General features: G+C 43.1%; 2 protein-coding genes across 2 annotated transcripts; both read left to right on the top strand.

Annotated features, from left to right (window-relative positions):
- The first annotated feature begins 49,891 nt into the window (after positions 1-49,891).
- On the top strand, positions 49,892-51,591 carry LOC140209492 (potassium voltage-gated channel subfamily A member 2-like). Its single transcript, XM_072277737.1, has one exon. The coding sequence runs from the start codon at positions 50,034-50,036 to the stop codon at positions 51,531-51,533; it is 1,500 nt and encodes a 499-aa protein (XP_072133838.1). The 5' UTR covers positions 49,892-50,033; the 3' UTR covers positions 51,534-51,591.
- A 93,572-nt stretch (positions 51,592-145,163) lies between these two features.
- On the top strand, positions 145,164-288,032 carry LOC140209389 (uncharacterized). The gene is made up of 8 exons (XM_072277640.1): positions 145,164-145,298; positions 155,626-155,889; positions 179,684-179,861; positions 228,783-228,871; positions 265,574-265,707; positions 279,805-279,906; positions 285,488-285,595; positions 287,687-288,032. Exons 1-8 carry the CDS (start codon positions 145,164-145,166, stop codon positions 287,769-287,771), a joined length of 1,095 nt encoding a protein of 364 aa, XP_072133741.1. The 3' UTR covers positions 287,772-288,032.
- The last annotated feature ends 326 nt before the right edge of the window (positions 288,033-288,358 follow it).

The raw sequence follows: 288,358 nt of genomic DNA, 5'->3' as shown, positions 1-288,358 counted from the left end.
TATGGAGGGAAGGCTGGTGCAGGGTTCTGAGTTGGGTGATCAGCCATGATCATAGTAAATGGTGCTGTCGGCTCGAAGGGCTGAATGGCTTACTCCTGCACCTATTTTCTATGTTTCTATGTTTCTATGTCTTATGGGGACAGGTTGAGCATTCTAAGGCTTTTCTCTTTGGGGAAGGAGGATGAGGGGCAACTTGATAGAGGTGTACAAGATAAAATGAGGCATAGATAGAGTGGACAGCCAGAAAATTTTTCCCAGGGTGGAAAATATAAGGTGATATAAGGGATGGATAATTTTAGGTTGATTGGTGGAAAGTATAAAGGGGATGTCATTTACACAGGGAGTGGTGGGTGGGGGAACATCCTGGTGGTAGATGCATATACATTAGGGACATTTAAGAAACTCTTAAATAGGCACATGGATGAAAGAAAAATGGAGGCAATGTAGGAAGGAAGGGTTAGATTGATCCTAGAGTCGATTAAGAGGGCAGCACATCATTGGGGGCTGAAGAGTCTGTACAGTACTGTTCTGTGGTCTGTGAAACAGAAAGATGAACTAGTAGTAATGAGGAAAGGAAGGAAGGAGACATGTTCCAGTGAAGGAAGATTGGAAGCAGCTTCCAGCTGAACCAAGGAATGTGCTTGTAGACGGTGCTCAAGAACAAAGTAGTTGCAGGAATTCACTGGCTCCCACCCACCCTACTCATGGACTGTTTGTTCCACTCCTATCAAGAAGGAGGTTAAACAGCATTCACGCCACGACCAGCAGATTTTAAACTGTTACTTACCCCAAGCAATGAGGCTGATCAACACCTCTGTCCACTAACCCACCCCTCCACATCCCAAATCACCACAACTTTATAATTTCCTTTCAATCACCTTATGTACAGCGTCACTTCATGGCCATACAATCAATCTATGTATACAAGATATCTTATCTATTTATATTTATTGTCTTTTTTTTAGTATAGCGGCACTGTTGGTCAGAGGTAGTGTCATGGCTGCAGAAAAGGAGGAAGTCATGGAGGGGTTGTCTACGGAGTTTCTGTGGGTGGAAGTTAAAAATAGGAAGGTGTCAGTAACTCCACTGTGTGTGTTTTATAGATCACCCAATAGTAACAGGGACATCGAGGAGCAGATAGGGAGACAGATTCTGGAAAGGATCTGGAAAGGATTCTATAAAGGCCATTCTGGTGGGAGATTTTAATTTCCCAAATATTGATTGGCATCTCCCTAGAGTGAGGAGTTTAGATGGGGTAGAGTTTGTTAGCTGTGTTCAGGAAGGTTTCTTGACACAATATGTAGATAAGCCTACAAGAGGAGAGGCTGTACTTGATCTAGTATTGGGAAATGAACCTGGTCAGGTGTCCGGTCTCTCAGTGGGAGAGCATTTTGGAGAGAGTGATCACAATTCTATCTCCTTTACCATAGCACTGGAAAAAGATCGGAACAGATAAGTTAGGGAAATGTTTATTTGGAGTAAGGGGAAATATGAGGCTATCAGGCAGGAACTTGGAAGCATAAATTGGAAACAGATATTCTCAGGGAAAAGTACAGAAGAAATGTGGCAAATATTCAGGGGATATTTGCATGGGGTTCTGAGCAGGTACGTTCCAATGAGACATGGAAAGGATGGTAGGGTAACAAGATCCGTGGTGTACAAAGGCTGTTGTAAATCTCATCAAGAAGAAAAGAAGAGCTTAGGAAAGGTTAAAAAAACTAGGTAATGATAGAAATCTAGAAGATTACAAGGCCAGCAGGAAGGAGCTTAAGAAGGAAATTAGGAGAGCCAGAAGGGGCCATGAGAAGGCCTTGGTGGACAGGATTGAGGAAAACCCCAAGGCATTCTACAAGTATGTGAAGAGCAAGAAGATAAGACGTGAGAGAAAAGGTCCAATCAAGTGTGACAGTGGAAAAGTGTGTATGGAACCAGCGGAAATAGCGGAGGACCTTAATGAATACTTTGCTTCTGTATTCACTACGGAAAAGGATCTTGGCGATTGTACGAATGACTTACAGTGGACTGAAAAGCTTGAGAATGTAGATATTAAGGAAGCGGATGTGCTGGAGCATTTGGAAAGCATCAAGTTGGTTAAGTCACCGGGACTGGACGAGATGTACCCCAGGCTACTGTGGGGAGATTGCTGAGCCTCTGGTAATGATCTTTGCACCATCAATGAGGACGGGAGAGGTTCCAGAGGATTGGAGGGTTGCGGATGTTTTTCCCTTATTCAAGAAAAGGAGTAGGGATAGTCCAGGAAATTATAGGCCAGGGAATCTTACTTCAGTGGTTGGTAAATTGATGGAGAAGATCCTGAGAGGCCGGATTTATGAACATTTGGAGAGGCATAATATAATTAGGAATAGTCTGCATGGCTTTGTCAAAATCAGGTCGTGCCTTATGAGCCTGATTGAACTTTTTGAGGAAGTGACTAAACACATTGATGAAGGTAGAGCAGTAGATGTTGTGTATATGGAATTTGGCAAGGCATTTGATAGGGTACTCCATGCAAGGCTTATTGAGAAAGTAAGGAGCCATGGGATCCAAGGGTACATTGCTTTGTGGATCCAGAACTGGCTTGCCCACAGTAGACAAAGAGTGGTTGTAGACGGGTCATATTCTGCACAGAGGCCAGTGACCAGTGGTGTGCCTCAGGGACCCCTACTCTTCATGATTTTTATAAATGACATGGATGAGGAAGTGGAGGGATGGGTTAGTAAATTTGCTGATGACACAAAGGTTGGAGGTGTTGTGGATAGTGTGGAGGGCTGTCAGAGGTTACAACGGGACATTGATAGGATGCAAAACTGGGCTGAGAAATGGCAGATGGAGTTCAACCCAGATAAGTGTGAGGTGGTTCATTTTGGTAGGTCAAATATGATGGTGGAATACAGCATTAATGGTAAGACTCTTGTCAGTGTGGAGGATCAGAGGGATCTTGGGGTCCGAGTCCATAGGACACTCAAAGCTGCTAAGCAGGTTGACTCTGTGGTTAAGAAGGCATACCGTGCATTGACCTTCTTTAATCGTGGGATTCTGCTTAAGAGCCAAGAGGTAATGTTGCAGCTATGTAGGACCCTAGTCAGACCCCACTTGGAGTACTGTGCTCAATTCTGATCGCCTCACTATAGGATGGACGTGGAAACCATAGAAAGGGTGCAGACGAGATTTACAAGGATGTTGCCTGGATTGGGGAGCATGCCTTATGAGAATAGGTTGAGTGAACTCGTCCTTTTCTCCTTGGAGCAACAGAGGGTGAGAGGTGACCTGATTGAGGTGTATAAGATAATGAGAGGCATTGATCATGTGGATAGTCAGAGGCTTTTCCCCAGAGCTGAAATGACTAGCATGAGAGGGCATAGCTTTAAGGTGCTTGGATGTAGATACAGAGGAGATGTCAGGGGTAAGTTTTTTATGCAGAGAGTGGTGAGTGTGTGGAATGAGCTGCCGCCGGCGGCAGCGGAGGCAGAAACAATAGGGTCTTTTAAGAGACTCCTGGATGGCTACATGGAGCTTAGAAAAATAGAGGGCTATGGGTAAAGCCTAGGTGGTTCTAAGGTAGGGATATGTTCGGCACAACTTTTTGGGCCGAAGGGCCTATATTGTGCTGTAGGTTTTCTATGTTTCTATGTTTATATAAATAAATAACGGATGGGGTACGAGGAGGAGGAGGAGCATTAACGGATGTTAGAGAAGTCAATGTTCATGCCAGCAGGTTGGAGGCTACCCAGATGGAATATAATTTTAATTCCACTTCAAGCAGGATCTCCCAGTGGCCACACATTTTAATTCCACGTCCCATTCCCATTCTGATATGTCTATCCACGGCCTCCTCTACTGTCAAAATGAAGCCACACTCAGGTTGGAGGAACAACACCTTATATTCCATCTGGGTAGCTTCCAAGCTGCTGGCATGAACATTGACTTCTCTAACTTCCGTTAATGCCCCTCCTCCCCCTCGTACCCCATCCATTATTTACTTATTAATTATGTGTATATATATCCTTTTTCTCTCTCTGTTCCTCTCACTATACTCCTTGCCCATCCTCTGGGCTTCACCCCTCCCCCTTTCTTTCTCCCTGGGCCTCCCGTCCCATTATCCTCCCATATCCCTTTTGCCAATCAACTGCCCAGCTCTTAGCTCCATCCCTCCCCCTTCTGTCTTCTCCTATCATTTTGGATCTCCCCCTCCCCCCCCACTTTCAAATCTCTTACTAGCTGTTCCTTCAGTTAGTCCTGATGAAGGGTCTCGGCCCGAAACGTCGACTGTACCTCTTCCTAGAGATGCTGCCTGGCCTGCTGCGTTCACCAGCAACTTTTATATGTGAGGCTCCATCACTCACCACAACTCTGAATGGATTCTACAGCCAACAGATTCACTTTCAAAGACTTGTTACAACTCATGATCTATCTTTAGTTTATCTTCTTTTGCACATTGATTGTTTGTCAGTCTTTGTCTTTTTATGTTTAGTTTTTTCCCAAATTTAGTAGTATTGCTTTTCTCTGTAAGTGCCTGCAAGGAAATGAATCTCAAGGTAGTATATGGTAACTTGATATTTTTGAATAATTAATTCAAGTGGCATATGAGATATTGACAAGCTGAATCTAAAATTGGCTTAATATAGGGAGAGAGGCAGTGGTGAATGGGTGTTTTTTAGGCTGGAAACTTGTAACAAGTGGTGTATGACAGGGACTGGTGATGGGATTTTTCCTTGTGAGAACTTGGATGAAAATATAGGTAGTATGATCAGTAGGGATGCAGCCAACATGGAAGGTGGTGGAGTCGCATGCTATAGTAGCATAGCAGTTAGCGCAATTGCATTACAGTACAAGCAATCCCTGACTGGTGTTTGATTCCTGCCACTGACTGTAAGGAGTTTGTACGTCCTCCCTGTGACTGCATGGGCTTCCTCCGGGTTCTCCCCCTTCCTCCCACATTCCAAAGATGTACGTGTTAGGGTCAGTGAGTTGTGGGCCTGCTTATTGCCGCTGGAAGTGTGGCGACACTTGCGGGCTGACGCAGCACACCCTCAGTCTGTGTTGGTTGTTGATACAAAATGATCTACTTCACGGCATGTTCCAATGTACATGACAAACAAAGCTAATCTTTTTCATCTTTAATCTGTAAAGAAGGTTATCTAAGGATACATATAGTACACTCAGTGGCCACTTTATTAGGTACACCTGCTTGTTAATGCAAATATCTAATAAGCCAATCATATGTCAGCAACTCAGTACATAAAACCACATGGACATGGTCAAGAGGTTGAAATGGTGTTCAGACCAAACATCAGAATGGGGAAGAAATTGGATAAATAGTGAGGTCCAAGTAACTTTGACTCAGGGGTAATCCAGATGGCATAGTTTGAATTTCTCAGAAAATCAGTTCATGTACAACAGTCTCTAGAGTTTACAGAGAATGGAACAAAAAATGAAAACACATCCAGTGAGCAGCAGTACTGTGGGCTTGTTAATGAGAGAGGTCAGAGGAGAATGGCCAGACTGATTCAAACTGACAGGAAGGCGACAGCAACTCAAATAACCACATCTTACAACAGCGATGTGGAGAAGAGCATCTCTGAATGCACAACACAGAGAACCTTGACATGGATGGGCTACAGCAGCAGCAGACCATGAACATACACTCAGTGGCTATTTTATTAGATACAAAGTTACTTACAGTTACAATGAGTGATTGGACAGGCTGTGTTTATTCTTGGTGGAACCTAGGTGTCATTAAGGAGGTTGAAAACCATGCAAGGTTTATTGAGAAAGTAAAGAGGCATGGGATCCAGGGGATATTGCTTTGTGGATCCAGAACTGGCTTGCCCACAGAAGGCAAAGCGTGGTTGTAGATGGGTCATATTCTGCATGGAGGTTGGTCACCAGTGGGGTGTCTCAGGGATCTGTTCTGGGACCCTTACTCTTTGTGATTTTTATAAATGACCTGGATGAGGAAATGGAGGGATGGGTTAGTATGTTTGCTGATGACACAAAGGTTGGAGGTGTTGTGGATAGTGTGGAGGGCTGTCAGAGGTTACAGCGGGACATTGATAGGATGCAAAACTGGATTGAGAAGTGGCAGATGGAGTTCAACCCAAATAAGTGTGAAGTGGTTCAATTTAGTAGGTCAAATATGATGGCAGAATATAGTATTAACGGTAAGATTCTTGGCAGTGTGGAGGATCAGAGGGATCTTGGGGTCCGAGTCCATAGGACGCTCACAGCAGCTGCACAGGTTGACTCTGTGGTTAAAAAGGCGTACAGTGTATTGGCCTTCATCAGTCGTGGAATTGAATTTAGGAACCGAGAGGTAATGTTGCAGCTATATAGGACCCTGGTCAGACCCCACTTGGAGTACTGTGCTCAGTTCTGGTCGCTTCACTACAGGAAGAATTTGGAAGCCATAGAAAGGGTGCAGAGGAGATTTACAAGGATGTTGCCTGGATTGGGGAGCATGCCTTATGAGAAAAGGTTGAGTGAACTTAGCCTTTTCTCCTTGGAGCGATGGAGAATGAGAGGTGACCTGATAGAGGTGTATAAGATGATGAGAGGCATTGATCGTGTGGATAGTCAGAGGCTTTTTCCCAGGTCTGAAATGGTTGCCACAGGAGGACACAGGTTTAAGGTGCTAGGGTGTAGATACTGAGGAGATGTCAGGGGTAAGTTTTTTACTCAGAGAGTGGTGAGTGCATGGAATGGGCTGCCGGCAGCAGTGATGGAGGCGGATACGATAGGGTCTTTTAAGAGATTTTTGGATAGGTACATGGAGCTCAGAAAAATAGAGGGCTAATAGGGTAAGCCTAGTAATTTCTACTTTGTGGACCAAAGGGCCCGTATTGTGCTGTAGGTTTTCTATGTTCTATGTTTTATGTTCTAAAAGGTAAAGAGTATACACGCATGTATAACACCCATAGAACAATCATTCCACAGTCGAGGTCACTTAGATCACATTCCTTCCCCATTCTGACTTTTGGGCTGAACTACAACTGAACCTCCTGACCATGTCTGCAAGCTTTCATGCATTGAGTTGCTCCCACATGAATGGCTGATTAGATATTTGTATTAACATGCAGGTGTACCTAATAAAATGGCCACTGATTGTAAATGGGATAAATAATCAGAATATTTTTCCCAGATCATGGTAGTCTAGAACTAGAGTTTTACAACGCATGTTCTCAGCATTATTTATTTATTATTGTTTTTGTATTTGCACAATTTGTCATCTTTTGCACATTGCTTATTTGTAATCCAATCACAAGCAAGAGAAAATCTGCAGATGCTTGTTTGTGAGTTTATGTTTGTAGTTTTTCATTGATTCTATTGTATTTATTTGTTCTACTGTGAATGCCCGCAACAAAATGAATCTCAGGGTAGTATATGGTGACAGATACGTGCTTTGATAATACATTTACTCTGAGACAGCACAGGTTGAAGGTGAGAGGAGAGCTTAGAAAAATAGAGGGCTATGCGCTAGGGTAATTCTAGGCAGTTTCTATAGGTTACATGGCTGGCATTACATTTTGGGTCAATGGGCCTGTAATGTGCTGTAGATTTCTATATTCTTATGTCCTATGTTCTAATATCTGAACAACTGCCAAAGGAGGTGGTGGAGGTAGCTACCATCACACATTTAAAAGGCATTTGGAGAGGTAATTAATTAGAAAAGACAGAGAAGGGGTTCCCAATCTGGGATCCACGAACCCCTCATTCAGTGGTATGGGTCCATAGATTGTGAACCCGTAGCCTAAAGGGATAAGGCTTAATGTAGACATTAGGATAAATATAGACAGGCGTCACAGCTGGTACGGATGAAGTGTACATTGCTATCATTATTTAATTCTACTTATCTATGGAATTGCATAGTGTTACCTGCATTGGGCTAACTGTAGGGCTAACTACACTACTGTGATTGGGCACCACGGTAGTGTAGCAGTTAGCACAACACTATTGGAGCTTAGGGTGTCCGAGTTCGGAGTTTGATCACAGATCCTCCGTAAGAAGTCACTGTACGTTCTTCCCTTGGAGTGCACGGCTTTTCTCTGGGTGCTCCCGTTTCCTCCCACTCTCCGAAGATGGGCTGAGTAGGTTAATTGGCCATTGTAAATTGGCCCATGATTAGGTTAGGGTTAAACTGGAGTAGTCAGAGATTGCAGGGTGGTGTGGCTTGAAGGGCCTATTCCACGCTCAATCTCTAAATAAAAAACAAACCGTTCATATCATTGAAAGATGTAAAAATGACCAAACTACAATAGAATGTTGTATTATTTACAAGAGACCCCTTGATGAGAACAAGACTCTTAAATTAACCCAGTTATGTAATCAAGAGGGTTGCATTTTCTGAGACAGATTTCATTTAGACCATAAGACTGAGGGGTGAAATTAGGCGATGGAGTCTGCTCTGCCATTCCATCATGGCTGATTTATTATCCCTATCAACCACTTTCCTCTGCCTACTCTCCGTAATCCTTGATACCCTGACTAATCAAGAACCTATCAACCTCCACCTTAAATATTCCCAATGACTTGGCCTGCATAATTGTCTGTGGGAATGAATTCCACAGATTCACCACCCTATGGCTAAAGAAATTTTTCCTCATCTCTGTTTCTAAATGGATGTCCCTTTATTCTGAGGCTGAGCCCTCTGGTCCCAGACTCCCCCACCAAAGGAATTATCTTCTCCACAGCCACTGTATCCAGACCTTTCAATATTCAATAGATTTCAATGAGATTCCCCTCATTCTTCTAAACTATAGTGAGTACAGTCCCAGAGCCATCAAACACTCCTCATATATTAACCTATTCATCCTGGAATCATTTTCGTGAATCTCCTTTGAACCCGCTCACATCATTTCTTAGATAAGGAGCCCAAAACTGCTCACAATATTCCAAATGCGGTCTGATCAATGTCTCACTAAGCCTCAGCATTACATCCTTGCTTTTGTATTCTAGTCCTCTTGAAATCAATGCTAAGATTGCATTTGCCTTCCTTACCACCAACTCAACCTGCAAGTTAAACATTAGGGAATCCTTTTCAAGGAATTCCAAGTCCCTCTGCTCCTCTGATTTTTGAATTTTCTCCCCATTTACAAAATAGTCCATACCTTTATTCCTTCTGCCAAAGCGCATGACCATGCATTTCCCAACATTATATTCCATCTGCCCCTTTTCCGTCCATTCCCCCAATGTGCTGAAACCCTGCTTCCTTAGCACTACCAGCCCCTCTACATATCTTTGTATCATCCACAAACTTGGCCACAAAGCCATCAATTACTTCATCCAAATCATTAGCATACAACCGTGAAAAGAAGCGGTCCCAACACCAATCCCTGAGGTATTCCGGTAGTCACTGGCAGCAAACCAGAAAAGCCCCTCTTTATTCCCATTCTTTGCATCCTGCCAATCTTCTATCCATTCTACCACTTTTTCCATAATACCATGGGCTCTTATTTTGTTAAGCACCTTGTCAAAGGCCTTCTAAAGATCCAAATAAACAACATCTATTGACTCTCCTTTGTCTATTCTGCCTGTTATTTCCTCAAAGAATTCCAAAAGATTTGTCAGGCAAGATTTCCCCTTTAGAAAATCAGACTGATTTTGGTCTGATTGTGCCTCCAAGTATCCAGAAACCTCATCCTTAGTAATGGACTCCAATATCTTTCCAACCACTGAATTCAGGCTAACTAGCCTATCACTTCCTTTCTTCTGCCTCCCTCCCTTCTTACAGAACGGAGTGACATATGTGATTTTCCAGATCTCTGAAACCAATCCAGAGTCCAGTGATTCTGGAAAGATCATTACTAATGCCTTCACAATCTCTTCAGCCACCTCTTTCAGAACCCTGGGATATAGTCCTCCTGAGCCAGGTGACTTATCTACTTTCAGACTTTTCAGCTTACCAATCACCTTCTCCTTAGTATTAGCAATGAAACTCTCTTCTGCCCCTGACATTCTGACATTTCTGGCATTCTACTGGTGTCTTCCAAGTGAAGACTGATGCAAAATACTTATTCAGGTGGTCTGCCGTTTCTTTGTTCCCCCATTACTACCTCTCCAGTGCCATTTTCTAGCAGTCTGATATCTATTCTCACCTCTCTTTTATTCTTTATCTACCTGCGAAAACTTTTTGTATCCTGTTTTATACTATTGGCTACCTTACCTTCATATTGCATCTTCTCTCCATCTAAGGCTTTTTAGTTGCCTTCAGTTAGTTCTTAAAAGCTTCCCAATCCTTCCCACTAATTTTTGCTATATTATATGCTCTCTATTTTGCTTTTACGCTAGCTTTGACTTTCCTTGTCACCCATGGTTGCCTCATCCTCCCTTTAGAATACTTCTTCATCTTTGGGATGTATCTTTCCTGCACTTTCCATATTTCCTCCAGAAACACCAGCCATTGTAGTTTTGCCATTATCCCTGCTAGTGTCCCCTTTCAATCAATTTTAGCCAGAGCTATTTTCATTTCTTTGTAATGCCCTTTACTCCACTGTAATACTGATACATCTGATTTTAGCCTCTCCTTCTCAAACTAGAGGATGAATTCTATCATATTATGAACATTGCCTCTTAAATGTTCCTTTACTTTAAGCTTCCTAAGCAAATCTGAGTCATTACTCAGCACCCAATCCAGAACTGCAGTTTCTCTAGTGGGTCGAGACACAAGCTGTTCTAAAAAGCCATCTTGTAGACATTCTACAAATTCCTGCTTTTGGGATCCAGCACCAACCAAGTTTTCCCAATCAACTTGCATATTGAAATCCCCCATGATTATCATAACATTGCCCTTTTTATATGCCTTTTCTATTCCAGTTGTAATTTGTGGCCCACATCCTGGCTACTGTTTGGAGGACTGTATAAACTCACTTCAGTGTATTTTTACCTTGTTAGAGAAACTCTACCCACAAAAATTCTTCATCTTCTGATCTTATGTCACATCGTTCTGAGGATTTTATTTCATTTTTTCACCAGTAGAACCACCCGACCCCCTCTGCCTACCTGGCTGTCCTAGGATGTTAAGCTCCCAACTATGATCTTCTTTCAGCCATGACTCAGTGATGCCCACAATATCATACCTGCCAATCTCTAACTGTGCTACAAGATCATCTAACTTATTCCATATACTGTGTGCATTCAAATATAATTCCTTCAGTCCCATATTCATCACCCTTTTTGAGTACATCTCCCGTTACACTTTAACTCATCCCACTGACTGCAATTTGCATGATAATCTGCCTGTCCTTCTTCACAGTCTCACTACACACTACATTTGCTTGTATACCAACTGCCCCATCCTCAGCCCTATCACTCCAATTCCCATCTGCCGCCAGATTATTTTAAACCCTCTCCAAAAGCTCCAGCAAACCTGCCTGCAAGGATATTGGTCTCCCTCGGGTTCAGGTGTAACCTGTCCTTTTTGTACAGGTCCCACCTCCCCCAGAAGAGATCCCAATTATCCAGAAATCTAAAACCTTTCTCCCTGCACTAATTCTTCAGCCATGCATTCATCTGCCAGATCAGCCTATTCTTACCCTCTCCAGTGGCACAGGAAGCAATCCAGAGATTATTACCCCGGAGATCCTGCTTTTCAGCTTTGTACCTAACTTCTATTTTCTCTCCTCAGGACCTCCTCCCTTTTCCTACGTATGTCGTTGTACCATGACTTCCAGCTTTCATCACCTCCCTTTAGACTGCTGTGGACCTGATCTGAGACCTCCCTGACCCTGGCACCTGTGAAGCAACATACTATCCAGATGTGTTTTTCATGTCCACAGAATCGACATTCTTCCCCCTCCTCTCTAATTATGGAATCCCCTGTCACTACTGCACTCCTCTTCTCCCCACAGAACCAAACAGTGCCAGAGACCAGGTTTCTGCAGCCTCCCCTGGTAGGTCATTTCCCCCCACCCCCACCAATTGTATCCAAAGTGGTACACTTATTATTGAGGGGATAGCAACAGGAGTGCTCTGCACTGGCTGCCTGTTCCCTTTCCCTCTCCCAGGTAGCTGCCTCCCTGTAGCTGCTATCTATCACCTCCTCATTCTCCCATATGAGCCGAAGGTCATTATAGGTCAATAAATAATCCGAACATTGGAAGAAATGTACTTTCCATTGAGAAGTAGGATAAAAAAAACTCTATCGGAAAAATAATCCATCCATTAGTAACTAAAGAATTAAATATGACTGAAGGGTTGAAAGAAGAAGTTTATAATGTTGCCAGTAATTACTGACACTGATTAATTGGAGAGTGTTAGCAATTTGCAACAGATAAGCAAAAATTGATAATTGCAACTAGAAGATGAGAGGATTAAAAAGAAATATGAAAAGGTTATATGAATATTGGAGGGACCAGAGGAGATTCATGAGAATGATGCCAAGAATGAAAGGTTTAACGTTTGAGGAATGTTTGGTGGCTCTGGGCCTGTACTCACTGGAGTTTAGAAGAATGGGGTGTGGTGGGGAGGGATCTCATTGAAACCTATTGAATATTGAAAAGGCTAGATAGAGTGAAGGTGGGGAAGATGTTTCCTATAGTGGGGAAGTCTAGGACCAGAGGGCACAGATAGAGTGAAGGTGGAGAAGATGTTTCCTATAGTGGGGGAGTCTAGGACCAGAGGGCACAGACTCTGGACAGCCTCTCTTTAGAACAGAGATGAGGGAGATTGCCACTGATGGCTGAGGAGGCCAAGTCATTGGGTATATTTAAAGCAGAGGTTGCTAGGTTCTTGATTAGTCAGGGCATCAAAGGTTACAGGGAGAAAGCAAGAGAATGGGGTGGAGAGGAATAATAAATCAGCCATGATGGAATGGCAGAGCAGACTTGATGGGCCAAATGGCCTAATTCTGTTTCTATTTCTTATGGTCTTTTTGATTATTTAGAGAAGAGAATAGCATCAATAATTGTGAGTCCCTTGGTGGCAAAAGCAGAAAATAAAGAAATGGCAGTGTCATTAGGAAATATTTTGTATCTATCTTCTATATGGGAGACACAAGACGTGTATCAGATGTAATTGGAGGCCTTCTCAGCCAGCACTGAACTCAAAGTAGGACTGCCTTAGGGATTCCAGCTCTGGATGCATATCCTTGGGGTTTGCTCCCAAAGACTCTCCCATGAGTGCTGCAAGGCAGTGGAGATTTGAGATCAGAGTTCTTCTTCTCATAGATGAGCTGCCAACCACAGCTGACGAGCCCCATCTGCCCGAAATCACATATGATGAGGTTAGAAGGTGACACCAGGAGACCTCATGGGATCAGAGCTGTGTCTTGGCTTTTTAGAATTTAAATTGGAATACAAAGAAAGTTTGTAATATTTCAAAGTTTGTGCTGATCTTAACAATCTAGCCAGTACACTGAACGTTGAGACACATGGAGAAAGGAATATGGACAAGTTAAGTGATATCTGGGCAGGTAGATCATTATGTGGGGGAAAAGTCTGGTTGGTAGGAAGAATAGGAAAAGCAAATTTCTTGCCAGAACATTCGGATTGTATTAGGTTCCTTCTCTGCAAAGCCCTAAACTCAACAGAAGATTTTAAGCTCTATCCAATATACCTATCTATGGGTACCCTCACTATCGGGAGGTTAGACTGTATCCACCTACTCTTCAAGGACTAGCTTACTTCCCTGTCTAAACTCTGCAATGAGGTCTAGCTGCCAATAACCACTAGTAGATGCTGGCAGCTAGTGGTCGGTTCCGGTCCGTACCGAGAAACAGATACCTCCAGTTAAAAACTAGATTAAACATAGTTTATCTGAATTTTAATGATACACATTTAAATTTAGACAATAGCACTTACCACACATTTAAAACTCACAATGGATTTCTAATTTGTAAAAGATTTCTGAATTCAAAAATTTATGAGCTAGAATATACCATCAAGTTGCAAACGAACAGCTCGCCCATCGCAGATACTGAAGTTTGAGGAATGAATTCTAGTACTTCTCTCTGCTGTCCTCCTTGTCATTCCTAATAATCCTTCATCCTTGTGATAGTTATACTATTTTCTACTGGATTACATCATTTGCATCTGATGTTTTCCAGATATCTTTGCTGAGAAAAAGTAACTCACACAGATTGTCTTAAAAGACGGAGACCCTAAACATTCATGATTAATGCTATGTGGGCTGATCCTCTGAGTACACAATTATCCAAAGTTGTAGCTACGTTTTATGTGTTAAGTGACAACCCCACTGTCTTGTATTTGCCTAATGCAGACAAGAAGCCTCTTGGTCATAAATCCAACAGATTCTGCAGATGCTTAAAATCTAGAGTAACACACACAAAATACTAGAGGATCTCAGCAAGGCAAGCAGCATCTATGGAAAGAAATAAACAGTTAACATTTTGGGCCAAGGCCCTTTAGCAGGCCTGAAAAGGAAAAGGGAATAGCCAGAATAAAGAGTGGGGGAGGGGAAGGAGTACAAGCTGGAAGGTAACAGGTGAAACCAGTTGTACAGGGGAGGGTAGACGAAGTGAGAAGCTGGGAGGAAAAGGTAAAGGGCTAAAGAAGAAAGAATCTGATAGGAGAGGATGGTGGACTTGATCACTTCACTTTGCAAAACACACCTCTTAGCGGGCAACCACATGTGGGTTAGCAGCCTGTGTCCTGTAATACTGTTTGCCAAGATGTGCTTCCAAATTCAAACTGATTGCTGCTTGCAATTTACATTAAGAAATGGAGAATGGTTCTAGTTTACAACAAAAATCTGAACAAAAAATATTTGTTAAAAATTTAACTTTATCCGCACAACTCTGACCCTTTGGAAATGTTACACTGCTGTAGCAGAAAGCTAAGATTAGCAATAAGCCTCTCAGACCCTCAAATTCAACTTAACCTGTCTGCATTCCCTTACAGATACTCTATATGTACCTGACAGATCGCTGTCCTACCCTGCTTTTGTAACATCAGCATACTGAAAAATTCCATGCAGTCTTTTCATTCAAGTCAATTATACTGTAGAAGATGACGTACAGAGGCACCTTGGTGTACTGAGACATGAAATAAAGAAAATTAATGTTCAGGAACAGCAAGTAATTAGGAAGGCAGGCACTCTCTTAATATACACTCAATGGCCACTTTTTTAGGTACACCTGTACCCCTGTTCATTAATGAAAATATCTAATCACCTAATCATGTGGCAACAATTCAATGCATAAAAGCATGCAGACATGATTAAGAGGTTCAGTTGTTGCTCAGACCAAACACCAGAATGGCGAAGAAATGTGATCTAATGACTTTGACCGTGGAATGATTGTTGGTGCCAAACGAGGTGGTTTGAGTATCTCACAAACTGCTGATCTCCTGGGATTTTTCACGCACAACAGTCTCTAGAGTTTACACAGAATGGTGCAAAAAACAAAAAAAAAATCAGTGAGTTTCAGTTATATGCATGAAAATGGCTCGTTAATGTGAGCGGTCAGAGGAGAATGGCCAGACTGGTTCAAGCTCACAGAAAGGGGAGAGTAATTCAAATAACCACGTGTTACAACAGTGGTGTGCAGTCGAGCGTCTCTGAGCATGCAAAACGTCAAACTGAAGTGGATGGGTTTCAGAATCTGAATCAGGTTTAGTATCACTGACACGTGTCATGAAATTTGTTAACTGTGCAGAAGCAGTACAATGCATAAATATAGAAAAAAATATGAGGCAGTGTTCATGGGTTCAATGTCCATTTAGGAATTGGATGGCAGAGGGGAAGTAGCTGTTCCTGAATCATTGAGTGTGTGTCTTTAGGCTTCTGGCCCTCTTCTCATGGTTATCATAAGGAAGGAGGTAATGTCCTGGGGGTCTTTGATGTTGGTACCTAATAGAGTGGCCTCTGAGTGTTTGAGAAATACAGTGGATTCTGGTTAATTGAGAAACATTGGGACCAGTACATTTTGGTCCAATTCACCAGTTTCATGGAGGTAGTTAAAAAGGCATAAAAAAGACAAACTACTGTTTAATTGGGTAACAAATTACGTATTTAAATCAAATACAGAACAAATTAAAACACTATCAATACTACCACAGTACTATAAAATTGTGTATTAGTTTCTAATAGTTTTTGATGGAGGAATTCATCTGCTGTGTTCTTTGTATTGACTGTAAATGAACAAAATTGGTGCAGACACAGTGTACATAATAGATTGCCTTCATGCAATGCTATTGATGATTGCATTCTCCAAGTCTTCATTTTCACTGTAACATTCAAGCTGATGTCAATACCTTCAAAGTCTTTGTAGCTCCTAAGTTGCTGAAGCAATGAAATTGTTTTATTTTCACATCTGGCCATTTCTGGCATCTCCAAGCCTAAATGATTGAAAGCACCATGAGCAAAACAGTTCTGAATTGTCTTACTGGTTACTTCTTTCCATCTTTCCGTGAAAAAAATAACTGCTTTGCGAAAACAAGCACACAGAACTGACGCTATTTAAAAACAGTTTGCTCTGAGCACAATGTAGCATCTAAGGGCCACATGTGCACACAACTGACCCTAGTTAGAAACTGTTTGGCAAGTGTCTTGTCTTACTCCAATTAGGCAGCATATTGTCCCAATCAAACAAAGGGAATCTCATCAATTTTCTCAATTAGTTTTTTGTTAAAAGGGTTGTCCCAAATAAGTGGCTGTCCTGATTAACTGATGGCCCCATTAACCAGATCCTATTTTCTCCTGTAAGATTCAATGAGTCTATTAAATGAATTATATTGCTTCTGTGTGAAGCTTAGAAAATGTGAGGTGACCTAGCTGAGACATACATTCTGGCAGGACTAATTGATGTTCCATTCCACCCATTTTAGATCTGATGTAAGGTTCAAAGGAAGTTTAATTTAGTCAGACAGCTGTAAATCTTCATCACTTCTGTGACCCATAAGGCTGTGACTGTTTGGTTATTTCTTCTCAAGGCTGAGATTAATAGATTTTTGGATACTAAGGGATCAAAGGAAGGGCTACAGTGCAAAAATAGGATGAGTTCCAAGAAAAGAAACAAGCATATTGATTGGTAGAATGAGCTCATTCAGTCTAATGTTGCGTCAATTTCTTTTCACTCTCACTTCCTCATTGCAAATTTAATTTATCCAGCCTGTATGTAGAATAAAGTCTAATAATTAGAGTAGTACGCATATTAAATGCACCAATGATGTTCTGATGTACAGTCAGTGGCCACATTATTAAGTACCTCCTGTACCTAATAATGTGTCCACTGAGTATATGTTCATGATCTTCTGCTGCTGTAGCCCATCCATTTCGATGAGTTGTGCATTCAAGATGCTCTTCTGCACACCACTGTTGTAATGTGTGGCTATCTGAGTTACTGTTGTCTCCTGTCAGCTTGAACCAGTCAGGCCATTCTCCTCTGACCTCTCTCATTCACGAGACCTTTTCACCCACAGAGCTGCTGCTTACTGGATGTTTTTTGGTTTTTTGCACCATCCCCTGTGAACTCTATAGACCGTTGTATGTGAAAATCGCAGGAGATCAGCAATTACTGAGACACTCAAACCTCCCTGTCTGGCGCCAACAATCATTCCACAGTCAAAGCCACATAGATCATATTTCTTCTCCCAGTATGGTGTTTGGTCTGAGCAACAACCGAACCTCTCAACCATGCCTTCATGCTTGTATGCATTGAGTTGCTTTCCTGTGATTGACTGATGAGATATTTGCATTAGCAAGCAAGTGCACAGGTGTACCTAATAAAATAGCCACTGTGTTTAAGCCACACCCAGTATTACAACAAATATCTAGTGGCCTATAAATCATTTATATCAGTACTTTCTCCCCTTTGCAATATCTAAACTCAGCTCAAACTGGGTTCTACATCACGATCTGTCAAACCAGAATCATTTCTCTCCATTGTTCTCATCTCTTTCCCTTTTTTTGGTGTGACTCTACCTGCCTCATGATCCTTTCCTTGTTTACCCTGAATTCCCACACAACAGATGGGAATATGATCATAAACTTTAGTCTCCAGTTGTGTCACTATTTCATTAGTTGTGTAGTGTTGACCATTCAGAAACATTGGTAACTTGGCTAATTTTTTGTACTTGACACTCAGCTGCCTGGTTTTTGTTTTTTAAATCTACAGTGGTTTCTGTATGTGGGACACATTGGAACTAGTACATTTTGGCCCAGTTAAGTGGCTGCCTCGATTAGCCAGTTTCATGGAAATAGTTAAATAGTTTAAAAAAACCAAACTGAGTAACAAATGATGTATTTAAATGAAATTAGAACACTACCCATATCACTACACTACTATAAAACTGTAAAACACTATAAAACTATAAATATTTTAATTCCCATTTCCATTCCTGTTCTGCCATATCAGTCCATGGCCTCCTCTTGTGCCAAGATGTCATGAATATCGATATTTCCTTCCAGTAAACAATTCCCCCACCGCCACCTTCCTCTATTCCCCATTCTGACCTTTTACCTCTTCTCACCTACCTATTACTTCCCTCTAGTTCCCCTCCTCCTTCCCTGTCTCCTATTGTCCATTCTACTGTCTTGTCAGATTTCTTCCTCTCCAGCCGTTGACCTTTCCCACTGACCTGGATTCACCTATCACCTTCCAGCTAGCTTTCTTTCCCTCCCCCCACCTTTTTGTTCTGGCATCTTCCCCCGTCCTTCTCAGTCCTGAAGGATCTCGGCATGAATCATTCATTTCCATAGATGCTGCCTAACCTTCTGAGTTTTGTGTGTGTTGCACTAAGACCGTGTATTAGTTCCTAATATGTATCTTTTGGGGGATCCATCCACGTCATGTTCTTTTGACTGTCTTCTTCTTCATGTGCCTTGCACGTTACATGCTTGAGCGATCATGGCTCTCCACATCAAACGATCCCTCACAGCGTCAATGATAAGTCACACACTTAGATCTGTTAGTTCTTTCACAGTGTCCATATATTTTCGTCTTTGCCTTCCTCTTCCACGTTTCCCAGGCATACGGCCTTGTAATGTAAGGCATTCTATTTTTCCCTTTCTGATGACGTGTCCCAGGAATTTAAGTTTCCTCTCATTTAATGTTCTCATTAAAGATCTTTTTGTAAGGACGCGTTGGAGGACTGTCTCATTAGTTACCCTATCTCTATAGGCTATTTTCAGCATTCTAAGAAACCACATTTCTGTTGCTTCTAAGTTGGAGTTCCGGTGTTCTAGTCCATGTTTTGACTTTATATGATTATGAAGACATGTAGTCCTCTTTTATTGTCATTTAGTAATGCATGCATTAAGAAATGATACATTATTTCCTCCAGTGTGATATCACAAAACACAGGACAGACCAAGACTGAAAAAACTGACAAAACCACATAATTATAACATATAGTTACAAACAGCGTAACAATACCATAACTTGATGAAGAAGTCCGTGAGCACAGTAAAGTTCAAAGTTTCTCAAATGTCCCACATCTCACGCAGATGGGAGAAGGAAGAAAAACTCTCCCTGCCATGCCGACCACAATCCGACTCTGAGTCATCCGAAAACTTCGAGCTCTGATCAGCTCTCCGACACTGAGTACTGAGCGCCATCTCTGTCCGAACGATTCGACCTCCTTCTCGGTCGCCAAAAGCAGGCAAGGCCGGGGATTTTGAGGCCTACCCTCTGAAAGATTCACGATCACACAGTAACGACAGCAGCGAACGGGCGTTTCAGAAATTCCTCCAGATGTTCCTCTGTGCTTTCACGTCCATTCTCCATCAAATCAGAATTGTCCACGGCCCCTATTTAACGGATATGATATCATTTTCACCGGAGAGCTGCGCACGTGCGGCGCGCTGCCATCTTCTCCTCCCGCCAAAAATGAGCAAATGAGCAAAATCACCGTAGACCTGCCTTCATACAATGCTATCATCTTCCAAATCTTCATTTTCATTGTAACATTCAAGATGATTGTCAATACCTTCAAATTCTTTGTAGTTTTGAACTTGTTAAAGTAGCAAAATCATTTCATTTTCAAACCTGCCTGTTTCTGGCACCTCCAAGCCTGAATGTTTGAAGCCACAGTGACCAAAAAAAGGTTCTAATCATCTTACTGGTTATTTCTCACCAGCTATCAGTGACAAAAATCGCTGCTTTTTGAACACAAACACACGCAGCTGACGCTTTTTAAAAGCTGTTTACTGGGAGCGTGGTGTGGTGTCTAGCAGCCACGTAAGCACACATGAATGATGTTAATTAGAAATCGTTCGGCAGCAATCTCCTGCCCCAGTTAAGCAGCATAGTGTCTCAAATAATCAAAGGAAATCCCAGCTATTTTCTCAATTAGTTTTTTGTTCTTTAAGAGTTGTCCCAAATAAGTGGTTGCCCCAATTATCCAATGGCCCAATTAACTGGAATTTTCTGTATTTATTTCATTTACAACTTTCCAAACACCCTCTTCTTGCCTTTTTTTCTCTCTCTTTCTGGAATTTTCTTTGATGGGCTTGTCTATCTGCCCAGCCTTCACAACAGCACAAACAAACATCAAAATTTATCCACCCTCTCACACTCTGTGCTCCAACTGTACCCTGCCACACCCCTTCTGAACTCCTCCAACTCTCCCCATACCTCACTGTACTCTCCATCCCATCCTTGTGCTCTTTCCAATTCCCCCCATTCTTCACTCCCCCACTCTCCACGACCACTCTCCATGCTTCCGCCTCCACTCCCAATGATCTTTTTCGCTCTCTCCCCAGTATTCTTTGCCTCCGATCTACATTCTATCCACTCACTGTGCTCTCTAAACCCCTTACTGCATTCCCTGACTCCTTCACCAGTCTCTGCCCCAAGTTTGCTACACCCCACCCCCTTTCTCCAAACCACAGCATCTTCTCCCCTTCTGTTCTCTCCGTGTCCCATCTGTGACCCAGAAAACACAGAACAGGACCTTCAGCCCACAATGTTGTACTGGACTATAAACACAAGGGATTCTGCAGATGCTGGAAATGCAGAACAACACGCACAAAATGCTGGAGGAACCCAGCATTCATCTATTTTCATCATCTATGAAAATTAATAAACAGTCAACATTTCAGTCTGGGCCCTTCATCAGGACTGGAAAAGAAGAGGGAATTCACCAGAATAAAATGGTGGGGGGAGGGAAGGAGGCTAGTTGGAAGGTGATAGGTGAAGCCAGGTGGGTGAGAAACATTAAGGGCTGGAGAGGAAGGAATCTGATAGGAGATGAGAGTGGATCATGGGAGAAAGGGAAGAAGAAGGGGCACCTAGGGGAAGGATAGGCAAGTGAGGAGAAGAGATAAGAGGTCAGTGGGGAATAGAAGAAGGAAGGGGAAGAGAAAAAGAAAAAAAGAGAGAAAAAATTACCGGAAAGAGAAATCGATGTTCATGCCATCAGGTTGGAGGCTACCTGGATAGAATACGGGGTGTTGCTCCTCCACCCTAAGGGTGGCCTCATTGAGCCAGAAGAGAGGCCATGGACTGACATTTTGAAATAAGCAAAAATTAGCAATTGTATGCCTAACCAAACTATTCCACTCTGCTTACCTGATGACCATTTCCCAACATTCCACACATTCATGCTGAGGCCTTTGAAAGGCTTCTGTCAAATTTGCCTCCACTACTAGCACTGGCAACGTGTTGCAGGCACCCACCTCTCTCTGGTTAAAAACTTACCATACACATTTCCTTTGAACTTGCCCACTCTCTAAAATAAATGCAAGCTCTCTAATACTAGACATGCCGACCCTGGTGGGGGCGGGGGGGGCAAAGGTACCGGCTGTCTACTCTTTCTATGCCTCTCATAAGCTGCTGTGAGCTCTCCCTCCAGCCTCTGCCATTACAAAGAAAACAACCCAGGTTTGTCCAGCCTCCCATTATAGCATCAGCCCTGTAATCCAGGCAGCATCTGTGACACCACCTCCAAAGCCTCCACATCCTTTATCCAATGGGGTGACAGAATTGAATGCAATACCCTCATTCAGACTCTTATAAATCCACAACATGACTCTGGAGCTCATTATAAATTGGCTTATTATTGTCACATATTCCGAGCTGCAGCAAAAACCTTCCTTTGCATGCCATCTGTACGGACCATTCATTACAACACTGCATTGAGGTTGGACAAGGGAAAGCAGTAACAGAATGTAGAATAAATTGAGGGTACAGAGAAAGTGCAGTATAGTCATGCAGTATGGTGCAAAGCCACATGAGATAGATTGTGAGGTCAAGAGTTCATCTTATTCTGTTCAATAGTCGTGTAACAGTGGGACAGAATTGTCCCTGTGCTTGGTGGAATGTGTTATCCAGCTGCCTGAGGGGAGAGGAGAGAAGAGAGAGTGTCTGGGGTGGGTGGGGTCTTTGATTGTGTTGGCTGCTTCACTGAGGCACCGAGAAGTGTAGAAAGAGTCCATGAAGGGGTGTCTGGTTTTTGTGATGTACTGAGCTGTGTCCACAACTCTCTGTGATTTCTTACAGACCACAGGCAGAGCAGTTGTCATACCATGTCGTGATGAGTCTGGATAGGATCTTTCGGTGGTGCATCAATGAAAACTGGTGAGGGTCAAAGGGGACATGCCGAATTTATTTAGCCTGTTGAGAAGGCAAGCCGGTGAGCTTTCTTGACCGTAGCTTCAACGTCCCGGAAAAAGACAGGATATTGATGATGTTCACTCGTAGGGAGCTTGAAGTTTTCACCCCTTTGGACCTCAGCAACATTGATGTACACAGGAGTGTGTGCACCACCTTCCTGAAGTCAGTGACCAGCTCTGTTGTGTTGCTGACATCAAGAGGAAAGGTTGTTGTCATGACACCTTGTTACTAGGCGCTCTGTCTCCTATAGGTCGACATGTCGTATTTGAGATCCATCCCACCAAGGTGGTATCATCAGCAAAAGTGTCAATGGACTTAGAGCAGATCCGAGCATGCCTTCGTTAGCGCAGAGTTGGGGGATGAGGATGCAGCCCTGTGGGGCACCAGCATTGAGGATAATTGTAGCAGAGGTGTTGCTGCCTCTCGTACCGATTGCAGTCTGGTGGTCAAGAAGTCAAGGATCCATTTGCAAAGAGAAGAGTTGAGTCCCAGATATAGGAGTTTAGAGATGAGTTACCTGGAAGTTTAGTACTGAAGATGGAGCTGTAGTCAACAAACAAAGTTCAAAGTAAGATTTATTATCCGAGTACATACATGTCACCACATACAACCCTGAGATTCTTTTTCTTAGGCATATTTAGCAAATCTATAGAACAGTAAACTGTAAACATTAGGAACTGTTAACTGTAAACAAACTGTGCAAATGCAGATATGAATAAAGAGCAATAAATATCGAGCATAAATAACAATATAATAGAGTTCTTAAATGAGTTCAGGAGCCTGATGGTTGAGGGGCAGTGACTGTTCTTGAACCTGGTGATGTGATTCCTGAGGCACCTGTACCTTCTACCTGATGGCAACAGTGAGAAAAGAGCATGACCTGGGTGGTGAGGATCTTTGATGATGGATGCTGCTTTCTTACGGCAATGTTTCATGTAGATGTGCTCAATGATTAGGAGGGCTTTACCTGCAAAGTACTGAGCCAAATCCACAACCTTTTGTAGGATTTTCCACTCAAAGGCACTGGTGTACCCATACCAGGCCATAATGCAGCCAGTCAGCACACTTTCCATCACACATCTATTTGAAGTTTGCTCAGGTTTTCAATGACATGCCAAACCATCAGCAGACTCCCGAGGAAGTAGAGCTGTTGTCGTGCTTTCTTTGTAATTATATTTATATGATGGGTGCAGGACAGGTCCTCTGAGATAGTGATACCCAGGAATTTAAAGTTACTGATGCTTTCCACCTCTGGTCCTCCAGTGATTACTGGCTCATGGACTTCCGGTTTCCCTCTACTGAAGTCTACAATCAGTTCCTTGGTCTTATTGACATTGAGTAGAGGTTGTTGTTATTACACCACTCAGCCAAGTTTTTAATCTCCCTCCTGTATGCTGATTCATCACCACCTTTGATACCGCCCACAACAGTGGTGTCATCAGCAAACTTGTATATGGTGTTGGAGCTGTACTTAGCTACACAGTCATAGGTGTAAAGCAAGTAGAGCAGGGGGCTAAAGCACACATCCTTGTGGTGTTCCTGTGCTAATGGAGATTGTGGAGGAGATGTTTTGTCAGTCTGAACTGACTGGTTGAGGAAATCCATGATCCAATTGCCCAAGGGGGTATTGAAACCCAGGTCTTGGAGATTACTGGTTACTTTTGAGGGGATGATGGTGTTAAATGCCAAGCTGTAATTGATAAGGAGCATCCTGATGTATGCATCTTTGCTGTCTAGATGTTCCAGACTTGTGTGAAGAGCCAACAAGATAGCATCTGCTGTAAACCTGGAGAGGAAAACTGGTACAATTTCCTGCAGCCTACAGAGAGTCGCTGATGTACACTGGCGCCATCTTGTCTAACATAGGTGACTTACTGTCCAGATGCTCCAGAGAAGGGTGTCGGGACAAGGAGATGGCATCTGTTGTAGGCCTGTTTTGGTGGTAGGCGAATTGCTGCTGGAAGTGATGTGTGTCATGACCAGACCTAAGGGCAAACAGGTCATATGCTGCCTTTTGCACCCTATCAACTTGTGCAGCCACTTTAAGAGAGCTATGGACTTGGACCCCAGGATCCATCAACACCATTAAGGGTCTTGCCATTAACGGCGTAATGTCTATTTGCATTCGATCTCCCAAAGTGCAACACTTCACATTTGGCTGCATTAAACTCCATCTGCCATTTCTTTGCCCATATCTGAAACATCTGTATCCCACATCTTGTACACTATTTACAGTGCCACTAATTTGTGCATTGTCTGCAAACTTACTAACACACCTATCCACATTTTCATCCAAGTCATATACAGTGGATTCCATTTCATCAGGACGCATCGGGACCAGTACATTTTTGGCACAATTAAGCAGCTGCCCCAATTAGCTGAAGTTAAAGAAGTATAAGAAAGACAAAGTACTGTTTAACTGGGTAACAAATTACGCATTTAAATGAAATACTGAACAAGCTAGAACACTATCAATACTACGACAGGACGATAAAACTGCGCATTAGTTCCTAATAGTTATTGACAGAAGAATTCACTGTACGTTGCCATGTTCTTTTGATTAACCTCAGACACCTCATGTAGAGAATGGACTACCTTCATACAATGCTATCGATGAGTGCGTCCTCCGAATCTTCATTTTCATTGTGACAGTCAAGATGATCATCAATGCGTTCAGATTCTTTGTAGTGTAACTTGTTGAAGTAATGAAATCATTTCATTTTCAGCCCCAGCCACTTCTGGTATCTCCAAGCCAGAATGCTTGAAACTGTAGTGAGCAAAACAGTTCTGAATTGTTGTACTGCTTATCTCTCACCAACTGACAGTGCCAAAAGTTGCTGCTTTTTGAACACAAACACGCAACTGAGCTATTTAAAAATTGTTCACTCTAAGCATGGTGTGGTGCTTAACAGCCACACGAGTGCACATGACCGCCAGTAGTTGGAAACTGTTCGGCAATAGTTTCTTGCCCCAATTAAGTGTATAGTGTCCCAGCTACTTTCACCATTTGTTTTTGTTCTTTAAGCAATGTCCCAAATAAGCACCTGCCCTGGATAACTGTTGGAATCCACTGTATAGCACAAACAGCAGAGGTCCCAGTGTGGATCCCTCTGGAACAGCATCAGTCACAGAACTCCCTTGCAGCATCATCTGGATGAGTCTTCCATACGGGATCTTGTCAAACCATCTGTTCTTTGATTTATCTATAGTCCTCTCTCTGTCCTGCCCCTCTCCTTCCCTCCACTTCCCTCCACAACCCACCCCTAACCACTCTATATCTCTGTGCATCCTCTCTAATCCCATCTGCCACCAACCTCCCATACTGTGCACACACTCACTGTGAATTATGCTCTTCTGATGGCACATGTTGTGAAATTTGATGTTTTGCATAAGTAGTACACTGCAATACATAAAAAACTAACAATTACTCTAATTACTATATATAATAAGTTAAATACAATTAAAAACTATAAATGATACTATACACACACACGTGAACAGTATATATAAAATTTAACAAGTAGTGCAAAAAGAGAGGGAAAAATTAGTGAGGTAGTGCTGATAGGTTCATTGTCCATTCGGAAATCTGATGGAAGATCAGAAGATGCTGTTCTTGAAATGTTGAGTGTGTGAATTCAGACTCCTCTACCTCCTCCTTGATGTTAGCAATGAGAAGAGGGCATGACCTGAGTGATTGGCATCCTTAATGATAGGTGAGGCATTGCCTTTTGAAGGTGTCCTGGATACTGGGAAGGTTTGTGCCCATGCTGGAGCTGGGTGAGTTTACAACTTTCTGCAGCTTTTTCTGATCCTGTGCAGTGGCCCCTCCATACCAGATGGTGATGCAACCAATTAGAATGCGCTCCATGGTACATCTGTAGCTTGTGTGCATCTCTCTCTCTCTCTCTCTCTCTCTCTCTCTGTGTCTCTCTCTCTCTCTCTCTCTGTCTCTCTCTCTCTCTCTCTCTCTCTCCCTCTCTCTCTATCTCTCTCTCTCTCCGTCTCTCTCTTTCTCTCTCTCTCCCTCTTGCTCTCTGCACTTCTCTCTGAACTTCCTTTTTACTTTCAACTCTCTCTGGATCCCCATGTCTCTCTCCTTCTGTGTTCAGTGTTCTGCCAGCCAACCTCTGCTCTCTTTGACCTGTACCTTCCTTTAATCTTGGCACCTCACTTTCAGTCTGCACTCACTGTGCCTCTCTCACTCATTGTGAATCTCTGTCGCTCTTCCCCACCCCACCCCATAGCTCACATTTCCCTCTCTGCATCCTCACCGACGATTCATGACCTGTGCTGTTAATGCCTGAGGTCTGTCTGCACCTCCCTGTCCTTCCTTCTCCACTCATGGTGCTCTCTGTCCCCTCAGGTGTTCTGTCTTCTCCCACTCTCAGCCCCACTGTGCCTCCCTCTCTGTCTCTGTTGACATACAGTCTCAGAGCATGCTGTTCAGCCCATCGAGTCCCGAGTCTCCGTCAAATTGTTATTCTGCCTAGTCCCTTTACCTGCACCCCGACCATAGCCATCCGTGTACTTATCATAACTTCTCTTAAATGTGTCCACTCGACACTCACCACTCTCTGACTGAAGAAGTTTCCTTAAATATATTTGGGTTCTCCTTAAATACTGTATTTCACCTTTCACCCTTAACCAATGACCTGGAGTTCTAGGCTCACCCAACTTAAGTTGAAAAAGCCTGCTTGCATTGACGCTATCAAAACTTCTCATAATTTTGTACACCGCTATCAAATCTGCCCTCATTCTCCTACGGTCCAGGGAATAGGACCTAACCTATTCAACATAGTAGTTGTAGTCCTCTACACAATACTTTTATTTATGAAGGCCAATGTGCCAACAGCTATCTTCATGACCCTACCTACCTGTGATGCCACTTCAAGAAATTATGGATTTGTATTCCTAGATCTTTTTGTTCCACCACACTTCTCAATGCCCTACCACTTACCATGTAAATCATTGGTTTGTTTTCCCAAAGTGCAACACCTCACACTTGATTGCATTAAACTCCACCTATCATTTTTCAGACCATTTTTTCAGCTGGTCCACATTCTGTAGCAAGCGTTGATAGTCTTCCTCGCTGTCCACTACAGCCCCAGTCTTGATGTCATCCTCAAATGTACTGATCCAGTTTACCACATTATCAGTCCTGACAACTGGCCTGAAACATCGACACTTTATTCCCATCCATAGGTGCTGCCTGACCTGCTGATCTCCTCCTTCACATCGTGTGTATTGTTCTAGATTTCCAGCATCTGTTACCACATTATCATCCAAATCATTAATATAGAAGACGATCGACAATGGACCTAAAAATAATCCCTGTGGCACACCGCTAGTCACAGGCATCCAGTCAGAGAGACAGACATCTACTACCACTCCCTGGCTTCTCCCACAAAGCTAATGACTAATCCAGTTTACTACCTCATCCTGAGTGTCTAGAGACTAAACCTTCTTGACCAACTTCCCACCAGAGACCTTGTCTCCCACGCACCATACTCCCCCTCTCCACACAGCTGATGAACCCAAAGGAACGGCAGAGACCGATACTGTTTGGCACCAGCAGCACCACAGGAGTTGCCAGTCAGCGTTGGACTCAATGCAGGACTGCCCTAGTGACTCCAGCTCCGGATATTTCCTCGGGGTTTACTCCTGATACCTTCCCCGTGAGTAGGTATAGCACAAGGTTGTGAAGGTTTGAGATCAAAATTTTCCTTCTCCTAGATAAACTGCTAATCATGGCTGGTGAGCCCCATCTGCCCAGAGCAGCTGGTTTTAAGGCACCTTTGCCTCTCCGTGTGTCAGTAGAAACAGTTTTGCCGGACACACATGAAGGCCAGGAGTTGAACTTGGTTGTCAGAGGCTATTTGAGACACACCATTGGGAATATCCCCACCACCACCTCTGGTTACAAGGACCTTACGGAACCATCGTGACATGTATGTGCTTTGATAATAAATTTACTTTGACTCCGACAGCGACAGAGGCGGATAGCTCTTACTGATACAGAGGCAGGCATAGAAAGAAGGGGCATAGAGGGGAACAAGGAGGTGCACATAGTAAACTGAAGCACAGACAACGTAAAGTGACAGAGGCACCGAGAGCACAGCAGGATTAAAGGAGTTAGGGAGCACAGAAAGGGCCAGAAAAAAAACAGTACAGGCCATAAGAACATAAGAAATAGGAGCAGGAGTAGGCCATCCGGCCCATCAAGCCTGCCCCGCCATTCAATAAGATCATGGCTGATCTGCCCGTAAACTCAGCTCCATCCCCATAACCCATCCCCTTTTCCCTATAACCCATAACCCTTAATTCACTTACTATGTAAAAATCTATTTAACTGTTTCTTAAATATATTTAGTGAGAGAGCCTCAACTGCTTCCCTGGGCAGAGAAATCCACAGATTCACCACTCTCTGGGAAAAACAGTTTCTCCTCATCTCTGTCCTAAATCTTCTCCCCTGAATCTTGAGACAATGCCCTAGTTCTAGTTTCACCTACCAATGGAAGCAACTTTCCTACTTCTATCTTACCTATCCCTTTCAAAATTTTGTATGTTTCTCTTAGATCATTCTTCTGAACTCCAGAGAGTGTAATCCCAGGCGACTCACCTCATAGGTTAACCCCTTCATCCCTGGAATCAACCTGGTGAACTTCCTCTGCACTGCCTCCAAAGCCAGTATACCCTTTCTCAAGTATGGAGACCAGAACTGCACACAGTACTCCAGGTGCAGTCTCACCAGTACCCTGTATAGTTGCAGCATGACCTCCCTGCTCTTGAATTCAATCCCTCTAGCAATGAAGGCCAACATTCTGTTTTCCTTCTTAATAACCTGTTGTACCTGCAAGCCAACTTTTTGCGATTCATGACCAAGCACTCCCAAGTCCCTCTGCACAACAGCATGCTGCAATCTTTCACAATTTAAATAATAATCTGCACTTCTATTATTCCTTCCAAAGTGGATGATCTTGCATTTACCAACATTGTATTACATCTGCCAGACCTTGGCCCAGTCACTTAACCTACCTATATTCCTCTGCAGGCTCCATCACAGTCACAAGCGTCCCCACCAGTGAGGACATCCATCATTAAGGACCATGGGAGAACTGTCCATGTGTGTGCAGATGGCAGGGCAGAAGGGAGGAGAGGGGCTTGTCTTTCTGTTGTTTTGTTGCTTGTGTTCATTTGCTCTGTTTTGTTACACTCTCTGTTCTACTGAACATTGTAGGCCTGTAATGTTGGCACCAGAACATGTGGTGGCACTTAGCTGTCCCAGCACATCTTTAGGTGTAACACACGAAATGCTGGAGGATCTCAGCATCTATGGAAATAAATAAAGTGCCGATGTTTCAGGCCGAGACCATTCCTTGGCCTGGGAAAAGAAGGGGGAAGACACCAGAATAAGAAGGAGGAGGGAGGGGAAAGAGGACAAACTAGAAATGATTGGTGGGTAGAAAAGGAAAGGGCTGGAGAAGAAGGTATCTGAGAAGAGAGAAGAGTGGACCGTGGAAAAAAGGGAAGAAGGAGAGGCACCGGGGAAGGTGATAGTCAGGTGAGGGAAAGAGTGGGGAATAGAAGAGGGAAGGGCAAGGGAAAGGTTTTGTTATATCAGAAGGAGAGATCAATGTTCATGCTACCAAGTTGGAGGCTACTCCGCCCTGAGAGTGGCCTTATTGTGGCAAAAGATAAAGCCCTGGACAGACATGTTGAAACAAGAATGGGGTTAGGAATTAAAATGATAGGCCACTAGGTAATTCCTCTGGGCAGATAGAGTGGATGTACTCAACAAAGCAATCCTTTGTGTCAAGAACCAACGCATCCTTAGGTTGTTAACACAAATGACACATTTCACTCACTGCATGTCAACATGTACAGGAACATTAAAATATGAATCTGAATCTGACCCTCGCCATCCAGGACTTGCCCTTTTCTCAATACTACCATCAGGGAGGAGGTACAGGAGCCTGAAGACACACACTTTAGGAACAGCTTATTCCCCTCCACCATCAGATTCCTGAACTTGGTGGGTAATAAGTGGGGAACAATGCAGACAGGGGGTTCCAGAGCTGTGGAAGGAGAGAGACAGAGATGGAAAAGGTAGGGAGGGAGGGAAAAGAGCCCGAGAATGATAGACAAGGCAGAGGGAGATAGGCTCCCAGATGGGAAGAGCAGTGAAAGGGACAGAGAGGCACGTCCTGTCCCTAATAGAGTGGCCACTGAGTATTTGTTTGGCATCTCCTGCAGCTGTAGCCCATCCACTTCAAGGTCTGAAATTTTATGCATCCAGAGGTGCCCCTCTGCACACCACTGTAACACATAGTTATCTGAGTTTTTGAGTTCCCGTTGCCTTGCTGTCAGCTTGAGCCAGACTGGCCATTCTCCTCTGACCTCTCTCATTAACAGGTGTTTTCACCCACAAAACTACTGTGAACTGGATTTTGTTTTTTGCACTATTCTCTGTAAACTTCAGAGACTGTTGTGTGTGAGAATACCAGGAGATCAGCAGTTTCTGAGATACTCAAACCACCCTGTCTGGCACCACCAGTCATCTCATGGTCAAAGTCACTTAGATCACATTTCTTCCCCATTGTGATGTTTGGTCTGAACACAAATGAATCTCTGACCACGTCTGCATGTTTTTTATGAATTAAGTTGCTGCCTGAAGATTGGCTGATTAGGTACTTGCATTGATGAGTAGGCATACCTAATAAAGTGGCCACTGAGTGTATTTGTCTTCTTATGCGCAATAGTTCTTTGTTGATCTTTATATATAATATACAAATATAGATTTTTGTAAATTCTGTTGTATTTCTATATTTTTCTATAAATGCCTACAAGAAAATGAGTATGATGTCCATATATGATTATGTATGATAAATATAGATGATAAAGATTATGTGATAAAGATTAAAGCAACCTGGTCCTAATGAGAGATCTTGGCCTGAAGTATCAACTGTTTACTCCCTAGATGCTGCCTGTCCTGCTGAGTTTTTCCAGAATTTTGTGTTTGTAGCTCAGGATTTCCTACATCTGCAAAATCTCTTACATTAAAGATAAAGATTAGATTTGTCTGTTACATGTACAGTACATCGAAGTACAGAGTGAAATGCATCATTTCCTGCAAATCAAATCAGCAAGAACTGTGCTGGGCAGCCTGCACACGTCGCCACACGTCCAACACCTACATAGCATCCTACAGCTTACTAACCCTAAACATACGTCTTTTGGATGATGGGAGGAAACCAGAGCAGCTGGAGGAAGCCCACAGTCACAGGGAGAATGTACAAACTCCTTATCCCTACAGACAGCGACAGGACTGGAACCTGATCTTATGGCTGGCACTGTACAGCGTTATGCTACCAATCTACTGAACTTAGATAATAAATTTTACTTTGACTTTGACTTTCAATGACCCTCCGACACATACTGCATTCTCAGTGCCTCCCTTGGTTCTCTGTACCTCCCTCACCTACTGTACCCTCTGGGTATCGCTGGATCCCCTATACCCACCATCTCACATGGCTTGAGCAGTTTGCTCCTTTTGAAATCTCATTTTAAGTTCAAGTTTATTGTCATTTCAACCATACATACGTATACCACCAAACAAGACAACATTCCTCCGGACCAAGGTGCACAACACGTATAGCACACATAACTTACACACATGTACAGCACACATAACTCACAACATGTACAGTACATATAACTCACAACATGTACAGTACATATAACTCACAACACATACGGCACATATTAACTCACACACAACATACATATAACTCACACACAACGTGTACAGCACATATAACACACACAACATGTACAGTACATAACTCACACAACACAAACAGTATGAATAACTCACACAACATGTACAACACATAACTCACGCAACACGTACAGTACATACATCTCACACACAACACGAACAGTACGTATAACTCACACACAACACGTACAGTACATATAACTCACACAACACAAACAGTATGAATAACTCACACAACATGTACAACACATAACTCACGCAACACGTACAGTACATATATCTCACACACAACACGAACAGTACATATAACTCACACACAACACAAACAGTATGCATAACTCACATACATGTACAGTACATAACTCACACAACAGGTGCAGTACACATAACACAACACGTACAGTACACAACTCACACAACACATACAGTACATAACTCACACATGTACAGTACATATACCTCACACACAACATGTACAGTATGCATAACACATATGTGTAGTACATAACTCACACAACATACGGTGCATATAAATCACACACAACAGGTGCAGTACACATAACACAACACGTACAGTACACAACTCACACAACACATACAGTACATAACTCGCACATGTACAGTACATATACCTCACAAAACATGTACAGTATGCATAACACACATGTGCAGTACATAACTCACAAAACACATACAGTACATATAAATCACACACAACAGGTATAGTACACATAACTCACACAACACGTACAGTACACGTAACACAACACAAACAGTACACATAACTCACACAACACGCACAGTACATATAGCTCACACACAACACATACAGTACACAACTCACACAACATATACAGTACATATAACTCACACAACATGTACAGTACACATAACACACACAACACATACAGTACACATAACTCACACAACACATACAGTACATAACTCACAAACACGTACAGTACACATAACGCACACAACACGAACAGTACACATAACTCACAACACGTACAGTACACATAACTCACAAACAACATGTACAGTACACATAATTCATAAACAACATGTACAGTACACATAACACAGCGCGAACAGTACATATAACACACACAACATGAACAGTACATAACACACACAACACATACAGTATACAACACACACAACATGAACAGTACACATAACACATACAGTAATATTATAGAATTAGGTTCACTATCACTGGCATATGTCATGAAATTTGATGTTTTACGGCAGCAGTAAATTGTAATAATAATAAATTACAATAAGTAGAAATAAAAAAATTAAATTAAATAAATAGGGCAAAAAGAGAGGGGAAAATACTGAGGTAGTGTTCATGGATTCATTGTCCATTCAGAAATCTGATGGTGAGGGGAAGCAACTGTTCCTGAAACACTGAGTGTGTCTTCAGGCTCCTTTGCTGCAATGAGAAGAGGGCATGTCCTGGGTGATACAAGTCCTTACTGACAGATGCCACAAATAAATTACCGTAACAAATAATAGATGCACTTATGGCACAAGTTCTAAAGTAAACTGTGTAACACTAGTGGTGCTTCATTCATGGTGAGACCTAGTTGATGGCAGGGAGTTCAGTAGTCTTATGGCCTTGGGGAAGAAGTTGTTTTCCATCCTAACCATTCTTGTCCTAATGCTACGGTACCTCCCGCCTGATGGTAGGGCTGAAAGAGATTGTTGACAGATGGGAGGGATCACTGACAATACTAAGGACTCTGTGTATCTATCATTTCAGATAAATATCTTGGATGGGTGGAAGAGAGACCTGATAATCTTATCAATGATCCTTATCTGGGACCTCTGAACTCGTGTCTCCAGACAGTCTCTGTGTCTCCAGCCACTCGCTGTGTCTCCCTGCAAGCTAAGGCCCTCTTTGTGATTAGTCACCTTCTCCATTCTCTCTGGTCCTTTGTCGTCCTCTGAGCCTCCTGCCCATCATTGTCATGCTTTCTCCACTCCACACTTACTGAACCCCACACCCTCTCTATCACTCTTTCTCTCACAGGACAGAGACTCTGTCCTCTAAATCCTTCTGTCACACTGCCTACAATCCACACCTCCCAAACACCACACCCTCTCTGTCTCTCTGTCTCTGTCTCTGTCCTCTGTATCTCACTTCATTACTGAGTGTCACTCCATCTCCGTCTGTGAACTCAGTATATCACTGCGACTCTCTGCGCCTTTTTTCATCACTCTGTCTCTCTTTCTCTCTATCTCTGTCTCTCTCTCTCTCTCTGTTACTTTCTGTCCCTCCCTCCCTCCGTCTCCCTCTATGTCTATCTCTCTCCCTCTCTATATATCTGTCTCTCTCTTTCTCTCCTCCCTCTCCCACTCTCTCTCTCTTTCTCTCTGCAACTATCTGTACATGCCTGTGTCTCTCCCTGTCTCAGTTTCTCTCTCTCTCTCTGTCTCTCTCAGTTTTCTGGTTTTCTGTGCCTTAATTTAATATCTGGGACAGGATTAATTGTTATCTGGAAGGGATTGCTCTAAATAAGGCAAACCAGTGCAGATGTGTTAGAGGCGATTCCTGTGTACGCATGTTATTGGAAGCGGCAGGACGGTCGAGAAAACCATTAATAAGGCAGATTCAGTTCTGTGCTCTAAAAAAGGAGGCAGTGTTAAAGCAGAGAAGTCACACTGAATCTTTATATAATACTCTTATGGCTTCATCTGGAAGAATACTGTTTCATTATCAGAAAGTTACGAGCATCTTAAAGGGGTTCAGGACATGAAACATGACAACAGTTCCGTGGATGTGGTTCTGGAGTTATAGTATAGATTAGAAAGTCACAGTCATAGAGTCAAAGAACACTGCAGAACAGAAACAGTCTCATCAGCCCATCTAGTCCGTGATGAACTGTTAGTCTGCCTGTGACTATTGTTTGAGGGGAAAAAGCCTCGAGGGAGAACTGATAGAAATCTACACTCACTGGCCACGGTATTAGGTAGCACCTGTCCCTTAAAAAGTGACCATTGAGTGAATGTTCGAGGTGTTCTGTTGCTGTGACCCATCCACTCCAAGGTTTGATGTGTTGTGCATTTAATGATGCTCCTCTGCACACCACTGTTGTAATAGGTGGTTATTTGAGTTGCTTTCGCCTTCCTGTCAGCTTGAACCAGTCTGGACATTCTCCTCTGATCTCTCTCATTAACAAGGCCAATTCACCCACAGAACTGCCACTCACTGAATGTGTTTTGTTTTCCGCACCATTCTCTGTAAACTCTAGAAACTGGGGTGCGCAAAATTCCCAGGTGATCGGCAGTTTCTGAGATACTCAAACCGCCCCATCTGGCACCAACAATCATTCCATGGTTAAAGTCACTTAGATCACATTTCTTCCCCATTCTGATGTTTGGTCTCAATGACAACTGAACCTCTTGACCATGTCTGCATGCTTTTATGTATTAAGTTGCTGCCCCATGACTGGCTGATTAAATGTTTGCATTAACGAGCAGGTGTACCTAATAAAGTGGCCACTGAGTGTACATCTGTATGAAAACTTGTTGTTTTGTTGAAGTAGTGCAGTGCAATACATAAAAGGTCACCAAAATAGCAAAGCAGTGTTCATAAGTTCATGGGCCATTCAGAAATCAGATGGTGGAGGGGAGGAAGTTAGAACCATAGAACCATAGAAACTACAGCACAGAAACAGGCCTTTTGGCCCTTCTTGGCTGTGCCGAACCATTTTCTGCCTAGTCCCACTGACCTGCACACGGACCATAGCCCTCCATACACCTCCCATCCATGTATCTGTCCAATTTATTCTTAAATGTTAAAAAAGAACCTGCATTTACCACCTCGTCTGGCAGCTCATTCCATACTCCCACCACTCTCTGTGTGAAGAAGCCCCCGCTAATGTTCCCTTTAAACTTTTCCCCCCTCACCCTTAACCCATGTCCTCCGGTTTTTTTCTCCCCTTGCTTCAATGGAAAAAGCCTGCTTGCATTCACTCTACCTATACCCATCATAATTTTATATACGTCTATCAAATCTTCCCTCATTCTTCTACGCTCCAGGGAATAAAGTCCTATAGAACCAAAAGATTCTCGACTCCGCCAGGACTCGAACCCGGAATCTTGAAACGTTGAGTGTGTGTCTTCAGGCTCCTGTACCTCCTCCTGATGGTTATAATGAGAAGAGGGCATGTTCTGGGTGGTAGGGGTCAGATTCAGATTTATTTATTTTTGTCATCTGTATGTACATGTTAACATACTATCAAATATGTCGTTTGTATTAACAACCAACACACCTAAGGAAGTGTTGGGGGCAGCCCACAAGTGTCACCACACACTCTGGCACTAACATAGCCCGGCCACGATGGTCACAGAACAATACAAGCACCAACAACAGAACAACAACAGCTAAACAATTCCTCCCTCACACACACACACGCACACGCACACGCACACACTCACACACACACACATTTACACACCCATATGTACACACTCACACAGTTACACACCCATATACACACTCACACACCCACACACACAATCACACTCACACTACCACACCCACACACACACAGCCACATATAGACAATCACACACCCGCACCCATGCACACACATACTCTCACACACACACACACCTATATACACACTGACACCTCACGATCACATACACACACACACTCACTTACTCCCACACACACTCACATACGCACAGACACAAACACACACACACGCCCACACACCCACACACACATACACACACGCACACATACACACTACCACACACATACAATCACACTCACACACACATTCACACACACATTCACACACACACACTCACACACACATTCACACACACACATTCTCACACACACACACACACATTCACACACACACACACACACTCCTTCAACCCCAAGACAGATCTTCCTTGGCTTCCAGCGGACTCAAACTCACAGACGTTGACCCTTTGACATCCCCAATGGACTCACAGACTCAGGTGTTCAACCACGTCAGTGTCACCTTTGGGTTTCTGTATGTCCATTGCATCCTGCTCCCTCTGGGTCTCACTAGATCCTCTTCACCCACTCTCTCACATGGCTTCCCCGCTTGTTCCCTTTGAACCTTAAGTTATTCCATAACCTCTGTGTCTCCAGCCACTATCTATGCACTCTGCTTTGTGATCAGTGACATTCTCCACTCTCTCTGGCTCTTTGTCATCCTCTGTACCTCCTCTACCTCACTGTCACAGTCCCTCCACTCCACTTACTGACTCCTGCATGCTCTGAATCTCCCAGGACAGAGATCTCTGCCCTCGCTACCTCACTATCACAGTCCCTCCACTCCATGCCTCCCAAATCCCACACCCCCTCTGTCCCTCCATCTGCCACAAGACAGAGGGGGGTACCTCTCTACCTTTGTCCTCGGTACCTCACTTCCTGCTTGGTGCCACTCCATCTCCATCTGCATACTCTGTGCCTCACTGCTGCTCTCTGCTCCTCTCTTTCATCTCACTCCCTCTGTCTTCTTCATCTCTCTCTCTGTCTATCACTGTCCCTCTCTCTCCCTCTTTCTCTTTGTCTGTGTTTCCCTGTGTCTCTCTCTATTGCTCTCTCTGTTTTTCTTTCTGTTTCCTTCTTTCCCTCCATCTCTGTTTCTCTCTGTTCTTCCTTCTATCTCTATCCCTCTCTCTGACTATTTGTCTCTCCCCAGCCCCCTGTCTTGGTCTGTCTGTCTCTCTGCATCTCTCTCTGTGTCCTTCCCTCTGTCTCCCTCTCTATCTGTCTGTCACTCTCCCTCTTTGTCTCTGTCTGTTGTCTCTATGTTGGTCCCTCTGTCTATTTCTCTCTTTCTCTCTATCCCTCTCCTCTCTCTCTTTCTCTCCCTGTCAGGCTGTTTGTCTCTCTGCCCCACTCTCTCTCTCTCTCTCTCTCTCTCTCTCTCCCTGAATCTCTCCGTTTTCTGGTTTTCTGTGCCTTAATTTAGTATCGGGACAGGATTAATAGTTATCTGGAAGAGATTGCTCTAACTAAGGCAAATCAGTGCAGATGTGTTAGAGGCGATTCCTGTGTACACACATTATTGAAAACGGCAGGACGGCTCGAGAAAGCCATTAATAAGGCAGATTCAGTTCTGTGCACTAAAAAAGGAGGCACAGTGTTAAAGCAGGGAAGTCACACTGAATCTTTATATAATACTCTTACGGCTTCATCTGGAGGAATACTGTTTCATTAACAGAAAGTTACGAGCATCTTAAAGGGGTTCAGGACATGGAACATGACAACAGTTTCGTGGGTGTGGTTCTGAAGTTATAGTATAGATTAGAAAGTCATAGCCATAGAGTCAAAGAACACTGCAGAACAGAAACAGTCTCATCAGCCCATCTAGTCCGTGATGAACTGTTAGTCTGCCTCGAGAGGTTGTGACTATTGCTTGAAGGAAAAAGCCTTGCGGGGAGAGTTGATAGAAATCTACACTGGGCCTGTTTCTGTGCTGTAGTGCTTGACAACTCTATGACAGAGAGAGAGCTGACTGGCTGTTCAGTTCCCGCTTTCTACAACAGTGACATTATCAGCTTTATGTGTCACGTGTACATGAAAACATACCATGAAATGTGTTGCTTGTGTTAAGCTCAGCTCACAAGTATCTCTACACTACCGACGCCAACATAGTGTGCCCACAACTCACAAACCCTAACCCATACATCTCCGGGATGTGGGAGGACACCAGAGCACACAGAGGAAACCCACACATTCACAGGCAGCTGCAGAATTCTACTACGTGAAGAGTTATATGACAGATATGGCTAGAGGCTTCGGTGGGGGCTGGTGTGTAAGATGGTGGTCGGCTGTGGTGTTGGAGTGGGAGAATTGACATTGTAATGCTGCAGTTGATTGTTGTGGGTGAAAGGCATCAACAACCAGCACAGCCCGAGGATTGTGCTGGGGGCAGCCTGCAAGTGTTGGTATGCCTCTGGCGCCAACATAGCATGCCCACGACTCACTAACTCTAGCCGTATGTCTTTGGGATGTGGGGGGAAGCCAGAGCCCCAGAGGAAACCCATGCAGTCATTGGGGAGAACACAGAACCTCCTTACAGACAGCGGTGGGAATTCAACACATGAATTTGAGCTGGCACTGTCAAGCATAACACTAACCAAATTTGCAGTTTTCAACCCTCCAGAATGCAGAGAATGTTGGTAGACCACAAACCTTAATGCTGTTAATTGGAGATATGTCCTGTAAGATCTCAGGGTGCTGGTCATCATGACCGAGGGAAAAGTTAACTTTTAACTCCGATCATTCTTGCCAGCTCTGTTGTTAAGGTGATTGAGATAGTTTATTTCCTTTGCCCCTATGGCCCACTGATTCTATGCAGTTGCTGGGAGAGATTGACACAGAGGCACAAGCCTCACCATGGAAGGGTGACAGCACAAGCTATTCAAATCCAGCTCTCTACCAGAGTATCTCTGTAGTCCTATCTACCAGCCCTTCCCCTGCCGCCTTTACTCCACTGTATATACCCTTGTCCACTCTCCCTCCTGGCATTTATCAATGCAAGCAGTAATGGTCCACCTGCCAATCCGCCTCCTCCCTCACCACCATTCAGGGCTGCAAACACTCCTTCCAGGTAAGGCAATACTTCACCTCTAAATCTGTTGAGGTCGTCTACTGCAGCCAGAGCTCCCGCTATGGCTTTCTCTACATCAATGAAACCCAACCCAAGTACTTTCACTCTGTCCAGAACAAGCAGCATTTCCCATTGCCAACCATTTTAATTCCAATCCCCATTCCCATTCCAACGTGTTGATCCATGGCTTTGTCTATTGCCACAATGAGGCCACTCTCAGCTTGGAGGAACAACAGCTCAAATTCCAATTGGGGAGCTTGTACATCTATAGGAATTTGCTACAATCTTCAGTGACATACCAAATTTCCTCAGACTCTGGAATCTGCAGTCTCATGTGTCTCCACCACTCTTACAAATGTCAATTTTACTCTCTATCATAAATCCAACTCTTATATTCTGTTCCCTTCTCTGTCTCACTCTTCGCCTCTCTCAAACTGATCACCAATCTGAAACTTGGGCAATCTTTTATTGTGCAGTGGAGAGTGTACTGTCCAGTTGCATCACAGCCTGGTATGGGAACACTAATGGCATGGAATGAAAAAGTAGTGGATACAGCCTGGTCCTTAACAGGAAAAGCCCTTTCCAACATTGAGCACATCTACTGTTGCAGGAAAGCAGCATCCATCATCAAAGACTGCCATCATCCAGGCCATGCTTTCTTCTCACTGCTGCCTCAGTGGGGGAGGTACAAGAGTCTTAGGTCCCACACCACCAGGTTCAGGAACAGCTATTGAACCAGAGGGGATAACTTCACTCAACTTTAATCAGCCCAACACTGAAATGATTCCACAATCTTTAACAGTATATGTGGTTTATTTAATGAGAATCAGAATCAGGTTTAATATCACTGGCATATGTCAGGAGATCTGTTGTCTTTGTGGCAGCAGTACAATGCAAAACATAACAAAACCTGTGAACTACAGCAAGTATATACAGTATATATTTAATAGTTAAATGAAATAAGTAGTGCAAAAAAAGTAATGAGGTCATATTCATGGGTTAAATGTCCATTCAGAAATCAGATGTCAGATGGGAAGAATCTATTCCTGAATCGTTGAGCGTGTGCATTCAGGCTCCTGTACCTCCTTCCTGGTGGTAACAATGAGAAGAGGGCATGTCCTGGGTGATGGGGTCCTTTGATGGATGTCACCTTTTTGAGGCTTTATTCCTTGAAGATGTTCTGGATGCTACAGAGGCTAGTGCCCATGATGGAGCTGAGTGAGTTCACAACTTTCTGCAGTTTCTTTTGATCCTGCGTAGTAGACACCCCAGTACTGGACAGTGATGCAGCTAGTTAGAATGCTCTCCACAGTACAGCTGTAGAAATTTGCGAGTGTCTTTGGTGACATGCCAAATCTCTTTAAACTTCTAATAATATATAGCCACTTTCATGCCTTCTTTGTAACTGTATTGATATATTGGGCCCAGGATAGATCTTTAGAGATATTGACTCCCAGGAACTTGAAATTGCTCACTCTCTCCACTTCTGATCCCTGTGTGAAGACTGGTGTGTCTTCCCTCATCTTACCCTTTCTGAAGTCCACAATCAGCTTTTTGGTCTTACTGATGTTGAATGCAAGGTTGTTGCTGTGACACCATATCTCCCACCTGTATGGCTTCTTGTCGCCATCTGAAATTCTGCCAATAGTTATGTTGACAGCAAATTTACAGATAGCACTTGAACTGTGCCTAGCTACACAGTCGTAAGTGTAGAGAGAGCAGAACAGTGAGCTAAGCACAAATCCTTGAGATGCACCGAGGTGGAGAGGTATGAAGGATGAGGTCTCCGGGGGACTTGGAGGCACACTATACAATAGGCCATAGTCAACATGGTTTGCTGAAGGGAAAACCTTGTCCAGCAAATCTGTCGGAATTCTTTGAAGAAACAACAAGCAAGGTAGACAAAGGAACATCAGTTGATGTTGTGTACTTGAATTTTCAGAGGCCTTTGATAAGGTGCCACACATGAGGCAGCTTACAAGCTACGAGTCCATATTATAGGAATGATTCTAGCATGGATAAAGTAGTGGCTGATTGCTAGGAGACAAAGAAAGGAAATAAAGGGGGCCTCTTCTGATTGGCTGCCAGTGACCAGTGTGTTCCACAGAGGTCTGTGTTAGGGCTGATTCTTCTTACGTTATATGTCAATGATTTGAATGATAGAATTGATGGCTTTGTTGCAAAGTTTGCAGATGATCTGAAAATAGGTGGAGGGGCAGGTAGTTTGAGAGGCTACAGAAGGACTTAGACAAATTAGGACAAATTAGGACAATGGGCAAAGAAGTGGCAGATGGAATACAGAGTTAGGAAGTGTAAGATCATACACTTTGGTAGAAGAAATGAAAGGGTTGACTATTTTCTAAATGGAGAGAAAATATAAAAAAAACTGAGGTGCAAAGGGACTTGAGAGTCCTTGTGCAGGATTCCCTAAAAGTTAATTTGTAGGTTGAGTCTGTGGTGAGGAAGGCAAATGCAATGTTAGCATTCATTTCAAGAGGACAGAAAATAAAAACAAGGATGTGATGTTGAAACTTTATAAAGCACTGCTGAGGTCTCACTTGGAGAATTTTGAGCCCTTTATCTTAGAAAGGATGTGCTGAAACTGGAGAGGTTTCAAAGAAGGTTCACACAAATGATTCCAGGGTTGAATGGAACAGTGATATGAAGAGTGTTTCATATGAAGAGTCATATGAAAAGTGCTTAAAGGCTCTGGGCCTGTATTCAGTAGAATTCAGAAGAATGAGGGGTAACCTTATTGAAACCAATGGAATGGCGAAAGGCCTTTCTAGAGTGAATGTGGAGAGGATGTTTCTACGGTGGGAGAGTCTAAGACCAGAGGACACAGTCTCAGAATAGAGATGCGTCCTTTCAGAACAGAGATGAGGAGGAATTTCTTTAGCCAGAAAGTGGTGAATCTGTGGAATTCTTTGCCACAGGCAGCTGTGGAGGCCAAGACTTCATGTATAATTAAGGCAGAGGTTGATAGATTCTTCATTGGTCAGGGCATGAAGGGATATGGGGAAAAGGCAGGAGACTGGGGCGGAGAGGAAAATTGGATCAGCCATGATGAAATGGCAGAGCAGACTCGATGGGCCAAATGGCCTAATTCTGCTCCTGTATCTTATGGTCTTGTGGTCTTATTTCTGATCCTCACAGACTGTGGTCTTCTGGTGAGGAAGTCAAGGATCCAGTTGCCAGGGAAGGTACAGAGGCCTTGGTTTTGGAGCTCTTTGATCAGAACTGTTAAATGCTGAGTTGTAGTCAATAAACAGTACCTTAACATAAGCATTAGCGTTGCCCAGGTGATCCAAGGCTGCATGTGCAGCCTATGATATCACACCTACTGTAGATCTATGGTGGCGATAGGCAAATTGTGGTGGATCCAGGTCCTTGCTGAGATCTTTCAAAGTACTTCATCACCATAGATGTAATGCTTCTGGATATAGTTGTTAAGGCAGCTCACACTGCTCTTCTTGGGAACTGGTATAATTGTTGCCATTTTGAAGCAGGTGGGAACTTCCGAGAGTGCCAATGCCAGACTGAAGATGTCTTTGAACACACCCGCCAGTTGGTTGGTACAGGTTTCCGAGCCCTACCAGGTATTTATTATTATTTATTTATTATTACTATTTATGCTTTTCATTTTGTATTTGTACGGTCTTTTGCACACTGGTTGTTTTGTCCGTCTCTGTTGTGTGTAGTCCCCACTGGTCCTGTTGTGTTTCTTGTATTTACTGTGAATGCCTCCAAGAAAATGAAAGTGAGGTGACATATATGTACTTTGATAATAAATTTACTTTGAAATTAACTTGAACTTTTTATTGATCTTTCTACTTCTGACACTCTCTTTACACTCATGCTTATTTCTACATTCTCCATCATTCTCTGCATCTTCTCTGCCCCTCTTCACGATCGTTATACTCTTCTTTACTCCGTGTTCCCTGTTGTCGTCTGTCCATCTATGTTTTGGTTTAGTTTATCATCCTATGTACAAGGTATAACGAAAAGTTTGTTTTACTGACTGTTCATACAGATCAAATCATTACACAGTGCATTCAGGCAGAACAAGGTAAAACAATAACAGTGCAGAATAAAGTGTAAAAGCTACCAAAAGAGTGCAGTGTAGGTAAACAATAAATTGCAAGATCATAATGAAGTAGATTGTGAGGCCAAGAGTCCATTTTATTGTACAAGAGGTGTATTCAAGAGTCTGATAACAGTGGACTAGAAGCTGTCCTTGAAACTGGTGGTATGTGCTTTCAGGCTTTTGTATCTTCTGTCCTATGGGAGAGGGGAGACGAGAGAATCTCTGGGGTGGGTGGAGTCTCTAATTATGCTGGCTGCTTTACTGAGGTAGTCAGAACTGTAGACAGTGTCCATAGAGGGAAGCCTGATTACTGTGATGTGCTGAACTGTGTCCACAACTCTCTGAAATTCCTTGCGGCCATACCAAGCCATGGTGCATCCAAACAGATGCATCAATAAATGTTGGTAAGAGTCAACAGGGACATGGTGAATTTCTTTATCCTCCTGAGGAAGTAGAGGCATTGGTGAGCTTTCTTGGCAGTTAGACCAGGACAGACAATTGGTGATGTTTGTACCTAGGATCTTGAAGCTCTCAACCACTGATGTAGACAGGAGAATGAGCACTGCCCCCTTTCTGAAGTCAGTGACCTTGCTGACAGTAAAGGAAAGGGTGCTGTTGTGACATCAGGTCATTAAGCTCTCTATCTCCTTCCTGTACTCCTGTTCATCTGGTTTGAGAATCAGCCCATTACGGTGGTAATATCTGCAAACCTCTGTGTAGGTGGGGCTGAAGCAGAATGTAGCCAAGCAGTTGTGAATGTGTCTCTCACCATCATTTTTATATAGAATAGAAGGACTTCCCTTTAGAAAAGAGATGAGAAGGAATTTCTTCAACCAGAGGGGTAGTGAATCTGTGGAATTATCACAGATGGCTATGGTGGCCGACTGGTTAAAGCGGAGGGTGATAGGTTCTTTATTAGTTAAAGCGGAGGGTTTATTTATTAGGTTCTTTATTAGTCAGGGCATAAAAGGTGACAGGAAGAAGGCAGGAGAATAGGTTTGAGAACGATAATAAATCAGCCGATGAAATGGCGGAGCAGACTCGATGGGCCAAATGGCCTGATTCTGCTCCTATGTCTTATGGTTTTATAAGGTAGTGCTTTGTATTCCTGTTTTTCTCTCTCCAGCAGCCGTCTCCCATCTCTACACTCCCCTCCTTTCACTTCCCTCCATCTTTTGCAAAGCATGCAAAATGCTGGAGGAACTCAGCAGGTCAGGCGACATCGGTGAAGAGGAATAACAGTCGATGGTTTGGTCCGAGACCCTTCATCAGGACTGGAAAGAAGGGGGAAGGGGGAAGAAGAAGTCCATCTGCCACCTTCGGCCTCCTTCTCTCATTTTTCATTCCCTATTCTGGTTCCCCCCTCACCCCGCTCTTAACCTCACCTGTCCATCACCTTCCCCCGGTGCCCCTCTCCCTTCCCTTTCACTCATGGTCTACTCTCCTCTCCTTGTTCTTTGACCATTTAATTTTTTGCACAAATCCCTCCCAGCTTCTTACTTCATCTCCCACCCAGCTACCTCCCTCCTGATGAAGGGTCTCGGCCTGGTACTTTGAGAATTACACAAATGGCAAGGTGGCAGCAAACAAGCATTTCAAGATCAAAGATCAGCTTTACTTGTCACTTGTACATCGAAACACACAGTGAAATGTGTCATTTGCATCAATGTCCAACACAGTCCACGTATGTGCTGGGGGAAGCATGCAAGTGTCGTCACACTTCCAGCGCTAATACACCATGCCCACAAACTGGAAACCATGTGATCACTGGGAGAATGTTCAAACTCTTACAGGCAGCGACAGGAATTGAACCCCGATCTTAAATGCATCTGTTAATTTCAATTCCTGTCATTAAGACTAACCCTCCAGAAAAATAAAGAAACTTTTAACTAATGTCTTGAACTTAAATTCCTCAGATGGGATCTAAACTTGCATCTCTGAATCAACAGTCTAGTGCTTGACTGCTCATTGTAACTTAAACCTACTTCCTAATCCTCTATTCTTCAAATTTCTTTCTCTTCCCCCTTTATCTGCCAACCTATTCCTTGCTTCCCCTTGTTCTGCTCCCCATCCATCCATTTTCTGCCGCCTCATTATAGGAAGGATATGGAAGCTTTAGAGAGGGTACAGAGATTCGCCAGGATGCTGCCTAGTTTACAGAACATGTCTTATGAAGATAGGCTCACTGAGATTGGGCAGAGGTGACTTAACAAAAAGTGCACAAGATGATAAGAGACATAGATCGAGTGGGCAGCCAGGGACCTTTCCCAGGGCTAACACCAGAGGGCATAATTTTAAGGTGACTGGAGGAAAGTAAAGGGGGGATGTCAGAGGTAAGTTCTTTACACAGAGAGTGGTGTGTGCATGGAACGCTTTGCCAAGGGTTTTGGTCACAGATACATTAGGGCAATTTAAGAGAATTATAGATAGGAATGTGGACAAAAGAATAATGGAGGACCACCTAGGAGGGGAAGGTCAGGTTGATCTTAGAGTAGGTTAAGAGGTCAGCACAATATCATGACCCTTCCCTCCTACATAGTTCTTTGGTGGCCATGTCAAAGGAAAGGTCAGATTGACTTTGGAGTAAGTTAAAAGGTTGACACAACATTATGGGCCGAAGGGCCTGTACTGTACTGTTCTATGTTCTTTAGCCTACCTGTTTTCTATCTTCTTTAACTCTGATTCATTCCCTTTTTTACTCTTCCAATTCCACTCTCCTTCACTATCTCCTATAAAATACACTCAGTGGCCACCTTGTACGGTACCTTACAAATTGGCCACTGAGTATATAGAAACCATAGAAAAACTACAGCACAGAAACAGGCCTTTTGGCCCTTCTTGGCTGTGCCGAACTATTTTCTGCCTAGTCCCACTGACCTGCACACGGACCATATCTCTCCATACACCTCCCATCCATGTATCTGTCCAATTTATTCTTAAATGTTAAAAAAGAACCCTCATTTACCACCTCGTCTGGCAGCTCATTCCATACTCCCATCACTCTCTGTGTGAAGAAGCCCCATCTAATGTTCCCTTTAAACTTTTCCCCCCTCACTCTTAACCCATGTCCTGTGGTTTTATTCTCCCCTCGCCTCAGTGGAAAAAGCCTGCTTGCATTCATTCTATCTATACCCATCATAATTTTATATACCTGTATCAAATCTCACCTCATTCTTCTACGCTCCAGGGAATAAAGTCCTAACCTATTCAACCTTTCTCTGTAACTGAGTTTCTCAAGTCCTGGCAACATCCTTGTAAACCTTCTCTGCACTCTTTCAACCTTATTAATATCCTTCCTGTAATTTGGTGACCAAAACTGAACACAATACTCCAGATTCGGCCTCACCAATGCCTTATACAACCTCATCATAACATTCCAGCTCTTATACTCAATACTTTGATTAATAAAGGCCAATGTGCCAAAAGCTCTCTTTACGACCCTATCTACCTGTGACGCCACTTTTGGGGAATTTTGTATCTGTATTCCCAGATCCCTCTGTTCTACTGCACTCCTCAGTGCCTTACCATTTACCCTATATGTTGTACCTTGGTTTGTCCTTCCAAAGTGCAATACTTCACAATTGTCTGTATTAAACTCCATCTGCCATTTTTCAGCCCATTTTTCCAGCTGGTCCAAGTCCCTCTGCAGGCTCTGAAAACCTTCCTCACTGTCCACTACACCTCCAATCTTTGTATCTTCAGCAAATTTGCTGATCCAATTTACCACATTATCATCCAGATCATTGATATAGATGACAAATAATAATGGACCCAGCACTGATCCCTGTGGCACACCACTAGTCACAGGCCTCCACTCTGAGAAGCAATTCTCTACTACCACTCTTTGGCTTCTTCCATTGAGCCAATATCTAATCCAATTTACCACCTCTCCACATATACCTCGCGACTGAACTTTCCTAACTAACCTCCCACGTGGGACCTTGTCAAAGTCCTTACTGAAGTCCATGTCGACAACATCCACTGCCTTCCCTTCATCCACTTTCCTGGTAACCTCCTCGAAAAACTCCAATAGATTGGTCAAGCATGACCTACCACCTACCTGTCATTTTCTGCTGCTGCTGTCCACCAACTTAAAAGTCACTTAGATTGCATTTCTTTCCCATTCTGATATTTGGTCTAAACAACAAATGAACCTCTTGACCATGTCTGTGTGCTTTTATTGCATTGAGTTGCTGCCACATGATTGGCTGATTAGATATTTGCATTAACAAGTAGTGGTTCAGGTCGACCTAATAAAGTGGCCACTGTGTGGCAGATGGAACGAGTAATGTTCTTTCTCTCTTCCTGTTTTAATTTAGGTTCCATCTAGATTCTCCTGAGCACAAGCCACTGCTTTAAGTAGGTGTTCTGCTGCTTTGGAAGTTTCTGCTACAGCACTGAGCTGGATGAGTCAGGACGTCTTCTGTCACAACATCTCAAATGCACAAGCAGTTTCTCCATCGCTGCTTTTGTGGGAAATAATTCTGGGCATTAAAAGTAAATCAGAAAGAAGGAGCCTGCTAGCCAATACAGACTACTTACTCCACAAATTTCAGAACTCAAGCACTTGCAAATCCATTCATTCCAGGAGCTTCTAGCAACAGGAATCTCTGGAATCCACTGGCTCACTGTCCCTGCGAGACACTAGTTTTAGAATTTGCGAAATTCAGGAACCAGGACTCCAAAATTCATTAAGGACCATATGGACAAGTTAACTGCAGAGTTCACCACTTTCTGGGATCCGTGAACCTCAGAAGTTATTAACTCCACAGTCTATCAAAGGCATTAGCCACCAAGTCCTATACTGACTACTTCCGGGAGTATTGAGCTCTCTAACTCCAGATCTAACAGTCTTCAAGATCCACATATTCCAAAAGCTACAAACTGTGAGATCCAGCAGCCATTAAGTCCAGGTTGTGGTGACTCATGAAGCCAAAAAAATCCAGGAACCACTGAGACCCAGATTTACTAATATCCCCAGACTTCAGGATCTACGAACATGTAGATCCTCAATCTCCAGGATCCACCACCTACAACATTCACCAACTCTGAGATCTACCAGCTGTGGGTCCACATATTACAAGTATCTTTGAACTTAGTCACTACATCCAACATCTGTAGCTACAGGTTTCAAAAACTCTTGCAATGACTCAATGACTCTAGAGTATTCTAATATCCATAAACTATAACATCCACTAACTTTGGGTTGTACAAACCAGAATCAGCTACTTGCTTCATTGAATCCCAGCAGCAACGAGCAGAATTCATCAGCTCTAGCACCCAGAATCGATTTTTATCTCTGGTATCATTTAACTGCAGTAAGTACTGACACTGCCATCTCCAGCTCCAGGAACCACTAACGAGATATTCCAAAACAAAGATGCAGGGGACAGAAACAGCCAGAACAGAAAGTTACAAGTTTCACTAACTATAAGAACTACCAATCAAAAGATCTGCTAACTAAAGGATTGACTAAGACCCGGCACTGTACAGTAGAACTCAGCAATCTGGGTTCAATTCGTGTCGCTGGCTGTAAGGAATTTGCATGTTCTCCCCGTGACTGTGTGGGTTTCCTCCGGGTGCTCCAGTTTTCTCCCACGGTCTAAAGACATATGGGTTAGTCGGTTAATTGGTCACTTGGGTGTGGGCTCGTTAGGCCAGGAGGATCTGTTACTGTGCTGTATCACTAAAACAAGACACACAAACCCACAATTGTGAGATCTACTATAATACATGTTCTACTGCTCAAACCATTAGCTCTGGAATGCATTAATTGCAGGATACACCTACCAAAATATCCAAGATCCACTATTCCCTTATAAGTTGGGATCAATGAAATCCATTGCCTCCACTATCCAACAATAGCAAGACTGAATGACTCTAGAATCCACAGGCTCGCCTCCCACTAAGAATTCAGGTAATTATAGTTGAGATACAAAATACCCCAGCAATCCCAGTCACCAGGAGAATTAGAACACAACTTTTGAATTCAGCAGTGTTTCCCAGCTCCCCAGTGAGAGAAACGTGAGGCCCACCAGCAACATGACGGTGGCCCAGGGGGACAATGTGGACGAGCTGGCAGCCCTCCCGGTCCAGAACCAGGACTTGTACGGGCTGGAGCAAAATCACGAATGCTGTGAGAGGGTGGTGATCAACATCTCGGGCCTGCGGTTCGAGACTCAGCTGAGGACTTTGGCCCAGTTCCCTGATACCCTGCTTGGGGACCCCAAGAAGAGGATGGGCTACTTTGATCCCCTGAGGAATGAGTACTTCTTCGACAGGAACCGGCCAAGTTTCGACGCCATTCTGTACTACTACCAGTCGGGGGGGAGACTGCGCAGACCCGTCAACGTGCCCCTAGACATCTTTGCAGAGGAGATACGATTCTACGAGCTTGGAGAGGAGGCCATGGAGATGTTCCGGGAGGACGAAGGCTTCATCAAGGAAGAGGAGCGGCCCTTACCGGAAAATGAGTTCCAACGGCAGATCTGGCTGCTCTTCGAGTACCCTGAGAGCTCAGGCCCGGCCCGAGTCATCGCCATCATGTCCGTTGTGGTCATCCTCATCTCTATTGTCAGCTTCTGCCTGGAGACACTCCCCGTCTTCAGGGACGACAAGGAAAATCCAGCCGGGGGTCAGCCCCATTATAGCAATGAGACAACTCCCTATCACGCTCCAAGCTTTGCTGACCCCTTCTTCATTGTCGAGACCCTCTGCATCATCTGGTTCTCATTTGAGTTTCTTGTCCGGCTGTTCGCCTGCCCCAGCAAGCCCACCTTCTTCAGGAACATCATGAACATCATTGACATCGTGGCCATCACACCCTACTTCATCACCCTGGGGACTGAGCTGGCTGCACAGCAACAACAGCAGCAGCAGGCAGGCAATGGGCAACAGCAGGGGCAGCAGGCCATGTCTCTGGCCATTCTGAGGGTCATTCGTCTGGTCCGTGTCTTCCGCATATTCAAGCTGTCCAGGCACTCCAAGGGCCTGCAGATCCTCGGGCAGACACTGAAGGCCAGCATGAGGGAGCTGGGCCTCCTCATCTTCTTCCTCTTCATCGGCGTCATCCTCTTCTCCAGCGCAGTCTACTTTGCCGAGGCCGATGAGGCCAGCTCCTTCTTCGACAGCATCCCTGACGCCTTCTGGTGGGCCGTGGTGTCCATGACCACGGTGGGCTATGGGGACATGTACCCCGTCACCATCGGCGGCAAGATGGTGGGTTCCCTCTGCGCCATCGCCGGCGTGTTGACCATCGCGCTACCCGTGCCCGTCATCGTCTCCAACTTCAACTACTTCTACCACCGGGAGACGGAGAACGAGGAGCAGGCACAGTACCTACACGTGAGGAGCTGCCCCACCATCCCATCCGTCACTGACCTGAAGAGGAGCAACAGCGCCTCCAGCATCTGCAAGTCGGAGTACAACCAGGAGGGGGTGCCGTGCACCCGGCAACCCCCCGACCACAACCTCCACAATGACAATTGCACTTTATCCAACCCCAACTACGTCAACATCACCAAGATGAGGAGCGACGTGTGAGCAGGTCACAGACATTGGCCCCTCCTCCTCTCTTTAGTTTATAGCTTGCTTTGCGTGTCAGTCCATGTGGCTCCTAGTACTTGTTTTAGAGTATTAAACATTCACATGGTAACTATGTTCCTTTAAACCCTTCCCGACACATTCCATCACCCTCCACTCGGGGAAATATACTATTAACTTTAGAGAAAGCCAAAAAAAAATAGAAGAATCCTGCATGTGACAACTATAATGAGCAACAAAACTCGAGAATACCAACGGAATCCTTTACTGGAATGGCCTAGTTCAACTTATTTATCTAAGTACCACATCTACACAATGGGTAATTTAATCTGCCTGCCTGCTAATACATCCAATCACTAAAGTTAAAACACAAGTTACACGTGGTCATTGTTGTCTCAATCATTTCTTTCCTTGTCAGAAGAGGATACCTAAAGTGTTTACAAATATATAAAAAGCAAAAGAGAGTTCAAAGTGGATATTGGACCACTGGAAACTGATGCTGGACATGTAGTAATAGGGACCAAAGAAATGGCAGATGAACTTCATAAGAATTTTTCATCAATCTTCACTGTGGAAGACATGAGCAGTGTGCCAAAAATTCAAGAGTATCAGGGACAGAAGTGAGTGTAGTTGCTATTACCAAGGAGAAGGTGCTTGGGAAGCTGAAAGGTCTGAAGGTAGATAGCTCACCTGGACCAGATGAACTACACTTCAATGTTCTGAAAGGTCTGAAGGTAGATAGTTCACCTGGATCAGATGAACTACCCCTCAATGTTCTGAAAGAGGTAGTTGAAGAGATTGTGGTGCATCCATAATGATCTTTCATGTTCACTAGATTCTGGAATGGTTGTGGAGGAATGGAAAATTGCAAATGTCACTCTACATGTTAAGAAGGAAATGGGGACAGAAGAAAGGAAGTTATAGCCTGGCTTCAGTGGTTGCGATGATGTTAGATTCCATTATTAAGGATGAGGTTTCCAGGTACTTGGAGGCACATGAGGCACATGTCAAAGTTTTCTTAACGGGAAATTTTGCCTGACAAATCTGTTGGAAATCTTCAAGGGCGAGTCAATGGATATTGCTTATTTGGATTTTCAGAAGGCCTTTGATGAGGTGCCGCGTGTGAGGCTTCTTAGCAATGCCTATAAGATAGCCTTTTAGAGCATCTCATTGTTAAGACCTTTAGGAGATCAGCTATTCTGGATTGGGTATTGTGCAGTGAACGGCGATTGATTGGAGAGCTTAAGACAAAGGAACCCTTCAGGTAAAGTGATCATAATATGATAGAATTCACCCTGCAATTTGAGAAAGCAAAGCTAAAGTTGAATGTATCAATACTATAGTGGAGTAAAAGGAATTACAGGGGCATGAGAGAGAAGCTGGCCAAAATTGATTGGAAGGAAACACAAGCAGGGATGATGGTAGAGCAGCAACAATGGCTGGAGTTTCTGAGAGTGATTCGGAAGGAAGAGGATAGATACATCCCAAATATTCTAAAAGCAGAGTGACGCAACCATGTATAACAAGACAAGTCAACACCGGCAGAAAATACAAAGAGAAGACATACAATTGAGCAATAATTAGCATGAAGTTAGAGGATTGCAAAGCTTTTAAAGACTAACAGAAGGCAACTATAAAAGCCATAAAGATGGAATATGAAGGTAAGGTAGCTTGGACTGCTGGAAAATTATGCTTGAGAGGAACTGTAGTAATGGGGGATAAGGAAATAGTGGACTAACTGAATAAGTATTCTGCATCAGTCTTCACTATGGAAGATACTAGCAGTATGCCAAAAGTTCAAGAGTTTCATGGGGCAGAAGTGAGTGGTTGCTATTACTAGGGAAAACATGCTTGTGATGGCATTAATAATGATCTTTTGGGAATCCATAGATTCTGGCATGGTTTCGGAGGAATGGAAAATTGTAAATGTCATTCCTGTCTTCAAGGAAAGAGAGAGGCAGAAGAAAGGACATAGGCCAGCTAGCCTGACCTCGGTTGTTGGGAAGATGTTGGCAGTTAATTGTTAAGGATATGGTTTCAGGGTGCTTGGAGGCACATGATAAATAGACCAAAGTCAGCATGGTTTCCTTAATGGAAAATCTTGCCTGACAAATCTGTTGGAATCCTATGAAGAAATAACAAGCAGGATAGACAGAGGAGAAATGGTTGATGCTGTGCACTTGGTTTTTCAAAAGGCCTTTGACAAGGTGCCACACATGAGGCTGCTTAACATGCTAAGAGCCCATGGTATTACAAGAAGGTTACTAGTATGGTTAGAGCATTGGCTGATTGTCAAGAGGCAAACTGTGGGAATAAAGGGAGACTTTCTTGGTTGCTGTTGGTGACTAGTGGTGTTCCACAACATTCTGAGTTGGACTGCTACTTTTTATGTCAATGATTTGGATGACGGAATTGTTGGCTTTGTGACCAAGTTTGCAGATGATATGAAGACAGGTGGGGGGGGGGAACAGGTAGTTTTGAGGAAGTAGAGAGGCCAAAGAAGGACTTAGACAGATTATAAGAATAGGCAAACAAGTGGCAGATGGAATACAGTGTCGGGAAGAGAATGGCCATGCACTTTGGTAGAAGAAATAAATGGATTGATTATTTTCTGAATGCAGAGAAATTTCAAATATATGAGGTGCAAGGGGGCTTGGGAGTCCTCATGCAGAATTCCCTAGAGCTTAATTTGTAGGTTGAGTCTAGGGAGAGGAAGGCAAATGCAATGTTAGCATTCATTTGAAAGGGACTGGAATATAAATGCAAGGATGTGATGCTGAGGCTTTATAAGGTCCTAGTGAGGCTTCACTTGGAGTATTTTGAGTAGTTTTAGGCTCCTTATCTAGGAAAGGATGTGCAGATCTTTGAGAAAGTTCAAAAGAGGTTCACAAAAATGATTCTGGGATGGAAAAGTTTATCATATGAGGAGCGTTTGTTGGCTCAGAATCTGTACTCACTGGAATTCAGAATGAGGGGGGATCTCATTGAAACCTATTGAATGTTGAAAGGCCTCGATAGAGTGGATGTGGAAAGGATGTTTCCTATGATGGGGGAGCCTACCATAAGAGGACACAGCCTCAGAATAGAGGAATGTCCATTTAAAACTGAGTTGAAGAGGAACTTCTTCAGCCAGAGAGGTGAATCTGTGGAATTCATTGCCACAGGTGGCTGTGGAGGCCAAGTCATTGAGTACATTTAAGGCAGAGTTTGATAGATTCTTGATCAGTCAGGACATGAAGTGATACAGGGAGAAGGCAGGAGATTGGGGCCGAGGGGGAAATAGATCAGCCATGATGAAATAGCAGAGCAGACTCAATGGCCCAAATGGCCTAATTTTGCTCCCATGTCTTACGGTCTTAACAAAATAAGAGCCCATGGTTTTACAGGAAAGATACTAGCATGGATAGAAGATTGGGAAACCGACAGCAGCAAAAGAGTGGGAATAAAGAAGGCCTATTAAGGTTGGCTGCTAGTGACTAGTAAACACAAAATAATCTGCAGATGCTGGGGTCAAAGCAACACTCACAACACGCTGGAGAAACTCAGCAGGTCAGGCAGCATCCATGGAAACGATCCTTCAGCATTTCGGGCCAGAACCCTTCCCCAGGGGTCAGTATTAGGACTGCTTCTTTTCACGTTATATGTCAATAATTTGGATGAATGAATTGATGACTTTGTGACCAAGTTTGCAGACAATATGAAGATGGGTGGAGGGGCAGGTAGTGTTGAAAAAGCAGAAAGTCCTCAGAAAGACTTAGACAGATTGGGAGAATTTACAAAGAAGTAACAGATGGAATATAGTGTAGGGAAGTGTACAGTCTTACACTGTAGTTGAAGGAATAAGGGTGTAGACTATTTTCTAAATGGGGAGAAAATTCAGTAATCAAGAGGTGCAAAGGGTCATGGGTGCCCTTGTGCAGGATTCACTGTCAACTTGCAGGTTGAGTTAGTGGTACGGAAGACAAATGCAGTGTTAGCGTTCATTTCAAGAGGACTAGAGTACAAAAGCAAGGATGTAATGCTGAGGTTTTATAAGGCATTGGTCAGACTGCAATTGGAGTATTGTGAGCAGTTTTAGTCCCTTTCTCTAAGAAAAGAGACACTGGCATTGGAGAGTGTCCAGAGAAGGTTCATGAGAATGGTGCCGGGAATGGTAGGGTTAATATATGAGGAATGTTTGATGGCTCTGGGCCTGTGCTCGCTGGAGTTCACAAGTGTGAGGTGGGATCTTATTGAAAAGCCTCGATAGAGTGAATATTGGAGAGAATGTGATAGAGTCATAGAAAGTACAGCACAGAGACAGGCCACCTGGCATTTACAGCTCAGCCAAACCATTCAAACTGCCTAGTCCCATCGACCTGCACCAGGGCCATAGCCCTCCATACCCCTACCATCCATATAGCTATTCATGCTTCCTGCAGTGGGGGAGTCTCAGACAAGAGGGCACAGCCTCAGAATAGTAGAACTTCCCTTTAGAATGGAGATGAAGAGGGATTTGTTTAGTCAGCAGGTGGTGAATATGTGGAATTCATTGCACAGGTTAACTTGCATGCCAAGTTACTGGGTACATTTAAATCGGAGGTTGATAGCTCTGGATAAGTCAGGTCATCCACGGTTACATGGAGTGGGTAGGAGGATCAGAATTAGCTTTAATATCATCGGCACATGTCGTGAAATGTGTTGCTTAGCGTTGCAATACCTAGTACTAAAAACTACAAAAAAGAATGAAAACTATATATAGAAGATTAAATAAGTAATGCAAGAAGAGAGGGGGAAATACTGAGGCAGTGTTCATGGGTTCAATATCCATTCGGAGATCTGTTGGCAGAGGGGAAGAAACTGTTGCTGAAATATTGAGTGTGTATTTTCAAGCTCCTGTATCTGTATCCTGAAGATGGCTTGACCTTGGTGATAGAGTCAATGAACACTACAGCAGGTAAACAGGCCATGTATCTGTATCCTGAAGATAGCTTGACCTTGGTGATAGAGTCAATGAACACTACAGTAGGTAAACAGGCCCCTCAGCCCGTTGGGTTCCACCCATCAAATCCATGCCAAATCATTAATCTACCTAGTCCCATCGACCTGCACCTGGGCCATAGCCACAGGGTATTCCCTTGGACCTTGAAGGAGACTAGTGTTGAAATTGCAGGGGCCCTGGCAGATATATTTAAAATGCCGGTGTCTACGGGTGAGGTGTCGGAGGATTGGAGAATGGCTCATGTTGTTCCGTTGTTTAAAAAGGGACCGAAAAGTAATCTGGGAAATTATAGGCCGGTAAGTTTGATGTCGGTAGTGGGTAAGTTATTGGAAGGAGTACTAAGAGACAGAATCTACAAGCATTTGGATAGACAGGGACTTATTAGGGAGAGTCAATATGGCTTTGTGCGTGCTAGGTCATGTTTGACCAATCTATTGGGGTTTTTCGAGGGGGTTACCAGGAAAGTGGATGAAGGGAAGGCAGTGGATATTGTCTACATGGACTTCAGTAAGGCCTTTGACAAGACCCCGCATGGGAGGTTAGTTAGGAAAATTCAGTCGCTAGGTATACATGGAAAGGTGGATTAGACATTGGCTCAATGGAAGAAGCCAGAGAGTGGTAGTAGAGGATTGTTTCTCAGAGTAGAGGCTTGTGACTAGTGGCGTGCCACAGGGATCAGTGCTGGGTCCATTGTTATTTGTCATCTATATCAATGATCTGGATGATAATGTGGTAAATTGGATCAGTAAATTTGCTGATTAATACAAAGAATGGAGGTGTGGTGGACAGTGAGGAAGGGTTTCAAAGGTTGCAGAGGGATTTGGACCAGCTGGAAAAATGGGCTGAAAGATGGCAGATGGAGTTTAATACAGACAAGTTTGAGGTATTGCACTTTGGAAGAACAAACCAAGGTACAACATATAGGGTAAATGGTAAGGCACTGAGGAGTGCAGCAGAACAGAGGGATCTGGGAATACAGATACAAAATTCCCTAAAAGTGGCGTCACAAGTAGATAGAGTCGTGAAGAAAGCTTTTGGCATATTGGCCTTTATTAATCAAAGTACTGAGTATAAGAGCTGGAATGTTATGATGAGGTTGTATAAGGCATTGGTGAGGCCGAATCTGGAGTATTGTGTTCAGTTTTGGTCACCAAATTACAAGAAGGATATTAATAAGGTTGGAAGAGTGCAGTGAAGGTTTACAAGGATGTTGCTGGGACTTAAGAAACTCAGTTACAGAGAAAGGTTGAATAGGTTAGGACTTTATTCCCTGGAGCGTAGAAGAATGAGGTGAGATTTGATACAGGTATATAAAATTATGATAGGTATAGATACAGTGAATGCAAGCAGGCTTTTTCCACTGAGGCAAGGGGAGAAAAAAACCAGAGGACATGGGTTAAAGGTGAAGGGGGAAAAGTTTCAAGGGAACATTAGGGGGGGCTTCTTCACACAGAGAGTGGTGGGAGTGTGGAATGAGCTGCCAGACGAGGTGGTAAATGCGGGGTTCTTTTTTAAAATTTAAGAATATATTGGACAGATACATGGATGGGAGGTGTATGGATGTGCAGGTCAGTAGGGCTAGGCAGAAAATGGTTTGGCACAGTCCTTTGGATCGGGACTGCAGAGCGTCGTGGGAGCTGAATTCTGAAGGAAGGCAGTTTTTCTTTTAAACTTCTTCGATTGCAAGAAGGGCGAGACTGCGCAGGCGCATGACGTCAATAGGGCAGCGCGGAGAGTTTAATAAGGAGACCACCCTATACAGTGGGCAGCGGGGTGAGTGGGAGCAGAGTGTAGGGCTTTGGCTTCAATGGGCTTCGGCGGTAAACGGGAAAAGGCGAGAGCAAGGCACCAGCTCTTTTTTTCTCCCCCACCCCCCCACCACTTTCGCAAATCGGCCCAGACAGACAGGAACAGCAGGGCTCTCACAGCTAACAGTATGAGCTAATGGTTTAAAAAGTTTGTCTATTTGGCGTGGTAAGTGGGTGAGTGGATTTATTTTTCCTGTTTCATTCCTGTAGAATTAAGTAGCATGCCTGCAGGGTTAGTGCTTTGTTCAGGGTGTCAGATGTGGGAATCCTGGGAGACCTCCAGCCTCCCTGATGGCCACATCTGCACCAGGTGCACCAAGAAGCAGCTCCACAGAGACTATGTTAGGGATCTGGAGCTGCAGCTTGATGACCTACTGCTTATCAGGGAATGTGAAGAGGTGATAGACAGGAGCTACAGGGAGGTAGTCATCCCTAGGCTACAGGAGTCAGAAAACTGGGTCACCGTCAAGAGAGAGAAGGGAAATGCCCGGATAGTGGAGAGCACACCTGTGGCTGTCCCCCTCAGCAACAAATATCTTGTTCTGGATGCTGTTGAGGGGGATGACCTGACTGGGGACGCCCACGGTGGCCGGGTCTCTGGCACTGAGCCTGGCGCTGTTGTGCAGGAGAGAAGGAGGGAGAAGAGAAATGCGGTAGTCGTAGGGGATTCCATAGTCAGGGGAACAGATAGGAGATTCTGTGAGCTTGACAGAGATACCCACATGGTGTGTTGCCTCCCAGGTGCCAGGGTACGGGATGTCTCAGATCAGGTCCTGAATATTCTAAAGGGGGAGGGTGAGCAGCCAGTTGTCTTGGTACATGTTGGTACCAATGACATAGATAGGACAAAGGAGGAGGTCCTGAAGAGAGATTTCCAGGAGCTAGGAAGGAAGCTGAGAAGCAGGACCTCCAGGGTAGTAATCTCGGGATTGCTATCTGTGCCACGTGCTAGCGAGGGCAAGAATATTCGGATCAGGCAGATGAATGCGTGGCTGAGAGACTGGTGCAGGGGGCAGGGCTTCAGATTCTTGGATAATTGGGATCTCTTCTGGGGGAAGTATGACCTGTTCAAAAAGGACAAGTTACACCTGAACCTGAAGGGGACCAATATCCTGGCAGGAAAGTTTAATAGAGCTGTTAGGGAGGGTTTAAACTAATTTGGCAGGAGGGTGAGAACTGGAATGATAGAGCGGAGGAAGGGGAAAACAGAAATAAATCTAAGATAGTGAGCAGTAAAGATGTCAGGAAAGACAGGCAGGTGATGGGGCAAATTTGTAGCCATTGGGATGAGTTGTAGTGCAATAAAGTTGCAGTGGAATCAAAGCAAAAAGTATCAAATACCGGTCTTAAGGTGTTGTACTTAAATGCACGCAGCATAAGGAATAAGGTGGATGATCTTGTTGTACAGCTACAGATTGGCAGGTATGATATTGTGGCCATCACTGAGACCTGGCTAAAGGATGCATGTCTCTGGGAGCTGAACGTCCGAGGATATACGGTGTATCGGAAGGATAGGAAGGTAGGCAGACGGGGAGGTTTGGCTTTATTGGTAAGAAATGATATTAAATCATTAGAAAGAGGTGATATAGGATCGGAAGGTGCAGAATCTTTATGGGTTGAGCTAAGAAATAGCAGGGGTAAAAGGACCCTGATGGCAGTTATTTATAGGCCTCCAAACAGCTGCAGGGATGTGGACTACAAATTACAACTGGAAATAGAAAAGGCTTGTCAGAACGGCAGTGTTATGATAATTGTGGGGGATTTTAACATGTGAGTAGATTGGGAAAATCAGGTCAGCACTGGATCTCAAGAGAGAGAATTTGTAGAATGTCTGCGAGATGGCTTTTTAGAACAGCTTGTTGTTGAGCCCACTAGGGGATTGGCTGTACTGGATTGGGTATTGTGTAATGAACCGGAGGTGATTAGAGAGATTGAGGTGAAGGAACCCTTAGGAGGCAGTGATCATAACATGATTGAGTTCACTGTGAAATTAGAAAAAGAGAAGCCGAAATCTGATGTGTCGGTATTCAGTGGAGTAAAGGAAATTACAGTGGCATGAGAGAGGAACTGGCCAAAGTTGACTGGAAAGGGACACTGGCGGGAAAGACAGCAGAGCAGCAGTGGCTGGAGTTTATGCGAGAAATGAGGAATGTGCAAGACAGGTATATTCCAAAAAAGAAGAAATTTTCGAGTGGAAAAAGGATGCAACCGTGGTTGACAAGAGAAGTCAAAGCCAAAGTTAAAGCAGAGGAGAGGGCATACAAGGAAGCAAAAATTAGTGGGAAAACAGAGGATTGGGAAGTTTTTAAAACCTTACAAAAGGAAACCAAGAAGGTCATTAAGAGAGAAAAGATTAACTATGAAAGGAAGCTAGCAAATAATATCAAAGAGGATACTAAAAGCTTTTTCAAGTATATAAAGACTAACAGACAGGTGAGAGTAGATATAGGACCGATAGAAAATGATGCTGGAGAAATTGTAATGGGAGATAAGGAGATGGCAGAGGAACTGAACGAGTATTTTGCATCAGTCTTCACTGAGGAAGACATCAGCAGTATACTGGACACTCAAGGATGGCAGAGAAGAGAAGTGTGCGCAGTCACAATTACGACAGAGAAAGTACTCAGGAAGCTGAATAGTCTAAGGGTAGATAAATTTCCTGGACGAGATGGAATGCACCCTCATGTTCTGAAGGAAGTAGCTGTCGAGATTGCGGAGGCATTAACGATGATCTTTCAAAAGTCGATAGATTCTAGCGTGGTTCCGGAAGACTGGAAGATTGCAAATGTCACTCCACTATTTAAGAAAGGGGCAAGGAAGCAAAAAGGAAATTATAGACCTGTTAGCTTGACATCAGTGGTTGGGAAGTTGTTGGAGTCGATTGTCAAGGATGAGGTTACAGAGTACCTGGAGGCATATGACAAGATAGGCAGAACTCAGCATGGATTCCTTAAAGGAAAATCCTGCCTGACAAACCTATTACAATTTTTTGAGGAAATTACCAGTGGGCTAGACAAAGGAGATGCAGTGGATGTTGTATATTTGGATTTTCAGAAGGCCTTTGACAAGGTGCCACACATGAGGCTACTTAACAAGATAAGAGCCCATGGAATTACGGGAAAGTTACATACGTGGATAGAGCATTGGCTGATTGGCAGGAAACAGAGAGTGGGAATAAAGGGACCCTATTCTGGCTGGCTGCCGGTTACTAGTGGTGTTCCACAGGGATCAGTGTTGGGGCTGCTTCATTTTACATTGTACATCAACAATTTGGATTATGGAATAGATGGCTTTGTGGCTAAGTTTGCTGATGATACGAAGATAGGTGGAGAGGCCGGTAGTGCTGAGGAAACGGAGAGTCTGCAGAGAGACTTGGGTAGATTGGAAGAATGGGCAGAGAAGTGGCAAATGAAGTACAATGTTGGAAAGTGTATGGTTATGCACTTTGGCAGAAAAAATAAACGGGCAGACTATTATTTAAATGGGGAAAGAATTCAAAGTTCTGAGATGCAATGGGACTTGGGAGTCCTCGTACAGGATACCCTTAAAGTTAACCTCCAGGTTGAGTCAGTAGTGAAGAAGGTGAATGCAATGTTGGCATTCATTTCTGGAGGAATAGAGTATAGGAGCAGGGATGTGATGTTGAGGCTCTATAAGGCGCTGGTGAGACCTCACTTGGAGTACTGTGGGCAGTTTTGGTCTCCTTATTTAAGAAAGGATGTGCTGACGTTGGAGAGGGTACAGAGAAGATTCACTAGAAGGATTCCGGGAATGAGAGGGTTAACATATGAGGAACGTTTGTCCGCTCTTGGACTGTATTCCTTGGAGTTTAGAAGAATGAGGGGGGACCTCATAGAAACATTTCAAATGTTAAAAGGCATGGACAGAGTGGATGTGGCAAAGTTGTTTCCCATGATGGGGGAGTCTAGTACGAGAGGGCATGACTTAAGGATTGAAGGGCTCCCATTCAGAACAGAATTGCGAAGAAATTTTTTTAGTCAGAGGGTGGTGAATCTATGGAATTTGTTGCCAGTGGAGGCCAAGTCATTGGGTGTATTTAAGGCAGAGATTGATAGGTATCTGAGTAGCCAGGGCATCAAAGGTTATGGTGAGAAGGCGGGGCAGTGGGACTAAATAGGAGAATGGATCAGCTCATGATAAAATGGCGAAGCAGACTCGATGGGCCGAATGGCCTACTTCTGCTCCTTTGTCTTATGGTCTTATGGTCTTAGTCAAGAAGGGCCAAAAGGCCTGTTTCTGCGCTGTAATTTTTCTATGGTTTCACACAGGTTGAAAATGAAGTGTTGCTGTTCTCAGGGTGGAAGAGCAACACCTCATATTATGTCTGGGTAACCTCCAACCTGATAGCATGAACATCAATTTCTTCTTCTGGTCATTTTTTCCATCTCCCTTCCCCCTTCCCTCTTCTTCTATTCCCCACTTTTACCTCTTTTCCCAACCTGCCTATCATTCCACCTCCCCAACCCCCAATGCCTCCCCTTCCCTTTCTCCCATGGTCCACTCTCCTCTCCTATCAGATTCCTTCCTCTCCAGTCCCTTAATCTTTCCTATCCGAACTATCTCCACCTGTCACCTTCTAGCTAATCCTCCCTCACCTTTTTACTCTGGCATCTTCCCTTTCCTTTCCAGTCCTGATGAAGGGTCTTGGCCCGAAACGTCGACTGTACCTCTTCCTAGAGATGCTGCCTGGCCTGCTGCATTCACCAGCAACTTTTATGTGTGTTGTGGCTTGTGCGTATGGTTGCATTTAGTGATTCGGAAAGGCTGCTATTCTAAGACAGAATTACAATTAAATTTATTATCACTGAGGAAAACACATAACATGCTGGAGGAACTCAGCAGCTCAGGCAGCATCTAAGGATGGGAATGTACAGTCGATGTTTCAGGCTCAGACCCTTCATCAGGACTGGGAAGGAAGGGGGTGGGAAAGAGTACAATGTTTCAGGCTCAGACCCTTCATCAGGACTGCGAAGGAATCGGGGGGAGGGAAGGAGTACAAGCTCTGGCAGCTGATAGGTGACGCCAGCTGAGGTGGAAGGTAGATGGGTGGGGGAGAGAGAATGAAGTAAAAAGCTGAGAGGTGATAGATGGTAGAGGTAAAGGGCTGGAGGAGAAGGAATCTGATAGGAGAGGAGAGTGGGCTATAGGAGAAAGGGAAGGAGGAGAGGCAACAAAGAAGGGGTAAGAAAGATATATATTGTGTGTTCATTGTCCATTCAGAAATCTGATAGAGGAGGTGCAAAGCTGTTCTTAAAATGTTGTGTGTGTCTCTTCAGGCTCCTGTATCGACTCCCTAATGACATAAGTGAGAAGAGGGCAAGTCCTGGGTAGTGAGGGCCCCTAATGATGGATGATGTCTTTGTGAGACATCACCTTTTGAAGGTATCTTTGATGTTGGGGAGGTTAGTGCCCATGCTGGAGCTGGCTGAGTTTACAACCCTCTGCAGCTTTTTCTAATCCTGTGCAGTGGCCCCTCAATAGCAGACGGTGAAGCAACCATTAGACTATCCTCCACAGTACATCTGTAGATATTGCTCGAGTCTTTAGTGACATTCTAGATCTCCTCAAACTCCTAATGCGTCCTTATGTGTAACTGCATCATTACATTGGGCCAAGAATAGATCTTCAGAGATGTTGACATGCAGGATCTTGAAGATGCTCACCCTTTCCACTGCTGATCTCTCAATGAGGACTGGTATGTGTTCCCTCGACTGTGTCAGGAGGTGTAGAGGAGGCTTAACCCTAAACCAGAGCAGTGGAAACAGTCTAGTAGTAAATGAAGTATTACTAATATAATGCAAAAACAATGCCACGAGGGCCCACAAAACAAGAGAGAACCGATACTTAACACGACAAACAAGGTAACTGAAGCCTTGGAGCAACTGGTTGAGGCTGGCTGGTTCGATGGGTGAACAAAGGATTGTTGTTGTTGTTCTGATTTTTAATGGCAGTTGACCTTCCAAATTAAAGGTCCATTATTGCCACCAACTGGACTGGCATGTGGTGTTCAGATTTAAGAAATAAAATCCTTACTACTTCTTTCTCAAATGAAAGCTAAATTACCCCAAAAAGCCTTATAGATTTTAAGTAGTTGAAGATAATACTGTGAATTAAATTAAAGTCACTCCCATAACAATAACGTTTTAAAATGAAAACTATCAACTTCCAAAGATTGTAATGAAGCCTGCATTTGATTTCTTTCAACTTTATATGCTTCACTGTAGTAGTATATGTTCAACTGTTTCATGACGACAAAATCTACACAACCTAGAGTGATGTTTTCCAACAAGATATAAAGAATAATTAAGCATAGTCTGCCCAATTCTAAGTTGAATCAATATGATTCCTTCCCTTCTTGTTTTACCCTCTTCTCCCATAAACCCAACAGATTTATAATTCAGTAAAGATGTCTCCCCTTATTCCCATTACCCACAGGTCTTGCCATAATCCTCTAATTCATAACCCCACCAACCCCTTAGCTTCTGATTTGCTAAATCTATATCCACAGCTGAAATTTTAACAGCTTTTTTAGCTAAACAATCAACCTGCTCATTCCCCTCATAACCTCTATGCACAAGGACCCATAGGAACGGGACATGTAAATCAATACTTTCAACATGAAATAAAGTTTGATGAAATTCCAACAGCAAGTCTGACCTATTGCTGCAATGACCTGCTTTAAGACTCATCAAAACTAAAAAGGAATCTGAACAAATTGCAACTTCGCAAGGACAAATTTCCTCCACCCACTGTAAGACCAAAATGACATTCAACCATTTCTGCTGTATATTCTGATAAATGGTTAGCAAGACGATTCTTTTTTGTTACCTTCAATTCAGGCACAAAAACAGCCTGAATCATTCCCAGTTAAATTATGTTTTGGAACATCTGTAAAATTTATATCATAATAATTTTCCTTAATATATTGATAAAGCAACAGACTCTCAGACATAACAGAGCCCTTAGACTTTGTGAAATCATGTAACCTGAAATCAATGAAAAGTCAATGGAAAAATCCAAGGTGGAGTTACCAAGAATGCTACAGTCGGATATATTGCATAATGCAACAAATCCATATACTTAATGTAATAAGACCCTAGCCACACAAAACTAAAATCACTCTTCTTGTGTTGTTCCTAACAGACAAAAGATTGTGGATGAGAACTGGGTTTAAATAGGCTGCATGTAATGAGTTGGAAGTGAGAGGCAGGTGATTCTGATCAGCTGGGCGATACCTGTTTGTGCAGTCTGGACTGGCCTGGCATTCATATAAGCCCTGTGACAATGTTGCTGTAGCTGTGCATGTTTAAAATCAGTTGTACAAGTGATGACTGAGAACTCTGTGTTTCCTCAATTTCAGGCAGATTCACCCTGCCTGGTCAGAGAAAAGTTTGATTCCTTGATTCTTTTTAAGCAGGTCTGTATCGAGGTTTGTTATTAAAAGAACTGTGGTACTTAATAAACTCCTGTGTGCACATAGTAACAGATACAAAGTGCTGGAGGAAATCAGCAGTTCAGCCAGAGTCCACGGAAAGGGATTAAACAGTCGACATTTGGGCTGAGACCCTTCATCATGACTCGAATGGAAGAGGGAAGAAGCCAGAATAACAAGGTGTGGGCAGGGGAAGAAGTACAAGTTGGCAAGTGATTAGTGAGACCAGGTGAGGGGGAAAGGAGAGATGATGGGTGGAAGAGATAAAGGGCTGAAGAGGAAGAAATCCGACAAGGGAAGAGAGCAGACCCTAGGATAAAGTGAAGGGGGAAGGGAACCAGAGGGAGGAGATGGGCAAGTGAGAGGAGACAGTATAAGGGGGTGAAAAAAGAGGGAAGGAGGATGGGGAGAAATGACTAGAAGTTCAAGAAATCAATGTTCATGCCATCAGGTTGGAGGCTACCCAGATGGAATATGAGCTGTTGTGCCTTTAAGCAGAGACGAGAACCACCTCATATTCAACCTGTGTGTACATGAAAGATGCCTCATAATTCCCCATGGCTGATATTTCCCCATTGCTGATAATTCACCATGGCCAATAATTCACCATGGATGATAATTCCCCATGGCTCATAATTCCCCATGGCTGATAATTCACCATGGATGATAATTCACCATGGCTCATAATTCCCCATGGATCATAATTCACCATGGCTGATAATTCCCCATGGCTCATAATTCACCTTGGCTGATAATTCACCATGGATGATAATTCCCCATGGCTGATATTTCACCATGAATGTCCTTGGACACTAGTTAAAGGACCAGTCAAATAATAAAACCCAGCTTGAGGTTGGGAATGTCACCAAGTAAACCGTTTGAATCATTAGGAAAACGTTTGCAGTTTCTGGAGAGGTAATGCTATGCATGTTTAATAAAACATTGGAAAAAAGCACAGTTCCAATAAAAACATAGGCTATTTTGTAAACAGGGAGAAAATTCTAAAATCAGACTTGGGGGTCCTCGTACAGGATTCCCTGAAGTTTAACTCGCAGGTTAAATCACTGGTAAGGAGGACAAATGCAATGTTAGCATTCATTTCGAGAGGACTAGAATATAAAAGCAAGGAGGTGATGCTGAAGCTTTATAAGGCATTGATTAGACTGCATTTGCAGTATTGTGAGCTGCTTTGGGGCCCCATATCTAAGATAGGGTCCAGAGGAGATTTATGAAAATAATATGAAGAATGAAAAGGTTAATCTTTGAGGGATGTTTGATGGCTCTGGGTCTGTAGTTGCTGGAGTTTAGAAGGATGAAGGGAGATCTCATTGAAGCATACTCGGTCATATTAAAAGACCTGGATAAAGTGTATGTAGATAGGATGATTCTATTTGTGGAAGAGTCTAGGACCAGAGGGCACAGCCTCACAATAGAAGGACATCCCAGTACAGCAGAGATGAGGAGGAATTTCTTTAGCCGTAGAATGGTAAATCTGTGGAATCCATTGCCACAGACAGCTGTGATTGGGTAAGGCCAAGTCATTAGGTATATTTAAAGAGGAGGTTGATGGGTTCTTGATAAAGTGTAGGTGTCAATGTTTACAAGGAGAGGGAGGAGAATCAGAATCAGATTCAATATCACCGGCATGTGTTGTGAAATGTGTTGTTTTGCGGCAGCAGTACATTGCAATACCCAATAATAAAAACTTTAACTCATGGGATTGAGGGGGAAAATAAATCAGTCATGGTGAAATAGCGGAGCTAACGTGATGAGACAAATATCCTAATTCTGCTCCTACATCTCATGGTTTAATGTGACAGTAATAAAGCAATTCCAGTTTCATTTTGAAAAAGAGAAAGAGAACATAATTCCAAATGAAAGGTCTCGGCCCTAATCATCAACTATTTATTCATTTCCGTAGATTCTGCTGTAGTTCCTCCAGTGCTTTGTATGTGTGTTGCTCTGGATTTCCAGCATCTGCAGAATCTCTTGTGTTTAGGAGACCAAGGGTGCTCAATCTGAAATGTTAACTGTTTCTCTTTCTGGGGATGCTGCCTGACATGCTGAGTGGGTCCAACGTTTCTTCAGACTCTTTTCAGAAGTCCAATATGAAGGTCAGGAGGTTTGCTTCTGAACAGAGAAAACGGGCAGTGCAGTTCCTAAAGGATAACTTGCAGGTTGAGCTGGTGGGGAGGCAAATGTAATGTTAGCATTCATTTCAAGAGGACTAGAATATAAAAGCAAGGATGTAATGCTGAGGCTTTATAAGGCATTGATCAGACCACACTTGGAGTACTGTGAGCAGTTTTGGGCCCTTTATCTGAGGAATGATGTGCTGACATTGGAGAAGGTCCAGAGGATGTTCATGAGAGTGATTACAGGAATGAAAGGGTTATCACATGAGGGGTATTTGATGGCTCAGGACCTGTACCCACTGGAGTTTAGAAGAAAGAGAGGGGATCTCATCGAGACTTATTGAATATTGAAAAGCCTAAAAGTGAGGAGGGTGTTTCCTTTAGTGGAGGAGTCGAGGACCAAAGTGCATAGCCTCTGAATATAAGGATGTCCCTTGAGAACAAAGATGAAGAGAAATGTCTTTAGCCAAGGAATATATTCCCACAGAAGGTTGTGGAGGCCAAGTCTTTGGATATATTTAAAGTAGAGGTTTATAGGTTCTTGGTTAGTAAAGGCATCAAAGGGGAGAAGGCAGAAGAAAGGTGTTGAGAGGGATAATATATCAATGGGCCGAGTGGCTAACTCTGTTCCTATGTCTTATGGTATTAATTAGTCCAGAGAGGTGCACACAACTCAGTCAACATTAACAGAAGTAGAACAACCATGGAATTCCGGCCAAATTGGAAAATAGAATCTCATTTAAAATCAACAACATTGTCACACACAGCAAGGGTTTCAAAAGAGAAAACCTGATTTGATTGTCTTCGGCATGCAGCCCATCGACTCTGCTCCACCATTCCCTCATGGCTGATATATTAGCCCTTTCAACCCTATTCTCCTGTCTACTCCCCGTATCCGATGATGCCCTGACTAACCAAGAACTTATCAACCTCTGTTTTAAACAAACTCAATGACTTGGCCTTCACAGCCATCAGTGGCAATTAATTCCAGAGGTTCACTACCCTCTGGCTAAAGAAATTCCTCCTCAACTCTGTTCCAGAAGGACGTCCCTCTGTTCCAAACTTTTTTGATGCCATGTATCCCTACCATTAACTGAAGGGTCCATGCACCCCAAGTTGGGAACCCTTTCCGAGACTCTCCCAGTAAATCAAACACCCTCTCCATATCCACTCTGTCCAGATCTTTCAATATTAATTCATTTCAATGAGTACAGGCACAGAGCAATCAGACACCCCACATGTTAACTCTTTTATTCCTGGAATTCGGTGAACGCTCTCCAATGCCAGCTCATCTTTTCTGAGACAAGGGACTCGGAATTGCTCACATTACTCAAAGTGTGGTCTGACCAATGCCCTATAAAGCTTCAGCATCAAATCCGTGCCCTTGTAGGTTTTCATAAATAAAACAGCAGAGGCATTTTATGTCTAAGGGAAATCGTAACAACTCCTTTAACGTCCTTCAAATATAGAACACGCAGCGCAGTAAAAAACTTTGCATCATTACATTATCACATCAGACCAGCCTCTTAAAGTGAACCCCAACTCAGTGTCGCTGGATGTGAATTTTAGATTATGAGGACACTCAATCCTCATTTATTGTCATTTAGAAATGCATGCATTAAAAAATGATACAACATTCCTCCAGAATGATATCACAAGAAAACACAGGACAAACCAAGACTAATACTGGCAAAACCACATAATTATAACAGATAGTTACAACAGTGCAAAGCAATAGCATAATTTGATGAAGAGCAGACCATGGGCACGGTAAAAAAAAGTCTCAAAGTCCCGACAGACTCATCATCTCACGCAGGTGGCAGAAGGGAGAAATTCTCCCTGCCATGAACCTCCAAGCGCAGCAAACTCGCTGATGCAGCACCATTGGAAGCACCCAACCACAGTGGACTCTGAGTCCGTCAGAAAACTTCGAGCCTCCGACCAGCCCCTCTGACACAGCCTCTCCGAGCACCATCCTCTGCCAAGCGCTTCGACCCCGCCCCAGCCACCAAGCAAGAAGCAAAGCCAAGGACTCAGGGCCTTCTCCTCCAGAGATTTCTAGACCACACAGTAGCAGCAGCAGTGAAGCAGGCATTCATACATATGTTTCCACCCATTACATTACCCAACACAGGACACCCAGAATTCGCCAAAACTGGCATTGTGAGCATGTCTGGAAATCGGATGAGCCTCCCAGCTTGGGTCCCATGTTCCATGGGTGGAGCATCAACAGTTTTCTCTGGCTCATCCAGAGACAGGTTAACTAGAGCTGTTGGGAGTGGTTTAAACTAATATGGCAGGGGGATGGGAACCAGTATGATAGAGCTGAGGATAAGCCAACAGGTTTACAAGTAGATGATGGATGTAACATGAATGTAAGGAAGGACAAGCCAATGATTGGGTACAAATGCAAACAGAGCAAGGAGTTAAATTGTACCACGGAGGCAAAATTCAAAAAGGTGAAGAATGCTGGACTGAAGCTGCTGTATTTAAATGCGTGTAGCATTCAGAATAAGGTGGATGAATTTCTGGTGGACAAATTGGTCATTATGGTGTTGGGGGCATCACTGAGTCATGGCTGAAAGAAGGCCATAGCTGGGAGCTTAATATCAAAGGATAAACTTTGTATCAAAAGAACAGGCAGGAAGGCATAGACAGTGGTGTGGCTCTGTTGGCAAGAGGTGGAATTACATCTTCAGAAAGAGGTGATATACGGTCAGAGAATGTTGAGTCTTTGTGATGGAGTTAAGAAATTGCAAGGGTTAAAAAAACATTATGGGAATCATATATAGGCCTCTAAATAGTAACCAAGATGTGAGGTTGAGATTGCAAAGGAAGCTGGAAAAGCCTTGTAATAAGGGTAATGACACAATTGTAATGGGGGACTTCAATATCCAAGGGGTTTGGGAAAATCAGGTCAGTGTCAGATCGCAAGAGAGGAAATTTGTTGAATGCCTATGAGACTATTTAAAGCAGCTTGTGCTTGAGCCTGCTCAGGGCAAGGCAATCTTAGATTGGGTGTTGTGTAATAACCCAGATCTTATTAAGGAGCTTAATATAAAGGCGCACTAATGAAGCAGTGATCATAATATGACTGAATTCATACTGCAATTTGAGAAAGAGAAGCATATGTCACATTTTTCTGTATTACTATGGAATAAAGGGAATTACAGAGGCACGAGAGAGGTTGCTGAAGAGATAACTTATGCATTGATCCTGATCTTTCAAGAATCACTTGACTCCGGCATGGTCCCAGAGGACTGGAAGATTACAAATGTCTTTAAGAAGGGAGGAAGGCAAAAGAAAGGAAATTATTGGCCAGTTAGCCTAATCTCAGCGGTCGGGAAAGTGTTGGGGTTTATTATTAAGGATTAGGTTTCGAGGTACTTGGAGACTAATTACAAAAGAAGTCAAAGTCAGCATGGTTTCTATCAAGGGAAATCTTGCCTGACAAACCTGTTCAAGTTCTTCGAGGCAGTAACAAGCAGAGTGGACAAAGGAAAGGCTGTGGATATCATTTACTTAGATTTTCAGAAGACATTTGATAAGGTGCCACACATGAGGCTGCTTAACAAGGTAAACTCCTATGGCGTTACAGGAAAGATACTGACATGGATAGAGGGATGGCTGACAGGCAGGAGGCAGCGAATGGGAATAAAAGGGCCTTTTCTTGTTGGCTGCCAGTGACTACTGGTGTTCCTCAGGGGACAGTATTGGGACCACTGTTTTTCACATTGTTTGTCAATGATTTAGATAATGGAATTGATGGCTTTGTGGCAAAGTTTGCGTATCATACAAAGACAGGTGGAGGGATGGTTAGTGCTGAGGACTTAAACAAATTAGAAGAATTGGCAAAAACATGGCAGATGGAATACAGCGTTGGGAAATATATGATAGTGCATTTTGGTAAAAGGAACAATTGTACAGACTATTATCTAAATGGGGAGAAAATTCAAACATCAGAGGATCAGGGCGACTCAGAAGTCCTCGTGCAAGACCCCCAGAAGGTTAACTTACAGATTGAGTCTGCAATAAAGAAGGCAAATGCCATGTTGGCATTTATTTCAAGGGGAATTGAACATAAAAGCAAGGAGATAATGCTAAGCCTTTATAAGACATTAGATAGGCCACACTAGGAGTATTGTCAACATTTTTGGGCCCTATATCTCAGAAAGGATGAGTTGTCATTGGGAAGAGTCCAGAGGCGATTCACATGGATGACTCTGGGAATGAAGAGGTTGACGTATGAGAAGCGTTTGGCAGCTTTGGGCCTGTACTCACAGGAATTTAGAAGAATGTGGGAGGATCTCATTGAAGCCTACCGAATGTTAAAAGGACTAGATATGGTGGATGTGGAGAGGATGTTTCCTATGGTGGGGGTATCCAGATCTAGAGGTCACAGTGTTAAAATTGAGGGGTGATCTTTTAGAATAGAGGTAACAGGGAATTTTTTTAGCCAGAGAGTAGTGAATCTGTGGAATGCTCTGCCACAGACTGTGGTAGAGGCCAAGTCCGTGTGTATGTTTAAGGCAGAAGTTGATAGTTTTCTGATTGGTCAGGGTATCAAAGTATATGGCAAGAAGGCAGGTGTATGGGGTTGAGTGGAATCCGGGATCAGCCATGATAGAATGTCGAAGCAGACTCGATGGGCTGAATGGCATAATTCTGCTCCCATGTCATATGGTCTTCTGGTCTTACTGCTGCTGCTAAGTTAGCAAATATCACAACATATACTGGTGGTACTAATAGGTGACTTTTCAGTGGCAGTATTTTTTGCATTCAGGAGGGTGTTTAAACAGACTCACCACTCTCACTGCCATGGAGCTACTAAGTGACACTACAACATAGCAATATCTAGTGTTACCCAAGGAGATTTCTCACAGCGCGAATTGGGCCTCGGCTTGTACAAACTAAGCGACGGCATTTTGCTCTCAAATCTCAGGCAGAATCAGAGCGACTGATTTAGCCAACATGCCGAATAATTCCGGAATCGTTTCCAATGTAGATTTTTGTAAATAAACCAACAAAGGCGTTTAAAGTTTAAGGAAAACCATAACAACTCCTTTATAGTCAACCAAACACAAAATGTAAAGCTTGGTAAAAAAAACTTCACGTCATTATGTCATCGCATCGGAGCAGCTTCTTCAAGGGAAGGTCATCTCAATGTTGGAGATTGTGAATTATGCATATGTTCCCACCCATTACATTACCCTACACTCTTACATTCTCCTCCTCTCAAAATCAATTCTAACATTGCATTGGCCTTCCTTACCACCAACTCAACTTGCAAGTTAGCCTTTAGAGAATCCTGCACAAGGACACCTAATCCCTTTGCACCTCTGATTTTTGAATTTTCAGTCCGTTTAGAAAACAGTTCACGCCTTTATTCCTTCTACCAAAGTGCATGACCATACACTATATTCCATCTTCCACTTTTTGCCCATTCTCCCAATAAAGTAGTCAGAGTAGAAGAGAAACAGCTGAGTGCTTAAAGAGAACAGCAGAGTGACTACAATAGAGACAGTACGGTAGTGTAGCGGTAAAGCCAATTATTTTATAGCGCTAGCGATCACCGATCGGGGTTCCATTCCCACCACTGTCTGTAAGAAATCTGTACGTCTGACTCTGTGGGTTCCTGCCAGATGCACTGGTTTCCTCCCACATTCTGAAGATGCACGGGTTAGCTTTACTGAGTTGTGGGCATACTATGTTAGTGTTGAAAGCATGCGATACTCGTGGGCTGCTGCTGTACACGCGACAAATAAGGGTCATTGGTGCTGGAACTGCTTCTTCTCATGTTACATATCAGTGATCTGGATGATGCAATTGATAGCTTTGTGGCCAAGTTAGCAGACGATATGAAGACAGGTGGCGGAGCAGGTAGTTTTGAAGAAGCAAAGAGGCTACAGAAGCACTTGGAGAGATTTAGAGACTATTTCCTAAATACAGAGGGACCTGAAAGCCAGGATCAGGGAGGCTAAAGACAGGTATAGGAGGAAGCTTGAGTGGAAACTCCAGAAGAACAACATGAGAGAGGTCTGGAGTGGGATGAGGACCATCACGGGGTTCCGGCAAACTAGCAACAGAGGAGCTGAAGGCAGTGTGGACAGGGCCAACGAACTTAACCCGTTCTTTAGCAGATTTGACATTGTGGCCCCAGCCCATCCCCCACATGAGTCATCTGTTGTCGGCCCCCAACCAACACATATTCCACTCTCCCCTCCTACCCCTCCTCACAGTCCCCCACCCTGCTCTAATGACTATACCCCTTCCCTACACGAAACCACCATGGTGGGCTTCACAGCTGAACAGATGAGAAGACAGCTGAAACGTCTCAACCCAAGCAAGGCTGCAGAACTGGATGGTGTCAGTACCAGGGTGCTCAAAGCCTGTGCCCCTCAGCTATGTGGAGAACTTCGCCATGTCTTCAACCAGAGCCTGAGGCTCCGGAGGGTTCCTGTGCTGTGGAAGACGTCCTGCCTCGTTCCTGTGCCAAAGACGCTGCACCCCAGCGGCCTCAATGACTACAGACCGGTGGCATTGACCTCCCACATCATGAAGACCCTGGAGAGACTTGTTCTGGAGCTGCTCCAGCCTATTCAGGCCACACTTAGATCCCCTCCAGTTCGTCTACCAGCCCCAACTAGGATTTGAGGATGCCATCGTCTACCTGCTGAACCGTGTCTACATCCACATGGACAAGCCAGCAAGCACTGTGAGGGTCATGTTTTTTGACTTCTCCAGTGCGTTCAACACCATCCTCCCTGCTCTGCTGGGGGAGAAGCTGACAGCGATGCAGGTGGATGCTTTCCTGGTGATATGGATTCCTGATTACCTGACTGGCAGCCCACAGTACGTGTGCTTGCAACACTGTGTGTCCGACAGAGTGATCAGCAGCACTGGGGTTCCACAGGGGACTGTCTTGTCTCCCTTTCTTTTCATCATTTACACCTCGGACTTCAACTACTGCACAGAGTCTTGTCATCTTCAGAAGTTTTCTGATGACTCTGCCATAGTTGGATGCATCAGCAAGGGAGATGAGGTTGAGTACAGGTCTATGGTAGGAAACTTTGTCACATGGTGTGAGCAGAATTATCTGCAGGTTAATGTGAAAAAGAATACGGAGCTGGTGGTAGACCTGAGGAGAGCTAAGGCACTGTGTCCCCTGTTTCCATCCAGGGGGTCAGTGTGGACATGGTGGAGGATTACAAATACCTGGGGATATGAATTGACAATAAACTGGACTGGTCAAAGAACACTGAGGCTGTCTACAAGAAGGGTCAGAGCCATCTCTATTTCCTGAGGAGACTGAGGTCCTTTAACATCTGCCGGACGATGCTGAGGAAGTTCTACGAGTCTGTGGTGGCCAGTGCTATCATATTTGCTGTTGTGTGCTGGGGCAGCAGGCTGAGGGTAGCAGACACCAATAGAATCAACAAACTCATTCGTAAGGCCAGTGATGTTGTGGGGATGGAAATGGACTCTCTGACGGTGGTGTCTGAAAAGAGGATGCTGTCCAAGTTGCATGCCATCTTGGACAATGTCTCCCATCCACTACATAATGTACTGGTTGGGCACAGGAGGACATTCAGCCGGAGACTCATCCCACCGAGATGCAACACAGAGCGTCATAGGAAGTCATTCCTGCCTGTGGCCATCAAACTTTACAACTCCTCCTTTGGAGGGTCAGACACCCTGAGCCAATAGGCTGGTCCTAGACTTATTTTCCTGGCATAATTTACATATTACTATTTAATTATTTATGGTTTTGTTACTATTTAATTATTTATGGTGCAACTGTAACGAAAACCAATTTCCCCCGGGATCAATAAAGTATGACTATGACTATGACTATTGTGTAGGCATAAGGGATTAGTTTAGTTAGTCATTTGATTATTAATTTATTCAGTTCAGCACAACTTTCTGAGCCAAAAGGCCAGTTCCCGTGCTGAATTGTTCTAAGTTCTGTTAGAGACCGGAGCATTCTACCATTATTAGAATTGATTATTCTAAATATATGTATTAATTTTCCTCAACAAGTAAGCTTGTGAAATCAGCTTTTGCAAGAGATTTCTTTTACATGACAAACAGGCAGGCACCTCCCTGTGTCCACCCAACCGACAGGAGTCACCTGCCACTTCTTTCCAACTCATCATCTGCAGCCTATTTAAACCAAGCTCTCATCAACAGTCCTTTGTTCACCTATAAAAGCAAGGAGATAATGCTGAGCCTTTATAAGACACTAGTCAAGCTGCACTTGGAGTATTGTCAACAGCTTTCAGCCCCAAATTTCAGAAAGGATATCTTGTCAATGGAGAGAGTCCATAGGAGGCTCATGAGGATGATTCCAGGAATGAAGGGGTTAACAAAAGAGGACCGTTTGGCAGCTTTGGGCCTATACTCACAGGAATTTAGAAGAATGCAGGGAGATCTCATTGAAGCCTACCGAATGTTGAAAGGTGGATGTGAAGAGGATGTATCCTATGGCAGGGGTATCCAGATCTAGAGGGCACAGTTTCAAAATTGAGGGGTGACCTTTTAGAACAGAGGTAAGGAGGATTTTTTTTTAACCAGAGAGTAATGAAACTATGGAATGCTCTACCACAGACTGTGATGTAGACCAAGTCCGTATATTTAAAGTGGATGTTGATAGTTTCGTGATCAGTCAGGACATCGAAGGATATGGCAAGAGGGCAGGTGTATGGGGTTGAGTGGGATCCAGGATCAGCCATGATGGAATGGCAGAGCAGACTCGATGAGCTGAATGGCCTAATTCTGCTCCTATGTCTTATGGTCTATTGAACCAGCCAGCCTCAAACATTTCTCCTAGCCTTCAGCCACATTGTTTTCTTGTCTTGTTCAGTATCTGCTTTTTGTTGTTTTGTGGCCCCTTGTGGCTTATTAGGAAAATGTTGTTCACTTCTAAATCATCTCCGCTGCTCTGCTTTTGAGTAAAGTCTTTGCTACACCTCCTGACAGCAAGGCTGCACCAGTTACAAGACCCAACATCAATGATGTAATGCGGAGGCACTGTTCAGACTGCACCTAGAATATTGTGAGTAGTTTTCAAGATCCAAGATTGTTTCATGTCATTTCCAGAACACAAATAGAAAGGAGAGCAAAATAACTGTTACTTCAAATCCAATCCAGCATTTAAAATCACTATAACACAAAGAACATAATAAAAATACAATAAATATAAATACATATTCAGCTTATATACATTGATTGATTGTATGTCCATGAAGTGACACTGGGTACAGGAGTGTCTGTACATAAGGTGACTGACAGGAAATGATAAAGTTGTGGTGGTGGCAGGGGTGTGTTGGGGTGGGTTCATGGGTGGAGGTGTTGATCAGTCCTACTGCTTGGGGAACGCACCTGATTTTAAGTCTGGTGATTCCGATATGGATGCTATGTAGTCGCCTCCCTGATGGAAGAGGGACAAATATTCCATGAGCAGGGTGGGTGGGATCTTTCCTGCACACCACATTGCAGTTTCTGTACCAGGCAGTGATGCAGCTTGTTAGGATGCTCTCATCTGCACATCAGTAGAATGATGTGAGTATAGATGTGCAAGGTCCAGCTTTCTTCAACCTCCTCAGAAAGTAGAGGCACTGGTGTGCTTTCTTGAGTGTGAAGGATCTGTTCTGGGACCATATGGGAGATGTGCACCGCCAGGAGTTTGAAACTGCTCACAATTTCCACTGCTGTAGCATTGATATATAGAGGAGTGTGAGTGGTGTGAGTTCCCCTGGTCGATAACCATCTCCTTGGTCTTCTTAACATTGAGGCCTCATGCCAGGCCTCGAGCTCTTCCACCTCCTCTCTGCAAGCCATCTTATTGTTGTTGGTGGTGAGCTCCACTACTGTCATGTCATCAGCAAACTTGACAATGCGATTACTTGGGTGTTTGGCTGTGGGCCCCATACTTCCAAAAGGATGTGTTGACACTGGACAGGGTCCAGAGGAGGCTAATGAGAATGATTCTGGGAACTAAATGGTTCATGTATGAGGAGTGTTTGATAGCTCTGAGCCTGCATTTGCTGGAGCTAAGAAGAATGGAGGAGGGGGGATCTCATACAGAATATTGAAAGGCCTAGACAGAGAGAACATGGAGAGGATGTTTCCTATAGTGGGAGAGCCTACGAACAGAGGGCAGAACTTTAGAACAGAAGTGCACCTTTTTAGAAGAGATGAGGAGCAATTTCTTTAGGTAGAGAGTGCTGAATCAATGGAATTCACTGTCAGAGATGGCTGTGGAGACCAAGTCACTGGGTGTATTTAAAGAATGATCTGTTCTTGATTAGTAAGGGCTTCAAAGGTTACAAGACGAAGACAGGAGAGAATGGGTTTGAGAGGGAAAATAAATCAATCTTGATGGAATGACAGAGCAGACTCGATGGACATTTTGCTCTTATGTGTTATGGTCTTATATAAAATGCAATCCAATATTTCTCTGTTCAATTTAACAGCAACGTTTCTATTTTAAGAAATGTTATCACAATGCAAAATGTGATTGCGCGCAGTTTAATCCAAGTATATTAAGAAGATTAAGTATCTCATTTCATGGCGTCTAAAAGAGTCTGCAGCATTTTTTTCCTTTGAAAATATTTACGCCAAAAAAATCTATTTGCATAAGTAGACATCATGGACATCATCCAGGTCAAGCTCTCAACTCGCTGCTGCCATCAGGAAGGAGATCAGGCCTTGGGTCCCACAACACCAGGTTCAAGAACAATTATTATCCTCCAGCCATCTGGCTCCTGACCGGCATGGACAACCACTCACCTCAGCACTGAGCTGATTCACCACCTAAGGACTTTCTTTTTTTTGCCTTTTTTTTTAATTTTATTTTTATTTGGATAAGGAATTCACAAGTATCATCTACTTTTTTCACAGGTATAACCTTTTCCATTTTTTTATATGTATAAAACTATAATTATTTATACATTCTTAAGTATACATTGAGATGATATAAAAGGAAAATAGACACTTAAATAGATAATTATGTACAGTGGTAATTCTAGTCTATTAGGCTAAGTAATGGTATTAGTTGTTAAGAAAAATAGTAATAATAGTTTCCATATATCTCTTCTGGACCATTTCTACTGGTCCAAAATGTTGTATGTAAGCCTATGTAACAACCATTGCAGGTGTTTATATCCTAACTTGTTCATGCTTGCTCCTGCCGCCAGACATAATTATCCAATCCCTATGTACTTATTTACTTAATTTTATCATTTTTATGCCTTTCCCAAATCTTTTCCTTTACTTGTATTAATTCTCTATTTTCCAAAAGAAAACAAAAACAGTAAACATTTAGACTAGGGGTGCTTACGTTAGCAATATTACTGTGTTGATGAGAAGAGCAGTATAAATCAGGACTTTCTTTCAAGGACTCTACAACTCATGTTCTCAATGTTTATTATTTATTTATTTATTATTATTTTGTGTTTTCTTTTTGCATTTGCATTTGCTCAGTTTCTTGTATTTTGCACTTTGCTTGTTTATCTGCCTTTTTGTGCAGTTTCTCAATGATTCTATTGTGTTTCTCAGTATCTGCTGGGAATGCCCACAGGAAAATGAATCTCAGGGTTGCACATGATGACACTTGTACGTTGACAATACATTTACTCTGAACTTCGGACTTGCAACTACAAAATAAAATGGTTGAGGGAGACGGAATTCACTTTGGGAAAGTGTGGCAGGGCTTTGACTAACTGAACATTCAGGCTATGATTATTTACAACAAGCTGATTAAAAAGGAAGGAACTTTATTAAAGATTCCACTGACACACCAAAACACCAATATGGCAGTCGGTTTCATTCCACACAGGCATAGGAGAATGAGAGGTGACTCTAGAGAAATGTTTAAAATTATGATGTGCATGGATAAGATGGTTATTAACAAATTTACTTTGAATGTGAACTTTGAAATTTTTTACCAAAAACAAATGCTCTTTACTTAGAACAGCTCATCTCAGTGTAAAGTTACAAAAAACAGACTAAAAACCACCTCTTAAATTATGGCAGGCCTTTAATTATAAGTCGGTTGTATCAGAGACCAAAGCAGTTTACCGCTTATTCTGAATGAGTATGTTAACTTTCCTCCACAAGGCAGTCTGTGAAATCAGGCTTTGTAAACTGCTTTCATAGTCATACTCATAGTCATAGTCATATTTTATTGATCCCGGGGGAAATTGGTTTTCATTACAGTTCCACCATAAATAATAAATAGTAATAAAACCATAAATAGTTAAATAGTAATATGTAAATTATGCCAGGAACTAAGTCCAGGACCAGCCTATTGGTTCAGGGTGTCTGACCCTCCAAGGGAGGAGTTGTAAAGTTTGATGACCACAGTCAGGAATGACTTCCTATACATAATATAATCTGCAGATGCTGGGGTCAAAGCAACACTCACAACACGCTGAAGGAACTCAGCAGGTCGGGCAGCATCTGTGGAAATGATCAGTCGATGTTTCGGGCCGGAACCCTTCGTCAGGACTGTAGGGGGAAGGGGCAGAAGCCCTACAAAGAAGGTGGGGGGAGGGTGGGAAGGTTTTTCACCTGGAACCTACCAGTCTTCTCCTTCCCACCCTCCCCCCACCTTCTTTATAGGGCCTCTGCCCCATTCCCCTACAGTCCTGATGAAGGGTTCAGGCCCGAAACGTCGACTGATCGCTTCCACAGATGCTGCCCGACCTGCTGAATGACTTCCTATGACGCTCTGTGTTGCATCTCGGTGGAATGAGTCTCTGGCTGAATGTACTCCTGTGCCCAACCAGTACATTATGTAGTGGATGGGAGACATTGTCCAAAATGGCATGCAAATTGGACAGCATCCTCTTTTCAGACACCACTGTCAGAGAGTCCATTTCCATCCCCACAACATCACTGGCCTTACGAATGAGTTTGTTGATTCTATTGGTGTCTGCTACCCTCAGCCTGCTGCCCCAGCACACAACAGCAAACATGATAGCACTGGCCACCACAGACTCGTAGTACATCCTCAGCATCGTCCGGCATGTTAAAGGACCTCAGTCTCCTCAGGAAATAGAGACGGCTCTGACCCTTCTTGTAGACAACCTCAGTGTTCTTTGACCAGTCCAGTTTATTGTCAATTCGTATCCCCAGGTATTTGTAATCCTCCACCATGTCCACACTGACCCCCTGGATGGAAACAGGGGTCACCGGTGCCTTAGCTCTCCTCAGGTCTACCACCAGCTCCGTATTCTTTTTCACATTAACCTGCAGATAATTCTGCTCACACCATGTGACAAAGTTTCCTACCGTAGCCCTCTACTCAGCCTCATCTCCCTTGCTGATGCATCCAACTATGGCAGAGTCATCAGAAAACTTCTGAAGATGACAAGACTCTGTGCAGTAGTTGAAGTCCGAGGTGTAAATGGTGAAGAGAAAGGGAGACAAGACAGTCCCCTGTGGAGCCCCATTGCTGCTGATCACTCTGTCGGATACACAGTGCAAGCACACGTACTGTGGTCTGCCAGTCAGGTAATCAAGAATCCATGACACCAGGAAAGCATCCACCTGCATCGCTGTCAGCTTCTCCCCCAGCAGAGCAGGGCGGATGATGTTGAACGCACTGGAGAAGTCAAAAAAGATGACCCTCACAGTGCTCGCTGGCTTGTCCAGGCAGACGTAGACACAGTTCAGCAGGTAGACGATGGCATCCTCAACTCCTAGTCGGGGCTGGTAGGCGAACTGGAGGGGATCTAAGTGTGGCCTGACCATAGGCTGGAGCAGCTCCAGAACAAGTCTCTCCAGGGTCTTCATGATGTGGGAGGTCAATGCCACCAGTCTGTAGTCATTGAGGCCGCTGGGGTGTGGCGTCTTCGGCACAGGAACGAGGCAGGACGTCTTCCACAGCACAGGAACCCTCCGGAGCCTCAGGCTCAGGTTGAATACATGGCGAAGTAATCCACATAGCTGAGGGGCACAGGCTTTGAGCACCCTGGTACTGACACCATCCAGTCCTGCAACCTTGCTTGGGTTGAGATGTTTCAGCTGTCTTCTCACCTGTCCAACTGTGAAGCCCACTGTGGTGGTTTTGTGTGGGGGAGGGGTCTAGCCATGAGAGCAGGGTGTGGGACTGTGAGGAGGGGTAGGAGGGGAGAGTGGAATATGTTTTGGTTGGGGGCCGACAACAGATGACTCATGTGGGGGATGGGCAGGGGCCACAATGTCAAATCTGTTAAAGAACAGGTTAAGTTTATTGGCCCTGTCCACACTGCCTTCAGCTCCTCTGTTGCTAGTTTGCCGGAACCCAGTGATGGTCCTCATCCCCCTCCAGACTCTCTCATATTGTTCTGCTGGAGTTTCTACTCAAGCTTCCTCCTGTACCAGTCTTTAGCCTCCCTGATCCTGGCTTTCAGGTCCCTCTGTATTGCCCTCAGCTCCTCCCTATTTCCATCTCTTTTGAGCGTTCAGGATGTCCTTAATGTCCTTTGTTAAGCATGGCTTGTATTTGAATAACAGAGGACAGTTCTTGTCGGAACATTGCAGTCCACACAGAAGTTGATGTAATCGGTGGTGCACTCTGTGAGCCCATCAATATCCTCTCCCTGTGACTCACAGAGTGCCTGCCAGTCTGTCACCTCAAAACAACCCTGGAGCACCTCATAAGCCTTCTCCAACCATTTTCTCACTGTCCTCGAGGTTGCAGGTTTACTCTTCACCAGAGGCTCTTAGCAGGGTTTTAGATGCACCAGGTTGTGATTTGACCTTCCCAGTGGGGGGAGGGGAGAGGAGCTGTATGCATCCTTAACGTTCATATCCAGAGTCCTCTCCCCTCTGGTTGTACAGCTCACATACTGTGTGAAGTTGGGCAGTGTTCTAGCCATGGTAACATGGTTGAAGTCACCCGAGATGGTAATGAGGGCACTCGGGTGCTGGGTTTGTAATCTGGCTATGACGGTGTAAATGATGTTACACACCAATGTCGGGATGGCAGAAGGAGGGATGTACACAGCAACCACAATTGCACGCGAGATTTCCTTGGCAAATAATATGGCCGGAGTCCAACAGCAAAAAGTTCAATATCTGGGCTACAAACACATTCCTTGATCGTAATATGCCCAGGATTGCACCATCTGTTATTTACCAGAACCGCAAGCCCCCCCTCCTTTACGCTTACCGTTCTCAGTGCAATTCCGGTCAGCTCGAATGGTGTGGAAGCCCTCTATGGAAATGCTTTGATCGGGTATGTCCTCGTGCAGCCACGTTTCAGTAAAACACATGACACTGCTCTCCCGAAAGGTTCTCTGACTCCTGACAAGCGCCATCAATTTGTCCATTTCATTACCCAGCGATCTCACATTTCACATGATGAGAGAGGGGAGACACGGCTTATAACTTCTCTTCTCCATAAGCCTCTGTTGTCTCAACCCGGTCCTCTTCCCTCGCCTTTTTGATCCCCCTCTGCATCCTCTGTGTGTTTTCCTCCAGATTTCAGCCGGGGTGTTCACTCTCTGTTTGCTAAACCGGCTGGCATAAGCACAATCAGCTGGTCCCTGGGATAAACAATGCAGCCATCCTGCAGCCACGCTAATGAGACCTGTCCGAATGTAACTATTTCCAGCGCTAAAAAAACAAATAAAACTCTCTCCACCAACATGTTAGAGAGGGTGCAGCTTTAGCATGTTACCGTGAGAAAAAAATACAACAAATAACCTAAGTTAAGATGTTTAAAAGTTTAAAAAGTAAGAAACTAAATGGAGCAACTGTAACAGGCTGCATGCGCGACCGGCGCAGGAGCAAGTGTCAGGCCTGCATAGGCAGGGATCTCCCAGTCTCCAGCCAGCTAACAGGAGTCTCTTCCCACTCATTTTCAACTCATTACCTGCCACTTATTTAAACCCAGCTCACATCCAGGCATGGGGAGGGTTTAACTTAGATTTGCGGGGGGGTGGGAACCGAAGTGAAGAGGCAGAGGTTGGGGCAGTTGGCGCACAAGTAGAGACAGCTTGCAGGAAGTTTGTGAGGAAGGGTAGGCAGATGATAGAGCAAAGATGCACTCAGCCAGATGGTTTGAGATGTGTCTACTTTAACGCAAGGAGCATCATAAACAAGGCAGATCAACTTAGAGCATGGATCAATACATGGGACTGTGACATTGTGGCCATGACAGAGACTTGGATGTCTCAGGGGCAGATGGCTGCTGAATGTGCTGGGTTTTAGATGTTTCAAAAGGGACAGGGAAGCAGGCAAAACAGGTGGGGAAGTGGCGTTGCTAATCAAGGAGTGTATCACAGCTGCAGAAATGGAGGAGGTCATGGAGGGATTGTCTACTGAGTCATTGTGGGTGGAAGTCATAAACAGGAAGGGGGCAATAGCTCTGCTGGTGTTTTTTATAGACCCCCCAATAGTAACAGAGACATCGAGGAGCAGATAGGGAGACAGAATCTGGAATGGTGCAATAATAATAGGGTTGTTGTGATGGGTGATTTTAACTTTCCTAATATTGACTGGCATCTCCTTCGAGCAAAGGGTTTAGGTGGGGTGGAGTTTGTTAAGTGTGTTCAAGAAAGTATCCTGATGCAATTGATCTGGTATTGGGAAATGAACCTGGTCAGGTGTCAGATCTCTCGGTGGGAGAGCATTTTGGAGGTAGTGATCACAACTCTATCTCCTTTACCATAACATTGGTGAGGGATAGGAGCAGACAATTTGGAAAAACATTTAATTGGAGAAGGGGGAAATATGATATTAGGCAGGAACTTGGGAACATAAATTGGGAGTAGATGTTCTCAGGAAAATGCACGGCAGAAATGTAACAAATATTCAGGGAACATTCGCATGGAAAGAATTTAGGGTAAAAGAGCCGTGCTGTACAAAGAATGTAGAAAATCCAGTTAAGAAGGAAAGAAAAGCTTATGAAAGGTTAGAGATCTAGAAAATTACAAGGGTGCCAGGAAAGAGCTCAAGAATGAAATTAGGAGAGCTAGAAGAGGCCATGAAAAGGCCTTGGTGAGCAGGATTACAGAAATCCCAAGGCATTCTACAAGTATGTGAAAAGCAAGAAGATGAACCATGTGAGAATAGGACCAATCAGGACCGAGAGTGGAAACATGTGCATGGAGTCGGAGGAGATAGCGGAGGTTCTTAATGAATACTTTGCTTCAGTATTCACCAATGAAAAGGACCTTGGCAATTGTGGGAATGACTTGCAGTGGACTGAAAAGAGGATGTGCTGGAGCTATTGAAAGGTATTAAATTGGATAAGTCACCAGGACTGGAGGAGATATATCCCAGGCTCCTGTGGGAAGGGATGGGAGAAGTACCAGAGGATTGGAATGTTGCAAATGTTCCCTTGTTCAAGAAAGTAAGTAGAGAGAACCCAGGAAATTATAGACCAGTAAGTCTTACTTCAGTGGTGGGTAAGTTGTTGGAGAAGATCCTGAGAGGCAGGATTTATGAGTATTTGGAGAGACATAATCTGATTAGGGATAGTCAGCATGGCTTTGTCAAGGACAGGTCATGCCTTACAAGCCTAATTGAATTTTTTGAGGATGTGACTAAACATATTGATGAAGGTAGTGTAGTAGATGTAGTGTATATGGATTTCAGCAAGGCATTTAATACGGTTCCCCATGCCAGGCTCATTCGGAAAGTAATGAGTTATGAGATCCAAGGAGACCTTGCTTTGTGGATCCAGAACTGGCTTGACCACAGAAGTCAAAGTGTGGCTGTAGATGGTTCGTATTCTACATGGAGGTCAGCAACCAGTGGTGTTCCACAGACAGGGATCTGTTCTGGGACCTCTCCTTTTTGTGATTTTTGTAAATGACCTTGATAAGGACATACAAGGGTGGGTTAGTAAGTTTGCTGGTGACCCAAAAGTTGGAAGTGTTGTGGATAGTCTGGAGGGTTGTCAGAGGTAACAGCAGGACATTGATAGGATGCAGAACTGGGCTGAGAAGTAGCAGATGGAGTTCAACCCAGATAAGTGTGAAGTGGTTCATTTTGGTAGGTCCAATTTGAAGACAGAATATAATATAAATGGTAAGACCCTTGGCAGTGTGGAGGATCTGAGAGATCTTGGGGTCCATGTCGATAGGACACTCAAAGCAACTGCATGGGTTGACAGTGTTCTTAAGATGGCGTATGGTCTGTTGGCCTTCATCAACTGTGGGATTGATTTCAAGAGCCGTGAGGTAATGTTACAGCTATGTAAGACCTTAGTTAGACCCCACTTGGAGTACTGTGTTCAGTTCTGGTCACCTCACTACAGGAAGGATGTGGATACTATAGAGAGAGTGCAGAGGAGATTTGCAAGTATGTTGCCTGGGTTGGAGAGCATGCCTTATGAGAATAGGTTTAGTGAACTTGGCCTTTTCACCTTGGAGCGATGGAGAACGAGAGGTGACCTGATGGATGTGTGTAAGATGATGGGAGGCAATGATTGTATGGATAGCCAGAGGCATTTTCCCAGTGTTGAAATGGCTAACACAAGGGGGTATAGTTTTAAGGTGGTTTGGAAGTAGATACCAGCGGATATCAGAGGCTTTTTTTTTAACACAGAGAGTGGTGGGTGCATGGAATGCACTGCCAGTAGTAGAGGCAGATAATGTGCCGGAGATTTCTATGTTCTATCTTTCTATGTTCATCCACAGTCCTTCGTTCACTGATATGAGCCAGCAAGTCTCAACCAGCTGCTCCTAGCATTCAGTTAACTTGTTCCCTGTTGGGTTAAGTATCAATGGAAAAAAGTACAGTTGACGTCTCAGCCCGAAACGTCGACTGTACTTTATCGCATAGATGCCGCCTGGCCAGCTGAGTTCCTTTTGTAATTTGTGTGTGTTACTTAGATTTCCAGCATTTGCAAACTTTCTTTTGTTTGGATTAACTATCTGTTCTCTGTTATTCTGTAGCCCTCTCACAGCTTGTTATTTTGGAGTTGACAGTGGACAACAAAGATTTTGCTTCATAAATACTTTTGGTGTATCTTATAGATTTTGGGCTCTCATGATGAAAATGGTTAAAGTATCAGGAGCATTTGATGGTTCTCGGCCTGTACTCACTTGAGTTTAGAAGAATGGGGGGGGGAGTCTAATTGAAACCTATGAAAGGCCTAGGCAGAGTGGGTGTTTAGGCTGCAGAATAGTAGGGCATCCTTTTGGAACAAAGATGAGAAGGAATTTCTTTAACCAGAGGCTGGTGAATCTGTGAAATCCGTTGCCACAGACGGCTGTGGAGGCTAAGTCATTGAATATATTTAAAGTGGAGATTGATATGTTTTTGATTAGTATGGGCATCAAAGATTACAGGCAAATGGGGTTGAGAGGTAAAATAAATCAGCCATGATAAATGGTGGAGCAGACTCCGTGGGCTAAATGGCCTAATTTGTTCCTATGTCTTATGGTCTTAAACACTACCATGTTACTTTGTTGTAACTATTCAAAGCACGGTCTATAGCACTCACCGTAACAAACAAGATAGCTCTTTTTCAACGCACACAAAATGCTGCAGCAACTCAGCAAGTCAGGAAGCATCTTTGGGGGGAAACGAGCAGTCGACAATTCAGACCAAGACCCTTCATCACGACTGGAAAGGAAAAGTTTACTTCAATTAAATTAATTAGAGAAGTAAAGATTGTTAAAATATTTGGATTCATCTACATCAAAGTTCAAAGTAAATTTATTATCCAAGTACATATACGTCACCATATACCACCTTAGATTCATTTTCTTGCAGGCATTCAGAGTAAAACAAAGAAGTAGAATGGAATGAATGAGACAAGTAATACACAGAAAGACTGACAAACAACCAATGTGCAAAAGATGACAAACTGCAAATTAATCAAATAAATAGATAAATAACACTGAGAACATGAGTTGTAGAGTCCTTGAAAGTGAATTAGATCAGTGTTGTGGTGAGTTAACTGGTTCAGGAGCCTGATGATTTTGGGATAATAACTGTTCCTAAATCTGGTGGTTTGAGACCTAAGGCTCCAGTACCTCCTGCCTGATGGGAGCTGCGAGAAGAGAGCATGGCCTGGGTGGCAGGGGTATTTGATAATGGATGCTGCTTTCATGTAGCAGCTCTCCATGTAAGTGTATTCCGTGGAGAGGTGAGTGAAGTTATTTTCTCTCATTCAGGAGCCTGATAGTTCTAGGATAATAACTGTTCCTGAACCTCGTAGTTCCTGATCGCAGCATTAATGGAAAGGAATAAATGTTAGACAGTTTGGGCTGAGAGCCTTCATTCCTGATGAAGGGTCTTGGTCCGAAATGTTGACTGTGTGTATACAGAAATAAAGCTTGACAAACAACTGATTTGCAAAAGAATTGTGTAAATAGAAAATTGCACCCAGAACATGAGCTGTAGAATCCTTGAAAGTAGGTCCACTGGTTGTGGAATCAGTTCAGAGTTGAGCTGAGTGAATCTATCCATGCCAGTTCAGGAGCCTGATGGTTGAGGGGTAATAACTGGGCTTGACATGGTGTCATTTGATGACTTTACAATGTAGTGTCATTTGAAAAGACTTAGCATACTGCAATGTTGTTTTAGTTGACTTTCCAAATGCAGTACATTGGAGAATATGTTACTTTGTGAAGTCTAATAGAGCCACCAGCAAAAATTATTCTTTTTGTACAATTTCCCTGAATGAAGTAGTCCATGAAATCACATTTTATAAGCTCTTTCCATCCAAATAAATAGGAAGGCTGCATCGTAGTGTATGACATTGCTTATGAAATAACTCAATACGTAGTGAAAATCATTCCACTGAGATGATATTCAAAGGTCAGAGTAAATTTACTATAATTGTACATCAATGTCACTACCCTGAGATTCATTTTCTTGTGGGCATACACAGGAGAACATGAAGAATGTTTGATGGCTCTGGGTCTATACTCACCGGAGCTTAGAAGAATGAGTGAGGATTTCACTGAAAGGCCCAGATAGAGTGGATGTGGAGAAAATGTTTCCTGTAGTGGGTGATTCCACTGGACAGCAAATTTTTTTCAAAAGTGTTGCTTCCTCAGAACTTTTTTTGTTTATGATAGACTGCTTGAAGATGAACACAAATATAATTTCAGACTACTTGTATCGTGTAGGAATTTGGAGAACCAACAGATTAACTTTTATTGAATATAATGTGTTTAATTGCATAATGGTGCTGATGCTTTGCAATAAGTTAAGCATATTTTGTTAATGATTTTCATTTGTACTCGGTGTCTGAGGCTTCTCACTTAAGTGCCCAATGATAATTCGTCAGCATTCTTGGATTCCAGTTGCCCTGGTATCTTTTCGCCATGACCGTAATGTCCTGGTGAAACTTTTCACCATGCTCGTCCCTAACAGCACCAAGATTTGCAGGGAAGAAGTCTAAATGGGAATGCAGAAATGAATCTTTAGTGACATGTTGCATTTCATGGTTTTATATGCTTCAAGCAAGCTTTCAACCAGCTGCATGTAGTTTGGTGCTCTATAGATGCCGAGAAATATTTCAACAACTTCCTTGAATGCCTTCCATGTGATTTTCTCCGGTCCCACTAGAAATTCTTCAAATTGCCTGTCATTGATGACCTGTTTGATTTGTGGACTGACAAAACTGCTTTCCTTAATCTTGGCATCAGTTATTCTGGGAAGCATCTGTCTCAAATATCAAAATCCTTCATAGAAATTTTTGTGCCTGGTGATAGAAAATTCCATCCTTACAGTCCTGAACCCCATAATTATTACTAAAACCTATCCTGCCATGCAGCAGCCGTGCCGCCTAAGCATGCCTGGACAAGATAGAAAACATTCCAGCTTACATTGTAGGCAACATTTTAATAGACTTGAATTATGAATTGAAATAATAAACATACAGTGGCATGCAAAAGTTTGGGCACCCCTGGTCAAAATTTCTGTTACTGTGAATAGTTACGTGAGTAGAAGATGAATTGATCTCTAAAAGTCATAAAGTTAAAGATGAAACATTCTTTTCAATATTTTAAGCAAGATTAGCGTATTATTTTTGTTTTGTACAATTTTAGAGTGAAAAAAAGGAAAGGAGCACCATGCAAAAGTTTAAGACACCAAGAGATTTGAGCTCTCAGATAAATTTCACCAAGGTCTCAGACCTTTATTAGCTTGTTAAGGCTATGGCTTGTTCACAATCATCGTTAGGAAATGATGCAAATTTCAAAGCTTTATAAATACCCTGACTCCTCAAACCTTGTTCCAACAATCAGCAGCCATGGGCTCCTCTAAGCAGCTGCCTAGCACTCTGAAAATTAAAATAAATGATGCCCACAAAGCAGGAGAAGACTATAAGAAGATAGCAAAGCATTTTCAGGTAGCCGTTTCCTCAGTTCATAATGTAATTAAGAAATGGCAGTTAACAGGAACGGTGGAGGTCAAGTTGAGGTCTGGAAGACCAAGAAAACTTTCCGAGAGAACTGCTCGTAGGATTGCTAGAAAGGCAAATCAAAACCCCCGTTTGACTGCAAAAGACCTTCAGGAAGATTTAGTTGACTCTGGAGTGGTAGTGCACTGATCTACTGTGCAGCGACACCTACACAAATATGACCTTCATGGAAGAGTCATCAGAAGAAAACCTTTCCTGCGTCCTCACCACAAAATTCAGCGTCAGAAGTTTTCAAAGGAACATCTAAACAAGCCTGGTGCATTTTGGAAACAAGTGCTGTAGACTGATGAAGTTAAGATAGAACTTTTTGGCCGCAATGAACAAAGGTATGTTTGGAGAAAAAAGGGTGGCAGAGTTTCATGAAAAGAACACTTCTCCAACTGTTAAGCACGGGGGTGGATCAATCATGCTTTGGGCTTGTGTTGCAGCCAGTGGCATGGGGAACATTTCACTGGTAGAGGGAAGAATGAATTCAATTAAATACCAGCAAATTCTGGAAGTAAGCATCACACCATCTGTAAAAAAGCCAAAGATAAAAAGAGGATGGCTTCTAAAAAAGTAGAGGCGCTACCGTACTTGTCACATACACCTGTTAGGGTGCATTCTCCAGTTACCTTATAAGGTAACCGTAGCCTTCAGCCAGGAGCAGATGTCATCAGGTGGTTCTGAACCTTCACCGAGTGTTTCGACCCGTAACCACGACACTCTCCAGCTGTGGGCCGGCAGTGGTGGCCAAATCACTGCCCATCTGCTCCTGGCTTCCAGCTTCCTTCCTCTCGCCTACTCCAAATCCAACAAGAGGCTCGTTCTGCCTCTTCCCCCATCCTACGAGCTGCTTGTTTTTTGCTCCTTTCGTTCAGGCCCAGATCTGACAACAACCGCCATGCTGATTTGGCTGGGAAACCTCTGCAGCCGATCTCCACAGGGAACAACCATGCCTGCCATCCCTTGTCTTTACACTCCTGCACTAAGGGCTGGTACTTCAAGGCCTTTCTCTCATGGGCCTCTTCCCATCCCTCCTCCCACGGCACAGTCAGCTCAACCAGAATTATTTTCTTCTCTTCAGCTGACCACAGTACAATGTCTGGGCGTAGGGTTGTGTGCACCACATCCGAGAACTGCAACCTCCTTCCCACATTGACCCTCATCTCCCAGGACCTGGCCATTAGCAGCAGATTGGGCTTTGGTTGTTTGGTTATGAAAGGCCTAGCTCCCTCTTTGATGAAGGTGATGGCCTTCCTCAAATCTGTGCCAGCCGTCCTCTTCTTGCATCTCTCCCGCTCTAGTGTGTCAGCAAGAGCCAGAAGCACCTTATCATGGCGCCACCTATACCATCCTTAAGTTAGAGCTGTTTTACACCTGGACAGTATATGAGCCAGTGGCCCCTTTTGACCACAGAGCTTACAGTTCGGGTCCTCTCTCATCCCCCATGTGTACAGATGTAATGGTGAAGGAAGGGTGTCATACACAGATCGCAAGAGGAAAGAAATACGGAAGGGCTCCAGTCTCCATAACTCTGCCCATGAGATCTTGCGCTTAGGCAGATACCATTTTGTCCAGGCACCCTGGGACCCTTGTTCCACTGCTTTTGAAATCCGCTTCTCTTCCTCACAGATCTGTACTTCTGCCTGTATCATGTCTCACCTGTTAAGTGAACTGAGCCAAGGCCTTGCCGCCCAATGCAGAGGTTGCCGATGATATCTTGCAGCTTCAGAGAACACACTGCCTCCTCCACAGCTGCGTTGGCTGCCCACTTGCGCCCAGATCTGGTTGTAATGCCTGCTTGCTTTACCAAGACATCACTGGAATCTCTCAAGCTTAATAAGACTCTGCATTTTGCCACCTTGAATTCCTCCACGACAGATGACAGGGGAAGCTGCAGTTGCCCAGAACGAATGTAGGGGCCCACTGAAGAGAAGCTTGGGGGAACTCCCAACCATCTCCGCAGGTGCTTGTTGGTTTTCCTCTCGATGCCCTCTACGACAGTCATGGGGAACTCATAAAGTGTGAAGAGCCGGAGAAGCCTGGGCAGAGTGCCGTATTGGTACAGCCAGGTCTTGAATTTACCTGGAACTCCGGATTTGTCGATCTTCAGCCTTTCGTCTGTCTGCTTCACAGCACTGGTGACATTGGCCCCATCTGTCAGTGACACATTAAACCACTTCCCCAAGCATCTTATCAGGTTATCTTTGATGGGAGGGATGACCTCACCTTGAACTTGGAGGCTAAACTTGCTAGTAACTTTGCCCTTTCTGATCACCACGCACCTGGACTTCTTGGCCTTGAAGGACATCCTCGCCTTAGTGGCTACATTACCCAGAGTTTCCAATACCCATCTTGCTTGGACATGTGACACAGTTGTTATAGTGATGTCGTCCATGAACCCTCGTAGAACTGGCTGAGCAATGCCTGACTCCAGCATCGGGCTGCGGGTTACATCTTCTGCTGCTGATAATAGGAGGTTCATTCCCATAATAAATAGGAGGGGGAGATGGTGCACCCTGTTGGAATCCCCTTCTGGAGGTCCTGCCAACTAGCTGTGAAATGGGCTGATGTAAATCTGAGTTTGAGTCCTCCTAGGTAGCTGGTGATCATGTCTCGAATAGCCACTGGGATGTAGTAGTGGTCGAGTCCTTCTAGGATGAGGTCATGTGGAATAGATCCGTAGGCGTTCGCGTGGTCTAACCAGACAACTGTTAGGTCACCTTTTTTCTGCTTGGCCTCACGGATCAAATGGCTAATCATTGAGGTGTGTTTCAGACACCCCGAAAAGCCTGGAATACCGCCTTTCTGGATGGATGTGTTGATATAGCGGTTCTGCGTCATGTAAGAAGTCAGCCTTCTTGCCAGCACAGAAAAGAAAATCTTACATTCCACATCCAAGAGAGAAATTGTCCTAAGCTGGGCAATTGTGGAAGAAACCTCTTCCTTTGGAATGAACCATCCCTCTGCCAATTTCCAACTTGATAGAATAGTACCTTTGGCCCAGATCTTTCTCGTGACCTTCTGCAGCCTCCGAAGAAGCTTTGGGCATTTCTTATACACCTTATAGGGTATGCTGCTTGGGCCTGGGGCAGCTGATGCTTTAGCTTTCCGGATGATGTCCTGGATTTCCTGCCATGTAGACTCCTTCACTTTCAGTTCAATTGATGGATTTTCCGGTCTACGCGCAGCCCGATTGGTTCCTAGTCCCTGACCCCTCCGTGGGTCGCTGTGTGCCTCCCGCAGGGACTCCTCTACCTCTGGCTTCGAGCTGGATAGTAGACCAGATCTTTGTTGGCCAAGAAGAGTCCTGGTGAAGCTGAATGGATCTCTCACAAACTGCGCTCGCCTCTTCTCTTTCTTCCTTCTTTGCTGTCGCAGATGTTCCGCCCTCCGGAGTTTGCACAGCTTTTCCTGCAGCATACTGGTTAAGTCCTTCATACCTTCTTTTTCAGCCGGTGAGCTGGTTTTGAACCTCTTGCTGAGCGCCTTTAATTCGCCTCTCAAGCGACGAATCTCCGTTTCCCTCCTATTTGGTTACCGCGGTAACTCCGGCTGACTTCTCCGCTCCATTGGGCCAAGTCGTTCCTTAGCTAGATTGTACACTATGGCTGTGTTGATCTTTCTGTGTACTAGACCTGCTAAGGCAACTTCCAGGATGCCATCTAGATCATCAACAAACTGCATCCAGGCGACGTTGTCTGACGATCTAGGCCATTTGATCCTGTCTTTCCTTGACAAATGGATTGGGGCAGCCGAAGAGGAACTCACTAGGTCTGTTGTTTGGTGCTGAGGCGACTCAAGTGCTAAGAGATCTTCAGCTCTGTGAGGTGCTTCCTGGCTGGAATTCTCCTTCGTTTCACTGGACACTAAGTCTGTGCGCTGCACTTGGGTCACCATTGATCCACATCTAGACCTGCTCTGGTGTATCTTGAGCCCTCTGATGTTTTTGCAGACTTTCCCACAATGACAACTTACCGTGAACTCCTCTCCGGTCAGTGTTGTTTGCTTTAGCTTCCTCATAGTCGTGTTTCCTGTCCTAGCTGTTGCCAGTATGACTGTCCTGTTGAGTCTCTCATCCTCCCCCCCTCTCAGGAGACTCTGGGGGTATTGCTCTTCATGTTCAGTCGTAGTTTGAGTGATGCCCTCTTGCAAGCGCTGCCCACAAGGTTGCTAGCGTTGTGAGCCTGTGCCAGTCTTTCCTGGAGGTCAGCTGTCTCTCCAGCGTCACCAACCTTCCTCGGTTGCCATCCAGTCTTTCCTGGAAGCCACTGGTACAAACCAGAGATTACTTGTTACATACACCTGTTAGGATGCATTCTCCAGTTACTTTATAAGGTAACCGTAGCCTTCAGTCAGGAGCAGATGTCACCAGGTGGTTCCCAACCCTCACCGAGTGGTTCAACCCTCAACCACAACACTCTCCAGTTGGTGGGCCAGTAGTGGTGGCCAAATCACTGCCCATCTGCTCCTGGCTTCCAGCTTCTCTCCTCTCGCCTACTCCAAATCCAACAAGAGGCTCTTTCTGCCTCTTCCACCATCCTACGTGCCTTCTTTGTTATCACACTTAAGTGCTAGTCCCAGAACAGATCCTCTAATATGATAACACCAAGGAATTTAAAGCTACTGACCCTCTCCAACTCCGATCCCTTAATGAAGACTGGCTCGTGGATCCCTGGTTTATTCCTCCTGTAGTCAATAATTAGTTTCGATAATGTTGAGGGAGATGTTATTTTTGTGGCACCATTGAACAAGGTTTTCAATCTCCCTCCTCTATGCTGATTCATCACAACCTTTGAGTTGGCCAACAACAATGGTGTCGTCAGTAAATATAAACCTGGCAATGGAGCTATACTGAGCTTCACAGTCCTAAGTCTAAAGTGAGTAGAGCAGGGGGCTAAGCACATACTTGAGGGGAAACCTGTGCTGATGGTGTCTGTAGAGGAGGTGTTGTTGCCAATCCAAATTGACTGGGGTCTGCAACTGAGGGGATCAGGGATCCAGTTGCACACGGAGGTATTGAGGCCTAGGTCTTGAAACTTATTGATTAGTTTCAAGAGGGAACTAATCCACTCAAAACTGCTGGAAGTGTAATTCATGATCAACAAATCGGCTTTCCTTGTTTCCAACAATCATTTGTTTAGGCAAGTGAAGATTTGCAAATTACTTGGAAGGATCTGCATGATAATACTTCACCATTTAACATACCTTTCCACAATGCTGCTTTGACCTTTGTTGCCACTCAGCTCTTATGGTCTAAATTATTTGATGGGGCCAAAGGTACGCCCATCAAAGTATATATGGATTTCAGAAAGGCATTTGATAAAGTTCCCCATGCAAGACTCCTTCAGAAAGTAAGGAGGCATGGGATCCAAGGAGACCTTACTTTGTGGATCCAGAATTGGCTTGACCACAGAAGGCAAAGGGTGCTTGTAGATAGTTTGTATTCTGCATGGAGGTCGGTGACCAGTGGTGTTCTGCAGGGATCTGTCTGGGACCCCTCCTCTTTGTGATTTTTATAAATGACCTGGATGAAGAAGTAGAAGTTTGCTGATGACATTTCTGATTCTTCAAATCCTTCCCCCCCTTCTTTCTTCAGTCCTGACAAAGGGTTCCGGCCCGAAACGTCGACTGATCTTTTCCACGGATGCTGCCCAACCTGCTGAGTTCCTCCAGCGTGTTATGAGTGTTACATAGAAACATAGAAACATAGAAAATAGGTGCAGGAGTAGGCCATTCAGCCCTTCGAGCCTGCACTGCCATTCAGTATGATCATGGCTGATCATCCAACTCAGGACCCTGTACCAGCCTTCCCTCCATACCCCCTGATCCCTTTAGCCACAAGGGCCATTGTTGCTTTGTGTTGCTTTGATCTCAGCGTCTGCAGATTATTTTGTGTTTACATATCGTTTCCTCGCAGTTCAGTAGCACATGTTTTGCGGACCGGTATAGTATAGAGAGAGCACAGAGGAGATTTACAAAGATGTTGCCTGGATTGGAAGGTGTACCTTATGAGAATGAGTTGAGCACCCTTGTCCTTTTCTCCTTGGAGCGATGGAAGATGAGAGATGACCTGACAGAGGTGTATAAGATGATGAGGGGCACTGGTCATGTAGATAGCCAGAGGCCTTTTCCCAGGGCTGAAATGGCTAACACGAGGGGGCATAGTTTTAAGGTGCTTGGAAATAGGTACCGAGGGGATGTCAGAATAAGGTTTTCACATACAGAGTGGTGGGTGCATGGAATGCACTGCTGGCGGTGGTGGTAGAAGCATACAATAGGGTCTTTTAAGAGCTTCTTAGATAGGTACATGGAGCTTTGATAAATAGAGGGCTATGCGCTTGGGAAATTTTAGGCAGTTTCTAGAGTAGGATACATGGTTGACACAACATTGTGGGCTGAAGGGCCTGTAATGTGCTGTAGATTTCTACGTTCTATTTTCTATGTATCTCTACCACTGTAGTGGACAGAAAGGCTCTATAGCAGGTAGTCAAAACTGCTCAATGCCTCTCTGGCACAAGCCTATCCACCATCAAGGTCATACAGTATGTATCGGTCTGGTTAAGATTTTTACTGCTGTACTGTAGGTATTTCATTTCCGAAGTTCTGTACGAGCAGTCTGTTCTGCTTTCAGCTTGCTTGGGTTTGAGCTGAGATAAGAAGAGGCTTTGTTATTCAACTTAGGGATGTGGTGTATGCCAATCAGGATGGTGGAATTGGGAGAAAGTTCTAGAGAACACCAGCGTGGGGAGGTCTTTTTTTTGCCGGAGCCGGGAGAAGACAGGAGGAAAGATGGCTGAGGGTGCAATTCCTGTTGCACAAGGTGCTTTGTGCAGATGAATGGCTTCAGGGAGGAAGGACCAAAACTCCCATGGGAGAGCCTGTCCGTTCAAGATGGATTTCAAGCAACATTTGGAAGGTGGTGTGTACTTTCACACAGACCATGGCCCCAGCGCGAGAGTAACAGACAAGTTCAAGATGAGCTCCAACCTAAGTGTACAAGTGACTGTTTAAGTATAATGGGCCCTTTTTGTTATTTTTCTTTCTTTCCTTTGATAACTGCTTGCTTAAGTTAACATACTTAAATATACAGTACTTTTTTATAATTGTCTGCAGTGTACGATCTGTTATTTCTTGCCAACAGTCAGTTGCCAGGGACAGTAACTCACACAGCATTCACACAAACTGGGTGGGTGCGACATCCCAGCCTCACGGATTTGACTGGACCAAAGCTGTATATACCCTAGATATACATACGAAGCCTGAGAAAGGTGGGTTTCTTGCTGTAGAGTCCAGTGGTTGTTAGCGAGGGACTAACAAGCCGCATTTCCAGAGACGTCCATTAAAAAGGGGCTTCAAGTAGATAGAGAAAGATGCCAGACAAGGGCCAGTAACCACACACCCTGCTCATGGACTAACAGTCCCACTCCCATCAGGGATGAGACTATGTCAATAGGTCAATAGGTGCATTTACTGACAGAGAAATGTATACAATATACATCCTGAAATTCTTTTTCTTCGCAAACATCCGTGAAAACAGAGGAGAGCCCCAAAGAATGAATGACAGTTAAATGTTAGAACCCCAAAGCCTCCCCAGCTCCCCTCCCTTGCAGCAGCAAGGCAATGAGTCCTCCCAACCCCCACCAGCAAAAGAAAAGCATCATCCATGCCAGGACCACCAGACTCAAAAACAGTTACTTTCCCCAAACAGTAAGACTGATCAACACCTCCACCCACTAACTCCACCACTACTTTATTATATACCATCAGTCACCTTACATACAGTCTAGTGTCACTTTATGGTTATACAATCAATCTGTGTATATAAGCTTTCTTATAAATCTATATTTATTGTGTTTTTCATTATTATTATCTTCTTTATCTTTTGTGTTTGGTTTTTGCTGCATTTGATCCGGAGTAAAATTATTTTATTCTCCTTTACTTGTGTACAGGAAATGACGTTAAGAAATCTTGAAGCTTAGGCCATAAGACATAGGAACAGAATTAGGCCACTCGACCCATCAAGTCTTCTCTGCCATTCCATCATGGCTGATTTATTATCCCTCTTCTGCCTTCTCTTCATAACCTTTCATGGCCTGAGTAACAAAAAAACCGACCAACCTCTGCTTTCAATATACTCAATGACTTGGCCTCCACAGCTGTCCATGCTGATGAATTCCATAGAGTCACCACCCTCTGGCAAAAGAAATTCCTTCTCATCTCTGTTCTAAATGGACATCTCTCTACTCTGAGACTGTGTCCTCTGGTCCTAGACTCCCACACTTTAGGAGACATCCTCCCTACATCAACTCTATCTAGGCCTTACAATATTCCATAGGTTTCAATGAGATCTCCCCTCATTCTTCTGAATTCCAGTAAGTACAAGCACTGAGCCATCAATCACTTCTCCTAACTTAATCCTTTCATTCCCAAAATCTTGAACCACCTGTTCTCAACGGTCGATGGAATTTCCCTCAAATAAAACAGTTTGTGATGCAAGGCTTTCCCTGGAAATTTTGTTTAAATACAGAGCAATACTACATCATTTGCTGGTATTATATTTGCAGGTATTGTAAGTACATCTACAAGGAGCGCCGCCACAAGAAAGTGACATCCACCCCCCACCATCCAGGCTCTGCTCTCTTCTCGTTGCTGCCATCAGGAAGGAGGTACAGGAGTCACACCACCAGGTTCAGGCACAGTTTTTACCCTTCAACCATCAAGCTCCTGAACCAGAGGGAATAATTTCACTCACCTCAACTTTGAACTGATTGCAAACCTATGGATTGCAACTCTGATTCTCAGTGCTCATTTTCTCAGCTCAAGCTGGTAAACCTGAGGTATGGGCATGGCCAAGCATGCTCATTTCTCAATTGCAAGGAACTTTTGGACTATCTTGTGGTGGCCAGTGCTGTCATGTTTGCTGTTGTGTGCTGGGGCAGCAGGCTGAGGGTGGCAGACGCGAACAGAATCAACAAACTCATTTGTAAGGCCGGTGATGTTGTGGGGATGGAACTGGACTCTCTCACTGTGGTGTCTGAAAAGAGGATGCTGTCTAAGTTGCATGCCATCTTGGTCAACGTCTCCCATCCACTACATGATGTACTGGGTGGGCACAGGAGTACATTCAGCCAGAGACTCATCCCACCGAGATGCAGCACTGAACGTCATAGGAAATCTTTCCTGCCTGTGGCCATCAAACTTTACAACTCCTCCCTTGGAGGGTCAGACATCCTGAGCCAATAGACTGGTCCTGGACTTATTTCATAATTTACTGGCATAATTTACATATTACTATTTAACTATTTATGGTTCTATTACTAGTTATTATTTATGGAGCAACTGTAACGAAAACCAATTTCCCCCGGGATTAATAAAGTATGACTATGACTATGACTATTTAGTAATGTGGCTTTCTGGGCATTCATGTAGATATTGCCGTGTAGGCCTAACTGTTTGATGCTATTGTGTAGTGACTTTGGGATGATACCAACTGGAGCTATTACTATTGGGACAGTGTATACCCTGTTCACGTTCCGTAGTCTTTCAATTTCCTCTTTTAATTCAGCATTTTTCTGGTGTTTTTCACTTATTGATTTATGTATGTTGTGTGTGATTGGAATGGCTATATCTAGTAAATAAGTTTTTCTGGTTTGCTTATCATGTAATATTAGAAACATAGAAAATAGGTGCAGGAGTAGGCCATTCGGCCCTTCGAGCCTGCACAGCCATTTATTATGATCATGGCTGATCATCCAACTCAGAACCCCGCCCCAGCCTTCCCTCCATACCCCCTGACCCCCGTAGCCACAAGGGCCATATCTAACTCCCATAGCCACAAGGGCCATATCTAACTCAGGATGGTTATTATAGATTGTCCTATCTGTAATAATGGATCAGACATAATATCGTTTGTAGGACTCTAACTCTAAAAGTAGATCAGGCTTATATTTATAGTAAGGTATGGTGTCTTTTACGAGTTTGTATTTTAAAACAAAATACCGTTGAATGATGTTTGCCACTTGATTGTGACTGTGTAAGTAATCAGATTGAATTAAACTGCTAAAGGATCCTGTAACGTTTTGGATTGTTGCTGGTTTCTGTTGGGATTTTCTGCATTTATCATCTTGAATTTGATACTTTTATTATGTATTTTTTATAATTTTTTGTGTTAACCACCTGGTCCTGTATTACCACAAAGGAACACCTCTGTTTCTGGGAAGAGGTCTCCAACTCTGAGCCAGGTGTTCAATGCTTCTTTGTTAACATCCAGTCTGCTCAGATCATTGGGGGTGTCTTCCATGGAGGGTCATGCTCTTCCATTGGTTAACTGTTTCTTCCATAGTGATAATATCTTCATTTTTCTGAGTTGTGTTTTCATTTAAGTTTAGTGATGTATAATTTTTATCAGAATTGCATAAGCTTGCATAGAGTGCAGTGCTGAATCCTGATTTCATTCATGAAAGTATATCATTAGAAGTTTTATCTGACTGCTGCATAATTTTTTTTTGTTGGTAGTGTTATTATAAGCATGTTCAAGTGTATACAGTGTTTTCTAAAATTTGTTATTTCAGTTCTTATTTTCTTTGTAAATTTTCCAGACTGGTTTCAGAAAGAGTGCCAAAACAATTCATTAATATGGGTAGAGCAAAAGTGTTTATTGCTTTTTTTCTATTTTTACTGTTGAGCTCTGTTTGGCAGATTTTCTTCAGCCTTGAAGTAAATTCTGTGGAAAGTTTTCCCTTTATCACACTATTACATATTTTCTCTGCAAGTTGATATCCCAGCTACTCATCTGTTTCATATTCATCCAACGGTTGTATTGTATCCTGCTGCTCTGTTTTCTACTCTATTGGCTCTATTGCGCCTTTCTCTATGTTTAATGTTCTGCATTTATCCAGTCCAAAGTTCATATTAATATCTTTCGAAAACGGTTCGACTATCAGGAGAGGGAAGGGCAGGAGTCAGATACTAGAGAGCACCCCTGTGGCTGTGCCCCTTGACAATAAGTACTCCTGCTTGAGTACTGTTGGGGGGGAGCCTACCTGGGGGAAGCGACAGTGGGCGCACCTCTGGCACAGAGTCTGGCCCTGTGGCTCAGAAGGGTAGGGAAAGGAAGAGGATGGCAGCAGTGATAGGGGACTCTATAGGTAGGGGGTCAGATAGGCGATTCTGTGGACGCAAGAAAGAAACACGGGTGGTAGTTTGCCTCCCAGGTGCCAGGGGTGGGATGTTTCTGATCGCGTCCATGATATCCTGATGTGGGAAGGAGAACAGCCAGAGGTCGTAGTACATATTGGTGCCAACAACATAGGCAGGAAAAGGAAGGAGGTCCTGAAAGCAGGCTACAGGGAGTTAGGAAGGAAGTTGAGAAGCAGGACCACAAAGGTAGTAAACTCGGGATTACTGCCTGTGCCACGCGACAGTGAGTATAGGAATAGAGTGAGGTGAAGGATGAATGCGTGGTTGAGAGATTGGAGCAGGAGGCAGGGATTCAGATTTCTAGATCATTGGGACCTCTTTTAGGGCAGGAGTGACCTGTACAAAAAGGACAGGTTGCACTTGAATCCCAGGGGGACTAATAGCCTGGCGAGGCAGTTTGCTAAGGCTATTGGGGAGAGTTTAAACTAGGATTGCTGGGGGTGGGAACCGAACTGAAGAGATGGAGGAAGAGGCGGTTGGCTCACAAATAGAGAAAGCTTGGAGACAGTGCAAGAGGGAGGATAGGCAAATGATAGAGAAGGGATGCACTCAGACTGATGGTTTGAGATATGTCTATTTTAATGCAAGGCGTATTATGAACAAAGCGGACAAGCTTAGAGCGTGGATTAGTACTTGGAGCTATGATGCTGTGGCCATTACAGAGACTTGGATGGCTCAGGAGCAGGAATGGTTACTTCGAGTGCCAGGCTTCAGATGTTTCAGAAAGGACAGGGAGGGAGGCAAAAGAGGTTGGGGTGTGGCACTGTTGATCAGAGATAGTGTCACGGCTGTAGAAAAGGAGGAAGACATGGAAGGATTGTCTACGGAGTCTCTGTGGGTGGAAGTTAGGAACAGGAAGGGATCAATAACTCTACTGGGTGTTTTTTTATAGACCACCCAACAGTAACAGGAACATCGAGGAGCAGATAGGGAGACAGATTCTGGAAAAGTGTAAAAATAACAGGGTTGTCGTGGTGGGAGATTTTAATTTCCCAAATATTGATTGCCATGTTCCTCGAGTGAGGTGCTTAGATGGGATGGAGTTTGTTAGGTGTGTTCAGGAAGGTTTCTTGACACAGTATTTAGATAAGCCTACAAGAGGAGAGGCTGTACTTGATCTAGTATTGGGAAATGAACCTGGTCGGGTGTCAAATCTCTCAGAGGGAGAGCATTTTGGGGATAGTGATCACAATTCTATCTTCTTTACCATAACATTGGAGAGGAATAGGAACAGACAAGTTAGGAAAGCGTTCAATTGGAGTAAGGGGAAATATGAGGCCATCAGGCAGGAACTTGGAAGCATAAATTTGGGAATAGATGTTCTCAGGGAAATGTACAGCAGAAATGTGGCAAATGTTCAGGAGATATTTGCGTGGAATTCTACATAGCTACGTTCCAATAAGACGGAAAGGACGGTAGGGTACAGGAAATGTGGTGTACAAAGGCTGTTGTAAATCTCGTCAAGAGGAAAAGAAGAACTTATGAAAGGTTCAAAAAACTAGATCATGATAGAGATCCAGAAGATTATAAGGCTAGCAGGAAGGAGCTTAAGAAAGAAATAAGGAGAGCCAGAAGGGGCCATGAGAAGGCCAAGGCATTCTAGAAGTATGTGAAGAGCAAGGGGATAAGACATGAGAGAATAGGACCAATCAAGTATGACAGTGGAAAGGTGTATATGGAACCAAAGGAAATAGCAGAGGTACTTAATGAATACATTGCTTCAGTATTCACTATGGAAAAGTATCTTGCTGATTGTAGGGATGACTGAAAAGCTTGAGCATGTAGATATTAAGAAAGAGGATGTGCTGGAGCTTTTGGAAAGCATCAAGTTGCCACAAGAGGACACAGGTTTAAGGAGCTTGGGAGTAGGTACAGAGGAGATGTCAGGGGTACGTTTTTTACGCAGAGAGTGGTGAGTGCGTGGAATGGGCTGCCAGCAACGGTGATGGAGACGGATATGATAGGGTCTTTTAAGTGACTTTTGGATAGATACATGGAGCTTAGAAAAACAGAGGGCTATGGGTAAGCCTAGTAATTTCTAAGGTAGGGACATGTTTGACACAAATTTGTGGGCCAAAGGGCCTGTATTGTGCTGTAGGTTTTCTATGTTAACACGAGGAAATCTGCAGATGCTAGAAATTCAAGCAACACACATCAAAGTTGCTGGTTTTCTATGTTTCTATGTTTCTATGTTAAGTCACTGGGACTGGATGAGATATACCCCAGGCTACTGTGGGAGGCGAAGGAGGAGATTGCTGAGCCTCTGGCGATGATCTTTGAGAGGGTCCGGAGGATTGGAGGGTTGCGGATGTTGTTCCATTATTCAAGAAAGGGAGTAGAGATACCCAGGAAATTATAGACCAGTGAGACTTACTTCAGCGGTTGGTAAGTTGATGAAGAAGATCCTGAGAGGCAGGACTTATGAACATTTGGAGAGGCATAATGTGATTAGGAATAGTCAGCATGGCTTTGTGAATGGCAGGTTGTGCCTTACGAAGTTGATTGAATTTTTTGAGGATTTGACTAAACACATTGATGAAGGTCGAGCAGTAGATGTAGTGTATATAGATTTCAGCAAGCATTAGGGATCCAGAACTGGCTTGCCCACAGAAGGCAAAGAGTGGTGCAGACGGGTCACATTCTGCATGGAGGTCAGTGACCAGTGGTGTGCCTCAGGAATCTGTCCTGGGATCCCTACTCTTTGCAATTTTTATAAATGACTTGGATGATGAAGTGGGGGGATGGGTTAGTAAATTTGCTGATGACACAAACATTGGAGGTGTTGTGGATAGTGTGGACGGCTGTCAGAGGTTACAGCGAGACATTAATAGGATGGAAAACTGGGATGAGAAGTTGCAGATGGAGTTCAACCCAGATAAGTGTGAGGTCATTCATTTTGGTAGGTCAAATATGATGACAGAGTATACTATTAATGGTAAGGTTCTTGGCAGTATGGAGGATCAGAGGGATCTTGGGGTCCAAGTCTATAGGACACTCAAAGCAGCTGCGCAGGTTGACTCTGTGGTTAAGAAGGCGTGCAGTGTATCGTGGAATTGAATTTAGGAGCCGAAAGGTAATGTTGCAGCTACATAGGACCCTGGTCAGACCCCACTTGGAGTACTGTGCTCAGTTCTAGTCACCTCACTACAGGAAGGATGTGGAAGCCTTAGAAAGGGTGGAGAGGAGATTTACAAGGATGTTGCCTGGATTGGGGAGCATATCTTATGAGAATAGGTTGAGTGAACTCGGCCTTTTCTCCATAGGACACTCAAAGCTGCTACGCAGGTTGACTCTGTGGTTAAGAAGGCATACCATGCATTGGACTTCATCAATTGTGGGATTGAGTTTAGGAGCCGAGTGGTAATATTGCAGCTATGCCTGACTCTGGTCAGACCCCACTTGGAATATTGTGCTCAGTTCTGGCCCTCACTGCAGGAAGGATGTGGAAACCATAGAGAAGGTGCAGAGCAGATTTACAAGGATGTTGCCTGGATTAGGGAGCATGCCTTATGAGAATAGGTTGAGTGAACTCGGCCTTTTCTCCTTGGAGCAACGGAGGATGAGAGGTGGCTTGATAGAGGTGTATAAGATGATGAGAGGCATTGATTGTGTGGATAGTCAAAGGTTTTTTCCCAGGGCTGAAATGGCTAGCACGAGAGGACACAGTTTTAAGGTGCTTGGAAGTAGGTACAGAGGAGATGTCAGGGGTAATAGAGGGCTATGGGTAACCCTAGGTAATTTCTACGGTAAGGATATGTTCGGCACAGCTTTGTGGGCCGAAGGGCCTGTATTGTGCTGTAGGTTTTCTGTGTCTCTATGTTTCTATTTGGATTATTTGTTTTAGCTTTACCAATGAAGAAGCAAATCGTCCATGTATAAAAGGTGTGTCAAGGTATAATTCGTTTGGTTGTCTCTGATTTAGAACCATAGAAACTACAGCACAGAAACAGGCCTTTTGGCCCTTCTTGGCTGTGCCGAACCATTTTCTGCCTAGTCCCACTGACCTGCAATAGAACCGTAGAAACTACAGCACAGAAACAGGGCCCTCCAACTTTCAAATCCCTTACTCACTCTTCCTTCAGTTAGTCCTGACGAAGGGTCTCGGCCTGAAATGTCGACTGCACCTCTTCCTAGAGATGCTGCCTGGCCTGCTGTGTTCACCAGCAACTTTTATGTGTGTTGCAGGAATTTGATACCCAACTTTTGACCAATTCAGAAAATTGAAGAGCAGGTTTAAAGCTAGACAGAATCATAGTGGGTGTACAGGGTTTTTTTTGTACGTTAAATTTAAAATGGCTTCTTTGTTATGTTAAATGCTGAGAAAGTCCTTCCCACTAGCAGTTTGTTTTGTATTATCTATTGATATGAGGACGCATGAATCAATTGCGATAGTTGTTATGCTTTTGGTGTATCTGAAGATATTGTATGCGTGGGGTTTTGGGGGAAAAGGCGGGAGAGAGGGACAGAGGATGGACCAGGTGCTGTGATATCCGCTAATGGGGTTGGACCCCGAGGAGACGGAGACGGACTAGTGTGGAGCGTCCGGTCGACCACCGTTGTTGGTCCCAGGCAGCTGGTCGAGGTGGTCCGAGGGGTCGCAGGGTGAAGAAGAAGGGTCCTCCTGATTAACTCTAAAACCCATAATATTTGGATCAATTCTAATTAGTTCTGCTAATGGCTCTATCGCCAATACAAATAAAGCAGGTGATAATGGACAACCTTGTCTAGTTGACCTTTTGAACTGGAATGGTGTTGAAATTTGAGTATTTGTCACTACTTTAGCATTAGGGTTAGTATTTAAAGTTTTAATCCAGTTTATAAAAGATGTTCCTAACCCATATTTTTTCTAATACTTTAAATAAAAAATCCCATTCCAATCTATCAAATTCTTTTTCTGCATCCAAGGCTACTACTATACTCATCTCCTCCCTTTTTTATGCCAAATGAATTATACTGAGTAGCCGAGTTACATTATCTGCCAATTGTCTATTTTTAATAAATCCTGTATGATCCATATGTATTAATTTTGGTAAATATTTAGATAATTTATTTGATAAAATTTTTGCTATTATTTTATAATCCGTGTTCAAAAAAGAAATAGGCCTGTATGATGCTGGTTTTAAAGGATCTCTGTCTTTTTTTGGCAATACTATTACAAACGCTGTTGCAAAAGATTCTGGGAGTTTATGTATTTTTTCTGCTTGACGTATTAACTCCATAAAGGAAGGAAATAATAAATCTTTAAACTTTTTATAAAATTCAGGTGGAAAACCATCTTCTCCTGGAGATTTATTACTTTGGAGTGATCCTAAAGCTTCTTCAACCTCTTTTAATGTAAAAGGCATATCTAATCCCTTCTGTTCTTCCGAATTCAATTTTGGAAGAGTTACTTGTGATAAAAACCTTTCTATCTCATTAACATCATTTTGTGATTCTGATTGATGTAATTCAGAATAGAAACTTTTGAAGGTTTCATTGATTTCTAAAGGTTTATAAGTAATTTTATTTGCACTTGTTCTAATTGCATTTAATCTTTTTGCTGATGATGTTTTGATTTACTTAACAAACCCACAGTATTCGTTACATAAATTAACTTCTAGATTGGATGAATATGGGAAAGTATCAGGGTATAAAATAAATTGGGGTAAAAGTGAAATTTTACTTCTTACTAAAGGAGACTATAGCCAATGTCGATTAGCAACCCAATTTAGATGGCCGGTAAATGGCATAAAGTATTTAGGTATAAGACTTGATAATGATGTAAAGAATTTATATAAATTTAATTATTTACCACTATTGAAAAACATTCAAGAAGATCTTGACAAATGGATGATACTACCAATAACATTAGTGGGTAGAGTCAATGTTGTAAAAATGAATATATTTCCTAGATTACAGTATTTGTTTCAAACATTACCAATACAATTGCCACAGAAATTTTTTTCAAGATTTAAATAAATGTGTGAGAAAATTTCTTTGGAAAGGTAAGATGTCAAGAATATCATTGGAAAAATTGACATGTAAATTTGAGTTAGGAGGGTTACAACTTCCAAACTTTAAGAATTATTATAAAGTAAATCAACTTAGATTTATTGCATCTTTCTTTGATGATCGAAAACCAGCATGGATTAGAATAGAATTAGATAAAATAGGAGAAAATATACCTGAAGATTTTATATATAAATGGGAATCTAAATGGATACGGGAAAAGAAAGAATCTCCTATATTAAAACATTTGATTGATCTACGGAATAAGATAAATGTTGATAATGAAATAAAGAAATCTTTATTAGCAAGGAGACCTTTGTTCCAAAACAGACTTATTCCTTTTACAATGGATAATCAACTTTTGTATAATTGGTACCAAAAAGGGATTAGATCTATAGGAGACTGTTATGAACGAGGTATATTGATGTCACTTGAACAACTAAAGAATAAATATAAAATATCGGATAACACTTTCTTTTGTTAACTTCAATTAGGGGCTTACTTAAAAGGCAAACTGAGTCAAACAATGTTTTTGAAATTGAAATTTTAATTCAAAAAGGAAAAATTAAAAAATTTATTTCTTGTATGTATAATTTGATTCAAAAACAGACAATTAAACGAAGAATCCACAAGTCAAAACAAAAATGGGAAATTGATCTGAATATTAATATTGATGAAACAAATTGGTCAAGACTGTGTCTTGACAGTATGACAAATACAATAAACGTTCAACTTAGATTAGTACAATATAATTTTTTACACCAATTATATATCACACCACAAAAAATAAATAGATTAAATTCAAATTTATCTGATCAATGCTTTCGGTGTAATCAAGAAATTGGTACTTTCTTACATTCTAGTTGGTCTTGTTCTAAAATTCAACCTTTTTGGATAAATTTAAGAGTCTTATTGGAACAAATTACTGGAACTCAATTTCCACGTAACCCTGTATTATTTCTATTAGGTGATATTGAAGGGATAAAATCGAAACTTAAATTGAATAAATATCAGAAAGAATTCATAAAAAATTGCATTGGCAGTAGCTAAGGAGGCTATAGCAGTTAGTTGGAAATCTGATTCGTATTTAAGTATGAATCATTGGAACAATGAAATGGCTAGTTCTATTCCACTCGAAAAAATTACTTATAATTTAAGAGATAAATATGAAACATTTTTGAATATTTGGCACCCTTATTTACAAAAGATAGGATGGCATATTTAGTTGCTCCGATGATGAAGATCTTGGTCCCTTGGGGAAAGTAATAAATAAATATACTAAATTTATTTTGAATCCCATGGAGCATGTGGAAACCTTCCAATATCCAGGCAGTTCTTTTTTTTTCTTCTTTCTTTTCTTTTTAGGTAGAAGTATATATCGGGGGGGAGGGTTAAGGGGAGGGGGGAGGGTAGACATTATCTTTTCATGTATTCACTTTGAAAACTCAATAAAAATTATACTAAAAAAAAGAAGGGTCCTGAGCTCCAACTGCTTGTGCACGAAGAGATTGCACTTTGATAAGTGTGGCGCCTTCTATTTTCCTTTTATATTTTATTCTCTATTAATTGTATAGTTCCAGTAATATCTACAAACTGTAAATCATTTAATCATATCTGGTGTATTGTCTGTTATTTGGGTGGGGTGGGGTACATCGCACAGCATCCACACAAACTAATTACCCAGTTTGGCGGGGCCGAGGGTTGTTTCCCTAGACGACAGCGAGCCGAGCGACCCTAAGGGTGGCCGGGGGGCTACATGGGCTTACAGAACCACCCTAGAAAATACCTCAGTTTATTTTGTTAACGGTGGCTGTTTATTTTTGGTTGTTATTACTATTTTATTATTATTTGTAATTGCACAGTTTGTCTTGTACTTTGTTTATTTGAGAGCCTTTGTTTGCGTGTAGTTTTTCATTGATTCTATTGGATTTCTTTCTTCTACTCTGAATGGCTGCGGGATAATTACCATCAGGGTAGTACATTACTGTGCAAAAGTCTTAAGCACCCAAGATTTTTTATGTCATTTCAGATGGTATAGCCTCCAGGGAGTCCAGATCTCAAAATCGTTGAGGCTTTTTGGGATTACCTGGAGAGACAGAAGCAAGTGAGACAGCCAGGATCTGCAGAACTGTGGCAAGTTCTCCAAGATGCTTGGAACAACCCACTAGCAGATTTCCTTTTAAGATTGAATGACACCTAAGGAAACATGTAGACATAAAGGCAAAGGGTAGTCACACCAAATATTGATTTTATTTTGTTTTTTTACTGTTTCTGGTTCTTTATAGTATTTTTTTGATATTTTGAAACTTTTCATTTCATTATTTTTAAAAGACTCTTTGCTTTACAGATTTTTTTTACATGGGCCTAAAACTTTTGTACAGTACTGTATATGGTGACCTTGATAATAAATTTACTTCCAACTTTGAACTTTTGAAATTTGAATATACAATATTATTCAAATTTAGTTCTACAATTCGATTACCAAGGAGAGCAGAGTGCACCATAACAGAAAGAACAACTCCTCATTTTTTAAATAGTTTACATTAAAGTAGTCGATTTGTCCCAGATTGCTTGTGAACTACAGATTCATTTGTATAGCAATGTTACTTTGTTTAAGAGGCAGACAGAATGCAAGGTCTGTCTTGATTACAATTGCAAATGTAGGGCATAGGAGTCAAACCTATTAGCAGGGAATAACAAGATCATTTTCACAGTCATCAATGCCTAATCAGAGGAATATCCCTCAAATAAAGGGCGCCATGCAGCAGAGCAGTTACACAACACTGTTATAGCTTAGGGCATCGGAGAATGCAGTTAATTTCCAGCACCCACCGTAAGCAAGTCTGTAGGTTTCTTCCGATAAGAGAGATGAGAGTGAATATCAGACCACTGGAAAAAGACGCTGGAGAATATTAATGAAGGACGAAAGAAATGGTGAATTAATTTAATGTGTATTATGCATCAGCTTTCACTGTAGAAAACACTAGCAGAATTCCAGAAGTGAGAAAGCATCAGAGGGCAGAAGTGACTGTCATAGTTATTTCTAAGGAGAAGGTGCTTGGGAAGTTGTAATGTCTGAAGGTAGGTGAGTCATCTCGACCAGATGGTTTACACCACAGGGTTCATAAAGAGATTGTACAGGCACTAGCAATGATCTTTCAAGAATCTCTAGATTCTGGAATGGTTCCAGGTGACTGGAAAATTGTAAATTTCACTCTACATTTTAAGAAGGAAGGGAGATAGAAGAAATGAAATTATAGGCCAGTTAGCCCGACATTAGTGGTTGGAAAGATGCTGGATTCCATTAATGAGGTTTCTGGGTACTTGGAGGCACATGTTAAAATAGGGCAAAGTCAGCATAGTTTCCTCAAGGAGAAATCTTGCCTGACTAATCTGTTGGAATTCTTTGAGGAAATATCAAGCAGGATAGACAAAGGAGATTCAGGCTACATCCACATTACGCTGGATAATTTTGAAAATGAAGCTTTTCCTCTTCATTTGGACCCTCCGACAGCATTGAAATGGCGTTTTCATCCCCCGAAGACGGAGCTTTTCTCAAACACTCTCCAGAGTGTGTAAATTTGAAAACCATTGTTGCACGTTGTAATGTAGGCAGGATAAACGGAGAGATTTAAAAATGCTGTCATGACAACACCACAACAACAATGCTTTTTCTGCTTCTGCTTTGTACTGCGCAAACACTGCGGGACGGCTGTTATAACGCGCAGTCAGTGTGAACGGCGTGAGAGTTAAATTGTAAAGTAAGCTTTTTTGACAAGATCCCCTAAATTGATTTGATTGAGTCTATCTTTAAAAATATTAATGTCAGAAATACTGCGCAGGTCTGGCAGCAGAAGATTCCACTCTCTTGTTGACCTTGGGTAGAGGACAGCTTCATGCGTGTGTTGTTTACTTTATTGTCTACGTTAATAGCTTGTTTGGAGTTAAACATCTCCACGTTCTCCACTGCTTTGCTGACTTTGTAGTCGTTTGTAACTCGCAGAAACAGCACGACTTCATTGTCTATCTAAATGAAGAAGTTCGGTCTGCTTTTTCCAGCAGTGGTTTTCTTCGTACTCCTTGAAGACATTGTTGAAAACTTTCTTTCGCTGTTGTTGTTGGTACTCTAGTTTTTGACCAATGGAAATAGCACAACGCCGCCGTGGAAACATAAATATTATACCATTTCCTCTTCGCTTGTTTTCTGTAGATATATTTGCACATGCCCAGTAGGAGCAGATTCGCCCAAATACCCGTTTTAATGTGGACAGAGATATTTTGAAAAATGCCTAGTGTGGACGCCTGCCGTTTTTACTCGAAACTGGCGTTTCCAAAATTATCTGGTCTAGTGTGGACGTAGCCTTAGTGAATGGTGTTTACTTGGATTTTCAGAAGACCTTTGACAAGGCTTTTTAACAAGATAATAGACCATGGTATTACAGGGAAGATACTAGCATGCTAAGTGGGAGGAGCAAAGAGTGGGAATAAAGGGAGCCTTTTCTGGTTGGCTGCTGGTAACTAATAGTGTTCTGCAGGGGTTGGTGTTGAGACCGATTCTTTTCACGTTGTAGGTCAATGATTTGGATGACAGAATTGATGGCTTTGTGGCCAGATACAAAGATGGGTAGAGGGTATGAAAATATATCTGTAACCCTGAAGAATTTATGAATTTATAACTTTTGTAAAATGTAATGTGACAAAATGGAACCTGTGTGATCCCAGAGTGTTTTGCTTGGCTTTTGATTTGTTTGGACAGAAAGCTTGCAAGGAGAGTCTGTGATTTATAGCAGGGAGTGTTTTGACAACAGAGAAAAACAGGACTCAGATGTCATGGGGGGGGGAGAAACCTCAGAAGGTAAATGGACTAACTAAAGATAAATGCAAAGATGGATGCACATAAAGAAGGAATACAATTATGAGACGGGACGGCCTCAAAGATATGAAGTTCATGAATTATTGGACTCTGTAAATGTATAAAAATGTTCTGTTTTGAACTGTAAGATGGAAACCACCTACCAACAACTAAACATGTGGAGATAGACTTTCCCTTGCAAGTAATAAATGTACTTTTAATTTGATCCACTCTGAGATTGTTGTAGTTTGTTACAACAGAAGACCTAGTTGAAAACTAGCTATACACAACAAGGGGCAGATAGTTTTGAGGAAGTAGGGAGCCTGCAGAAGGACTTTCACAGATTGTGATAATGAACAAAGAAGGTACAGGTGGATTATAGCGTAGGGGGGTGTATGGCAATGCACTTTTGTAGAAGGAAGAGAGTTGTGGACTATTTTCTAAATGGAAGGAAAATTCAAAAATCAAAGGTGCAAAGGGACTGGGAGCCCTTGTGCAAGATTCCCTGAAGGACAACTTGCAGATTGAGTCATTGATAAGGAAGGCAAATGTGATGTTGGCATTCATTTCAGGTAGTCTAGAAAACAAGAGCAATTATGTGATGCTGAGGCTTTATAAGGCATTGGTGAGAAAAGATGTGCTGGCATTGGAGAGGGCCCTGAGGAGGTTCAGGAGAATGATTCTGGGAATGAAAGGGTTAATGTATAAGGAGCATTTGATGGCTCTGGATCTGTACTTACTGGAATTTAGAAGAATGAGGCGGGATCTCATTGAAACCTACTGAATTTTGAAAGGCCTAGATAGGGTGGACGTGGAGTGGATGTTTCCTATAGTGGATGAGTCTAGGACCAGAAGGGCACCACCTCAGAATAGAGGGTATCCATTTATTCCCTCTGGAATTGAGGAGCAGTTTCCTTAGCCAGAGTGTGGTGAATTAGTGGAATTCATTGCCATCAGACAGCTGTGGCGGCCAAGTCATTGAGTATATTTAAAGCAGAAGGTGCTAAGTTCTTGGTTAGTCAGGTTGTTAAAGGTCATGGGGAGAAGGCAGTACAGTGGGGTTGAGAAGGATAATATATCTGCCATGAAGAAATGGAGGAGCAGACTCAATGGGCCAAATGACCTAATTCTGCTCAATTGTTTTATGGTCTAATATTTAAAAAGAGTCATCGTTTCTTCTTGGTATTACTATTACATCAAATAAATTTTGCCTGACAAATTTGTTGGAATTCTTTGAGTAAATAACAGGCAGAATAGGCAAAGGGTCATGGGAGGGTCACTTTATTTATTTAGAGATACAACATGGAACAGGCCCTTCTGGCTCAACGAGCTGCACCATCCAGCAACTCACCTATTTAACCCTAGCCTAATCACAGGACAATTTACAATCACCAAATAACCTAATAACTTTGGACTGTGGGAGGAAACCAGACCATCTAGAGGAAACACACACCTTCACAGGAGACCATAAAAGCTCTTTACAGATGGCGTAGAAATGAACTCTGAACTCCAGCTGTAATAGTGTCATGATAACTGCTATGTTACCATGGCACCTTGTTTCTTTCGAGTTTCAGGATTTTTTTGACAAGGTTCTGCACACAAGCTATCTACCAAAATAAGAGCCCCTGGTAATACAGGAAATATACAAGGATGGATAAAAGATTGGCTGACTGACAGATGGCAAAGTGTGAGAATAAAGAGGGCCTTTTCTGGTGGGCTACTGGTGACTAGTAGTGTTCCACAGGAGTTGGTGTTGGGACTGCTTTTTTTCATATTATATATCAATGAATTGGATGACAGAATTGATGGTTTTGTGGCCAAGATGTGGATGAATCAAGGGTTAAATAGGTGGAGGGGCAGGTAGTGTTGAAGCAGAGAGTCTGCAGAAGGACTTGGAACAAATTAGAAGGATGAGCAAAGATGTGGTGGATGCAATACAAAGCAGGAAAGTGTATGGTCATGCACTTTGGTAGATGGAGTAAAGCCATGGACTATTTTCTAAATAAGACCATAAGATATAGGTGCAGAAGTAGGCTATTCAGCCCATTGAGACTGCTCCGCCATTCAATCATGGGCTGATCCAATTCTTCCAGTCATCCCCACTCCCCTGCTTTCACCCCATACCCTTTGATGTCCTGGCTAAATAAGAACCTATCTATCTCTGCCTTAAATACACACAATGACTTGGCCTCCACAGCCGCCCGTGGCATCAAATTCCACAGGTTTACCACCCTCTGACTAAAGTAATTTCTCCGTATCTCAGCTCTAAATGGATGTCCTTCAATCCTGAAGTCATGCTCTCTTGTCCTAGACTCCCCTACCATGGGAAATAACTTTGCCATATCTGATCTGTTCAGGCCTTTTAACATTTGGAATGTTTCTTTGAGGTCCCCTCTCATTCTCCTGAACTCCAGGGAATACAGCCCAAGAGCTGCCAGATGTTCCTCACATGGTAACTCTTCCATTCCTGGAATCATTCTCATGAATCTTCTCTGAACCCTCTCCAATTTCAGTATATCTTTTCTAAAATAAGGAGCCCAAAATTGCACACAATACTCCAAGTGTGGTCTCACGAGTGCCTTATAGAGCCTCCACATCACATCCCTGCTCTTATATTCTATACCTCTAGAAATGAATGCCAATTTTGCCTTTGCCTTCTTCACAACCGACTAAACCTGGAGGTTAACCTTTAGGGTATCTTGCACACGGGCTCCCAAGTCCCTTTGCATCTCTGCATTTTGAGTTCTCTCCCCATCTAAATAATAGTCTGCCTGTGTATTTCTTCCACCAAAGTACACTTTCCAACATTGTATTTCATTTGCCACTTCTTCGCCCATACTATCTAAGTCTCTCTGCAGGCTCTCTGTTTCCTCAACACTACCTACTCCTCCACCTATCTTGGTATCATCAGCCAATTTAGCCACAAATCCATTAATACCATAGTCCAAATCATTGATATACATCATAAAAAGCAGCGATCCCAACACCAACCCCTGTGGAACTCCACGGGTAACTGGCAGCCAGCCAGAATAGGATCCCTTTATTCCCACTCTGTTTTCTGCTGACCAGCCAATGCTCCACCCATGCTAGTAACTTCCCTGTAATTCCAAGGGCTTTTATCTTGCTAAGCAGCTTCATGTGCGGCACGTTGTCAAAGACCTTCTGAAAATCCAAGTACACCACATCTACTGCATCTCCTTTTGTCTACCCTGCTTGTAATTTCCTCAAAGAATTGCAGTAGGTTTGTCAGGCAGGATTTTCCTTTCAGGAAACCATGCTGGCTTTGGCCTATCTTGTCATGTGTGTCCAAGTACTCTGTAATCTCATCCCTAATAAACAATTCCAACAACTTCCCAACCACTGATGTCAGGCTAACAGGTCTATAATTTCCTTTCTGCTACCCTCCACCCTTCTTAAATAGCGGAGTAACATTTGCAATTTTCCAGTCATCCGGTACGATCTCTCCAGCTACTTCCTTCAGAACCTGAGGGTGCATTCCATCAGGTCCAGGAGATTTATCCACCCTCAGACCATTAAGCTTCCTGAGCACCTTCTCAATCATAATTTTCACTGCACAAACTTCACTTCCCTGACACTCTTGAATGTCTGGTATACTGCAGACGTCTTCCACTGTGAAGACTGATGCAAAATACGCATTCAGTTCCTCTGCCATCTCTGCATTTCTCAATATCCCCAGCGTCATTTTGTATTGGTCCTATATCTACCCTTGACTCCCTTTTACCCTTCAGTTACTTAAAAACGCTTTTAGTATCTTCTTTGATATTAGTCGCCAGCTTCCTTTCATAATTCATTTTTTCCTTCCTAATGACCTTCTTAGTTTCCTCCTGCAAGTTTTTAAAAGCTTCCCAATCTTCCATCTTCCCACTAGCTCTGGCTTCCTTGTATGCCCTCTCTTTTGCTTTTACTTTGGCTCTGACTTCACTTGTCAGCCACTGTAGTGTCCTTCTTCCCTTTGAAAATTTCTTCTTATCTGGAATATATCAGTCTTGCACTCCCCTCATTTTTCGCTGAAACTCTAGCCATTGCTATTCTGCTGTCCTTCCTGCAAATGCCCCTTTCCAGTCAACTTCGGCCAGTTCCCCTCTCATGCCATTGTAATTTCCTTTATTCCACTGAAATACCGACACATTCAATTTTACTTTTTTCCCTCTTAAATTTCAACGTGAAAGCGATCATATTGTGATCACTGTTCCCTAAGGGTTCCTTAACCTTAAGCTCTCTTATCACATCCAGATCACTGCACAACACCCAATCCAGCACAGCTGATCCCCTAGTGGTCTCAACAACAAGCTGTTCTAAAAAGTCATCCCTTAAATATTCTACAAATTCTCTCTCTTGAGGTCCAGTACTGACCTGGTTTTCCCAATCCACTTTCATGTTAAAATGCCCAACAATTATCATAACATTGCCCTTCTGACACGCCTTTTCTATCTCCTGCTGTAATTCGTAATCCACATCCTGGCTGCTGTTTGGAGGTCTGTATACAACTGCCATTAGGGTCCTTTTACCCCTGCCATTTCTTAACTCAACCCATAGAGACTCTACACCTTCCAATCCTATGTCATCTCTTTCTACTAATTTAATATTATTTCTTATACACAGAGCGACACCACCCCCTCTGCCTACTAACCTATCTTTCCGATACACCATATATCCCTGGATGTTCAGCTCCCAATTGCAGCCATCCTTTAGCCAAGTTTCAGAGATGGCCACAACTTCGTATTTGCCAATCTGTAGCCGAATTTCAAGATCGTCCATTTTATTCCTTATGCTGCATGCAATTAAATATAACACTTTCAGTCTAGTAAATGGGGAGGGAATGCAGAAATCAAAATTGAAAGTAAATTTACTATTAAAGTATGTATATGTTAACACATAGTTCTGGTCACCTAACTATAGGAAGGTTATCAGTAAGATTGAAAGAGTTCAGAGAAGATTTACTAGGATGTTGCTGGGTCTTCAGGAGTTGAGTTACAGGGAAAGATTGAACAGGTTAGGACTTTAGTTAGGCGTTCAGAGAGGCAGGACTGCACAGGTGTGTGACGTCGGGCAGTGCAGCGCGGCAGATTTAAAAGGGCAGAAATCGTGCTTCGGGTTTGATTCGAAGAAGGAAGTCTGAGAGTCGGAGCGGGAGTGCGGAGGAAGACGTTTTTGAAATTTTCATTTTTTTTTTCTCCAACGGCGTTCAGAGAGGCGGGACTGCGCAAGCGTGTGACGTCGGGCAGTGAAGCGCGGAAGATTTAAAAGGAACAGAGCCTCATACAGCGGGCAGTGTAGTTTGTGGGCTGCGGAGTGAGCCAGGAGCAGAGTGAAGGCTTAAGGGCTTCGGCTCAACGGGTTTAGGCGGAAACGGGCGAGGCGAGGAAGGTTTGGTATTCATTTTCTGTTGTTATTTGAGGAGAGGGGCAGCATGAGTGTGAGGGCAGTTTGTTGTTCTCGATGTCGGATGTGGGAGGCCCTGGAGTCTCCAAGCCTCCTGGACGTCTACATCTGCGCCAAGTGCATCGAGATGCAGCTCCTAAGGGACCGCGTTACGGAACTGGAGCTGCAGCTCGATGACCTTCGTCTGGTCAGGGAGAGTGAGGAGTTGATAGAGAGGAGTTACAGGCAGGTGGTCACACCGGGGCCACGGGAGGCAGACAAGTAGGTCACGGTTAGGAGGGGGAAGGGGAAGAGTCAGGTAATAGAGAGTACCCCGGTGGCTGTGCCCCTTAACAATAGGTACTCCTGTTTGAGTACTGTTGCGGGGGACAGCTTACCCGGGGGAAGCACAGAGTCCGGCCCTGTAGCTCAGAAGGGTAGGGAAAGGAAGAGGAGGGCAGTTGTGATAGGGGACTCGATAGTAAGGGGGTCAGATAGGCGATTCTGTGGACACAGTCCAGAAACCCGGATGGTAGTTTGCCTCCCTGGTGCCAGGGTCCGGGATATTTCTGATCGTGTTCAAGATATCCTGAAGTGGGAGGGTGAGGAGCCAGAGGTCGTGGAACATATAGGTACCAATGACATAGGTAGGAAAAGGGAAGAGGTCCTGAAAGGAGAATATAGGGAGCTAGGAAGGGAGTTGAGAAAAAGGACTGCAAAGGTAGTAATCTCGGGATTACTGCCTGTGCCACGCGACAGTGAGAGTAGGAATGCAATGAGGTGGAGGATAAATACATGGCTGAGGGATTGGAGCAGGAGGCAGGGATTCAAGTTTTTGGATCATTGGGACCTCTTTTGGCGTAGGCGTGACCTGTACAAAAAGGACGGGTTACACTTGAATCCTAGGGGGACCAATATCCTGGCAGGGAGATTAGCGAGGGCTACTGAGGTGACTTTAAACTAGAATGGTTGGGGGGTGGGAATCAAATTAAAGAGGCTAGGCGAGAGGAGGTTAGTTCACAACAGGGGGATGGGAACCAGTGCAGAGAGACAGAGGGGTGTAAAGTGAGGGTAGAAGCAAAAAGTAGTAAGGTGAAAAGTAAAAGTGGCAGGCCGACAAATCCAGGGCATGCATCAGAAAGGGCCACTTTTCAACATAATTGTATAAGGGCTAAGAGAGTTGTAAAAGAGCGCCTGAAGGCTTTGTGTGTCAATGCAAGGAGCATTCATAACGAGGTGGATGAATTGAAAGTGCAGATTGTTATTAATGATTATGATATAGTTGGGATCACAGAGACATGGCTCCCGGGTGACCAAGGATGGGAGCTCAACGTTCAGGGATATTCAATATTCAGGAGGGATAGACATGAAAGAAAAGGAGGTGGGGTGGCGTTGCTGGTTAAAGATGAGATTAACGCAATAGAAAGGAAGGACATAAACCGGAAAGATGTGGAATCGATATGGGTAGAGCTGCATAACACTAAGGGGCAGAAAACGCTGGTGGGAGTTGTGTACAGGCCACCTAGCAGTAGTAGTGAGGTCGGAGATGGTATTAAACAGGAAATTAGAAATGTGTGCAATAAAGGAACAGCAGTTATAATGGGTGACTTCAATCTACATGTAGATTGGGTGAACCAAATTGGTAAAGGTGCTGAGGAAGAGGATTTCTTGGAATGTATGTGGGATGGTTTTTTGAACCAACATGTCGAGGAACCAACTAGAGAGCAGGCTATTCTAGACTGGGTTTTGAGCAATGAGGAAGGGTTAATTAGCAATCTTGTCGTGAGAGGCCCCTTGGGTAAGAGTGAGCATAATATGGTGGAATTCTTCATTAAGATGGAGAGTGACGTAGTTAATTCAGAAACAAAGGTTCTGAACTTAAAGAGGGGTAACTTTGAAGGTATGAGACGTGAATTAGCTAAGATAGACTGGCAAATGACACTTAAAGGGTTGACGGTGGATATGCAATGGCAAGCATTTAAAGATTGCATGGATGAACTACAACAATTGTTCATCCCAGTTTGGCAAAAGAATAAATCAAGGAAGGTAGTGCACCCATGGCTGACAAGAGAAATTAAGGATAGTATCAATTCCAAAGAAGAAGCATACAAATTAGCCAGAAAAAGTGGCTCATCTGAGGACTGGGAGAAATTCAGAGTTCAGCAGAGGAGAACAAAGGGCTTAATTAGGAAGGGGAAAAAGAGATTATGAGAGAAAACTGGCAGGGAACATAAAAACTGACTGTAAAAGCTTTTATAGATATGTAAAAAGGAAAAGACTGGTAAAGACAAATGTAGGTCCCCTACAGACAGAAACAGGTGAATTGATTATGGGGAGCAAGGACATGGCAGACCAATTGAATAATTACTTTGGTTCTGTCTTCACTAAGGAGGACATAAATAATCTTCCAGAAATAGTAGGGGACAGAGGGTCCAGTGAGATGGAGGAACTGAGCGAAATACATGTTAGTAGGGAAGTGGTGTTGGGTAAATTGAAGGGATTAAAGGCAGATAAATCCCCAGGGCCAGATGGTCTGCATCCCAGAGTGCTTAAGGAAGTAGCCCAAGAAATAGTGGATGCATTAGTGATAATTTTTCAAAACTCGTTAGATTCTGGACTAGTTCCTGAGGATTGGAGGGTGGCTAATGTAACCCCACTTTTTAAAAAAGGAGGGAGAGAGAAACCGGGGAATTATAGACCGGTTAGCCTAACGTCGGTGGTGGGGAAACTGCTAGAGTCAGTTATCAAAGATGTGATAACAGCACATTTGGAAAGCGGTGAAATCATCGGACAAAGTCAGCATGGATTTGTGAAAGGAAAATCATGTCTGACGAATCTCATAGAATTTTTTGAGGATGTAACTAGTAGAGTGGATAGGGGAGAACCAGTGGATGTGGTATATTTGGATTTTCAGAAGGCTTTTGACACAGGAGATTAGTGTGCAAACTTAAAGCACACGGTATTGGGGGTAAGGTATTGATGTGGATAGAGAATTGGTTAGCAGACAGGAAGCAAAGAGTGGGAATAAACGGGACCTTTTCAGAATGGCAGGCAGTGACTAGTGGGATACTGCAAGGCTCTGTGCTGGGACCCCAGTTGTTTACAATATATATTAATGACTTGGATGAGGGAATTAAATGCAGCATCTCCAAGTTTGCGGATGACACGAAGCTGGGCGGCAGTGTTAGCTGTGAGGAGGATGCTAAGAGGATACAGGGTGACTTGGATAGGTTGGGTGAGTGGGCAAATTCATGGCAGATGCAATTTAATGTGGATAAATGTGAAGTTATCCACTTTGGTGGCAAAAATAGGAAAACAGATTATTATCTGAATGGTGGCCGATTAGGAAAAGGGGAGGTGCAACGAGACCTGGGTGTCATTATACACCAGTCATTGACAGTGGGCATGCAGGTACAGCAGGCGGTGAAAAAGGCGAATGGTATGCTGGCATTTATAACGAGAGGATTCGAATACAGGAGCAGGGAGGTACTACTGCAGTTGTACAAGGCCTTGGTGAGACCACACCTGGAGTATTGTGTGCAGTTTTGGTCCCCTAATCTGAGGAAAGACATCCTTGCCATAGAGGGAGTACAAAGAAGGTTCACCAGATTGATTCCTGGGATGGCAGAACTTTCATATGAAGAAAGACTGGATGAACTAAGCTTGTACTCGTTGGAATTTAGAAGATTGAGGGGGGATCTGATTGAAACGTATAAAATCCTAAAGGGATTGGACAGGCTAGATGCAGGGGGATTGTTCCCGATGTTGGGGAAGTCCAGAACGAGGGGTCACAGTTTAAGGATAAGGGGGAAGCCTTTTAGGACTGAGATTAGGAAAACCTTCTTCATACAGAGAGTGGTGAATCTGTGGAATTCTCTGCCACAGGAAACAGTTGAGGCCAGTTCATTGGCTATATTTAAGAGGGAGTTAGATATGGCCCTTGTGGCTGAAGGGATCAGGGGGTATGGAGGGAAGGCTGGTGCAGGGTTCTGAGTTGGATGATCAGCTATGATCATAATAAATGGCGATGCAGGCTCGAAGGGCCAAATGGCCTACTCCTGCACCTATTTTCTATGTTTCTATGTTTATTCCTTGGAGTGTAGAAGAATGAGGGGAGATTTGATAGAGGTTTACAAAATTATGAGGAGTATAGACAGAGTAAATGCAAATAGTCTCTTTCCACTTAGATTAGGAGAGATAAATACAAGAGGACATGGCTTTAGGGTGAAAGGGGAAAGGTTTAGGGGAAACATTAGGGGGAACTTCTTCACTCAGAGAGTGGTGGGAGTGTGGAACGGGCTGCCATCTGGTAAATGTGGGCTTGGATGGGAGAGATCTGAAGGGTTATGGACTGGGTGCAGGTCAATGGGACTAGCAGAATAAAGTTTTGGCACAGACTAGCAGGGCCAAATGGCCTGTTTTCTGTGCTGTAGTGTTCCATGGTTCTATGGTTCTGCATTACCCTGAGATTCATTTTTGAGGGCATTCACAGTAGAACAAGGAGTTTCATCACTAATCACTCAGAGCACTTTATCACAGTGGATGTAAATGCCACTGGATGACACTCATTGAAGCAAGTTACCATGTTCTGCTTGGGCACCGGTATAACTGAAGCCTGATTGGAGCAGATGGGTACCTCACAATGCCGAAGCGAGAGGTTAAAGATATTGGTGAACACACCAGCCTGTTGAATACTCAGCCAGAAAGCCCATCTGCTCTGGATGCTTTCATGGGTTCACCCTCCTGAGAGATGCTTTCATGTCAGCCCTCAGAGGCTGAATCATAGGGTTGCCAGGGGCTTTGGGGGTTCATGAAGATGCCTCCACGTTTTGAGAGTCAAAGCGACCATAAAAGGCATTGAGTTAATTTGGGAGCAAAACCTTGTCACATATGTCCCTTGGTTTCACGTTGTAGGAGGTGATAGCATTCAAGTCCTGCAACAGCTGTCAAATGTTCTTCAGTGATTCATACTTTTTCTGGAATTGTCACTTTGCTTTCTGGAGGTCATACATGAACCTTTTTGTATTTTACTCGCTCAACAGACCCGAACGCCACTGATCTGGCCCGGAGCAGATGACAGATCTCTTGGTTCAACTAGAGTTTCTGGTGGGGAAGGCTTTGAATGATTTTGTGGATACACACTCGTCTACAACTGTCTTTATAAAGTCCATGACAACAGTGGCGCATATTCATTCATATCTTCTAATGAGTGAGAGTAAGGAAGGCAAATGCAATATTAGCAGACACTCCCAGAGGATTAGAATATAAAAGCAAGGATGTAATACTGAAGCTTTATGAAACATTGGCCAGACTGCACCTGCAGTATTGTGAGCAGTTTTGGGTCACATTTCTAAGAAAGAATGTGCTGACTTTTGAGAGGATCCAGAGGAGGTTTACAAGAATTAAAATCTATCGACTATTGAAAGGCCTAAATAGAGTGGACATGAAGAGACTTTTCCAATCTTGGGAGAGTCTAGGACTGCAGGACACTGCCTTAGAATAATAGCAGGATGCCACTTTAGAACAGAGATGAGGGGGAATTTATTTAGCCAGAGAATAGTGAATTGTTGGAATTCATTGCCACAGATGGCTGTGGAAGCCAAGTCATTGGATATAGTGAAAGTGGATGTTGATAGGTTCTTGATTAATAAAGGCATCAAAGGATAGAGGGAGAAGGCAGGAGAACAGGGTTCAGAAGGGAAAATTACTCAGCCATGGTGTGATGCAGAGCAGACTCAATAGGCTAAATCACCGAATTCGGCTCCTCGATCTTATGATCTTATGTCTTAAAAATGACTAGACAAATGAAGATCTGCAAAACAATTGGGTTGGTTCACATGCTTCAATAGAGACACCATATTACCGACCACATTTTGATTCAGACTCGCTATTACAGCCATATATCCTTTCTTGGAATGTGTCCTCTCATATCCCTTTTGCCAATCAACTTTCCAGCTCTTAGCTTCATCCCTCCCCCTCCTGTCTTCTCCTATCATTTCGGATATTCCCTTCCCCCTCCCACTTTCAAATCTCTTACTATCTCTTCTTTCAGTTAGTCCTGACGAAGGGTCTTGGCCCAAAACTCAACTGTACCTCTTCCTGTAGATGCTGCCTGGCCTGCTGCATTCACCAGCAATTTTTATGTGTGTTGCTTGAAATTCCAGCATCTGCAGATTTCCCTGTGTTTACCATGATAGATGTTGTTTTCATTATCGTCGTGACCTATCAGAGTATTTTTTATTTGCTGGACTCCATTTGGGGAGCAGACCTATAAGCTCTTTTTGTTTTTTCGTGTCTATATAGCCAGCCAGTGGTCAGCAGCGAACGTGTTTGTATCTCCCTACATTGCAGAATGACAGAAGTGGTGGATGCTGACTTGCAGTGGGAGATCCTATAATACATTCCATAAGACCATAAGATATAGGAGCAGGATTAGGCCATTTGGCCCATCAAGTTTGCTCCACCATTTCATCATGGCTGATCCATTTTTCCTCTCCGCCTCAATCTCCTGCCCCCTCCCCATATCCCTTTATGCCCTGACCAAACAAGAATCTATCAACCTTTGTCTTAAATATATATAAAAACTTGGCCTCCACAGCTGCCTGTGGCAGTAAATTCCACAGATTCCCCACTCTCCAGCTAAAGAAATTCCTCCTCATCTCCATTCTAACAGGATGCCCCTCTATTCTGAGGCTGTGTCCTCTGGTCTTAGACCCTCCCACCATAGGAAACATCATCTCTACATCCACTCTATTAAGGTCTTTCACTACTCAATAGGCTTCAATAAGGACACCACTCATTCTTCTGAATTCCAGTGAATACAGACCCAGAGCCATCAAATGGTCTTCATATGACAAGCTATTCAATCCTGGAGTTGTTTCATGAACCTGCTTTGAACCCTCTCCAGTGTCAGCATATCCTTTCTAAGATAAGAGACCCAAAACTGCTCACAATAATCCAAGTGAGGCGTCGCTAGGAAGCCCAGCAACCATTAGCAGACACTAAAGGCTGATTTAAACTTGTGCGTACTAACTTACGCCGTAGCCTACACAAGTGGGCTACGCCGTTGTGAGCATTTATACTCGTGCGTTGGTGTGTCTGCAATTCACCACCAAAATGCTAGTTGGTGGTGGGATTTCTATGCCACTGTGTTGAGTTTCTTCATGTTGAAACTCAACACGAAGAAACTCAAACTTCAAACAATGGCGACTGAAACTGAAGGAGGGTGAATTTTCTGTGCTTGTCCGGCCACTGAGAGACATGAACGAGGAAATGCATTTCAAATATTTTCGGATGTTGGCAGGTAGATTTGATGATTTAGTTCATCGTCTCCAACCACTCATTTTGCATCAGTGTACGCACAGTATACTCAGAGACTGGCAATCACCATTCAAGTTTTCGCTTCAGGTGGAAGTCAAAATGGCTAGCTACAAAATGGCATCAAGCACAGGGTCCTCCATAATTTCGGAGGTCTGTAAAGCTTTATGGAAAGCATTGCAGCCAGAGTTCCTTCCCTGCCCATCAGTCGCCCAATGGCAAGCTATTAGAGCGTAGGAGGAAATGCAATGCTACCAAGCAGACCAATCACAGGTGTTGCGGTCTGCGACGCCGCGACACGTAGTTACATTTTGGGAGAGGTGTGCGTTAGGCTACAGCATGGGGTTCGGCATAGAGTACAGCGTAGGGTACACCGCTACGCCGTACCTAAGGCCTACATTTGATGCACAGGTATAAATCAGCCTTTAGTGTCATAACATCAAGGTAGACATTTAAAAAGAGAGAATTGTTTGGAACCTTGATTTGAAAAACCATTTCATGTACTGCTTGTTACTAATACAGCCCATCAAGGTAAGAGAAAAGCCATAAATAACAGGAATTCTTCAGATGCTGGAAATTCAAGCAACACACATCAAAGTTGCTGGTGAACGCAGCAGGCCAGGCAGCATCTCTAGGAAGAGCTACAGTCGACGTTTCAGGCCGAGACCCTTCGTCAGCACTAACTGAAGGAAGAGTTAGTAAGAGATTTGAAAGTGGGAGGGGGAGGGGGAGATCCAAAATGATAGGAGAAGACAGGAGGGGGAGGGACGGAGCCAAGAGCTGGACAGGTGATTGGCAAAGGGGATATGAGAGGATCATGGGACAGGAGGTCAGGGGAAAAAGACAAGGTGCGGGGGGGAACCAGAGGATAGGCAAGGTGTATAGTCAGAGGGACAGAGGGAGAAAAAGGAGAGTGAGAGAAAGAATGTGTGCATAAAAATAAGTAACAGATGGGGTACGAGGAGGAGGTGGGGCCTTAACGGAAGTTAGAGAAGTCGATGTTCATGCCATCAGGTTGGAGGCTACCCAGACGGAATATAAGGTGTTGTTCCTCCAACCTGAGTGTGGCTTCATCTTTACAGTAGAGGAGGCCATGTATAGACATGTCAGAATGGGAATGGGATGTGGAATTAAAATGTGTGGCCACTGGGAGATCCTGCTTTCTCTGACGGACAGAGCGTAGGTGTTCAGCAAAGCGGTCTCCCAGTCTGCGTCAGGTCTCGCCAATATATAGAAGGCCACATCGGGAGCACCGGACGCAGTATATCACCCCAGCTGACTCACAGGTGAAGTGTCGCCTCACCTGGAAGAACTCTCTGGGGCCCTGAATGGTGGTAAGGGAGGAAGTGTAAGGGCACGTGTAGCACTTGTTCCGCTTACAAGGATAAGTGCCAGGAGGGAGATCAGTAGGGAGGGATGGGGGGGGACGAATGGACAAGGGAGTCGTGTAGGGAGCGATCCCTGCGGAATGCAGGGGGGGGGAGGGAAAGATGTGCTTACTGGTGGGATCCCATTGAAGGTGGCGGAAGTTATGGAGAATAATATGTTGGACCTGGAGGCTGGTGACGTGGTAGCTGAGGACCAGGGGAACCCTATTCCTAGTGGGGTAGCGGGAGGATGGAGTGAGAGCAGATGTGCGTGAAATGGGGGAGATGCATTTGAGAGCAGAGTTGATAGTGGAGGAAGTGAAGCCCCTTTCTTTAAAAAAGGAGGACATCTCCCTCATCCCGGAATGAAAAGCCTCATCCTGAGAGCAGATGCGGTGGAGACGGAGGAATTGCAAGAAGGGGATGGCATTTTTGCAAGAGAGAGGGTGAGAAGAGGAATAGTCCAGATAGCTGTGAGTCAGTAGGCTTATAGCAGACATCAGTGGATAAGCTGTCTCCAGAGACAGAGACAGAAAGATCTAGAAAGGGGAGGGAGGTGTCGGAAATGGACCAGGTAAACTTGAGGGCAGGGTGAAAGTTGGAGGCAAAGTTAATAAAGTCAACGAGCTCAGCATACGTGCAAGAAGCAGCGCCAATGCAGTCGTCTATGTTGCGAAGGAAAAGTGGGGGACAGATACCAGAATAAGCACGGAACATAGATTGTTCCACAAAGCCAACAAAAAGGCCCGCATAGCTAGGACCCATACGGGTGCCCATAGCTACACCTTTAGTTTGGAGGAAGTGGGAAGAGCCAAAGGAGAAATTATTAAGAGTAAGGACTAATTCCGCTAGACGGAGCAGAGTGGTGGTAGAGGGGAACTGATTAGGTCTGGAATCCAAAAAGAAGCGGAGAGCTTTGAGACCTTCCTGATGGAGGATGGAAGTATATAGGGACTGGACATCCATGGTGAAAATAAAGCAGTGGGAGCCAGGGAACTTAAAATCATCGAAAAGTTTAAGAGCATGAGAAGTGTCACGAACATAGGTAGGAAGGGATTGAACAAGGAGGGATAAAACCGTGTCGAGCTATGCAGAAACGAGTTCGGTGGGGCAGGAGCAAGCTGAGACAATAGGTCTGCCAGGACAGGCAGGTTTGTGGATCTTGGGTAGGAGGTAGAAACGGGAAGTGCGGGGTGTGGGAACTATACGGTTGGTAGCAGTGGATGGGAGGTCCCCTGAGTGGATAAAGTCGGTGGTGGTGTAGGAGACAATGGCCTGGTGCTCCTTAGTGGGGTCACGATTGAGGGGTAAGTAAGAGGAGGTATCCGTGAGTTGTCGCTGTGCCTCGGCAAGGTAGAGGTCAGTACGCCAGACTACAACAGCACCCCCTTTACCTGCCGGTTTAATAGTAAGGTTAGGATTAGTGCGGAGGGAGTGGAGAGCAGAGCGTTCCAAAGGAGTGAGGTTGGAATGGGAACAAGGTGCGGTGAAGTCAAGACGGTTGATGTCCCGTTGGCAGTTAGCGATAAAGAGATCCAGAGCAGGCAGAAGACCAGAGCGGGGTGTCCATGAAGAGGAGGAGGGTTGAAGGCGGGAGAAGGGGTCATCGGTGGGGGTGGAAGAATCCTTGCCGAAGAAGTAGGCTCGGAGACAGAGACGGCGGAAGAAGAGTTCCGCATCGTGGCGAACGCGGAACTCGCTGAGGTGTGGGCGAAGGGGGACAAAGGTGAGGCCCTTACTGAGGACAGAGTGTTCTGCCTCAGACAGTTGAAGGTTGGAGGGGATGGTAAAGACCCGGCACAGATGAGAGCTGGGATCAGAGGTGGGAGGGGGGAGGCTGGGGGTGTCAATGGAGAGGGGAGGGTTGAGGTGAGAGGAAGATGGAGCCTCTGAGGACCCAGGAGTTGACGGTGGGATCTGAGGAAGACGGGGCTGCGGAGTGGTGGTGGGGGAAGGGGAGACGGGAGTCACAACAGCAGCACATAAAGACCCGGCCTGGAGTTCAAGGCTGGCGTCGCAGTTGGTGGTTGCGTAATCGCTTTGAAGGTGTCCATGGTCGTTGCTGGAGTCCGGGTTTTGAATATGCCCTGAGGTGTTGGAAAGAGAAAAGCCATTGTAGATTTAGGATTCTCACTGTGAGAAGATGCCTAATGACGTGAAAAAAATATAACATCACTGAGAGTCCTAATGACAGCGGTTGGATCAGCGCTTATCTTTTCTCTGACGGATGTAACTGCCATGAACACTTTCTTATGCGTGGGCAAACAGGACCGATGTCCTAAGCTGCTGGGTTTTTATGGAGTCCAGGTGCGTGGAAGTGGCTGTGCCCTTTTTACCCGTGCCCTTTAAGGGAACAGAGATAAACTGTTGCTTTAATTGGTCCAAGCCCTCTGCCCCAGATATGTAGGTACAATGGTGTTGGGACTCTGAAACATAGAGCCCTTCTTCCTCTTATTGGGTACAGCCAGACTATTACTGGGGGAGGGTGGGGATATAAATTTGGAAACAACAACTGTTTTAGAGGTATATACCTCCGTAAAACAATGTTAACCCCAGAGTAAAAGGGCTTAGTGTTGTCCCTGGGGAAGGTAACACTTGCCTATGTAACAGGTAAAGCAGGCAGAAACTGATTAATGTGACATTGACATTGGAAAATTTAGCAAATGAAACTGCATATTATCTCGATCAAATTTAATAAGCAATATCTGAATTGTTGACAAAATTGATGGTATTCCACACAACAGTATTGCAAGAAATTGAATGACTTTTGTTTTGTCCAAAAGATTGCACAAGAATGTTGCATTTATATGCCAACCAGGGGTGCAGTGCTGCCGGAGCTCACCAGAGCACCACTCCAACACCTCTGTAAAAAAAAGTCAAAATAAACAAGCGGAGAATTTAACAGCAGCCGCATATTAAATAGAGGGAATTTTACAGAAGTAGGGGTTGGGGAGACGGGGTGGTGGCTGGTGGGGAAAATACCACTAATAACATTAGGATATTTTATCGTTTTTGGTGAACTCCTAGAGCTGTGACTGTTTTGTGAAATTCCTCCTCGCTCGACCCGTTGTCCCAGCATACCCTGCTGTAGCCTTCCGCCATTTCACAGATTCTCAGTATCTCTCCAGCATTCGTTGTTTGAGCAATGTTCACCGAGAAAATAAAAATCTCAGATCTTTTGAAAGTGGCATGTCGCTTGCTGAAGTGGGCCGTAAAAGAATGAATCGAACATTTGCACAATAAAGCAAAAAGAAGCTGAATTTCATGGAAGCATTAGTGCTACCCCTACAACGGCAAAAATGGTCTCTCTGGTTCGTGACAAAGTGCTTGCAAAGACTGAGAAAGCATTAAGTGTGTGGCTAGAGGACATGTCACAGAAGCATATCCCTGTTGATGGCAAAATTATGCGTGAAAAAGCACTTAGTCTCTATGAGCACTACTGTGAGGAGGTTGAGGAGAATGAGAGGAAGGAGTTTAAGGCTAGTAAGGGATGGCTGGCTGGCTATGTAAAGTGCTACAGCCTCAAGGTTTAAAGATCACGGGAGAACTGACATGGCAGATGTACCAAGTATCCTATTATGGAGCCAATCGAAGTACACGCTTGCAGTCTCTCAGAAAAACATTGTTGATCACAAACTATCAAAATCTCACACTGCCGCTCTAAGTGTTGAAAATATAGCTAGTGAAGGTGCTGTCGGAAAATTATGTGATACCATGAATGCTTCACATCTAAAGGCAACTTGTTCAATTTTTCGTCCCGCATATTATTTAGCTCAGAATGACAGACCGTACTATGATCACTTTGGCTTATTGGAACTTCAAAACAAACAGTATTGACATTGGAATTGGACTGCATTCCCGCACTAATACTACAGAGATAATTAATCACATAGCAGTTAATATGAAAAAGAAAATTTGCCAGCATATCAAGCAGATAAATGGCAAATTTTCCATTCTCATTGATGAATCAACAAGCCCGAGCATTAAGACCGCCCTAATAGTTTATTCGAAATGTGAAAAGGTGATAGGGAAGGTGATCCCCATTTTATGTTTTTCGTTCTAATTGAACTGCCTGATCAGAAGGCTGCAACTATTGCTAAGCATCTATTGAACTGTCTCAATAACCATGGGTTTGATGACTCTTACTTGAAACAGAACCTTGTAGCATTTGCAAGTGATAGGGCAAGCGTAATGCTTGGTGTCAAACCTGGTGTTGCTACAATTCTCAAGGAACATTACTCTGATGTGATTATTTGGCACTGTCTTAATCACGGATTAGAACTTGCAATAGGTGATTCGGTGAGAGAAGTTCATGGAATAAATCATTTTCAATCATTTCTGGAAAAATTCTACTCTGTTTACAGCAGATCACCTCTAAATCAAAAGGAACTGTCTGAACGTGCCTCTCAACTAGAACAACAAGTTTGCAAAATAGGCCATGTTCTGGGCACCAGGTGGGTAGCTAGCTCATTTCGAACAGTTTCAGCAGTGTGACAAAATTATGAAGCACTGGGTTTTCATTTTGAAAAAGCAATGAAGGATGAAACAAGATCTGAGAGTGACAGAAAAACCAGTGAAGGTCTGTTGAAAAGACTCTCTTCAGAAGAGTTTCTATTGGACTTAGCTCAATGTATGACACATTGCATGAACTTGGTTTACTGTCTGTGATTACAGAAACTCACTACTACGATTGTTTATGCAAACAAACTGATCCAACGGAGCATAAGATCACTGCATGGACTGAAAGAGCAACCTGGTATAAAAACTCTAGAAGCTCAAAAGGCAGTTGAAAAGGGGAAGTTTGGTGAAATTACCTTAACAAGCAACAACAAAATTTGTCTCCATTAATTATCTACAGTTTCTTACTAGTCTTATAAACAATTTTCAGCACCGTTTGTTCACGGCAACATCCTTGAAAGGGTCTCAAACTTCTAAACCTCAAAGTATGTATAAATTCCTGCTAAATGAAATGTGTGTCCTTGATAAAGATAACTGGTCTGTTGAAATACCACCTAATTATGGAGAAGCTGCAATATCATCTCTCTGTAAGAGGTTTAAGCTTTCTTCTTCCTCTGTAATAAATGCCTTCAGAGATTATGTGGAGGATCATGGACGCCGCATCCCCCAAGATTTACGCCCATTGCTGAGCTGTTCATGTCGTGGTTTCACAAATGACAAGGAAGCGCCGAAGATTCTTCAAGAAATGTTTAAACTTTAATTTGCAAAGTAAAGCTGAGACAGACAGTGGACCAGGCTGTGTACATCTGTCACTGACTACCAATTTGTCGTTTTCACACAGCATTCTTTATAGCCCTTCTGGGTTAGCATACCTCTGTAAGTTTTTTACTCTAACTAATAAATCAATCACTCTTATCTCTCTTACTTGGCTACATTCATTTTTCTCAAAGGGTTAAAAGTACACAGGTTTCATTCAGTGATTACATCCCAAATACCACAGTAATCCCATGCACTCAGTAACAGACACTTAATGCATAGTAAAGGCATGGTCAACATCTGAATAAACACCTAATACGCGATAAAAACACTTAAAATAACCGCTTAGAAAACAGAGTTAAAATGTTTTCCAATATAACCCCTCCTTTGAGACTGACAAAGTCTCACACAGAGAGAGGAAACTCCGAGTACACACACAAAAGCTCAAATAAGCTCCAGAATTTACTCCCAAATCTGGGTCAAACTATAATTTCTTGTGCTTAGAACTCGAAATGTTCTCTCCCTACCTTCCTAGGCCACTGAGACAAAAACCTGTCCCTTCGTGTCTGAGACAGGAAAAAAGACTCAGGAGCCTTTACAGTCTACTGCCACATTATCATTTCCCTCCTGTACATCTTGCATGTCGTGTAAGCTGTAACAGTACATCATCGGTGTTTCTCTTTCCACTGGGCTTGATTCAGCAATCTCCAAGAGCATTGGAAAGCGTTTTGTTGCGGCCCGCACTATAAGAGACTTGAGACACGGAAGAAAACAGCACAAAGCAATCGCACAGCTTACCAACACAACACCTACAGTTATCACTATCTTGGTTAGCCATGCTCCCCATCCCCCTAGATTACTATCTAACCAGTCAAATAACTGATGTCCGAACCCTGCATTCTGTCTAACTTCTCTTCTCAGACTTTTCAATTTGTTCATTGCTCTGGTAAATGATCCCTCCAGTCTAGCGTTATTTGGTATAAAAGTACAACACTGTTCTCCAAACATTACACAAACCCCTCCTCTTTCTGCCAACAGCCAGTCTAACACCTGTCTATTCTGCCACGCCACTCTACGAGTTGCATCCAGCTGTTGTCCTAGTGCCTCCAGCGCATCATCAGTGTAGTTAATGAATCTCTGTTGATTATAATATATATAATTTATCCACTCAACATTTTTGCTAACCCTATCACGGGTATAAGTGCTTCCCAGCCCGCAGCAATCTCATTTCTTGCCTTAAGCTCGTTAGGTATACCTCTCGGCTGTCCTATACTGTCGATTTGGATCGTTGGATCAGGTTCATATTTTCGCCTCTTCCGCCACAGTGTCTGCTGCTTCAGAGCGTCAAATTGTACTTCAGGGGATACTACAACTTCTTGAATCAGCATAACTCGTGTACATGTACCTGTCCAACCGAGGGGGAGCGTGGATCTCAGACCTCCCTCCTGTCCACACAGCCACCAGGTATCTGCTAACGGGATGGTCTGGGCATTCAGTGCACCATCGGGCGGAGGGGTACCTGTCTTGTATCTTCAGCCTGGGGTTACATCCCAAGTCTTAACACAGTTGCCACTGAAATGCCCAACCGAGAGATCACCCGTCCGCGTGAAGCATTCATAACTCAAATGTTCCTGCATTTTAAGCTTTCCCATTGTGGGTGTCTGGCTTCTTTTATTTATAGCCCACGGTCTGCTGTAATTACAGTTAGAGGCAAGCTTGTTTTGATCAAACTGCGAGGAAGCCTGGTATAACGTACACCAATAAGGGCACATTGGTGTGTTGGCCACACACTTCTGATAACAGGGGTTTACCTTAATGCAAACCCTCATGGAACAAGCCTTGGTCGCACTCGGGCACTGCCGTTCACACCGTCCCCTATGCTCCCCTCGCTATTGCGCACAAGTGGAGGAGTTGTAGGGCATGGGGACTACATACTGTGCTGGGCTCGCCCTTGAGCACAGATAACAATGCTGCCTCTTCATCATCCCTGCTGTATAGTTTGTCCATTGGTACCACGTGTTCTGGTACCATGGTATGGAGGTAACTGTTGTGCTCCTCTTACTCCTTTCTCTCAGGTTTTGTGGGATCCTAACAGTCCCATGCCACATCTGCCAAATTAATGGTCTCCAAGTCTGCACAAGAGTATCTGAGTGTATCATCCCAAGGGGTGAGACTGGTCGCCCCCAAGTCGTCCCCATTATCTGAAAAAGTACTACCACCCATAACTCCATCCTTAGGGTCATCAGACCGGTTCTCAAACCCTAAAACTTTCTTTATGGTCTGATCAAACTCCTGTGGCACAGTGACAACTTCTTGTTCTTCTTGTCTGTCCCCTGCTATCCGTTCCTCTTCACCACTTACCTCGGGCTCCACACCTGGCCGTACCTGCGGGACTGCTCTGGTGCAGTGATTGAGATGGTACCAGGTGGAACGTCCCTCTACTTGAACTGCAGTGGGTGACGCCTTGGTTACCGTAAAAGGCCCTTCCCTTCTTGGTTCATTCCACTTTCTTCAAAAGGCTCGCACATAGACCTGATCTCCTGGCTTGATTGGTCCTTCCCTTTGCACGATCTCTGGTTCTTTCCATTTTTCCTGTGCGTAGATAGACTTATGTATCATGGTTAGTTGCTGCATGTATTGTTTCAGTTCTACTTCCAATTGTTCCAAGCTAGGCCTTTATATGGTCCTCTCCACTGGGGCACTGGCATGGGCCTTCCGGTTAGCATTTCCTGCGGTGTTAGACACGTCACTCGATTAGTTTGCATGCGGTAACTCATTAACATAACGGCAGCGCGTCAATCCAGTTGAGTTTAGTACCCGCACAAATTATATTCAGTTTGGTTTTTAGAGTCCCATTAATTCTTTCCACCATGCCCTGCAACTGAGGGTGATACACGCGTCCAAACCTCTGCTTTATTCTTAGTGCTTGCAATACTAATTTGACCACTTTTTGGATAAACGCTGAACCATTGTCTGAGCTGACTTCTGTAGGTATTCCGAATCTTGGGATCACTTCCTTTGTCAGGAATTTTACCACTGTTCCTGCCCGGTGATCTTTCGAGGGTACCGCTTCTACCCATCTACCAAATCTGTCAATTACTACTAACATGTATCTTTTCCCTCTTACTGTCCTTATCATTGTAACGTTCCGTTATATTGGCTCGTGTATGTCTAGGGGAAATCCCGCCCAGCACTTGCTTCAACACTCCCCTCAGGGTCAGTCGTCGCCCGAATCAATCACAAACATCAATCATCAGCCAGCACACCCAGTAAATTTTAACACATACACTTTATAGATATTACTAATTCTATGGCATTAATATACATTTGATACAGAGAGGAAAGTAATGGAAAAAAAAGCGCCAACACTTATCAAAGTCCAAGTTCTTCGCGCACTACCGTTGGAGCTCAATTCGACGTCAGACGACCATCCGAATTCCGTCAACCCACGGCTCGGGACCACCCGGAGTGATCGACCGGAGCCTCTCCGCACGTCCGCCGTCTTTCTCGTCTCTCCTCCCGACTCCCCGCCAAAACCCAGTCCACAGTCATATCATACAGCATGGCATCCGAAAACAAAACGATACATAACCACCCATTGGCTAATAGAACCTGGTTATCTCATTTGAAAGTAAAACAAACTGTTAGCGCAAACTCTCTGCAGCGTTAAAACACAACAAAGCCGCATTCCCCAGATTAACATAACTAAATCGCCATTTTAAATGTAACAAAAGAAAGACCCCGTACATCATATCTACGTAGTCAATCACTAAATGTTTAAATGGCCCTTCGGGCACGGGTATATGACCTATTGGGGTTGTAATTCCTTTCCGAACATTATTCTGTGCACATACCTCGCACTGCGACAGCACATGATCACCTGAAGCCTGTAAATAAGACGACCAAAAGCTGTCCTTTTTTATTTTCCTTATCACTTCCCCCCTTGCACAATGATCCATCCCATGCACTTCTAAAATCAGGATAGTCAACAATGGGGTGGGTGCTACCAATAAACCGTCCTCCGTGCTCCACAGGCCGTCTGGGCTCTGCTTGGCCCCCCTTCGTCTCCACATTGTCTGCTCTGCCACAGTTGCCTTACCTTGTATTTCAATCAGATCCTCTACCTTAGGTTCCGGCTCCAAGCTTACCTGGGGCGCAATGAAGGCCGACATACATCCAGATGCTTTCCGGGCTGCTTCATCTGCAGCTTGATTTCCCTTAGTTATTACATCGTTTCCTTTTTTATGTGCCTGACACTTCATTATAGCCAGCACTTTGGGTTTCATCATCGCTGTTATTAAATCTAAAATTTGCTGACAGTGCTGAATGGGATCTCCATTACTCTTCTTAAATCCTCTCTGTTTCCACACTGCCCCAAACAAATGACACACTCCATGAGCATATGCCGAATCAGTATAAATGTCTACTTTCTCACCTTCCATCATTTCCCACGCTGCTGTCAGGGCTTTGATTTCCGCTAATTGAACGGAACACAGTTGGGGGCAAGCTTCCATTCTAATAGTCTTAAAGCTTGTCTGATCCTGCTACACTACTGAGAAACCTGCATGATTTCCATCATAATCCCTATAACAGGAGCCATCTACAAGCAAAACCTTTTTATCTTCCTCTTCTAGTGGTTCGGAACATAAATCTGCTCTTAATTCGGCAAATGCCATTGTCACCCTTACACAGTCATGGGGTTCTCCTTCATGACCCAAGGGGATGTAATCAGCTATATTACTGGTGGTACATCTCTGTATAGATATATCTGAAATGTCAATAACATCTGATATGCTGTTATTCTGGCTGGTATCAACACAAATTTACCTCTTTCCAGTAATTCTGTTACCTTGTGGTGTGTGTACAGGATCACAGGATAGCCCATGGTCACGGATGATGCCTTTTCATAGGCATAGTATAATGCTGCTAATCCCTGATAACAGGGTGGGTACCCCTGAGCCACTTCATCCAATTTCGCACTATAGTATGCTATTGGTTGTTTTGCTTTTCCTGTGCCTGTCCCTTGTATTAGAACCGCTGCGACATAGCCTTCCTGCCGGTTGGATACATACAGATGAAAGTCCTTTTCATAGTCAGGCAAAGCTAACGCTGGGGCTGACTGCAATTCCTGTTTAATAGTATTAAACACTATTTCTGCCTCCTCGTTCCACTGTAAGCCACTTTTCAAACTTGCTGTCCTGCCTCCTTCATTATTTTCCTTAATGGCTTTACGATTTCAGCATATTTCCCAATCCAATCTGAACTGTATCCTGTTAATCCTAAAAACGTCATCATCTGCTTTACGGTCTGGGGTTTAGGAGCTTTAGCTATTGCCTCAATTTGACTCGGCGCTATCGCCTTCATTCCCTTGGAGATTACCCTACCTAGGTATTCTACCTGTTGCTTACAGAATTGCAACTTCTTTTTGGATACCTTATGTCCTCCATACGCCAGTCTTTCTGAAAGAGTTACGGTATCCTGTTCACACTGCTCCTCACTTTCAGAGCAAATTAACAAATCATCCACATACTGTATTAATGTACTTTCCAATTGTATACGCTCTAAGTCTGCCTTTAATACTTGATTAAAAATGTGCGGTGAGTGCTTAAATCCTTGCGGCATTCTTGTATAGGTATACTTGTTACCTCTGTATGTAAATGCAAATAAATACTGACACTGATCGGCCAGGGGAATGCTGAAGAAAGCTGAACACAAATCAATCACTGAAAAATAGCTTGATTCTGGCGGAACGTTAGTCAAAAGCGTATGTGGGTTGGGGACTACGGCTGGCCAGTCCTCCACTACCTCATTTACCGCTTGTAAATCATGTACCAGTCCCCATTTGGATTTGTCCACCTTTAAGACGGACAACAGCGGAGTATTACACGGACTATCTATCCTCTTAAGTATGCCTGCTTCGAGCAACCCCTGTATTGTGGGCGCTATTCCCTCCTCTGCTTCTGGTCTTAGAGAGTATTGTGGTCTCCAAGGTGGAACTGCTCCCTTTTTCAGTTTTATTTCTACCGGACTTGCTGTTTTTATTCTCCCTATGTCCATGTCATGTTGCAACCACAGAATAGATGGTAACCTATCCAGCCTGTTATCTTTTCCCTGACCTTTCTCCTTTTCCAATAGTGACATGTGCAGCTGAGGAATTACTTCGACCTCCTTTATAGTTCCTGTCATATCTATATCTACCATTATTTTGATGTAGTTGTTGTCTCCTGATGCCCATACCTCCTGCATAATTTTCCTCCAAACCATTACGGTTCCAGCGCGTTTTACTAAGGGTCCTAGGTCTCTGGACTGGTATCCTTCATTCACCAGCAACGTTATGTGGGGCACAGCCTCCGGTATTCTATACCATTTCTCCAAAAAGGTATTCCACCTGACTTGTAGGGCTGCCCCTTGCTTTCCAATTATTATAGCCTCTCCTCTTAAGTGCTGCCGGGTACATGGCCCCTCGTGCCATCTCTGCTCTAACTCCTTACTCTGAGTCTCGTCAAAAATCACTGTGCAATGTAACTCAGACTCAGGCACTTCCGCCTTGGGCAATATGGCCTGCACGCCCTTTTTCCATTTTTCCCAGGTTTTCCAGATCTGATCTTCTATGTCTCCTATCCAGAAAACATTAGCTTTCTTGATTTCCCCCACTAGTAACTCAGTATTCGCTCTTTCCACACTCAACCCATTTCTAGTGCATTCTAATTTTAATTCTAGTTTTAATAGTGCATCTCTACCTAGTAAATTAATCAGGGTTCCTTTGGACACTAATACTGGCAGAACTATTCTTTTACTGCCCATCCCCAACCGTACTGGAGCTGTATATTGTGTTAACTGTGTTTTCCCCGAGAACCCTACAGTCTTAATAAATTTTCCTGACATGGGAAGGTGAAGGGCATACTGTGGCTGTACACAGGTATACGTGGCTCCAGTGTCTATCATCATGGGTGTCAATTGCCCTTCTAACATAACCCGAACAATGGGTTCCTCTTCTGCCTCCCTTGTTATCACTGGGTAATGTCCCTTCCCACCTGGGTTCTCTGGGCACCCCTAGCATCTTGCATAGGGGTTCACGGGTCCGCTTGAGCCTGTGGGGGCTGGTCCTTGGTTAACCTGCGGTTCCCTTCTCATCGGCCCCTGCTGGTACGTGACGGGCCATAACCTGAGTGGACAGTCTCTTCTCATATGTCCTGGCTGGTTATACCCCCAACACAGTCTCTCTATCTCTCTCTCTCCTCTTGTCTCCTCACTGGCCCTCTTTGTCCATAACCTCTCTGTCCCCCTCCTTGGGGTTTCCAGTCCTGTCTGGGCTGCTGTTTAAATTTACTCTGTTCCTGACAGGGCATTCGTGGGAATGCTCCTCCAAAGACGTTTATTATTGGCATGGGGTTTTCTGGCCCCTGTCTGACAGCGCGACTGGTTCCTCGATACAGTGGTGTTTCATTCATTTCAACGGTTGCACTCAAATCGGGTGCTACTGGCAGCATCTTTTATCCCTTCTCTTTTTCCTTCTTTTTAAGTTCTTCAAGCTGCATTTGTGTTAGCTTTCTTTGCACCTCTTCCTGCTGCTCAATCAGCTTCTGTTTGTCTTTCCGATATTTCTCAACGCATGAATTACATGGTCTGTAAATTCTTGTGTGTTCATTGACATCATTTCGACCACTTCCTCCAATTTAGATTTAACTTGCGGAGGCATTGCTTCCAAAACGGCAGTTCGGAACAGTATGGTCATAAACGAGTTGTCTTCCACTTCTTGCTCAGTCTCCAGCCTACGTTTTTTCAACTGATTTTCTACATAGGCTGCTGGATTCTCAGTGTCCCCCAGCGGATCCCCTTTCAGAGCTTTGGGGTCCACTTTGGGTGGGTAAAACTTCCTGAGGGCCTGCCATACCCTCTGCCTCACTTGGTCAAAGCTGGTCCCATCAGTCATTGGGCTGAACGCATTTAGCAGTCCAGCCGTTTCCATCAACTTTTTTAATTTGGGGGTAACCTGATCATCAGTGCCTTCAAATCTCCCATAGCCAATAACCATCCCATAGTTTCTTCTTCAAAAGCTCTGATCCACTTCCCTGCTCCTTCATGCAAGCTAGGCAGGGTGTTTTTCAGCCATTCCAGGTCCTGGGAGCCCCAAGGAACATATTGTACTTGTCCTGACCTTTTTACTAACAACGGCATCACTTTTTTTCCTTCTCTCCCCATATTCTGTTTTTCCTCCTCATCCGACTCCTCGTCCCCTTCTGACCTCATTCTCACTGGCTGCCACACAAATCTCTCCCGGGTTTGCTCCCTCCCTTGTTTTCCTATTTTCTCTTGACTTCTCCTTAGAGTCCTCTCTTTCTGATTCAGGCTAGCATTTGCTCGAGTCCTCGCGAATTCCTCAAACTGTTGTTGGAAACCCAGTGGGAAACCCAATTTCCGCTGTAATCTCCTATACTCTTTCTCCGCTTCCCTTATCTCCCTTTCCATTCTCTCTTTTTCCCCTTCAAGGAACTCCTCTTCTACCCCTGTCTACACTCTCTTATACCCTCATACTCATTACTTGACTCTTGCTCTTCTGATAAATCATCTTCTTTTTCAGCCTGTTCAGTGCCGTGTTCCTGTAACAGGAATTCCTCCTGATTTTCCCTCAGCCTCAATTCCTGCAACTCTTTGATACATTCTCTTACTATCTTACTTTCTCATTCCACTTTTCTCTTATCTTCCTGCATCTCCTTCCACAGTGCCCCTCTCTCCTCCTCATATTTCCTTCTTTCCTCCTCGTTCTCCCAGACTTTCCCTCCAGTTCTAGTTCTCCTGTTAATACAGGGCACTATTTAAGAGTCTCCTTCTCGTAACAAGAGGGAGGGGTTTCTACGTTTCTCAGGTCTGGGTATAGAGTCGGTTCTTTATTCGATTTCTCCTGTGATTTACCAAGCTGCTTTTCTTGTTTCTCAGTGTCTTCTTTACTTGCTACTGATATTCGTCCTTTCTTTCTCAATCTTTCTCCCTCCATCCTAAAGAGTTTTAACACTTCTATCTCCTATTTTCTTTTTTTCTCCCTTTTTTTAGATTTATCTCTTGATTTATAATTTTTAGTCAGCGCCTCCATTTCCTCACATAAACTTATGTTTATGTGAGGAAACATAAGCATGTTCCTTCTTTCGGCCACTTCGTGACCAGATTTTTGGTTCTTTTTTCCCATTTTTCTGAAATTTCCGCGATCTTACCTTGACACACCAGAAATATTCTACTCAATATTTCTACTGCTGTTCCTTTCCCTGTCATATTGTTGTTCCCCTTTTTAAGGTATTCTTGGCGTCTCACACCAAAGTAATACTATTTTCTGTAACCTATTTTCTATCTAGCCTTATGGTTTCTTCTCATCCACGTCTAAATTATCTACTTAAGCTATCCTTATCTCCTATTCTGTTCTGCCCGTACAGACCCCTTTCTCGGGCGGTATCCGCAGAACCTTCTTTTCGCACCTCACCTTTTCTTAAGGCAGTATTCACGAGGATTTTCTCTTTTCTTTCTTTCCCTGTCCGTTCAGCCCTTCGTCTCGTACGAAGCGGTATCCACAGGGACTTACCAACACTACGTGGAATTTTTCTCACTAAACTTCTTATTACTTTAGTCATACTCACCCCCCTCACTGCAGTGTTCTTGATTAATCCTCCGAGCCTCCTTTTAACCCTCAATTCTGCCAGATTCTTTGAATCGGAGAGACCCTTCAGCAGTTGTTTCACACTTCTGAGTCCCCGAGATCTCCCCAAAAACCAACAGAATTCTTAGTCCAAATTGTGGCTAACAAGCACTTACCTTTGTTTGGGTGCACCCTGAATTCTGTTAGCTCTGTGGAGGTCCCCCAGGGACCGGGAAGCGCCCTCAATTTGCCGTTTCCTTCTTCCATGGGACTCTTCCCAATCCTGCCAACTACGCCAGTTTTGTTGTGGTTTCACAAATGACAAGGAAGCGCCGAAGATTCTTCAAGAAATGTTTAAACTTTAATTTACAAAGTAAGGCTGAGACAGACAGTGGACCAGGCTGTGTAAGTCTGTCACTGACTGCCCCTTTGTCGTTTTCACACAGCATTCTTTATAGCCCTTCTGGGTTAGCCTACCTCTGTAAATTTTTCACTCTGACTAATAAATCAATCACTCTTATCTCTCTTACTTGGCTACATTTGTTTTTCTCGAGGGGTTAAAAGTACACAGGTTTCATTCAATGGTTACATTCCAAATACCACAGTAATCCCAGGCACTCAGTAACAGACACTTAATGCATAGTAAAGGCATGGTCAACATCTGAATAAACACCTAATACACGATAAAAACACTTAAAATAAACACTTAGAAAACAGAGTTAAAATGTTTTCCAATATTCACAAGTTATTCTTATTAGTACTGTTACATACCTCGTAACTGGATTGCCAAACCAGCAGAAATGGAACGCTCGTTGGAGTCTGGATTACTAGAAACTAATAAAGCTTTATTAAAGACATAAGTAATACAGTACTTTAATCATAAGGATATCAATGTAACAGGTTAGCAATGATAATACACACATATATACAGAAATAGGGTAATAGGAATCAACCAAGCTCTATCGCAGTCTAGGGGTAAAATGATCAGTCTTAAGTGAAGCAGAGTTCAGTTCAGTTTAGTGCAGTTCACAGTAATCGCTGTTGTTGTACCGTTGGAGAGAGAGAGAGAGAGAGAGATGCAATTTGGTTCAGGCAGACTTTTGACGTCCTCGCAGTTGGTTTCAGGCAGGCCCTTTTATGTCTTCTAACTGTGGTCACCGACTGTGACCCCTCCATTCCGGATACGATCGTTCTTCCGTTGTGAACCCGGCACCCAGGCAAGGGCGGACACACACCCCAGGTTCCCACCGATCGTACCTTTACACCCTGTGAGCCTCTGGTCGGTTTCCGCGAACCGGACCTCCAAACTCCCAGCACTTGTGGGGGTACACTGCTCTTTCCAGGGTCTCGTGATCTCGTGGTGTGTTCCATACCTTAGCAAACCTGCTCTTTTTATCCCCCTGCTGGGGTAACACCTGTCCATCAAACTTCAAACAGTTCAGGTTCAAAGCAACTGGCTGTCAATATTCTGAATTGTGTTTCTTTTCCGTTAATCCCTCTGTTCTCTCTTATTAGCATTTTGAATGTTTCTCCATTGTCTTTCTTATCTCTCTCATTAGCATCTGATAGCTTTGCTTGGTGTCACACCCCCACCCTTAAAAGGATTTTTACCGGGGTAAAAATTATGGGCATGAAGGCACATTATTAGATACACACTAATATACAGGTAGTCATCAGCTATTCGGCTAATACAGACAACTTTAAGTTTTAACACTTTGACAGACAGTCAGCAATCACATTGTCCGTTCCTTTTATATGTTTTATTTTAATATCAAATTTCTGTAAGACCAGGCTCCAACTTAGTAACTGTTTGTTTTTATCCTTCATAGTGGCCAAAAACACTAATGGATTGTGATCAGTGTAAATTATCAGTGGTTTCCATGCCGGACAAATATAAACCTCAAAATGTTGTAATGCTAGTATGATTGCCAGTAATTCCTTCTCCACAGTGGAATAATTTCTCTGGTGGACATTAAACTTCTTAGAAAAATAAGCCACTGAGTGGTCAATCTCCTCTTTGTCTGTCTGTAGCAGCACCACCCCGACCGCTTCGTCGCTAGCATCTGTTGCCAGAGAGAAGGGTTTTGAAAAGTCAGGCGTATTCAGTACAGGGTGGTGACACAGAATCGTCTTCAGACTCTCGAAGGCTTGTTGACAAAGGTCATCTCACACAAACTTCGCATTCTTTGGCAAGAGCTTAGTAAGAGAGAGGGTAATATCCACAAAGTTTTTGCAAAACTTCCGATAGTACCCCACCATCCCCAAGAACCTTCTCAGGGCTCTCTTGTCTGTCGGGGTGGGGACTTCAGAGATAGCCCGCACCTTAGCCTGCATCGGTGCCAGCTGCCCCTGTCCTACCTCATACCCCAGATAAGTGACCTTCGCGTGGCCGAATTCACTTTTTGCGAAGTTCACTGTCAGGTTGGCTTCAGACAGCCGTTTAAACAGTTCCTCTACTGCCACAATGTGCTCCTCCCACGTCTCACTCCTGACCACTAAATCGTCAATATACGCTTCTGTGTTCTTTAACCCTCTTATCATTGAATTAATCATCCTTTAGAAGGTCCCTGGGGCATTTTTCATGCCAAAAGGTAAAACATTATACTCGTATAACCCGGATGGAGTGACAAATGCTGAGATTTCTCTAGCCTGGTCGGTTAAAGGAACACACCAGTACCCTTTTAGCAAATCGATCTTTGTGATGTACTTAGCTCTCCACACTTTTTCAATGCAATCGTCTACCCTTGGGATGGGGTAAGCATCAGTTTTTGTGATGGCGTTCACTTTTCTGTAATCTGTACAGAATCGTATGCTCCCATCGACTTTCCGGACAACCACACAGGGAGACGCCCATTCTGATTTGGATGGCCTAATAATATCTGTGGCTAGCATGTGTTCAATTTCTTTCTCCACTAGCTTGTCCTTCTCCAAGTTCATCCTATAGGGGTGTTGTTTAATAGGCTGGTCTGATGTGACAACAACATCATGTACCGTCCCTTTGCATCGCCTCGGGACATCCGGACATACATCTGCATGCTGGTTAATTAGCTTTATCAGTGGCTCACTCTGTTCGGGGGTTAAGTGAGAGACCTTATCAGCAAAGTTGGCCAAAACAATAGAGTTCTCCAATCTGGTCGGCACCATATTTATCTTTTCAAGATGAGTCTTCCCCTTATCATTTGGCACCCCAGCCTCATTAATTTTCGTGATAACACCAACTAGATCTGCTTTCTGATCATGGTAAGCTTTTAACATATTAATGTGTACTAATTGTGTTGGTTTATGCCTGTCTGGCATTTCGATAACATAATTCAAAGAGTCTATCTTTTTAATCATCTTGTACAGACCGTGGAATCTTGCCTGGAGGGGGTTGGTTACCACTGGAAACAGAGCTAAGACCTGATCGCCCACTTGAAACACTTGTTCGCGGGCACATCTATCATACCACTGTTTCATTTTAGTTTGGGAGTGTCGTAGATTTTCTTTGGCAAGGTCACAGATCCTTTTAAGCCTCTCACAAAATTTTAAAACATAGTCAATTACATTGACTTGTACTGCCAGACTGGACCATTGCTCTTTCAGTAAGGTCAGGGGTCCTCTGGGCCAATGACCGTAGACGAGCTCGAATGGGCTGAACCCCAGTGACTCCTGAACTGTGTCCCTTACGGCAAATAGCAGAAGAGGCAAGGCATCATCCCAGTCCCTAGCGTTCTCTTGACAATGAATTTTAATCATGGTCTTTAATGTTGCGTGGAATCTTTTCAACGCCCCTTGGGACTCTGGGTGGTACGCGGAGGCCAAAATCTGCTTTGCTTCCATCTCATCCAACATCCGTTGGAATGTGTGAGATGTGAAGACACTCCCCTGATCTGACTGGATTTCCCTGGGCAGCCCTACCGTAGTGAAAAATTTCACAAGTGCCTTTACCGTTGCGGGAGCCTTGATGCTTGCCAGGGGCCCAGCCTCCGGAAACCTGGTGGCGGCACACATCATTGTCATCACATACTCTCGCCCACTCGCAGTTCTGGGCAGGGGACTGACAAAATCCACAATTATTCAGGAAAAAGGTTCCCTGAAAGTGGGTATCGGTCGAAGGGGTGCTTTAGGCAGGACCTGGTTCGGCTTTCCTACCACCTGACATAAATGACATCGCCTACAATATTCAATAATATCCTTCCTCATGTTCGGCCAGTAAAACTCTTTCATAATTCTATCGACTGTTTTCCTCAGTCCAAAATGTCCACCGAGGGGTATCTTGTGGGCCAGGTTAAAAATCTCGTCCCTATAAATTTTCGGTACTACCACCTGGTGTACCACCCCCCACTCCTCATCTGCAGGCACGGTACTTGGTCTCCACTTCCTCATTAGTACCCCCTCCTTCACATAATAGCCCACTGGCTCCCTTTTTATTTCTGCTTCGGAGAGAGCTGTCTCCGTCAAAACTATCAGCTCCTCCTCTCGTTCCTGTGCCTGTATAAATTCCTTCCTCACTAATGATAAATCTACCTCAACTCCCTCATTTCCTTCCGCTCCACTATGCTCCTTCTTCTCACTTTCTAACCCTTCCTGGTACAAGGCTGGTAAAAACATCTCAGCTAAATCTACATTCGCTTTGGTAGCCTTTCTGGACATGTGCCGAGTCACTGCGCAAACAGGATAAACCTGTGAGTCCATGGGCAGGTCCTCAGTCCTGGCAGGCTTGCTTGTCAGCTTTACTGCTGGGTACACATCTCCGCCTGCAAGGTCATTACCGAGTAAGACCTCCACATCTTCCATCGGTAATTTGGGCCTCACCCCTATCGTGACCGGTCCGGAGACCAAGTCGCTTTTTAGGTGTATCTGGTGCAAAGGTACTGCTTCAGTTCCTTTCCCAATGCCTTTTATCACACTGACCTCCCCAGTCTCGGTCTCTGCACTAAAGTCTAACACCCTCCTTAAGATCAATGACTGACAAGCCCCAGTGTCTCTCCAGATCCGTACTGGAACTGGGTTTGACCCCTCCTTCACCGACACCAATCCAGCCGAAATAAACTTCTTGCGCCCTTCCTGAACTCTATCAGACCTCTTCTCCCCTAGCGGTTTGTTTGCCGGCTCAATACAGCCAGTCGGAGTCGTCGTTTTTCCTTTCCCCATCTTCTTCTTTGGGGCAAAACTCCTGGACGCAATGTGACCGGCTTTCCCACAATTATAGCATACGACCCCAGGAGACTTCCTACCAAACTGCTTCCTGTCTTCCTTATCCTTTTCGCTAGTCCCCGGCTTACTTTCTGGATTTTCTGGCGGACTCTCTCCGCCCTCTTGACTACCCTTCTGGTAGCTTTTACTCGGGGTAAACTTTGCTTTGTGTGTTAACGCGTACTCATCCGCTAACTTATCAGTTGTGGCTAAGGTTTCTGCCTCTTTCTCATCTAGATAGGGCCTTATACCTTCAGGGACGCAACCTTTAAATTGCTCAATCAGTATTAGCTGTAGCAGTCTGTCATAATCCCCATTGACCCCTATCAAGGCGCACCAATGCTCACAATACATCTGCATCTCACGGGCAAACTCTAAATACGTGTGGCCCCACTGCTTCCTCACATTCCGGAACCTTTGCCGGTATGCCTCCGGGACCAATTCATATATCCTGAGTATAACCTCTTTCACCACATCATACCTCTGGGCATCTTCTGCGGACAATGCCGAGTAAGCTTGCTGAGCCTTCCCCTTAAGTATGCTCTGAAGCAAAACAGCTCACTTATCCCTTGGCCAGTCCTGACTTGCAGCGACTTTTTCAAAATGTAGAAAGTACTGATCAACATCGGCCTCCTCAAATGGGGGAACCAACCTAACCTCCTGGGTCGCCCTGAACCCTCCACCTTGGTTCGGCATTTGGCCCCTCTCTAGCGTCATCCTTAACTTCTCCAGCTCAAACTCCCTTTCCTTCTGCTTCTCTCTCTCTTCCCGTTCTAACTGCTTGTCTATCTCTTCTCATTAAAACTGCTGTACTCTCTCTTCCTGTTCCAACTGCTGTACTCTCTCTTCCCGTTCTAACTGCTTCATTCGGAACCCCTGCTCGAGTCTCAATTTTTCCATCTGCAGCTGCACTGCTTCTCCACCAGGTTTGCTCATAGGCACCACCTCCAGTTCCCCTTGGGGAAACACACCTCTAGATACATTATGCTCAATGATAGCTCTGTGCATCTCCACTCTCCTCATTGTCGGCTTCCCCTTAAAAAGATTCAACCATTTGGCAACAGTCACCAATTCTGATTTCCTGGCATCCTCTAATGCCTCCAAGGTTGGCGCCTTTAGAAATTCCTCAATCTCCATTTCTGCTGTTTGCCCTTTCTTTCTTTCGGGAATTTTAACCCAATCAATCTACCCTGTCCCAATTTTGGCATTCAAGATCCCAGACGAGCCCCCACTTATGTTACATACCCCATAACTGGGTTGCCAAAACAGCAGAAATGGAACACTCGTTGGAGTCTGGATTACTAGGAACTAATAAAGTTTTATTAAAGACATAAGTAATACAGTACTTTAATCATAAGGATATCAATGTAACAGGTTAGCAATGATAATACACACATATACACAGAAATAGGGTGATAGAAATCAACCAAGCTCTATCGCAGTCTAGGGGTAAAATGATCAGTCTTAAGTGAAGCAGAGTTCAGTTCAGTTTAGTGCAGTTTGCAGTAATCGCTGTTGTTGTACCATTGGAGAGAGAGAGAGAGAGAGAGAGAGAGAGAGAGAGATGCAATTTGGTTCAGGCAGACCTTTGACGTCCTCGCAGTTGGTTTTTGGCAGACCCTTTTATGTCTTCTAATCCCCACTGTGGTCACCGACTGTGACCCCTCCATTCCAGATACGATCGTTCTTCCACGGTGAACCCGGCACCCAGGCAAGGGCGGACACACACCCCAGGTTCCCGCCTTTACCTTTACACTCTGTGAGCCTCTGGTTGGTTCCCGCAAACCGGATCTCCAAACTCCCACCACTTGTGGGGGTACACTGCTCTTTCCAGGGTCTCGTGGTCTCGTGGTGTGTTCCGTGCCTTAACAAACCTGCTCTTTTTATCCCCCTGCTGGGGTATCACCTGTCCATCAAACTTCAAACAGTTCAGGTTCAAAGCAACCGGTCAGTCAATATTCTGAATTGTGTTTCTTTTCCGTTAATCCCTCCCTTCTCTCTTATTAGCATTTTGAATGTTTCTCCATTGTCTTTCTTATCTCTCTCATTAGCATCAATCGTCCGATAGCTTTGCTTAGCGTCACAGTACTGCTGAGCGTGAGAGAAGATTCAGTCACATGAACTTGATAATAACAACAACACACTCAAGAATTCTCATAAATCATGCATCCTCACTTATGTTTGTTAAACTACACAGACCTCCTCTAGTTCAGTGGAATCCTGAGCCGTATATCACATCATGGCTACAGTACCACAGGTCAGCAGATGACACAGGAACAAGAGTTGCTTCAGATCCCCGAACACATATTACGCCTGACTCTTTGTGGAAATTATTGTGAAACTTCTCATTGGTGGCATTGGTAAGTAGGTAATTACTTTTAAATTGGTAAAATACATGATTACCGTCTTTTTCTTTACTTGCTTGATAATTATATTTTATGATAATTAGTGAGTGCAACCGTGCAGTACTTTGCCATATTATTAAATTAAGTATTGTATGTTTTATTGTACCAGTTATTCACTGAAATGTAGTGATAGGCTATAATCTTTTTAATGTCTTAACTATCACTATCTTTCTGTGGAGCTCTGGAATTCATATATTTCTTTCATCTTGGTTTAGTGCTTGACATCATAAGAAGCCCTATTCATATATGAAATATATATATATATATATATCACACCTAATTTGTGTACCTGCTCATTACATGAATGGGGCAAGGAAGTTGCCCAGTACATGAAACGAGCAGGTAAACAAATTGGGTGTGACATATATATAGAGAGGATATGGAAAATAGCAAGCATTTTGTCAGCTCCAGCACCTAAGAAATTAGCACTGCACCTCAATGCCAAATGAATCTGAAGACATAACTCACTTTGTGGATCACATTCAAGTGGCCACCAAAAAGATTAAGAGAGTGAGAGATCAATTTCACAACTATAACACTCCGGGAAGAGGATGGTGGTTGATTATCCCACATTATGGTATAATCTCTGGTGTAATAAGAATAGCTGTTATTCTTTTGTGATTTATATGTAGTTTCGTAGGACTAAGAAGGAGAGTATATTGAAAATAGGTACCTGTTTGTCCAGACTGAAAAAGAGGATTTTACTTAACTGATGTTCTGAGTCAGTATCATTATAAGAATGTTTGAAATCACTTTGATTCCTGTACTCAAACCTTAACAATTGTGTTTTGACGATTATAGTGGTGTCATGAAATGACAACAAGGAGAGAATGTGGAAATATATTTGTAGCCCTGAAGTCTTCATGAATTTGCAACCTCTGTAAAAGGTAATGTGACAAAGTGGAGTCTTTGGTGCTTTGCTGACTTGGATGGGAAAACTTACAAGTTTGTGTGGTTTATAGGAGAAAGCTGCTTTTTATAGCGGACAATTTGTTTTCTGACTGGCTGGGATGTTTTGATAATAGAGATAAGCAGGGTAGAGCTTCTAAAGAACAAATGGTAGGGATCAAAGAGATCGTTGGTCAGATGGGAGGGATCACTGACAATGTTAAGAGCTCTGCATATGTACGTAGCACTCCTGATAAATATCTCTGATGAGTGAAAGAGAGACCTTGATGATTCTCTCCGCAGTCCTTGCAATCCTTTGTCGGGACTTGTTTATGATTACTGGGAAAGCTTAATTGTTAATGCTGGAAGGAATTTCCCTTCAGTGAAGCAGTTTGTAATATGCGATTTGTTAAGCGCTTTCCTTTTACACAAAGAAAATATATCCATTAATAGTTTTAGCATAATCTAATATGCTAATTTTAATGAGATTTTCAAAACATGATATAAAGCACTCCACTGATTTGAGGACTAAAGGCACAATTTATCATCAAGCAGGAATCTTTTCTTTATGTGGTAACTAGTTTGCATCAAATTACATATCTCTAGTGATATAAAGGTTTGAAAACTAATTGGAATGACACTCAATGACCACTTTATTAGGTACAGGAGTGGAACCCCGTGTGGTCTTCTGCTGCTGTAGCCCATCCACTTCAAGGTTTGACATGCTGTGCATTCAGAGGTGCTCTTCTGCACACCACTGTTGTAATGAGTGATACTTTGATTATTTGCATTCCTATCAGCTTGAATCAGACTGGCCATTCTCTTCTGACCTCATTAACAAGGCTTTTTTGCCTACAGAACTGGCACTCACTGGATTTTATTTTCATTTTATTGCACTATTCTCATACAAGTTGGAGACTGTTGTGCACAAAACCCCCAGGCTCAGTAGTTTCTGAGATACTCAAACCACTCTGTCTGGCACCAACAACCATTCCATAGTCAATGTCACTTAGATACATTTCTTTCCCATTCTGATGCTTGGTCTGAACAACAACCGAACCTCTTCTTCTTCTAGTAATGTTTAATGGCAATTGGCAAACTAACATAAGGTGCATTACAGCCACTACTGAGCCAGGGTGTGGAGCAGAGACAGAAAGTGTACACCCTTTAATTTCCCCCACCAACAAAAATAAAAACATCTAATGCTTTCCAGAAAGTCAGATACAGACCAATATACAATATGATGGCAGTGATAACCTAGCATTCTATCCCTGTTAAACTTATCCTGTCACAAAGATCTCATTTTACCAATTAATGCTTCCTTGACAGTACTTAACAAGTACACTGCAGGCAAATGTCCGTATCATGCACAAACCCCATTTCCAGAAAAGTTGGGATATTTTCCAAAATGCAATAAAAATGAAAATCTGTGATATTGTTATGTAACCAGCAACAATGAATATCAATCGAGACAGGTTATATAAAAACAACCAAATGGTTATTAAACACGTATAAATGATAAGGAGAAAAAAACAAAGGAAAACTTTAACCAGCTGTTCATCAACTTCACTCGGCTCTGGTTCTTAAAGCGTTAAATGCGAAAACAGTTCTTAAAGCGATACAGTCAGATATAGTTCTTAAAGCGATAACTTCGAAAGTCCAACAGTTTTACACATTCAATTGGGAGAGACTTCTCTGGAGAAGGATTTCTTCACCGACGCACTTTTACTGCTGGTTCTGTCCACAGGATTCCCGATGCCGAAATTAAACAGTTTAAATCGACTGACCTTAAATTCCTTTTAGAGAGAGAGCCTTTTTGCATGAACTCATTGCATTATTGCAAGAGTTATCTCAAAGCAGGTTCTCTCCAACAAAGACTCAATAAGGTCGATCCTTTATTAAACTGCCAACCGATGCCGACTTCTCTCGATCCTTCACTTCGATGAATTCTTCACTCTCCCTTCAAAACTGTCGGAATTGAGTAAATTGGCACTTCCAGCCACAAATTCCCAGTCCAAGTAATATGGAATCTTTCAACAGAACGTACAACCGTTTTAAAAATGAAACTGCGTCACAAAAACAAACACGCAACAGAAACGGTGATACAACACGTTCTACCTGGAAATCTCCAAACTCAAAATCCTACTGTGTCACCTGAGTCGACCTTTATATAGTCACGGGGCACATGTCATCACGTGACCTCACATCGGCGGGAAAATCACATCAGGTGACCTCCAAGACCATTACAGCATTCTCACCAAAAAAACAGATCTCCTTGAGCATGTAACAATATGTTAATTCATGTGAACCTTTACTTAACTGACAAAAGTATAAAGAAAAGATTTTCAATAGTTTTACTGACCAACTTAATTGTATTTTGTAAATATACACAAATTTAGAATTTGATGGCTGCAACACACTCAACAAAAGTTGGGACAGAGTTAAAATAAGATTGAAAAGTGCACAGAATATTCAAGTAACACTGGTTTGGAAGACTCTACATTAAGCAGGCTAATTGATAGCAGGTGAGGTATCATGACTGGGTATAAAAGTAGCGTCCATCAAAGGCTCAGTCTTTGCAAGCAAGGATGGGTCGTGGCTCACCCCTTTGTGCCAAAATTCCTGAGAATTGTTAGTCAGTTCAAAAGGAACATTTCTCAACGCAAGATTGCAGAGAATTTAGGTCTTTCAACATCTACAGTACATAATATTGTGAAAAGATTCAGAGAATTCAGAGACATCTTGGTGCGTAAAGGGCAAGGTCAGAAACCACTGTTGAATGCGCGTGATCTTCGAGCCCTCAGGCGGCACTGCCTAAGAAACTGTCATGCTACTGTGACAATTATAGCCACCTGGGCTCGGGAGTACTTCGGAAAACCATTGTCACTCAACACAGTCCGTCGCTGCAACCAGAAATGCAACTTGAAACTGTATTACGCAAGGAGGAAGCCATACATCAACTCTATGCAGAAACGCCAGCGAGTCCTCTGGGCCCGAGCTCATCTCAGATGGACCGAAAGACTGTGGAACCGTGTGCTGTGGTCAGATGAGTCCACATTTCAGCTAGTTTTTGGAAAAAACAGACATCAAGTTCTCCGTGCCAAAGATGAAAACGACCATCCAGATTGTTATCAGCGAAAGGTGCAAAAGCCAGCATCTGCGATGGTATGGGGGTGCATCAGTGCCCACGGCATGGGTGAGTTACATGTATGTGAAGGTACCATTGACTCTGAGGCATATATTAGGATATTAGAGAGACATATGTTGCCATCAAGGCGACGTCTCTTCCTGGGATGTCCATGCTTATTTCAGCAGGACAACGCCAGACCACATTCTGCATGGGCTACAACAGCATGGCTTTGTAGACATAGAGTGCGTGTGCTTGACTGGCCTGCTGCCAGTCCAGATCTATCTCCTATTGAAAATGTATGGCGCATCATGAAGAGGAGAATCAGACAACGGAGACCACGGACTGTTGAGCAGCTGAAGTCTTATATCAAGCAAGAATGGACAAAATTTCCAATTACAAATCTACTACAATTAGTATCCTCAGTTCCAAAACGATTAAAAAGTGTTATTAAAAGGAAAGGTGACGTAATATAATGGTAAACATGCCTCTGTCCCAACTTTTGTTGAGTGTGTTGCAGCCATCAAATTCTAAATTTGTGTATGTTTACAAAATACAATTAAGTTGGTCAGTAAAACTATTGAAAATTTTTTCTTTGTACTTTTGTCAGTTAAATAAAGGTTCACGTGAACTAACATATCACAGATTTTTGTTTTTATTGCATTTTGGAAAATATCCCAACTTTTCTGGAAATGGGGTTTGTATATTAGTTCTGAACAAGGAATTATTCAGCCTGGTATGTCGAACACCTAAACCAATCAATCCCTTGACCATGTCTGCATGCTTTTATGCTTTGAGTTGCTGCCATATGATTGGCCAATTAGATATTTGTATGAAGGAGCAAGTGTACCTTATGAATGGCCACTGAGTGTGTTTGCCCAGTAATCCTGCTTCATTTGGGGTGAGCTCATTGCAATGCAAGATGTTGTTTAGTTTATCATTGAACATTATAGTAACATACAGGCCCCTGGGCCCTCAATCTACTCAAAGATCAACATTACCATGCCTCCAACATGGCCCTCCATTTATCTTTTATCCATGTACCTGTCTAAGAGTCTCTTAAATGTCCCTGATGTATCTGTTTCTACCACCACCCCTAGCAGCACATTCCATGCACCTACCAATCTCTAAACAAAACTACCTCCAATATCCCCACTACATTTTTCTCCAATTACCTTAAAATTACGCCCCCGGATATTAGCCACTTCCGCCCTAGGAAGAAGTCTCTGGCTGTCCTCTCGATCCATGCCTCTTATTATCTTCAACACCTCTATCAAGTCACCTCTCATCCTTCTTCACTCCAAAGAGAAAAGTCCCAGCTCACTCAGCCTATCCTCATAAGAACATGCTCTCTAATCCAAACGGCATCCTGGTAAATCTCCCCTGCACTCTCAATAAAATTTCCACATCTTTCCACTGATGAGACAACCAGAGGACCTCTTTTGGTTGAGGTCGACCATGGATGATGCGTCTCGGCTGTCTAGGTGATACGCAAGCCAGGGCAGTACCATTGTCATAGTCATAGTCATACTTTATTGATCCCAGGGGAATTTGGTTTTTGTTACAGTTGCACCATAAATAATTAAATAGTAATAATAAAACCATAAATAGTTAAATAGTAATATGTAGATTATGCCAGGAAATAAGTCCAGGACCAGCCTATTGGCTCAGGGTGTCTGACCCTCCAAGGGAGGAGCTGTAAAGTTTGATGGCCACAGGCAGGAATGGCTTCCTATGATGCTCAGTGTTGCATCTCGGTGGAATGAGTCTCTGGCTGAATGTACTCCTGTACCCAACCAGTCCATTATGTAGTGGATGGGAGACATTGTCCAAGATGGCATGCAACTTGGACAGCATCCTCTTTTCAGACACCACCGTCAGAGAGTCCAGTTCCATCTCCACAACATCACTGGCCTTACGAATGAGTTTGTTGGTTCTGTTGGTGTCAGTTACCCTCAGCCTGCTGCCCCAGCACCCAACAGCAAACATTACCGCACTGGCCACCACAGACTCGTAGGACATCCTCAGCATCGTCCGGCAGATGTTAAAGGACTAACTGGGTTTCATGATCTGTCCAGATGTCAACCGATGTCCAGTTAGTCCTGACAAAGGCTCTCTGCCCGAAACGTTGACTGTACCTCTTCCTAGAGATGCTGCCTGGCCTGCTGCGTTCACCAGCAACTTTTATATGTTTTGTTTGAAATTCCAGCATCTGCAGACTTCCTCGTGTTGGAGTTTTAAATCAGCGTTTTCCTTCTCCTAGATGAGCTGCTATCCTGGGCCGACGAGCCCCATCTGCCCAAGCAACTGGCTTTAAAGCACCAGACCTGTTGAGTTCCTCCAGCATTTTGTGTGTTGCATTTAACAGCTTTTTTGCCATTTCTGTCAGTAGAAACGGTTTCGTCAGATTTAGTAGCTAAGCACACGTGAAAGGCAGGTGCTGGACTTGATCGTTAGAGGCTATTTGAGACACACGCCATTGGGAGCATTTAATAGGTAGTGGGAGCTTATTCCCACTGCCACCTCCGGTTATAACAACCTTAAAGAACAGGGCGACCAGAACTAAACACAATATGTCAAGTGTGGTCTAACCAGGTTTTATAGAGCTGCAACATTATATCACGACTCCTGAATTCAACCCCTCTGCCTAATGATTGTCAACACTCCATACGCCTTTGTAACCACCTTATCAATTTGCGCAACAATTTAGTGGGATCTCTGGGTGTAACCTCACCCCCCCCCCCCCCCCCCCAGCCGGGTCTTTCTCCAGATGGCGCGGGTTCCCATGGTTGTGCGCGCTCTCGTTCTAGGCATTCCCGGCACGGTTCGGGATCCCGTGGCTGTGCGCTCGCTCGCTCCAGGCATTCCTGGCACGGTTTCTAGGGCTGGTTGGTCTCGGTGCGGGCTCCCGCGACTGGGCGTGCACGCGCGTACGCTTTCCGGTGGCCCTTTACAGCTGCTCGCTCCGCGGCTGCCGTAGGGAGAAAGCGCCGATGGGCCTGGTCGGGGACGGCCGGCCGCTGCTGGCGGCTCTCTTGGTCGTCGGAGTAGGTAAGGACAGAACGGCGGCAGAGGTAGGGAGAGATACAGGCCCTTTGGCCGAGTACCCCACACGGCTCCTCCCAAAATCCTGCGTTCGGCCGGCCCGTATCTCTGCCACCAGATCTCCGCCCCTCCCTCTTATCTCCTTAAATGGCACCGTTGTATCTCCTTAAATTAAACAATAATGTACCCGCTCCTTAAATCTCACCATTGTACCACACCCCCCCGGACAGTTAACTGAAGAAGTTATAGCCTATTTAAATCTTTTCCCCTCATCTGACCTATGCCCCCTAGTTTTAGACTCGTCTACCCTGGGGTGAAGACTTATCGTCCACATTATCAATGCGTCACATAATTTTAAAGACTTATATGAGGCCACCTTTCCTTATCATATGTCCTAAGGAATAAACATCCTGGTAAATCTTTTCTTCACTCCTTGCAGTTTCCTTCCCCTCCCACCTCACCTGGTTTCCCCTATTAACTACTAGCTTGTATTTCTCTCCTCCCACCCCCCCCCCCCCACCCACGCCACACCTTATTCTGGCTTCTTTCCCCTTTACAGTCCTGGTGAAGGGTTTTGGCCCAGAATGTCAACTGTTTATTCCTCTCCATAGATGTTTTCTGACCTGCTGAGTCCTCCAGCGTTTTGTGAGTTGTTCTAGAGCTCCTGCACCTGCAGAATCTCTTGTGTTTATAACCCAATTTTATATTCAGATTTACTTACCACAGGTACATGGCAACATACAGTGAAATGCATTGTTTACAGTAACAAACAACACAACCTAAGGATGTGCTGGTGGGCAGCCCTCAACTGTCATCACACATCCTGGCACCAACACAGCATGCTTGGCAGAACAATACAGAACACACAGCAGTAAAACAAACCCCTTTTCTCCTATCCACACACCACACACTCTGCTCCAAGCCCAGAACAAGTCTCCAGTCATCAGCTGGATGGGGTTTCATCGTACAGATTGATCTTTGGTCTAGCCATTGAGAATGATTGAAATGGGGTACTTAACTAAAACTGTGCATTGTACTCCCAAGTGCAGCTTCACAAACAACATATACCAGATATAATATAAACACACGAGATTCTGCAGATGTTGTAAATCCAGAGAGACGCACAAAATGCTGGAGGACCTCTGCAGGTCAGGGGGCATCCATGGAAATGAATAAACAGTCAACTTTTTGGCTGAGTCCTTTCCTCAGGACTGGAAAGGAAGAAAGAAGATGCCACAATAAAAAGGTAGGGGGAGGGGAAGGAAAACTAGCTGTAAGGTGTTAGGTGAAACCAGTGGTGGGAAAGATAAAGAGCTGAGGAGAAGGAGATCTGAGAGGAGAGAGGACAATGGGAGAAAGGGAAGAAGGAGGGCCACCAGGGGCAGGTGAGGAAAAGTGGTAAGGAGCCAGAGTGGAGAATAATATAATATCCCATGTCCTATAGTCAGTGCTCTGACTGATAAAGGCCAGTGTACTAAACACCTTTTTCATCACTCTGTGTACCTGTGATGCCACTTTTCAACTAACTATGCACGTGCTCCCGAGTCTCTCTGTTCCATTACACTGCTTTGTTCTGTACTGTACGTAGCATAAGTCCTATGCTGGTTTGACTTTCCAAATGAATCACCTCACACATGTCTGTGTTGAAATTCATCTGCCACTCTTTGGTCCACTTCCCTATCTAGATTCCTCTGTAATCAGCACCACCTTCACTATCAACATGTATTTGCCATATACATTTGCATGTATTAGGATTTTACCATGATGTGTTGGCGTGCCATGCAACAAAACACAACATTCAACCATTATAAAGAAATATATAAAAAATAAAGTTAGAAGTTTAAGTATGGATATAAAATTACATAAATACCAGCATGTATTTGCAATGGAAACAGCATTATAACAAGTGGTTAAAATGTCTACAGTGCAATGACTGAGCTAATAGATAGAGGGGAGTCGGGGGGGGGGGGAGGGCTAATTAGAATGGTTGCTGGTGGGGGTGAGGAGGAAGGAACTTTTAAAATGGTTTGTTTTGTGTTAATAGCCCAATAGCATTTTTCAGAAGAGAAGATTTGGAAAAGGGAGTTTGCTGGGTGTCTGTAGTGATTCTTACCTGCCCACTTCCAAGTCCTGCCAGTGACCTTTTCTGCTGACCTGACAGTTTGCTGTGGTTTTCATATATTGTGAGAGGATGCTGCACCAGACTGGACAGTGATGGCTGGTCTGTGGGTTATCTTTATGATGCCGTGTAGAATTGCACCGGGGTGTTCTAGGGAAGATGGAATTTTACCAACTGGCACAAGAAGTACCTCCTGTGCTGTATGTTGCTATTAATGAAGGAGATATGGTTTTCTCACATGAGCTCCTGTGAAATAATGATGCCCAGAAACGGGAATGTTGAAACAATGTTAACTATAGAGTTGTTGATAATGAGAGGGTGGAGAGGAAACTCATTTGTCCTGAAAATATGCATCTCCATGGCATGAAGGCATTCAGCTCCAAGTTATTGTTTATTTGCCAGTGGTACTTGGATTTGTTGCCTCAGTTCAAAGTAAATTTATTATCTAAGTATATGTCACCATAAACAACCCTAAGATTCATTTTCTTGTGAGTAAATACAAGAAACACAATAGAATCAATAAGAGACCACACCCAACAGGAAAAACAACTAATCTGCAAAAAAGGGAGAACAAAACTCCAGATACAAAAAGAAAGTGAAAAAAGAAATTATAATAATAAGCATTATAAATAAATAAGCAATGCATATCGAGAACATGAGATGAAGAGCCCTCGAAAATGAGTCTGTAAGTTGTACAGTTCATTGATGATTGAGAGAAGTTTTCTCCTCTGGTTCAAGAGCCTGATGGTTGAGGGTTAGTAACTGTTCCTGAACCTGGTGGTGTGGGTCCTGAGCTTCCTGTATCTTGTTCCTGATGGTTGAGGGGTAGTAACTGTTCCTGAACCTAGTGGTGTGGGTCCTGAGCTTCCTGTATCTTGTTCCTGATGGCAGCAGCAACAAGAGAGCCTGACCTGGTAGGTGGGGTCCTTAATGATAGATGCTTCTTTCCTGCAACAGCACTCCATGTAGATGTGTTCCATGGTCTGGAAGGCTTTACCTGTGATGGACTGGTTCTTATCAGTTGCAGCAGAGTTACAGATTGGCATGTATGATGTTGTAGGCATCACTGAATCATGCCTGAAAGATTATAGCTAGCAGCTTAAAGTCCAAAGATACACATTGTATTGAAAGGACAGGCAGGAAAGTAAGGGGAGTGGCATTGCTCTGTTTGTTAAAGATTGAAATGAGATCATTAGAAAGAAGTGACATAGGGTTGGAAGGTGTTGAATCATTGTGGATAGAGCGAAGAAACTGCAAGGATAAATGACCTTGATGGGAGTTTTATACAGACCCATAGACGGTAGTAAGGATATGGGCCTACAAATTACAATGGAGATAAAAATGCATGCAAAAAGGGCAATGTTACAGTAGTTACAGGGGCTTCAATATGCAGGTAGATTGGGAAAATCAGGTTGGTGCTGGATTCCAAACGGGGGAATTTCTGTGAGATGGCTTTTTAAAGATGTGCCTCATGACGAGCCTCTCGAAACACTTCATGATGATGGATGTGAGTGCAATGGGACGGTAGTCGTTGAGGTGGGGACGATGGTCGCGGCCTTGAAGCACGTTGGAACGTCGGTTCTGCTCAGGGAGATGTTGAAGATGTCAGTGAGAACATCTGCCAGCTGGTCTGCACATCCCCTGAGCACTCTGCCAGGAACATTGTCTGGTCCAGCAGCCTTCCGTGGGTTGACCCTGCATAGAGTTGTCCTCACACTGGCCACGGTAAGACACAGCACCTGGTCATTGGGAGGAGGAGTGGTCGTCCTCGCCACCACGTCATTTTCCGCCTCGAAATGAGCGTAGAAATTGTTCAACGCATCTGGGAGGGAGGCATCACCAGCACAAGCAGGTGGTGTTGTCTTGTAGTTGGTGATGTCCTGAATTCCCTTCCACATGCGCCGCATGTCGCCGCTGTCCTGGAAGTGGCTGTGGACTCGCTGGGCATTTGCACGCTTTGCCTCTCTGATGACCTGGGACAGCTTGGCCCTCGCTGTTGTTAGGGCTGCCTTGTTGCCTGCTCTGAAGGCGGAGTCACGGGCCCGCAGCAGCGCACGCACCTCCGCGGTCATCCATGGCTTCTGGTTAGCGTGTGTAGTGATGGTCTTGGCCACAGTGACATCATCGATGCACTTGCTGAAGTAGCTAGTCACTGATGCCGTGTACTCCTCTAAGTTGGTAGAGTCGCCATCGGTTGCAGCCTCCCTGAACATGTGCCAGTCAGTGTGCTCAAAGCAGTCTTGAAGAGCAGAGATGGCTCCTGCTGGCCAGGTTTTCACCTGCTTCTGAACTGGTGTGGAGCGTCTGATGAGCGGTCTGTATGCTGGGATTAGCATAACAGGGATGTGGTCTGAGTAACCGAGGTGGGGCCAGGGCTCCGCCCAGTACGCGTCGAGAATGTTTGTATAAACAAGGTCCAACGCTTTCTCCCCTCTCGTTGCAAAGTCCACATACTGATGGAATTTGGGGAGCACTGACTAGAGGTTCGCGTGGTTAAAATCTCCGGCGACAATAAACAGAATGAGGAAGAAATTATATCTCAGTGATTTTGATCGTGGAATGATTGTTGGTGCCAGACTGAATAGGTCGAGTTTCTCAGAAACTGCTGATCTGCTGGGATTTTCACAGGCAACAGTCTACAGACCGTAGCTACTATTACTCTACTGTCACCAGTGACCCTGTACACTTACTATTCTCTCTATCAGCACAAATTTGACATCTTCACCCTCTGAGCCATTATTATACCTCAAAACTGTTGTAATCTCATTATTTATTAACAACTTTACCCATCTACCTGCCTTTAAAAGTTAATAAAGGTGTACATGATGATAAGAGACGAGCTGTAGATTGAGTGGACAGCCAGATACATTATCTCAGGGCAGCAATGGCTGAAGCCAGGGTGCATAATTTTAAGGTAATTGGAGGAAAGTATAGGGAGTGGGGATATCAGAAGTAGATTTTTTTACGCAGAGAATAGTGGGTCCATAGATTGCACTGCCAAGGGTAGTGGTAGAGGCAGATACATTAGAGACATTTAGGACAGATGAATGGAGGGCTATATAGGAGGGACGGGTTAGATTGATTTCGGAGTAAGTTCAAAGGCCAGCACACTGTTGTGGGTTGAAGGCCCTGTGCTGTGCAGTAATGTTCCATGTTCTGTATCCTCTAATATTTACTGTCCAGCTTTCATCATGTTGAAACTATACCTCTATACCACTTACTTCTCTTTCTACCATCAACTTACCTCTCATTAGGAATAGTGTGTGCATTCAGATAAACAACCTTTCCTGATTCTGACTCAATTTGCTGGTGCAATCACAGATATGAACATCAGCTCTCGATACACTCTGGTTATGGAATTTAGTCCATTGACACCACGTCTTTGGTCAAGAAAGTACAGTAGCATCTGAGGAGACTGAGGTGAGAGAGGCTTCCCCCCACCATTCTAATCAATTTTTATAGGAGCACTATTGAGAGTGCTCTTGCAGTTGCATCACCATCAGCTACGGGAATTGTAAGGCAAGTGACCACAAGACCCTGGAAAGGATTAAAACACTGCTGATAGGATCATCGAGGTTGCTCCTCAACCATTGGAGATATTTATCAGTAGTACTGGGTATGCAGGACCCTTAGCATTGTCAGTAACCCCTCCCATCCATCTCCAATCTCTTTGATCCTCTATCACTAGGCAGGAGGTGCTATAGCATTTGGACAAGAACTGTTAGAATGGCAAACAGCTTCTTCCCCCAGGCCATAAGACTACTGAACTCCATTCAGGTCTCATCACAATTGAAGCGCCTGTAGCATTATACAGTTTACATCTTAACTTATAACATACACGCACCTTATTAGTTGTTAATTTATTTGTGGTAATTTTACTGCTGTGGGCTGGATCTGTGGCATTTAAGTCTGGTGATCCAGGTCTGTAAAAGAAAACTAGGTATGACTTGTGGAGGGCTACCTCAGGAGCTAAGAAACAATTCCAGGAGAGGTTGGAGAAGACATCGGATGCACGTCAGGGGGTTTGCGGGATATTACTTTTTACAAAGCAAAACCCAACATCGTGAATGGCAGCGATGATTCAGATGAGTTCAATGCCTTTTATGCTCACTTTGAAAAGGAGAATAAACCCACAGCTTTGAGGGTCGTGCAGGATCCGATGACCTTGTGATCTCTGTCTCAGAAGTCAATGTCAGGCTATCTCTCAGGAGTGTGAACCCTCGCAAGGCAGCAGGGCCCAATGGTGTACCTGGTAAGGCTCTGAAAACCTGTGCCAACCATCTAATGGGAATATTCAAAGACATTTTCAATATCTCACTGCTACAGTTGGAAGTTCCCACCTGTTTCAAAAGGGCAGCAATTGTACTAGTGCTCAAGAAGAGCAGAGTGAGCTGCCTTAATGACTATAGTCCAGTAGCACTCACATCTACAGTAATGAAATGCTTTGTGAGGTTGGTCATGGCTAGAAACAACACCTGTCTCAGGAAGAACCTGGACCCACTGCAATTTGCCTATCACAACAACAGGTCTACAGCAGACACGATCTCAATGGCTCTCCACACAGCTTTGGATCACCTGGACAAAACAAATACCTGTGTTAGGATGCTGCTTATTGACTATAGCTCAGCATTTAACGCCATCTACAGTCCTGATTGAGCAGTTACAGAACCTAGGCCTCTTTACCTCCCTCTGCAACTGGATCCTCAACTTCTTAACCGGAAGTTAGGAAGTGGAAATAACATCTCCACCTCGCTGACAATTATCACTGGCGTTCAACAGGGATGTGTGCTTAACCCACTGCACTACACTCTACACCCAAGTCTGTGTGGCTAGGTATAGTTCAAACTGCATCTATAAATTTAGACCATAAGAGATAGGCTAATCCCAGATGCCACTCAACACCATATATCTACCTTTTTGCCATATCCTTTGATGCCCTGACCAATCAGGAATCTATGAACTTCTGCCTTAAGTATACCCACAGACTTGGCATCTAATGCAGTCTGCGGATTCTGTGCAGTCTACCGCGGAGCATTCCACAGATTCACTACTCTCTGGCTAAAGAAACTCCTCCTTACCTCTGTTCTAAAGGGTCGCCCCTCAATGTGGAGGCTGTGTTCTCTAATTCTCGATTCACCCACTATAGGATATATCCTCTCCACATCCACCCTATCTACTCCTTTCAACATTTAGTAGGCTTCCATGAGATCCCCAAGCATTCTTTTAAATTCCTGTGATTACAGGCTCAAAGCTGCCAAAAGCTCCTCGTATGTTAATCTCTTCATTCCCAGAATCATCCCTGTTAACCTCTCTGGACTCTCCAATAACAACACATCCTTTCTGAGATAAGGGGCCAAGACTATTGACAATACTCCCAAGTACGGCCTGACAAGTGTCTTATAAAGCCTCAGCATTATCTCCTTGCTTTTATATTCTATTCCCCTTGAAATAAATGCCAACATTGCATTTGCCTTCTTTACCACAGATGCCATCTGTAAATTAACCTTCTGGGAATCTTGCACGATGACTCCCAAGTTCCTCTGCACCTCTGATGTCTGAATTGTCTCCACATTTGGATAATAGTCTGCACTATTGTTCCTTTTACCAAAATGCATTATCGTACATTATTTGCTGATGATACAATCATGGGTTGTTGCCAGAATTTCTGATGGTAGCAAAAGGATGTACAGGAGTGAGATATACCAATTAATTGAGTGATGTCGCAGCAGCAACCTTGCATTCAGTGTCAGCAAGACCAAAGAGCTGATTGTGGACTTCAGGAAGGGTAAGGCGACAGAACACAAACCTGCTAATTAAATTTGCTAACGACACTAAATTGATTGGCCTTATCTCAATCAATAACAAGGTGGCCTACAGAGAAGAAGTCATCTCTCTGACACAGTAGTGTCAAGAAAACAACCTGTCCCTCAATGTTGCAAAAACAAAGGAGCTAGTTGTGGATTACAGGAGGATTAGGGACGGGCTAACCCCTAATGAAATCAATGGATCTGGGGTTGAGAGGGTAAAAGCTTTAAGTTCCTTGGCATCCACGTCACCGAGGACCTCGTGGTCTGTACACACCAGCTGTGTGCTGAAAAAGGCACAGCAGTGCCTCTTTCACCTCAGATGGTTGAGGAAGTTGGTATGGGCCCCCAAATCCTAAGAATTTTCTACAGGAGCACAATTGAAAGCATCCTGACTGGCTGCATCGCTGCCTGGTATGGGAACTGTACTTCCCTCAATCGCAGGACTCTGCTGAGAATGGTGCGGACAGCCCAGCGCATCTGTAGACATGAACTTCCCATGATTCAGGACATTTACAAAGACAGGTGTGTAAAAAGGGCCCTTAGGATTATTGGGGAGCCAAGTCACTCCAACCACAATCTATTCCCAGATATCCCACCCTGCAAAAACTCATTTCAGGGAGGTAGCACCATCATTTCAGGGAGGTAGCCCCCCCCCCCACCGTCGACCTCCAAGGGTGTATGTAATACTTTGTTCAGTGATTTTGTCTAATCTGTAAACCAAGTTGGGTATATGCAGAAAATGTGACATTAAAATATGTACTTATATTATCATGTTTATTCTATTACAACTTTAAGCAAGTCTACAGGGAGTTTGGCCTCATCATGTAGGACATCAATAGAGTATCTCCTTAGCAGCTAGCCAGCTAGTTTAAATAACATTAGCTATGCTAATGAACGAATGACACCTGTTAAACTCACCTCAACATGTCATTTACATTTTAACCCACCAGGGGCAATAAAAAAGTCACTGTTGCAGACAGTGCAGCGAGCAACACTGTCATTATTTTTGAGGTTGACTGTAAAGCCCGCCCACAGAGAAAACTGACAGATCTACTTAGCACGAAGAGAAACCAATCAGGATTCTTGCTCTCCTTCTCCCTCTCAAAAAATCGATTTCCAGGATATTGTATATAATCTCCGGGCGTCAGGGAGCCGCTCTCAATATGCGGGAGACTCCTGGAACTTCCTGGAGAGGTGGGATGTCTGTTTTCCAGCTGCTACCATCTGGGAAATGGTACTGCAGCATAAAAGCCAAGACCAGCAGGCTCTTCCAACAGGCCATCAGACTGATTAACTCACGCTGATTTAAGTGTATTTCTATGTTACATTGACTGTTCTATTTATTATAATTTACCATGATTGCACATTTAGATGGAGACATAACATAAAAAATTTTACTCCTCCTCATGTATGTGAAGGATGTAAGAAATAAAGTCAATTCAATCCTCATAGGGGGATCTGAACTGGGAATTTCAAGTTCCTGGGTGTCAATATCTCTGAGGACCTAACCTGGATACAACATATTGATGCAGCTATAAAGAAGGCAAGACAGAGGCTAGATTTAATAGGAGTTTGAGGAGATTTGGTTTGTCAACTAAAGCACTGGAAAATTTCTACAAAAGTACTGTGGAGAACATTCTGACTGGCTGCTTCACCATCTGGTATGAGGAGGGTGGCAGTAGGAGCACTACTGCACAAGATCAAAATAAGTTGCAAAAACTTGTAAAATGAGTCAGCTCCATCATGGGTATCAGCCTCTGTAGTACCCAAGACATCTTCAAGGAGTGATGCCTTAGGACTGCAGTGTCCATCATTAAGGATCTCCACTACTGAGGATGGCCCTCTGCACACTGTTACCGTCAGAAAGGAGGTTCAGAATCCTGAAGGCACACACTCAGCAATTCAGAAAGAGCATCTTCCTTTCTACTATCCAATTCCTAAGTGGACACTGAACCTCACTATTTTTTTATTTCTGTTATTTTGTACTACTTAATTTAATTATTTAAGACTTATATATACTTAATGTAGCTCTGTATTTCCCTCTATATTTATTCATCATGTACTTCATTGTACTGCTACTGTAAAGTTAACAAATTTCATGACATATGCTTGTGATATTAACCTGATTCTGATTATGTGTTGTGTGTGAGTTATATGTACTGTGTTGTGCACCTTGGGGTATAGTTGAATGACAATAAACTTGAACTTGTATAGAAAACATGAGAAATTCTGCAGATGCTGGAAGTCCAAAGCAGTACACACAAAATGCTGGAGGAACTCAGCACATCAGGCAGCAAGTATGGAAATGAATAAACAGTCAACTTTTTGGGCCATGACCCTTCTTCAGACCTGGAAAGGAAGGGGAAGATGGCAGTATAAAAAGTGGGGGGAGGGGAAGGAAGAGGACAGCTATAAGGTGATACATGAATCCAGGTGGGTAGGAAAGGTAAAGGACTGGAGAGGAAGGAATCTCATAGGAGAGGAGAGTGGACTGTAAGAGAAAGAGAAGGAGGAGGGGACCCACGGGGAGGTGATATGTAGATAAGAAGAAGTAAGAGGTCAAAGTGGGAAATAGAAGAGGAGAGGGAGAGGGAAAAAATCATATATTCATTTCCATAGATGCTGCCTGACCTGCTGAGTTCCTCCAGCATTTTGTGTGTGTAACTTAAATAGTTAACTGGAATGAAAACCACCTTCAATGGAATGAGGATCTGGCCCAATTAAATTAGAACTAGAGTTTTGCAGGCAATTCTGTTACTTAATGGTGAGCTGCCTCTGATGAGGAGACGGTTCAGGTACGTGGAGGCAAATTCCCCCGAGGAACCAAAAAAGAACAAACAAGTTGAGAGCTCCCTGGCTCACTAAGGAGAAACAGAGGAAAATAATGCTTAAAAACAAACTGCTTGTGACTGTCTATGCCAGGTTAAAAATACCATTTAGAACTCATTCATTACCAAAGAACAAGAGGGCAGGTAGAAAGAGATGTAAAAATGCATAGGAGTAAAGATTAGTTGTATCCGAATGGTAGATTTCTACTGGTTAGTGGTCTACTATTCAATAAAAAGGTAGTTTTGGTTAACGTTTATGCTCCCAATATGGACTGTCCAGAATTTTATAAATCATTATTTAATCGGTTCCCGAATTTGAATGAGTTTTCATTGATCTGGGGCGGAGATCTTAATACTTGCTTATCTCTAGTTTTGGACCGTTTGGCTCCTCTACGGACCTTACCCAATAAATCTGCAACTTTGATTAACTCATTCCTCTCTGATTCTGGGTTGACGGACATTTGGCGTTTTTTGCATCCTCAGGAAAAAGATTTTTTTTTTCACATGTTCACCATTCCTAGTCAAGAATTGATTATTTTTTTATTGACTCTCGGTTTATCTCTTCAGTGATTAAATGGGATTATGATTCTATAACCATTTTGGATCATGCTCCACTTAAGCTTTCTATTAAAATTCAGGTCAATACACAAAATAATAGACAATGGCGTTTTAATTCGTTGCTGCTTCAGGACTTGGATTTTGTTAACTTTATGAATGAACAGATTGATCTCTTTTTTACAATCAACTACACAGAGGATATTTCTGTGAACATTCTTTGGGATACTTTTAAAGCTTATATTCGTGGTCAGATTATCTCGTATTCTGCTGCTTTGAGGAAGAAGTTGAAGCAGGAGGAGTTGGTAATTGTGGACAAGATTAAGGAAATTGATAAGAAATATGTTACAGCTCCCTCTGAGGAGCTGTATAAACAAAGAACTGAACTTCAAATGGAGCACAGCTTATTACTTTTGTCCTCGATTGTAAACCAATTAAAGAAAACAAGAAGTGAATTTTATGTACACAGTGACAAAGTTGGTAAACTGTTGGCTAACCAACTGAAGTCTAATTATACTAAATCTCAAATTAATCAGATTTATAATCAAAATAATCGACTGATATTTGATCATGCGGAGATCAATCAAACCTTCTTTGATTTTTATTCTTCCTTATATCAATCTGAGTCTTTACGAGACTCTTAAGTATATGAATAACTTTTTAGATAACCTAGATTTCCCTGAGATTTCACAGGATATGTCTTCTATGCTTGATACTCCCATTACTACTGATGAGATTAAGAATGTTATTTCCTCTATGAACCTGGGGAGAGCTCCTGGCCCTGATGGGTTTACCGTGGAATTTTATAAGTTTTTTGCACCTTCATTAATCCCTTGGTTCTGTAGGGTTTTGGAGGCTTCATTAAAACTTGGTAAATTTCCCGAATCCTTTTATAGAGCGTCAATCTCTCTAATATTAAAGAAGGATAAAGATCCTGCTCAATGTGCATCTTATAGACCAATATCTTTATTAAATGTTGATTCTAAAATTTTTTCTAAATTATTAGCAAACAGATTAGAAAAAGTACTCCCTTTTATTATTCGGAAGACCAAACGGGTTTTATTAAAGGTCGTTACTCTTTCTATAACATTCGCACACTGTTAAATATTGTTTATACCCCCTCACAAAATGTTCCTGAGTGTGTTATCTCTTTAGATGCTGAGAAAGCTTTTGTTAGAGTAGAATGGCCTTACTTATTTAAGGTGCTTGAAATGTTTAATTTTAGCTCGAAATTTATATCCTGGATTAAACTGTTATATCATTCTCCTATGGCCTCGGTCCGTACTAACTCTTTAAGCTCACCTTTTTTCCCTCTTTTTCGAGGTACTCGACAAGGTTGTCCTCTTAGTCCTTTATTATTTGATATTGCATTAGAACCTCTTGCAATTGCCATTCGAGAATCTCCAAATATTATTGGGATAACTCGGGGCTTAAAGTCCCATAAAATATCACTCTATGCTGATGACTTACTTTTATATATTTCTAATCCTCAAAAATCTATCCCTGCTGCTTTAGATTTATTAGCACAATTTAGTCTTTTTTCAGGTTATAAATTAAATCTTAGTAAGAGTGAACTTTTTCTGATTAATAAGCAACTTCCCTTGTAGCATAACTTTCTGTTTAAATTGATTAATAATTATCTCTCATATCTTGGCATTAAAATTACTTGTAAATACAAAGATATATTTAAGACTAATTTTTTACCCTTAATTAATCATATTACTCAACTTTCATCTAAATGGTTTCCATTATATTTAACTTTGATTGGTCGTATTAATGCAGTTAAGATGTTTATTCTGCCAAAATTTTTATATATATTTCAGGCATTACTGATTTTTGTTCCAAAATCTTTTTTTAATAAAGTTGACTCTAAAATTTCTTCATTTATTTGGCAAAATAAAAACCCAAGATTGGGTAAAATACATTTACAGAAAGCCAAGAGAGATGGAGGTCTAGCATTACCTAACTTTAGATTCTATTATTGGGCAATTAATATTCGACATATGAAATTTTGGTTACTTGACCAAGATACACTATCCATTCCTAAATGGGTAGTATTGGAATTACAATCTGCTCAGGGCTATGCACTTGGCTCTATTTTAGGTTCCTCTCTTCCTTTTGATTTGAAACACCTCAAACTGGTCTCTAACCCGATAGTTAAATATACCTTGCGTATTTGGTTTCAATTCAGAAAATTTTTTGATCTCAACCAATTTGGTCTAGCGATCCCTATTTTAGGTAACATTTTTTCCTCCCTCTTTCACGGATCGTGCGTTTCAAATTTGGAAGGCTAAGGGTATTTCACGGTTTTTCGATTTATTTTTAGATGGTTCCCTTATGTCTTTTGAACAATTATCTAATAAATATAATTTACCAAGAATACATTTTTTAGATATCTTCAAGTTAGAAATTTCCTAAGTACTATACTTTCTTCCTTTCCAATGATCCCTCCTACATACATTTTAGATATTATAATTAACCTTAATCCATGTCAGAAAGGTGCAACGGCTATTATTTATAATATTATTATGAAACTTAGGAAAGCTCCATTTGATAAGATTAGGTCAGATTGGGAACAAGAATTGGGTTCTATTATTTCCGTGGATGACTGGGGGCTGATTTTACAATTAGTCAATACTTCCTCTATCTGTGCTAAACATTCCCTAATTCAATTTAAAGTTGTTCATAGAGCACATATGTTCAAAGATAAATTAGCTCGTTTTTATTCTCATATTAATCCTTTTTGTGATAGATATCCAGGGCAGATAGCCTCTTTAACTCATATGTTTTGGTATTGTCCTACTCTGGAAACTTTTTGGAGAGACATTTTTAATATTATCTCAAAGGTATTGAATATAGATATCTCTCCTCATCCTATTACTGCTATCTTTGGATTACCTAAAATTTCCAGTAATCTTTTCCCTTCAGCCCATAGAATGATTGCATTTCTTACTTTAATGGCGAAAAGATGTATCTTACAACATTGGAAAGAGCCTAATGTTCCAACTACCTTTTTTTGGTTTTCCCAGACGATATTAGTAATCTTTATGATTCCTCACTTAAATTTGAACAGACCTGGAGATGTTTTATTCAATATTTTCATTTAATGTAATTTTTTTTCTCTTTTGTTCCATATTTATATTCCCTTCTTGCCTTTTTTTTAAACTGTTTTTAATGGAGGTCGGGTTTGAGGACGTGATTTTAAGTTCTTTAACTCTACCTGTTTCCAAGTTAGCCCATTGCTTTGCTTTTAGTTTAGTTGCACGGTGGGTTTTTTTTTGGGGTCTTTTTTTGGGGGTTTTTTCCTTTTCTCTATTGATATATATATATATATATATATATATATATATAAAAAATTAGTATACTATTATTTTACCATATTATTTTATGTTTAAATTGCACTGCTTGTATCAATTTTTTCTTCTGTATTAATATCTCCTGTAATTTCTAACAGTGTATTAGTGCCTTTATGGTTTACCCTTTGTATACTTATTCAATAAAAAGATTTAAAAAGAAAGATTAGTTGCTAAAATACATTCAGTGCCCACCTTATGAGGACCCTCCTGTGCCTAATAAAGTGGCCACTGAGTGTACGCTTGTGGTCTTCTGTTGCTGTAGCCCAACCACTTCGAGGTTCAACATTCAGAGATGCTCTTCTGCACACTACTGTTATAGCACGTGGTTATTTGAGTTACTGTTGTCTTCCTGTCAGCTTGAACCAGTGAACCTCTGACCCCTCTCATTTACAAGGCATTTTTGCCCACAGAACTGCCCCGCTGGATTTCTTTTTTACCATTCTTTGTAAACTCTAGAAATTCTTATGATCAAAAATCCCAGGGGATCAGCAGTTTCTGAGATTCTTAAACCGTCCCATCTGACACCAACAATCATTCCATGGTCAAGTCACTTAGATCACGTTTCTGCCCCATTCTGATATTTGGTCTGAACAACAACTGAACCTCTTGACCATGTCTGCATGCTTTTATGCATTGAGTTGCTGCCACGTGATTGGCTGGTTAGATATTGAGCAGGTGCACCTAATAAATTGGCCACTGAGTGTGTATCACCATACACCACTTTGAGATTCATTTTTGTGCAGACATTTACAAGAAAGTAAGGAAATAGAATAGAATTTATGAGGGAAATCTATACAAAAATAAAGATAGACAAATAACCAATGTGTAAAAGAAGACAAATTTGTCAAAAAGGTTCTGTTATTTCTGATATTTGAGATCTTAGTAAGTTTTTGTAAGTGAAGTCTTTCACAGAATGAAAAAAATGCGTAAAGATTCGTCAGGTGCCACAGTAATGTAGTGGTTAGTACGACACAATTACAGCTTGGGGCATCAGAGTTAAAAGTTCCATCCCAGTATCCTCTCCAAAGAGTTTCTGTATGCCTTTCTGTTGGAATGCGTGGGTTTTCTCCAGGTGCTGTGGTTTCCTCCCATAGTCCAAAGATGTACCGGTTAGTAGGTTAATTGGTCATTGTATGTTGTCCTGTAATTAGGGTCATTGGAGGGTTGCTGGGTGGTGTATCTCAAACTGCCAGAAGGACTTATTCAGCACTGTATCGCTAAATAAATCAAATAAAATATAGTGCATATGAATTTTCAAAAGACATTCAACAAGCTGCCATAAAAACTACAGAAATTAGGAGCCAAGTTATTGGAGGAAAAGTATGGATTGAAAACTGATACATCGCAAGCGAAGTGTTGGACTCTCTTTCAGACTGGACAGCTGTAAGTGGTGGAGTACCCTGGGGATAAGTTCTTGGCTTCAGTTTCTTTAGTATTTACATTAACGGCCGATCCAGAGGATGGAACAAATGTAAGATCCAATTTTGTTACTGATATAAAAATAGGCAGAAAGGCATGTTGTGATTAGGATACTGCAATTCTACTAAAGAATACTGATAGATTGAATGATTTGGACAAAAACACAGGAAAATTCATGATTAATGCCATTTCCAGTACACAAATATAAAGGAGATCGAAATAATTATTACTCTGGCTCCGATACAGCACAAAAACACAAAGATAAAGAACACAATAATAATAATAACAAACAAAAAAATATAAATACACAAGATAGGTTATATACATTGACTGATTGTATGTTCATATAGTGGTGCTAGGCACAGGAATGTCTGTACACAGGTGACCCTGACCAGGAAATGATGAAAGTTGTGGTGGTGGAGGTTGTTCTGGTGTGGGTTAGTGAGTGGAGGTGTTGATCAGTCTTACTGCATGGGGAAGGTAACTATTTTTGGGTCTGGAGGTCCTGTCATGGATGCCATGTAGCCTCCTTCCAATGGAAGTGGGACAAACAGTCTGTGAGCAGGGTAAGTGAGATCCTTCATAACGTTGCTGGCTCTTTTCCAGCACATTTCTGGATATACGTCCTTAATGGTGGGTACTTTGGTACCAGTGATGTGTGACATATTGACTACCTGTTGTAATGCCTTCCTGCCCATCGCAGTGTATTTTCCAGTCTACGCGGTAAGGCAGCTTGTTAGGATGCTTCCTGAAGTTAGTAGACATGTGCATAGTCCAGCTGTCCAGCCGCTTAGAAAATAGAGGTGTTGTAAATGGAGTTTAATGCAGGCAAGTGTGAGTTCATGCATCTTGGTAAGAGGAATCAAATGCTGGATTATTATGGAAATGGAGAGAGACTGTTGATAAATGAAGTTCAAAGGGGTTGAGATTTTTGAATATATGAATCACAAATCATTAGCAACCAGTTGCAGGAAGTAACTAAGATGACAAGAGCATGTTGGTCTTTATTGTGAAGGGGTTGTAGTTTAAGAATAGAGAGATGTTGTTACAGTTGTACAGGGTATGATGAAGTCAGATTTGGAAAACTTATCTTGGTCCCCTTGGATATAGTAGCATTGGAGGAGTCCAAAAGTTCAAAAGGCTAACTCCTGGGATTCAAGATGGCCAGAGAAGGTTGACGAGAATGATGCCAGGAATGAAAATGGTTACATATGAGGAGCGTTTGATGCTCTAGGTCTGTACTAACTGGAGTTCAGAAGGATGAAGGGGGAATCTCATTGAAACCTATAGAATATTGGAAGGCCTATATAGAGTGGACATGGAGAAAATGTTTCCAACAAGGGAAGAATCTAGGAACAGAGGACACAACCTCAGAATACAAGGACATCCCTTTAAACAAAGATGAGAATGAATTTCTCTGGTTGGGGGATGGTGAATCTGTGGAATTCATTACCACATGCAGTTGTGGAGGCCAAGTCATTGAATATATTTAAAGTGTAGTTTTTTGATTAATCAGGGTGTCAAAAGTTACAGGAACAACCGGGAGAATGGGGTTGAGGGATAATAAATCAGCTGTGATGGAATGACAGGGCAATCTCAATGGGCCGAATGGACTAATTTTGCTCCTATGTCTTATGGTCTTATGAGGTGCTTGCCCTCCAGCATTTTGTGTATGTTGTTCCAGTATTACAGTGGAATAAAGAGAATTACAGAGGCATGAGAGTGGAGTTGGTCAGAATTGAATGGAAAAGAACACTGGCAGTGATGACGGCAGAGCAGCAATGGCTGTGATTTCTGGAAACAATTCTGGAAACAGGATATATGCATCCCAAAGAGGAAGAAGTATTCTAAAGGAAAGATGACACTACCTTGTCTAACAAGAGAAGTCAAGGCCAACATAAAAGCCAAAGAGATGGCATATAATAGAGCAAAAATTAGTGGGAAGTTAGAGGAATGGGTAGCTTTCAACTACCAACAGAATGCAACTAAGAAAGACATTAAAGAGGTAAAGATGGAGTATGAAAGTAAACTTGCTAATAATATGAAAGAGGATACCAAAAACTTCTTCAGATACATGAAGTGTAGAAGAAATAAAAGAGTTGGCTATTTTCTAAATGGAGAGAAAATACAAAAAACTGAGGTGCAAAGGGACTTGAGAGTCCTTGTGTAGGATTCCCTAAAGGTTAATTTGCAGGTTAAGTCTGTGGTGAGGAAGGGAAATGCAATGTTAGTATTAATTTCAAGAGGACTAGAATATAAAAACTAGGGTGTAATGTTGAAACTTTATAAAGCACTGGTGAGGCCTCACTTGGAGTATTGTGAACAGATTTGGGCCCCTTATCTTAGAAAGGATGTCGTGAAAGTTGAGAGGGTTTGAAGGAGGTTCACAAAAATGATTCCAGAATTGAATGGCTTGTTATATGAAGAGCATTTGATGGCTTTGGGCCTGTATTCACTGGAATTCAAAAGAATGAGGGGTGACCTCATTGAAACCTGCTGAATGGTGAAAAGCCTTATAGAGTGGATGTGGAGAGGATGTTTCCTATGGTAGGAGAGTCTAAGACCAGAGGACACAGTCTCAGAATAGAGATGCGTCCTTTTGGAATGGGGATGAGGAAAAATTTCTTTAGCCAGAGAGTGGTGAATCTGTGGAATTCTTTGCCACAGGCAGCTGTGGAGGCCAAGTCTTTATGTATGTGTAAGGCAGAGGTTGATAGATTCTTGATAGGTAGCGCATGAAAAGATATGGAGAGAAGGCAGGAGATTGGAGCTGAGAGGAAAATTGGATCAGCCATGATGAAATGGTGGAGCAGGCTCAATGGACCATATAGCCTAATTCTGCTCCTTTATCTTATTGCCTTAAGAGTAATCTCTGTAACACCTTATTTAAGATCTTAAGGGGCTGGACAGGAAATGTGTTAAGATGTTTTCACTGGTGGGAGAGGTGCAAACAATGGGACATAGTTACAAAATCAGGGGCAGTCATTTAAAACAGGAGTTAGTAGAAAAGACTTCTGTGAATATCGTGAATCTCTGAAATTTTCTGCTCCTAAGGGTGGTATAAGCCAGTTCATTAGATATATTAGACCATAAGACATAGGAGCAGAACTATGCCATTCATCCTATCAAGTCTGCTCTGCTATTCCATCATGGCTGATCCCAGATCCCACTCAACTCCATACACCTGCCTTCTTGCCATTTCCTTTAATGCCCTGACCAATCAGGAAACAAATCAACTTCTGTCTTAAATATACCACTGACTTGGCCTCCATCACAGTCTGTGGCAGAGCATTCCACAGATTTACTGCGCTCTGGCAAAAAAAAAATCCTCCTTACCTCTGTTCTAAAGGTTTGCCCCTCAATTTTGAGGCTGTGCCCTCTAGATCCTGATACCCCCACCATAGAAAACGTCCTATTCTCTTTTCTCACTGCTGCCTCAGGATTTGTACCACCAGGTTCAAGAACAGTTCAAAAGTTCATTTATTATCAAAGTATGCAACTTTGAATTTCTTCTGCTCCATTTAGCCATAAAACCATGAAAGAAAAGGATGGCAGCACAATCATGAACCCCCAAATCCCTCCTCCCCAGATAAAAAAGAACAAAAACAGAGCAGGCATATCGACCCCCAAATCCCCTTTCCAGTACGTAAAAAAAGAGAAAGATTGAGTGAAAAACACAACATATAAAAAACTACAAGATTGAAAAAAAGTCTATAGTCCAAGTCCACATCCAAAACACAGAAAACCTGGGTAACGTTCTCCGGGTACAACAGCAGGCCTTTCGCTCTCCAGTAGCAGAGCAATCAAAGGGCAGTCTTCCCTCTCTGTAGCAGAGATATCCAACCAGCAATCAAAGGGCAGCTTCCCCTCTCTGTAGTAACTCTCCAGTCAGATCCCTCCTGTACGCCCAGAACATCGTCTCCACACCCCACTGCCCACGGGAGGACTGCAGTGAGGAGGAGTCTGTGACCCAGCTCTTTGCACACTGTGAGTTTGCAGAGAAGGTGTGGAGGAGGATGGACGGGCTAGTGTCACGTTTCATCCCCAGCAGCTGCATAACAGAGGACTCTCTGATCTACGGGCTGTTCCCAGGAATGCTCACGGAGACCAACATCCGGTGCTGCTAGCAGATCATCAACTCGGTGATAGTTTGGTCGGCCCAAAACTTGATGATCTACCAGCACGTGGAGATGTCAGTGGGAGAATGCTGCCAGCTGGCACATTCTGGTCTGCTGGAGTACGTGCTGAGGGACGCATTGAAACTTGGTGCAGCCACCGCAAGAGCCCGTTAGGGAAGGATCACGGTTTAGGGTTCTTCTTCCGCGGGAGTGGGAGGGGTCGGGTGGTGGGGAGTATACCCCTCAACAATGGTGTGGAAAGGTGAAACAACAGAGTGCCATATGGGTGGCTAAAAGTGTGGAAATGTATAGACCGTAATGGAAACATCTGTAAAGGATTGACAGACATTGAATGGTTTATTGTATATAATTTTATTTTTGAATAAAGTATATTTTGGTTTAAAAAAAACTCTCAACCAAAAGGCTCTTGAACAAAAGAGGATAACTACACTCAATCTATTTCTGGTGTTTCCACAACCAATGATCTCACTCTAAAGACTCTTTATCTTGTTATTTCATACACTTGTTATTTATTGGTATTTATTTATATTTGCATTTTCACAGTTTGTTTTCTATACTTTTGTTCTTTCATTGATCCTGTTTACAGTTACTGTTCTATAGATTTTCAAGCCATAGGGTGGTAGTAGGGACAAGCTCCCACTACCTAAAAGTGCTCCTCACGGCATGCGCCTCAAATAGCCTCTGACAACCAAGTCCAACTCCTGGCCTTCTCATGTGGCTTAGCCTCGTAAGCCCAGCAGAACTGTTTCTATTGACGGGAGAAGGGGCGAAGGCAGGTCCTGGCGCCTTAAAACCAGTGCTTCAGGTAGATGGATCTCGTCAGCCTGGGAAGGCAATCCATCTGAGAGAGGGAAACTCTGATTTCAAACCTCCGCTGCCTTGCGACCATACCCACTCATGGGAAAGGCTTCAGGAGTAAATCCTGAGGACGAATCCGGAGCTGGAGTCCCTAAGGCAGTTGGATGTTGCCTTCAACCTCATTCTGGCAACTCCGATGACACTGGTGCCAAGCTGTATCGGCCCTTGCCCTTCCCTTGGACAACATCGGTGTCCTGGAGAGGGGGGACTTGCAGCATAGGCAACTGCCAGTCTTCCATACAACCTTGCCCAGGCCTGCGCCCTGGAGAGGACACTCCAGAGCAAGACCTTCCAGGCGTAAATCCATGGTTTCACGAGACTAACAGATGCCACCACTCTATAGATTTGCTAAGTATGCAGGAAAAAGAATCTCAAGGTGTATGTGATGACATGTATTATTCTGATAATAAATTTTACTTTGAGCTTTAAAAATACCCAATGATGGCCTCCACAGCTTTTGGCAAAGACTTCTACAGATTCACCAACCTCTAGCAAAAGAACTTCCACATCTCTGTTCTAAAGGGACATCATTCTAAGGCTGTGCCCTCTGGTCCTAGACTTACATTATTGGCAAGTCCACTCTATCTAGGGCTTTCAATATTTGTTAAGTTTCAATGAGATTTCCCCCTTCATTCTTCAGAACAGTAAATATGGGCCCAGAGTCATCCAACGCTCATCATGTTAACCCTTTCATTCCTGGGATAATTTTCATGAACCTCTTTTGTAACCCTTTCCAATGCCAGCACATCCTTCCTTAGACAAAAATCCCAAAACTGCACACAATACTCCCAAGTCCCATCTGACCAATGCTTCATAAAGCATCACCATTGCATCCTTGCTTCTAGTCCTCTTGAAATGAACCCAAACATTGCATTTACCTTCCTTTCTACTGACTGAACCTGCAAGGACAGGCTATTGGTGATGTTTCCTCCAAGCAGCTTGAAGCTCTCAACCCACCTGTCCCTAGTACCATCAATATAGACAGAAGCATCTGCATCACTCTCTTCCTGAAGTCAAAGACCAGCTCTTTTGTTGTGCTGACATTAAGGGGTAGGTTGTTGTCATGAAGAAGATACAAGAGCCCTCAGAACCCGTATCTCCTGGATCATGAACAGTTACTACCCCTCAACTGGGGTGATAGCTTCACTCACCCCATCACTGAATTGTTCCCACAAATTATGGACTCACTTTCAAGGACTCTTAATCTCATATTCTTGATGTTTATTGCTTACTTTATTATTATTGTTATTCCTTTTTTATTTTTGTATTTGCAGAATATGTTTGTCTTTTGCACATTGGTTGGGGGTGGTCTTCCATTGATTCTATTGTGATACTTGTAGTTACTGTGAATGCTGCAAGAAAATAGATATCAGGGTTCTATAGTGACATATATGCATAGATGTACTTTCAAAAATAAATTTAAATTGTACTTTGAACCATGTCAATAAGCTCTCTGTCTCCTTGTACTCCAACTCATCATTATTTGAGATATGGCCCAAGGCAGTTGATATGGTCTAAGACTAAAAATCCTGCCCTCAACATAAAAGGCAGGATTCCCTTATCTGTCTAAATGTATGTTTCATTAAAATCTGAATGGTAATATATTTCTATCATCATCCTTTATTTTTGATTTTATTTATTATTTTCTTTTATTTAAAGATACAGTGTGGAACAGGCCCTTCTGGACCAACAAACGGTGCCACCCAGCAATCACCTGTTTAACCCTAGCTTAATCACAGGACAACTTACAATGACTAATTAACCTGCGAACTACTATGTCTTTGGACTGTGGGAGGAAACCAGAGAACCCAGAGGAAACCCACCGATTCACAAGGAGAACATGCAAACTCCCTCCAGATGGCGCCAGAATTGAACTCCAAACTTCAGACACCACGAGCTGTAATAGCGCCATGCTAACTGTTATGCCACCAGGGTGCCCGTCAATTCTTTACACATTTCTTTCATGCTGTGACTTAAATATTCCACTTACAAGATCTCAAATATCAGAAATACCAGAACCCTTTTGACAAAAGCTATCTGAGTAAATTATTATGTTAATCATTTTCCTATGAAGGAATTAACCACATTATATAAATTGGTAAAATTTGATTTCATTGAATTGATAAAACTCTACTCTTTTTGTAAACAAAGTTCTGTTTTTTTTTCTTTTTAGACACACAAGTATATATTCCCAGATTTTGTGTGCAATGACGACTGCATATATATTCAATGACCATTTTATTAGGTACAGGAGGTACCTAATAAGTTGGCCAGTTAGTGTTAACATCTTGGTCTTCTGCTGCTGTGGCCCATGGACTTCAAGGTTCGATGTGTTGTGCGCTTAAAGATGCTCTTCTGCACACCACTGTTGTAACAGCTTGAACCAGTGTGGCCATTCTCCTCTGACCTCTCTCATTAATAAGGCACTTTTGCCCAAAAAACTGTCACTCTCTGGATTTTTTTTTTGTTTTTCACATCATTCTCTGTTACCTTTAGAGACTTTGGTGTGTGAAAGTCACTTAGATGACATTTCTTCCCCATTCTGATGTTGGGTATGAATAGCAACTGAACCTATTGACCATGTCTGCATGCTTTTGTGCATTGAGTTGCTGTCACATGTTTGGCTGATTAGATACTTGCTTTAACAAGGTGTACAGATGTACCTAATAAAGTAGCCATTGAGTAGATATTCAGTCCTTTCTCCTTTGTATTGCTCATATGGTGTCCTTTACTCTCCCCCAGTGTCTGCAGGTAATGACTGTTTGTGGTATACCGATAAACAAGGAATATGGCACATTGGCTTTGACTGTTCGTTCTTTCAGTTTTGCTGTGGAAACTGCACATACCGTTACTGCTGCCTGGATCCAATGCAGCAGATTACAGAAAGACAACAGAAGTATTGTGCAGCCACCAATCTCAGGTCAGTCTCTGTAGTCTTTGTACTCCAATTAATACTGAAGATACGTACCACAAATGCCTGTACCCTGTGGCTTCTGGCGGAAGGTTGTAAATAGATTATGTTTTGGCTTTAGATACACAGTGGATTCTGATCAATTCGACCATTGGTTATTGGGGCAACTGCTTAACAGGGACTACTCTTAAAGAGCAAAAACTAAATCGAGAAAATAGCTGGGATTCCCTTCATTTATTTGGAGCATTATGCCATCTAATTGGGAATTTCTAACTAGCGTCAGTCAAGTGCACTTGCATGGACCTTAGGCATTGCACTGTGCTTAGAGTAATCAGCTTTTAAACAGCATCAGTTGCATGTGTTTATGTTCAAAAAGCAGTGATTTTTTTTGTCACAGACAGTTGGCAAGAAATAAGTAAGAAGACAATTCAAGGCTGTTTTGCTCAGCACAGTTTCAAGCATTCAGGTTGGGAGATGCAGAAACAGCTTGGAGTGAAAATGAAACTATTTCAGTACTTCGACAAGTTAGGAATTACGAAGAATTTGAAGGTGTCGACAACCATGTTGAATATTACAATGATAATGAAGATTTGCAATCATCTAAAGCAGTGACCCCCAAGGAGGTGATTATGTGTCTTAAGGGGGTGTTAGGGGAAATAGAAGTCTTCAGGGGGCGTTCAAGGTTCTTTTGGGGGTGGAGGAGGCAGTAAGTGGCACCCTAACTTGAGAAACGAGAGCTGACCAGCTGTTAGTAGAGCAGGCACTTCCAAAAAAAGGATGAGGCACTGGAACACAGGAAAACCCAAAGCTTTGCAGGTGGTGAGCACTCATCATCACAATACGTCTGAAACTCTGCACTCTCATCCGACCTTACCAACCAAACAGACATTATTGGGGATGCATAAATTAGCAACCAAGTTGCCCAACAGTTCCTCTTGGCTCATGGCCAAGTTCATGCAATTTAACACTTCGTAAGTCAAGTACACCCTCTCAACTTTCTCTACGGATCTACGATACAGCACTGGCCGCAGCCAAACGGTGAAATAGAGCCAATCAGTGAATCTGCGGATTCCTCTTGTGTGTTCAAAGTGACCTCTTCTTTGGGGATTATGAGACCATATGTGATTGGTCAATGGCGCTAACTGGAATAGTATAAAGGTAGTTTGCCAAACACCAGCCCTACCCTGACTAACATACATATTCCAATCTGGATCCTTGTCAATGTAATTTTCGCTGCAGTGATCATGTTCATCTTCACCTCTCCATTCCTTTGTGTGTCACTACCATCGATCCATCCGTGTCAATTCGCTGCCGTCATCAACATCCGATAGGCATTCGCAGTTTGTGTTCATTTTTTATTTTAATTTAGCCCCATTAACGATGGATAAATATGTACAGTGTGATCTCTGTGAGTCTGAAGGCGGTGAAGCCTCGAATTCTAATCCTGCTAAGAAACAGAAGCTACAGAAAGTTTGTCAATACAATGTTACCTACCTGGAGTATGGTTTTATTCAGTCCCCGTCGGATCAGTGACACCCCATGTGTCTTATTTGTAATACTGTAGTGTATAATGAAGCCATGAAACCATCAAGATTGCAGGAACACTTCCATAAAAGACTCCCTGAAAAGGCTACTTACGGTATTTTTCTCAGTTCCAGAAGATGAAAGATGCTTTTGTAAAGTGTTGTACACAGGAGTCATTTGCCAAGAAAGCTAAAAATGACGTTGACAGTGGTCTCATTGCTTCTTATAACATTTCCAAAATGATAGCAGTGTGGAAAATCTCATACAATTGGTGAAAGATTGATAATGCCTGCTATATCAGAAGTGATCACTACTGTTCTCAAAATGGATACCAGTATTTTAAAATCAATTCCTCTGAGTAATAGCTCTGTAGCTTGTTGTGTTGATGAAATGAGTGAAGACATTGAGTATCAACTATGCACAGAGTGACAAAAATAAGAATTTAGGATACAACTGGTTGACTCAACTGTGCGAGACATGAGACATTGCTAATGGCATATGTATGGTTTATCAAAAATGGAAAAATATATGAAGATATTCTCTTTTGCAAAAAGTTAAAACAAATTTAAACAGAGAATCAATCTACAACGAGCTCAATATATATATTGAGGGTGAAAGTATTCCAATTAGGAACATGATTTTTTGTGCAACAGATAGAGCAACATATATGACAGGTCACAATGCTGTTTAGAATCAAAATCAGAATCAGGTTTATTATCACTGGCGTGTGTCATGAAATTTGTTAACTTAGCAGCAGCAGTTCAATGCAGTACATAATATAGAAGAAAAAAGTAATAAGTAAGTAAATCAATTACAGTATACGTATATGGAATACATTAAACATTCTGCAGAAACAGAAATAATATGTATTTAAAAAGTGAGATATTGTTCATGGGTTCAATGTCCATTTAGGAATCGGATGGCAAAAGCTGTTCCTGAATCGCTGAGTGGGTGCCTTTGGGCTTCTGTACCTCCTGCCTGATGGTAACAGTGAGAAAAGGGCATGCCCTGGGTGCTGAGGGTCTTTAATAATGGACACTGCCTTTCTGAGACACTGCTCCTTGAAGATGTCCTGTGGACTTTGTAGGCTAGTACCCAAGATGGAGCCGACTAAGTTTACAACCCTCTGCAGCTTCTTTCGGTCCTGTGCAGTAGCCCCTCCATACCAGACAGTGATGCAACTTGTCAGAATGCTCTCCATGGAACATCTGTAGAAGTTTTTGAGTGTTTTTGTTGACATACCAAATCTCTTCAAACTCCTAATGAAATATAGTCACTATCTTGCCTTCTTTATAGCTGCATCGATATGTTGGTCCTCAGACATATTGACTCCCAGGAACTTGAAACTGCTCACTCTCTCCACTTCTGATCCCTCTATGAAGATTGGTATGTGTTCCTTCGTCTTACCCTTCCTGAAGTCCACAATCAGCTCTTTCATCGTACTGAAGTTGAGTGCAAGGTTGTTGCTGTGACACCATTCCACTAGTTAGCATATCTCACTCCTGTACACCCTCTCGTCACTATCTGAGATTCCATCAACAATGGTTGTATCATCAGTAAATTTATTGATGGTATTTGAGCTATGCCTGGCCATACAGTCATGGGTATAGAGTGAGTAGAGCAATGGGCTAAGCACATACCCTTGAAGTCCACCAGTGTTGATCATCATTGAGGAGGATATGTTATCACCAACCTGCACAGATTATGGTCTTCCAGTTAGGAAATTGAGGATCCAGTTGCAGAAGGAGGTACAGAGGCCCAGGTTCTGTAACTTCTCAATCAGGATTGTGGGAATGATGGTGTTAAAAGCTGAGCTATAGTCAATGAATAGCATTCTGATGCAGGGGTTTGTGCTGTCCAGGTGGTCTAAAGCTGTGTAAAGAGCCATTGAGATTGCATCTGCCATTGACCTATTGTGGCAATTGGCAAATTGCAATGGGTTCAGGTCCTTGCTGAGGCAGGAGATCAGTCTAGTCATGCCCAACCTCTCAAAGCATTTCATCATTGTAGATGCGTATGCTACCTAGTTATTTAGGCAGCTCACATTATTCTTCTTAGGCACTGGTATAATTGTTGCCTTTTTTAAGCAACTGGGAACATCTGCCCATAGCAGTGAGAGGTTGAAAATGTCCTTGAATACTCCCGCCAGTTGGTTGGTACAGGTTTTCAGAGCCTTCCCAGGTACTTCATCGGGACCTTCCGCTTTGCGAGGGTTCACCCTCTTTGAAGACATCCTAACATCGCCCCTGAGACAGAGATCACAGGGTCATCAGGTGCAGCACTGATCTTCACAGCTGCAGTTATATTCTCCTTTTCAAAGCGGGCATAGAAAGCATTGAGTTCATCTGGTAGTGAAGCATTGCTGCCATTCATGCTATTTGGTTTCGCTTTGTAGGAAGTAATGTCTTGCAAACCCTGCCAGAGTTGTCTTGCATTTAATGTTGCTTCCAACCTCGTCATCATGGCATTTGTGAAAAAAGAAATTCCAAATCTGTTTGCAATCCATTGTGTGATTCACCATCAACATCTCACAGCCAAAAACCTCAGCCTGTGACTTTTTTCAAGCATGACTCTTGCAATATCAGCTATCAATAAAATTAAAGCTAATCCATTAAATAGCAGAATATTTTGCCAGTTATGCCAAGATAACGATGAAGAGTTTGAACACTTGCTTCTTTACACTGAAGTGCATTGGCTGTCAAAAGGCTGCTGCTTAAAATGTTTCTTTGATCCTTTTGACACTGGTTGAATTTTTGGTCAAAGTCGACAAGAGCTTGGGAAACAAGATTGAACATCTACGTGGAGGTGTTGCATACCTAGCTGATCTGTATGACAAAATGAACATTCTAAATATGAAACTGCAGGCTGAGAATTTCAGTTTAATCCAGGCAAAAGTGCAATGTCCACTTTTATTGGGAAATTGGAAATATATAAGCAAAACATTGGGAGAAGAATGTTCTCACAGTTTTCCTGCCTGGAAAATATGGCATTCTTTTTCACAGACGGTGATTTGTAAGAGTACTGCTTACACCTGCAATCACTGAAGAAGGATTTTCAGAATCAACTCAAGGATTTGAATGATCTGGAAATTCAGTACTGGGTAATTAACCCACTTCTTTGCAAGGTGGAAGAACAGGAAGAGAGCTTGCAGGAAGAAATTATCAAAATTCAGAATGATGAAGAAGCAAAAATGTTTTTCAGAAATGTCGGCTTTTGCTGTATGTGGCTACACAGTCATGTGAAGTTTCCAGGTCTTTGGAGAAGAGCCAAACTGCTCTTCATTGCATTTCCATCCTCCTACCTTGTTGAAGGAGGCTTCAGTGCAGTGAACCAAATACAAAAAAAACACTTGGACGTTGTTACACGTGGAGATTTGAAGCTTTTGCTGTCACAACTTGAATCAGGTATTCCAACTCTTGCTGAAAACCATCAAGCTCAAGGATCACATCGATATTGAAACTGCTGTGCAGCACACATGTACTGTATAAGCTAGGTTTAAAGACAAATAAAAATTTAAAGCAGAATCACTTTTCTTATGTTAGCATATGCTAGGTATGTTGTTACACTATGGGGGCGTGGGAAGTATTTTGTGCCTAAGAGGGGTGTTGGCAAGTATGAAAGTGCTTTAGGGGGATGTTGGGTGAAAAAAGGTTGAGAAACACTGGTCTAAAGCATTGTATGAAGGGAGTCAAGAAAACATGGCAGATGAATTCCTCTGTCGATAACTATTACACAATTTTACAGTATCGTAGTACTATTGGTAGTGTTCTAATTTGTTCTATGTTTCATTTAAATTATTACTCAGTTAAATGATTGTTTGTCTTTTTTATACCTTTCAACTATTTCCATGAAACTTCGGCTGGTAGGGGCAGTCACGTAGTATTTGATGTGTTCCAATTAATCGGAGTTCTCTGTAATAGTCTGCAAATTTTGATGCCTCTGTTGAAAGGAGCAAGCCCATTGAGATTTTTCAAAATAGAAAGAAAATTTATCATCAAAGTACATATATGTCACAACATATAACCCTGAGAATCACTTTCAGAATCAGAATGAGGTTTATTATCAGCAGTATGTGTCATGAGATTTGTTAATTTAGCAGCAGCAGTTCATTGCAGTACATAATATAGAAGAAAAAAACAAAATATAATAATAAGTAAGTCAATTACAGTATGCGTATATTGAATAGATTAAAATTGTGCAAAAACAGAAATAATATATTAAAAAGTGCAGTAGTGTTCACGGTTTCAATGTCCATTTAGGAATCAGATGGCAGAGGGGAAGAAGCTGTTCCTGAATTGCGGAGTGTGTTCCTTCAGGCTTCTGTACCTGCTACCTGATGGTAAAAGTGAGAAACCATTCCTTTTCTGAGACACCACTCCTTGAAGATGTCCTGGGTATTTTGTAGGCTAGTATCCAAGATGGAGCCGACTAAATTTACAACCATCTGCAGCTTCTTTTGGTCCTGTGCAGTAGCCCTCCCCCCTCCCAACACCAAGCAGTGATGCAGGTTGTCAGAATGCTCTCCATGGTACATCTGTAGAAGTTGTTGAGTGTATTTGTTGACATACCAAATCTCTTTAAACTCCTAATGAAGTATAGTTGCTGTCTTGCCTTCTTTATAACTGCATCGATATGTTGGGACCGGGTTAAGTCCACAGTGATCTTGACACCCAGGAACCTGAAACTTCTCACTCTCTCCACTTCTGATCCCTCTATGAGGATTGGTATGTGTTCCTTTGTCTTACCCTTCCTGAAGTCCACAATCAGCTTTCGTCTTACTGACATTGAGTGCAAGGTTGTTGCTGCGACACCACTCCACTAGTTGGCATATCTCGCTCCTGTACATCCTCTCGTCTCCATCTGAGATTCTACCATCTTTGTTCAGTCCTGACGAAGGGTTCCGGCCCGAAACGTCGACTCATCATTTCCACCGATGCTGCCCAACCTGCTGAGTTCCTCCAGCGTACTGTGAGTGTTCCTTTGATCCCAGCATCTGCAGATTATTTTGTGTTTATTCTTCTTAGGCACTTGTCTAATTGTTGCTTTTTTGAAGCAAGTGGGAACTTCCGCCTATAGCAGTGAGAGGTTGAAAATATTCTTGAATACTCCCGCCAGTTGCAAGCATTCACAATAACTAGAAGAAACACAATACAATCAATAAAAGACCATACCCAACAAGACAGACAAGTAATGTGCAAAACAAATCTGTGAAAATACAAAATGGAGAAATAATAATAATAATAAATAAGCAATAAATATAGAGAATCTGAGATGAAGAGTCTTGAAAGTGAGTCCAGTTCAGTGGGAACAGTTCAGTGATGGGGTGAGTGAAGTTATCCCCTCTGGTTCAGGAGCCTGATGGTTCAGGGGTGCAGGTCCTGAGGCTCCTGTAGGCTTCTTCCTGATGGCAGTAGGGAAAAGAGAACATGTTGTGGATGGTGGGGGTATTTGATGAAGGAAGCTGCTTTCCTGTGACAGCACTCTGTGTAGATGTACTCAGTGGTTTGCTCTCTGGTAGCAATTAGACTAAGGGTATACTTCTTTATTACTTCAGGTCAGAACATGTCATGGATGGTTGTGGACTTTGTGCAGGTCATGTACTGTCTGAAGTAAAAACTTAAAATACTGGAAACACTCAGCAGGTCAGGCAGTATCTGTGGAGAGAGAAACAGAGTTAGTGTTTCAGGTGGAACGTTCTTTGCAATAGCAAAAAAACAGAGAAAACAAATTAGCTTTACGTTTCAGGAGGGTGTGGGATGGAGAGACAGGACAAAGGGGATATCTCTGATCTGGGCAATTCATTGCCACAGACAACTGGAGGCCAAGTGATTGGGTATACTTAAGCAGAGTTTGATAGTTTATTGATTAATAAGGCCATCAAATGTTATGGGGAGAAGACAGGAGAATGGGGTTGAGAGGGATAATAAATCAGCCATGACAGAATGGGCTGAATGGAGTAATTCTGCTCCTATGCTTTACCCATACCCCTCTCACAATCCCAAAACATCAAATTCCCAAAATGCACTTTATGAAATGTCTATTTCATTTTTCTCTATTTAATAGTTAAAATGAGATTTATGCTCAGCTAAGTTGCCAATCAGAACACACAAGCAGTAGAAAGAAAACGTTAGTCCTGATGAAGGGTCTCGGCCTGAAACGTCGACTGCACCGCTTCCTAGAGATGCTGCCTGGCCTGCTGCGTTCACCAGCAACTTTTATGTGTGTTGAAAGAAAACGTGTTTCTTTCTTGTTTTTCTGCCCCTCAGTTACCGAGGCATCTTTAACATACACTCAATGGCCACATGATTAGGTTCCTCCTATACCTAATAAGGTGGCTGCAGGGTAAAGTAATTGGTGGAAATATATGTCATTCACAACCACCGACATTGAATTGGGGTTTACTTTAAGAGGCTGGTCTGATGTGATGATGTAATTATGTAAAGTTTTTACTGCGCTGTGTGTTCAGTGTTTGGAGTACAATAAATGGGTTGTTATGGTTTTTCTTTGACATAAAATGCCTCCACCATTTTTATTTGTGAAAACCTACATTGGTGACTCTGATGCTCTAGGATGATTCCAGAGTTATTGAACTTGTTGGCCAACGCAGTCCAGTCACTTTGAAGCCGCTGGAGATTTGGGAGCAAAATGCCGATGCTTGGTTTGTACAGGTCGAGGCCCAGTTTGCGCTGTGGGAAATCACTGCAGACAAAACCAAATATTTCTATGTGATAACGTCACTCTGCAGTTCTATGGCTACGAGAGTGGTGAGTCTACTAGAACATCTGCCTGAACATGATAAATACTGATCACTGAGAACTCACCTTTTACAGATTTTTGGACTGTCAGAGTCTGAGCACTCCAAACGGATGCTCTCCTTGCCCAGCCTTGGCAATACCAAGCCATTGAAGCTAATGGACCACATGCTGTCTCTCCTGAGAAATCACTGTCCTTGTTTTATTTTTAAAAGCACTCTTTGTGCAGCAAATGCCTGATCAAGTATGCATAGCCCTCGCTAATGCACCATGAAGGACTGTAGTGAGCTTGATAAAATGGCTGATAGTCTACGGTGCAGTGGTGCATCATTCCTCCTCCATTCTTTACCTCAGTAAGCCCAGACAGCAAGGCCCCCAAAACAGACAACACCGGGCCTGTGTTTTTACCACACTTGCTTTGTCAGGATTAAAGGCAAAGTGAATAGGAATAAGGAACCTTGGTTCTCAAGGGATATTGCAACTCTGATAAAGAAGAAGAGAGAGTTGTATGACATGTATAGGAAACAGGGAGTAAATAAGGTGCTTGAGTATAAAAAATGCAAGAAAGTACTTAAGAAGGAAATCAGGAGGGCTAAAAGAAGACATGAGGTTGCCTTGGCAGTCAAAGTAAAGGATAATCCAAAGAGCTTTTACAGGTATATTAAGAGTAAAAGGATTGTAAGGGATAAAATTGGTCATCTTGAAGATCAGAGTGGTCGGCTATGTGCGGAACCAAAAGAAATGGGGAAGATCTTAAATGGTTTTTTTGCGTCTGTATTTATTAAGGAAACTGGCATGAAGTCTATGGAATTAAGGGAAACAAGTAGTGAGATCATGGAAACTGTACAGGTTGAAAAGGAGGAGGTGCTTGCTATCTTGAGGCAAATTAAAGTGGATAAATCCCCAGGACCTGACGAGGTATTCCCTCGGACCTTGAAGGAGACTAGTGTTGAAATTGCAGGGACCCTGGCAAATATATTTAAAATGTCGGTGTCTACAGGTGAGGTGCCGGAGGATTGGAGAATGGCTCGTGTTGTTCCGTTGTTTAAAAAAGGATGGAAAAGTAATCCGGGAAATTATAGGCCAGTAAGTTTGACGTCGGTAGTGGGTAAGTTATTGGAGGGAATACTAAGAGACAAAATCTACAAGAATTTGGATAGACAGGGACAACTCGCAGATACCTCCTCTTATTTACCCCTCGATCGTGACCCCACTAAGGAGCACCAGGCCATTGTCTCCCACACCATCACCGACTTTATCCGCTCAGGGGATCTCCCATCCACTGCTACCAACCTTATAATTCCCACACCCTGCACTTCCCGTTTCTACCTCCTACCCAAGATCCACAAACCTGCCTGTCCTGTCCGACTTATTGTCTCAGCTTGCTCCTGCCCCACCGAACTCATCTCTGCATACCTCGACACTGTTTTATCACCCCTTGTTCAATCCCTTCCGACCTATGTTCGTGACACTTCTCAGGCTCTTAAACTTTTCGATGATTTTAAGTTCCCTGGCCCCCACCGCTTTATTTTCACCATGGATGTCCAGTCCTTATATACTTCCATCCCCCATCAGGAAGGTCTTAAAGCTCTATGCTTCTTTTTGGATTCCAGACCTAATCAGTTCCCCCCTACCACCACTCTGCTCCGTCTAGCGGAATTAGTCCTTACTCTTAATAATTTCTCCTTTGGCTCCTCCCACTTCCTCCAAACTAAAAGTGTAGCTATGGGCACCCACATGGGTCCTAGCTATGCCTGCCTTTTTGTTGGGTTTGTGGAACAATCTATGTTCCGTGCCTATTCTGGTATCTGTCCCCCGCTTTTCCTTCGCTACATCGATGACTGCATTGGTGCTGCTTCCTGCACGCATGCAGAACTCGTTGACTTTATTAACTTTGCCTCCAACTTTCACCCTGCCCTCAAGTTTACCTGGTCCATTTCCGACACCTCCCTCCCCTTTCTAGATCTTTCTGTCTCTGTCTCTGGAGACAGCTTATCCACTGATGTCTACTATAAGCCTACTGACTCGCACAGCTATCTGGACTATTCCTCTTCTCACCCTGTCTCTTGCAAAAACGCCATCCCCTTCTCGCAATTCCTCCGTCTCCGCCGCATCTGCTCTCAGGATGAGGCTTTTCATTCTAGGAGGAGGGAGATGTCTTCCTTTTTTAAAGAAAGGGGCTTCCCTTCCTCCACTATCAACTCTGCTCTTAAACGCATCTCCCCCATTTCACGTACATCTGCTCTCACTCCATCCTCTCGCCACCCCACTAGGAATAGGGTTCCCCTGGTCCTCACCTACCACCCCACCAGTCTCCGGGTCCAACATATTATTCTCCGTAACTTCCGCCACCTCCAATGGGATCCCACCACTAAGCACATCTTTCCCTCCCCCCCCCTCTGCATTCCGCAGGGATCGCTCCCTGCACAACTCCCTTGTCCATTCGTCCCCCCCATCCCTCCCCACTGATCTCCCTCCTGGCACTTATCCGTGTAAGCGGAACAAGTGCTACACATGCCCTTACACTTCCTCCCTTACCACCATTCAGGGCCCCAAACAGTCCTTCCAGGTGAGGCAACACTTCACCTGTGAGTCGACTGGGGTGATATACTGCGTCCGGTGCTCCCAATGTGGCCTTTTATATATTGGCGAGACCCGACGCAGACTGGGAGACCGCTTTGCTGAACATCTACGCTCTGTCCGCCAGAGAAAGCAGGATCTCCCAGTGGCCACACATTTTAATTCCACATCCCATTCCCATTCTGACATGGCCATCCACGGCCTCCTCTACTGTAAAGATGAAGCCACACTCAGGTTGGAGGAACAACACCTTATATTCCGTCTGGGTAGCCTCCAACCTGATGGCATGAACATCGACTTCTCTAACATCCGCTAAGGCCCCACCTTCCCCTCGTACCCCATCTGTTACTCATTTTTATGCACACATTCTTTCTCTCACTCTCCTTTTTCTCCCTCTGTCCCTCTGAATATACCTCTTGCCCATCCTCTGGGTCCCCCCTTCCCCTTGTCTTTCTTCCCGGACCTCCTGTCCCATGATCCTCTCGTATCCCCTTTTGCCTATCACCTGTCCAGCTCTTGGCTCTATCCCTCCCCCTCCTGTCTTCTCCTATCATTTTGGATCTCCCCCTCCCCCTCCAACTTTCAAATCCCTTACTCACTCTTCCTTCAGTTAGTCCTGACGAAGGGTCTCGGCCTGAAACGTCGACTGCACCTCTTCCTAGAGATGCTGCCTGGCCTGCTGCGTTCAGCAGCAACTTTGATGTGTGTTGCATGGCTTTGTGCATGGTAGGTCATGTTTGACCGATCTATTGGAGTTCTTCAAGGAAGTTACCAGGAAAGTGGATGAAGGGAAGGCAGTGGATGTTGTCTGCATGGACTTCAGTAAGGCCTTTGACAAGGTCCCACATGGGAGGTTAGTTAGGAAAATTCAGTCGCTAGGTATACATGGAGCGGTGGTAAATTGGATTAGACATTGGCTCAATGGAAGAAGCCAAAGAGTGGTAGTGGAGGATTGCTTCTCAGAGTGGAGACCTGTGACTAGTGGTGTGTCACAGGGATCAGTGCTGGGTCCATTGTTATTTGTCAACTATATCAATGATCTGGATGATAATGTGCTAAATTAGATCAGCAAATTTGCTGATGATACAAAGATTGGAGGTGTAGTGGACAATGAGGAAGGTTTTCAAGCTTGCAGAGGGATTTGGACCAGCTGGAAAAATGGGCTGAAAAATGGCAGATGGAGTTTAATACAGAGTACAAAGTAAATGGCAGGATACTTGGTAGTATGGAGGAGCAGAGGGATCTGGGGGTACATGTCCACAGATCCCTGAAAGTTGCCTCACAGGTGGATAGGGTCGTTAAGAAAGCTTATGGGGTGTTAGCTTTCATAAGTCAAGGGATAGAGTTAGCCCTGTAAAACTCTGGTTTGGCCACACTTGGAGTACTGTGTCCAGTTCTGGTTGCCTCACTATAGGAAGGATGTGAAAGCATTGGAAAGGGTACGGAGGAGATTTACCAGGATGCTGCTTGGTTTAGAGAGTATGCATTATGATCAGAGATTAAGGGAGCTAGGGCTTTACTCTTTGGAGAGAAGGAGGATGAGAGGAGACATGATAGAGGTGTACAAGATAATAAGAGGAATAGATAGAGTGGATAGCCAGCACCTCTTCCCCAGGGCACCACTGCTCAATACAAGAGGACATAGCTTTAAGGTAAGGGGTGGGAAATTCAAGGGGGATATTAGAGGAAGGTTTTTTACTCAGAGAGTAGTTGGTGCGTGGAATGCACTGCCTGAGTCAATGGTGGAGGCAGATAGACTAGTGAAGTTTAAGAGACTACTAGACAGGTATATGGAGGAATTTAAGGTGGAGAGTTAAATGGGAGGCAGGGTTTGGGGGTCGGCACAACATTGTGGGCCGAAGGGCCTGTACTGTGCTGTACTGTTCTATGTTCAGACAAGTGTGAGGTATTGCACTTTGGAAGGACAAACTAAGGTAGAACATACAGGGTAAATGGTAAGGCACTGAGGAGTGCAGTAGAACAGAGGGATCTGGGAATACAGATACAAAATTCCCTAAAAGTGGTGTCACAGGTAGATAGGGTCGTAAAGAGAGCTTTTGGTACATTGGCCTTTATTAATCAAAGTATTGAGTATAAGAGCTGGAATGTTATGATGAGGTTGTATAAGGCATTGGTGAGGCCGAATCTGGAGTATTGTGTTCAGTTTTGGTCTACAAATTACAGGAAGGATATAAATAAGGTGGAAAGAGTGCAGAGAAGGTTTACAATTATGTTGCCGGGACTTGAGAAACTCAGTTACAGAGAAAGGTTGAATAGGTTAGGACTTTATTCCCTGGAGTGTAGAAGAATGAGGGGAGATTTGATAGAGGTATATAAAATTATGATGGGTATAGATAGAGTGAATGCAAGCTGGCTTTTTCCACTGAGGCAAGGGGAGAAAAAAACCAGAGGACGTGGGTTAAGGGTGAGGGGGGAAATGTTTAAAGGGAACATTAGGTGGGGGGCTTCTTCACACAGAGAGTGGTGGGAGTATGGAATGAGCTGCCAGACGAGGTGGTAAATGCGGGTTCTTTTTTAACATTTAAGAATAAATTGGACAGATACATGGATGGGAGGTGTATGGAGGGATATGGTGCGTGTGCAGGTCAGTGGGACTAGGCAGAAAATGGTTCGGCACAGGTAAAAAGGGCCAAAAGGCCTGTTTCTGTGCTGTAGTTTTTCTATGGTTTCTATGATACGAACACTGGGAAGTGCCAACCACCTTGCAGTATCACCAGTGTCGGTGCATCAGGACATCAGAGGTCTGAGAACACCAAGGGTTCCAGCTGCCAGGATCATCTACTGCTCATTATGGACACCCTTTCAGGGTGACACTTCAAATGAGTGTGCTCAAGTGAATGTGCTGCCAGCATCACCTACTGATGAGAAGGCAAAAAGCAACGAAACCTTGCTGGAAGCCAGCAACGGCATCGGGATCGAGACTTACAGGATCCGATGGCTGACCTTCTGCTTCAGTGGGCGATGTTACACAGGGGACTTTGTCCTGGCTAAAGTGGCTAAACCTTTGCTAGTTGCAGATTTCATGTATGCCCAAGGACTTTTAGTCGATCTTAAGATATGCTGGCCTGTGGATGTCAAGGACTTTGGGTCATTACTCTACTTTGTTATAAGTCCCCACTCTGTTGACTCTGTGAAGCGCATTCACCACTGCATGTGAGTTTACTCAACTGTGGGGTGAATTCCCAAACCTCACCAAGACCACATTCTCCACTACAGCCACAAAACATGGGGTCGAGCACCACATTTCCACAACTGGCCCGCCAGTGCATGCCCGCATGTGTAGATTGGACCCGGAAAAGCTGGCAACTGCGAAGGCTGAGTTTGCCAACATGGAAAGACTTGGCATTGTACACTGGTTGAATAGTCCCTGGGCTTCACCCTCCATATGGTCCCTAAGTCTGATGGTGGTTGCCAGCCATGTGGAGATTACCAACGCCTTAACGACACCACCATCCCCAATCGTTACCCAGTCCCATACATCCAAGACTTTTCAGCAGGTTTAGTGGATCTAGTTAGGTGCCTACGTCTCTGCACATGCCATTTGGGCTGAAAATGCAGCACAGACTTTCCAGCGGCTGACGGACTCTGTACTAAAAGACTTACCCTTTTTTTTTGTCTGGCTGACATATTTGTCGCCAGTACATCCAAATCTGAACGCATACCTCATTTCTGCGCACTTTTCAAGTGCTTAAGCCAACAGGTTGATTATTAACCCTGCTAAAGACCAGTTTGGGTTGTCAACCATTGACATCCTTGGGTATCGCATCTCCACAGAAGGTGCAAAACCCCTCCCATCAAAAGTAGCCACTATTATGGACTTACCACCACCCCACACTGCTAGAAACCAACAGTAGTTTTTAGGCATGGTGAATTTCAATCACCATTTCACTCTGTGAACTGCTGAACTTATGCTTCCCTCTGTATAGTACGTTTAAAGGCAACACCCTGAATCAAGTGCTAGACTGGTCAGTGGACATGAGCAGAGCATTTGAGTTCTTTCCAACCTGACCCTACTGGCACACCCATAGCCATTACTACTGACTATGGTGTGGGTGCTGTGCATGAACCGTTAGCCAGAGGCATGTGGCAGCCGTTCTGCCTTCTTCAGCCAGCAGCCCCGTACCCCTGAAAGGAAGTACAGCATGTTTGACCATGAGCTTCTGTGTCTCTAACTGGATGACCACCACTTTTGTTTTTTCTTCTAGAGAGTTGCCATTTCATAGCATTTGCTGACCACAAACCCTTCATATGTACGATGACCAAGATATCAGACTCTTGTTCTACACGGCAGCAATACCACCAGGCCTACATATCCGAGTTCACATATCAACATATCACAGGGAAAAATAATGCTGTAGTTGATTGACTTTCATGACCAACCGTTGAGGTGATATATATAGGGTTGACAATGCCGGCATGACAGCTGACCAAGCTATTGACCCAGAGATCCAAGCTTACTGAACAGCAGTCACACGCCTGCATTTGGCTGATTTTTAAGTTCAGGGAAGCTGGAGATTCTCTCCTGTGCGATGTCTCAACCGGTTGCCCTCATCTCTTATGCCTGCAAACTGGAGACAGACTGTTTTTCACTCCATACATAGCCACTCGCATCTGGGCTGGAAGGCTTCACAGAAACTGGTTGCACTGATGTTTGTTTGGCATGGCCTCAGAAAGGACGTGTGATTGGAGTGTAGCCTGTGTAGAGTGCTAATGGGCAAACATTAACCATCATGTTCAGGCACCATTGGCACCATCTGAGGTCCCTGAGAGACAGTTTGACCACGTCCATGTGTACCTTGTTGGTCCTCTTCCCCCCTCCATTTTAACACACGTCCTTACCATGGTGGACTGTACCACCAGGTGGCCAGAGGCTGTCCTTCTAGCATCAACGATGCTGCAGATGTGGCTCGCGTGTTCATCAGTACTTGGGTTGCTCAGTTTGGCACCCCACCTCATATTTCCACTGACTGCAGTCCCAATATATATCAGACCTCTGGGCTGCAATGGCCTGGAACCTCACCGTTAGGCTACATCACGCCACGATATATCACTCGCAGTCCAATGGCCTATGCGAGCAGTTTCTTTCTTTCTTTTTAAATCTTTTTATTGAATTAGTACACAAAAGGTAAAAGATCTAGCAAACAATACATTGTTAAGATATAAATATACAGGTAATATTAATACAAAAAAAAACATGTGAACAACATAAGTTAGTTAACAAGGTAATATAATTGTATACTAATTTTCCATATAGATCGATAGAATGAGAAAAAACCCAGAAAAAAAAACCAAAAAAAAACCTACGTTGCAACTAACCTACAAAGCAAAGCCATGGGCTAACTCGGTAAATAGTAGACTTGAACAAATTAAAAAATCACATCCTCAAACCGGACCTCCGCTAATAACAGATAAAATCCACGAAGGGAGTGTACGTATGATCAGAGAGAAAAAAATAGTTACATTAAATGAAAATATTGAATAAAAGATCTGCAAGTCTGTTCAAATTTAACTGAAGTATCATAAAGATTACTTCTGATTTTTTTCCAAATTTAGACATAGTACCGTTTGAGGGAACCAAAAAAACGTAGTTGGGGCATTAATCTCCTTCCAATGTTGTAGACTACATCTTTTCGCCATTAAAGTAAGAAATGCAATCATTCTACGCGCTGAGGGGGGTAAATTACTAGAAGTTTTAGGTAAACCAAAGATAGCAGTAATAGGATGGAGAGAAATATCACTATTCAAAACCTTTGAGATAATATTAAAAATGTCTTTCCAAAAAGTTTCCAGAGTAGGACAAGACCAAAACATGTGGGTCAAGGAAGCTATCTCCCCATGACATCTATCACAAAGAGGGTTAATATAAGAGTAAAAACGAGCTAATTTATCTTTAGACATGTGTGTTCCATGGACAACTTTAAATTGAATTAAAGAGTGTTTGGCACAGATAGAGGAAGTATTAACAAGTTGTAAAATATGAACCCAGTCATCAGTCGGTATAGTAAGGCCGAATTCCTTTTCCCAGTCAGTCCTAATCTTATCAAATGGAGCTTTCCTAAGTTTCATGATAGTATTATAAATAGTAGCCGTTACACCTTTCTGACACGAGTTAAGGTTAATGATAGCATCTGAAATATTTGTAGGGGGTAACGCCGGAAAGGAAGAAAGTATGATATTTAGGAAATTTCTAACTTGCAAATACCTAAAGAAATGTATTCTTGGTAAATTGTATTTGTTAGATAACTGTTCAAAAGACATAAGGGAGCCATCTGAAAATAAGTCCATAAACTGTTATACAGTTTTCCCCCGCCATCCGAAGGTAGAGCGTTCCAATGAAACGGTTTGTAAGCCGAAATGTCATAAAGTGAAGAAGCAATTACCATTTATTAATATGGGAAAAATTTTTGAGCATTTCCAGACCCAAAAAATAACCTACCAAATCATGCCAAATAACACATAAAACCTAAAATAACAGTAACATATAGTAAAAGCAGGAATGATGTGATAAATACACAGCCTATATAAAGTAGAAGTACTTTTTGCAATCATTGAAGTACTGTCTAGCGCAGCGAAAATCTCATGCATGTGCTCTTGGCAGAAGCACTCTCTCCAGTAACCATTAAGCTATGAGGCTGCCAAATCGTACCAAATAACAAATCATACTAAATAACACAAAAATACACAGCCCATACAAAGTAGAAATACTTCTTGCAATCATTGAAGCACAATCTAGCGCAGCGAAAATCTCAGGCATGCGCCCTCGGTGGAAGCACTGTCGGCGCAGGCACTGTCGGCAGAAGCACTCTCACCAGTAACCTTTAAGCTATGAGACTGCCAAATCATACTAAGTAACACAAAAATACACAACCTATATAAAGTAGAAATAATGTATGTACAGTGTAGTTTCACTTACAGGAATCGGGATGGTGTGTTAGGCTGAGTCATCGGAAATTGGGGTGGTGGGAGGTAGAGGAGACTGGGGTGTCATCTCATCGTAGTCTATTTCCAACAGGGCAGCCAGGTCATCTTCTTCTATCTCTGCCTGCCTCGATGTCGAAGGTCGAGGTTCGTCGTCTGCTGTGACTGATGTGCAAGGCTTGAAAAACAACAGTATACTTGACTGCTGAGCCTCGTGCATTTTTAGATCATACAGTTCTTTGTAAGCACTCAAAACATCCTGCAAACCTGCCCTAAACCTATGTGCCCTTTCAAAATTAAAGTCATACTTTTCTGCAATCATTGCAGCGCTGTCAATCACAGCGAAAATCTCACGCAACTGCTTCACGTTCAGTCCCCTGGATGACTTCATTTTCGCTACTGCGTTCGGTTTCGATTGTTATCCTTTCCTCTTGCAATTGCATCAGCTCTTCATCTGTCAATTCTTGGTCATGGGATGCCAAAACCTCTTCAACATCATCTTCGTCAACTTCCACAAATCCAGCCTCCTTAGCCAAGCTCACTATTGTCGTATTTATTGTTGATGGTTCAAAGCCTTTAAAATCATTCACTGCTTCAGGACATAGTTTCCTCCAAACGCCATTTCTCATTGAGACTGTTAGCCTATCGAGAGCATCTCCAATATTGGCGATTGCCAGTTTTATATTGTAGTCTTTCCAGATCTCTCGCAAAGATGCTTCAGAGTTGCCCTCTCTGTTAATAGCACTTACAATAAAACGCATCACATTTTGCGTATAGTAAGCCTTAATTGTGGCTATTAGGCCTTGGTCACACGGCTGCAGCAACAATGTCGTATTCGGCGGTAAGAACGCAACACGAATGTTACGGCCATACTCGGTAACGTCAGGCGGATGAGCAGCACAATTATCGACAATCACAAGACACCTATTATCGAGGTTATTTTCTCGACAGTATTTTTCAACGAAAGGACTAACGTATCTCCTCATGTACTCAGAAAAAAAGCACTTGGGTGTTCCAACTGCTTGGATGTGAACGGAACACAAGGGGAAGTGTTTTCTTATCAACGCCTTTAAGTGCCCTCGGATTTTCTGAACGGTACACTAGTAGAGGTTTAGTGGCGTTAATAATAGGCATTAGGGTAAACCTGTCCTTCTATGCCTTGTGTCCCTTAGTCTGCTTTTCTTCTTCGAAATAAATGTCTCACTGAGCAATTTTTTCCAATAAATTGCAGTTTCATCACAGTTAAACACTTGCTTATACGAATAACCACCTTCTGTAATTGTTTTCTTCAGTTCTGCTGGGAACCTTTCAGCAGCTTCAGTTATCAGCGGAAGCACTCTCTCCAGTAAACGTTAAACTATGAAGCTGCCCTTGCCTCAGAAACCGATCAAACCACCCGTGACTACCTTTAAATTCCACTTTCGCAATACTTTCATCACCATCGGCCAGTGCTTTCTGTTTCAGCTTATTAAAAGGACTGACTGATTTGTCCTTAAGTATAAGATAACTTAAAGGAACACCACGTTTTGTACACCCATCAATTCACTCAAGCAATAGACTTTCCATTTTGTCCATTACTGGATGCTGACTAAGAGAGACCACCCTGCTACGAGCAGAACCAACAGTAACATCGGCAGCTTTCAAGATCTTTTCTCTCTGCATATAAATAGTGCGAATAGTGGATGCAGGCAAGTTCAATGCGCGGACAATGTCCTTACTTCGTTCACCACGATCGAAATGCTTAATTATGTCTAGCTTTATGCTAAGTGTAACACCCTTACGAGCTCTTTTAGGCTGTTCCGATACCTTCGAACTTATCTTGCTAATGGATGCACAAAATAAGTCGAAATAAAGCACATGTTTAAGCAATGGAGGCTAGAACGCAGTTCCGGGGGAGGAACTTGGCTGCTCGGGGCACGTGCTGCTTTTTTTTCGCGTGCCGCCATTTTTTGCACGCTGCTTTTTTCTTAACAGTGAAAAAACCTTCTGTTAGCGAAAACAGGGTTCTAATGTAGGTCTTTTGTAACAGTGAGGTTTCGTAAAGCGAACGTTCGAAAAGCGGGGGACACCTGTATACCATTAGTCTTCCAAATTTGAAAGGCACGGTCCGTAGAGGAGAGGAGAAAAAATATATTGCCAATAATAGGAATCGCTAGCACAAATTGATTAAGATCAAAAAATTTTCGGAATTGAAGCCATATACATAAGGTATGTTTAACTATCGGGTTGCAAACCTGCTTATAGCGTTTCAAATCAGAAGGAAGAGAAGATCCTAGTATAGAGCCAAGTGCATAGCCTTGAACAGAATGTAATTCCAATACTACCCATTTAGGAATGGATAGTATATCTTGATCAAGAAAACCAAAATCTCATGTGTCGAATATTAATTGCCCAATAATAAAATCTGAAGTTAGGCAGTGCCAAGCCCCCATCTCTCTTAGCTTTTCGTAAATGTATTCTACCCAATCTCGGGTTTTTATTTTGCCAAATAAATGAAGAGATTTTAGAGTCTACTTTATCAAAAAAGGATTTTGGAACGAAAATCGGTAATGCCTGAAGTATATATAAAAATTTTGGCAGAATAAACATCTTAACAGCATTAATATGACCAGTCAAAGTTAAATAAAGTGGAGGCCATTTAAAGGAAAGTTGTGTAATGTGGTCAATTAAGGGTAAGTAATTAGTCTTAAATAAATCCTTATGTTTACAGGTAATTTTAATCCCAAGATATGAAAAATGATAATTAACCAATCTGAATGGCAGGTTCTGATATAAGGGAACTTGCTTATTATTAGGGAAAAGTTCACTCTTATTAAGATTTAATTTATATCCTGAAAAAAGACTAAATTGTGCTAATAAATCTAAAGCTGCTGGGATAGATTTTTGAGGATTGGAAATATATAACAGTAAGTCATCAGCATAAAGTGATACTTTATGAGACTTTAACCCACGAGTTATACCAATAATGTTAGGAGATTCTCAAATAGCAATTGCAATTGGTTCTAATGCTATATCAAATAATAAAGGGCTAAGAGGACAACCTTGTCTGGTACCTTGAAAAAGAGGAAAAAAAGGTGAGTTTTGAGTGTTAGTACGAACTGATGCCATAGGAGAATGATATAACAATTTGATTCAGGATACAAATTTTGGGCTGAAGTTAAACATTTCAAGCACCTTAAATAAGTAGGGCCATTCGACCCTGTCAAAGGCTTTTTCAGCATCTAGCGAAATGACGATTCAGGATCGTTTTGTGATGGGGTATAGACAATATTTAAAAGTGTACGACTATTATAAAAAGAGTAGCAATTCTTAATAAAACCCGTTTGGTCTTCCAAAATAATATAAGGAAGTACTTTCTCTAGTCTATTTGCTAATTTAGAAAAAATCTTAGAGTCAACATTTAACAAGGATATTGGTCTATATGTTGCACATTGAGCGGGGTCTCTATCCTTCTTTAATATTAAAGAGATCAATGCTCTATAAAAGGATTCTGGTAGTTTACCAAGTTTTAATGAGGCCTCCAGAACCCTGGATAACCAGGGGACTAATGAGGGTGCAAAAGGTTTCTAAAATATCCACGGTAAGCTCATCAGGGCCAGGAGCTTTCCCTGAGTTCATAGAAAAAATAACATTCTTAATCTCATCAGTAGTGAAGGAAGTTTCTAACGTAGAACATATATCGTGTGAAATCTTAGGGAAGTCTAGGTTATATAAAAAGTCGCACATATGTTTAGAATCTCGTGGAGATTCTGATTGATATAAAGAGGAATAGAAATCAAAGAAGGATTGATTAATCTCAGCTTGATCAAACGTCAGTTGATCTTTTTGATTATAAATCTGATTAATTTGAAATTTAATGGAGTTAGTCTTCAGCTGATTAGCCAACAGTTTACCAACTTTGTCACTATGTATATAAAATTCGCTTATCTTCATTAATTCATTTGCAATAGAGGACGAAAGTAATAAACTGCTCCATTTGAAGCTCAGTTCTCTGTTTATACAGCTTCTCGGACGGAGCTGTAGCATATTTCTTATCTATTTCCTTAATCTTGTCCACAAGAGCAAGCTCTTCCTTCATCAACCTTTTCCTCAAAGCAGCAGAGTAGGAAATGATCTGGCCATGAATATAAGCTTTAAAAGTATCCCAAAATTTGTTCATGGATATATCCTCTGTACTGTCAATTGTAAAAAAAATCAATCTGTCCATTCGTGAAGTTAACAAAATCCAAGTCCTGAAGCAACAGCGGATTAAAACACCATTGTCTATTATTATGAGCATTGGCCAATACTTTAATAGAAAGCTTAAGTGGAGCATGGTCCGAAATAGTTAGAGTCATATTCACATTTGACTACTGAAGAAATAAGATGAGAGTCAATAAAAAAATGATCAATTCTTGAGTAAGAGTGATGAACGTGGAAAAAAAGGAGAAATCTTTTTCCTGGGGATGTAAAAACCATCAAATGTCCATTGACCCCAAATCTGAGAGAAATGAATTAATCGAGGTTGTGGATTTATTGGGTACAGTCCGTATAGGGGCCGAACGGTCCAATAATGGGGATAAACAAGTATTAAGATCTCCGCCCCAGATTAGTGAAAACTCATTCAAATTCGGGAACATATTAAATAACAATTTATAAAATTCCGGACAGTCCGAGTTTGGAGCATAAATGTTGACCAGAACTACCTTTTTATTAAAGAGTAAACCACTAACCAGTAAAAATCTACCATTCGGATCAGAGATAATATCCTGCTGCACAAATGTAATTGAGGGATCTATAAAAATGAAACTCCTCTCATTTTGGCATTGGAGTTCGAATGATATTGTTGATCCTTCCAGAACTTAAAAAAATGTAATCTGTCCCCCCTCTGCACTGGGTCTCTTGTACAAATAGAATATGTGCTTTAAGTCTCCGGAATACTTTGAAAATTTTTTTCCTTTTAATTGGATGATTAAGACCGTTAGTATTCTAAGAGACAAAATTAATAGTAGAATCCATAACCCCTAAAGTCAACCCTCAAATAAGGGGAGGATTGACAATAGGTTCAACCCACGAACCCAGAAAGGGAACAGAATAAACATGAGATAACGAGAAAGAGGACATGAAAAATACTTCAATGATATCTCAGTAGCCCAGGAAGAAAAAAACTAAAAAATGAAGCCCCCCCCGACCCCACCCCATCACCCAAAGCTAAACCTAAAATAGACTAGCCAGATAGGAGCAAGCACTTAAACTACCCCCATGACTTCCGATAGACGCACAATAAAAAAGTGTATATATATAAAAAGATCAACTAAAATTGTAAAACAGTAGAAGAGTGAAAAAATCAAAAAGTACACTGATTAAAATGAAAACGATATAATACAAAGAAAAAAATAGATATATATAAAAAAAACCGTTAACATACACCAAACTGTATAATTAGGAAAAGAGATGAAATATCTACATAGACTATCAAAAAAATTACGAAGTTTAAGGTGGCCAGGTATGTGGGAGTGGCCACCCAGAATCCCCAGGGAAGAAGAAGGAATGACGCAGTTAAAAAAAAGTTTGGCAACCATATTGATTAAACAAAAAAAACATTTCTACCTTCAGATAGAGCAAAAAAAGAAAAAAGAAAATAAAACCCAACAGATTAACACCCTCCAATTAGGCACTGATGATTTAATAGTGCAATTAGGATGTTGAAGGCGAAAGTTGATCCAGGTAACTCTGGGCTACCGATGGAGAGTCGAAAAAATGGGAAGACCTATCAGACAATCGGATCTTCAAATGTGTGGGATATAGCAGAACTGGTTTTAAATCCATCTTGTAGAATTCCGCCATCACAGATCTGTAACAAACACATTGGCCGTGAACCTGTTTGCTAAAATCCTCCACCAATCGAAAGCGGAGATCTGAGAAATCAACGTAGCCTTTAGGATGAGCAAAACGAAGCAACTTTTACTTGTCTTGAAAATAATGAAATCGTAGAATAAGATGCCGAGGCTTGTCTGACTTAGCCGAAAATGATGGGACTCTGTGAGCCCTGTCCAATAGTGGTGGTTGATCAGGAAGCAAGGTGGGAAATGAATCTTTTAAAAGTTGAGAGAAAAACTTAATAAGGTCTTCAGGTTCAGCGCCTTCTCTGAACCCAATAATTCTTATATTCTGACGACGCATTCTGCATTCTAAATCGGAATTTTTAAAGGTAAAGAATTCAAGTTTTTTCTTCATTGTAATTGTTTCTTCAATTTTTCCCATTTTGAGTTCATTCTGTTGCGTATGAGCTTGGAGATTAGATATAGCAATTTGATGTTCCAAGATAGTTGTTTTCATCTTATCAATATCACCAGTTCTCTCCAGTTTAGATGAAATCTCCGCACGGATCAAATCCGATATAGCTTGCATAGTTACTGCCGGTTCAACAGGAGGGGGGTCAGTACCTTTCGGACTGACAGGAGGTTTGCCGTTCTTCCCGTTCTTAGACATACTGGACCTTAAAAACATCCAAATATGTAATGACAATCAACTGCAAGGTATTGTAAAGGTCAGTGCCTTAAAGGTTAGCTTAAATGTAGCTGATGATAGGATAAGGATCAGAGGTGATGGAGCAGCTCTGAGACACGACCTCACTCTATGAGCACCACCGGAAGTCTCGCGAGCAGTTACATCGCTCATTAAAAGCTGCTCTGAGGGCTTCCCTGACCAATGAGTGTTGGCATGATCGTCTCCGTGGGTCACGATGGGGGTCAGAACTGCTCCAAAAAAGGACCTATAGTTGTCCGTGGCTGAGTTGGTATATGGACAGCCATTACGAGTGCCAGGTGATTTCATTCCCAACACCCTCCTCAGTAAATTCACTTCCTTTTCATCTATTCCTACCTCCCATCATGGCGTACAGCACTCTTTACAATCCTGTTGACCTACATTCCGCCTTGTTTTCCTCTGCCATGTTACACACCAACATCCGCTTGGGCCTCCTTACAAAGGCCTATCCACGTTTTGAACCAGGGAGAAAAGATTTTTATCGTAGATGGGGATAAACGTGAACATATTTCAGTAGATTGCCATAAACTGGCCCACCAAGGTTTGGAGGATTCTGGTACCATACTCCTGGCATTACGACACGTCCATGAGTATGTCAACACGCCTCTGGATGAGCCAGAGGCACATCCGTGGAACATGGCATGCGGCTCGATCAAGCTCCAGACAGGCTCACAATGCCAGTTTTAGTGAATTCCAGGGTGTGCCTGCATAGGGTAACATAATTGGTGGAAATGAACATCATTCACACCCACTGACATTGAGTTGGGGTTTCACTTTGATGTGATGATGTAATTACGTAAAGTTCTTACCACACTTTGTGTTCTGTGTTTGTAGTTCAATAAGTGAGTTGCTATGGCTTTTCTTAAACATAAAATGCTTCTGTCATTGTTAATTGTGCAAACTTGCACTAAGTATATGATCTTGGTCTTCTACTGCTCTAGCCCATCCACTTCAAGGTTCAACATGTTGTGCGCTCAAAAATGCTCTTCTCACAGAACTGTCACTGGATTTTTTTTTGTTTCTCGCACCATTCTCTGTAAACTCTCGAGACTGTTGTGGGTGAAAATGCAGGGAGCTCAGCAGTTTCTGAACCCATACCATCCCATCTGGCACCAACATTCCATGGTCTAAGTCACTTAGATCACATTTCTCCCCCATTCTAATGTTTGGTCTGAACAACAGCTGAGGCTCTTGACCATGTTTGCATGCTTTTATGCATTGTGTTGGTGCCACATGATTGGCTGATTAGATATTTGTAGTAAAGCGCAGGTGTACCTAATAAAGCAGTTACTGAGTGTATGGTTACTCTGGTAACCAAGGAAATATGGATAATTTGCATTTAACCAGTTTCCTATATTAGTAGTAAGATAACGATCGGCTAGTGTGTTTCAGTGATGGCGATTATGTAGAAATATTGAACAGGACATTGTACACAATTTTCCATGTAAGTTGCCTGACCTGCTGAGTAACACACACACAATTCTGGAGGAAAGTAAACAAACAGCCTATGCTTCAGGACCCTTCATCCAGACTGGAATGGAAGAGCCAGAATAAATGGTGGGGGGAGGGGGAGGAAGAGAGGGACAAACTAGAAGGCGATAGGTGAGCTGGGTGGATGGGAAGGTAAAGGGCTGGAGCAGAAGAAATCTGATAGAAAAGGAGAATGGGACCATGGGAGATAGGGAAGAAGGAGGGGCACCAAGGAGAGATAATAGGCAGGTGAGGAAAAGAGATAAGGGGCTACAGAGGGAAATAGAAGAAGATGGAATGGGGAGGGGAAAAGTAAAAAAAGAGAAAAAGAATTACCGGAAGGAGAAATTGATATTCATGCCATCAGGTTGGAGGATGAGTGTTTCCACCATTTTAGATTGCCAGTTTTGTCTTTTGATTTTTGTTGTAAAAGGCTTTGCTGCCATTTTTGAAAGCGATCCTTTGGGAACTTCTACGTTCACCCAAAGACCATGGCCATGCACTCTTCTCATTTCTGCTATCAGTAAAGAGGTTCAGGAGCCCTAGGTCCAACATCACCAGGTTCAGAAAGTGTTATTACCCCACAACCATCACGTTCCTGAACTGGCATGAACAACTTCACTCACCTCAACACTAAACTGATTCCACAACCTGTAGGCTCACCTTCAAGGACCCTACAACTCATGTTCTCGTTATTTATTTATTTATTTGTTTGTTTGTTATTTACTTTTTTGTATTTGCAGTTTGTCTTCCTTGGTACATTGTTTGTCCATCTTTATTTAACCATATAACCATATAACAATGACAGCACGGAAACAGGCCATCTCGGCCCTTCTAGTCCGTGCCGACCTCTTACTCTCACCTAGTCCCACTGACCTGCACTCGGTCCATAACCTTCCATTCTTTTCCTGTCCATATATCTATCCAATTTAACCTTAAACGACAATATCGAACCTGCCTCAACCACTTCTGCTGGAAGCTCGTTCCACACAGCTACCACTCTCTGAGTAAAGAAGTTCCCCCTCATGTTACCCCTAAACTTTTGCCCTTTAACCCCCAACTCATGTCCTCTTGTTTGAATCTCCCCCACTCTCAATGGAAAAAGCCTATCCACGTCAACTCTTATCAATCCCCCTCATAATTTTAAACACCTCTATCAAGTCCCCCCTCAACCTTCTATGCTCCAAAGAATAAAGACCTAACTTGTTCAACTGTTCTCTGTAACTTAGGAGATGAAACCCAGGCAACATTTTAGTAAATCTCCTCTGTGGTCTCTCAATTTTATTGACATCTTTCCTATAATTCGGTGACCAGAACTGTACACAGTACTCCAAATTTGGCCTTACCAATGCCTTACACAATTTCAACATTACATCCCAACTCCTATACTCAATACTCTGATTAATAAAGGTCAGCATACCAAAAGCTTTCTTCACCACCCTATCCACATGAGATCCCACCTTCAGGGAACTATGCACCATTATTCCTAGATCCCTCTGTTCTACAGCATTCTTCAATGCCCGACCATTTACCATGTATGTCCTATTTTGATTAGTCTTACCAAAATGTAGCACCTCACATTTTTCAGCATTAAACTCCAGCTGCCATCTTTCAGCCCGCTCTTCTAACTGGCCTAAATCTCTCTGCAAGCTTTGAAAACCTACTTCATTATCCACAATGCCACCTATCTTAGTATCATCTGCATACTTACTCATCCAATTTACCACTCCATCATCCAGATCATTATGTGACAAACAACATTGTACCCAGTACAGATCCCTGAGGCACGCCGCTACACACCGTCCTCCAATCTGACACACAGTTATCCACCATTACTCTCTGGCGTCTCCCATCCAGCCACTGCTGAATCCATTTTACTACTTCAATATTAATACCTAAACGATTGAACCTTCCTAACCAACCTTCCATGTGGGACCTTGTCAAAGGCCTTACTGAAGTCCATATAGACAACATCCACTGCTTTACTCTCGTCAACTTTCCTAGTAACCTCATCAAAAAATTCAATAAGATTTGTCAAACATGACCTTCCACGCACAAATCCATGTTGACTGTTCCTAATCAGACCCTGTCTATCCAGATAATTATATATACCATCTCTAAGAATACTTTCCATCAATTTACCCACCACTGACGTCAAACTCACAGGCTGATAATTGCTAGGTTTACTCTTAGAACCCTTTTTAAACAATGGGACCACATGAGCAATATGCCAATCCTCCAGCACCATTATTTGTGTGCAGTTTTTCATTGATTCTATTATAGTTCTTTGTACCTATTGTGAATGCCTGTAAGAAAATGAACCACAGGGTAGTATTATAACGAAAGGTTGGACAAACATGGGTTGTTTTCTCTGGACCGTTAGAGGCTGATGGGAGATCAGATAGAGGTGTGTTCAGCTGGTTCAGTAGCCTGATACAGGTTTATAAGATTATGAGAGGCACAGACAGACGGACATTTTTTCCTAGGGTTGAAATGACTAATACCAGAGGGCATGCATTTAAGGTGAGAGGGGTAATTTCAAAGGAGATATGAGGTTTTTTACATAGAATGGTGGGTGCCTAGATTGTGCTTCCTGGACTAATGGTCGAGGCAGGTACATTAGGATTTATGAGACATTTAGATAGGCACACAAATATGAGGAATATGTGACGATATGGATATTGTATTGACAATAGTGATTAGTTTGATTGGCTTGACACAACATTGGGGACCAAAAGGCCTCTTTCTATGCTGTACTATCTTCTATATGGTATAGAGATAATAAATTTACTGTGAACTTCGAAGAAAGTATGTAGAAGTTGAATCCGGATAAAGTCACTCAAAGACCGTATAAGTACAAACTCTTTATTCAAAGTACCCGGGGCTTACTCAATTAGTTGCTCAAACTGGAACAGTCTGTCTATGACGATTACTGCCCGATCCACCAACTGACTAACAATTCCCCTTACAACACAGATATATTTGTTCAGATACCCCCCACACAAGACAGGCTGGAGTCAAAGTTATCCACCGCATGACAGCCCCGACAGACAAATTGCAAAATAGGCATAATAGACAGAACGTACACAAACGGGCTAGAGTGGTCTTATCTCTACGCATGAGTGCACAAGGAGATAAACATCCTGAAACTCTAGCTAGCTACCTTCAAGAAGAAATAAGGGTCAGCATGGCTTAGCATATCTGTTGGTCATTAGCGGTTTCTTTCAGAAAAACAGGCTGCTATTGTTTAACGAAGTGTTAACCCTTTTACATACTTTATCAAGTACAGAGGGCATTGGTTTAATGTCCCAAAAGCAGGATGGTGCCTTGGACAGGGCAGTACTCCTTCAACCAAACCCTCTTACCGTCAGATCACTGAAATGGAGCCCATATCCTGCTAAAGCCAGTCCTGATGAGGGGTCTAGGCCCGAAACATTGACCTACATAGATACTGTTTGACCTGCTGAGTTCCTCCAGCAGATTGTGTATGATAGCCTGTCCACTTGTTTTCTAAAAAGAATAATGACCATGTTTTCAGTATTGTGCAGTCATATTTCTCAAACAAGCAGAAATATTCCACATTTTCTGAAATCTCTGAGCAACCACAGATAATCTGTCACATGTGCTTATCTACGTCAAACAAGCAGCATATGCAGCAATTTCCCAGACCAAGAAGTTTGTGTGCGATGAAGAGCCCTACATTTTAACTTTCTCTGCATTTCTTAATAAAAACATTGTTAAAGGCACATTTGCTGCACTCGGTAGTCATGGCAACCAACTGGTGTGGGTTGAGGATTCATTAAAGCAGAGAAAGGAATGTATGGGAATAAAAGAGTCATTTTCAGGTTGTAAACCTGCAAACAGTGGGAAGACATGAGGATTAGTATTGAGTCTTCAGTCTATAGCAGTGACGCGGAAGAGGTGACCAATTGTAACGTGTCTATTTTGCTGCAGAGATACAGTCAGTCATCACTCCACTCTTTAAACAGCAAGAGAGGCAAAGGACAGGAAATTACACTAAGTGGCCACTTTATTAGATACAGGAGGTACCTAATAAAATGGACACTGAGTGCACTTCTGTATTTTCGTAGTCTTCTGCTGCTGTAGCCCCTCCACTTCAAGGTTGGAAGTGCTATGGGTTCAGAGATTCCCTTCTGCGCAGCATTGATGTAATGTGTGGTTACTTGAGTTACTGTCACCTTCCTATCAGCTTGAATCAGTCTGGCCATTCTCCTTTGACCTCTCTCGTTAAGAAGGAGTTTATACCTATGGAACTGCCATGGATTTTTTTATTTGTTTTTTGCACCATTCTCTGTAAACTCTAGAGATTGTTATGTGTGAAAATCTCAGGAGATCAGTTTTTGAGATACTCAAAGCACCCCATCTGGCACCAACAATCATTCCACAGTCAAAGTCGCTTAGATCACATTCCTTCCTAATGTGGATGTTTGATCTGAACAACAACTGAACTTCTTGACCATGACTGGATGCTTTTATGTGTTGCTGCCACATGATAGGCTGATTAGATATTTGCATTAATGAGCAGGTGTTCCTAATAAAGTGGCCACTGGGTGTAGATGGTATTGTGGGCTGTGAAAAGGATGCGGGCCAGGCCTGCTCCATCAGAATCAGGTTTAATATCGCTGCAATATGTGATAAAATCTGTGTTTTTCAGCAGCAGTACATTGCAATACATAATAACTTTTAAACTATAAATTACAATAAATGTTTATATATATGAAAACTAAATAAAATAAATCGTGCAAAATGAGAGGGCAAAAATTACTGAGAAAGTGCTCAACGGTTCATTGTCCATTCACAAATCTGATGCAGAGGGGAAGTAGCTATTCCTAAAACATTGAGTATGTGTCTTCAGGCTCCTGTCCCACCTCCCTGATGCTGGCAGTGAGAAGAGGGCATGTCTGGGTGATGGGGTCCTTCATGATGGATGCCACCTTTTTGAGACATCACCTTTTGAAGGTGCCCATGATGCTGGGGAGGGTAGTATCCATGATGGAGCTGGTTGAGTTTACAACTGTCTGTTGCTTTTTCCAATCCTGTACAGTGGCACCTTCCTCAATACTGGGGAGATTAGTACCCATGATGGAGCTGGCTGAGTTTACAACTTGCTGTAGCTTCTTCCAGTCCCATATAGTGGCCCTTCCATACCAGTGGGTGATACAGCCAGTTGGAATGCTCTCCCATTTGTGAGTGTCTTTGATGATATACCAATTCTCCTGAAAGGGGAATTCTAGAGGGATATGGACAGGTTAAATAAATGGAGAAAGGCAGAGCACAGATGATATAATGTGGAAAAGTATGAAATTGCATGCAGATAAATCATTGTAAGTTGACATACAGATTTTCCTACCATGAGGAAGGCAAGGGATATTTTAAAACACATCTGTTTGTGAACTACACTGGGCCCTGGTGTGTATGGATTTGGAATATTTAATCTAGGTCTAGCTTACCTATCTGAGGAAGGATATTCATTTAATTGAATGTTCAATTTTTTGCTGCTTTAAAATCTTGACTACCTTCCACTGAAGATTTTTAAAGATGACCTTTATTTGTCAGATATACCTTCCGGCGCCCACATAGCAAGCCCACAACTCAGTAAAGCTAACCCGTGCATCTTCAGAATGTGGGAGGAAACCAGAACATCTGGCAGGAACCCACAGAGTCAGACGTACAGATTTCTTACAGACAGTGGTGGGAATGGAACCCCGATCGGTGATCGCTGGCGCTATAAAACAATTGGCTTTACCGCTACACTACCGTACTGTCCCTATTGTAGTCACTCTGCTGTTCTCTTTAAGCACTCAGCTGTTTCTCTTCTACCCTGAGTACTTTATTGGGAGAATGGGCAAAAAGTGGAAGATGGAATATAGTGTATGGTCATGCACTTTGGTAGAAGGAATAAAAGCATGGACTATTTTAAATGCCCTAATGTTCCTTGCTGCATAGCTCTTTGTGAACCCTGAGTGTATGAGGTTCTTAGTCTGTTGTTGTATTAAACTCTGATCCAATTTCCTGTTTTACACTTGACACGCACTCTCACTGTTATCATTCGACCTGCTGTTTTCAGGATTCCAGGTTGTTTAATGTCATTTCCTGTACACAAGTGTAAAGCGAACAAGATAATTGTTACTATGGATCCAGTGCAGCACAAAAATACACAAAAGATAAAGAAAACGATAGTAATAATAAAAAACACAATAAATAAATATATATGCATAAGATAGCTTATAGACATAGTTTTAAAATGGCGCCAGTGAACAACGTGACCCTGCTATAGTTCATGAAACGACTTCTTTTACTTCTTTCAAATATGATTCTACTACTAAGCTGCGTGTGATTGGAACCTGAGATTTACGTTTTGATGGTGTGTTTTGGGGCCGATTGAGCCATCTGGTGCTTTGCTGTGTGCGAGCAGAGTGTGCGGCCTGGGGGCCTGGTAGCCTGGTAGAAAGTCCATTGCTTCTCTGACTGAGACATCAAGCAAGGTTAAAGTTGATAAGGACAAAGCCATGCTGACTGTTCCTAATCATATTATGCCTCTCCAAATGTTCATAAATCCTGCCTCTCAGTCCTGGTCGTCTTCTTTCTCTCCCTTTATCTCATACCTCATTCTTGGTTCTCTCATAATCCCTATCAGTCTCGCTCGTGGTCCTGATTCCACTCATGCTCTCATTCCTGTTCTTTTTCTTCTTTCTAGGATGTATCTTGATCTTGTGAAGGTGCATTTAGTTCAACAGAGTATTCTATTATTAATTCTTCCATTGCTCTTTCCTCTTGGTAGCCTCATCTACAACATCATCTGACGAATCCTCTGTTTTTGTATCTCGATTGACTCCTTTCTTTTTGGCCTTCTATTTGCCCAGCTGGGCTTTGGTTTTCCTGACTAACTGCAGCCTGCCACAATTTGTTCAGCCAAGCTGGTTTCTGTTTAGATATTGCAATTTTGTTCATGCTCACTTTTATTCCTGACTGCAACTTATTTGCATCCTTGTCTTCCGTTTCCATTGACACAGCTATTTCAACTGTTCTTTTAAATGTAAGTTACACTTCAATTGGGAGCCTTTTTTGAACGTTTTCTTGTAATATTCTACAAACTCAGTGCACCATTTAGCCCATCACTGAACTGTCAATGCTCAGACAACCTCTTTAATTCAGTTATGTATGCTGAAATGGGTTCCCCTTCTTTTTGATTCCACTTATGAAACCTAAAGCATTCTGCATTCAACCATGGTTTTGTTTCTAAATGTTCCTGCAATACTTTCACGATATCAGCCAAGCTCACTTCAACCGGTTTGTTTGGAGCAGTCAAATTTCTAAGCAAACTGTATACCTTTAAAACCAATACACTCAGCAAAACTAGTACTTGTTTCTCATTATCTATTTCATTTGCTTCGAAGTACTGCTGAATTAGCTCAGTATACAGTACATGAGCCAATTATCCATTGAGCAATTAAACGTGTCGCTCTTTCAGATGTAGCCTGCCATGTCTGCCCTTTTTTATGATTATTATCACCCAGTACGTTTTTTATGAACCCATGAATTCTTCCATTTTTTAATTTGATTGTCTTTCCTTTAGCGAAGAAAATGTGCTGCTCTAAAGAAAATTAAAGCACTGCACTTTTTTTTTACAATATTACTGCAATATTAAATACAGAACACTTGCTTTCACATGTCTTTAAATTCTCAGCTTGTTCCTTTGGTCTGTCACTGCTTGTACTGCAAGGTGTCTCCACGTGCTATCTTATTATATAATTGCCAGTCTGCTCTCCTACCATTTTAAAGACCAGAAGATATGGGAGTAGCTTTCATCCCATCGTGAGTGCCCTACTGTTCTATCATGGCTGATCTGTTATTCCTCTCAATCACATTCTCCTGCCTTCTCCCCTCAACCTTTGATGCCCTTACTAATCAAGAACCTATCAACTTCCGCTTTAAGTATACACGACTTGGCTTCCACAGCCTCAGAATGCTTGAGCTATTCACCATCCTCTGGCTAAAGAAACTCCTCCTCATCTCTGTTCTAAAGGGATGCCCCTGAGTCTGAGACTATGCCCCCTCGTCCTAGACTCCCCCAGCATAAGAAGCATCCTCTCAACATCAACTCTATTCAGCAAGTTTCAATGACATCCCCACTTATTCTTTTAAGCTCCAGCAATGCAGGGGCAGAGCCTCTAATTTTTATTTTTCTTTAAATATTGCACTGTGATGCTTCCACAAAATAACAAATTTCACAACATATGCCAATGATATTAAACCTGATTCTGTTTCATATATCTTTAAATTCTCAGCTTGTTCCTTAGGTCAGTCACTTTTTGTAATGTATGGTCTGTCAACATGCTGTCTTGTTGCATAATTCCCAATTTGTTCTCCTACCATTGTAAACCACTGGTCCAGGCTGGTATTGTACCCTGAATCTGCTCTCTGGCATAATTCTTCAGCCGTTTTAAATTCTGAGGCAGTGTTTTTGCTGATGTAATTCACAGCTCCTTTTATTATTGTTCTAGTATCTTGAGCCACTGCTTTGCTTTCTTACGCCGTATCACTTGCGTTCCTGCGACTCGCCAGTTTGTACTTTTTGCTGCAGAATTTCCAGGGCCACTGTCTCCCTGATTGAAATCCACGCCAACAGTCTCACTCTTTAAACACGTGTTCTGCTGTTTCAGGCACTCTTAACTGCTTTAAGCATCCGGTCTGTTCCCAACCTGCTGTAAATAATTAACCCAGTTTTTCACAGCATCAAACCGTTGGCCCTTTGTCAGACTGCATTAAAGTCTCATCACTTGCTGTTTTGTAGCTGTCAGATTCTTCTTTTGCACTGAACACTCTCCCATTTTCTTCACCATGTTAAACTCCTGGGCTTCTCTTCCAGTGCAGCAAATGCTTGACCTATTCTCTTGCCTCATGAAAACTTTGTCCTCACGCTCTTGCTCTCTTAAAGTGGTGAAGAATTCAGACTAAAATGGAAGTAATTCTCAGTGAGTGCACATTCCCCTCCACAACAGTTATATTAAATTCTCAGATTCCACTTCCCATCCAGCTGCTTGGCCAAATCTCTCTCCCAGTCTTAAACAATGCCAAACCACTTGCCCATTCTCCAGCCCAGTTGTTCTCTGCCTTTGTTTCTACCTCTCTCTCTGCCTCTTTATTCCGCTCTCTCTGTATCTCTCTCTCTCTCTCTGTATCTCTCTTTCTCCCCGTCTCTCTCTCTCTCTCTCCCCCTCCCTCTCCTCTCTCTGCCCATCCTTTCTCCCTCTGCCTCCCTCCCTCCGTTAAACTCTTAGCTCCCCTGCATCACTGTTTTGCATTCTCCACCCAAGCTCTTGCTGTTTTGTGCTTTTGGCCTTTCTCTTGCTTTTCGTGCTCTCAACTGTTTGGGTCACTCTCTTGCTCCTTCACTGCTTTAGACACTCTGTCTGCTACTTTACATTCATGGCTCACCAAGTTGCTTCTGCTGTTGTGCTGTTTTCAATATTCCAGGATTCAGACTGCTATTCATTACTGTCATCTGTGCTCTAAGCTTTAATCACTGCATTCCACTGCACAGGATCGGGAAAAGTTACAGAAAGTTGCAAACTCAACCAGCTCCATCATGGGCACTAACCTCCCTAGCATCCAGGACACATTTAAAAGGCAATACCTCAAAAAGCTGGCATCCATCATTAAAGACCCCATCTCACAGGACATGCCCCCTTCTCATTGCTACCATCAAGGAGGAGGTAGAGGAGTCTGAAGACACACACTCAACATTTCAGAAACAGCTTCTTCTCATCTGCCGTCAAATTTCTGACTGGACAATTAACCCATGAACACTTCTTCAGTATTTTTCCCCTCTCATTTTGCATTACTTATGTTTTTTTATATACTTATTGTAATTTATAGTTTTCATTATGTATTGCAATTCACTATCACCACAAAATAACAAATTTCATAAGATAGGGATAATGCATTAGCGCAGGTTTCATTTTGTTTGGATATTAAACCTGATTCTAATTCAGATACCCATCACCCACTGTCTTGCTGTTTTAAACTTGCAGCATGCATCTCTTGTTTTACACTCGTGCTCTTTTCTCTTGGTGTCTCAGCCCACTTACTCAGGCACCCTCTTGTCCAAGTTCTCTTTCTCTTGTCTAAGTCATTAGCCTACTCAGAAGGCTTACACTACGTCCACACTACACTGGATAATTTTGAAAACAAAGCTTTTTCTCTTCGTTTTGACCCTCCGTCCACACAAAAACGGCGTTTTCATCCCCTGAAAACGGAGGTTTTCAGAAACGGTCTCCAAAGTGAATAAATCTGAAAATGCCTAATATCCATTTCAGTGTGTACGGGGTAAACGGAGCTTTTTAAAACCGCTGTCATGATGTGCAGGAACAGATAGCGGCAGCGTGGCATTTCATTGTTTTCTTCTTCTTATTATTATTATTATTATTACTATTATTATTATCTTTATTGTCGCCAAACAATTGATACTAGGGCTATCACAGCGATACTTGATTCTGTGCTTCACAGAACCTAACAATTTCAGAACAGACGGCAATGAGACTGAAGCCAGAAGAGTTAGAAATGTACTCACCAAATACTTCGACTCATAGCTTACTGAATAAATAAGTATTCTTACTTTGCCCTGTTTTCTGTCCTTGCTTGTATGAAGGTGGTGTACCTATTTATGCAAGTACTTTTCTGACAATAGATGTGTAACAGCCTAATGTAACATTGTATGGAAATACAAGATAACATTGATGAAGACATGTTTTATACATTTAACAAGGTGCTTTATTAATGCAACAAAGTTAGTCAGTTTTTCAGTGTTCGTCGTCAGCCAAGTCATACTGTCTGTGAACTCCCTGTTAGTTGCCTCCATATGCTCCAGCATTTGTTTTTTTTTGTTTTAAGTCCTCCTGCGCGAGAGCCAAGAGCAATTCCTTTTAAGTTTTTCTGCTTTGTAACTGGACAAACGCGCACCAAATATACCGTTTCCTCTTCGCTTGTTTTCTGTGTGTCCTGCGCGTGCCCAGTAGGAGATTCACGCAAATATCCATCTAATGTGGACAAAGATATTTTGAAAAACGCTTGGTGTGGATGCCTGTCGTTTTTACTCAAAACTGGCGTTTTCAAGATTATCCGGCATAGTGTGATCGTAGCCTTAGATCAATTGACAACACCCTCACCTTTTATATTTCTCAGCTCTAGCTGTTTCACAGGTTTTTTTTCAGCCCACTCACCATACATTAAATGCACAGCTGTGATCTGACTGCTTAACTTTCTCAGCCTGTTTTTCTTTTTGCTGTTGTAAATACAGTGGATTCTGCTTAATTGGGACAAATCAGGATCAATTAATTTGACCCAATTAAGCAGCTGCCCCAATTAGCCAAAGTTTCATGGAAATAGTTAAAAGGAATAAAAAAAGACAAACTTCCGTTTAACTGAGTAACAAATTACGTATTTAAATGAAATACAGAAGAAATTAGAATACTACTGTTACATAGCCCATAAGTATGCTATTGAAATGATGTAATGGTCTTGTGCCATTGGAATGATGTAATTGTCTTGTGATAGTGGGGTGATGTGATGGCAAGTTTCAACTAGTATAAAAGGGGAAACCACAGTTGTTGAGTAATTCGTTTTGGTAGTTACGCCATCGGAGAAGAAGAAAGAGTGAGAGTGAAGAATCCCTAGCTCTGAATGAACCCCAAAAAGGATTTCGGGTTAACCAGCGGCATTTGGCGCATTACGGGTGTGACTGACATTTGGAATCGTTCGTACGTGTCATGCACATTTTGTTAGCCCTAAAAGGGTAAGAGTTGTGCAATGATCACTTTGTTGAAAGGTCAGTTACGTTGAGAAATCGTATTCTGCGTCATAACTTCAGACAAGGCATTTCAGCTGAGAGCTGCATCAGCAGTGACGTCTTCACTTCGGGGACTGTTCGAAAGCTGGTTTAGGAAGTCTCTCCTGTCGACTATTTTCAGGAATTGTTTGGACTTATTAAATTACCACTTTAAGACTTAAGTACTTTAATAAGATCTGTTAAGAATTGTCTTTAAGTTTGACTGTTTGATCCCAATGGACGCATAACACTGTTACTATCTGTTTAGTTAATCGTTCATTTACTGTTCCATGTTTTTGAGTAGAGGTTAATAAATGTTTATTTTATAAAAACTTGACTCAAATTCATCTCCATTGTTGCTGGTTATAACACTACCAATACCTTTACAGTATTATAAAACTGTGTATTAGTTCCAGATAGTTATTTACAGCATGTGATGGAATTCATTATGTTTATTCATTACGGACTGTGCCTTTAAGAATCATGCCTGTGTGAGAGAGAGAGAGAGAGAGAGAGAGACGTACAGTGCAAGCAGCGTGCTGCAGAGAGAGAGAGAGAGAGAGGAGAGGAGCTACATGATGGACAGCTGATGTTCAGCACACTGGTATTTAAACAAGTGTAACTGTCTCTTTCGCAGGACACACAGACGCACGAAGGCCAGTGGCGAAATTGCCACTGAACTTTTACGTGCCCACAAGGGTGGGGCTGAGGATCGATTAAGAGGAATCGATCCGTGACTATCAGTGCGTGTAAGGGTGACCCTGTGGAATCTACTGGTGTGTTTAACCCTTGCCTGGGTTGGTAGATTATCACTTGAGTTGGCTCTTAAATTGGTCAAGTTTGGCTAACTTGGAAGATTTGGAGAACATCGAGGAAGATCAACGACACCTGTTTATTTGGATTACAAATCTCTCTCTCTCTCACTTCAATGCCGTGGACTGAACTGACTTCTCTTACCGCACCATCATAAGACTGTATCATTTACCATCCTTGCTCTGAAGAAACTTGGGGATTTATCTATACACCTATATATGCATAACACTGTTAACTCTTGATTTACCTGGTTTAAGTTACTATATGACGTAGTTACTAATAAAATAGTGTTTTGTTAACAGCAAAACCAGACTCCAGGTGTGTTCTATTACTGCTGATACTTCTACAGGGTTGCGTGTACGTAACAAGGGTTATTCATCTGCTGTGTTCCTTTGACTATAAATGAACAAAATCAGCAGACACCTACTTGCTTCATACAATGCTTTAGATGATTGCATCCTCCAAATCTTCATTTTCATTGTAACATTTAAGTTGATTGTTGATGCTTTAGTATTTCCTAACTTGTTGAAGGAGTGAAATAGTTTTATTTTCACTCCCAGCTGTTCCTGGCTTCTCCAAGCTGGAATGCTTGAAACGGCTGTGAGCAAAATAATTCCGACTTGTCTTACTGCTTATTCCTCACCAACTATCAACAACAAAAATCACTGCTTTTTGAACCCAAACACACCTGACACTATTCACTCTGAGCATGGTGTAGTGTCTAACAGCCACACAAGTACACACACCAGTATCCTACCCCAACTAAGCAGCATAGTGTCCCAAATAAACAAAAGGAATCTCGGCTTTTCTCTCGATTATTTTTCATTAAGAGTTCTCCCAATTAACCGACAGCTCAATTGACTGGAATCCATTGTATGTTTTAATCTCACTTAGTTGTAGCACTCTGGCTGTACTGTGTTGTGTGCCCAATGATCCTTACTCTTGGCTGCTCACCTGCTGTGTTAATCTCTCAGCCCATACATTTACTCAGTGGCCAATCTACATCAGGTCTCACCACTCAGAACCAGAATCGCTAGTATATATCATGAAATTGTTGTTTTGTGGCAGCAAAGTATACAGTGGCATGCAAAACTTTGGGCACCTGTGGTCAAAATTTCTGTTACTGTGAATAGCTAAGCGAGTAAAAGATGACCTGATTTCCAAAAGGCATAAAGTTAAAGATGACACATTCCTTTAATATTTTAAGCAAGAAAACTTTTTTATTTCCATCTTTTACAGTTTCAAAATAACAAAAAAGGAAAAGGGCCTGAAGCAAAAGTTTGGGCACCCTGCATGGCAGTACTTCGTAACACCCCCTTTAGCAACTATCACAGCTTGTAAATGTTTTTTGTAGCCAGCTAAGAGTCTTTCAATTCTTGTTTGGGGGATTTTTGCCCATTCTTCCTTGCAAAAGGCTTCTAGTTCTGTGAGATTCTTGGGCCTTCTTGCATGTACTGCTCTTTTGAGGTCTATCCACAGATTCTCGATGCTGTTTAGGTCAGAGGACTGTGAGGGCATTGGCAAAACCTTCAGCTTGCGCCTCCTGAGGAAGTCCATCGTGGATTTTGAGGTGTGCTTAGGATCATTATCCTGTTGTAGAAGCCATTCTCTTTTCATTTTCGGCTTTTTTACAGACGGTGTGATGTTTGCTTCCAGAATTTGCTGGTATTTAATTGAATTCATTCTTCCCTCTACCAGTAAATGTTCCTGGCTGCAAAAAAATGCCCAAAGCATGATCAATCCACCCCCATGCTTAACAGTTGGAGAGGTGATCTTTTCATGAAATTCTGCACCTTTTTTTCTCCAAACATACCTTTGTTCATTGTGGCCAAAAAGTTCTATTTTAACCTCATCAGTCCACAGGACTTGTTTCCAAAATGCATCAGGCTTGATTAGATGTTCCTTTGAACCCTTTGAATAGAACTTTTTGGCCTATCGTATCCGCCTCCACCACCATCACCAGCAGCCCATTCCACGCACTCACCACTCTCTGCGTAAAAAACTTACTCCTGATATCTCCTCTGTACCTACTTACAATCACGTTAAAACTGTGCCCTCTCGTGTTAGCTTCTGGGAAAAAGCTTCTGACTATCCACACGATCAATGCCTCATCATCTTATACACCTCTATCAGGTCACCTCTCATCCTCCGTCGCTCCAAGGAAAAAAGGCCGAATTCACTTAACCTATTCTAAAAAGGCATGCTCCCCAATCCAGGCAACATCCTTGTAAATCTCCTCTGCACCCTTTCTATGGTTTCCACATCCTTCCTATAGTGAGGAAACCAGAACTGAGCACAGTACTTCAAGTGGGGTCTGACCAGGGTCCTATAGCTGCAACATTACCTCTCAACTCCTAAACTCAATCCCATGATTGATGAGGGCCAATGCACCGTATGCTTTCTTAACCACAAAGTCAACCAACACAGCAGCTTTGAGTGTCCTATGGACTCAGACTCCAAGATCCCTCTGATCCTCTACACTGCCAAGAGTATATTCTGTCATCATATTTGACCTACCAAAATGAACCACCTCCCACTTATCTGGGTTGAACTCCATCTGCCACTTCTCAGCTCAGCTTTGCATCCTATCGATGTCCTGCTGTAACCTCTGACAGCCCTCCACGCTAGCCACAACACCTCCAACCTTTGTGTCATCAGCAAACTTACTAACCCTTCCTTCCACTTCCTCATCCAGGTCATTTATAAAAATCATGGAGAGTAGGGGTCTCAGAACAGATCCCTGAGGCACACCACTAGTCACCAACCTCCATGCAGAACATGACCCGTCTACAACCACTCTTTGCCTTCTGTGAGCAAGCCAGTTCTGGATCCACAAAGCAATGTCCCCTTGGATCCCATGCCTCCTTACTTTCTCAATAAGCCTTGCATGGGGTACCTTGTCAGATGTCTTGCTGAAATCCATATACACTACATCTACTGCTCTTCCTTCATCAATGTGTTTAGTCACATCCTCAAAAAATTCAGTCAGGCTCGTAAGGCATGACCTGCCTTTGACAAAGCCATGCTGACTATTCCTAATCATATTATGCCTCTACAAATGTTCATAAATCCTGCCTGTCAGGATCTTCTCCATCAACTTACCAACCACTGAAGTAAGACTCACTGGTCGATAATTTCCTGGGCTATCTCTACTCCCTTTCTTGAATAATGGAACAACATCCACAACTCTCCAATACTCCAGAACCTCTCCAGTCCCTATTGATGATGCAAAGATCATCGCCAGAGGCTCAGCAATCTCCTTCCTCACCTCCCACAGTAGCCTGGGGTACATCTCATCTAGTCCCGGTGACTTATCAAACTTGATGCTTTCCAAAAGCTCCAGCACATCCTCTTTCTTAATATTTACATGCTCAAGCTTTTCAGTCTGCTATAATACAATTGCTAAGATCCTTTTCCGTAGTGAATACTGAAACAAAGTACTCATTAAGTACCTCTGCTGTTTCCTCTGGTTCCATACACACTTTTCTGCTGTCACACTTGATTGGTTCTATTCTCTCATGTCTTATCCTCTTGCTCTTCACATACTTGTAGAATGCCTTGGTGTTTACTTTAATTCTGTCCACCAAGGCCTCCTCATGACCCCTTCTGGCTCTCCTAATTTCTTTCTTAAGCTCCTTCCTGCTAGCCTTATAATCTTCTGGATCTCTATCATTACCTAGTTTTTCGAACCATTCATAAGCTCTTCTTCTCTTCTTGACTAGATTTACAAAAACCTTTGTACACCACAGTTCCTGTACCCTACCATCCTTTCCCTGTCTCATTGGAATATACCTATGCAGAACTCCACGCAAATATCGCCTGAACATTTGCCACATTTCGTCCGTATGTTTCCCTGAGAACATCTGTTCCCAATTTATGCTTCCAAGTTCTTGCCTGATAGCCTCATATTTCCCCTTACTCTAATTAAATGCTTTCCTACCTTGTCTGTTCCTATTCCTCTCCAGTACTATGGTAAAGGAGATAGAACTGTGATCACTACTTCCAAAATGCTCTTCCACTGAGAGATCGGACACCTGACCAGGTTCATTTCCCAATAACAGATCAAGTACAGCCTCTCCTCTTATAGGCTTATCTACATATTGTGTCAAGGAACCTTCTTGAACACACCTAACAAACTTCACTCCAATTAAACCTCTCGCTCCCACCACGACAACCCTGTTATTATTACACCTTTCCAGAATCTGTCTCCCTATCTGCTCCTCGATGTCCCTGTTACTATTGGGTGGTCTCTATAAAATACCCAGTAGAGTTATTGACCCCTTCCTCTTCCTGACTTCCACCCACAGAGACTCAGTAGACAATCCCTCCATGTCTTCCTCCTTTTCTGCAGCTGTGACATTATCTCTGGTCAACAGTGCCACACCCCCACCTCTTTTGCCTCCCTCCCTATCCTTTCTGAAACATCTAAAACTCAGCACTCAAAGTAACCATTCCTGCCCCTGAGCCATCCAAGTCTCTGTACTGACCACAGCATCATAGCTCCAAGTACTGAGCCACACTCTAAGCTCATCCGCTTTGTTCATAATACTCCCTGCATTAAAATAGACACATCTCAAACCATCGGTCTGAGCACATCCCTTCTCTGTCACCTGTCTATCCTCCCTCTCACACTGTCTCCAAGCGTTCTCTATTTATGAGCCAACTGCCTCTTCCTCCATCTCTTCAGTTTGGTTCCCACCCCACAGCAATTCTAGTTTAAACTCTCCCCAGTAGCCGTAGCAAACCTCCCCGCCAGATATTGCTCCCCCTAGGATTCAAGTGCAACCCGTCTTTTTTGTACAGGTCACTCCTGCCCCAAAAGAGGTCCCAATGATCCAGAAATCTGAATCCCTGCCCCCTGCTCCAATCCCTCAGCCACACATTTATCCTCCACCTCATTCTATTCCTGTACTCAGTGTCACGTGGCACAGGCAGTAATCCCGAAATGACTACCTTTATGGTCCTGTTTCTCAGCTTCCTTCCTAACTCCCTGTAGTCTGCTTTTAGCACCTCCTCCTTTTTCCTGCCTCTGTCATTAGTACCAATATGTACCACGACCTCTGGCTTTTCTCCTTCCCACTTCAGGATATCGTGGACATGATAAGAAACATCCCGGACCCTGGCACCTGGGAGGCAAACTACCATGCGTGCTTCTTTCCTGCGTCCACAGAATCGCCTGTCTGACCAACTAACTATAGAGTTCCCTATCACTGCTGCCATCCTCTTCCTTTCCCTACCCTTCTGAGCCACAGGGCCAGACTCTATGCCAGAGGCGGGGCCACTGTTGCTTCCGCCAGGTAGGCCATCCCCCCACCCCCAACAGTACTGAAGCAGGAGTATTTATTGTTAGGGGGTACGGCCACAGGGGTGCTCGCTAGCGTCAGACTCCTGCCCTTCCCTCTCCTGACTGTCACCCACTTATCTGTCTCCCCAGGCCCCAGTGTGACTACCTGCCTATAGCTCCTCTCTATCACCTCCTCACTTTCCCTGACCGCATTAGGGACCTCACGTTCCCTAACGCGGTCCCTAAGGAGCTGCAGCTCGATGCACCTGGTGCAGACATGGCCATCTGGGAGGTTGGGAGTCTCCAGGACTTCTCACATCTGACACCAACCACAGAACACCAGCCTCACACACATTCTTCCTGTCTGTATTCTACACAAGCAACCTACCTCGCTTTGACCCGTTATCGCCGAAGCCCCGTTAAGCCAAAGCTTTTCTACTCTGTCTCCGTCTTCTCCGTTGCCCACTCTACAAAGTGGCTCCTTTTAAACTCTTGTCACTGTTCTCACCCGCTGACGTCCACACGCTTGTGCAGTCGCGCCCCAATCAAACCGCTGAAGAAATAACCGTCTCCCTTTAAACTCTTCTCGCCGTTCTCACTGGCTGACGTCCAATCGCTTGCGCAGTCATGCCCCTATCAAACCGCTGAAGAAATAATGGACAGGATGTTTCCTATAGTTGGGAATCTAGGACCAGAGGACACAGATAGAGTGGATGTGGAGAGGATGTTTCCTATAGTCCGGGAGTCTAGTCCCAGAGAACACAGATAGAGTGGATGCGGAGAGGATGTTTCCTATAGTGGGGAGTCTAGCACCAGAGGGCGTGACCTCTAGAATAGAGATGAAGAGGAATTTCTTTAGCCAGAAGTTGGGGTATTTGTGGAATTCCTTGACACAGACGGCTGTGTATATTTAAAGCGGAGGTTGATATCTTAAATAGTAAGGGTGTCAAATGTTACAGGAAGAAGGCAGGAGAGTGGGGTTGAGAGGCATAATAAATCAGCCATGAAGGAATACGGAGCAGGCTCGATGGGCCGAATGACCTAATCCTGCTCCTATGCCTTAAGGTCTTAAACTATCCTGTTATAGAGTCCTAATGTCTTCATTACGGTATGCTTTCCCACCTGTTTTCATGTTGTCAGCGTACTCAAATACACTGCTCTCTCCTCCAAGTCAGTGAAATGGATGGTAAATAATTCAGGGCCACAAATTGATTGTCTTTTGTGGTGCACCACTAGTTACATACTTACATCCTGAGAAAGGTTCATTTACTCTGACCCATTCATCATTTTCCCTGGACTGTGGGCTCTTATATCGTGTGATAGCTTTTTATGTGCCACCTTATCAAATTCTTCTGGAATTTTAAACACCCAGTGGCCACCTTATTCACTACAGTAGTCACTGTGTGTATGCTTATGGTCTTCTGTTGCTGTAGCCCATCTACTTCAAGGTTTGACATGTGCGTTTAGAGATGCTCCTCTGCACACCACTGTTGTAATGTGATTATTTGAGTTAGTCACCTTCCTGTCAGCTTGAGCCAATCTGGCTACTCTCCTCTGACCTCCCTCATTAACAAGGTATTTACACCCCCACAGGACTGCCGCCTAGTGGATTTTAAAACATTTTTTGCACCATTCTCTAAACTCTAGGGCCTGTTGTTCTCAAAAATCCCAGGAGATCAGCAGTTTCTGAGATAATCAAACCATCCTCTCCCCCTACCCACCCAATTCTGATATTCGGTCTGAACAACAACTGAACCTTGTGCCATGTCTGTATGCTTCTATGCACTGAATTGCTGCCACATGATTGATTGATTAGATACTTGCAGGTATACAGGTGAACTAATAAAGTGACTGCTAAGTTTAAGTGGGAGAGTTTGAACTAGTCTTGTAGGAGGCAGGGAACTGAAACCTGGGTCAGTAGGGAAGGATTGGAAAAATCAAAGCAGGTATTTTGGGTTGGTTAGTCTGAAGTGTGTATATTTTAATGCTCAGAGTATTATGGGTGAGGGTGATGAACTTAGAGCATCGATCAGTACTTGAAACTATGTTGCCATAATTGATTGAGAGAGGGGCAGGAACGTGTGATTAATGTACCAAGTTTTTGAAGTTTTAGTAAAGATAGAGGAGGAGGTAAAAGAGGGGAGCAGAATTGCACTATTAATCAGGGACAACGTCACGGCTGCACTCGGGAGACATAATGGAAGGACCAGACATTGAGTCTATTTGGGTAGAACTCAGGGTAAGGGTACAATCGCACTAATGGGATTGTACTACAGACCCCCCAGTAGTCACTGAGACAGTGAAGAATGGATACAGTGCCTATAAAAAGTATTCACCCCCTCTTGGAAGTTTTCATGTTTAATTGTTTTACAACATTGAATTACAGTGGATTTAATTTGACAGTGATCAACAGAAAAAAACTTTGTGTCAGAGTGAAAACTGATCTCTATAAAGTGATCTAAATTAATTACAAACATAAAACACAAAATAATTGCAGAAATTTTCAGACCCTTTATTATGACGTACCAAATCATCACTGGTGCAGCTAATTGGTTTTAGAAGTCACATAATTAGTTAAATGGAGATCACCTTTGTGCATTCAAGGTGTTTCAATTGATTGTAGTAAAAATTAAAAATACACCTGTATCTGGAAGGTCCAACTGCTGGTGAGTCAATATCCTGGCAAAAACTACACCATGAAGATGAACACTCCAAGCAACTCTGTGAAAATCACAAGTCAGGAGATGGAAACAAGAAAATTTCCAAGTCACTGAATATCCACTGGAGTACAGTTAAGTCAATCATCAAGAAATGGAAAGAAAATGGCACAACTGTAAATAGAAACATAGAAAACAGGTGCAGGAGTAGGCCATTCGGCCCTTCAAGCCTGCACCACCATTCAGTATGATCATGGCTGATCATCCAACTCAGCACCCTGTACCTGCTTTCTCTCCATACCCCCTGATCCCTTTAGCCACAAGGGCCATATCTAACTCCCTCTTAAATATCTGGACTTCCTCAACATCGGGAGCAATCTTCCTGCATCTAGCCTGTTCAATCCCTTTAGAATTTTATATGTTTCAATAAGATCCCCCCTCAGTCTTCTAAATTCCAGCGAGTATAAGCCTAGTCAATCCAGTCTTTCATCATATGAAAGCCCTGCCATCCCAGGAATCAATCTGGTGAACCTTCTTTGTACTCCCTCTATGGCAAGAATGTCTTTCCTCAGATTAGGGGTCCAAAACTGCATACAATACTCCAGGTATGGTCTCACCAAGGCCTTGTACAACTGCAGTAGTACCTCCCTGCTCCTGTACTCGAATCCTCTTGCTATGAATGCCAGCATACCATTCGCCTTTTTCACCACCTGCTGTACCTGCATGCCCACTTTCAATGACTGGTGTACAATGACACCCAGGTCTCGTTGCACCTCCCCTTTTCCTAATCGGCCACCATTCAGATAGTAATAATAACCTGTTTTCCTGTTCTTGCCACCAAAGTGGATAACCTCACATTTATCGATATTAAATTGCATCTGCTATGAATTTGCCCACTCACCTAACCCTTCCAAGTCACCCTGCATCCTCTTAGCATCCTCCTCACAGCTAACACTGCCACCCAGCTTCGTGTCATCCGCAAACTTGGAGATGCTGCATTTAATTCCCTCACCTAAGTCATTAATATATATTGTAAACATCTGGGGTCCCAGCACTGAGCCTTGAGGTACCCCACTAGTCACTGCCTCGAAATCTGCCTAGAACAAGCTATCCTCAAAAACTGAGTGATGGTGCAAGAAGGGGACCAGTGAGGGAGGCCACCAAGAACCTATGACAACTTTGGAGGAGTTACAAGCTTCAGTGGCTGAAATGGGAGAGACTGTACAACCAACTGTTGCCTAAGTGCTTCACCAATCACAGCTTTATGGGAGAGTAGCAAAGAGAAAGCCACTGTTTGGAAAAAAAACTCACATGAAATCTTGACTGGAGTTTGCCAGAAGGTATGTGGGAGACTCTGAAGACAGCTGGATGAATGTTCTGTGGTCTAATGAAACCAAAATCGAGCTGTTTGGCCATCAGGCTAAACGCTATGTCTGATGTTCATCAGACATCAAGAAATGATACCTTGAAGATCATTTCATCAGGAAATTCATCAAGAAATTTGTTTTTACTTCGACATGAAAGAGTCTCTTCTGTTGATCAGTGTTAAAAAAGCCAAATTAAATCCACTGTGATTCAGTGTTGTAAAACAATAAAACATGAAACCTGTATAAAATAATAGAGTTACTGTCATGGGAGATTTCAACTTCCCTAATATAAACTGGGACCTTCTTAGTGTATGGGGTTTAGATGGGGCTGAATTTGTCAAGCGAGAGGAGAGGCCATATGGGACCTGGTGTTGGGTATTGAGCCCAGCCAGATGACTGACCTTACAGTGGGTGAGCAATTAGGGAGAGTGACCACAACTCCTTAACTTTCAGAATAGGTATGGACCTTGTGGGAAAGCTTTACATTGAAGAGGGGCAAATTATGGGGATAGTTGGCAGGAACTAGGAAGAGTTAATTGGGAACACCTTTTCTTGGCAAGTCCACATCAGACATTTGGAGGGTGTTTAAAGATCAATCGTACAGAGTACAGGAATTCAGGAAAGGTATCTTCCTGTTAGAAGGAAGGACGGGTGTGGAAAGATGAGAGAACCTTGGATATCCAGAGTGGTGATGAATTTAGTCAAGAAGAAAATGGAAAAGCTTCAGAAGTCAGGATCAAACAGAGCTCGTGAGGAGTCTAAAGAAGCCAGAAAAGAACTGCAGAAGGGAATTAGGAAAGCCAGGAGGGGCCATGAAAAGTCCTTGGCTAGTAGGGCTAAGGTGAATCCCAAGGCATTCTATACATACATCAAGAGCAGGAGGTTAGCTAGGGAGAGGGTGGGACCACCCAAGGATAAAGGGAGAAAATTTTGCTTGGATGCAGAGAATGTGAGCGAGGTATTTTATGTGTACTTTGCTTCAGTATATACCAAGGAAAAGGACATGGTGCTGAGTGTTTAGAGGTCAAGAAGAGGGAAGTGTTGGGCCTACTAATGAATACTAAGATGGATAAGTCCCCAGGGCCTGATGGGATTTACTCCAGGTTACCATAGAAGGCAAGAGACGAGATTGCTGGGGTCTTGACCAGTACCTTCGTGTCCTCTCTAGGCACAGGAGAGGTCCTGGATGACGGACAAGCGGCTAATATGCCTCTATTTAAGAAGGGAACAATGGAAACTCAAGGGAACTATAGACTGGTGAGTATTGCATCAGTTGTAAGGAATTTGCTGGAGAAAATTCTTAGGAATAGGATATATGAGCATTTGGGAACCCATGGCCTAATTAGGGAGAGCCAGCAAGTCCCTCATTGGAGGCTAATCCAGAATGTTAAGATGCATAGGACCTGAGGCAAATTGGCTGCTTGGATTCAGAACTGGCTTGTGCATAGAAGACAGAGGACAGTGGTGAAGGGACTTACTCGAGCTGGAGGCTGTTTTCTCTGGAGCACCGGAGGCTTGGGGTGGGGGGGGTGGGGGAGATGTGATAGAGGTTTATAAGATTATGAGAGGCATAGAGTAGACAGGGAGTTTCCCATGGTTGAAATGTCTAATACCAGGGGGCATGCATTAAAGGTGAGAGGGGGTAGGCTCAAGGGGGATATGAGAGGTAAGGTTTTTACTCAGTGTCATGGATGCCTGGAATATGCTACCTGTTATGGTCATAGAGTCAAATACATTAGAGGCTTTTATAAGATGTTTGGAAGATGGAGAGATATGGACATTGTGTAGGTTGGAGGGATTAGTGTTTAAGTGTTTTTGATTGGCTTTTTAGCTGGTTGGGCTCAACATTGTGGGTCGAATGGCCTGTTTCTGTGCTGTACTGTTCCATGTTCCATGAGTGTACACTGCTTTATCGTTTCTACTTGTTACATCCTGAACGGACACTCAGATTTGGTAAATATAACTTTCTTTTATAAAATTATGTAGACTTAGCTTAATTATATTAAACTTTTTGAAATAACTAGCTATTACTTCCATGATTATAGATGCCAGCATCTTGCCAACAGCAGATGTTAAACTAACTGCCCTGTAGTTTTCTGTGGTTTTTGTCACCCTCTCTTCTTCTACAAGGCAATGACATTTAAAATTTTCCTGTTGACTACCACCGTCTCGGAACTCAATGCACATCTGTGAAGTCAAAGGCACCTATGAATTCGGAAGCCAATTCCTTTGGATGCAGAGTGAGGTTTATTAATACCGACATATGTCACGAAAGTTGTTGTTTTGTGGCAGCAGTACAATACAATGCATAAAACATTTTATATATCTCCGGTATATCCTTTGTTTATTTCAAACACGATGCCACCCTCTAAATGGAGACAGGAGACTGCTGCTGAACAGTTTCTAACTAGCATCGGTCACGTGTACTTGTTTGGCCGTTAGAACTACACCATGCTTAGAGCAAACAGCTTTTAAAACAGGTTTCCCCCGCCATCCGAAGGTAGAGCGTTCCTATGAAACGGTTCGTAAGCCGGAATGTCGTAAAGCAAAGAAGCAATTACTATTTATTTATATGGGAAAATTCTGTGAGCATTCGCAGACCCAAAAATAACCTACCAAATCATGCCAAATAACACATAAAACCTAAAGTAACAGTAACATATAGTAAAAGCAGGAATGATATGATAAATACACAGCTTATATAAAGTAGAAATACTTTTCCACAATCATCGCCTGAACTGTTCTTCGTAGCGAAAATCTCACGCAAATGCCATCGGCAAAAACACAGCGCAAGCACTCTCCAGTAACCTTTAAGCTATGAAGCTGCCAAATCATACCAAATGACACGTAAAAATACACAGCCGATATAAAGTAGAAATAATGTATGTACAGTGTAGTATCACTTACCGGAACTGGGAAAGCACGGAACACACTGATGATGGTGTGTTAGACTTGTCGGACTTTGGGTGGTGCAGTGGCCCCCACTCTCCAGGCTGCCGAGTGATACATTGCCGTGAAGCATGCAGTGGTACAGCAGTAGCCGGGACGCATCCAGCTCATCTTTCAGAAAAAAGCTGAAATAAACATGCTAATTAATTAGGTGCCACCCGGCACGTAGTTGTTGGCCCAGATCAATGCCAATTGCCGATTGCATCGCCTCTGATCTGGGCCGACAATTACATGTCGGGCAGCACCTAATTAATTAGCATGTTTATTTCGTTTTTTTTCTTAAAGATGTGCTGTGTGTCTCCCGGCTACTGCTGCCTTTCCGCGAATCGGTATCTGCGGCCTGGGTATTGGGGTGGTGGGACGCTAGGGTGTCATCTCGTCGTCTGTTTCCATTAGAGTAGGCAGCTCATCTTCCCCTATGGCTGCCCGCCTCGATGTCGAAGGTCGAGGTTCGTCATCTGCTGTGGCTCATGTGGAAGGCTTGCTTGACTGCTGAGCCGCACACATTTTTCTATCATACAGTTCTTTGTAAGCACTCAAACCATCCTGCAAATATCCCCTAAACCGATGTACCCTTTCAAAATTAAAGTCGTACTTCATCATTACTCATTCAGTTTTGATTGTTATTCTTTCCTCTTCCAATTGCATCAGCTCTTCATCTATCAGTTCTAGGTCATGGGATGCCAAAACCTCTTCAACATCATCTTCGTCAGCTTCCACAAGCCAACCTTACTTCATTCACCACGATCGAAATGCTTAATTATGTCTAATTTTACTCAAATGTAACACCCTTACGAGCTCTTTGAGGCTTTTCCGATACCATAGAACTCATCTTGCAAATGGCTGCTCACAGACACATGTTTAAGCAATGCCGGCGAGAATGCCGTTCCGAATCCGGGGGGAGAGCGGCTGCTCGGGGCACACACTGCCTTTTATCGCCCGCTGCATTTTTTCACACGCTGCTTTTATCGTAACAGTGAAAACACTTTCTGTTAGCGAAAACAGGGTACTAATGTAGGTCTTTCGTAACAGTGAGGTTTCGTAAAGCAACGTTCAAAAAGCGGGGCACACCTGTACTGTGATTGTATCATGTTATCCTTTTGGGCCGACAGACGCTAATTTAAAAAGTAGTGATTTTTGATCATTTTGTTTTATAGTATGACTTAATAAAATTCAGACCAGTATCAAGAAGACATGAAAAGACTTGACACTGACAGAAAAAGTTATCCTGGGTGCCTGCACTGATTTTGTTCATTTACTGTCAATCAAAAGAACACGGCAGCGTACACTGGGTGAAAACTAGAAATGTTGCGGGGTGGGAACTGAACTGAAGAGACTGGGGAAGAGGAGGTTGGTTCAGAAATAGAGAAAGCTTGTAGGCAGTGCGAGAGGGAGAATAGGCAAGTGATAGAGAAGGGACGCGCTCAGACTGAAGGTTTGAGATGTGTCTATTTTAACGCAAGAAGTGTTGTGAACAAAGCAGATGAGCTTAGAGCGTGGATCAGCACTTGGAGATATGATGTGGTGGCCATTACAGAGACTTGGGTGGCACAGGGACAGGAATGGTTACTTCAAGTGCCGGGTTTTAGGTGTTTCAGAAAGGATTGGGAGGGAGGCAAAAGAGGGTGGCACTGTTGATCAGAGATAGTGTCACGGCTGCAGAAAAGGTGGACGCCATGGAGGGATTGTGTACAGAGTCTCTGTGGGTGGAGGTTAGGAACAAGAAGGGGTCAGTAACTTTACTGGGTGTTTTTTTACAGGCCGCCCAATAGTAACAGGGTTATTGAGGAGCAGATAGGGAAACAGATCCTGGAAAGGTGTAATAATAGCAGAGTTGTCGTAATAGGAGATTTTAATTTCCCAAATAGTGACTGGAATCTCCCTAGAGCCAGGGGTTTAGATGGGGTGGAGTTTGTTAGGTGTGTTCAGGAAAGTTTCTTGACACAATATGTAGATAAGCCTACAAGAGGAGAGGCTGTACTTGATTTGGTATTGGGAAATGAACCTGGTCAGGTGTCAGATCTCTCAGTGCGAGAGCATTTTGGAGATAGTGATCATAATTCTATCTCCTTTACAATAGCATTGGAGAGAGATAGGAACAGACAAGTTAGAAAAGCGTTTAATTGGAGTAAGGGGAATTATGAGGCTATCAGGCAGAAAATTGGAGGCTTAAATTGGAAACAGATGTTCTCAGGGAAAAGTACAGAAGAAATGTGGCAAATATTCAGGGAATATTTGTGTGAAGTTCTACATAAGTATGTTCCAATAAGGCAGGGAAGTTATGGTAGGGTACAGGAACTGTGGTGTACAAAGGCTGTAATAAATCTAGTCAAGAAGAAAAGAAAAGCTTACAAAATGTTCAGAGAGCTAGGTAATGTTCGAGATCCAGAAGATCATAAGGCTAACAACAGGAATTCTGCAGATGCTGGAAATTCAAGCAACACACATCAAAGTTGCTGGTGAATGCAGCAGGCCAGGCAGCATCTCTAGGAAGAGGTACAGTCGACGTTTCAGGCCGAGACCCTTCGTCAGGACTAACTGGCAGTTAGTCCTGACGAAAGGTCTCAGCCTGAAATGTCGACTGTACCTCTTCCTGGGGATGCTGCCTGGCCTGCTGCGTTCACCAGCAACTTTGATGAGATTATAAGGCTAATAGGAAGGAGTTTAAGAAGGAAATTAGGAGAGCCAGAAGGGGCCATGAGGAGGCCTTTGTGGGCAGGATTAAGGAAAACCCCAAGACATTGTACAAGTATGTGAAGAGCAAAAGGATAAGACGTGAAAGAATAGGACCTATCAAGTGTGACAGTGGGAAAGTATGTATGGAACCGAAAATAGCAGAGGTATTTAATGAATATTTTACTTCAGTATTTACCATGGAAAAAAGATCTTGGTGATTGTGGTGATGACTTGCAGCAGACTGAAAAGCTTGAGCATGTAGCTATTAAGAAAGAGGATGTGCTGGAGCTTTTGGAAAGCATCAAGTTGGATAAGTCGCCGAGACCAGATGAGATGTACCCCAGGCTTCTGTGGGAGGTGAGGAAGGAGATTGCTGAGCCTCTGGCAATGATCTTTGCATCATCAATGGGGACAGGAGAGGTTCTGGAGGATTGGAGGGTTGCGGATATTGTTCCATTATTCAAGAAAGGGAGTAGAGATAGCCCAGGAAATTATAGACTGGTGAGTCTTACCTCAGTGGTTGGTAAGTTGTTGGAGAAGATCCTGAGAGGCAGGATTTATGAACATTTGGAGAGGTATAATATGATTAGGAGTAGTCCGCATGGCTTTGTCAAGGGCAGGTCATGCCTTATGAGCCTGATTGAATTGTTTGAGGATGTGACTAAACACATTGATGAAGGAAGAGTAGTAGATGTAGTGTATATGGATTTCAGCAAGGCATTTGATAAGATACCCCATGCAAGGCTTATTGAGAAAGTAAGGAGGCATGGGATCCAAGGGGACATTGCTTTGTGGATCTAGAACTGGCTTGCCCCCAGAAGGCAAAGAGTGGTTGTAGACGGGTCATATTCTGCATGGAGGTTGGTCACCAGTGGAGTGCCTCAGGGATCTGTTCTGAGACCCCTACTCTTCGTGATTTTTATAAATGACCTGGATGAGAAAGTTGAGGGATGGGTTAGTAAGTTTGCTGATGACACAAAGGTTGGAGGTGTTGTGGATAGTGTGGAGGGCTGTCAGAAATTACAGCGGGACATTAATAGGTTGCAAAACTGGGCTGAGAAGTGGCAGATGGAGTTCAACCCTGATAAATGTGAAATGGTTCAATTTGGTAGGTTAAAAATGATGGCAGAATATAGCATTAATGGTATGACTCTTGGCAGTGTGGAGGATCAGAGGGATCTTGGGGTCTGAGTCCATAGGACACTCAAAGCAGCTGCGCAGGTTGACTCTGTGATTAAGAAGGCGTACGCTGTATTGGCCTTCATCAATCATGGAATTGAATTTAGGAGTCGAGAGGTAATGTTGCAGCTATATAGGACACTGGTCAGACCACACTTGGAGTAGTGTGCTCAGTTCTAGTTGCCTCACTACAGGAAGGATGTGGAAGCCTTTGAAAGGGTGCAGAGGAGATTTACAAGGATGTTGCCTGGATTGGGGAGCATGCCTTATGAGAATAGGTTGAGTGAACTCGGCCTTTTCTCCTTGGAGCGACGGAGAATGAGAGGTGACCTGATAGAGGTGTATAAGATGATGAGAGGCATTGATCATGTGGATAGTCAGTGGCTTTTTCCCAGTGCTGAAATGGTTGCCACAAGAGGACACAGGTTTAAGTGCTGGGGAGTAGGTACAGAGGAGATGGCAGGGGTGAGTTTTTTACTCAGGGATGGTGAGTGCATGGAATGGGCTGCCGCAACGGCGCTGGAGGCGAATAAGATAGGGTCTTTTAAGAGACCTTTAGATAGGTACATGGAGCTTAGTAAAATAGGGGGCTATAGGTAAGCATAGTAATTTCTAAGGTAGGGACATGTTCGGCACAACTCTGTGGGCCGGCGGGCCTGTATAGTGCTGTAGGTTTTCTATGTTTCTAATTCCTCCATCGATAACTAACACGCTCTAGTACACAAGAGTAAAGGAGAATAAGATAATTGTTACTCCGCTTCCGATATAGCACAAAAAAACACAATAAGCATAAAGAACAGATAAATATAAATACATATCAAGCTATGTTTATAAGCTGACTTGTGTGTCCATAAAGTGATGCTACGTACAGAAGTAACTCTACATAACGTGACTGACAGGAAATGATGGTTGTGGGTGTGGAGGGCTGGGTTAGTGAGCGACGTGTTGATCAGTTTTGCTGCTTGGGGAAGGTAACTGTTTTTGAGTCAGGTTGTCCTGGCATGGATGCTACTTGGCCTGCATTTTATTTCTGTGAGTGATCTTGTACTTTGTTTAATTATTACCTGCCTGGTTTCTCTTAGAACCAATTTCTCCTCTCGATATTATCTTTTTAGTCTCTTGCTGCAAATGCCTGGAAAAAATACCCAGTCCTCTGATCTACCACAGCATTTGCCACTCTACATACTTTAGTCTTTGATTTAATAGTTTCCGTCACGTCTTTTGTTAACTGCAGAAGGTTCCTCTTTCTCGTTGAGTCCTTTGTAATATATTTTTGCTGAGCACCATGAAATAGCTGCTGAAATACACACAGTGACCACTTTTTTTTAGATATTCCTGTACACTTGCTTGTTGATGCCAATATCTAATCAGCCAATCATGACGCAGAGACTCAATGCATAAAAGCATGTAGACCTGGTCAAGAGGTTCAGTTGTTGTTCAGACCAAATCTTAAGAATGGGGAAGAAATGTGATACAAGTGACTTTAGCCATGGAATGATTGTTAGTGCCAGACAGGGTACTTTGAGTGTCACAGATCTTCTGGGATTTTCATGTACAACAGTCTCTAGAGTTTACAGAGAACAGTTTGAAAAAGCTAAAAAAAATCCAGTGAGCAACATTTCTGTGGGTGAAAAAGCCTTGTTAATGAGAGAGGTCAGAGGAGAATAGCCAGATTGATTCAAGTTGACAGAAAGGCGGCAGTAACTCGAATAGCTGCTCAAACGACCATCTATCACCTGCTCCCATGGCTTCAAGTGACCCTGATCGGGGAGCTAAGCAGCTGCTACACCTTGCCCAAGGGTAACCTGCAGGCTACCGGAGGGAAGGAGTAGAGTCATATCTTCACCCCACCACCAAAAATGATTGGATGAGAGAATTAAATGTAACGTTTCCAATTTTACAGATGTACAGAACTGAGGGGGAATATGAGCTATGCGGTAGATGATTTAGGCACGTTCGGTAGGTAGGCAGATAAATGATCTGCAGTTTAAGTCAGAGCCATAGAACAATACAGCCCAGAACAGGCCCTTTGGCCTATCTAATCCATGCTGAACTGCCGAGTCATATTGACCTGCACCTGGACCATTGCCCTCCATAGCTTTCGCTGGCAGCTCGTTCCACACTCTCACCATCCTCTTGACTGAAGAAATCCCCTTTAAACATTTCACCTTTCACCCTTCACCCATGACCTCTAGTTATTGTCTCACTCAACCTCAGTGGAAAGAGCCTCCTTGCATTTACCCTATCTACCTGCCTCATAATTTTGTATATTTCTATCAAATCTCCCCACATTCTCCTACACTGCAGGGAATAAAATCCTAACCAATTCAACCCTTCCCTATAACTCAGGACCTCAAGTCCTAACAACATCCTTGTAAGTTTTCTCTCCACTATTTCAATCTTATTTATATTTTTCCTGTAGGTGGGTGACCAAAACTGTACACAATACTCCAAATTAGGCCCCACCAACAATATAATTTCAACATAACATCCCAACTCCTGGACTCAATACATTGATTTATTAAGGCCAATGCCCAGAAATTTCTTTATGATCCTATCTACCTGTGATGCCACTTTAAAGGAATTATGGATTTGTTCTGCCACACTCCTCAGTGCCCTACTTCTCAATGTGAAAGACCTACTCTTGTTGGTCATCCCAAAGTGCAACCCCTCACACTGTCTGCATTAAATTCTTTCTGCCATTTTTCAGCCCATTTTTCCAGCTGGTCCAGATCCCGCTGCATGCTTTGATAGTCCTCCTTGCTATCCACTACCCCCCCCCCCACCCCAATCTTGGTCTCATCCGCAAATTTACTGATCCATTTTACCACATTAGCATCCATGTCATTGATATAGATGACAAACAACAACAGACCCAGCATCAGTGCCTGTGGCACACTGCTAGTCTCAGGTCTTCAGAGGCAACCATCTACAACCACTTTGTGATTTCTTCCACAAAGCCAACAACAGAACAACATTAGCTATCCTCCAATCCTCCAGCAGCTTGCCTATGGCTAAGGATGTTTCAGATACCTCTGCTAGGGCCCCACAGGGTCTGAGGGAACACTTTATCAGGCCTGGAGATTTGTCCACTCTGATTTGCCTCAGAACAGCAAATACTGTGATTTGTATAGGGTCCATGACTTCACTACTGCATTGCCTCACATCTCTAGACTCTGTGACTGGCTCCTGAGTGAATACAGCTTGAAAAAATTCACAAGATCACCCCCATCTCTTTCAGTTCCAACCACAGATGACCACTCTGATCTTCCAGAGGACCAATTTTGTCTGTTGCTATCTTTTGCTTTTAGTATATTTATAGAAGTCCTCAGCATTCTCCTTCAGCTTCTCTGCTGAAGCAACCTCATGTCTTCTTTTTGCCCTCCTGATTTCATTGTGTTCTCCTGCATTTCTTATGTTCAAGTACCTCACCTGCCTTAACCTGCAATGCACCTCCTTCTTTTTCAAAGTTCAAAGTAAATTTATTTTCAAAGTATCTATATGTCACCATTTACAACCCTGAGATTCATTTTCTTGTGGGCATTCACTGTAACTACGAGAAACACAATAGAATCAATGAAAGGACACACAATAGGACAGACAAACAACCAGTGTGTAAAAGACAACAAAACTGTGCAAATACAAAACAACAAAAAAGAAATAATAATAATAAATAAGAGATCAAGAGTCCATAGGATGTGGGAACAGTTCAGTGATAAAGTGAGTGAAGTTGAGAGAAGTTATCCCCTCTGGTTTAAGAGCCTGAAGATTGTGGGGTAATAACTGTTCTTGTACCTGGTGATGAGGGTCCTGAGGCTCCTGTACCTTCTTCCTGATGAAATTGGTGAGAAGACTGCTGTGTCCTGTGATGGAAGAGTTCAAGACCATTGGACAGCCTCAGAATAGAGGGGTGTATTCTTTTAGAATGGAGATGAGGAGGAATTTCCTCAGTGGTGAATCTGTGGAATTCTTTACCACAGGCAGCTGTGAAGGCCAAATCTTAATGTATATTTAAGACAGAGGTTGATAGATTCTTGGTTAGTCAGGGCATGAAGGGATATGGGGAGAAGGCAGGAGATTGGGGCTGAGAGGAAAATTGGATCAGCTATGATGAAATGGCAGAGCAGACTCGATGGGCCAAATGGCCTAATTCTGCTCCTATATCTTATGGTCTTGTGGATTAAGAAGATGACTTGGGTGGTGGGGCCCTTGATGATGGATGCTGTTTTCCTGCAACAGCGCTCCATTTAGATGTGCTCGAGTAGTGGAGAGGGCTTTACCCCTGATGGACTGGGCTGTATCCATTACTCTTTATAGGATTTTCTGTTCAAGGGCATTGGTGTTCTCATACTAGGCCATGATTCAACTAGTGAATGTACTGTCTGCTGCACATCTGTAGAAGTTTGTCAAAGTCATTCTGAACCTTCACAAACTTCTAAGGAAGTAGAGGTGCTGCCATGCTTTCTTTGTAATTGCTCTTGCATGCTGAGCTCAGAACAGGTCCTCTGAAATGATAACACTGAGGACTTTAAAGTTGCTGACCCTCTCCACTTCTGATCCTCCAGTGAGGATTAGCTCATGGACATCTGGTTTCTTCCTCCAAAAGTCAATAATCACCTTCTTGGTGTTGCTGACATTAACTGAGAGGCTGTGACACCACTCAACCAGGTTTTCAATCTCCCTCACCTTTGATTCAGCCAATGAGAGTGGTGTCACCAACAACCTTAAGTATGGCATTGGAGCTGTGCTTGGTCTGTCAGTCATAAATGTAAAGCGAGTAGAGCAAGGGGCTAAGCACACAGCCTTGTAGTGCACCTATACTGATTGAGATTGTGCTGGAGATGTTATTGGCTGTCCGAACTAACTGGGGTCTGCAAGTGAGGAAACCGAGAATCAAATTGCACAAGGAGGTATTGAGGCCAAGGTCTTGAAGCTATGGATTAGTTTTGAGGGGTGCTTGTACTGAGTGCTGAGCTGTAGTTGATAAGGAGCATCCTGATGTATGCATCTTTGCTGTGCAGGTGTTCCAGGTTTGAGTGAAGAGCCAGTGAAATGACATTTGTCAGGGACCTGTTGTGTTGGTAGGTAAATTAGAGCAGATCCAAGTTGCTTCTCGGGCAGGAGTTGATGTGTTTCATCACCAACCTCTCAAGACGTTTCATCACAGTGGATGTAGTGCTACAAGGTGATAGTCATTGATGTAGGTTACCATGTTCTTAAACTGCTGTATCTTTGAAACCTGGGCCTCAATATCTCTTGAAACCTGTTCTATAAACCTGTTGTCCTTGTCTTTTATTCTAATAGGAACATATTTGAGAGAGGAACTCTACTCTCAAAATTTCACTTTTGAAGGCTTCCCACTTACCAAGTACAACTTTTCCCCACTGATTTTGAGGGGAAAAATCACAGGTGTACTCTGCACTGTCTGCCTATCCATTTCCCCCTTCTGACCGTTACCCAGTTACCTGTGTTCTGCACCTTCTATGTAACTACAGTGCCTATAAAAAGTATTCACCATCCCCCTTGGAAATGTTCATATTTTCTTATTTTACAATATTGAATTACAGTGGATTTAATTTGGCTTTTTTAACACTGATCAACAGAAAAAAAATTCTTCCACGTCAAAGTGAAAACTGATCTCTACAAAGTGATCTAAATTAATTACAAAAATAAAACACAAAATTATTGATTGCATAAATATTCACCCCTTTCAAGTCAGTATTTAGTAGGTGCACCTTTGGTAGCAATTACAGCCTTGAGTCTGTGTGGATAGGTCTCTATCAGCTTTGCACATCCAGACACTGCAATTTTCCCCCTTTCTTCTTTACAAAACTGCTCAAGCTCAGTCAAATTGCATGGGGATTGTGAATGAACAGCCCCAGCCACAAATTCTCAACTGGATTGAGGTCTGGACTCTGACTTGGCTGCTCCAGGACATTAACATTGCTGTTCTTAAGCCATTCCAGTGTAGCTTTGGCTTTATGCTTGGAGTCATTGTTTTGCTGGAAAACAAATCTTCTCCCAAGTCACAGTTTTCTTGCAGACTGCTTCAGGTTTTCCTCCAGGATTTCCCTGTATTTTGCTGCTTTCATTTTACCCTCTACCTTCACAAGCCTTCCAGGGCCTGCTGCAGTGAAGCATCCCCACAGAATAATGCAGCCACCACCATGCTTCACAGTAGGGATGGTATGTTTTTGATGATTTGCAGAGTCTTGCTTACGCCAAAGATAGTGTTTAGTCTGATGGCCAAAAAGCTCAATTTTGGATTCATCAGACCATAGAACATTCTTCAGCTGACTTTACGAGTCTCTCACGTGCCTCCTGGCAGATTCTAGTCGAGATTTCACGTGTTTATTCAATAGTGGCTTTCTCTTTGCCACTCTCCTGTAAAGCTGCGACTGGTGAAGCACCCGGATAACAGTTGTTTTATGTGCAGTCTCTCCCATCTCAGCCACTGAAACTTGTAACTCCAGAGATGTCATGGGTCTCTTGGTGGCCTCCCTCATTAGTCCCCTTCTTGTACAGTCACTCAGTTTTTGAGGACGACCTGCTCCAGACAGACTTACAGCTGTGCCATAGTCTTTCCATTCCTCGATGATTGACTTAACTGTACTCCAAGGGGTATTCAGTGACTTGGAAGTTTTCTTGTTTCCATCTCCTGAATTACGCTTTTCAATAATCCTTTTGTGGAGTTGCTTGGAGTGTTTTTTTGTCTTCATGGTGTAGTTTTTGCCAGGATACTGACTCACCAGCAGTTGGACCTTCCAGATACAGGTGTATTTTTACTACTATCAATTGAAACACCTTGACTGCACACAGGTCTCCAAAAACAGATCTCCATTTAACTAATTGGACTTCTAAAACCAATTGGCTGCAGCAGTGATGATTTGGTGTGTCATTTTAAGGGTGGGCACGTGGAATTCGAGCCCCAGCTGAGGCAGCGTGTTGTGTCCTTGAGCAAGGCACTTAATCACACAGTGCTCTGCGCAACACTGGTGCCAAGCTGTATGGGTCCTTAATGCCCTTCCCTTGGACAACATCGGTGTCGTGGAGAGGGGAGACTTGCAGCATGGGCAACTGCCGGTCTTCCATACAACCTTGCCCAGGCCTGCGCCCTAGAGAGTGAAGACTTTCCAGGCGCAGATCCATGGTCTCGCAAGGCTAACGGATGCCTTTAAGGTGTGGGGGGGGGGGGGTGAAAACTTAAGCAATGAATTCGTACCCCCTCCGTTATTTATTTCTATGCACACATTCTTTCTCTCTCTCTCCTTTTTCTCCCTCTGTTCCTTTCACTATACCCCTTGCCCATCCTCTGGGTTTTTTCCTCCCCCCTCCCCCTTTTCTTTCTCCCTAGGTCTCCTGTCCCATGTTCCTCTAGTCCAGCTCTTGGCTCCATCCCTCCCTCTCCTGTCTTCTCCTATCATTTTGGATCTCCCCCTCCCCCTCCCACTTTCAAATCTCTTACTAGCTCTTCTTTCAGTTAGTCCTGACGAAGAGTCTCGGCCCGAAACGTCGACTGTACCTCTTCCTAGAGATGCTGCCTGGCCTGCTGCGTTCACCAGCAACTTTGATGTGTGTTGCTTGAATTTCCAGCATCTGCAGAATTCCTCGTGTTTGAATTATTTTGTGTTTTATCTTTGTAATTAATTTAGATCACTTTGTAGAGATCTGTTTTTACTTTGACACAAAAGTCTTTTCCTGTTGTTCAGTGTCAAAAAAGCCAAATGAAGTCCACTGTGATTCAATGTTGTAAAACAATAAAAAAAATGAAGGGGTGCGAATACTTTTTATAGGCACTGTACCTCTCTATCTGTCCTTTCGATCAACCCTTCAGCCTCATGAATGATCCAGAGTTCATTCAGCTCCAGCTCCAGCTCCAGCTCCAATTCCTTAACACAGTCTGTTAGAAGCTACAGCTGGATAGCTGGTCTTCCTGCCTTCCCACATCCTGCAGAAGGAGCATTCTTGTATCCTGTCTAGTATATCCACTGCTCTAAATGAGGGATGATAGATTAGGAAAGGAGGAACCTAGATGTCTTTGTACACCAGTCATTGAAGGCAAGTACTCAGAATCACCAAGCAGGTATATTACCTGTCATTGTTGGGGAATTTGAGCAGAGGAATTTTTCCCACAGCAGTCATAAGGCTTTCATGTAAGAATTCTTTAAGGGCTGCATCAAAGTTTTGTCAGTTATGCAACAAACGTATTGGGACTCAGTTCAGAAATAGCAGAGGTACTTAACGAATACGTTACTTCAGAATTCACTGTGGAAAAGGATCTTGGTGATTGTAGTGATGACTTACTGCAGACTGAAAAGCTTGAACATGTAGATATTAAGAAAGAGGATGTGCTGGAGCTTTTGGAAAGCATCAAGTTGGATAAGTCGCCGGGACCGGATGAGATGTAACCCAGGCTACTGTGGGAGGCGAGGGAGAAGATTGCTGAGCCTCTGGCGATGATCTTTGCATCGTCAATAGGGACGGGAGAGGTTCCGGATGATTGGAGGGTTGCAGATGTTGTTCCTTTGTTCAAGAAAGGGGGTAGAGATAGCCCAGGAAATTATACACCAGTGAGTCTTACTTCAGTGGTTGGTAAGTTGATGGAGAAGATCCTGAGAGGCAGGATTTATGAACATTTGGAGAGGTATAATGTGATTAGGAATAGTCAGCATGGCTTTGTCAAGGGCAGGTCGTGCCTTTCGAGCCTGATTGAAATTTTTGAGGATGTGACTAAACACATTGATGAAGGAAGAGTAGTAGATGTAGTGTATATGGATTTCAGCAAGGCATTTGATAAGGTACCCCATGCAAGGCTTATTGAGAAAGTAAGGAGGCATGGGATCCAAGGGGACATTGCTTTGTGGATCCAGAACTGGCTTGCCCACAGAAGGCAAAGAGTGGTTGCAAACAGGTCATATTCTGCATGGAGGTCGGTCACCAGTGGAGTGCCTCAGGGATCTGTTCTGGGACCCTTGCTCTTCATGATTTTTATAAATGACCTGGGTGAGGAAGTGGAGGGATGGGTTAGTAAGTTTGATGACACAAAGGTTGGAAGTGTTGTAGATAGTGTGGAGGGTTGTCAGAGGTTACAGCGGGACATTGATAGGATGCAAAACTGGACTGAGAAGTGGCAGATGGAGTTCAACCCAGATAAGTGTGAAGTGGTTCATTTTGATAAGTCAAATATGATGGCAGAATATAGTATTAATGGTAAGACTCTTGGCAGTGTGGAGGATCAGAGGGATTGTGGGATCCAAGTCCATAGGACGCTCAAAGCAGCTGCGTAGGTTGACTCTGTGGTTAAGAAGGCGTACGCTGTATTGGCCTTCATCAATCGTGAAATTGAAATTAGGAGCCGAGCGGTAATGTTGCAGCTATATAGGACACTCGTTAGACCCCATTTGGAGTACTGTGCTCAGTTTTGGTCACCTCACTACAGGAAAAATGTGGAAGCCATAGAAAGGGTGCAGAGGAGATTTACAAGGATGTTGCCTGGATTGGGGAGCATGTCTTATGAGAATAGGTTGCGTGAACTCGGCCTTTTCTCCTTGGAGCAACAGAGGATGAGAGGTGACCTGATAGAGATGTATAAGATGATGAGAGGCATTGATCGTGTGGATAATCAGAGGCTTTTCCCAGGTCTGAAATGGTTGCCACAAGAGGACACAGGTTTAAGGTGCTTGGGAGTAAGTACAGAGGAGATGTCAGGGGTAAGTTTTTTACTCAGAGAGTGGTGAGTGCGTGGAATGGGCTGCCGGCAACGGTGGTAGAGGTGGATATGATAGGATCTTTTAAGAGACTTTTGGATAGGTACATGGAGCTTAAAAAAAATAGAGGGCTATAGGTAAGCCTGTTAATTTCTAAGGTAGGGACATGTTTGGCACAACTTCGTGGGCCAACGGACCTGTATTGTGCGGTAGGTTTTCTATGTTCTGTGTTTCTATGGATCACAATTGAAAACCACTGTCTTAATTTTTCAGGACAGGTCAGCTTTACAAACTGTTCTAACAGTCCTGTTAAGCAGCAATTGAATCCCAGGTCATTTTCTGATGTCCATGCTTTTGCACTAGCATGTGGACCAGTTTTCTGTGATGTTCTACTCTCGTCTGCATTCATAGGTGAATAACTTTCCTTTTGTAAACCCATGATTCAGGAGATATCCAAGTTCAAGTTTATTGTCATTCAACTGTACACATGTATACCACCAAACTGTAGACTTGTGTACCACCAGGTTGGTGATGCTTATTTAAAAAGAGAGCTTCGCGGGCATTTGGCCATTTCAGAGTCCCTATCAGAGGCAGGAGCACTGCAAACTAAATGAAAGTACAAGAGGGACAGGCGGAGCGGCCATTGTCGGGAGTAGGCCAGTGGCGAGAGTAGAAGTGTCAGGCTTTGGCTCAGAGAAGACATTGGCTCTGGGTAGGCTTATGTTAAGATTTTCTTTTTGTTTTTCTGTTACTCTACCTGATATAGTAAATGGCCGCTATGTGTTCTTCATGCAGGCTATTGGGGTCCTGGGAAGCCCAGAGTCTCCCAAGGAACTACATCTGCGTAAAGTGCATCCGGCTGCAGTTCCTTGAAGACCGTGTTCGGGATCTGGAGCAGCAGCTGGATGACCTTCAGCTTGTACGGAAGAGTGAGGAGATAATCGATCAGAGTTACAGAGAAGTAGTCACCCCAAAGTTGCAAGAGACGAGTAGCTGGGTGATTGTCAGGAGGAATAGAAGGAGGTCCTGGAAAGAGACTTTAGAGAGGTAGGTAGGAAGCTGAGAAGCAGGACCTCCAGGGTAGTATTTTCTGGATTGCTGCCTGTGCCACGTGCCAGTGAGGGTAGAAACAAGATGATTTAGCAGATAAATGTGTGGCTGAGAAGCTGGTGCAGGGGGCAGGACTTCAGATTCTGGGGGAGGTATGACCTGTTCAAAAGTAACAGGTTGCACCTGAACCCGAAGGGGACCAATATTCTCGCGGGCAGGTGTATTAGAGCTGTTAGGGAGGGTTTAAACAAATTTGGCAGGAGGATGGGAACGGGAGTGATAGGGCTCAGGGTAGGATAGATGGTTACAAAGTAAAGATAGCATACAGTCAGACTGTCAGGAAGGGCAGGCAGGTGATGAGACATAGTTGCAGTCAACAGGGTGAGTATTAGAACATCAGGGATGCAAAATCAAAAAGGGTAGCAAATACGGTACTCAGGGTGCTGTATCTCAATGTACGGAGTATAACAAATAAGGTGGAAGATCTTGTTGTACTATTACAGATTGCCAGGTATGATGTTGTGTCTGAAGCGTGGCTGAAGGATGGTTGTAGTTGGGAGCTGAATGTCCAAGGGATAGGAAGGTAGGCAGAGGGGGTGGCGTGGCTCTGCTGATAAAGAATGGCATCAAATCAGGAGAAAGATGTGACATAGGATCTAAAGATGTTGAATCCTTGTGGGTTGAGTTGAGAAACTGCAAGGGTAAAAGGACCCTGATGGCAGTTATGTACAGGCCTCCCAACAGTGGCTGGGATGTGAACCACAGGTTACAACAGGAAATAGGAAAAAGCATATCAGAAGGGTAATGTTATTATAGTCATGGAAGATTTTAATACACAGGTCAATTGGGAAAATCAGGTTGGTAATGGATCTCAAGAGAGTGAGTTTGTTGAATGCCTGAGAAATGGCTTTTTAGAGCAGTTTGTCGTTGAGCCTACTAGAGGATCAGCTATACTGGATTGGGTGTTATGTAATGAACCAGAGGTGATTAGGGATCTTAAGGTAAAAGAACCCTTAAGAACCAGTGATCACAATATAATTGAGTTCAACTTGAAATTTGATATGGAGAAAGTAAAGTCTGATGTAACAGTATTTCAGTGGAGGAAGGGAATTTACATTGGTATGAGAAAGGAGTTAGCCAAAGTCAATTGGAAGGAGCTGCTGACAGGGATGTCAGCAGAGCAGCAATGGCGTGCGTTTCTGGGAAAAATGAGGAAGGTGCAGAACGTGTATTCCAAAAGTGAAGAAATACCCGAGGCAAAATAGTACAACCGTGGCTGACAAAGTAAAAACAGAAGTTAGGGCGTACAACAAAGCAAAAATTAGTGGGAAGGTAAAGGATTGGGAAGTTTTTAAAAACCTACAGAGAATCATTAGAAGAGAAAAGATGAAATATAAAAGCAAGCTAGCAAATAATATCAAAGTGGATAGTAAAAACATTTTCAAGTATATAAAAGATAAAAGAGAGATGAGAGTGGATATAGGACCGCTAGAAAATGAGACAGGAGAAATAATAACAGGAGACAAGGAGATGGCAGATGAACTAAATGAGTATTTTGCATCAGTCATCAGTGTAGAAGACACTCGCAGTGTGCCTGATGTTCTAGTGTGTGAAGGAAGAGAACTGGGTGCAGTTACTATTACAAAGAGAAGGTGCTCAAAAAGCTGAAAGACCTAAAAATACATAAGACACCCAGACCAGATGAGCTGCACCCTAGGGTTCTGAAAGAGGTAGCATTAGAGATTGTGGCGGCATTGGAAATGATCTTTCAAAATTCATTGGACTTTGGCATGATGTCAGAGGACTGGAAAATTGCAAATGTCCTCCACTCTTTAAAAAAGGAAGAAGGCAGCAGAAAGGAAATTATAGAGCAGTTAGCCTGATCTCTGTGGTTGAGAAGATGTTAGAGTCAATTGTTAAGGATGAGGTGATGGAGTACGTGGTGACACAGGACAAGATAGAACAAAGGTAGCATGGTTTCCTTAAGGGAAAATCTTGCCTGATTAACCTGTTGGAATTCTTTGAGGGGATTACAAGTAGGATAGATAAAGGGGATGCAGTGGATGTTGTATATTCAGACTTTCAGAAGGCCTTTGAAAAGGTGCCACATATGAGGCTGCTACCAAATTAAGAGCCCATAGTATTACAGGAAATTTACTAAGATGGTTAGAGCATTGGCTGATTGGAAGAGGGCAGTCAGTGGGAATAAAAGGATCCTTGTCTGGTTGGCTGCCAGTGACTAATGGCGTTCCACAGGGGTTGGTGTTGGGACCACTTCCTTTTATGCTGCATATCAGTGATTTAAATAACGGAATAGATGGCTGTGTTGCCAAGTTTGCAGAGTATATGAAGATTGTTGGAGGGGCAGGTAGTGTTGAGGAAACAGGTAGGATGCAGAAAGACTTAGATTAGGAGAATGGACAGGTAAGTGGCGAATGAAATATAATGTTGGAAAATGCATGATCATGCACTTTGGTAGTAGAAATAAATGTACAGACTATTTTCTAAATGGGGAGAAAATCCAAAACTCTGAGATACAAAGGGACTTGGGAGTCTTTGTGCAGAACACCCTAAATGTTAACTTGCACGTTGAGTTGGTGGTAAGGAAGGCAAATGCAATGTTAGCATTCATTTCAAGAGGTCTAGAATATGAGACCAGGGATGTGAGAAAAGATGTGCTGGCATTGGAGAGGAAAGGAGGTTCACAAGGATGATTCCAGGAATGAAAGGGTTATCATACGAGGAACATTTGATGGCCCTGGGTCTGTGCTCGCTGGAATTTAGAAGAATGTTGGTGGGGTGGATCTCATTGAAGCCTTTCGAATGTTGAAAGGACTAGACAGAGTAGATGTGGAAAGGATGTTTCTTGTACTATTACAGATTGCCAAGTGTGATGTTGTGGCCTCCCTACTCTTAAATTCAATCCCTCTAGCAATGAAAGCCAACATTCCATTTGCCTTCTTGATAGCCTGCTGCACCTTCAAACCAACCTTTTGTGACTCATGAACAAGCACTCCCAAGTCCTTCTGCAAAGCAGCATGCTGCAATCTTTTACCTTTTAAATAATAATCTAATCTTCCATTTTTCCTTCCAAGGTGGATGACCTCACATTTACCAACATTGTATTCCGTCTGCCCACTCACTTAACCTATCTATATCTCTCTGCAGACTCTCCATATCTTCTGCACAATTTGCTTTTCCACTTAGTTTAGTATCATCAGCAAACTTGGATACACTACGCTCGGTCCTCTCTTCCAGACGGTTAATGAATATTGTGAACAGTTGCGGGCCCAGCACCGACCCCTTCAGCACACCGCTCACCACTGATTACCAATCAGAGTAACATTTGTGTATCCCAACTCTCTGCTTTCTATTATACACAGTACATATAACTCACACACAACATATAAAGTGTTATTAATCACAAATTTTCAAACAATAAAATATATCTCAGAAGACTGACGTTTAGCATAAGGTGTGTTTACAGCACGTTAAAACGTAAACAGTGTAATGCTGCAAGCATGTGATGAGACCTGGGTGGTGGTAGAGAGTTCAATAGTCTCATGTCCTGGGAGAATAGGTTTTTCCCCATCCTAACAGTCCCTGTCCTAATGCCATGGTACCTCCTGTTGGTTGGCCATTAAAAAAGATTGTGGGATAGATGGGGGAGAGTCTTGACAATGCTAATATCTGACATTTTACTTACGGCACAGGAGATGTGTTTAACTGGGCTAGCACTACTTACTAGACTTAAGAGCTCAAATCATTAGAAAAAAAAATGCCATGGTCCTCACCTTCCTGTTGACCACAGATGTTATTTTATTTTTTATTCAAACCCTAGAACAATCGCAGTTTTGTCCCAACTTCTGTTTGGAAGCATCAATCACTTTGTCAGTTATCAAATCCCTGCATGATCAAACATGGAGAATTCTACGTCTCACTCAAACTATAAGACAGACATTATGGTAGCGTAGCAGTTGGCACAAAGCTTTACAGTGCAGGATCTACAACACCAAAGGCACGGGCTGAGAAGCGTTACTGTCCATAAATCAACCCCCCCTCTGCATCAGTTCTGTCATTTTTGAATTTAATTCCTGGTTTTCCACATCCAGCTCGCACTCTGACATGGACGTTGCTGTCCTTGTATTTACTCTCCTCTTGTGTTCTTTCCCATTCAGCTTGCCCTCCTCTGTGTTCACAGATTCTGTCCTGGCTGACTGGTTTGTTCCTGTTCTCTTGCAGTGTTTCTCCTTTAAGCTTCAAGTTCAAGTTTATTGTGATTCAAACATACACATGTATACAGCTAAGCAAAATATCAGTCCTCTGCGGCCAAGGTGCCAAACAGAGTACATATGTATAGTCACACATAGCCAATGCACCACCAGCACCAGCCTACCTGCCACCCAAGACGTACATATATGCAGAAAGGTGCTGGAAATGGGCTACTGATATCATGAAGGATCCTACCCACCATCCTCATCAACTGTTTGTCCCACTTCCATCAGGGAGGAAGCTATGTAGTTTCCACACCAAGACCACCAGACTCAAAAACAGCTATTTTCCCCAAGCAGTAAGACTGATCAACACCTCCGCCCACTCACCCACCCACCCACCCACACCTCCACACCCCCAACCACCACTACTTATGGTATTGATGACAGAGACGCCTTGCGGTTGCTAGCCTTTAACTTAGCACGAACTCCAGCACTACACGGTTCCATTTTCCCCCACACTGCCTCTGGTGCCTCCTCTTCTGGGTGACTGTATCAGGCAATGCCGCAGTATGAGGGCGTGATCCATGCAGTAACCCAAGGCTATGCAGCTCCTATGCTGTCTGTTTCACACATCAACCAAACTTACAGTATTTTGTATTATTAATGTCCAACAAGGTCTTGCAATCAAGAAAAAAGTGTAAAACAACATTTGCACTATTTGTTGTATCTGGAGAGACCGATGCAACAAAGCACATCACCACCTTATTGGAAAACTTTCCCTTCCAGTTGCCCATTGCACCACCATGTGGTAGAGTGGTGTTTTACTCTGTTCTCAGATTTCACAGGTTTACAGATAAAAATGCTTCCAATTCATTAATGACAGCAATATTGATTGGCAGCTCAGTCAATTAACTCTTAACAGCAAGCCTCATAAAAGAATGAACTGTTGGAGAAGAAGGGTCGAGATCGAATTAATAACAGTTCTGACCAGAATCCAGGCCATGCTGTCTTCTGGCTGTGGCCATTAGGAAGGACGTACAGGAACCTGAGGTCCCACATCACCAGGTTCAGGAACATTTATTACCCTACAACCATCAGGCTCCTGAACCGGCATGGATAACTTCATTCTCCTCAACCGTAAACTAATTCTACAACCTATGGACTCACTTCCAAAGACTACCACTCATGTTCTTGATATTATTTATTTCTTCCTTATTAATTTTTTTATATTTTTGCACAGTTTGTCGTCTCCTACACATTGGTTGTCTGTCTTTGTTGCACCAGAAGAATATAAGACATAGGGGGTAGAATTAGGCCAATCGGGCCATCAAGTCCACACCGCCATTTCGTCATGGATGATTATCCCTCTGAAAACCATTCTCCTGCCTTAGCCCCATAACCTTTGCCCTTACTAATTAAGAACCTTTCAACTATCGCTCTAAATATACCCAATGACTTGGCCTCTACAACCATCTGTGTAATGAATTCCACAGATTCATCACCCTTTTTGTGCAGTTTCTCAGTGATTCTATTGTGTTTCTTGGTATCTATTGTGAATGCCCACAGGAAAATGAATCTCAGGGTTGCACCTGATGACACTTGTACGTTGACAATACATTTACTCTGAACTTCGGACTTGCAACTACAAAATAAAATTGTTGAGTTGGAGACAGAATTCACTTTGGGAAAGTGTGGCAGGGCTTTGACTAACTGAACATTCAGGCTATGATTACGTACAACAAGCTGATTAAAAAGGAAGGAAATTTACATAGAAATAGAACATAGGAAATAGGTGCAGGAGTAGGCCATTCGGCCCTTTGAGCCTGCACCGCCATTTATTATGATCATGGCTGATCATCCAACTTTATTAAAGATTCCACTGACACACCAAAATACCAGGATGGTAATCTGATTTCAAAAGACTGTATCATTCCACACAGGCATAGGAGAATAAGGGGTAATTTTAAACACTAATTATGAGACACATGTAAAAGGGTGATGGTAAATCTTCTCCTCGGGGTAAAGTGTGAAAGGGAGAAGATTTAAAAAGGACCTGAAGAGTAACTTTTCCGTGCAGAGGGCGATGAGTACACCCACTTTATTAGGTACAGAAGTAGACGAATAAACTCGTCTTGGGCTTCCAGCTTGAAGCCCGAGAAGAGTTTATTTGTCATATACACCAGGAAAACACTGGATTCTTTCTCATAACACTGTTGTAACGTGGTTATTTGAGTTACTGTTGCCATCCTGCCAGCTTGAATCAGTGACCTCATTAATAGGCCTGAAACATCAACTATTTACTGTCTTCCATAGATGCTGCCTGGCCAGCTGAGTTCCTCCAGCATTTTGTGTGTGTGTTGCTTCATTAATAAGGTGTTTTCACCTACAGAACTGCCACGCACAGGATGTATTATTTTCTGTAAATTCTACTGGAGTTCAACAACTTCTGAGGTACTCAAACCACCCCATCTGGCACCAACAATCATCCCACAGTCAAAGTCACTTAGATTACATTTCTGTTCCCCATTCTGATGTTTGGTCTGAACAACAACTGACCAGGTCTGCATGCTTTTATGCATTAAGTTGCTGCCACATGATTGGCTGATTAAATATTTGCATTAACGAGCAGGTGTACAAATGTGCCAAATAAAGTGGCCACTGAGTGTTTATGGAATGAGCTTGATAAAGTTTAAGGGAAAGGGAGATTCTCAAGATTCCTGTAAACAATGGATTCAGTACTGACTATGTCTGTGACTGCAGTGTATTTGAATAATGTCTCACAGCTGCCTTCTTTGGAGCAAGATAATTCAAGTTTGCCCAGATCCACATCAGATGTCTCTGGGCTTTTCACACCTTTTGATTTTGACAAAAAGCAGTGCCTAATGGAAATTAGACAGAACATTCCTTTCTTAATTAAAGCATAAATTTGACAAATGTTCTTACCTTTGTAATTAAGTTGTGACTCCAGCAAACCAGGTAGGACATTCTTTTCCTTAATTAAGGTGGCCGGAGTGTCTAACAAATTGATTGTACTTTTGTATCAATAGTCCATTGACTTGACCGGAATGGTTATCAAACTGATTGTTCTTTTGTATCGGTGGCCTTATAACTTCTGACAATTCTGACATCGTGCAGTGAACTTGTAGAACCGCCGGGGAGATGAGACAGGGTCTCTCCCTGATGTCGGATCTAAGTTCACTCACCGGCTGAGCTCGAAGAAATAAACAGTTGAAAAGATAAGTAACGATCTTTTTATGCTGTCGTTATTTGATCTAGCAAAGTTACGTTTACAAGCTGCCAGAGGAAGTGGTTAAGAGAGGTACAATAGTATCATTAGAGAAGAATTTGGATAGCTACATGGAGGAGCAAGGCTTAGAGAGGAATGGGACACACAAGAAATTAGGACTAGCTGGGTGGCGCTGTGGTCAGCAAGGACTGGTTGGGCCAAAGGCCCGTATCTGTGCCATATAGCTGTACACGCTAAATTGCCTGCTAAATTTCCAAAAGTATTTTCATGAGGCCTGTGAATTAGTCGCTGTTAATGTGCATGATTAACATGATCGAGTTGTAGATGCGAACTGGAAAAGAGCTTGAATCGTGTTGATATGTTGCTATGAGCATCAGCAGACCACCCCTCACCACGGCCAACCCCACTACTACGTCCTCAACCCACCCCGTCCATTACCACACCGGCCCCACTGAAACCTTCAACCACCACTGTCCTGCCAAAGCCACACTTGCCATCACAGCCCTAGCAATGGACACCAGCAGAGAACACTCCTCATTCTAAATCATGGCTCAGATTTAGCTGTACATTTTTAGATGTGTAATGCCCTGGGTAAGATTTCTACTGCTATGCTATGAGGTATTTTTAATTTAATAGTTTTCTGTAAAAGCAGTTTGTCCTGCTAGTATGTGTTCTTTGGCTTTGGTTAAGGATAAGAAGCCATGTTGTCCAGCTTAGCAATGTGGTGTCAGCCATCCGAGGTTGTCTTGGTACACGTCGTAACTTTCTGCCCAGTAGAACATTCAAGAGACTTGGGCAGATGAGATTTCTGAAAGACAGAAGGAATTCTAGTTTGAGATCTTTTGGTGGGAGCTTCGGAGCAGGGCACAAGGAAAGATTTAAAATGCCGCTCGAAGGAGAGACCCCATTATAAGAAGTGCTTTGTGTATAAGAATGGTTCAAAGGACGAAGTGCCAATACCGCTGAGTTAGCCAGTTCATTCCGAGATGGTCTTCGAGGGAAGTTCAAACCGCGACTGGTGTCTTTCATGCAGAACATGGGTTCAGCATGTGAGTAAGCGATACACCCAATTACTCCAGAAATGAGCTCCAGCATTTATGTGCACATTGGACTGGTTTAACTTTTTATTTTTATTTTCTTTTTCTGTTAATTGTTTGATAACGTGGAAAAATTGGTAAATATACTATTTATAATTATAAGCTGGTGTATACTCTGTCATTTCTTGGCGACCTGTGATTGTGTATGGGGCCGTATTTACATAGCATGTGTTACCATCAGTGTTCCTTACTCAGTGCTTCCCAACTTTCCTGTTTGGTTGAACCCCAATCATACTGACTGCAGATGTATATTGCTTATGAAAGGTGGCCTTCCCACTGCTCAGTCATGTGGCTGTTAGCAGGGTTAGCTAACGAGCCAAGTTGGTGTATGGGCCCCAGTGAGAGGGTTGCATTTGAGGGGGCTCGTCCTGGATTTTGAATGCTGTATAAGGATTGATTAAGCCGTTTATTTGTGTGTTTATTAGTACGTTATTATGGTTGCCATGGGATTAAGGTCTGGTGCAGTGCAAATTCCTGATGAACTGCTACTTAAAGTGCTGAGTGTTGGGGAAGTTACACTGAATGGCATTTTGACCAGTCAGCTAGTACGGATGTCGTATTAATCCAGGCTGTCAGTGATGTGACTGAAGTCACGGTGCCCAATAGAATGGGCAGCTTGAGAGGTAGGGCTATATCCCTGGAGGGAGGTGAGGGGGAATGTAGCTAAGGGTGAAGAGGGTGAGAGTTATGAAGGGAGTGCTGTCACATGATGTGATTGCTCTATGTATTCGAATGACCTAGAAGATGCGCCTTCCTCTGTCTTTCACCAAGTTACTCAGAGATGTTAGAGAGGAGGAAGGCATGACTGAGAAGTGGAACGTTTCCAAAAGCTGAGTATTCAGTGATAGTGTCTGCTGCTAAGCTGAGCCTTGATGCCACAAGGAATGGGTGAAAGCCCTTTGAGCTGAGCTGACTCAGTGGATATTTGCTAATGTTCCAGCTAAACGTGACACGTCCATTGGGAAACCCGACCCAGCTGGAAGACTTGCTAAGCAGAAGAATGTTGCTGAGAAGAGTTTCTTGACTAGAGGGGCAGCCGGTATTTTCTGTTACAACTGTGGACAAGATGGATCTTTCAAGCAAGACTGTGAGGGACAGGAAGATCTTCTTCCAAAAGTAAGTTAGCGGTTAATCAAACAGAAGAAATGAAGCAAAATTACGGAGGGACCCAGTAAAGGAACGGCTTTGCATCTTAGAGAGAACACATTCCAATCACTGTATCAAGGGAAATACTAAAGTGCAAAACACTATTCCTGAAGATTTAGTGGGACCAAGTTTTCATGTATCCATTTGGATTGAAGGTGTTTGTGCTAAAGCCATACTTGACACAGGTTCTCAAGTTACTTTGTTTTATAAATCCTTTTACAACCAGTATTTGACACAATTACCATTGATGACACTCAGTGCCCTTGAGATTTGGGGCCTAGTACTGATGATTACCCATATGGTGATTACTTGTCATTGAAACTGGAGTTTTCGGAAGCAGGTGTTAGAGTAACTGAGACTATTGACACACCAGTGCTGGTCTGCCTGGATCTGGTTGAAAAAGGTGAAGCTTCCATTCTTGTGGAAACAAATGTTCCCATTGTGCCCTGGTGAGATGGGGGTTAGGGGTTAGATTTTTAGGGAAAGGGATGTTAGGGAATTCGAGGTCAGACTGGAGTCTAAGCTTTCGAAGGCCAGTGACGTGGGTGTGGTTCACACACCAGTGAGGATGAGGGCTGCAGTTGTTAAAAGTGTTCCTGGATCAGAGTTCCTTGTGGGCAGGAGGCACAAGCAGCGGAGGCCCTCTAGGTGAGTCAGTGGGACTGAATTTTGAGGCGTAATATTGGAGCCCCGTCATCTTTGAGTCCTCGGCCAATACCAAACATTGATCGGAAGTCCAGATTGAAGCAAGAAGGTTCGTTGGAAGTCCAGAAGTCAAGTCTCAATGACCGGGTACCTGAGTCTCTGAATCTCTGACTCCACCGGGGAAGCGGAAAGTGATTCTGAGTCTGCCGGAGGCCAAAGACAGCCTGTCCTGCATTTAGAGGACTGTGTACAGTATGTATGCACGGCTAGCTGGCTGCTTGGGAAGATGGGAAGAACAGCGCTTGTTTCTGCTGTTGTTTTGTTGTCTGTACTCTGTGATGTTCTACGGAGCATTGGGAGCATGCGACATTGGCACCATAATGTGCAGCGACCCTTACGTGTGGCTCCCAGCACACCGTCAGCTGTGTTGGTTAGTCCAAACGACGAATTTCACTGAATGTTTCAATGTACATGTGATAAATAATCTGAATCATTACCATCAGATCCTGGGGTTGACAAACCCTTCAATACACTGCCACTCCCTTACCAGAACCACCTTAACCCAACAAATTCAAGCTCATTTAATTATCATTCAACTATACATGAATACAACCACACAAAACATCATTCCTCTGGGGCCAAGCTACAAAACACAGTACCAACAGTCATATACAGCACAAGACACATATAGCACATAGAGGATAGCAGTAATCATGCAGTCACACAAAAAAATATAATTTAGCCCAAGTCCCTGAGTGACATGTCCTGCAGATTGATGGTGCATGGATGATTGTCGGCAAGAGCAAGCCCTCAGCATGCCAATAAGAACCACTGGGTGTGTGGCCGTCTATCACATACAAACTCACCGTGATATAAATGATCTCTGCACATACTCCATACCAGCATCATTTGCATGACCAGCCCAAGCACACTGCTGGCTGTACGTACTGACACACATGGCGTAGTACCAAAGGCAATAAGGGCAGACTGCATGTTGAGAGTGGCTCGTCACAGTTTGACCAAAGCCACTGACTCTGGATAGTCCACGTATTTTTCAGAACCATTCAGACGTTCTAAAAGTTCAAAGTAAATGTATTATCAAAGCAGATATGTCATCGTATTTAACACTGAGATTCATTTTCTTGGTCATTCACAGAACATAGAACATAGAATAGTACAGCACAGTACAGGCCCTTCGGCCCACATTGTTGTGCCGACCCTCAAACCCTGCCTCCCACTTTAAATTCCTCCATATACCTGTCTAGTAGTCTCTTAAACTTCACTAGTGTATCCGCCTCCACCACTGACTCAGGCAGTGTATTCCACGCACCAACCACTGAGTAAAAAATCTTCCTCTAATATCCCCTTTGAACTTCCCACCCCTTATCTTAAAGCCATGTCCTCTTGTATTAAGCAGTAGTGCCCGGGGGACGAGGCACTAACTATCCACTCTATCTATTCCTGTTAATATCTTGTATACCTCTATCATGTCTCCTGTCATCCTCCTTCTCTCCAAAGAGTAAAGCCCTAGCTCCCTTAATCTCTGATCATAATCCATACTCGCTAAACCAGGCAGCATCCTGGCAAATCTCCTTTGTACCCTTTCCAATGCTTCCACATCCTTCCTATAGTGAGGTGACCAGAACTGGACACAGTACTCCAGGTGTGGCCTAACCAGAGTTTTATACAGCTGCATCATTACCTCGCGACTCTTAAACTCTATCCCTTGACTTATGAAAGCTTTCTTAACTACCCTATCTACCTGTGAGGCAACTTTCAGGGATCTATGGACATGTACCCCCAGATCCCTCTGCTCCTCCACACTACCAAGTATCCTGCCATTTACTTTGTACTCTGCTTTGGAGTTTGTTCTTCCAAAGTGTACCACCTCACACTTCTCCGGGTTGAACTCCATCTGCCACTTCTCAGCCCACTTCTGCAACTTATGAATGTCTCTCTGCAATCTTCGACAATCCTCTACACTATCTACAACACCACCAACCTTTGTGTCGTCTGCAAACTTGCCAACCCACCCTTCTACCCCAACATCCAGGTCATTAATAAAAATCACAAAAAGTAGAGGTCCCAGAACCGATCCTTGTGGGACACCACTAGTCACAACCCTCCAATCCGAATGTACTCCTTCCACCACAACCCACTGCCTTCTGCAGGCAAGCCAATTCTGAATCTACCTGGCCAAACTTCCCTGGATCCCATGCCTTCTGACTTTCTGAATAAGCCTACCATGTGGAACCTTGTCAAGTGCCTTACTAAAATCCATGTAAATCACATCCACTGCACTACCCTCATCAATATGCCTGGTCACCTCCTCAAAGAATTCTATCAGGCTTGTTAGACACGATCTGCCCTTCACAAAGCCATGCTGACTGTCCCTGATCAGATCGTGATTTTCTAAATGCTCATAGTTCCTATTTCTAAGGATCTTTTCCAGCGGCTTTCCCACCACAGACGTAAGGCTCACTGGTCTATAATTACCCGGACTTATAATTACTACTACCTTTTTTGAACAAGGGGACAACATTCGCCTCCCTCCAATCCTCCAGTACCATTCCCATAGACAACGAGGACATAAAGATCCTAGCTGGAGGCTCAGCAATCTCTTGCCTCACGTCATGGAGCAGCCTGGGGAATATTCCGTCAGGCCCCGGGGACTTCCGTCCTAAAGTATTTTAATAACTCCAACACCTCCTCTCCCTTAATATCAACATGCTCCAGAACATCAACCTCACTCATATTGCCGTCACCGTCATCAAATTCCCTCTCATTGGTGAATACCGAAGAGAAGTATTCATTGAGGACCTCATTCACTTCCACAGCCTCCAGGCACATCTTCCCACCTTTATCTCTAATCAGTCCTACCTTCACTCCTGTCATCCTTTTGTTCTTCACATAATTGAAGAATGCCTTGAGGTTTTCCTTTACCCTACTCACCAAGGCCTTCTCATGCCCCCTTCTTGCTCTTCTCAGCCCCTTCTTAAGCTCCTTTCTTGCTACCCTACATTCCTCAATAGACCCATCTGATCCTTGCTTCCTAAACCTCATGTATGCTGTCTTCTTCCACCTGACTAGATTTTCCACCTCACTCGTCACCCATGGTTCCTTCACCCTACCATTTTTTATCTTCCTCACCAGGACAAATTTATCCCTGACATCCTGCAAGAGATCTCAAACATCGACCACATGTCCATAGTATATTTCCCTACAAAAACATCATCCCAATTCACACCTGCAAGTTCTAGCCTTATAGCCTCATAATTTGCCCTTCCTCAATTAAAAATTTTCCTGTCCTCTCTGATTCTATCCTTTTCCATGATAATACTAAAGGTCAGGGAGTGGTGGTCACTGTGCCCCAGATGCTCACCCACTGAGAGATCTGTGACCTGACCCGGTTCATTACCTAATACTAGATCTAGTATGGCATTCCCCCTAGTCGGCCTCTCAACATACTGTGACAGAAATCCGTCCTGGACACACTTAACAAACTCTGCCCTGTCTCAACCCTTGGAACTAATCAGGTGCCAATCAATATTAAGGAAGTTAAAGTCACCCATGATAACAACACTGTTATTTTTGCACCTTTCCAAAATCTGCCTCCCAATCTGCTCCTCGGTATCCCTGCTGCTACCAGAAAGTACAAGAAACACAATAGAATCAATGAAAGACCACTTCCAACAGGACAAACAAACCACCAGTGTGCAAAAGCCAACAAACTGTGGAGGGAGGAGAAGATGGCGACGCGACGCAGCGCGCATAGCCTCTCTGATGAAATGATATCGTATTGTTAAATAGGGGCCATGCACAATTCTGATTTGATAGAGACAGCTGTGAGAGCACGGAGGAACATCTGGAGTAACTTCTGAAATGCCCGGTTCGCTGCCGCTGCTACTGTGCGATCGAGAATCTCCAGAGGGAAGGCCCCAAAATCCTCGGCTTTGCCTGCTGCTGGCAACCAGGTCTGGCGTCGAAGCGTTCGGCAGAGATGGTGCTTGGTGCTCGGTGTCGGAGGGCTGGTCGGAGCTCAAAGTTTTCGGACAACTCAGAGTCGGACTGTGGTCGGGTATGGCAGGGAGAGTTTTCTTCCTTCTCCCGTCTGCGTGAGATGTGGGACTTTGAGAGACTTTGAACTTTTTACCATGCTAAATGGCCTATTCTTCATCAAGTTACGGTATTGCTTGCACTGTTGTAACTATATGTTATAATTATGTGGTTTTTGTCAGTTTTTCAGTCTTGGTCTGTCCTGTGTTTCTGTGATATCACACGAGAGGAATATTGTATCATTTCTTAATGCATGCATTACTAAATGACAATAAAAGAGGACTGTGGGTCCTCATAATCTAATCTAATTTAATCTAATCTAATCTAAATAAAAAAACAATAATAATCATCAATTATTAATAATAATAGTTATCAATAAATATCAAACATGAAATGAAGAGTCCTTGAAAATGAGTCTGTAGGTTGTGGTGTGCAGTGATGGGGTAAGTAAAGTTATCCATGCTGGTACAAGATCCTGATGGCCGAAGTGTAATAACTGTTCCTGAACCTGATGGTGTGTGTCCTGAGGCTCCTGTACCTTCCTCCTGACGGCAGCAGCGAGAAGAAGGCATGATGGTAGGGGTCCTTGATGGTGGATGCAGTTCTCCTGAGACAGTGCACCATGTGGATGTGCTCAGTGGTAGGGAAGGCTTTACCCGAGATGAACTGGAAAGGTGAAAGACCAGCTTTGTTTGCCACTTACATCGAAATGCACATGAAATGTGTCGTTTGCGTCACAGCAAATCAGGGAGGATTGTGCTGGGGCAGCCTGCAAAGTGCTGCAATGCTTCTGGCACCAATTTAGCATGCCCAAAGCTCACTAATCCTAACCCGTACCACCTCGGACTTTGGGAGGAAACTGGCGCACTGCGGGAAACCCAGGCGGTCACAGTGAGAACATACAAACTCCTTACAGGAATCTAAGTCCAATCTTACGGCTAGTGCTGTAATAGTGTTACGCTAACCGCTGTGCTATCGTGCCACCCAGAAACTGCAGTGCCATTGGGTTACCCACACTCATTCCAGTACCACTGACTCCATACACAGGAGTAAAATCAGGTCATTTCGCTCACTGCCACTCTGTCATGCCTGATTCATTCTTTCTCTCAGCCCCATTCTCCTGTTTGTAGGGGGAGGGGAAGAAGGACAAGTTAGAAGGGGATGGGTGAAGCCAGGTGAGAGCTGACAAAGAGGTGGAGAAGAAGGAATCTGATAGGAGAGGAGAGTGGACCATGGGAGAAAGGGAAAGAGGAGAGGCTCGAGGGTGGTGATGGGCAAGTGAGGAGAAGCAGTACGAGGCCAGATTGGGGTATTGAGGGAAGGGAGAAGGAAATTACTAAAAGGAGAAATCATTGTTCATGACGTCAAGTTGAAAGCTACTCAGACAAAATTTGTGGTTTTGTTCCTCCACCCTGAGAGTGGCCTCATCATGGCAAAAGAGGAACTCATGGACCGACATGTCAAAACAGGAATGGGGATAGGAATTAAAATGGTTGGGCCCCAGAAAATTCTGTTTCTTGCAGTTGGAGTAGAGGTGCCTGATAAAGCAGGCGCCCAATTTTTGTCAGGTTTCTCCAGCGTAGTGGAGGCCGTATCAGGTGCACCAGATACACTAGATGACCCCAACAGGTACGCAGGTGAAGTGTATCCTCACCTGGAAGGAAAGTTTGAATGGTTACGTGTAGCATTTCCGCCATTTCCAGGGATATGTGCCAGTAGGTAAGTAGATGTGGAGGACAAGAAAATCACAGAGGAAGTGATCCCTGCAGGAAAAGGAGAGTTGGGGGGAGGTTAAGATGTGTTTGGTGGTAAGATACCGTTGAAGAAGACAGAAGTGGCGTTGGATGTGGGGGCTCATGGTTTCTCTGCAGATACTGGAAATTTGAAATATATCAGATCACACTGCCCATATATTTCATTCTAATGCTCTTTGTTCCTCCCATTTGCCATCTCCAGCTACTCTGTTACCTAGACTCTTCTTTGATCTCTCTTTGAACTTGATCTCTTTCTTGACTCCAATGAAGGTCCTGATGCAAATTGTTAATGCTTTCTCTTTGCTTGACCTGCTAAGTTTGCCAGCATTTTCTAATGTTATTATTAGTATGGTCACACCAACAGATTGTTCAACACCTGAAACAGGGTGCACAGAATAGTTTACACTTTACAGAATAGTTTCCCAAACTACCGTCAATACCACTGACTGTGAAATGCCTTGCCAATTTAAATACCACTTAAGATAGTAATTCTATTAGATTCCATCACTTCCTAGCAGTGCACACCAGATATCAAACAAAATCATAGTAGAGACATAAAGCACAGAAACAGGCCCTAATAAAATGATCACTGAGTGTATTTCTGTGTGTTGGTAGTCTTCTGCTGCTGTAGCCCATCCATTTCAAGGTTCTATGTGTTGTACATTCAGAGATGCTCTTCTCCACATCACTGTTGTAAGATGTGGTTATCTGAGTTACTGTCGCCTTCCTGTCAGCTTGAACCAGTCTGGCCATTCTCCTCTGACTGCCCTCATTAACAAGCTGCTTACACCCACAGAGCTGCGCTCATTGGATTTTTTTCTTTTTTTTTTGCACCATTCTCTGTAAACTCTAGAAAAATTCTAGAAGATCAGCAGTTTCCAATGTACTCAAACCACCCCATCTGGCACCAACAATCATTCCATGGTCAAAATCACTTGGGTCACATTTCTTCACCATTTTGATGTTCCATCTGAACAAGAACTGTACCTCATGCCCATGTCTGCATACTTTTATTTATTGAGTTGCTGCCACATGATTGGCTGATTAGATATTTGTACTAATGAGTAGGTGTACTGGTATACCTAAAATGGCCACTGAATGTTTAAGGAGGCCATCTGGCCACTACAAAGACAATCCCATCTATTCTATTCCTCTGTCAGACAAAAGTTCAATTAAAGTGGCTGTTTAACTTGCCAATCATCAATCTTTGTGCTGTGTGAAGAAACCAGCGTACCCAGGAGAAACTAGAGGAAACGTGTAAACTCCACACAAAAGGCACAGAGAGGTCAGGTTTGAACTTTGGTCACTGGAGCTGTGCTTGATGCAATAACATTGCCTGCTATGTCACTTTGAGTTGTCTGGCTATTCACTGGAGATTACCTGTACACTATGTAATGCCATTTGCACTTCCACCCTCCAGACCATGCTCTCTCCTCACTACTCATTACTACCATTGCGCAGGAGACTTAGCTCCCACACCACCATGTTCAGGAACAGTTATTACTCCTCAACCAAAATGGATAACTCCTGAACCAACATGGATAACTTCATTCACCACAACTCTGAACTGACTGTACAATCATTCGTAGAGTCACTTTCAAGGACTCTACAACTAACATTCTCAGCATTATTTTTTATATTTGCACATTGGTTGTTTGTCAGTCTTTGTCTACATATAGTTGTTATAAATTCTATTGTATTCACCTGTAAATGCCTGCAAGAAAATGAATTCCAAGGTTGTAAATGGTAATATACAGTATATGTACTTCCATAATAAATTAACAAACCATGCTAGTGTAGCCGTTAGTGTGACGCTATTACAGCTCGGGAGGTAAGAGTTCAGAGTTGCAAGCAAGTTTGTATGTTTCTTCCTGTGAATTTCCTCCAGTGCTACGGTTTTCTCCCGCTGTCCAAAGACATACTAATTAGTAAGTAGATTGGTCATTGTGAATTGTCCCATGATTAGACTAGGGTTAAAATCGGGGGTTGCTAAGGGACACAGCTCAAAGGGCCTATTCTGTGCTGTATCTCTAAATAAAATTCAATAAAACATTCGTCAACCCCCAATCCAATGTGCTCACATTTTGTTTAATATTCTTGTTGCGCCAATTGATGTTTATGAAGATGTAAGATGTGTTGGTCATCATTAGTTGGGGGATTGTGTTCAAGAGCCATGAGGTAATGTTGCAGCTCTATAAAATCCTGATTAGGCCATACTCGGAATATTGTATTCAGTTCAGGTCCCCTCATTTACCAGGGTGTTTCTTGGGTTAGTAAGCAGGTTCTATGAAGATGGAATGGGCTTTTCTCTTTGGGGTGAAGGAGAATGACAGGTGACTTGGTAGAGTTTACAAGATGACAGGAGGCATAGATCATAGACAGCCAGAGACGTTCTCCTAGGGCAGAAATGGCTAATACAAGGGCATAATTTTAAGGTAATTGAAAGAGTATAGGGGAGATGTCAGAGGTAAATTCTTTACACAAGGAGTGGTGGGTGTATGGAACAGGCATGGTAGTAAAGGCAGATATATTAGGAACATTTAATGTATCTTAGGCACATGGATGAAAGAAAAATAGAGGGCTGAGTGGGAGAAAGGAGTTAGATTGATCTCAGATTAGGGTAATTGTTGGCCGAATGGCCTGTTCTATGCTGTTATGTTGCTTGTTCTATTCTCCTGTGTGGCATTCTCTCAAAGTCACACTGAGTGTTTAAATATGTCACATACTCTGGTTCCCCTTTGTTTATTCTGCTAATTATAATTTCAGAGATCTCTCAAACATGAAATTCCTTTCATAAATCCATATTGACCATACCATATCCTGTTATTTTTCCAAATGATCTCTTACTACTTCCCTAACATTACATGTTCTATCATGAAGGATTCCATACACCCTGTTTGTGCTCTGTTTGACCCAGTCCCATTAGGGAGGAGGCAACGTAGCATATACCCTAGGGCCACCAGCCCCAAAAACAGTTACTTTCCCCAAGCAGTAAGACCGATTGTCTCCACTCACTAACTCCACCACTGCTTTATTATCTCCCGCCAGTCACCTTATGTACAGCCTGGTGCCAATTTAAGGGCATACAATCAATCCATGTATATATGCTATCTTATGCATTTAGACTTGTGTGTGTTTTAGTTTTACCTTTTGTGGTTTTTCTGTGCTGCACTGGATCCACAGTAACAGTTATTTTGTTCTTACACTTGTGTACAGGAAATGACAATCTTGAATCTTTTCATAGTCATAGTCATAGTCATGGTCATACTTTATTGATCCCAGGGGGAAATTGGTTTTCGTTACAGTTGCACCATAAATAATAAACAGTAATAGAACCATAAATAGTTAAATAGTAATATGTAAATTATGCCAGTAAATTAAAAACCTTGCAAAATTTAGGGGCAAGCAACTGATATGAATAGTTGTTACAAAGAAGGCATGACAGCAGCTTTTTTTCATTCGGAGTTTGAGGAGATTTAGTATGTCACCAAAACCTCTTGAAAACATGCAGCTGTACCGTGGAGAGCATTTGAACTGGTTGCGTCACTACCTGGTATGGAGGGGCCGCTGCCCAGGACTGGAAAAAGCAGCAGAGGTTTGCAAACTCAGCCAGCTTCATCATGAGCACTAGCCTCCCCAGCATCAAGGACACAGTCAAAAGGCGATGCCTCAAAAAAGATGGCATCAATCATTAAGGACCCCCATCTCCCACGACATGTCTTCTTCTCATTGCTACCATCAAGGACGAGGTAGTAGTAGGCAGCCGTTGATCTCAAGGGATCATGGGTTTGCGCCTCTGGACTATGTCCTCTCCAGGGCACAAACCTGGACAGGAAGGTTTGAAGAACCGGCTGTTGCCCAGGCAGCGGGTTCCTGCTCTCCACGTCACTCATGTAGTGCAAGGGAAGGGCAAGCACCGATACAGCTTGGCACCAGTGTCGTCACAGAGGATGCCAGAGTGAAGTTGTAAAAAACATCAAACTGCCTGAGGGACCCCGGCTCCGGGTTTCTTCCTCGGGGGATTACTCCCGAAGCCTTTCCCATGGGTAGGTATGGCCGCAGTGTATTTCTTATTGTAATTTATAGTTATTTTATTACAATGTACTGCTGCTGCAAAACAACATCTGTCATGACATGTCAGTGATACTAAACATGACATGTCAGTGGACGTTGATTCTGATTATGCGTTGGTCACTGCAGCTTTTTGACACAATGTTTCTGCTCTTTCTCTTTAACTAGCCCGACGATTATTGCTGGAATTGCCTCTGCTCTCTTTCTATTTATTGTCATCATCGGGATTATTGTTTGCTGTTTCTTGTGTTCCTGCTGCTACCTGTATCGACGGAGACACCAGCTAAGAGAGCGATTCACAGGTCAGTGAACCAATCAGCATAGACATTCCTGACCCCCCCCCCCCCAAGTTGAACCCTAGGCTAATCACAATGACCAGTCAACCTACCAGCCGGTTCGTCTTTGGGCTGTGGGTGGAAACCGGAGCGTGTGGAGAAACCTCGCGCTTTCCACAGGAAGAACACACAAACTCTTTACAGATGATGTTCCGAACTCCAAAGCCCCCAAATTGTAATCACCTTGCACTAACCACTACATGTCCCAGCTAACACATGCTGTTGTAGGGGAAAGAGCAGTGAGGACTAGTAAACAGAGATGTGTATTCTGCTTAGGCAGTAACAAGTTCGGTGGCACCTGAACATGAAGAGGGAACGGCAGACGAAGTGGAATGCAGCAGTGATACCACGAGGTGTTTTTGGCAGATTAACAATGCCCTTTGGTCTGCCTGAAACCTGTTAGTCAACTGGCACATTGATAGTCCGTGGAGGAATGCTGCCGAATAGCATAGTCCATGCTGCAGGAGTACGTGATGGGTGCAGCTGGGTGGGGAAGGAGGTTGTTCTACTACTGAAGAGGGAGGGGTTTTGTTGGTGAGGAAGCCCCTCAGTTACTGTAGAAGCGTACCACCCTAGGGGTCACAGGAGTGGCAGCAGCACTATTGATGTAATAAAACAGAACAGACTTCGAATGTAAAGAATGAAAAGGCTTTGCAATGTTTGCTCTTGTAAATATTATTTTTATTATGAAAAATGTTTATTTTGATAAAATATGTTTCTATAAGATCTATTTTAGGGGAAAGATTAGAAAGGGTTAGTAACTAGTACATAGAATCAGAATGGGTTTAAAATCACTGACATATCTTGTGAAATTTGTTCTGCAGCAGTACATTGCAATACATAGTAATCAAACTATAGATTGCAATAAGTATATTGTATATATAAATCAATGAGTAGTGCAAAGCGAGAAGGAAAAAAGAAAAAATACTGAGGAAGTGTTCGTGTGTTCAACGATCATTCAGAAATTTGATGGTAGAGGCGAAGAAGCTGTTTCTGCAACGTTGAGTGTGTGACTTCAGGCTCCTGTGCCACTTCCTTAATGGTAGTAATAAGAAGAGGGCATGTCCTGAAGGCTCCTCAATGATGGATGCCACCTTTTTAAAGCATCACCTTTTGAAGGTGTCCTGGATATTGGGGAGGTCATGATGGAGCTGACTGAGGTTACAATTTTCTGCAGACTTTTCTGATCCTGTGCAGTGGCCCCTCCATACCAGACAGTGATGTAGCCAGTTAGAATGCTCTCCACGGTACATATGTAGAAATTTGAGTGACTTTGGTGACATACCAAATCTCCTCAAACTCCTAATGAAATATAGCTGCTGTCATGCCTTCTTTCTAATTGCATCGATATGTTTGGCCCAGGAGAGATCCTCAGAGATGTTGACACCCAGCAGCTTGAAACTGCTCACCGTAATTAGCAAATGTGGATTGTGCTAATGTGACAAAAGTAGAGGCATGGAATGCAGCAGAGATGACACTCGAGTTTCAGGAACTTCACCCATTGTAAAGGTGTGCACCCATTGTTATAATAGAAAATTGGATTTACTGTTAGACCTGAGGATAATCATTTCACTCTGTATTCAGGACCTGCTCTGTTACTTAATTAAGTCTTCCAGTAGCCACCATTCTGTCATCAAGATACAGTTTTACTGGTAATCTCATCAATTGAGAATGTAAAAGCTGTACCCAAATTTATGCTCTGGTAGCAAACAAGAGGAATTCTGCAGATGCTGGAAATTCAAGCAACACACATCAAAGTTGCTGGTGAACGCAGCAGGCCAGGCAGCATCTGTAGGAAGAGGTGCAGTCGACGTTTCAGGCCGAGACCCTTTGTCAGGACTAACTCCACATCAAAGTTGCTGGTGAACGCTGCAGGCCAGGCAGCATCTGTAGGAAGAGGTGCAGTCGACGTTTCAGGCCGAGACCCTTCGTCAGGACTAACGAAGTCCTAACGAAGGGTCTCGGCCTGAAACGTCGACTGCACCTCTTCCTACAGATGCTGGCTGGCCTGCTGCGTTCACCAGCAACTTTGATGTGTGTTGCTTATGCTCTGGTAGATCTGCTTTGGCTAGTCTCCTGCTGTGCACTGGAATTTTTAATAAATCACGCATTACTCCATGTGATCTCTCAGTTTTCTCCAACACATGTCAATGAGCCTATCAGAAAGTACTAATTGTTATTGCCAATGAGCTCATCTGATCTATAGACCTGAATTATAAACACAAGAGATTCTGCAGACATTGAAAATTCAGAACAACACAGGGAAACTGCTGTTGGTTTTTTAAAAAAATCAATTAATTAGAAAGTGATGACATTGTGGATAGAGCTAAGGAATTGCAAAGGTAAAAAGACCTTGATGGGAGTTGTATACAGACCCCAAACAGTAGTAAGGATGTGGTCTACAAATTACAATGGGAGATAGAAAATGCATGTCAAAAGGGCAATGTTATAATACTCATGCAGGCTTTCAATATGCAGGTATATTGGGAAAATCAGGTTGGTGCTGGATTCCAGGAGGGGGAATTTCTAGAGCACCTACGGGATGGCTTTTTAGAGCAGCTCACTAGAGGATCAGCTATTCTGGATTGGGTGTTGTGCAAAGAACCAAAATTGATTAGAAAGCTTAAGGTAAAAGAGAGATGGAGGGGCAGGAGTCAGAGGTTAGAGAGCACCCCTGTGGCTGTACCCCTTAACAATAAGTCATCCTGTTTGAGTACTCTTCGTGGGGGGGGGGGGGGGGGGGAGGATGGCCTACCTGGAGGAAGCAACAGTGGCTGCGCCTCTGGCACAGAGTCTGGCCCTGTGGCTCGGAAGGGTAGGGAAAGGAAGAGGATGGCAGCAGTGATAGGGGAATCTATAGATAGGGGGTCAGAGAGACAATTCTTTGGATGCAGGAAAGAAGCACGGATAGTAGTTTGCTCCCAGGTGCCAGGGTCCAGGATGATTCTAATCGCGTCCACAATATCCTGAAGCGGGAAGGAGAACAGCCAGAGGTCGTGGTACATATTAGTACCGGCGACATAGGCAGGAAAAGGGAGGAGGTCCTAAAAACAGACTACGGGGAGTTAGGAAGGAAGTTGAGAAGCAGGACCTCAAAGGTAGTAATCTCGGGATTACTGCCTGTGCCATGTGACAGGGAGAATAGGAATAGAGTGAGGTGGAGGATAAATGTATGGCTGAGGGATTGGAGCAGGGGGCAGGGATTCAGATTTCTGGATCATTAGGACCTCTTTTGGGACAGGAGTGACCTGTACAAAAAGGACGGGTTACACTTGTATCCCAGGGGGACCAATATCCTGGTGGTGAGGTTTGCTAAGGCTATTGGGGAGAGTTTAAACAAGGATTGCTGGGGGTTGGGAACCAAACTGAAGAGACGGAGGAAGAGGCGGTTGGCTCACAAATAGAGAAAGCTTGAAGACAGTGCGAGAGGGAGGATAAGCAAGTGATCGAGAAGGGACGCGCTCAGACCCATGGTTTGAGATATGTCTATTTTAATGCAAGGTGTATTATGAACAAAGTGGATGAGCTTAGAGCATGGATCAGTACTTGGAGCTATGATGTTGTGGCCATTACAGAGACTTGGATGACTCAGGGGCAGGAATGGTTACTTCGAGTGCCAGGCTTTAGATGTTTCAGAAAGGACAAGGATGGAGGCAAAAGAGGTGGGGGTGTGGCACTGTTGATCAGAGATAGTGTCACGGCTGCAGAAAAGGAGGAAGTCATGGAGGGACTGTCTACTGAGTCTCTGTGGGTGGAAGTTAGAAACAGGAAGGGGTCAATAACTCTACTGGGTGTTTTTTATAGACCACCCAATAGTAACAGGGACATCAAGGAGCAGATAAGGAGACAGATTCTGGAAAGGTGTAATAATAACAGGGTTGTTGTGGGAGATTTTAATTTCCAAAATATTGATTGGCATGTCCCTAGAGCGAGGAGTTTAGATGGGGTGGAGTTTGTTAGGTGTGTTCAGGAAGGTTTCGACATAATATGCCTGCAAGAGGATAGGCTGTACTTGATCTGGCATTGGGAAATGAACCTGGTCAGGTGTCAGATCTCTCAGAGGGAGAGCATTTTGGAGTTAGTGATCACAATTCTATCTCCTTTACCATAGCATTGGAAAGGGATAGGAACAGACAAGTTAGGAAAGTGTTTAATTGGAGTAAGGGGAAATATGAGGCTATCAGGCAGGAACTTGGAAGCATAAATTGGGAACAGATGTTCTCAGGGAAATGTACGGAAGAAATGTGGCAAATGTTCAGGGGATATTTGTGTGGAGTTCTGCATAGGTACGTTCCAGTGAGACAGCGAATGGCTGGTAGGGTACAGGAACCGTGGTGTACAAAGGCTGTTGTAAATCTAGTCAGAAGAAAAGAGCTTAAGAAAGGTTCCAAAAAACTAGGTAATGATAGAGATCTGGAAGATTATAAGGCTAGCAGGAAGGAACTTAAGAAAGAAATTAGGAGAACCAGAAGGGGCCATGAGAAGACCTTGGCAGACAGGATTAAGAAAAACCCCAAGGCATTCTACAAGTATGTGAAGAGCAAGAGGACAAGACGTGAGAGAATAGGACCAATCAAGTGTGACAGTAGAAAAGTATGTATGGAACCAGAGGAGATAGCAGAGGTACTTAATCAGTACTTTGCTTCAGTATTCACTACGCAGAAGGATCTTGCTGATTGTAGGGATGACTTACAGTGGACTGAAAAGCTTGAGCATGTAGATATTAAGAAAGAGGATTGCTGGAACTTCTGGAAAGCATCAAGTTGAATAAGTCACTGGGATTGGATGAGATGTACCCTAGGCTACTGTGGGAGGCGAGGGAGGAGATTGCTGAACCTCTGGCGATGATCTTTGTATCATCAATGGAGATGGGAGAGGTTCCAGAGGATTGGAAGGTTGTGGATGTTATTCCCTTATTCAAGAAAGGGAGTAGAGATGGCCCAGGAAATTAAAGACCAGCGAGTCTTACTTCAGTGGTTGGTAAGTTGATGGAGAAGATCTTGAGAGGCGGGATTTATGATCATTTGGAGAGGGATAATATGATTAGGAATAGTCAACATGGCTTTGTGAAAGGCAGGTCGTGCCTTACGAGCCTGATTTAATTTCTTGGGGATGTGACTAAACACATTGAAGGTAGAGCAGGAGATGTAGTGTATATGGATTTCAGCAAGGCATTTGACAAGGTACGCAATGCCAGGCTTATTGAGAAAGTAAGGAGGCATGGGATCCAAGGGGACATTGCTTTGTGGATCCAGAACTGGCTTGCCCACAGAAGGCAAAGAGTGGTTGTAGACGAGTCATATTCTGCATGGAGGTTGGTCACCAGTGGTGTGCCTCAGGGATCTGTTCTGGGACCCCTGCTCTTCATGATTTTTATAAATGACCTGAATGAAGAAGTGGAGAGATGGGTTTATAAATTTGCTGATGACACAAAGGTTGAGGGTGTTGTGGATAGTATGGAGGGCTGTCAGAGGTTACAGCGGGACATTGATAGGTTGCAAAACTGAGCTGAGAAGTGGCAGATGGAGTTCAACCCAGATAAGTGTGAGAAGGTTCATTTTGGTAGGTCAAATGTGTTGGCAGAATATAGTATTAATGGTAAGACTCTTGGCAGTGTGGAGGATCAGAAGGATCTTGAAGTCTGAGTCCATAGGATACTCAAAGCTGCTGCGCAGGTTGACTCTGTGGTTAAGAAAGCATATGGTGCATTGGCCTTCATCAATCGTGGGATTGAGTTCAGGAGCTGAGAGGTAATGTTGCAGCTATATAGGACTCTGGTCAGACCCCACTTGAAGTACAGTGCTCAGCTCTGGTCACCTCACTATAGCAAGGATGTGGAAACTACAGAAAAGGTGCAGTGGAAATTTACAAAGATGTTGTCTGGATTTGGGAGCATGCCTTATGAGAATAGGTTGAGTGAATTTGGCCTTTCCTTGGAGAGATGGTGGATGAGAGATGATCTGATAGAGGTGGACAAGAAATTGAGAGCCATTGATCGTGTGGATAGTCAGAGGCTTTTTCCCAGGGCTGAAATGGCTAGCACGAGAGGGCATAGGTTTTTTTTCACTTTTTTAAAGTTTTTTTTTGCTCAGCATAACAAAACTTTCAATTTACGGATACATTTACATTCACATTTCTTCTCCTCACAGATATCAGCTATCAGAACACTTCCATCAGAATACAGACATCATCCCAACATCCTATACAAAAGCCCTTGTTAGTATAGCAGACAGGTTTACATCAACATACTGCAGAAAAGGTTGCCATGTTTTATGAAAATTATTTGTTTTTGAGTGTACCATACATGTCAAAAAGTCCAAAGGAATGTATTCCATGATTAATTTACGCCAACCAAAAGGTCCAGGGGCCTTATCGGATATCCAACAAAGTAAAGTGTTCTTCCTCGCACAAAAAGTCAGGATGTTAACAAGTTTTTTCTGATGTGCATTAATAATACGACTGCTGGGTAAGCCTAAGAGAAAAGACACTAGGTCCAGTTCAAGCTCCACCTTCAGAATATCTTCCATTTCACCCAAAATATCACTCTGAAGTTTGGGACAAGTCCAAACACAGTGGGTGAAAGTTCCAGTATTTACTTTACATTTGGAACACATTGGAGAAACCCCCGTCTTAAATTTCGACAGACGATCTGGAGTCAGATGGGCTCTATGCAGAATTTTGAGTTGCGGTGCTTTAGTTCTATTACAAAGTGAAATTCTTTCGCATTATAACAGATGTCTTCCCATGTTTCAGCTGTAATTTCTACTCCCAGCTCTTCCTCCCAGCTGCTCAACCTCTCCACAAGAACATTCCTTCAGGATGCTGTAAAAAGTACTAATAGAGACTTCACCCTTAGAACGAAATACCTTCTTTTCTATGTTAGAACTATAGAAATCAGTTAACAGAGATGTTTTTTCTGTATATAATCTCTTAACTGAAAGAAACAAAAAAGATCCTTGTTGTGCATGTTAAATTTCTGTACTATTTGACTAAAAGACATCATCGTTCCTTCATCAAGCAAATCTCCTAGATGGAAATTACCCTTAGAAATCCAAAGTTTAAATCCAGAATCCATTATGCCAGGCTGAAAATCTGGACTGCCAGTTATTGGAGTGATTTTCGCTGCGTTGCCCTCAATTTGTCGCAACGGCCTCCAAGCTCTGACTGTATTAATCATTATTGGATTGCTACAATATTCCTTAACTAGTTTCATCTTATTGAGGAAAAGCAAATTACTAAGAGGGTATTTTGCTTGTGAAGCTTCAATGTCTAGCCAAATTGAGGAGGGGTCCCTGCAAACCCAGTCAACCACATAAGATAAAAAGGAACTTAATTGATATTTTTTGATGTCCGTAAAATCCAGACCCCCTAGACTACTGGGAAGCTGTAACTTAGACATCTTAATACAGGGTCTTATTTTGTTCCAGATGAAAGAAACAAACCAGCCATTTTTTTTTAAGGATTTGTTGGGTAAAAATGACTGGAATCATTCGTATCGGGTACAGCAGACGAGGAAGAATGTTCATTTTGAGCAAGGATATCCGGCAAAGCCAAGAAATGGGATGAGTGCTCCATCACTCAGGATCCTGTTTGATTTTGTCAAATAACTGTGTTTAAAGTTAGCTTTGAACAATTGATCAAACGTAGGTGTGATAAATATGCCTAAGTAAACAAAACCTGTCTACAACCACTTAAAGGGGAAAACACCCTGAGTGTCAGGTACCTGCTGCAGATTCCCCAGAGGCATAGCCTCTGATTTAGTAAAGTTGATTTTATAACCTGAAAAGGTGCTAAATGAATTGATGCATTGTATAAGGTGGTGCACTGATATAGCAGGGTTTGATAAGAAAATTAGAACATCATCTGCATACACTGTAATTTTATGTGACTTTAGTCCTATGTCTGGAGCAGGTATTTTGCGGTCTCACTGAATAGCCTCAGCCAATGGCTCGACCACTAGTGTAAAAAGTAGTGGTGATAAAGGGCAGCCCTGCCGGCTGCCCCTCAGAATACTAAAATTATCCGACCTAATACCATTAGTGAGAATCGCAGCCGAAGGGTCATTATAAAGAATCTTCACCGACTTAATAAAATTATTGCTCAAACCAAATCATTCTAAAGTGGAAAAAAAAGTACAGCTATTCGACACGATCAAAGGCCTTTCCTGCATCTAAGAAACAACCAAGCCGTCCACTACTTGTTGGTGACATGCCTGAATCACATTAAGTTAATCTTCTGATATTGTTAGATGATCTACGGCGTTTTACAAAACCCGTTTGATCCTCTTTTATGATAAAAGTTAACAGTTTCTGATCGCGACGCTAAGGTTTTAGATAAGATTTTGAAGTCAACATTTAACAATGAAATAAGTGTGTAGGAGGCACAATCTTCAGGGCTCTTTCCTTTCTTAAGAATTAGGGAGATATTGGCTTCTCTCAATGATGGTGGGAGGAGACCACAATTAAATGCATGATTGAACATGTTTAGCATAGGCTCTGATAATAACCCGGTGAACTCTTTATAGAATTCATAGGGTCTTCCCACTTTGGAGCTGTCTCACAGCTTCCTGTATCTCATGTATAGATAATGGAGCATTGAAGAGGGACTCTTGTTCAAAAGAAATGCCTGTGAGATCTAAATTCCTGAAAAAGGACTCCATCATTGCATTGCTCAGATTGATACAATTTAGAATAAAAATTCTTAAACACAAAATTAATCATTTTAGAATTACTAGTGAGGGCTCCTGTCCCATCCCTAATTGAAGCAATAGTCTGAGAGGCATTTTTCTTTCTAGCTAAATAAGCCAAATACCTACCTGGTTTTTCACCATGTTCAAACAATCATTGTTTAGCAAATGTCAATTTTCTTTTGGCTGCTTGTGTAAGTGAGGAGTTTAATGTACAGCATAGGGCTGTGATATTCTGTAACTTGGCTGCAGAAGGCTTATTAATATAATCCTTTTCAGTTGCTGCAAGCCTTGCTTCTACTAGGCGCTGCTGTTCCGCAACTTGTCGCTTCTTACTAGCAGAGTAGGAGATAATTAACTCACTTGCATAGGCCTTAGCGGTTTCCCAGAGCATCGATGGACTACTAGCTGATTTGGAATTAATAGATAGGAAAGTTTTGAATTTGGAAGTAAACTAGTCTATAAATTTATTATCTTTTAGAATAAAAGGATTCAGCCTCTAATATACTGCTGCATGGTCAAAAATAGTAATATTTCCAATTGTGCAGGATACAACTAAAACTAGGAGCGTTTGGGGGGTTAGAAAAAAGTCTATTCTGGTGTAACACTTGTGTGGATTTGAAAAAAATGTGAAGTCTTTGTCTGAGGGACGTAACAACCTCCAAACATCCACAAGTCCTAGTTCTCCACATAACCCCATGATTTTTTTGGATTGTGAGGAGAGCAATGGGGGACCACTAGGCACTCTGTCCATCAATGAGTCCATGAGACAATTAAAATCCCCACCTACAATAATGTTTTGTATTGAAAAGCTTGTAAGTTTGGAAAAAGCATGTATTAGGAATTTGAGAGGATGAGCTGGAGGGCAGAAAACATTGAGAATACCATATTCCTCTCCATATATTGAAGCCTTAACAATCACAAATCTCCTATACTTATCCTTAATGCAGTCTAGTAACTTAAAAGGCAGGTTCTTCCTAATTAAAATGGCCACCCCCCTACTCCTGGTATTAAAAGATGAAAAATAGACTTGATCAAATACACTCTGTTGCAGTTTTAGATGTTCTATATCATTTAAATGTGTCTCCTGCAATAAGGCTATGTCCACCCTTTCCTTTTTCAGGTTTAGTAGGATTTTCTTTCTCTTGATTGGTGAATGACTCCCCTTAATGTTCCAAGTGCACAATTTTAATATATTACTGGCCATAACCCTTTATAACAATCACTTGACTCTGGAGGAGAAGAAACCTAACTTAAGATCAGCTGAGCAGCAATAAGTGAATTAAAAAAACACACAAAAAAAACAAAGCGCCAACAGTGCTGAACAAGAGGACTTACCCCACACTTAAAGGGGATATCTCAACCTTCTAGCACCCCATATTCTGCCCCACTGCCAATATGGTATTTAACGTAGTCAAAAATGAAAACAGGACATAATTTATCAATCCACCGATTTGTTACCGTCATGTTTAAGCTCCTTCAGGCTGGAGCAGCACCGCTAACTTAAACAAATAATGAAACTGTATTAATCAAAACAAATACGTTACCCATCCTATAAAATATCTTGCCGTTGAGTAATGAAAAGGTAAAATAAAGCGACCATCATGTCCATAACCAGGGCTGCACAATATATACATTCTTTAGCCCAACGTGTCTACAAAAGTTTTAGCTTTGTTAGGTGAATCAAATATCTTGGTGATCCCGTTGTAGGTGATTTTCAGCACCGCTGGGTACAGCATAAAGTACTGGATTCCAGATTCTCTCAGCCGCTTCTTTACCTGGTCGAATTCCTTGCGCTTCCGAATAATGGCTGCCAAAAAATCCTGGAAAAACATAAGCCTAGATCCCTCATATATTAAAGCCTGGGCATCAGTCCCGTGGCACCTCGAAGCTTCCATCACTATTTGCTTATCACCAAAATTAGGGAACCTCATGAGGACAGGTCGAGGGCGTTGTCTAGGCCCGGTTTTTGAGCCGTGTACGATGAGCTGTTTCCACTTTAATGCATCCAGCCTTGGTTTCCAAATCAAAGAAATTCGGCAGCCAGCCCTCAAACAACTTCGCTGGCTGGCTGCCTTCTGTACCTTCAGGTAGACGATGATTCGTATGTTCTTCCTCCTACCTCTATTCTCAAGATCATTGATATGGTCAGACAGGCTTTGAACTTGCTTTTCTAGCACCTGGATGTGGATTTGGGCTTGATCAGCTACAGTCTCAACCATGGAGGTTCGGCCCTCGGCCTCATTCGTTCTTGTATTGATCAAGATTTTTAAGCTCCAATGTGTGGTTCTGGAGGGTTAGAGAGAGTGGACCCAGCTTCTCATCCATCATTTTGGATATGTTCTCCGTAACTTCCTGAGTTACTTGACGAAAAGCAGGGTCCAGTGTGTTAGCATAGCGAGCAGCAGCTAGCTCCTCAGCCCCAGGCGAGCGCTCTGTGCAGTCCATCTTGGCCGCCTTTTTAGTATTTTTTGATGGCATGGTGTTGAAGCAGCTTAAAAAAATACTCATCAATGTTCATGTTATTAAATCCGACAGTTGGGCATTTAAAAGAAGAAGTTGAAACGGATAGGTTTATATGTGAAATTATCAGTGTTGCGGTGCTGAGCTCAGCAAAGCAGACCTTTCACTGCACCGCCATCTTGAAAGAGGGCACAGTTTTAAGGTGCTTGGAAGTAGGTACAGAGGAGATGTCAGGGGTAAGTTTTTAATGCGGAGAGTGGTGAGTGGGCTGCCGGCGACGGTGGTGGAGGCGCATCCGATAGGGTCTTTTAAGAGACTCCTGGACCGGTACATGGAGTTCAGAAAAATAGAAGGCTATAGGTAACCCTAGGTAATTTCTAAGGTAAGGACATGTTTGGCACAGCTTTGTGGGCCAAAGGGCCTATATTGTGCTGTAGGTTATCTATGTTTCTAACCCTGTGGGGAGGCAATATGATTAAATTTACCCTGAATTTTGAGGAGGAGAAGCTAAAGTCAGATGTACCAGTATTACAGTGGAGTAAAGGAAATTACAGAGGTTTGAGAGAGGAGTTGGCCAGAGTTAACTGGAAAAGAACACTGACAGGGATGATAGCAGCGAGCAATGGCTGGAATTTCTGGAAGCAACTCGGAAGGCACAGGATATATACATCCCAAACAGGAAGAAGTATTCTAAAGGCAAGATGACATTGGCTAACAAGGGAAGTCAAAGCCAACATAAAAACTAAAGAGAGAGCATATAATAGAACAAAAATTAGTAAGAAGTTAGAAGACTGGGAAGCTTTCAACTACCAAGAGAAAGCAACCAAAAAATTCATTGAGAAGGTAAAAATGGATTACGAACGTAAGCTAGCCAGTAATATTAAAGAGGATATACATGAGGTGTAAAAGAGGCGAGAGTGGATATCGGACTGCTGGAGAAGTAGTAATGGGGGACAATGAAATGGTGGACAAAGTACGGTGGAAGGTCCAGGTGCCAGGGCTCATGATGTGTGTGAGGTTACCATTACTGGAGAAAAGGTTCTTGGGAAACTGAAAAGTCTAAAAGTAGACAAGTCAGCTTGACCAGATGATGTTCACCGGGTCTGAAAGAGGTGGCTGAAGAGATCACTAATGACCTTTCAAGAATCACTAGATTCTGGAATGGTTCCAGACGACTGGAAAATTGCAAATGTCACTTCACTCTTCAGGAAGGGAGAGAGGCAGAAGAAAGGAAACTATCGGCCGGTTAGTCTGACCTCAGTGAATGGGAAGATGTTGGAGTTGATTATTAAGGATGAGGTCTCAGGGTACTTGGAGACACGTGATTAAAAAAAGGCTGTAGTCAGCATTGTTTCCTTAAGGGAAAATCTTGCCTGACAAATCTGTTGGAATTCATTGTAGAAGTAACAAGCAAAATAGGCAAATAAGAATCAGTTGATTTTGTGTACTTGTATTTTCCAAAGGCCTTTGACAAGGTGCCACACATGAGCCTACTTAACAAGCTATGAGCCCATGGTATTACAGGAAAGATTCTAGTATGGATAAAGCAATGGTTGATTGGCAGGAGGCAATGAATGGGAATAAAGGGAGCCTTTTCTCGTTCACTGCTGGTCACTAGTATTGTTCCACAAGGGTCTGTGTTGGGACTGATTCTCTTTACATTATATGTCAATGATTTGAATGATGGAGTTGGTGGCTTTGTTGCAAAGTTTGCAGACAGTATGAAGATAGGTGGAGAGGAAGGTAGTTTTCAGGATGTAGAGAGGGAAGGACTTGGACAGATTAGGAGAATGGACAAAGAAATGGCAGATGGAATACAGTAACGGGAAGTGTATGGTCATGCACTTTGGTACAAGAAATGAAAGAGTTAACTATTTTCTAAATGGATTGGAAATACAAAATGCTGAGGTGCAAAGGGAATTGGGAGTCCTTGTGCAGGTGTGGTAAACCATGTATATATGTTGTAACTCGGTTACCTGTCTGGACACACCCTGCTGTCTGCCCCTGTGGCTCCTCCCACAAAGTCCTGTATAAAGGTGTTCGTCTTGCCCCTCCCCCTCAGTCCGGGGGCAGACACTCACTGTGGAGGTCGTATTGTACAGCGAATAAAAGCCTTTCAGTATTTTACCAAACCTCAGTCTTTTGGAGTAATTGAATGTGCTTCAGCAGGATTCCCTAAAGGTTAATTTGCATGTTGAGTCTGTGGTGAGGAAGGCAAATGCAATGCTAGCGTTCATTTCAAGAGGACTAGAAATGGTGTAAAAGCAGGGTATAATATTCAGACTTTATAAGGCACTGTTGAGGCCTCACTTGGAGTATTGTGAGCAGTTTTGGGCCCCTTAGAAAAGATGTACTGAAACTGGAAAGGATTACAAGGAGGTTCATGAACATGATTCCAGAATTGAGCGGCTTGTCATATGAAGAGCATTTGATGGCTCTGGGCCTGTGTTCACTAGAATTCAGAAGAATGAGGGGTGACCTCATTGAAACCTATCGAATGGTGAAAGGCCCTAATAAAATGGATGCAGAGAGGATATTTCCTATGATGGGAGAGTCTAAGACCAGAGGACACAGTTTCAGAATGGAGAGATGTCCTTTTAGAACAGAGATGAGGAGAAATTTCTTTAGCCAGAGAGTAGTTTATCTGTGGAGGCCAAGTCTTTTATGTATATATAAGGCAGAGGTTGATAGATTCTTGATTCAGGGCATGATGGGATACAGGGAGAAGGCAGGAGACAGGCTGAGAGGAAAATTGGATCAGCCATGATGAAATGGCAGAGCAGACTTGGGCCAAATGGCCTTAATTCTGCTCCTATATCTTATGGTGTTATGCTACTCTTTGTGATGTCTGCATTCCTCGAATCAGCACAACTACACATTTATATTTCTGTGTATTAATTGTAAGGTTTCTCTAGGTCCAAGAGAGGTGGTTCACAGCTATCCAATGCATCCAGCTTATTATCCCTCACCAGGAATGCAGACTCCATATCCAACTGCTCCAGCCTATGGTGCTGCAGGTAAGTTCTCCTTGGGCTATGCGTAAAACTATAAACAAGGAAAGACTGGCCGTTTTTTCTAATGTCAAGGCTGGGCAAAGTTATGTTGTTAGTAAAGGGGATCAAGGATTAACTTAATTTGTCATAGGTACCTATACAGTGGCTTCCAATTAACTGGGACCAGTACATTTTGGCCCACTTATAAGGGCTGTGCCAATAATCTGGTTTCATGGAAATAGTTAAAAGGGTATTAAAAACAGTCAAAAACTACTGTTTAACTGAGTCATAGTTTATATATTTAAATGAAATACAGAACAAATTAGAACACTGCCAATACCAATACAGTACTATAAAACTGTGTATTAGTTCCTAATTATTATCGACAAAGAAATTCAGTATGTCACAGCGTTCTTTTGATTGACTGTAAATGAACAAAATCAGCGCAGATAACTAGTGTAGATAATGCGCTGCCTTTATACATTGTTATCGACGATTGCATCCTCAATCTTCATTTTCATTGTAACTTCCAACATGATTGTTGATATCGTCAAATTTTTCTTAGTGCATTGTCACCACTCCAGCTACTCTGCTTTAATTTTGATCTCCAGCATTGTCAGTGAAAAGTTTTCATCCTGTTCTTGTGACCACATCATGTGGGTTTCCGCCAGGTGCTCCAGTTTCCTCCTGTTTTCCAAAGGCTTGTGGGGTGTAGGGTTAGTTGCCCACTATAAATTGCCTCTAGTGTTGGTAAGTGGTAGAGTCCAGAGGGTGGTGTGGTTGATGGGGTGAGCAGTGTAAATGGTGTTACATGGTCGGTGAGCCAAAAGGGCTTGTTTCCATATGGCATTGCTTTTAGCAGTACCGGAATAGGTGCATACTGTTTCTGTTCCCTCTGCTTTACCACAGCCACTTCCTTCGGTCAGTACCAAAGTTCAAAGTAAATTGATATAAAAGAAGATGTGCTAGCATTGGAGAAGATCCAGAGGAGGTTCATGAGAATGATTCCAGGAATGAAAGGGTTAACATGTCAGGAGCATTTGATGGCTCTGGGCCTGGACTCACTGGAATTTAGAAGAATAAGGGGAGATCTCATTGAAACCTGTCGAATATTGAAAGGCCTAGATAGAGTGGATGTGGAGAGAATGTTTCCTCTAGAGGTCTCAGCCACAGAATAAAGAGGAATTCCTTTAATCAAAGGGTGGTGCTCTTTAGAATTCATACTACGGACTGCCGTGGAGGCCAAGTCATTTAGACCATAAAACATAAGAGCAGAATTAGACCATTTGGTCCATTGAGTCTGCTCCACCATTCAACCATGGCTGATCCTTTTTCCCCTCCTCAACCCCAGTTCACAGCCTTCTCCCCATAACCTTTGATGCCGTGTCCAATCAAGAACCCATCAGTCTGTGCCTCAAATGCACCCGATGACCTGGCCTCCACAGCTCCGTGTGGTAACAAATTCCACAAATTCACTACCCTCTGGTTAATGAAATTTCCCTGCATCTGTCTTTAAAATGGATGCCTCTCTATCCTGAGGCTGTGCCCTCTTGTCCTAGACAAACATCATGAGAAACATCCTTTCCACATTTACTCTGTCGAGGCTTTTCAACATTTGAAAGAATTCAATGAGATCCCCCCTCATCCTTCTAAATTCCAACGAGTACAGATCCAGAGCCATCAAATGTTCCTCATATGATAACCCTTTCATTTCCAGAATCTTTGTGAACCTCTTCTGAACCCTTTCCAATGACAGCACATCTTTTCTTAAATGAGGAGCCCAAAACTGTTCACACTACTTAAGGTGAGGCCTCACCAGTGCCTTATAAAGCGTCAGCATCATATATTATATTCAAGACCTCTTGAAATTAATGCTAACATTGCATTTGCCTTCCTCACTACTGACTCTACCGGCAAGTTAACCTTTAGGGTGTTCTGCACAAGGACTCCCAAGTCCCTTTGCATCTCAGATTTTTGGAGTTTCTCCCCATTTAGAAAATAGTCTGCACATTTATTTCTACTACCAAGGTGCATGACCATGCATTTTCCAACATTATATTTCACTTGCCACTTTCTTGCCCATTCTCCTAATCTGTCCAAGTCCTTCTGCAACCTACCTGTTTCTTCAACACTACCTGCCCCTCCACCAATCTTCATACCGTATGCAAACTTGGCAACAAAGCCGTCTATTCCGTCATCCAAATTATTGATATACAGCATAAAAGGAAGCAGTCCCAACACCAGCCCCTGTGGAACACCACCAGTCACTGGCGGCCAAACAGACAAGGATCCTCTTATTACCACTCACTGCCTCCTAACAGCCAGCCAATGCTCTAACCATGTGAGTAACATTCCTGTCATATCATGTGCTCTTAACTTGTAGCACCTTATCAAAAGCCTTCTGAAAATCCAAATATACAACATCCACTGCATCCCCTTTATCTATCCTACTTGCAATCTCCTCAAAGAATTCCAACAGGTTCGTCAGGCAAGATTTTCCCGTAAGGAAACCATGCTGACTTTGCCCTATTTTGTACTGTGTCACCAAGTACTCCATCACCTCATCCTTAACAATTGACTCCAACATCTTCCCAACCACTGAGATCAGGCTAACTGGTCTATAATTTACTTTCTGCTGCCTTCCTCCTTTCTTATGAGTGGAGAGACAGTTGCAATTTTCCAATCATCTGGCACATCCCAGAGTCCAATGATTTTTGAAAGATCATTGCTAATGCCTCCACAGTCTCTACCACACCTCTTTCAGAAGCCTAGGGTGCAGTTCATCTCGTCTGGGTGACTTGTATACCATTAGCTCTTTCAGCTTTTTGAGCATGTTTTCCCTTGTAATAGCAACTGCACTTACTTCTCTTCCCTCACACCCTTCAACATCTGACACACCAGTAGTGTCTTCCACAGTGAAGACTGATGCAAAATACTCATTTAGTTCATCTGACATCTCCTTGTCCCCCATTTTTATTTCTCTGGCCTTATTTGCTAGTGGTGCTATATCCACTCTCCCTTTTAATTTTTACATATTTGAAAAAGCTTTTACTATCCACTTTAATATTGTTTGCTAGCTTGTTTTCATATTTTATCTTTTCCCTTCTAATGATTCTTTTAGGTGCTCTCTCGAGGTTTTTAAAAGCTTCCCAATCCTCTGACTTCCCGCTGATTTGTGCTTTGTTGTGTGCCCTCTCTTTTGCTTTTACATTGGCTTTGACTTCCCTTGTCAGCCACAATTGTACTATTTTGCCATTTGAGTATTTCTTTGTTTTTAGAATACATCTGTCCTGCACCTTCCTCATTTTCCCAGAAACTCACTCCATTGCTGCTCTGCTGCCATCCCTGCTAACAGCTCCTTTCAATTTATTTAGCCAACTCCTCTCTCATACCACTGTAATTTCCTGCTGAAATACTGCTATGTCAGACTTTACTTTCTTCCTATCAAATTTCAAGTTGAACTCAATCATATTGTGATCACTGGCTTCTAAGGGCTCTTTTACCTTAAGTTCCCTAATCACCTCCAGTTCATTGCATGACACCCAGTCCAGTACAGCTGATCCCATAGTAGGCTCAATGACAAACTGCTCTTAAAAAGCCATCTCATAGGCATTCAACAAACTCACTCTCAAGATCCAGTACCAACCTGATTTTCCCAATCAACCTGCATGTTAAAATCTCCCACGACTATCATAACACTGACATCTTGACACACCTTTTCTACTTCCCATTGCAATCTGTGGTCCACATCCCAGCTACTGTTGGGAGGCCTGTATATAACTGCCATCAGGTTCCTTTTACCCTTGCAGTTTCTTGACTCAACCCACAAGGATTCAACAATCACATCTTTCTCCTGATTTGTAGCCATGTTTTACCAGCAGAGCCATACCACCCCCTCTGCCTACCTTCCTATCCCTCTGATACAATGTGTAACCTTGGACATTCAGCTCCCAACTACAACCATCCTTCAGCCATAATTCAAGGCAGAGGTTGATACATTCTTGATCATTCAGGGCGTCAAAGATTATGAGGAGAAGGCATGAGAATGGAGTTGACAGGATAATAAATCAGCCATAATGGAATGGTGGTACAGCCTCGATGAGCCAAGTGGCCTAATTCTACTCCTATGTCTTATGATCTTATTATCAAAGTATGTATATATCACTAAATACGACCCTGAGATTCATTTTCTTGCAAGCATTCACAGTAGAACAAAGAAGTACAATAGAATGAATGAAAAACTACATACAAAGACTGACAAATTGTGCAAATACAAAAAGAAACAAGTAATAGAAATGAATAAGTACCTACATAAATATTTAATACTAACAACATGTGTGCTAGAGTCCTTGAAAGTGTGGAATCAGTTCAGTGTTGAGGTGAGTGAAGTTATCCAAGCTTCTTTCAGCAACTTGATGGGTTGAAGGTAATAACTGTTCCTGAACTTGCTGGCATGGGACCTGAAGCTCTTCTATCTCCTTCCCCATGGCAGCAATGGGAATAGAGCATGGCCTGGATGGTGGGAGCCCTTGGTGATGAGTGCTGCTTTCTGCCCAGCTCTCTCTGTGAGGATAGGGAAGAGGATGACAGCCATTATCTCCTGTTCTGCAAGTAAAATTCTGCTCATTGCTCACAGTCAGAATCAGGTTTAATATCACTGGCATATATCATGATTTTTTTTTTCTTTTCCCTCTCCCATTCTGGCCTCTTACCATTTCTCCTCACCTGCCTATCACCTCCCCCGCTGCCCCTCTTTCTTCACTTTTTCCCATGGCCCACTGTCCTCTCTGATCAGATTCCTTCTTCTCCAGCACTTTACTTTTCCCATCTGCCTGGCTTCACCTATCACCTTCTGTTTTGTCCTCCTTCCCCTATCCCCACCTTTTTATTCTGGCACCTTCCCCCTTCCTTTCCAGTTTAGAAGAAGAGTCTCAGCCCAAAATATCGACTGTAAATTCCTTTCCATAGGTGCTGCCTGACCTGCTGAGTTCCTCCAGTATTTTGTGTGTGTCATGAAATGTGTTGCGGCATCAGGACGGTGTAATACATAAAGATAAATTACAGTAAGAAATATATAATTAAACAGTGCAAAAAATAGTGAGGTAGTATTCATGGGTGTATTATCAGCTCATAAATCTGATGGTGGCAAAGAAACTGTTCCTAAAACACTAAGTGTGTGTCTTCAGTCTCCTGTTCAGTACTTCCTGCATGATGGGGAGCACATGTCCTGGGTGACAGGGTCCTTTTTGAGTCATCTCCACTTGAAGATGTTCTGCAGTGTGTTCCAAATCATTTTCATTTATGAATTAGTCAAACAACATCTAGGGCACAGAGAGTGATGGAACCTAATCTATAAATCATCAGACTCTCCCACGACCATCTCCCAAAACATAAGGTTAAAATGGCTATATTGTAACAGGTTGATAAGTTCTTGATTAGTAAAGGCATCAAAGATTATGGGAAGAATGTAAGAGAATGGTGTTTGAGAGGGAAAATAAATTAGCTATTATTGAATGGCAGACCAGACTTAAAGTGCTAAAAGCCTAAATCTGTTCCTATATGTTATGATCTTATTTATATTGAAATGTGCTTGTTTTTCTCCTAGGCTCAGCCAGCGGTTTTCAAAGCTACCCACTGAACCTTGCTTACCCACCCAATATACCTCCTGGATCGTATCCTCCATACCAGACAGCCCCAGCTTACAGTGCTACAAGTAAGGCCTATTTAGTATTACAAACACAGAAAACTGCTAGCAGGACTGTGAATAAGAAGGAACACAAATGGGGTTAGCAAGTTACTGGACTAGTATCCAAAGTCTGGGACATCACAGTAGCGTAGTGAAGCTATTACAGCTTGGGGCATCCCATTCACAGTTCATTTCTGGTGCCCTCTGTAAGGAGATTATACTTTCTTCCCGTGGCTGCGTGGATTTCCTCTGGATGCTCCGGTTTCCTGCCACAATCCAAAGATTATTTTAGAATATGAAGGCACGCAGTACTCTTTTATTGTCATTTAGTAATGCATGCATTACTAAAGGGAGAGAGTACATTCAGACTGGAGGATTGTGACTAGTGGTGTCCCACAAGGATCTGTTCTGGGACCTCTACTTTTCGTGATTTTTATTAACGACCTGGATATGGGGGTAGAAGGGTGGGTTGGCAAGTTTGCAGACGACACAAAGGTTGGTGGTGTTGTAGATAGTGTAGAGGATTGTCAAAGATTGCAGAGAGACATTGATAGGATGCAGAAGTGGGCTGAGAAGTGCAGATGGAGTTCAACCCGGAGAAGTGTGAGGTGGTACACTTTGGAAGGACAAACTCCAAGGCAGAGTACAAAGTAAATGGCAGGATACTTGGTAGTGTGGAGGAGCAGAGGGATCTGGGGGTACATGTCCACAGATCCCTGAAAGTTGCCTCACAGGTGGATAGGGTAGTTAAGAAAGCTTATGGGGTGTTAGCTTTCATAAGTCGAGGGATAGAGTTTAAGAGTTGCGATGTAATGATGCAGCTCTATAAAGCTCTGGTTAGGCCACACTTGGAGTACTGTGTCCAGTTCTGGTCACCTCACTATAGGAAGGATGTGGAAGCATTGGAAAGGGTACAGAGGAGATTTACCAGGAAGCTGCCTGGTTTAGAGAGTATGGATTATGATCATAGATTAAGGGAGCTAGGGCTTGACTCTCTGGAGAGAAAGAGGATGAGAGGAGACATGATAGAGGTGTACAAAATAATAAGAGGAATAGATAGAGTGGATAGCCAGCGCCTCTTCCCCAGGGCACCACTGCTCAATACAAGAGGACATGGCTTTAAGGTAAGGGGTGGGAAGTTCAAGGGGGATATTAGAGGAGGGTTTTTTACTCAGAGAGTGGTTGGTGCGTGGAATGCAGTGCGTGAGTCAGTGATGGAGGCAGATAGACTAGTGAAGTTTAAGAGACTACTAGACAGGTATATGGAGGAATTTAAGGTGGGGGCTTATATGGGAGGCAGGGTTTGAGTGTCGGCACAACATTGTGGGCCGAAGGGCCTGTACTGTGCTGAACTGTTCTATGTTCTATGTTCATTAAGAAATGATACAATATTTCCTCCGGTGTGATATCACAAAACACAGGACAGACCAAGACTGAAAAAAACTAACAAAACCACATAATTATAACATACAGTTACAGCAGTGCAACAATACCATAACTTGATGAAGAAGTCCATGAGCACAGTAAAAAGTTCAAAGTCACTCAAATGTCCCACATCTCACACAGACAGGAGAAGGAAGAAAAACTCTCCCTGCCATACCCGACCACGGTCCGACTCTGAGTCATCTGACAACTTCGAGCTCTGATCAGCTCTCCAACACCGAGTACCGAGGGATTTGACCTCCATCTCAGTCACCAACAACAGGCAAAGCCGGGGATTTTGGGGCCTTCCCTCCGAAAGATTCCCGATCCAGCAGTAACACAACAGCGAACTGGCGTTTCAGAAATTTTTCTGGATGTTCCCCTGTTCTTTCACATCCATCACCATCAAATCAGAATTGTCCACGACCCCTATTTAACAGATATGATATCATTTTTCACCAGAGGGCTGTGCACGCGCGGCACGCTGCTCTCTCTCCTCCCGCCTCTTCTACTGATAAGTAGGTTAATTGGTCGTAACTTGTCCTGTGATCAGGCTAGGGTTAAATCAGTGGGTTGCAGGACAGCACGGCTTGTTGGGGCAGAAGGGCCTATTCCACACTGTATCTGCAGGTCAGTGTGAGATGTTGTTGTGTTGTCCGAGACCAGTCTAAAATCCCTGATTTTTTTTTCCCGCAGCTGCTCCGCCACAGTCCTAATTACAGCCAATAGGAAGAGGGACTTCTGCGCTTTTTCTGATGCGGTTTCCATTCGTTCCATGTGAGCAATTAGCTGGCAACAGGCCTGTTCACGGACTCGTTTTCCATGGACTCCTTTGCTTGCAGTGGATTTCTAGATTGACTGCAGTAACTTCCTGGATTAACTGCCCCAGTTCCTTGATTTATCACTGCCAATTCACTCACCGGGAGTCCTTAATTGTCTGCTAAAATCCCTGGTGTATGGACGTTATTCAGATTATGTCCTTCATTATTCTGCATTACAATAAGCTCAAATTTTACTTGTGTGTCTTTACATAAATTATTAATTCATACTTCTTTCAGCAGTGTCATTTATTTTAAAGTGTTGTCAAGAACTCAAGAACATTACACATCAACATGCACTCTGGGGAGATGGGGCTTGTCACCCATGGTTGGCAGCTCATCTAGGAGAAGGAATACTGATCTCAAACCTCCACTGCCTTGTGGGTATACCCACTCACGGGGAAGGCTTCAGGAGTAAACCTAGAGGAGGAATCCAGAGCTGGCGTCCCTAAGGCAGTCCTACATTGACTTCAACACTCACTGATAACTCCTGTGACACTGCTAATGCCAAACTGTATCGGTCTCTGCAGTTCCTTTGGATATTTCAGCT

This window comes from Mobula birostris, chromosome 14, assembly GCF_030028105.1.
Source record: "Mobula birostris isolate sMobBir1 chromosome 14, sMobBir1.hap1, whole genome shotgun sequence".
Lineage (NCBI taxonomy): Eukaryota > Metazoa > Chordata > Chondrichthyes > Myliobatiformes > Myliobatidae > Mobula > Mobula birostris.
This window is presented reverse-complemented; position numbering and strand designations above follow the sequence as displayed.

Bases quoted from the DNA above. Each gene is read 5' to 3' on its own strand.
- LOC140209389 (XM_072277640.1), top strand. From the start codon at position 145,164: ATGCTTGCCAGGGGCCCAGCCTCCGGAAACCTGGTGGCGGCACACATC. The intron at 279,907-285,487 runs GTAAGTTCTCCT...TTTTTCTCCTAG, and splicing joins TCCAGCCTATGGTGCTGCAG to GCTCAGCCAGCGGTTTTCAA. The intron at 285,596-287,686 runs GTAAGGCCTATT...TTTTTCCCGCAG, and splicing joins CCCAGCTTACAGTGCTACAA to CTGCTCCGCCACAGTCCTAA.
- LOC140209492 (XM_072277737.1), top strand. From the start codon at position 50,034: ATGACGGTGGCCCAGGGGGACAATGTGGACGAGCTGGCAGCCCTCCCG.